The 288,358-nt window shown below is 30.6% G+C and overlaps 4 protein-coding genes across 14 annotated transcripts; 1 reads left to right on the forward strand and 3 right to left on the reverse strand.

Annotated features, from left to right (window-relative positions):
- Window positions 1–2,580: 2,580 nt before the first annotated feature.
- Window positions 2,581–20,758, reverse strand: LOC142318112 (ejaculatory bulb-specific protein 3-like). Its single transcript, XM_075354647.1, has 3 exons — window positions 20,661–20,758; window positions 14,721–14,943; window positions 2,581–3,733 (listed from the first exon to the last, which is right to left on the reverse strand). The coding sequence occupies exons 1-3, from the start codon at window positions 20,691–20,693 to the stop codon at window positions 3,588–3,590; spliced, it is 402 nt and encodes a 133-aa protein (XP_075210762.1). The 5' UTR covers window positions 20,694–20,758; the 3' UTR covers window positions 2,581–3,587.
- A 29,464-nt stretch (window positions 20,759–50,222) lies between these two features.
- On the reverse strand, window positions 50,223–73,161 carry Bet1 (blocked early in transport 1). Of its 4 annotated transcripts, none has more exons than XM_075355253.1 (2): window positions 73,030–73,161; window positions 50,223–50,827 (listed from the first exon to the last, which is right to left on the reverse strand). In XM_075355253.1, the coding sequence occupies exon 2, from the start codon at window positions 50,820–50,822 to the stop codon at window positions 50,484–50,486; it is 339 nt and encodes a 112-aa protein (XP_075211368.1). In that variant the 5' UTR covers window positions 50,823–50,827; window positions 73,030–73,161; the 3' UTR covers window positions 50,223–50,483. The 4 variants fall into 4 exon arrangements, with proteins under 4 accessions (XP_075211368.1, XP_075211359.1, XP_075211376.1 ...); XM_075355244.1 differs by having other exon boundaries at window positions 72,927–73,138; XM_075355261.1 differs by lacking the exon at window positions 73,030–73,161 and adding an exon at window positions 56,057–56,202.
- Window positions 73,162–73,547: 386 nt separating this feature from the next.
- Zn72D (Zinc-finger protein 72D) lies at window positions 73,548–190,364 on the forward strand. 5 transcript variants are annotated; one of them, XM_075355284.1, is made up of 20 exons: window positions 73,548–73,683; window positions 86,802–86,959; window positions 95,300–95,488; window positions 103,794–104,008; window positions 108,760–108,852; window positions 120,098–120,323; window positions 124,737–124,978; window positions 132,451–132,627; window positions 133,741–133,876; window positions 139,561–139,785; window positions 147,256–147,484; window positions 147,937–148,159; window positions 150,562–150,769; window positions 156,518–156,794; window positions 159,413–159,765; window positions 170,414–170,514; window positions 172,228–172,323; window positions 178,211–178,420; window positions 178,964–179,108; window positions 188,652–190,364. In XM_075355284.1, the coding sequence occupies exons 1-20, from the start codon at window positions 73,634–73,636 to the stop codon at window positions 188,762–188,764; spliced, it is 3,666 nt and encodes a 1,221-aa protein (XP_075211399.1). In that variant the 5' UTR covers window positions 73,548–73,633; the 3' UTR covers window positions 188,765–190,364. The 5 variants fall into 5 exon arrangements, 4 of the variants coding, with proteins under 4 accessions (XP_075211399.1, XP_075211410.1, XP_075211418.1 ...); XM_075355295.1 differs by having other exon boundaries at window positions 150,565–150,769; XM_075355303.1 differs by having other exon boundaries at window positions 95,300–95,446.
- A 23,471-nt stretch (window positions 190,365–213,835) lies between these two features.
- LOC142318113 (helix-loop-helix protein 13-like) lies at window positions 213,836–235,232 on the reverse strand. Of its 4 annotated transcripts, none has more exons than XM_075354652.1 (5): window positions 235,115–235,232; window positions 230,686–230,819; window positions 224,464–224,590; window positions 218,902–219,110; window positions 213,836–214,056 (listed from the first exon to the last, which is right to left on the reverse strand). In XM_075354652.1, exons 1-5 carry the CDS (start codon window positions 235,138–235,140, stop codon window positions 213,950–213,952), a joined length of 603 nt encoding a protein of 200 aa, XP_075210767.1. In that variant the 5' UTR covers window positions 235,141–235,232; the 3' UTR covers window positions 213,836–213,949. The 4 variants fall into 4 exon arrangements, with proteins under 4 accessions (XP_075210767.1, XP_075210766.1, XP_075210765.1 ...); XM_075354651.1 differs by having other exon boundaries at window positions 218,902–219,113; XM_075354650.1 differs by having other exon boundaries at window positions 224,407–224,590.
- Between the last annotated feature and the right edge of the window lie 53,126 nt (window positions 235,233–288,358).

The following is a 288,358-nucleotide window of genomic DNA, read 5'->3' on the forward strand; positions in this document are numbered from 1 at the left end:
AAAAATTTTAAAACATTATGTTGTAAGTTTCGTTAGTTACGTTCAGATGAAATAAGACCTTTGGATCCGCGCTCTGAAAACAAGATATTTTTGAATATACGAAAAACTCTCACTCAAATAAAGTGTATGGGACATTTTTAAAAACAATAAACGAACGTAACATTCAACAGACTAAAATTGTATCTATACTTTATGAAATACGACCGTCTATTTTCAAGATACTTATCCTAAAATTATGCTACATTTTTAATCGGATAGCAATATGTTTTCAAGGAAAATAACTTATCAACGGAACAACTTATATAGAAGACAAACAAAATAATTAAAACAACCACTTCTTAAGATTATAAAATACAAATTTCAGAAACCTATACTTCAGTAGCATGTAGTAAACTCGCACTTTTGGTATTATAGAGGAATGATGCGCTCAGAAAGAAAGAAAATAATGTTTTTGTATAAGAACTAACTAATGGATACTTAAGAATTACTCATTTAGAAAATACTAACATGTTTATTACATATGCAACAAACGATCATTAGGTATATATTTGACATTAGTTCGTCCAAAACTGTTTCTGCTCTACGCTTTTTTTATATTTCTTTACAGTTAATCTTCCTCCACAAGATAGGTTGAATCTAATCTATTTTTGTGAGCTAGCCTCTTAAATACAAAACTATTCTCTTGAAATAAGAGCAGTTATGTGTAGGCTAAAAGGTTTTTTATCTAATGACTAAAAATACGGCTAAGATGTCATCACTAATTTTAAGATAAAGTAAACTTTAAACAGAAAGACTCTAAGTGGTTAAGTGTAATTTTATTTTATGTTGATATTTTATAATACACCCATCGAGATTTAGAATTTTAAAAGTGTGACAAGGAATACCCATAATTTGCATTTCTTATTGGTTAAACTTCTGCGTTTACCCAATTCATTTGCTTAAAAATATTTTGAACTGGTTTCCAGTGTCGGCTGCCGATGTCGGTGCTGAAAAGCTTTAAGTAATGTTATTCATTAGTTCAATTAAATCCGTTTACAGAGAAATCCGTTCAAACGTGCAAACACCGTGTATCCGTTGCTGATCAGCAACTGCACAATATTAATGCGTTTATTATTTATAAAATAATAATAATAAACGACGGTTATTATTTGTTGCCTTATTGAACGCAAATTACCGTTAGCTCTAAACCAAAAGTAGTCACTTGTATCAATTTTTCTACGTGAAAGCCCGAAATAAACAAAAGTGTATGTGCAAACGCTGGTTACCATGGTAGCACATTAAACCTCTTTGTGAATGCACCACGACGAATTGGAAACAATCGCCTTAATCCGTTCGGCTACATCAGCTACATTACGAATTGGAAACGTCCCAACCCTGTAGTTAAAGAATACCCATCTTGTGACGCTTCCGGTCGCCCCCCCCCCCCCAAGGGTCATAGCCCTCATGGGCTTTAACGGGAACGAATTGGAAACAACTGAAAATGATCTAAACATCCCGGATGTTTTCTAAAGCCCATAGTTTTATAATATTTATAGAAATTTAAAGTATTATATCTTAGCTTAAAAAGACTATGTTTTTAGAAGTATCCGATACCCTGATTTCTTTAGATTTCCGTTTAACCGAAAATTTGCTCGCACGTACTCGAACATTCTAACGATTTCCAGGAAGAAAAAACAAAACCGTCTAACCTCCACTACATGTCCATCTCCTTCGATTTCGCCGGTAGCAATAATTAAAAAAAAATGAAATTTTTCATTTCAAAGAAAATTTTACCGATAATGAAATTTTGTTTACATTTTTTTATAACTGCATTCCATTAAAACAATTACTTATTTAACATAGCACATCTAACTCGCTTAGGGTCCTGTTTTCAGTTTAAACAAGTCGTCGGACGGGATAAAATGTTTAAATCATCTTACGAACAAAAAACAGAATGTACATAAAAGGGTCTAAAACATTATAAAATTAAAGAAAAGATTAGTACATTACATCTATATTTAAATAAAATACACTTATTTGTAGAGCGTCTCAACATTTTGAAGAAAATTTAGATAAAACCGTTTATCTAAATTCTAAATTTCTAAATTTAGAAAATTTAGTATTAAAAGTACACAAAATTTAAAAAAAATTAAAAAACAGAAAATTTATTTCAAATAATTTTTTTTTAATGACAATCTCATTCAATTAGGTATGAAGAGTTTTTTATACTCTTCACTTTAGTGAAGACTGTTTGCTTACCCTGTTTGGATTACTGGTTTTTGGAAGAATTTAAAGACCTAGAAAGAAGGTTGTGAAACTTGAAAATAACTTTTACACAATTTATATTCATATTCAAATATTATACAATTGCATTCATAAAAATTATTGACAATATCCTCACAAAACGTTCCAGCATTAATATCGTTTTTCTTTTTTTTTACAAAATATGAGATAAGGAAGATTTTTATTCTAATTAAAATTTTAAAAAAATAAAAATCATTTAACGACCTAAGTTTTTGTTTAAATCATAATAATATGAGGTAAATCATTGGAGACAAAATAATAACTAACGGGCGCAGAAAATAATTATTAGTACTTAATAACTGTTTCAAAAATAATTTATTTAGATATCTATGAAACATTTCAATTAGTTTTTAAAATAACATTTTATTTTTAAAAAATAAACAAATCAACATAAAGTAACGTGCAGAAAACTGGGAAAATCATTAACATATGTTAAAAATATTGTAACAGTACTATTTACAGCAAATATTTTATTATTTTATCCTTTAATTATTTTGAATGTAGTTAAAATATACAAGTACATTCTTTAGGCCTTAATAAATTCTTATAGCCTTTAACAAATCGGTAAGGTACGTGTTCTGAAACATTAAATATGTTATTTGGTATTAGATTATCTCTGTAATTAAATTCACTACTCCAGTACATAACAAATCAGTAGAAAAAAATTACCGCGTTGGATTTATGTAAACATAGAAATTTACGTTTACATTCCATAAGAAAGATAGAAAGCCAGATGCAATTTAATGGTTTTAAAAGATTTCAAACAAACTTGATATAAAGATTAGTAAAGGTGAGCAGAATGTCTAAATTTTGTTACCGTAGCTACAAAAAAATTGGCCAAACTAAAATTTTGTTGTATAATTTAAGTTTCCATTTACCAACAATTTATGATAAATATATTATGTATAAATTGTAAAATAAGATAATATATAAATTGTTGTTAAGTGGAAACTTAAATTATACAATTGTATTAATTAATTAATACCAACGGTGCCAAATGCTTAGTAAATTAAATCTAAAATTTTGTTATTTGATTTTTGAAATCTTTAAATATAATTGTTAAAAATCCAAAACGTATGACAGAAAAGTTAAGTGAAAATATAAATACAATATCTACTATGAGATGTAAAGATTGTAATTATGTTGGAGCTGTTTGTGACTCATTACGTGAGTCTACTACTAAAGGCAATGATCACTGTGCTAGGTGTAATTATTTATATGATGTAGAGATTAGTTTTGCCCCATTTCGAAATGGAAATAAAATTTTGTATTAGATTTGTAAAGAATTTTGAATCATAATTTCTTCAGCGACTTCCGTACTTTCTAATTAATTTTTGCCATTTATCAGGGTAATTTCTTTGTACATACAACACTACTTTCTTCATTTGCTCTTCTTCTTTAGCAGTGCATTTTGGGCAACCAAGACCTCTTACCACCAGCGGGACGACAGCTAAAACAAGACAAATACATAATTTATTTTGATCAAGGCAACATCAAAAATAAGTAATTAACAAATACATTTTAAAGTACCTAAAATTATTATTAACATATATATAACATTTTATAATCTATCTTAATAGCTCTTTTTTCCTGGAATTTAACGTCTTTTGTCATTTTGTACACAAACTTGATTTGAGGAGACTTGAAAATAATTTACGAAATTTTGAATATTGTTCATATACAAACATATACGTCGGTACTACTTTGACCCAACGCCAGTCTTTATAACTCAGAAATAAAAGACGCATTCTAAAAACTCATTTTAATAATGCTTTTGTTATGAAACGCAGTGATTCATGCAAGTTTATTGAAATACTGTAGATGGTTAACTACAGGTAATTTATTGCTGTTCATTGAGTAGAATGCTTTTGTTGGCATTCTTTATTATTCTTTCACTTGTAACATAATGCAGTAGCTGTTTTCTTCTTTTTTTGTCGCGTAAAAAGGATTCTGGGAATTCCCGTGTTCCAGGGAAGTCCCACTTATACTTTCACTTAACACTTCTTTCAAGAAGGTAATAGTGTAAGTAAATATAATATCAAGATTATACAAAAATTCACGTGAACATTAACCAGCGCACAATCGACTGTCATACGAAACAGATTTACAGCTAGTTAGACTTACATAAGGAATAATTAATATGTTAGTAAGAAGGATGAAGAAAAATACTACGCATGAAACAATATGCGTAATAAGTATAAGTAATTTTTATTTATTTATTTTTATTTTAAAATTACTGTTCAGTAAAATTTTTTATTTTTTAACACAGATTTTTAACATTAAATTTTGTTTTTACAAATTTTTCAGGACATCGAAAAGGAATTTGGTTTTTGTTTACATTAAATATATACTTTTCTGACGAATGTAGTACTGTTTCTAAATAAAATTCTAATTTTTCTAATCTTTCACTGTTTTATTCAACTTGTTTCATATCATTTTCTTCAAAATTAAATTGTCTAAAAAATTTTTTTAAATGCTTTATATATTTATTACCCGTTTAACAATGTTATTGTATGTCAAATATAAAGAAAGGGTTTTTTACCCCAATTTATTGATCTTTACCCCAGATTTCTCAAAAGCTACTGCAGATAAGGTTCTGGGACTTATTGAATTCGATTTTCAGGTCAAAAGCGATAAGAAATAATTAATTCTGCCTCTTAATTAACGTCCTAAAAATTTCAGTACGACCTCATTTCACCGGGGTGGCTGAAATCCGAGGAAGTCTTTCACTAGCCATAACTAGCAAACGAAGCATCTTATGATATATGTTTATGTGAACTTTTTCCATTATTTTTGCATGTAGAATAGGTTATGAAAGTCCCAGGAAAACTTTGTGATAACACTTTGTATAATCAAGAACCTCCTCATTTTGATTCGGTTGAATAGTCGCCTACCCGTGTTTGTGGGCGATTGATTTGTAGGTTTCTCAATGGACTCATGATTGTGATTTATTTCTAAACAACAGTTAATGTATACGAGAAATCTTCAAATTAATCTGATTGAGAACTTCTACAGATGAATAGATTATTCAACTAGAAGAATTTAATACCCTTAGAAAAAAATCTCTAAATGGTGTCTGGGCTAAAGATATTCAAAAGTAATGATCTACATTTGCAAAACTACTCGTGGTAATCTCTTAAACGTAGGCTAAATCGATATGAAATGGCACCAAGATTTGTTCTGAATATTCACAAGGTCAGCGGAATACGTACGAGCAGGCAAGCCGATTCGCACTACAATTTCAGTCAGTCGAGATGTGGACCCACAACGAAGGTTCAGTGCGTGATTTGGTTAGCGTAATTTCAATCAGTTACCCGTGTTCATGGGCGTGTGTGAACTGAATAGAATATCGGATCCTCCTGCATCCAAGTTAACTCGTACACTTTAAGAGAGACAAGAAGCTTGGTTTCACAAACTGAAAACATCCAAAGATTTCAGTTAGTGACGAGACTGTGAATCGTGTACGCGATGCCTTCACTGCCAATCCAAGTAAATCAATTTGACGGGCTAGTTACGAACTTCAAATTTCTCGTTTCACCGTTCTCCACATTGTTCATTAGCGACTCCGCTTGCAAGCGTACAAGTTACAAACTGCATCACGTTAAACCAAATGATCGCCGCCTACAATATCAGTTTACTGCAGAGGTAATGTATCGTGTCGAAATCGATCCTAATTGTCTTGATTATTTGTTATTAAGTGATGAGGCAACCTTTAATACGTGCGGAAAAGTTAACAGACACATTTGTCGAATCTGGGTACTGAAAACCCTCATACAGTAATAGAAAATGAAAGGGACATACTGAAAGTCAACGGCTGGTGAGAAATGCACAAAAATGGTGGCATCGGTCTATTTTTTATTTTCACGGAGTCCATGTGATAGTTTAGAAAAAACATATTTCGACGTGCTTGAGAAATTTGCTGTTCCTCAGATTCCTGCAGGCTTCAGTTTTCGTGAGAAAACTGCAGACTTTCATCAAGATATTACCGTGTTGTTGAACAACAGTTTCCCCGGATATTCGATCGGACGAGGAGGTACAACCGACTGTCATCTAGAACTCCAGATATCATTCCTATGAATTTGTTTTCTTGGGGATTTATTAGAAGTTGTGTATACCAGAGAAAAGTTCGAAATTTGTACGATTTAAAACAAAGAATTGTTGAAGCTTTTGGTCTAATAACGCCGCAGATACTTGACAAGAGTTAGATTATCGTCTAGACGTCTGCCGAGCCACAAAAGGTGCATAAATTGAACAATGAACTGGGTTAACCTTCATTAAAACTTGGTAGAATTGCTGTATTTATTAAAAAAAAATTATTAAATTATATTGACTGGTTCTCTTAATATAAGCTATTACTTTTGGATCAAGATTATGAACGGGGGGGGGGGCGCGACCGGAAGCGTCACAAGGCGGGTGTCTTCCCCTACGGGGTTGGGATGTTACTTTTGGATACCTTTAGCCCGGACAGCCGATTTTGTTAGTTATTTATAATTTAGCACTGGACCTTTAACATTGTTTCAAAACCTTTTCAGAATTTACCAAAATAAGCGTTTTTATAAATTTTTAAATTTCAGCCCTCCCTATTTTCGAAATCGCTTACATCATTATTTTTTTCAGGTTAATCACCAGCAAGTATTGAAACGTATTATAAAGTAGCAAGTATTTAAAAGTATTATAATCATTATAATTAGTTTATTCATGATAGAAATATATTTGTCAAAGGTTGAAACACATAAAAAGATTTTAAAAAGTACTGCATTTATCTAAAAAAAATGGCCATCACGGACAGGTGAGGAATCGAGAAACCTACTTATTTATCTATTTACTTCAAACGAAGTAATATTCTGTTACTTTTTATTATAATTTTCATATTTATTTTAATTATAATAACAAACTTTCTACTTTAATAATATTTTGATAATTTATTAAATATGAATATTTTTAAAATGCCATATAAAAAATCCATTATGTTTTGAAACAAATTGAAACCAACTTCTTATACTTTTTAATTAATTAGGTAAAAAGAGTTAAACGTAATACTGATTCAAGTAACATTGCAAAAGCTTTTAAAATACCTTTTTTTTAATAAATTATTCACATAGTTAAATTGTTTACGCTTATAAAATATAGTAATAGTAGATTATGCGTAAGTTTTCCGCCACAATCGCTGACCTTGAACTGTAGAAATGTCCTCAATACTTGAAAAGTTGCCAATGCATCGTAAAATATGCTTGTCGTAACACTTTCTCTTATTTCACAGTAGCTTAGAATAACGTACTGAATAAATGATACGTTAGAAAGAAATTAGATAAAACACAGGTCAAGTAATTTTTATTACATTCAAATTAGTAACAGAAGAGTTATGTTACAAGGAGAATTACTTTTTCTCGAAGAATAATTTTTTATTTAATTGTTGAATACTACTATTACTAGTGTTTAACTTATTAGTACTTATAAGTGTTACAACTTATTATTAGTGTTTCATAATAATATAATATTATTTTAGTGTATCATAATATTACTGTTTTATTTGAAAATTATATTTCATAATTTCCATTTATATTTTTTGTTATTAAAAAAAATTGATAACTATTAATTACATTACTAAAAATAAAAATTACATAAACAATAGAGTATCAATGGATATCACATAAACAAATTACTTACAGATAAAATGTATATATACTACATCAGCTGCAAGGTAAGAATTCATAAAGACTTTAATGTTAGCCATCAAACTTCTCTTTATATAGTATTGTTTTAATTAGCAGAGTGACCATATTGTTTCACTGTTTGATTTAATTAACTAAAATACTGCAATGTGTTTGTTAAAACGTGTAATGAAGAATCTAGAAAATTAATTCATGAAACCGTTTGAGACTCGATGACAGCAAACCATAAAAAATAAATGTTTATAAAGTTTTCAGCTTTTCTTTTAAAAAACAAAAAAGCTAGGATTTCTGATTCCTGCTAGATCAATTTAAAATAACTGCTTACATGACTGTAATTATATACCGGGTAATAAATACAAAAAAATTGCGTTCACCGTGCATTCCATAATGATTTCAAAAATTTATTATTTTTATTTTATTTAATAAAACTGAATAATGCTTAATAAATGTTTCCTATAAATAAGTCGTTTATTATTCAATTAAGTCGTTATCGAAGACAATTTCATAAACATATAGAATAAGTTTATATAAAAAATAAACTAATAACTTGTAAAAAAATTAAAGTATGTTTCCATCAATGATTTTCATAGTACTATCAACAAAACGCGTAGTACTCTTGTAGCAGCGTTTTCTATTTCATAGGGATGTATAAACTATATGGTGTCGTCTGTGAGGGTTGAAATAAAATAAGACATCTCAACATTAAATATAAAATAAGGTTGTTGCATATAAGCAAAATAAAAAATCGTTTTGTAAGTATATATTTACAAGATACTTACGTAAATTCTATTATATTAACAGGTTTTTTTTTTTTTATTTACCAAACTAAATTATTCTAAGTAATCGAAGATAAACATCGAAAAAAGTAATTTTTTGTCTCAGAGATTTTTCTATTCTAAAAAGAGTTTTACTGCAATATTGTGTATTTTTTATTCTTCATCCAAAAATACGTAGTTATTAACTTGTAACAGTGTAATACGGATCTTTTAATATTTAGAAGGAAAGGATCTAAATAACCGGTGAGAAATTTCGGGATTTTGATAGGTAGAAATATTTAATTTTGTCCAAAGAATGGCAGGAAACGAATTATTTTATAAATTCTAAAATTAGGATCGAGTTTAAAATTAAAATAGTTCTTTTAAATTCGTTATCAGCATGATAATCAGCCTGAATAGATCCTAGATGCTTTAAAGATCATAAATTGTAACCTGAAGAAATATTTTACGATCGCTCTGGTATGAAAAAGTATTTTGAGTTTTTTAATTTAGCTCCGTTGTGGGAAATACAGATAAAAAATATTTATCGTATTATTATTATTATTATTATAAAAATTATTTCTTCTAAATAATGCCATTAATTAGTATTTCTTATCAGAAATAATAAGCACCAATATTCTGGGATATATTGAGACTTTCGTGTTCTACACATTGTCTGCATTCGATATTATTCGCATTTGCTTCTTATTATTTATTGAAATATTTATAAAAATTGTGCAAAAATTAATTTTACAGAATTTGGCAATTGTTTAAACACACAATATTTTATAAATATGATCTCATTATCACGTTATTATGAAATACCTTCTACCAATACAACGTTACTTCAGTGGAATAACATTTATCTCGATACAATTATTATGTAAGCACTTATTTATAAACCAGCAAATATAAATAAAACAAATTATCACTAGGTTACCAGTTATTAGAGAAATTACCGAAGAGAGCTGTTCTGTAAGTAATACAACACTTCATTTTTAACAAACCGGTTTTACCTATAACATCATCTGTGTGGAATTCGATTCTTGAATTATGCCCAAACTTAAAGTTTTCCGTTTACAAAATAATTAAGTTCATTTTGTAAACAATGACAAAACATTTCTTTACGTTTTATGTTGATCTATAGTTACTATGGGAAGTGTGGTGAAAATAAGGTATCCATTATTTTCTAATTCTGATACAACAAGGAAAAATAATTGTGAAGTCACAGGGATGAAAAATAATAAATCCGTAAATAGTTAGTGAAAAAGTAAATCTTTTTAGACACTATGAGCGTACAAATACAACATCAATAGCGTGTCTGTGTCACACACACACATACGCGTGTTGACAGCTCTGTCTGCTTTTGCAACTGTACTTCCGAATTCCATTGTTGACCATACTAGATTAACATCACACAGGTAAAAGTCATTACAATCAAAAAATCTCAAGAAACTTATAGAAAATTTTCTATAATGTCGAAATGTCAATTATATTATTAAGGACGTTGGAAATACCTCTACATCTACACGATAACGAAATAAATATAATTTTTATTAACTTCTAATAACACAACTGATTACATGAAGATTAACTTTCACCTATTTTATTTCCTGTACCATTTTATAAAATGCTGGAAATACCGGCTAACTTATGTATAAAATTATGAGCACGTATACATTATGTATAATTCTGAGAACTAAATCTTGTAGCACTTTCTAACAATAAAGCATGATAAAAGTATGAATTCTTCAGGTTGAAACATACGACAGTAACTGTAGCAATGTACACTCTTTATTATGTCATCCTTTAAAGTTTGAAAATTGTTTATCCAATCATAAACCTTCTAATTCTCACAGTATGTAGTACCAATAAAGAGGCTGTTATTTACGCATTAATTTTGTAAAAAAGAATAATTTGCATTGTACTCGTGTATTAAAATGTTTTATTTTATCTTAAATAGATTTATTTACGTGTTTCTAAATATTGAAAGAAAAAGTTGGAAAACATATCAACTAGCCTTCTAAGTACACTTGTAGCGCGATCTAGTGTTGTATGTATATTGTGTGTATAGTATATGTTTGAATGTTGTATGAAAATCAGCTTTATTCTTAAAATATTTTATTTTACTTACAATAAATCTATTTAAGTATTTCTAAACAATTTACAAATTGTAATTTTTTCATGTTAAATCGCAAAATTAGCATGTATTGAATTTTGTTATTATGCGTGAATTAGAATTCTATTTTTCTTTTGTTTCCATTATGGTTCACTTTCATATTTCTGATTTATTTATATATTTCAGCATTATATTGCTATTAAATTATTTATTTATTAATATTGCTTATAAATTACTTATCGCTAATCTATTAACTATTATTAAATTTGTATTAATCAAATTAAACCGTTGTGTTGTTTGTTATGTTTTATGTTATTTGTATAATTTTTCTGTTGTGGTTGTTTGTTGGCGATCTTGTTATTTTGTTTATGTTGAGGTTTTGTTTTTTGATTATTTCTGCGCTGGTCAGCAACATGGATTTTTTTAAGAGTATTTTTCATTTTTCTGGATGATTTCTAATCATAAAATTTTTCACAGTATTCATATGTTTAAATTCTTTAGGATTTTCTGAACAGTTTGTTCCTTTTGCAGCGCACGACAAAAGAACTGAAACAATTAATTAATTATAAAGTATACATTTTTAATAAAAATAAATATTTTTTTGAAAAATAAATGCATAACTGAATGCTGAATTACAAAATGTACAGCGATTCATCTTGAAAAACAAATTAAAACTATCAATTTAGAACATTCTGTGCAACAAATCGATTTAGAAATTCTGTGTGTTTATGTGTTTGTAAGGAATAAAGTTAACCACATTATTGTAATCTTGATTTCATAAATAGAAGTGTAACAGTGCTTATGTTCACTTGAAAATCCAAACAGTTCCATAATCAAAAAAATATAATATAAGAATAGCCGGCCTCCGTAGCGCGAGTGGTAGCCTCTCCGCCTTTCACCCGGAGGTCCTGGGTTCGAATCCCGCGGCCAGGCATGACATTTTTCATACGCTGCATATTTCCATTTGAGCTAAATGATCATAGCAGTCGATGCCCTTACATCTCATTAAGAAAATATATATATATTTTTATATATTTCTTTTATATATATATATATATATATATATATATATATATATATATATATATATATATATATATATAAGAAATATAATTTATATTCGTAGTATAATTATCAATGTACATAAAATCAATACAATCGCTCTCTTCTACTCAAACACATTTCAGTACCAATATTTTAGTGTATCGTATTTTTTCTCCAGAGATCAGTGAACTGACCTATCCATGTTGAGTAAATATTCTTAAAATACGGTCATTTATCAATCGTTTATGATTCAAATCGAATTTTTAATTTACATTTTCCATTTGCATCACATATAACTGATAAAAAACAAAACTGATTTAATCTAGAAAAAATAATATCAAATCTGATGTTTCGTGTTAGGCCGCAGAAGGCGATAAAAAGGATTTCATCTAATACGGAGTTTTCATCTGCTGATACTCATTAGACTTCATCGAAAGAGAATAAGTTTTGTGTATTACAATCTCGGTTGGAGTTTAAAAACTGATTCTTAATGGCATTTTGAATTTAATTATACAATTTTTCTTTCATGAAAACAAAATAGATACTTTAATTCAGCTAAGCTGCTATACTTTTCATCAAAACTGAAATTTTTCTAATGTTGAATGCTAAGTATAAAAATGTTAGTATAATTTTCCTCTATTTTTTATAATTTGATGCCGTTCTATTCCAGCCCAGTTGAAAATACAATTTTTAATAAATGGAGATAATTTTTAAAAAATAATCATGTGATATAAAACAGTTACAGCAAAATACAAAGTAATAAACTAAACAAAGCCAAAAAACACCGAGTTGGTTTTACTATCTGATCTCCGACTGAAAAAGTCTTGAATGTCTTGATTACTTCAGCCAGAACCAGGGTTTTAATCAGGGGAAAAAACCCGCTGAAAAGACGCAATTATCTCTGATTTAACCAATTTTCTGATCTTCCAAACACGAGTTACTGTATTACTTTCGGAGTAAATGTTCAATACATGCAATGGAAAACCATAATATTAACGGTGCTGTATCATAATTACTATCAAATATTACAATTTTTTTATAACACTGAACCCGTAAGGGTATCGATTTAACTCGATTTACGAAATACGCTTTATATTATATCCGGATCACCCATCTTGATAAAATACTCATTGAAAGAAGTAAATTTTAGCCTTCAAATTATCCCTTGAAGATGGTATCTAACACGAAGTGTATTAAAATTAAAAGTTAAAATTACGAGATAAAATTTTGAGTGTTTTTTAAACGGAAAAAGGCGTCTCGTGGTTTAATTTTCGGTACTATTTTATTTCTCATTTTAATTGAAATTCATTAAAATTAATTTCGTATTAGTTCATTATTTAATAGTAAAACATATGCAGATAACATCCACTTTTATGTTCAAGTAAAAATCAGCAATGCGCTAAATTGAGATGTAAGCAGTAAATTTCTACGGGTTAAAGTCAAAAAACCTTTGTCACGGGGTAAATATTTAACTGACATGTGGTAAAATGATATCGGTGTAAATTTTTTAAGAAGAATTACTAGACCGAACGATGATAAGTCCAGTAAAGAACAACCTAAAATATCAGGCACTATTTGAGGTATGTTTGGTGTCGGTCTCTAAATCAACTTATACCTCCCGAATTACTGGACCGATTTTGACCAAACTTGGTCAGATTACTTCTATACATGGGATATTGATGCCATTAAATTTTCAACTTAAAAGGTCAAGGGGGTGAGGCTGTTGAGCAAGGTCGCCCTTAGTATTTCGATATTTCGCCTAATTAAGATCAAATTTTTGTTAGGCATATTTGTTAATAATTTAAAAAAAATAATATTTGAAAAAATAGGTTTTGCAAAATCGAATCCCCCATCCCAAAAATTTTCTGAGCTACTACTATGTTGTGACGTCACAGGTAAGAACGTAGAATTAAATAAATAAATAATATTTAACGTGTAAAAAAGTAACTTGGTCTGGATGGGTTTCAAACTCGAACGCCTGGTTGACTTGGTTCGCCTGGAGCTATAAACCTCGCGGCTACACCAGTCTGCCGACCGTACAAGCGAAATTTATTCTATGTTAGTTTTGAAATTATATTATTTTAGTTAGTGCTGACCGTCACCGCTAGTACCGCCACAAGCGTGCGAATTAAATACGGTATGCGCATGCGTTTTAGTTACAATCATTGAATTAAATAAACGAAAAAATATTATATTTAAATAAAATGATAACATTTTTTTTTAGTTGCCTGTGTATGTATGTGTAGCCGTGGATAAGAGACAATTCACAACTGTAGGACTTTCCTACAATTGTGACGGAATAGTCCTACAACTAACTGTGTCGCATTTTTGTACATATCGTATACAAAACCGTCATAAAATGTTATCAAGATTTAGTTTTAAAAAAGATGTTCAAGGTCATTATCAACAGGATGAGTGAATCACATTAACATCAAACCAGATAGATGAAGCTATTATAAAAGACTTAAATCATACCGATTCGATTTAAAAATTTATAATTAAAATATTTTACGAATGAAAAATTATTTAGAAGATCACTAAAAATATTTGTAACTGATAATGTATTTTATTCAGTTGAAGAATAAAAAAAAAATATTGTTACTAAAGATGTAACAATATTTTATGTTAAAATTATATTACGTGGTAATATAACCTAGCAGAAGTAGTTCTGGTGTAAAAAATGTTAGTAATGGTAACCATACTTGTTCTACATTTTGTTATTTTCGTATTATGATATTCATAGTGTGTTTTGGTAATTTAAAGGTAATTAAAAGTTCTGTTTTTTATTCTTCCTATACTTTCTGAACTTTCTAGGACTTGCATTGAAGATAAAACATTCACACTAACCTTTTAATCGGCGTCCTACTTGATCACACGGTCCCTCCCCGCTGAGACAAGCAAACTGTCTGTTAAAATAACGCTGATCTTTTATAGCACGTTCCAATGCATCATCAGATACTGAAGGTAAAGAAAAGGATTTTGATGATCGAGGTGGAGGCGACGATGGTGAAGAAGATGAATTTTTTTCTTCACAGAGGACGACTCTGCTTAGAGTAAGTACAAACACACCCTAAAAAAATAAGAATAGAATCAACATTAGAGTAAATAATTATCATAAATGATTCGGTTATATTTTTAATAATTACATTAATAAATTAAGTCCAGTTAACACCATTATTCATACACATATTACACAAAATAATATTACAAAACTTTTTCAAAATCTTTAAAAACTTGCTTTATACTTTTTGGTTATACTTTAATCAAATTATTATCATGCATTGCATTAATTTAATTAGTAGGTTAATTTGGATTTCAAAAGATAGCATCATATATTGAAATTTTTTATATATGCATAAAATATCGAACAAATTTTCAATCAAACATTTACTATACAAAGTAACAAAATAGTGAAGTTTTTGCACAGCGAAGTTTTAGAAGGTTTTTAGTGAAACCCGCCAGAAATCATTTGTGATTATAAAATTTGAGCGATGACGAAATGTTGCCAAATTCAAAATCACAAAAACTCCCGTACCAAGTTTTTATCATTTTTATATGTCAAACGGCTATCGGATTTGTCATCTGCGACCCCAAATACTAGCATAATCGTTTTGCAGGTTTTGCAGTTTTTTACACTCGCACCCTTAATTTACCTCTGTACGGGGAATGTTTGCAAAAGTAATAGTGGAACATCGTATTGTCACCCGACCTTAGTAACTGTGCAACACTTCATCAGTCGGCAACGTCAGGAAGTATGTTAAATTAAGGATGCAAGATTAAAGAAAAGCAAGTAAAAAGAACAATTTAACAAGTACGGTTATATATTGTAACGGATAAAATAATTCTTTCTGATGGGTGAAAGTAATAGATATAATACGATTAGAAGAAATACATTTAGTAGGCTACTAAAAATACTATTACTTTAGTATACGCAACATAACTGTTTTGCATAATTTGGCAAATTATTGGCATTAAATAGAGAAAATATGTAATTACACTAAACGGCTGCCATGGAAAATTTGCGGTTAAACTCACACAAAAACAAAAAATAATACCCAACAATACTTGATTCCATCATTTCATTTGTTTTGTAAACGAATTTAGGTTCATGTTGTGCAACTTCGAAGTTATATTGTATGTATTAGGATGTTAATTTTTACTTTTAGAATAAATTACGAATCATATAGTTTCTAATTAATCAGGAAAATAAGTCATATTCAAATACTATGACTAATATATAAACAAAATTAAACGCATTATTCCGTAGTTGTTCTGACAGGTATGTATAAGATATAAATTCCCATTTAAAAATGATTAATACAGCTTTTGTTGTGTTATTTCAGTTCAACAGATATCACTATTGAATTATTACTTTCTCTGGACAGAAAATAATTTTGCGACTTGAAATAATTTCAGTTCTATAATTAGAGTAGCGTTAGAGTAGTTCTATAATTAGATCTACGACTTAAAATGCTTGTTTTGAATCTTCTATTTCTGATGACTAGTTTAATGATAGAACGGATTATATCTTCAAAAATCAAAATACTCCGGTTCGCTTTAAGGATCCTTATCAAACGCTAAGCTTAAAATCACTATTAAACATTTACTGCGCCTTCATATGTTTCCTTTTTTAAAATGTAAAAATGAACTGCAGAATCGTTGTTTTGCGCCTATAAATCTGACTAAAGTAGACCAATACCAAAAAAATCTATTATTTAACTTATCATATTCGTTTAAATTTTCAAACACGTTACCTTTTATTTTTAAAAAAGCCAATATTCCGGAAAAAATCCATCTCACCAAACCAAATAAATAACAACGGAAACTATTTTCACGTAACAGCCAATATTTTTACATTAAAGGTTCCTCATACCATTTTTAATAAATATTGACTTTTTTAATAGTTAGTTAATTTTTTTTTTAAGATCTAATATTATTCTTTTAATGAGCGTTTAAATTAAACCAATTAAAATTAAAAAAACTGAATTTTCTGCATCCTCTATCGTACACAAGATAATATTTCTAAAATAAAATTTCATTTATTATAATCGTATACTTGCTTTAGTACTATTATTTCATGTTTATTATTTTTATATATTTTCTATATATTAAAAATCAATAATTATCTTTTTTTATTAATTTTTTTTGTATTTGTGACGCTCTTCTGGCGAAGGTTTTTCCGCGATTTCCCTTGATCCTTCTAGGGTAACGCTAGGGCAATATTTCGTCTATCATTTAGCCTAAATTCACATTCTTAATGTCGATCTATGTAATGAATAATTATCTACCGATATGAAAAAATTATTTATCTGTTTATCTTTACCATACAGCTTCATTTTGGCGGACAATTAATTCATAGAAATATTCGCTGGTGTCCATTTATAAGTCGACTTCCATTTTTAATTAAATATTTAATAAATTAAGCAAAATTAATAACAAAGGTAACAAAAAACCTATTATGAAAAATCAGTAAATAAAATAAAAAATACTACTTAGCCAACAGTCATTTTTTTCACTAAGTTGATTAGAGATCAACAATTCAATATGGATGCAAGATTAATTAAATCATAAAATAAAAGAATCTAAAATAGCGCCGAAATGAAAAGCGAAAGTTAAGGAAACGAAGATAAAGTAGAAAGCAGGTTTTTAAAAATGAATACGAGTTAAGATGGACAATAAAAATTGAGTAGAACTAAATAGCTACTACGGTAGCGCGTTATTAAGAAACAGTGGAGCAGAAGAGGAAAGGAGTGTAAATATAGTTAAACAGAAAATAATGTCATAAAGAAAGTGTAAATTAATAGAAGTTAAAGAAATCTATTATTATATAACTTGTGTGATTTGAAGAAAATTAAATAACAGTTTAAGCATTTGTCAGTTAATTTCGAAAATACAATTAGTCATATACAGATAAAATACTTAAATCGCGTCTACATTTGCACTTGTACCATCATCCTGTCGAAACCAATCCCAGGGGTGGATAATCTAGCCGTTTAATTACGACTAGTATTAATATCATAAATCATGAAGATGTAGTTATATAGTACGGGTTACGGTGCACGTAACTGAATCGCTTAAAGATTCAACGAATTAATATTACAATCGATTTTTCCTTAAGTTTTGGGGTGAGTTGCCTTAGGATGCATCACTCGCTGAACTTGTGTAAAGTACTTACTGTACTTACTAATGTAGTTAAATACCTCATTCTTTGTAATTTTATTATTCTATAAACGATATAAAGGTCGTAACCGTTCTAAATAAGTCTATCTCTTGCTTCACTTATAATTACTTCCAATTATTTGCAGTTAATACAAACTATTCATTTATTCTTGTTAGACGTTATAATACCAATTATAATGTATTTAGTACAAGGCTAGGCGTATACCAAATAATCTTGCAATGAACTTAAGTAGATCATTTTACAATTCTCAGAATTGTATTACAGAAATCATTATAATGATTTCTGTTATCCTCAGAACTTATTTTTATTTTTTACTAATAACTACTTAAAACACATTATTGTTTTGATTAAATCTTAAACGTAAAAATAAAGGTCATAGAAAATTTAAAAAAAAACAGAATCTTAAGCAGCTACTTGTGTAAAATATGATTTAATTGTTTTATACCTGTAAAAAACTGCCCAATTTGATTAAGTAAAAACGAAAAAATATGATTTTTCCAGAATAACTTAAGACGTGAATTTATAAAATATTATAAAGAATCTTTTTAAAAACAATGATTTATTTTTTAATGGCCTACAGAATTGTTCATAACTTTTTATTTAAATAAAATTTCACTAACGTTTGACGAATTATTAATGATTTATTTTGTTTTGAAATAGTTAAAATGTTGTATCTCTTTTTTTGCATCGTAACCTGTTATTTGTAATATGTTAAAAGTAATATAATACCTTTTTATATATATATTTTTTTATTTTGTAGAATTATTACACCGACTTAAAACAAACTTCTGAAGATAGGAAAATTTTCTTTAATACGTATAATACGAATAAAAGAATCTATTCATCACTAATCGTAAAATATATTTTTATAATGATTATTTTCATATTATAAGGCCATTAGGTAAAGGTATATGATGACATTTTAAGTCGGGTTTGTTTTGTAAGATGTACTACTGAATGCACAATTAAGGACGAACTATTGAATCCGAAACATTATTCAAGATTAGTAACATAATGTATTCTTTAATAGATGAATTTTTACATTTACATCTCTATAGATGTAAAAATCAAGATCTAAGAGATTCAATTCTGAATTTAATACGGCTTATGCTTGAAAGTACAACATCAAAAGAAACGCACCTGATATTCTATATAAAAGTTGCTATTTTTGAATGAATTTACGGTTCATATAACGGGTACGCAGAGAAAAAATTCATAAACAATCAAAGGAATAACAAAACCGTATTTCAGATCGGACAAAATATTACTACTAGGAAATAAACCTTTAAAAAAATAGAAACAGATGTGGAAAAAGTAAGGGAAAGTATTTAAAAATCAAATACAGCTAATTATTCTTTGTGCTGAAATGAAAAGTTATAAAAAATACATTTCCTCATACAGAACAAATAGTGCAAATATCAAAAACTGACCTTTTTTAGTTTTTTTTTTTTTTTTAATTTACTGGAATTCATCAATCAGAGTCCAACGATTAAAATATTAAGGTATTATTTATAAAGAAATTAGAATAATTTATTTGTATGTCCGTTAAAAAAATATTTAAAAAAATAGCTTTCTGAATAAAAGATATTTCACACACATCCACAATCGTATCTGTATCATATCCGAAACACGCTATTATTTCTATTATACACGTCTGTCGTACGGGTCGACGGTATAACTCATAAAACTTACGGCTAAATGAAAAGAAATACAAGGTTTGATAAAAAGTACCGCGTCGCTTGGAAAAGGAAGATAGTAAAAAAAGTGTTATGAATGTGACACAGATATAAATGTAGACACACCTTAAATAATAAAAAGGATCTATTTTAAAACACTAAAAAAATGTGTAATTCTAGAACCAGTTAGCCATTACAAATTCATATTGACCGTTGTTTAATAATTGATTGAAATACCAACATATTAAAAAAAAAATGGAGTATGATTTTTCAAAACAACCAAAATTATTTTTGGTTTCAATTAAAAAAATAAATCAAAGTTTAATGATTTAATAAAATATTACTGGCCTACTGTATACCACACAAAAATGAACAGAATTAGTTTTTTTGTATACGTCCTACTAATTTCTGATAAGTTTTAATTCAAGGACGGTAATTAATACCTAATTTTCAGTGCTTAAAGTTATAAAAACAGACGTGACTAAACGCCTAACTTCTCAGAATATCATTTTTTTAATTAAAGTTAGGTAAAACTTTTAAAAAATTATTAAACCGTGTAAAGTTGTTTAATAGTATGAATATTTCCATCTTGATCAATTAACTTGAGAAAACTGTTTAAAAAGTTATCTTTTTCGGACAGTTAACACAACTCTTACATTCACAGTGTTACACCCAGTCCACGTAATGAAATATATGAGCGCAGTGTTAACCATACGTACCTTTGTATGTGTAACGTTTTAAGACTTCAAAAATCAAAAAAAAAAAGCAACACATAGCTTTAATTAAAATAAGATATTTTTTAAGAAATACTCTTAGATTTATACTTACAAAATTAAGGTAAAAATTAAAGAAACAAAATAGTTTAATTAATTTAAATTTTAAAAAATAATAATAATAAACCAAATAGTATTATGCAATCAGTTATGTTACCTGAATCAATAAGAAGAAAGTTACGTTACGCATGATGGTAATAATTGTATAATAAATTGTCACTAACGTTGAAGACAACTCTGTCACTCTCACTCCCAGTCAAGTTCTGCTTCTGGAATCGAACTACGCCTGGAATCGAATGTAAGACTGTAATGACAAGAAGGGTTTCCAGTGAAAGTAAATAGTGAAAGCGTGTTCCCCCACTTTTTCAAATCTTTTCTTAGTCATGGTGTCCTTTAATTTGTGTTATCCATCTTTCCTTCCAGTTGTCATACATGACTAAAGCATTTAGTCTCTCCTATAGTCAATGCATATATCTTCTGTACCACCAATTGTTTGTGCGTTATACATATTCTTGTCATAATAGAGTACGGCAGAAAATGATTACAATAACATTTCCGGTGCTCTGAGTTCTTTTTTAAATTCATACTTCGGTTTATCCAACGATAATAATGTAACAAAACAATTAATAGTCATTATTAAAACAATTGTAATAATTTATATGTATAAACTCATACGTCGGTTTATCGTACAATAATTAAACAAAACAATTAATATAAACAATCATTGGACGAAGTGATTTCGGAACGGATTTAAAACTTTTCTCCAAATGTAACAACTGTTAAGTTAAAACTTAATATTTTATTAAATCCGTTCATGCCTCCACGTGGTTCGTCTGGATAGCTTACTAGAATATTGGAGTAATCTAGTAAGTGAACTAAATCGAAAAAAACTTGCATTTTTCACTTATCATCTTTTCATTTCTCATTATCGCCTCTCTAGATAACATCTAGAGCTGTATCTCGGGAGAAATCCTACCAAGGTTGACTACCTTCGACAGTCAAATATGGAAGGTCTTTTAAGTAAAAATCTACCGCCTAGTATAAAAATCCAGGAAAGACTGCACTCGGATTCGGTAGGCAGTCACTTAGAAGATTTACAAGATGGATCGGAGCATCTCCTGAAAAAACCCTTAAATTTTGAATGTGAATTAAACTCAGAACCAGGATCGAACAGGAAGTTAAAATTCAAACGTATTACTTTTATAGCTACACATAATAAAAACTCACTTACAACTGTAGGTAAACTAAAGATGTTTACAGATATTTTGCACAAAAATAAGATTTTAATCGTTGCATTGCAAGAAATGCGAAATTCTAGTCAAGAACCTTTCGAATCTCAAAATTACAGAATATACAACGGAACTCCCGGAGAACGTGTAATGAAACAGTGTCCACAATTTGGAACAGGATTTATGGTTAATTTGAAAATTATCGACTCTGTAATTGATTTTAATCCGATCTCTTCTCGAATTGCTACTTTAACTATAAAAGCTTCCAATAAACAGTATACTCTAATTAACGCACACGCGCCTACTAACGATAACAACAACAAAAAATTAAATAAATCCGAAGTCGAAGAATTCTAGGATTTATTAGACCAAACGATTAATAATGTAAATAAAAATCACACAAAAATTTTACTGGGAGATTTTAATGCACAATGAGGCAAAGAAAAGAAGTATTGCGATATTATTGGTAAATGGCCCGCGCAAAAACGGAATCAGATTAATAGAAATTTGCAGAAATCACGGTTTAATTTCCAAATCGACTTATTTTATGAGAAAACCTAATAAATTAAAAACATGGAAGCATCCAGACTGGAAAAAAGGCGAATACCAGTTGGATCACGTCTGTATGGATAAATTTGTACATAAAGAGATTCAAAATGTTAAAGTATTAAAAGGAACAGATACCGGATCTGATCATTATTTAGTTAAAATCAAAATAAAATTTACGCCTACAAAACGGAAATTAAACAAAAAGAGAATACGATTCTAGCGGATTAATTGGAAATTATAATTATAAAAATTTAACTGAAATTCTTGTAGAATCTGATTTGGATAAAATTATTCCAAAATTAAAAGATATCGCAAAAAAGGTTTCACCTATAAATCCTAGGAAAAAACACCAGTGGTGGAACGAAAATTGCGATAAAGGACATAATGCTTGGTTGAAATTTCAAAGCGATAAATCTGAAGAATCTTATTGTAATCTTATTAATCAACGAAAAATCGCATACAAAATTATTCGTAATGTAAAGAGAGAAAATCAAAATAACTTAATTAATAAAATTGAACAGGACTTTAATAAAGATAATTCTAAAAGTTACTATAAACTGTTTTATAATCGGTTACAAAAATACGAAGCTCCAACATTAATGCTTAAGGATAAATCTGGTAAAATTGCACATAACAGTAAAGAAAACGCGGAAATCCTTGCAGAAGCTTTTAATAAGCTTTTGAACTGCGAAGAACGGAAAGATTTACTAGAAATAAGTGTTAATACAGAAATTAAATCGCCAGAATCAAACAGAAAACCGTCGACTTATAAAGAAGTAGAAAATGCACTTAAAGAACTTAAAAATAATAAAGCAAACAGTTGCAGAAATTTGGAAAAATGCAGGACAATCAGTTAAGAAATCTTTGCATAATTCTTTGGTTAAAATTTGGGAATCCGAAAAACTTCCAGAACATTGGACGACAGCTATTATACATCCTTTACACAAAAAAGGCGACAAGACAAATCCAGGCAATTATCGTGGAATTTCGTTATTAGATTGTACGTATAAAATTTTATCTAGAATTATTTACAGTAGTATAGAATTAAAAAATACAGAAATCAATAAAAGAAATAATCATCTGTTTTTGCTTTCTATTATAAATAGCTATAAGTAATTTCAAAGTAATAATTTCATCTGGACAACTGCGCCAAGGCCGGAAACCACCTTGGTAATCACCCAGCTCGCTTTCTAGTTGGTCCTTAATTTCTATTGTAAATAGTAGTATAGAATTGGCGGTTCTGGCACAAAAATCAAGGTCACCAGCCAGCGTGGCTCCAGTGACGTCATTACCCCTGACGTCATCCCCCCCTCCACCGTCATCACCCCTCCACCGTCATCACCCCTCCACCGTCATCGCCCGTGACATCATCAGGGAATCCCCTGTGACGCCATCAGGGAATCCCCTGTGACGTCATCACCGGAATCTCCCTCTAACGTCATCACCGGAATCTCCCTCTAACGTCAACATCGGAATCACCCTATGACGTCATCACCCCTCCACCGTCATCGCCCCCTACACCGTCATCTACCCCGCCGACGTCATCGCACCCTCCCCTCTGACGTCGCAAAAACCTAACCTAACCTAATCTAAACAAAACAAATTGGTGGGTAAAAATGGTGGGAAAAAAGCCCCACGAAAATTATATATATGTAGTTGTACAATATATACATAATTGTTTGATTTAAAACAATATGTATCCGCAAAAGTAATAGTTATATCTATTTGTAGAATTAATACGTTGATACAGTTATTGTTAAAGCGGTTTAATTTATTACTAAACAAAATTAATAACGATTAATATCGTCAGAGTGATAAATGGATTCGTTTAAATATGAAAATATATTATATCCGTAACACTTTAATACTTATGAATTGCACAGTAATATTAAATAAAACTGTTTTATTTTGTTTTATTCGATCGTTTAAGGTTCAAAGTTCTGATGGAAATGATATTATTATTTAACATAAATGAAACGAAATTTAATTAACTTAATATAAATAATATTTTTTGTATTAATATTATATATAGATAAAATAATTATTCATTTTAAAATAATAATATTGTTTAAGTCTGGTTTTATTTATTAGCGATCAAAATAAATATTGATAGAGTAGAAAATGATTTCGTTTAAATATATATATATTATAACTGTAATATTTGTAGACCAATGAATTTTGCAGTAATTTTAAATTAACGGTACACATGCTGCTTGCTGGTGGGGAAAGCCTCCGTACGGTACGCGTGCTCGCTTGCTGACATCATTGTTTTTGTTTGCGAAGTTATCTCTATCTCTCTTAATGATAAGGTTAACGGTTTTATGTAAAACCCGCTAAATCTTTCCGATTTTTATTGCGTTCTTACTGTTTTCTCTCTACTACTACAACTACTACTAATTTATACTTTGATGTGTGTGAGTGTGAGTGTTATTCTTCTTCTGTTTAATTTTCCTAGTCGCCATTTTTTTAATTTTATTATTTAAGTAAAAACGCTAATATATAGTACTATCACATTTAAAAATAATAGTATGTGTTTAATTCCGACAATAAATAATAATTTTTAAATTTTTCAAAAATATGTCACATTAGGTATGCATTTTAATCGATATTGTTGATAGAGTGGTAAATGGATTCGTTTAAAAATTAACTTAATATAAAATAATATTTTATGTGTTAATATAATATACATACATAAAATAATTAACCATTTTAAAATAATAATAATATTTTTATCTTTGTGTTAATATTATTATTACTTTGAAATACTGTTCCGAATCCTAAAAAATATTTACCTCCTGTTATATTACGACTTAGAAATTCTGTTATTGGTTTTATTAATGAATTAATAAAATTACAGTAATATTAAATAAAACTGTTTTTTATTCTATTTTATTTGATTCTATAAGGTACAAAGTTCTACCACAAATGATGACATTATGATTATAAACATTATTTTAATAACATAATATGAAATAATATTTCGTCTTTATATGTAATTGTTAAATTTCCAAAAATATAATTAATGCTAATATATAGTACTAACACATTTTAAAATAATAGTGCGGTTTGTGTATAATTCCAGCAATAATAATTATATTAATATGTTAGAGTAGCTACGCATTTAAACGATATTGTGTTTGTTTAATTCTGTCGACAAATATATATGTAGTTGTACAATATATATATATATATATATATATATGTATAATTGATTGATTTAAAACAATATGTGTCCGCAAAAAGTAATAGTTATATACATTTGTACAGTTAATATGATAATACAGTTATTGTTAAATCGGATAATTTAGTAGTAAACAAATTAATAACGATTAATATTGATAGAGTGGTAAATGGATTCGTTTAAATATAAATATATATTATAGCCGTAACACTTTAATACTTATGAATTGCACAGTAATATTAAATAAAACTGTTTTATTTTGTTTTATTCGATCGTTTAAGGTTCAAAGTTCTGATAGAAATGATATTATTATTTCATAAATGAAACGAAATTTAATTAACTTAATATAAATAATATTTTACGTATTAATATTATATATAGATAAAATAATTATTCATTTTAAAATATTAATATTGTTTAAGTCTGGTTTAATTTATTAGCGAAAAAATTAATATTGATAGAGTAGAAAATGATTTCGTTTAAATATATATTATAAGCGTAATATTTGTACACCAATGTGAATTTTGCAGTAATGTTAAATGAGGGGACGAGGCGATGACGTCGGCGGGGTAGATGACGGTGTAGGGGGCGATGACGGTGGAGGGGTGATGACGTCATAGGGTGATTCCGGTGATGACGTCACAGGGGATTCCCTGATGACGTCACGGGCGATGATGGTGGAGGGGTGATGACGGTGGAGGGGGCGATGGCATCAGGGGTAATGACGGCAGAGGGGATTCCGGTGATGACGTCACTGGCGCCACGCTGTCTGGTGACCTTGATTTTGTGCCAGAACCGCCAATTCTATACTACTATTTACAATAGAAATTAAGGACCAACTAGAAAGCGAGCTAGACGATTACCAAGGTGGTTTCCGGCCTTGGCGCAGTTGTCCAGATCAAATTATTACTTTGAAATTACTTATAGATATTTATAATAGAAAGCAAAAACACATGATTATGTATTTTATTGATTTCAAAAAAGCGTACGATTGCATACATAGGCCTTCGATGTTAAAAATTCTGAGAAATCTCGGATTGGATCCTAAATTGGTAAATATGATCGGTTTAACATTGACAAATACAAAATCTAAAGTGAAGTTTCGTGGCGAACTTTCCGAACCTTTTTGCATAAAATCCGGACTGAGACAAGGCGACGGACTTTCGCCTTTATTATTTAATTGTTCACTAGAATTTCTGATGCGCGAATGGTTTAAAATTAATCCAAAAAATATTCACATAGGATACAAAAGAGATAACTTAAATTTAAATTGCCTAGGATTTGCCAACGACTTGGCTTTATTAGCTAATAGTATCGCAGAAGCCAGAATACAAATAACAAGTATAGAAGCACTTGCGAATAAAATTGGAGTTAAAATTTCTTACGAAAAGACTAAAATGATGGCTATAGATCCTTTAGTTATTAATTCTGTGAATATTAATGGAAACAAAGTAGAACTTGTAGAAAAATTTAAATATCTTGGAGAGATCATTACTTGTAATCGTAACGAAAAACAAAATTTGATCGAAAGACTTAATAAATTATTTAAAATGCTACAAGTAACCAAAAATACTTACAACAAAAAATCGCTCTCGATTAACACTAAAATTAGACATTACAAAACTGTGGTTAAACCAGTAATTACTTAAGCGAGCGAGACTTTATTTAGATTAAATCAGAAAAATAGGACGAACCTTTGCTTAAAGTTGAACGCAGGATTCTTAGAACCTGCATAAACAAAAAATATAAACATGAAAATCAGTATAGATTATTACCTAATAAATTTCTGTATGAAAACTTGGAATCCTTAATTGATACTATGAGAAAGAAGCGAACTTCCTTCTGCGCACACTTGTTAAGATTACCGCAGGATAGGATTACTAAGAGAATTATCGATCAATTTTGGTCTTTAAAAAATTCGCCATTATGGATCAAAGAAATTAAAGAAGACATTCAAGAATTAAATTTGACTTACGAAGATTTACTTAATAAATCCGAAAAATTAAAATTTGTTATTAAAGATCCGAATACCAACTTTAAAGTAAGAACTTTTAATTTTACAAAAAGGGTTTATTCAGAAGAGGATCGTAAAACAAGATCATTAAGAATGACTAAATATTGGGAGAAAGTAAAAGCTAAGAACTTAAAGGCCAAAAGATCGGCAAAAAAGACTTGAATTATTCTGACTAAAGTGGTCCTTTGCGGCCTTAAAAGTTACAAAAAAAAAAACAATCATTAAATGATTGTTTCAGTAACGACTATTAATTGTTTTGTTGCATTTTTATGCATCATTTTAATAATTTATTTAATATCAAATTTAATTACTTTATTATTGTACAAAAAATTTTATGAAATATTTTTTTAGAAATATCATTTGTTAATTTATTTTATGATTCAATTTTTTTTTGAGGTTTTAAGGTCATCGACTACTATAGTCATTAGCCCCTTTCCTCTTTAAGAAAAAAGAAAAAAAAATATTTCTCTCCCTCTGATGACTAGTCATCTCAATACAGATCTTCTAATAAATAGACTTGTATGAGATATTAAAACTCCCAAAGAAACACAATATGGCAAGGGTGTAAAGTGTCCTTGGCACTTAAAACTTACACAATAAGAACAGTTAAAAAATACAAACCATTTTCAACGAAATGTTGTCGATACTGTCAAATGCTGCAAAATGTCACACGAATATTAAAAAATCATACTTTCATTATAAAATTTATAAAAGCTCATAGAAATTATCTCATTCTTTAATGTTATCTTTTAAGTTTACCTGGCCATCGTTTTTTCCTTCTTTTTTCATCCTGTTCGAAAAGATCGATGTCGAATTCCAGGGTGTCAGAGGCCCCGGAGATGTATTCTTCTGATCCTCCGCAGTAGATCACGGAGGATCTCCTGCTGCCGACATCAGATTATACCGGCAGTGCATCAGAATTGAGACTCGATGAATTCCCCGCTAATGGTTTTGGGGCAGCTGAAGTATTCGTCCTCTCATTTAAAGGTCTCCGAGCTTTTGGAGGTTCCATTGTCGATCGTTCTTTATATTTTTTCAAGAAAGTCTTCTTTCTTTATTAACTTTATTTCGGGCTTCTCAATTCCCATTGTGAGGATTTTCTGTAATTCAACTTTTCCGTCGCACAGTGGAGTAATTGTCATCCACAGCTGGCCAAAAATTACTTAACTATTATGATGTAATTTTTTTCAACGGAGATAGTTTTAAATTGTATTTTATCAACTTTAAAGCTATCCTTATAGCTTTTAATATGTAATATATATGTAATGTAACATAAGGATATAGCTATCCTTAGTGATAACTCATATTTTAAAACTTTTGACAAGTTTACGTAACAAGTTTTCTTTTAGATACTAGTACGGTTTTCGTTTGACTTATTGTTTACTTTTCACAGTAACCTTATTTGTTCGATTAGCAGTGCAAATAGACAAGAAAATATTTCATGAAAAAAAGAATTATATTTAATTATAAATAATTTTATTTCACTATTAACAACTTGTTTATAATACCAAACGTACGTCATAAACACGTTTATATATTCCTACGTAAAAATAACTACGGTAAACAACATAAAAACAAGTCAACAGAAATTCAAAATAGTTTTCAAAATATTTTTTCATAAATAAAGGTTTACTTAAAAAGAGTAAGTGATGTAAAACAATAATAAAAAGATTATAGACTTTTTTGTCTTCAGTCATTTGACTGGCTTGATGGAGCTCTCCAAGATTTCCTATGTAGTGTAGGGGTATACCCCTACACCCTACATTCCTAACAATTTGTTTCACATTCTCCAAACGTTACATGCCTGCACAATTTTTTCCTTCTACCTGTCCCTCCAATATTAAAGTGACTATTCCAGGATGCCTTAATATGTTGCCTATAAGTCTATCTCTTCTTTTAACTATATTTTTCCAAATGCTTCTTTCTTCATCTATTTACTGCAACACCTCTTCATTTGTCAGTTTATCCGCCCATCTGATTTTTAATATTCTTGTTCATATATGGACGTATATACTATGAAAGTACAAAATTGATTACAGTTTTAGAAAATACAACAATTTTTCCTGCTCCGTTTTTACAAACCGGTAGCTGTATGCGGAAAATTGTTTTTCTAAAATAAGCTACTGATAAGACAAGGATCTTTTCAACACAAAAATCATGGGCCGACAAGCCCTGACAAGTTTGCAAAAACCTTTCTGTAGTTAAGAGTATGTTCAAAAACTGCCTAATTTCTTACTTAGTAATAAATATTTAATTTTGTAATTTTTAATTTAGAAAATATTCTAAAAATAATTATTAAAAATAAATGTAATACCTTTTAAGCCCTCAATACAAAATTTTAAATGAATCGCTCAACGTATATTATCAAAAATAATAACTCAACATGAAACAACGAACAACAAAAAATAACTAGCTGCTCGCTTCGATGCTTTGTCATGACTGAATTAAAAATCAATTAGTATTAACAAAGAGATGAATTATGCAACGGAAACTGCGACTTTGTGATGTAGGCTGTTGGCTACTGGAATACAGCAGTTTTGCCGATGTTTTGGCAAGTTTAGTTTTTTTTTTTAATTTTGGCCAGCTATTTCGTACAAATACTCCACTGTATGTCGGTACATTTTGTTGGGATTTCTTTGGTGGTTTAGCTTCTGTATCCTTTCCCTTTTGATCGTTTGAAGGTTCATTCCTAGGTTTTATTAAAATATCTGATTTGGAGAGATTTTGTTTCTTTTACATTGGTTTAGGACTAGTTTCGCTAGATGATCGACTCTTCAATTTTTTATTAATAATACATTCGACCGTGCTGGCCAGAGCTGGTGCCAGTTGGAAGACTACATCTTCTGGTTTAAAGGGAGCTGCAACAAACTGTACATAAGGACGCAATCCTTGGTGTTCTACCAAGTACAATTTTTCTAGCTTCATAGCAGCTGACTTTTTGTACTGTCTTGGCCTCCTGAACAGCTAATCCTTGCTCATATGTTGGGAAATTCCGTGATCTCGCCGAATAGTGCCGACGACAATTGACGCAGACAGATGGATCTCTGCACGGGTCATCAGGATGTAACGGTTCTCCACACGCGCAGATCTGTTTCTTCGTACATCTTGCCGCAATGTGCCCAATTCTCTGAAATCCAAATCACCGCAATAGAATCTGGATAAAGGGACCAACGTCCAGTCTATGGAATCCAGCCTTTATTTTCTCTGTACTCTTCGATCTTTTTTTAATAAATATGTATTTATTTTATGGTTTTCAATTCCTCGTTTATCAAATACTCGTTTTCTTGATTCCTGTTTCCCATATTCAGATTTTATTTCCATAAAAATAATGACTTCCATGACGAATAGGGTCGTCATCTGGTTATGAGCAGTAAACTTTTGAAAATGGATAATGAAAGTAATTAGACCCTTTTTTAATTATTTTTTCCTGATAAATGACCATTAAGCCATTTTATTCGTCTTTGGTACATCTTCCTACGAGAAGTAAAACCATGAATCAAAACGTTTATCTTCTGGAAAATTAAATTAATACAATTTATTTAAACACTTTTGATATTTTCTTAGTGCCCCTGCGGAAAAATTTTGTTTTCTTTTCTTTTTTGCTGCATGAACTTGTGTCAAAAGTATTAATCTGAGAAATTGTAACTTTATAGGCCATAGATTTTAAATACCCTTCAACGTTTTTGGAAACATTCCACTTTCCAAAGTCATTTTGTATTTTCATAAGCATAATTATTTTGATATTTTATATTAACTATTTACCTTTATTTTGATATAGTATTTATATTACTTCATGTAAACCGAAAAAATTATATACTTTCTTAATATTATGTATTAACTACATTTTCACAACAAAACCAGAAAAAAAACATTAAATTGTTTTAGAAAAAAATCTGCTTCCTCCCTTTTAAAGCTTCTCTAAAGTCGATAGTTACCGTTTAAAGTACAAAATAAAATAAATGTTGGATGTGTTTTTGTTTTACAAAATTCTTATAATCTTTTTCAGTAATGTTAATTTGCTTCTCCGTACTAGCAGATGGTTGAATGATCTGCTGGCTCGCTTCTAAATCAGCCGTAATATGGGTTCATTCCTGGCAAGGATCTGGCCCTTTTTGCCGTTATTTAATCCATCTTATCACTTCATTAGAAAGTATATGTAGCAGGTTTGAGGTCATAATATTTAAATAAAAACAGTTCAAAATTTTCTATTGAAAGAATATAATTTCCCTCCCAAAAATCTGATAATTTGTAATGCAATCCTTTTTAGGAAAAATATGCGATATTTTTAAATTATTCATTTTGCTCATTAAGATTGTATGAATAACGTGATTTGTTTGAAATCCTCTTTGATGAAAAGGAAAGGGATTAATTTTAAAATAACTAATATCTGTAAAAATTTAATTATAGCATTATTCTAATTCTTCAAAGCGATGATCACAGAAAATAAACAACATGGTCAATTAACTCATCAGAAAAGTTTCAAAGCATGTAGTGGTACAAGGACCGTTGGTCCTTGAAGCTATAGTATACATTAAACAAAAAATACATATGTTATTGTTACGGCACTCTCGTGTGTATTTTCTTCTGCTCGAGTGAGGAATTTAGAAAATTGAAAATTTCACCTCTTGTGAAACATGACTCTTCAGTAATGTGAACATGATCATTATATAAGGAAATTTTTTGAAAAATATGCAGATTTTCTAAGTAACCATTGACGGAATTTTTTTAATTTGTTATGATTTGGTTGTAATATGTTCTTTACGTGCATTAGGTGGAATGGGTATAATTGTTTCTCCTTTATAGTTCATTACATGATCGTTTCTAAAACACTTAAACGACAATGCTTTAGTAGGAAATAATGTAAGAGGGAAATTCAATAATTAAAGACACAAACTGCAGTGGAGCTAAAACACTTTTTTAATCAATGTGACTTTTTTTCATTTATCAACCTAATCTCCAACAACATTAATATACTTGTCCCATCTCTGAATCAGTTTATTTATGCCTGCTGCAAACAAATTTTTGTCTTGATGATGGAGCCAATTTAACACATCTTCTTTGATGTCATTGCCATTAAACTTCTTACCACCTAACGCCTCCTTGAATAAACCAAACAGTGAAAGTCTGATGGGGCAAAGCTAGAACAGTATGATGGCCTGAGGTAGTACTTCTCATTACAATTTGTCAATGGTTTCTTGAGTCACCTGAGATATTGCCTGAGGCCAGGCATTATCATAAAACAAAATGATGCCTTTTCGCTGAGATCCAGTACGTTAAGCATGTCATAGTAGGTTGCAACGTTCATTGTTCACTGATCTTCGTTGACAAAAACTGACCCTTTTGCATTCTAAAAGATTGTCATCATGACTTTTCCTGCTGAAGTTTGGTTTTGGAATTTTTTCTTGACTGGTATACTTGTGTGCTTTACTCCATGTGCAGTCTTTTTGATTCCATGCTCTTCACCTTTTTGTTCCAGAATCAAAGACTTATTCATTCAAATGGTGAATTAATGTCTCACCACAGGTTTAAAAATTGTGCAAAAGAAAGCATCACCTTCTGCTGATACTGCTGTTTCAGCTCTATGCATATGCAAAGTCTTGTCTTGTCTCCTTATAATGGTCTGTAAACTCTCTTGCAACCCATCTTGCATTTGTTTTAGAGTACTTAAGTTTGTTGGTGATAATGTTATGAAGTGAACTAATACTTACTTGAAATATTTCTACTATAATCTCAACTATAATCCATTGGTCTTCTTGGATGAGAGTTTCAAGAGGTGGGGTTGGAACTTCAGTTTAATATCCAAAACGTTGCTTGTCAGTCACTTAAATTCTACTGTATTTAACTAAAAATTCTACTGTATTTACCCACTTGTAAATATGTCTCTATTTCATATATCATTGACCAAACAGTATTTTTGGTCAAATGAAAAGTAAATGTTAACTGGATTTGCAGCTTTGGAAAGCATCAGTTTCTTGCTTTTCAACCAATTTGCAAACTTCAAGAGAACACGCCGTGGTAAAATGAGACTTTGATGTTATAAATAAAACAATTTTACACAAACATCTGATCAAAAGTCATCAAAGGGTTACCAATGTACTATTCTGAAAGTATCATAATTCTCTTGCCAAGTAGTTTGCCTCCACAGCCATCTGTGTCTATTGAATGATCCTTGTATAAGATGAATCAAACCTCATGAAGAATCGAATATTTTTCACTAATTGCATTTCTCACCAACCGTTGTTAATTGGCATCTAATAGTTTTGTTTTAGGCATATCAGTTTCTCTAAGACATCTCTCCACAACTTCAAATGTTTTACGATTTGGTATTCTTCTATTTGAATATTTGCATGATACTCGCAAATCAAACTACAGCCATAACATTCTATTTACTTTATCATAAATTTACAGATATCTGACAACTTTCTAGATGTATACATATTCGTATTGTCTGGCGTTTTGTACAGTAGTAGATAAATTTATTTTTTATATACGAGTATTAACTTAAAAAGGAAAATAAAACTGCTCAGAAGATTATTCATATGCAACACACAAAGTATAACTGTTGATCAACTACTATTGCTAGTTCATAAATAAAATATTTCTCAAATAATTTAATTTATTAGTTACTTTATTTTTTATTTTTAGTTATTGTATTTTTTTTAGCATTATGAAGAAGATTTTTATTCTGATTAAAATTGTAACATTTTTCACTAAATTTTAGTCTGTTTTATTTTAAAATTAAGTTGAATTTCTGAAATTTGTTTTTAACTTACTATATTAACTTTATGCAATCAATTTTCTCAAAATTAAGTTATCTTTAGGATTTGTTAAAAATGTTTATTTGTGCAGTGGAAATAAAAGAAATTTACAACAAACCTAAAAAAAAAAATACTTTTAAACTCCTACATTTTAGGCTATGCAACAATTTTCTAGGAATATACCACAGATACAATAATGGAACCTATTTTATTCAATTTTTCAGGTCAAAAACCTTACAAAACCATCAAATTGGTCTTTTAATTTAGATCCTAAGAATTTCAGCTTGGCTTTATTTCTGCAGCAGAAATCATGACAAAATAATTCACCATCCTTAACCAGAAAATAGAATATGTGTAGGAGTTTTTACTTTTTGATCTGTTTCTAATAAAACCACAGTGCATTTGCATTTCATAAATATCCCAAAACAAACTTCAAGCTATTACCGATCAATATTAGTTTATTTATCCAAAACCATTTAACTTTTTAATTACACATAACTTCATTAATAATACTTAGTTTCAGTCTTCAAATTTTTATCAGATGAAAATATTCAAATACAGAGAAAATATTTTGACTCCAGATGATGGTTCCAGATTTCACACTGTTTAAAATCATTACATAGATTAAGATATTATTCAACTATTTGTTAACTATTTTTTCAAAAGACTTCAAAACGGGAAAAAGCTGGTAAAAAAGTGATAAAAGAAAAATGAACATAAAATTACGATTTTTCCATTTTTGAATGGAATGTAATTTTAAGTAATTTCATAATGACCAACATTTTATAAAATACGCACAATAAATAAGAGAAAGACAGAGACCTCAAATTTCACTTTAAAATGATAAAACAAATCTTTAAATTGTATTATCATTTTAATGTGAAATTAAAATGATAGTACAAATTTGTCATTGGTATTAATTTGTAATTGGTATTTTGTATTATTTTTCATTTGACAAACAATATAAAATTAATTTGTCATGGGTATTAATTTTTAATTTTAAGAAGGTTAAATCATAAGGAATTTTGTCATCCAACTAACAATTTAATAATTAAAAAAGTGAATTATGACAAAATAAAACAGAAATGCTATTGCAACACATAGATTACCAAAAACAGTAACAATGGTAAAGGAATTATAAATTCACCCCAGTAAAATAAGAACAAATGAAGATACATTACCACTGAATTTGCAATGCATATTCCAGGTTGTAAATTCCTACAATCAATCATTTCTAACAACATTTCATTACCAATCACTGAATATGATAAACCTCTGAATGTCTAAAATTTTAAAATAATGTCCAATAAAATTACCCTAGATTGTAATCACAATCCATAAACTGAATCGCATCAAAATAATGCATTGGTATTCGTTTGTGAAAGATACACTACTCTGATACAAAATTCAGTGAAAAATATACTTATTTTATTTAACATTTTCAAATAGTTTCTAATCATTTAGAAAAGCATAGCTGACAAAACCATCTTCTTTACACTAAAATTAATTATTATTATTTATGTAATTACTATTTTTTACCATTATTTCTGGATTTATCTAAATTTTCACTACTTCTGAAGCTGTGCTCTAATTATATGCAGTACAATAGTAGCATCAAACTCTACTGATGTACAATGTTACAAAAGATGTATTTTATGTAAGATATAAATAAACTTATCCTTGTGATTACCCATTGTTGCAATTTAGTATGTTGTATTTTAAAATGCATAAAATAATAGAGCTACATCAAAAGTACTAGCATGAAGATGAATAAATGATTTGTAAATAAGATCCAAATTGTTAGAGTAATGTGACAGCAGCATATCACGAAAGAAGAATCAGTTTTTATGTCCTATGTTTAATAAGTATTCTGTATTACAAATAAGTGTGCCTTACTTTAATTTTCTAATCAGAACAGCAAGTTCATTGTTCATATCATTTGTTTTTATTTATGATTTGTTCAGTATATTTCACAATTTTTCTCTTTTCACAATCTCACTATTATAGTTGACATTCATCTATTGCCTTTTATTCAGTTAATTTCTAATCTATGCTAAGTATCGAATATTTGGTTTTTGCTATCCAAAACCTATTTAATGCCTGTTAAAAGACATGGTAATAGAAACTGTATTAAAATCACCAAGTTAATAAATTTAATGAGTGCAGAAGCATACATAATTACTAAATTTGGAAAGATAATTGTCACTTTTTTTGTCTCTAACTAAAATTTGCATTCAGTTACACTATTACAGAAACCATACGTAAATATGATCTCATACAAATCACATGTAGAGATGGTTCCATCATAGCTCCTCAAAAATTACATAATAATATTCCTATAGAACATTTAATGTAAGTACACAGAAAAATGTTAGATGAAAGCACAGCGTCATTTTTAGTTCAACATATGATAAAAACAATCATATGAATTCATAAACAAGAGAAAAAATGGAAATAAAACTATGATTAATAATAAAAGAATAATAACTAAAATTGAACAAAGTGAAATAATGATATGATCGGTAACACTAAGCTGATACAGTTCACCAAAAATCACATAAAGTCCCCAATTCATGGAGTTGTTTTAGCCTCTAATGTCTTCACTATTGTCAAAAAGATTAACAGCGAAATAGTTGACGTGGTTTTTCAGTCACAGTTTATACTTTGTACTAAATCACTGTTTTTTTCTCAAACATACAGACATTTATAAATCTCACTGTTTCTTATGAACCAAGGCGCCTCTGTAATGCTCCTCAATAATTTGTTTTGGAATCGCTGTATAATCTCTATGCTGCTCCTTGCTGTACCCCATAGGTACCAAATTGGTTGGATCATTACGTACAATAATTCTTCATTAGATAATGAAATCTGTGACCTCTTGCTCAGTAACCAGTACATTTCCTTAAACTTAATATTCAGTTGTTTTCTCTTTTCTCTTACATGGACCTTCCATGGTAGATGACGATCAAGATGGAAACCAAGGTACTCCACACTTTGACATGTGTGGTATGAGAATGCCATCAAGATGGAACCATTTGTGAAACTTTCCACTCTGTCGGGAGGACATAATTTGCAGGTAAGTAACTGTTACTTGATAAGTTAATTGTTATAGATCAATTTAAATTATAGTTTGAATGAAAAGAAAATATATTTTATGAAAAATTCAGTTTTTATACAGAAACAAGAATGTAATCAAAAGTTTTTATTAATTTCTAATTATTGTAATAATGGTAGTTTTATAGGAATTGGGTTCAGTGAAGAAGGCAAAATAAGAGGCAGTATTCTAGTAAGGATATGTAATAATTCTTACTGGTTAGGTTTTTAGGCTTACTGCTTTTCCAAGCAAGCAGTAAGCCTAAAAACCTGTGCGGTGCGGTGTGGTGCGGTGCATGTGTGTGTGCATGCGTGCGTGAGGGAGAGAGAGATAGTGAGTTTTTTAAAAAATATAATTTTTCTCAAAGCATTACAAAACTGTTGTAACACAATGATCAATGAATTTTTCTTATGAAGCATAGCTTTTCATGTAAATATACATCATAATTTAAAAATGCAGAAACAGTGGGCTTACAAGCATCTTTTTTTTTGTACTTGAAACAGCAAAAACTTGATATCCACTTAGAATCAAAGTTTGAAATTTAAATAGGATGAAATATTAAACATTAATTAAAGATAAAGAACAGATTATATAGGTTATTTTTATTTACTAAACCTAATTACACAAGGTCTGTTGAACATAAATAATTCTTCAGCATAAAGAAAATTAACTTAACATAACTTTCATTAAATATGGGATCACAAACCTACTACAACTGACATACTAAAACTTTGTGGAAGAAAGAATATATTCTAGAATAATAGTAGAAAGTTAAATACTTGATATCTATATAATTTTGTGATAAGTTCAGGGACAATTCATCTCTCTTCAAACTCAACTAAGATATTAACCTGATAATAATGCTGTAAAGAAGATATCATACTGTTATTTTCCTTTAGGAGGTAAAAAGTTATTATGAATTATCAAATAGGCAGCTGAATAGCAGAAAATGGACAGACAAATGACATACATATCTATTCTAACATACTAGTTATAATATTCTCCATATACTTTCAATATACTACAATATTTTCAATATATTCTAATGTAGTTATTGATAATAACTATTATCAACAGAACTAATCTGTTAGCTTTACTGATCAGCTTAACAAAACATGTATAACAGTCACTAAATAATTTTAAGAAATACTCTGATGTTTTACTTTCAGAATACATAATATTGTGCATCTGGAAGCTCTCCTGGGATTACCATTCTGAGTAAATTTTAAAAAGTGAATCCAACTACCCAGCAATTACGTATTTTTTATCCAGTGACAACAAGAATATATTAACTTCCATTAATTTAAATTAATTGATAAATTTTTAGTTTTCTCTCTAAATACAGTTTCATTATGAAATAATTTAATTTAGATATAAGGTTCTGATTAGAAAATTGTCATATTCAGTGCTAAATATCCTAAGCCTCTGGCTGATTTTAAACAATAAATTAATATTAACAGTGCACTGGTTTGTAACTGCCAGTTAATATGATTTTCATCAAACATTATACATGTATTGACATCAAATAGACTGTGTGTAAATTAGTTATTATATGAATACCTCTATCCCCAAAAGTGAGTTCAATGCCTCGATTGATCAATAACCAATCAGATCTAAAATAGGTCATACACAATGCAGTAAGCTAGCAAATATTTATATTTAGTTATGTAGAATGAACATATGATTCAGGTAAATATTATATGACGTTTATGAAATATTGTGGTACATTAAATAGCAATGCATAGTAAATATTAAACAACCAAGTGAAGAACTTAAATTTTATAACATTATACAAAATAATGGCAATACCAGTAGTAAAGATTTAGTCGCAGGTATCAAACTCTTATAACTTTTAAAAGTCAAATATTTTAAAATGTACTTTTTATGTAAAAAAGTACAGAATCATTTTGTTTTTATTTTAGAATAAACACAAAATCATTTTGTTTTTATAACTTGTAATGTTTTATAACTTTTATAATGTTTTATTTTTTATAATATTTTATAACTTCTGTTTTTGTTTTATTTCATTGCTATTTTGTTTATTTTGATAGTATTAGTTCTCAATAGGATGAAAGCACATTTAAACGACAGCAATTAGCCTGGTTTTGACTGGTTCCAGATGAATCTTCTTGAGACATAGACTTAAAGAGATATTGCCTTTTGACACAAATTCAAAATCAGGTGAAAGGAACTATTAACTTGAATTTAATTGGTTTGATTACCATTAAATTAAATAAGTTACTACTGTGGCTGATTAATGATACTGATATTTTGCATAAAACAGTGGATTGAGCTTTGCTTGAAAAGTATGAATATATCACAGAGGACAATCTTTATACAAAATGTTATCTCCATGGTATTTGTGTTCAAAGTTAAATGCATTTTATTTCAGTTTCATGAAAATTAATGTTTTAGTAAGGTAATGGTAAAATTATTTACAAATAAAATTACCAGAAATTGGATATTTTTCTTCTCAAACATATTTTTAAATTAAATTAGCTTACAAAATATTTTCATTATACTTTTCTGAGAAAACCTTTTTCTTTTGACTGCAATAGAATATAAATGAGAAGTTGATAAAAGTGCCTAAATTTTTAATGCTTGAGGTTAGCAACAATGTAAATGTGGTAATCAATCTATCTTGCACTAATTTCAACCAGATTGGACTGGGAATAACAGTGGTGGGATGTAGTTTAAGCACCTTCAACACCTTATACAAATTTTATTATTTATTAAACAAACTTGATGTCTTTTCTAATTTTATTACACTATCTATTACTCTTTTCAGTAAAAAATTAGAAACTTCCAAATCATGAACCAATTACAAACTTTTCAAGTACACAAAATACAATTTTCTACACGAACAAGAAATAAATTATGGACTTCATATATTTTTTACACCTTATATATTTCATACATTTTTTAAACCTAAATAAAACAAAATTTTATCCATCATTATTATAAAAAAAAGGTTTTATTTTTTATATTTATTAGTCTATTAATCTGATGCTGAAGCTTTAAAATTTAGAAATACAATGACCAATTTACCAAAACATAATTTATTCACTTAAAATGTGTAATAGGACATGCTCATGCATTATCACTATCGTGGCAATTTGTAATTCAATAATGATCCTGAATAAAGTAATTAGAGTAAAATATAGGAACATCAATTTAAAGCTGTAATAAAATTTGGAGTTTTAAAGAATCAATTTACTTTAAAAAAATGTTTTATTGACACAGTATCATTTTTCACCTTAATTCTTCGGAAATGCTTTGCCATTTTTAAGAGCATAGCATGCAACATTTTTTTTCTTTTATATGTAAAACTTGTTTTGAAGTGGGGAAACTACTTCTTTACTTTTGATTAAATCTGGTTAATAGCTTAATAGTAGCTATCAATCTAAGTAACACCAGTACATAGCTATACAATTTACATTTAATGTGACTTAATTAATGTAAATATACCACAATTAATTTTAAAAGTAAAGATAAATTTGAGAATTAACAAACAGCAGATGAGGGAATCTAATCATCAAATGCTAAAAACTTCCAGAAATATTTGTTGAGTTAAACAAATTTTAGATAACTGTAACCCAAACCAGGGAGGTATAGGAAATTTAAAATTTATATTAAGGATAAGGATAAGTGTTTATACTTAGTGTTAGAAAGTGTGAACACGTAGAAAGTAGGTCTATCTGGGATGTCTGAAGTAATGGTGGCTAATAGTAAATTGGAGGAGAGAGTGTACTGTGATAGGATGTTATAGGTAGCAAGAAGCCAATTGCTAATCCAATAACTTATCTGTACCTATGCAACAACTGAGCTTTCTAAATTTTAATGAGTAATTCTAAGTCAGTGCTCCATGACTATTTTTAAATGGCTGTGTTTATAGTAAGAGGACAAAATAAACTGCACAGATAGGTTGATGAGCAAGGTGGCTCCACACATCAATAATGAGAGATGATCACACAAAACTCCATCCAGAAAGTCATTGCTGATTCAAATGATAAATTTACTCGCCATTACTACTTTCCCTTGCTATGCTTGTACTTCTTTTTCATATTATCATACATCCACTGTTGAAAAATAGAGCTTCCTTTTATTTCATTTTTATTGTTTTCTACTGGTTTACACTTCATTGTACTTGTTCTTAATGATTTTATTCTATCATAATTATTTACTTTCTCGAAACCATAATTTTTTCTCCACTGTTTTAAACTATCAAAATTGTACATAAATAGAAATATTTATTTTAGAATTTGAGAAAAACCATACTGAAACAAATTAGACATTTAAGCCCATATTAAACACACAAAAAATATACTAACACTGCATGCTAATAACTAATAATTTCACATTGTTCTCCAATTTAAAAACTTTTTTAAGAACAATTTTTTACATATGAGCTAGATAGATTTTCAAAGTGATAACTACTTCAGTCAGGAATGACTATTTAAAAAAATTATATTTATTTTGATAAGCAATGTAAGAAAATGTGAATTGTAATTAAAAATAACCTCATTACAAGGATGGTATTTGAAAAAAGCAAGTTTTTTTTTAATAACTTTTACATTAACTTATGGGTTGAGTAAAATCTACCATAATAACTATGGGATAACATACCTGTTCATAAGAGAAGATGCAGTTAAAGTATTTACTTGCAAAAACCTTAATACAAATTTTTCAATAATTCAAAAGAGATCCATAACAATCACAATCCCATGAGTCTATCTATGTGAGGAGTTTTTATTGGTCTACTTGCATGAGAAATTCTATTGCACTAATAAGCCCATAATTTTATAATGTCTTCAGGCCAAGCTTTTGCTACAATTTTATTCGACTAGATCCAGTCACTCAAGATTTCCTCAAAAGCGACTGGATGTACAGTGATTCAAAGAAACGGGAAAATTTGAAAGTTGTGTTGGTAACCGTGGGCGATTGGAACCACTTGATTAGTGGCGCCAGCCTCTCTAACCTAACCTGCCATTTAGTTGTCATGGATCCTTGGAGTGGTGCGCAACGTGCATTTGCTATCAAAGCGCTTTACAAAACTCCACAATGACAGTGTGGAGGGAGCGCGTAGAGAATTTCGCCGTCATTTTAATCTGGGACGGGACGTCCGTGTTCCATCAGTACATGCAATTAAAACATGGATATCTAATTTGAGGAAACTGGTTCGGCAATGAAAAAGAAACCTCCAGGCCGTGAGCGAACCGTCCGTACACCACAGAATGTTCAAGCTTTACAAGATGCTGTCACACGAAGTCCACATCGGTCAAGCCGTCGTCTCTCAGCATCTTTACAATTGCATAGTTCAAGTGTTCGAAGAATGTTAGTGAAGGACTTCCAATTCCATCCATACAAGTTGCAGATCGTCCAGGAACTGAAACCGAACGATGCAGTTGTGCGAGCACAATTCTGTAATGTAATGCTTCAGAAGATAAATGATAACGAAGAGTTTGTTCACGAACTGTGGATGTCAGACGAAGCGTATTTCCACCTCAGTGGATTTGTTAACAAGCAAAATTTCAGATACTGGGCACAAGAAATTCCTACGCAGCTACACCAGCGTCCGTTTCACAGCCAGAAAGTGACCGTGTGGTGTGCTATGTCATCTTACGGTGTTATAGGCCCTTATTTTTTTGAGGATGACAACGGTCTTGCGATTACAGTGACGTCGGCTCGTTACGTAGCCATGCTTGAAACCTTTGTTGTGGAACAACAAAAGAGATTTCCACCAATTCTTAACACAGCCTGGTTTCAACAAGACGGAGCAACGTCACATACTGCACGAATATCGATGGCAGCTGTACGCCGATTGTTTGGACAACGTGCCATTTCACGAAATGGTGACATTAGTTGGCCTCCCAGATCGCCTGATCTCTCAGCTTGCGATTACTTTTTGTGGGGTCACCTTAAAAGCATATTGTTCCACAGTAGACCTGCTACAACGGAAGAACTGATGGCAAAGATCCGAGAAGCAATTGCGGAAATTCCAGTTGAGATGTTAAGTCAAACCATGAACAATTTAACGTAGAGACTTCGTGATTGTTTACGTAGAAGAGGAGGTCACCTGCAAGATGTCATCTTTAAAAAATAAATTAAAATGTATATATCCTAAAATGGCAACATTTGTACAATTACATGAAATAAAATTCATTTTCTAAAAAAATTTTTATTAACGTATTTAATTTTTAAAATTTCGCGTTTCTTTGAATCACTCTTTATTATGATGTCAATTTTTAAATTATATTTCATTGAATTAAGCATGAATTGATATCATTCTTTCTCAAAGTCACTGCAGGCTGATCACCACCAGCTTTGATTTGGCTGCCCCGACCAAAGGCAAGTCGTTGGCAAATCTGTTCAGGGTTGCTCTTTCAGGAAACATGAAAGACAGGTCTTCGTTGTAAGCAATGTTCAATAATGTTGGGCCTAATATTGAACCCTGAAACTCAACCTGGTCACCGAGGATAAATAATAATACTGTTAATACAAAAGAAAAGAAGCTACTGTATGACACTACCAGATATTCAAGCTAACTGACTGTGTTCTTCGATGAGTCAAGTTGTAACTGTTGCATTCACGCGTTGCGTCTGGTGACAAGTGTAACACTTAAGTCAAAATGTATTGTGCTGGGTGGGTGGACACCTCATTCCTCATGAAAATAGCAACTCCACCACTCTCTCTCTACAGTCTATTAGACAGTCGTATCTTTTACCGAAATAGCTTCCGAGTGTTACTTCATCCTGCTGTAGATGTGTTTCTTGGAAGCACAAGATTAGTAGTTCATGTGCGTGTGCCAACACTCTAATATCCTCAATACATAAATTAAATGGCTTCACTCAAAAGAATAATCTCTAATATAGTGACCAAAATTATCTTTTGGTGAGAAACACATCATGTGGTTCTTTTTTTTTTGTTGTTGTTGGTGTGAGCAGGTTGTTTTGTCTTTCTGTTGTTCTAATATGTTTGAGAGATAAATGAAAAATAACATTTAAATATACAGGTGATTCAAGAGTAGAGGGAAATAATTCTAGAGCTTGAAATAAGAACCAAAAAGTTCATACAAACTTATATCTGAAAATGCTTTGTTATCAAGTTACTAGACAATTTTGTGTGGTTTTCAGTTCTGGTGAAATGAGATCATATTGAAATTTTTAAGTTGTTACGTAAGGGATAAACTTGATTTCTTATATTTTTTAACTGGAAGAATTGAATACAACAGGTCTCGAAGCTGTATCTCCCGTAGTTATCATAATATTCAATGTAAAACGAAAAGACTAGATAATAAAAACACATTTTTTTTTGGTGTTTTAAGTACAAATACTTTGTTAAATGACTAATAAATGTATAAATTTTATTATTAAAACTTAAAGGAAATTTAATTCTGAAGAAAATTGATGAAATAAAGTGTATGACAAACAAAAGAAAGAAATCAACTTTTATTATTAAAAATAAAATTTAACAGTATTATGTTATCAATATGTAATAAATATTAAAAAAAAAAAAAAAAAAAAAATGGAACCAACATCAAGACCATGTAATATGATGCATATATACAGAAATATAAGTTTCCCACTGTCCCTACTGATGCTGTTTTATAAATAGTGTATATTGGATCTGAAAGGTATAAGAGGAGATCTCTTGATTTTTGATGATTTCATTAACTATGCTACGTATCTTGTGCAGAAACTTACATTACCTGCTCTGTAGAAACCATGCAACATCATCATCTAACATGATGCATAAATATAGAATCAAAATAATTAATAATTACTTAAAATATATATATTATTATTACATATATTAATCATTATATTTATATTACTATTTATTATTATATTATTTATTACTGAAATAATTAGCTTAATATTTAAAATAAAAAAAAAAGGTTGTAAAAAATATTTTACAAAAAGCTTTGGTAAAATATTCTTTCAGCAAACTACCCACCTGGCCAGACAGAAAAAAATTTTTTTATCAATATTCAGTGTTTAAAAAATGTTTCATGGTATCACTGTGAAAAGCAAGTGCAATGATTGCAAGATTTATTTCAATCGGATAGGAAAAATGTTAGGTGTGAACAAACATAAGAAAAATACATGGGTTGAATATATAACCTCCTTTTTTGAAGTCTGCTAAAAATTAAAAAAAGCTATTTTGAATATAATAAATTCAAACTTTTGAAAAATCAGATTGGCAACACTAATTGTATCTTCAAGATTAATTTGAATACGACTCATTGTAGTCATAAAATTGTGTTTATGTGTTAACAAGAATCAAATTTCTAGTAAATGCTTGGTGTGATATAATCAGCAACCAGTATATAGGCCCTTCATACTAGAAACATGTCATGGGAAGAAATTATCTGGAATTTTTAAACAATGGATTTCTTATAGTACTTAAAAATTTCTCATTGGTGAACAAATTGAAACATACCATTGTTTAGTTGAAAAATGCACAGATATCAATGGAATTTTTTAAGTTATTGTAGTAAATTAATACAATTTAAACCAAAGTGGGTACACTTTTTTAAGTGTTTACTTTTTCAAAGGTTTAAATTTATTGTACTAAAAACAGTTCTTTTAATTTTTTAAAATGTTATCAAACATTTTTCTGTTGTTTTTATTAAATAAATATTGATTTTTTGTGGATTTCCAAAACATTTGGACTGAGCATAGCTCAGTCATGTTTATATATAAAAATATATGTATGTATGTACTGTATAAGACTTTTTCATTTGCTCTATAAGAAGCAAATCTTAACAGATTTGACAAAATTTGGTAAGCTGATGTAAACCTGTTGGGATAGAACCAAAAAATTGGGGTTTTTGGTATATTTCCATATTTTTTGTTCTATTATGCATTATTAAATCAACGCTTTCATGAAAACAACAGCTCCACTTAAGTACAAATCAAACATAAAGATAATTATTTCAAAATGTATTGAATAAAAAACAATGATACAGACAGAAAATACAAAATAATTACCTTAATATTTAAAATAAAAAAAAAATGGATGTGGACACCACATAACTTCCTTGTACGCCTATTAAATTATATACACACATTTTTTGCTGCACTTCATTTAAACTTATTTAACTAAATGGAATAATATAATTGTTACTAACAATTTTATATACAAGATTATGATTATATAACAAGATTTATATATACGACACACCAGAAATCTGAAACTTTTGTTAATCAGCAACTCATGAAGATAAGAATACTGCTGATCTAGAATAGTATATTATATAACAATAGTTGTAAGAAGCATATTAAGTACAAGTAAAAAAAGTTCTGTATTTTCACGAGTGCATAATATGTGTTAAAAGTCGAGTTATGTACTATATTTTTTCTACGACCAGAATCACTTTCCCACAACAAAAGGAGTGATTTGAAAGATACTTATATCTTTATTAAATAGAAATATACAATTGAAGGATAGAATAAGTAATTCAAATGTCAAAGGTAATTAATAAAATAATTTTCAACAATCACTTTAAATTGAATAGAATTAAAAAATGTACAGTTAGTACCAACATAACACTGTATGTACCAACATAATTATTCTGTTAATCAGTTAAATAAAATTATTTTTTTAAAAATCAATATATCATTTTTAGAAGATTTTGCTAAGAAAATTCAAAAGTAATACGATTCTAAATTATAATTTTCAATTAATACTAAATAATCAGATATAATATGCATGGTTATTACCAACATAACATTCAATTATTCTAAATGTTAATTGCTCAGTCGACTGCAATCAAAAAGAGAGGTGCACAACAGCAAATTATTTCTAATTCTGAGAGAAAATAACTATAGTGACCTTTTTCTATAAAAAGTTAAATCGGTATAAGGCACTTAAGATCTATATTACTGTAGCTAACAAGGGGAAGCACGCTTTCGGACACCAATTTGAACCATATTTGCGTGTGTGAATAGTACACTGTGTATTCAATGATATTGAAGAAAAATGGCCCTAAAAATTTGCTTAGCATTTTATATTAGTTTATATATTAATTTTGTTTCACGTCGCTCAAGTAGATATGTGATGTTAAGTAACAACGTGTAGGATCACTAACCATGCACATATCAGTTCAAATCTGACTTCATATACTACATTTTTTTAACAATTTAAATATATTCATTTAACCTCTCATTGTAAAAATGTTTGAATTATGATGAAAATTATATAAAATCTTATTTCACTAATAACTTCTGATTTCTTTCATATTTTTTTTTTTTTGTATTGATGTTGAATTATTATTTATTGGCAATTACATTTTTCAATCAGAGAATAATAATTATTATTAAAATCAATACATTTAAATTAAAAAGAAAGAGTTAAAAAAAATATATGTATATGAAGTCAAATTCAAACTGATGTATGTCTTCTTGTAAGATCGAAATATTTCATATGGCTTTAATGACTATAACTCTGGAACCAATGAAAATAAGTACCACTTATGATAAGTTGAAAAGCTCTTAATAAGGGGTTATTACTACAGTTAAGAAAAAGTTCAAAATCTAGGGAGGAAGATCAAGTTGAGTCCAATGCATTTCTTCTAGTTTTGAGATCATTAGTGCTGTAGTATGGGGCATGGTGTTGTCTTGGAGGAGGATGGTCTCTCGAATCGGTTGGTCTCGTCTTTTGCAGTGATATGCAGCCCTCACCTTGTTCAATAGCTTGCAGTAGTAAGCAGCATCGATTGTGTGTTGCTGATGCAAAAAATCAATGAGCAAAATGCCTTACCTGTCGAAAAAACAGTTGAAAGAACCTTGCCAGCTGACAGTAGAGTATTGGCTTTCTCTGGGACTGCCTCCCCTATCCTTCGCCACTCCATACTGGCTTGTTTTAACTGGGGAGTGTAGTGGTGGACCCACGTTTCATTGCAGCTGATGATCAGACTCAAAAATGCTTCACCTTTCTTCGCAAACCTTGCTGTAAGCCTCTGACAGACCTCTAAACGTCTCGACTTCTGATCCGTGGTCAAGAGTTGAGTGACCCAACTGGCACACACTTTACGGAACTGTAGGTCATTTGTGATGATCACTTGACAGCTCCCATAACTTATTCTGTAATTTCAGATATTCTCACCAGTTGCTCATCTTCAAGAATGTCTAGAACTATGCAAATGTTTTTGTCTGTAATGCTGATCCAAGGACGACAATTGTGTTCCTGATTTTCCACTTGTTCTCATCCTTCCTTGAACTCTTTATGTCAGGCAAACACACAAGTCCTTGTCAATGTTTGGTCCCCGAAATGTGCAGTCAATCTCCAGAAAATTTCCATTGCTTGAACTCCTTCATGAACAAGAAATTTTATAATTATGCGTTGCACAGTGAAGGAGTGCACTTGTTGCTCTGACATCATAGCGTTACTGACGAATTGGTTGTTAGTGTGGACTGGCCGGCTCTCCCCACTCCTAATGACCCCACCCAAGCATACTAGAAGCGCGAGTCCATTCCTACCAACTGTAGATGTTCAGGAACATAAATCCTGTTTATATCTTATTTACCCTTGTAATAATAAATGCCTCATTTTATTTTGTTTTTCCTAGACTTTATTACATAACTTTTTTCAGAATTAAATTCTATTGCTAATGTTAGGTCTTCTACAATTGTTACAATAATAACGCTAAATTTATTTACATTTGTGCATGCATTAAATGTAATATTAATTAATGTAATGTACAGTACTTTCAACCATTGTCATCATTTTAATAAAACTAGTTTACATAATCTATTTATATTTAGTAATTCATATGAAAATAACTTTCTCATTCAAAAACAAATTTATTACCCATTGTTCATAACTAGGTCAATAAAGAAGGGGGAATAAGTTACCCGATGGAATATAAAAATTTATTTAATCTCTGAATTGTCATTGCTTTTTATCCATCTCCTTCAATGTTTTCATTAGAGAATTGGTCTTTTTTCATTGCTTGAATGATTTAAAATTTTTCATTAGTAGCAAATGAGAGGTATTTTATCAATGTTCCATTTCAACAAACAAAAATTAAATAAACATGTAATAGTCACTGAAATTATAGCTATAAGTGCTCAAACAGTCCATATACAGCACAATTGAATTTTGTCAAGGCAAACCGTAGGAGTGTTTAATATGAAATATATCTTCAATAGTTGACAGAAATATCGCCATTTAATGAATCAAAGGTAACTTTATTAATTTTGTATTTTTATAATGAAGCTTTGTTTAAGAAACCATTCTCACGGTAAAAACTTATAAAATAAATGTGTCTACATTAATAAATGTGGCATTTTTATTAGATGTAAACATTTTTGCAAAAGATTTAATATTATCAGTAAATGAATTCAGGAACATAATAGAAGCACTCACTAGTAGTAATGCAATGTACTTTAAAAGCATTATGACATCTTAACCCAGTGATTATTATATTAAAGGTATATAAACTAAAACTAATAAGCTATAAATTATAATCATCCAATTCGTATTCAAAAACATTTAGGAATAAGTTAATGTTGAAAGGTTATTAAATTAATTCTACTGTAGTAAAATAAATTAAATAGTATACTAATAGAATAATTACTCTATCAGTTCATTATCATCTATGGGAGGATATCTTTAAAAAAAAAATATTCCTAATATTTTTATGGAAAATGGCACCAGGAACAACAGTGATCACCAGGAAAACAGATTGACTCCTGAAAGCAGAGTACCTCAGTGGATTTGCTGAAAGCATTCCCCATAAACCCCATAAAAAATGCCTAAAATTTTTATTAAATCTAAAGTATTATGAAATAAAACAACTTTTAAGTTCAATAATCTATACTTCTTTACAATATAAAATGGAAGGTCATGTATGAATTATGCTAAACTAAATAATAATTAAAGTCAATAAAAATATACAACAGATTTTATTGTACTATACACACACATAGCACATGTATATTTAATAAAATGAATGCTATCAATGAATTATAGTAAATAAATTTACCAAAGTAAATAATTTTTTTTTTTCTTTTATTTACTGACAAACTATGGAATAATTAGTAGTTAAAATAATATTTACAATAAACAATATTTTTATGCTAAAATATAGATATGATAAATTTTTAATTAATAAAAATACATAGTTGTTTTTTAAATATAGAACACAGTTCATCTGAATTTAATAACAATATATAGTACAAAAAAAACAAACATTGAAAATAAAAATAAATATAACATATAATAATTATGTCCACCTTTAGCTAATCGAAGCACTCTGTTCATAGTATTTCCTAAAAATCCTCCAGTTCTTTCAAAATCTTCATCTATGTCTCGAAGTAATTTATCTTGATATCTAACTTCTTGACCAATGTCAATAGACAATGATTTTAAAACATGAATCTTGTCTTTTAATTGTGATGCCATCTGTTCATTTTCTTGTTCCAAAACATCACCATCATACTGCTGAGGCACAGGCTCATAATACTGACTGGTGTGGGAACGTCGCATTTTGTCTAAAACAATAAGTATAGATATATTTGAATCGATTTCTTTCTTTTTAAAATATTACATATTCCAGTTGAATTTTTTCAAAAATTATATAAAACACTGAGGAAAAATAGAATAGCAAAAGAGATCTCATTACTTTTACAACTGTTAAATCAACATTTAAACATAAAAACAAAGGGAGAAATTGCAACCTTGGAAATCAATAGATTTGCACAGGAATTTACTACAGCGGTATAGATTGGAAAAAAAAAAGAAAAGAAAGGTTAAATAATAAAGGTAATAGTTAAATATTAAAAGTATTCATCAATTGTAAAATTAAAAAAAAAAAAATAAATAATAAAAAAGAATAATTATGTATGTATTATAGCAGTTATAATGGTAAATACAATATTGTCTATCTATTATGTTCAAGTTTGTGTAATCATAAATTTTAAGAAAATAGGTAAACTAATCTTAATATCAGGCTATTACATTTTGCAAAGTTCTAATATTGTAAAAACAGTCATCTAAATTTTGAAAAGGATCTATTTAATAGGATTAAAGAAATTAATACTTCTACGAAAGCACACTCACTAGCGAATATAAAGTAATCGCTGTAAAAATGTGTGCCATACCATTTGTCAGCTATAATTTTGGGACAGCAGTATGGACTGTCTCCATCTACAAGGGTATAGGAAGAGGGGTATCTTGAGGTTGAAGCAAACCAACAGCTGAACATAAAGAAATACTTTTATTGAAAAGAGCACAACCAGCATGTTGAATCAAGAAGTAGTGACCTGTGACCGAGGGTTTAATAAGAGATAGGGTTGTCTTTACTTGAATAATGCTGATTTCAATCCACTCAATGAGATTAGATAGCTCGTAAGGGAAAGAACTTTACAGGAAATTTATTCAGAATTAGATTGAATGCCTCATTTTTGCTGTTCAAGATCATGTTACAGAAACATTAAATTATGGGGAACAAATAACTGTGGTACTCCACAAAGCTATGGTGTAGTCCCATGTCTTTGTGAGAACACCAAAATCCGTAGTTCACATTATCAGTGGATGCATTATTTTAGCCCTCTAAAAAACTGGCTGCCATGTGTACAAGATCATGCATCATAGAATTGATTTAAATATCATTCTTCTTGATGTGTCTAGTAATTATTATTGCTACGCCCTAATTAAATTATTATTGCTTCTATCCTTGGCAAAGGCCAAGGATAGAAGCTGATTGCTACAACATCTATTACAACTGTACAGTACTTACAGACAAGTCAGACTAGTAAGGACTTACTAGTCTGACATGGTGGTCAAATTAAACATTTCCTTTGGTTGACTTTTAAAACAATATGAAATCTGGCAGAAAATTATGTAATAAATTTTCTGCCAGATATGATAATATGATAAAACTAAGGATTACCAAAATATAAAAGACTGAAAGATTGACATAGCTGCCATTTTGAAATTTGCAAATGTGTTTACAATGTAATTTTTTATTTGTAGACAACACTGGTATAAATGAGTGTATCAAATGTTATTGTGATTCCTCAATCCAATCTTGACATATACACTTTTCATTTTTAAATACAAAGTGGTGGATCAAAAACTACAGGGAAATCAGTATTTTTTTTCACGGGAAATCCTTTGTTCATTTGACATGTATAATCCGAAACTGTACAGCCAGCCCACCATTTTAGATACATCATGCATGTAAATGTGTGTATATATACATATATATAACATAAACATGTAATGACAGGTATGAACAAAACAACTAAACATTAGGATATAGGCCTTAGTCCTTGCTTGTAAGAGTTGGATGGAGGTGAATTTTATAAGATTGTTTGTTAATGTAAGACTTTTGGTTAAAAAGGGTTAAAACTAGCGGTTTCTTTGTTAATAGATCTGAATACTAATTTTCTTTTTATATACCTGGAGTAAATTCCAAAAGATTATGTATTTTAAACTTTCTTATGTGTAATCTGTATTTATTACTTACTATGGACATTATTCACTATATGACATGTTATTTACATGTAATAATTTTGATTGTTATCTTTGTTGATTATGTTATGTATTTTTGTCTGTTTTTATGTCATGCTTATTGTGTTTTGATTATGCTTTGTTTGATGTCATGAAATTATCATTTACCACTATTACTTGGGTGCAATTACTGTATTAATATTTGTGTTCATTAACTGTTTAATTATTGTCACTTATTATTATTATTACTACTACTATTATCATTAATGTATTCATCACCATTGTTATTATTATTAATTTGTTTGTTTGTAATTTGAACATTTTTAATCAATAAACTATAATTATATAAACATTATAAACTGTCAACGACCTCTCAACATCCTGACTGAGCCGTGGGGAACCAACACTGCACAACCACGGCGATACTGATGTCAGAAGTGAAATATTGAGAGTGTTATGAAGTTTCAACAGTAATTTATGATTTGTTGGTACTGATGGCTTATTGTTTGATTCATTTACTCTTCAATGTTTATTTTGGTATTTTTAAATTGTCAAGAGGTGTAGTAGTTAGCTTTGCACACGTTAATAAGATTTTTCTACTAATTTTATTTTTGTGATAGTAATTTATTATTAGTAAAATAATAGCTAATAAGGAAAACAGTATGGTTTTGTTAATTCAGATGAGTGAAAGAGGTGGTACACTAAGGGAAGAGATGAATAAAAATAATTAAATTGCTAGTAAGCTAAACGAAAATCTGAGTAACATAAACAAAAAGTTAGATGAATATATGTCTCGTTTTGAGAAGTTAAGTTTTAGATTTAGAAAAATATAGAAAATGTCAAGTCTGATGTAAATGTGTTTAAGGTAGACTCTGATAAGTTAGAGAATAGGGTAGAAAATATTGAACTATTAGTTAATAATAAATTAGACCAATGAAATCAACATTGTAGAGAATAGCCAAAAGGATAATGCACGGTCTGATGTAAATGTGTTTAAGGTTGACTCTAAGTTACAGAATAAAGTAGAAAATGTTGAACTGCTAGTTAATAATAAATTAGAGAAAATATAGGCAACACTGTAGAGAATAGCCATATATGGATGTCGCACAGGCAATGGAGGTAGCTCGTAGTGCCCGGGAATCTTGTGTTAACAGTTCACAGGATCAAGGTCCAGGCACATTGGTGGGACATCCTATGGCAATGACGCAGGCAGTACATCTTGGGCAGACTACAGGCGGCAGCATTTCAGTCTGGTTGGGCGACACCGGAGAAGACTGCGTTCCCGAAAACCGCACTTCAGGGTCAAGTGGCGGAAGTTCGTCAGGGTGTGCCATCCATGGCCGGCTATGACGAAGTCATGGTGTCGCTTCGGGCAGCACAGCTTGGTGGCTAGCTACAGGTGCCAGCCAAGAGAATGAGCCCAGAAGTCTAACATTCGCCTCCATTATCGGACAGCCAGATTAACATCGAGGAGGAGGCAGCACACACTTCCACCAACGGGGCGCCGAGGTGAAGAAGAATCTTCTTCTGGGGACGGATAGTCAATGACGTCAATACTCAGGCTCTGCGACTGGAGGCAGCCGGTGCGCTGTCTCTACCTACCACTCGCCTTCGGCGAATGTTGTCGACTGCGACGGAGAATCGGCGGACAGCATCAAGAAATCCGTGACAACGCCAGTTACAGAGTCGACTACGGCAAAAGACCGAAAATTACTGGCGGCAGCATCAAACGGCAAGGGTCGACCAGTCTACTAGAACTGCGGCAGAGCAAGCCACCGAAAAGTAGACTGCAAGAAAAAGTCTGTTTCCATTCAACTTTGGATCTACTGAAAAAAACTGTAGCAGGAGGAAGCAATCGAGAAGGTGTAAGCTTACAGTCTGGGCAGCTCCTAGACGTTCAGAAGGGAAGGCGCTGAAAAGGTAGAAACCAACAGCTCGCTGCGTAGAACACGGTAAAGAAGGTGCAAGATGCGACCTCCGGTCAGACAGTGTGATCCGGTCGGGAAGACAAGGGGAAGATCTCCGAATTCCAGACCACCTGGGAGGGACCTTACACCACATTGGACCGAGTCGACGACGGTCTACAAGAATCGGCTCAGTCTAAGAAAGAAGAAATTGATGGTTCATCTAGATCGCCTGGCGCCTTATCAGGGATCTGTACGGGACGAACAGGCTTCAGAAGGGGGCAGTGTAATAAGACTGGTATAGCGGGCCTAAATAACGGATTTCTGCCAATTATGAAAGTAATAGAAAATGTATTTAATTGGGAGGATCCAGAAAGGAACAAAAAGGGCAACCCTTTGTCAAGAATAGGTCCGTTTTACAATTGTCTTTTGTTATACTGCCCATTAACACACAATGCATACCTGTTGTACGGTGAGAAGAGATCAAACTTGGAATTTATGGGAACAAAGCCTCGGTCGACTCCTCTCACGCTTCGACTTGGGTCCGATCCTACAGGTAAAGGGGCTAACAGTATAAATAGCCCAGTAAGATCAACTAAAAGTGCAGTTCAGCGGAAATCCGTGAACCAGTCTGCGAGGCGTACGACGACAGTCCAGCGTGGAGAGTCCAGGTGTGAGTCTGCGAATAAGGTACCAGTTCGATATGAATAAGGTAACGTTACGAGTAATTCAGTAACCAAGAAAGTATTATCGGTGAGTTACATTAAAACTAAGTGTATATCCGAAATAAATAATGCAATAGACTTCATTCATGAAGTGTTAAGATAGACAATAAAAGGGATTTGCAGGTGAATTTTATAAAATTGTTTGTTAATGTAAGACTAGTGGTTTCTTTGTTAATGGGGCTGAATATTAGTTTATATTAATATTAGTTTACTGTTTATATATCTGGAGTAAATTCCAAAGGATTATGTATTTTAAACTCTGTTATGGGTAATCTGTATTTATTATATACTACGGACATTATTATCACTATTTGATATGTTGTTATTTACATGTAATAATTTTGATTATCTTTGTTGATTGCATTATGCATTTTTGTCTGTTTTTATGTCATGCTTATTGTTTTGTTTGATGTCATGTAATTATCGTTTACACTATTATCTTGACTATTATTTGGTTGTAATTACTGTATTAATATTTGTGTTCATTAACTGTTTTATTGTCACTTATTATTATTACTACTATTATCATTATTGTATTTATCACCATTGTTATTATTATTATTAATTCGTTTGTTTGTAATTTGAACATTTTAATCAATAAACTATAATTATATAAACATTATAAATTGTCAACAACCTCTCAATATCCCGATCGAGCCGTACGGAAGACGCACACCGCGCACCACACGCGACAATATATTCAATTAAGTTTATCAATTTTTTAATTTCTCTTATTTTTATTTTACAGGTGTCAACTAACATGGTCATCATCCAATAAAGTGCTAACAGGCATCTAAAAGAAAACTGCAGTAGAATAAATCTGAACCAAATGATGTGTATTTTTACTGCCATGACCTTAGTATTATTATTTAGAAAAAAATAAAAACTAAGCATATTGATAAATGAGGTGCCTGTAAAAATCATTAACCCCACTAACATGTTTTATAAGAACCAAACAACACAACTGAAAATATTTCTTTTGATATTTTTGCTTAACTTTTTCACCTACATAAACTCTATGATGTTAGCGCCAGGGAAAAATAAATTTCATGAAGTTTATTCTCCTTGCATTCAAGTATTTATTTTTTGTTGTCATTTATTTTACATTCATCTAACAAAAACATCATCCATTATTAAAATCAATAATTAATTTTATAAAGATATTTTACATAAAAATTAAATTGATTTTCCCAAGTAATTAATAAATCTGAATAAGTATTTACGATTACTACAACTTGCAGATACATAATTATTTTAAAACAAAAAAGTGAATGATATTAATCCAATTATGAGAGTGAATCAAATATAAACAGTAATTTTTTTAATATAAATTTATTGATTCATTTCTTCATCATTTCTCTACATAGTCTCCTGCACGATCTACATACTTTTGCTAATGATTTGGAAGCTTGAATATTCATTGTTCATAAAAAGTTTGAAGATGAGTCATCAACTAATTGTGCACTTGCTCCTCAACGTCTTCATTGTTTTTTAATTGTTCCCCTCTAAGAGATTCTTTCAAGAGCCCAAGCAAAAAATAGTCAGAGGAACAAATCTGCACTATTGGGAGGGTGGTCAAGGTTTTCCATTGCATTGTTTCAAATTTATCCCATGTCAAAATCATGGTGTGTGGCCTGGCGTTGTCACGAAGGATGACATCTCTGATGGGCATAGCCTATCTTTTGTTGATTGTAACAGCTGGCAATAGTAAGCTGCATTCACTGTTTGTAGATTGTGAAGAATATCATCCTTCACTACTCCTTACTTGCCATTTTTGACTCCAGAGTGTAATGATGGACCTATGTCTCATCACATATGATGATGCGCCTCAAAAAATCATCCCCTTCTGGGTGAAATCGATTCAGAAGTCTCTCACATATCTTCAACCTGACCAGTTTTTGATTTTCAGTCAACAAACTCAAAACCCATCAAGCACTACTTTTTCTAATGCCAAGATGATCAGTGATAATGGATTTAGCAATCCCACAGTTGATACCCACTTCTGAAGCAATTTCTTCAACAGTGAACTAGCAATCACAGTCGATAAGCTCTCAAACGGCACAGATGTTGTCAGCTGTGAGATTTGACATTGGGCATTGATCATGACTTTTGTTTTCTACACTCTGTTCTGGGGCTGTGTAGCGTCCCAAACTACTTAAAATGAGTTAAAATTTCCACAGGTTTATTGCCTTTATTAGTTAAAAACTTTAAGATTATACGTTGTGTAACAGATGATGGAACCTCTTCCTCACTCACCACTGTACTGTCAACAGAACACCGCAGAGAAACTGACCAAGCTGGTTACCCCTCTCTAACACACTGAACATTAAACCCCCCACTCCAGCATCCAGTTTGTAACGGCTTGCTGTGTAGAATAGCAAAATTACTGTTTAAATTTTATTGACCCTCATTATAAGTTGAAAGTGTACCACAAAAATAATTATATGTATAAGAAATATTAAGCAAGTCATCATACTTTAGAAATTAGAAATAAATTATGTATGCATTACTATAGTCAGAATATAACTGAATAAAAACTGTATAAAACTTAACTCAATAATCAGTACAAATTAGAAAGACTTTTCTTACTAAAAACCTAAAGGACCTGGATGTCTTAGATATAATAGTTGGATCAAAGATGAACAACTACTCATGGCTGCAATCTGGTTCATCACTTCATAAATATATGGTAATATTCCATTTTATATGAAGAATGAACAAGAGTGGTAAACTTATATTGTTTCAATAACAACAAAATATAGTAGTCAAATTCCTTTGGTATTTGATTTGATGTTACTAACATCAAATTGGTATTTGTTAAACATCATTTTGGTATTTGTTGTTGAAGCATATTTGAAGTTGAAGCAGATTACATTAATATTAAAAATTGGTGTAAGGAGTACATGGAAAAATATTTAGTATTGGATACATACATAACTATATATTAAAGGTAAATATGATATAGTTCATATAACAATGGTAAAGGTTGGGAGAGAGGATTTTTCTTCTTTTTTCTCAATATATTCACAGAAGAAAAATTTAATACATGTAAATATGACATAATTATTTTTATAAAACCATGGGAAGAGTGAGAAAGTGTAACACACTGGAAGAAAAAATGTAAGAAGTTGAATGCCTACACCATCAGAATGGTATCACTATTTATGTTAGTAATGAATATGTACATTTGTGTTCAAAAAATATATAAATTTAATTTTTCAATTAAAATTTATACAATCGGTGGCTATAGAACTATCTCTCTTGAAGCAGTCCTTGTTACTGCAGGTGTTAAGCCAATTGATATTCTTACTATAAAGCAAAAATTGTAATATAATGCCAAAGAGACAGACCAAACCACCTCTGGGTACACATGAGAAATTGAGGACCACGGTTTCCATTCATGGAGGGTTAGATGGAATGAATCGTCTGATTGATCGTTACACACATGGTGTTTTCCCTGTGAAAATTTAAGACTTTCTATCTAGCAAGTCTTAAAATTGGATTAAACCCATCTAGGGTATTTTATTAATTAGCATATTATTCAAGTTTCTTTCCAGACATGGAGCTTTTACAGATAAGTTGGCTATGTTGGCTCAGGTTTATGACTGGAACGTAGAGTTGATAACATGCACCATTTCATTTGTTTGCCCGAAGTACGAAGTTGAACATATTAGAATAGTTGGGAAAATTAGTTCTTTCTTAAATTTGCAAGTTACTTGTAAAACCCAAAGAGAATGAAAGACAGATGCTGCTTCCTTAGGTTTTTGGCCATGCAGAGGGTCAGATGCTATAATCTAGCTATTAGGTGCTCTAATACCCAGATGACTAGGGACACATTAGGGTGTTTACTTTGCGAAAATAGGCGTTTTGGCATTGAGCTTGGGTTAGTTTAGCTGCTTGTTTCATTCTTCTGTGATGGAGTTGTATGTGGAAAGGTGAAGCCACTGACCACACTTCCAGAAGCAGACTAGATCGGAAGTGTGATATATTATAGAATCTGTGATGGAGTTGTGTGTGGAAGGATGAATGCACTGACCTCATTTTCAAGAGCAAATCAAATCTGGGGTAAAACATATTAGGAATTCTGTATGTATGAAAGAGTGAAGGCATCGAATTCACTTCTGAGAACGGATCAGAGGTAGAATGTGTTAGGAACTCTGTGATGGAGCTGCTATGTGGCAGAGTGAAGACATTAAACTTGCTCCTGAAAGCAGACCAGATTGCAGTAAGTTAGTATTTGCATCTTTGTAAAAATTTCATGGTCTTTGATGAATTTAGAAATGTATCTGGTCAAAATTATTGTTGTTGCGATCAACAATAAAATTATTTGAGAGGTATGAGGATAAAATCTTAGTAGTTTATAGCAGACTCAATGAATTTATATATTTAATAGTGCAGTCTAATTTGAAATTTATTTGATAAATAATTATTCTGTGTTCTTCAGTATTAGGGTGAGGCACGGGAATCGCACTTCATATTTACATTGCAAAGTTTTTTAACTTACCTCACAATAAAAGTATTTTAGGGCTGTCTGTAAAATGTTTTATTTTTTAAATTAGGATTTCATATAAGTTTTTCTTTAAAAAAAAAAGCCTAACGTGACTAGTAAGATGACAAAAGAAGAAAAGGTGGTAACAAAAAAAAAAAAAAATGAGAGGGAGCATGAATATGTTAAATAAAAATGATCCAATGGTATAGCAACTAAAGAAAGAAGAAAGACTGAAATTTTCTGAAAAAAAAATAAAGGTATATTGCTAGGCCTACAAATTGATGTGATAAAAGTAAGATCAAAATAAAGGCAAAGATAGTGAACTAACAAAATTAGAAAAGCAAATAAAAGACTTAGATTTTGCAAGATGTCAGTCCACCCACTACTTACTAGAAATCTCTTCATCATTGCAGAGAAAAAAAAAGGGATCTAAACAAAATGGTAGAACAGTATAAAAAAGACTAAATGGTAAAATAAAGTAAAAGAGATCCTAATAATCTAACTCCAAAATATTAAGCAGACTACTATTTTAAGAAACCTGAAATGTTTTCTACATTAAAAAAAACAAAAAACCTGTATTTGTGTAAGTTTTTTTAATCAGCTGAGGTAAAGTTACACTCAACTGAAGTCTGACAAAGAAGAACATGCTTAACACAAGATTTTATCTGAGAAAACTTTGAAGAAATATAAGCTTTAAAATGTGAGTAAACAATTTTTCGTGGGTAATATGTTTGCAGCAAACAAAAAACAGTCAAGTATCCTTTTCTACTTTATAAGTGCAAAGACAGAAACGATTTTATTAATGAGATCAAATTAAATGAACAGAAATATAGATAATATAGTAAAATCTCTCTCTTTCTCTCTCTCTCTCTCTCTCTATATATATATATATATATATATATATATATATATATATATATATAGATTTTTGCAAATTAGAAGTATTATATTATAAGAAATATCTAAGATTTTCATGAAATTGTTATGATTGTACGTATGACCGTATTCTATTATATGTTTGGCAAAATTGGAGTTTTTTGGTTTATTATTTTTAATGGTATTTATGTGTTCTTCTGCACGAGTGGAAAGTTTGCAGTTGGTCTTGCCCACCTATATCATGTCACAATCCTCACAAACAAGACTGTATACTCCCTGTTTATCAAATTTTGAATCATTATCTTATAATTTTTTATCAAAATTATTATTAATAAATTGTTATTAGTAGAATATGCAGGTGTTAAGCAATTTTTTTAAATATATTTTTTGAATTAAATGTGTATATCTATTTTGCATTGTTATTTAAATTAATTTATTATATAATTTGTTTATAGTGCCAACATTATAACAGTTAGCAACAACAATGTTTTTAATTATTTCTATTTCTTTATTTAAAGAAATTTTATCACGTTTGAGGTATTTTACGGCTCTATATAACAATGAATTAAAAATGACCAATGTAATTAATTATTGTGTTATTTAATGTGTCTTTACAATATATTTCTAATTTTACTATGTATTTTTATATCTAAAAAGTTCAAATAATTATCATTTTCTATTTACATGGTAAATTTTATGTATCTATCAATTTTATTAAATTTATTTAATATTATATTTGATTTGTTTTGAACATTTTCATTATATATAACTATAGTGTCATTAACATAATGTTTATACAGTAGTATATTATGGTGAGTCAGAATTTTATTGATACAAGTATCTTATAAAAACTGCAAATATATCTCATATATTTCTGCCAAAATTGCTGACAATGGTTCACCCATAGCCAAGCCAAATGGTTGATTGTAATATTGATTGTTGAAAGTAAAGTAACTGCATTCAGAACATATTTCAATCATATTAATTCATTTGTATAATGTTTATTTATTTCATTATGCTTGTTCAAATGTTTTTTAATGAAAGTTAAAGTTTTATTTAAGTCTATATTAGAATACATATTACAGATACCTTTTTTTCCCTTTTTTTTTTTGGAACGGAGGTGGAAATGCATTTACGCACGAAGTGTCGGACTCCTGCTGGTGGTCTAATCCAACTGCCATCAACAGACTACTGACTAAAACCACCCCCCTTTGGAGTAACCCTACACATCCTGGAATCACCCTGAGGCATTACTTCGAGATGTGTAGGCCCCATTATGAACTGACTCGTACCAACAACATGTCTCGAATGCTCAGTCGTAAAAGTGAAATCACAAAACTAGTAACGCGTTGATGTATTGCGACTTCAATAGCACTCTGTGACTCAAAATATTTCTATTACCGTCAACCTTATTGGTAATTATGGATAAAACTTTGCCTCCTCCTCGGTTTTCTTTGTCATGACTGCCCAGATAAATTTGGCCACAACAGCCCCAGGATGTCTCACTTCTTAGCATTGTCTCTCTGATACTGTCCGGGGAGATGGGACCCACTTCTTGGACTTCCTGCATTCTCAGAAGCTCCCATCTAGGGCACACAAAAAATGTGTGCTCGGCAGGATTGACTGCTGCCGAGCAATACATTCACTCACGGGTCTCTCCTCCCTCTCTCAAACAGATAGGAGTTAAAACACCCAGGCCCGCTAAAGAACTGGGTAAGATAGAAGTACAACTCCCCCAACCCTCTATACACCCAGTTTTGGACGGTAAGCAGCAGTCTTCTTGTCCATCGCCCTTTTTGGGAACCCTCCCATCTACTCTGCCAGCAAGCCAACAGATCTCGCCTAATCTCGTTTCTGTTCTTGCCCTCCTTCCTCTCCTTGGCTAGCAGGTTGAGAGGAAGAAGCCCGGCAAGGACCATAGCTGCCTCAAACGAAACGGTACGGTAGGCTGAGACCACACATATCGCATTCTTCTTTGTATCCACTCCAGGATATCCTGGCCTCTGGCAATGCACAGCCCCGTTTCCCACACCACAACGCCGTACAGCATTATAGAATCTACCACCAATGCCAGCAGACATCGTATCTTCAACTGACGTGGCCCTCCGACATTTGCCATAATGCGGTACAATACTGAAGCTGTTCTTTCAGCCTTGCTGAAATTCTCCTCAAATAGTCACTGACTCTCCTCCTCTCCAAGGCTTTTGTTATGAGGCCTCACGACAACGTGTTGAACGCGTTTCTGATATCAAATAATATAAGACCCGCGATCTTCCTAGTTCTACAGGTGCCACTCAATGCCTCCTTGATGATACCATATTACAGATACATAAAGGTATAGATTTTGTGTTATTGTTTATGTTAATATTACGTAAAATATCTAAGATATTATAACCATTTTTTAAATTGTTATTAAAATTTAACTGAATGCTTTAATATATTAGATAACAATTTGCTTAAACAATATGTTAGTGAATTTGTAAAATCTATTAATGGTCTTACCAGTGTGTTATATTTATGTATTTTTGATAAATCCCTTCATATATGGCGTGTATATATTATAATTTTTTGTTTTATCATCAGGGATAACATACTTAGACTTACTGATTAAAGTTTTAATTTTATTTCTTTATGTATTTGTGGGAGTTTTATTTTAGTAAAATTATTATCAGCTATAAATTGTTTAAGTTTTACCTACATAATTTTCTATATACATGATGACAGGTATACCTGTTTTATTAGCTTTTACTATATGTGCTTAATTATTAATTAATTTAGTTTTTGTTTGTTTCTTTAGAATTTATATTGTCTTTTATGAATTTATTCTTTATTTTGAACTAATTAAATTAGATATATTGTTTCTAATATTAACCCTTATTTCTTTGTCATGAATCTTACAAATGTTATCTTCAGTATCAATTATTATTTATTTCGTTATGTATTTTATTTTATCTGGTTTAATGTTATATTTATATGCATAAGTTATATTATGCTCCACTTAAATAAAATCAATCTGTCAAATTGACAACACTATCTCCAAATTTATGATAAGAATTTAAACTATTTATTTTATTAAAATTATATTATTGCTTTTCTATGTATATCTTTTAATCTATTTATTTCAATTTTCATTATATTATATTTCTGTTTCATTATGATTGTAATCTTATGACCTATAATCTTTTTACCTCATTTAACATGAAATTTCCTAATTGCTTTGTCAATCTTTAGTAATTCTACTTCCCAAATAACAAAATTCTTCTATGTCCGTAATGTTTTCTCTTCCTATTTTTATATTCAGTGGTCCATCTACATTATTCTACTACATTTCATTTTGTTCTTGTTTATTTTCATGCAGTGGTCATACGACTTCATCCACGCCATTCACTGTTTCTTCTAAATCGTTTTTTCTCCCAACAAGAATTACTATATCATTGGCAAATTATATTATATATAATTATATATATATATATATAATTATATATATATATATATATATAATTATATATATATTATATTATACATCTTTATATTTTCACCTTGCACTGTTACTCCAAATCTAAATTGTTCTTTAACATCATTAACTGCAAGTTGTATGTAAAGATTAAAAAGTAATGGAAATAGGGAACATCCTTGTTGGACTTCCTTTTTTATTAGTGCTTCTTTCTTATGTTCTTCGATTATTCCTATTGCAGTTTTGTTTCTGTAAATTTTAGAAATTGTTCTTCTATCTCTATACTTGACCCCTAATTTTTTAAAATGCTGAACATTTTATTCCAGTCTACATTATCAAATGCTTTTTCTAAGTCTATAAATGTCAAGTAGGTTGGTTTGTTTTTCTTTAATCTTTCTTCCACTATTAAACTGAGTGCTAATTACTTCCCTTGTCCCTATACTTTTCCTAAAACCAAATTGGTCTTCTCCTAGCACTATTTCCACTCTCCTCTCAATTCTTCTGTACAGAATTCTAGTTAAGATTTTTTATGCATGAGTAGTTAGGGTAATTGTTCTGTGTTCTTCATATTTATGTACACATGCTTTCTTTGATATCGTGATAATAACAACACTCTTTTTGAAGTCTGATGGAAGTTCCCCTTTTTTGTAAATATTACACACCAGTTTGTATAATCTATCTTTTGCTTCCTCACCTGCACTGCACAGTAATTCTGCAGGTATCTCGAATATCCCAGGAGCCTTTCTGCCATTCAAATCTTTTAATGTTCTCTTAAATTCAGATCTCAGTATTGTATCTCCCTTTTCCTTCTCTTCGACCTCCCCTTGTTCCTCTATAACACCAGTTTCTAATTCATTTCCTCCATATAACTCTTCAATATATTCTACCCACCTATCCCTTTTTCTTTCATATTATAAATCGGTTTACTAGCTTTGTTTAACACATCACTAGATTTTAACTTATGTACCACAAAATTCTCCTTAACTTTCCTGTATGTCTTTTTTACCCATGATCATTTCTCTTTCCACTTCTGAACACTTTTCTTTAATCCATTCTTCTTTCGCTAATTTTCACTTCCTGTTTATAGTATTTCTTAATTTTCGATAGTTACTATTACCTTCTTCATCACTAGCATTCTTATACTTTCAACGTTCATCCATCAGCTCCAATATATCCTTTGACATCCAAGGTTTTCTTTGTTCCACCTAATTCTGCTTCTGCTGATTAAGAGTTTCCTTTTTAACATTTAAAAAGAAAGACCTCTTGCAATGTCCTCAAAAATCTTGATCTCCTATTCCTCAAGATTCTCTAAATTCCACAGATTCATCTGACACCTTTTCTTCAGGTTTTTAAACTCCAATTTACATTTTATTATCACTAAATTATGGTTGCTATCAATGTCTGCTCCAGGAAAAGCTTTGCAGTCAACGAGTTGATTTCTAAATCTTTGTTGAACCATGAAACAATCTATCTGATACCTTGCACTATTGCCTGGCTTTTTCCATGTGTATATTCTTCTATTATGATTTTTAAACTGGGAGTGGCAATTACTAAATTGTACTTTGTGCAAAACTCAATAAGTCGGTCCCCTATTTTATTCCTTTTGCCCAGCCTGTATTTACCCACAATATTTCCTTCCTTGCCTTTTCCAATGCTTGCATTCAATCTCCAACTCTTATTAAATTTTCATCTCCTTTTATGCGTTTAATTTGCTTTGTCAATTTCTTCATATACACACTCTACCTCATCATCGTGGTGGGTACAAACATTAACCATCATTGTTGGCTTTGGTTTTGATTTTATCATAATTACAATAATTCTATCGCTATGCATTTTGAAATACTCTAATCTTTTCTCTGTCTTCTTGTTCATTACAAAACCTACTCCAACCTGCCCTTTATTTGAAGCTGAGTTAATTATTCTAAAATTACCTGACCAAAAGTAGTTTTCCTCTTCCCACCCAACCTTGGTAATTCCTACTACATCTACGTATAACCTATCCATTTCCTTTTTTAAATTTTCTAACCTAGTAACCCGGTTTAGACTTCTACGAATCAGAGCGTGGAATGTTAGATGTTATGTTTTTTTAATTTTCTGGTGACTAATTCCTTAGTAGTCCTTACCAGGAGATCCGAACATGGGAGTAATTTACCTTTGGAATATTTTACCAAGGTAGGTGGCTCCAATTTTTATTACATGAAATGCAGAGAGCTGCATTTTCTTGAAAAAAAAAAACACGCTCTCAATAGATACCTCTCCGATATGGTTGCACGTTCAGTCCGGCTACTTTGCATCAATGAGCACTCATGCCCCCTCACCATTGGCAAGATCTCATGATTCATAGAGGAAGAAAATAAAATTAAATAACACAATAATTAATTAAAATTCATTTTATCCTTGGTCCCAAAAGATGGCAGTTTTTAATTCATTGTTATGTAGAGCCATAAAATAATATCTCAAACATGATAAAATTTCCTTAAATATAAAAATAGAAATTAATTAAAATAACAATACAAAATTATTACCTGATAAAACGGATAAAATATACATAAAAATTGGATATACACTTTTAGTCAAAAACTTGAAACAAATTTAAAAAAAAATGACTTAACACCTGCATATTCTACTAATAACAAATTAATTAAATATATTAATAATAAGTTTAATAAAAATCATGTGATAATGATTCCAAATTTGATAAACAGGGAGTATACAGTCTTATTTGTGAGGAATGTGAGATGATATACGTCGGCATAATCAATTGAAAATTTTCCACATGTGCAAAAGAGCACATAATAGCATTAAAAATAATAAACCAGAAAACTCCAATTTTGCCAAACATATAATAAAAAACGATCATACATACAATCATGAAAATCTTAGATATTAATTATAAATATTATAATACTTCTAATTTGCAAAAATATATACGAGGTCTGTTCAAAAAATACGTAAACTAATGTCATAAAACAAAATGTACTTTATTTAGAAGTTACTTGTCTGGGTCCTCTTCAAAGTACTCTCTTCCTCGACGCACACACTTATCCCAACAGTGTTTCCATTTTGGAAACAGTCCTGGAACGCTTCTTTTGTGATGTTCTACAGTTCCTTTGTCTCAATCTTGGTAATCGTCTCAAATCCTCTTCCTTTCAAAGGTCCTTTGAGTTTGGAAAACAAGAAGTCACAAGGAGCGAGGTCAGGTGAGTACGGCAGGTGGGGAAGAACAGTGATAGAGTGTATGGCCAAAAACTCACAAGTTCTGAGGGCTTAATTGGCGGGAGCATTGCTGTGATGAAAAAACCAGTCACCAATTTTTCACATTTCTGGCCTTTTTCACCAGATAGCATTCCGCAGATGTTTGAGAACTTCAATGAACTTCTCTGATGGTCAGACATCGATTTGCCTGAACCAGGGTGTTGATTTTGTCTACATGCGAGTTGTCAGTTGATGAGGAAGGACGTCCAGGATGCTCATCGTCTTCAATTGACCACCATCATTAAAACGTCCATGCCACTTAAAACACGTCACACGCTTTCTTAGCAATGTTGCCGTAAGCAGTCTTCAGCATATCAAAAATTTCACTCTTAGATTTTCCGAGTAACACAAAATTTCACAGCAACTCTTTGCCTGTTCAAGTCACTCATTCTAAAATCCGCCAAATGAAAAAAATACACTTCACAAGCAACTGCGTAGCTAAGCAACCAATAATGACATTTGCAATCAAAACACTGTGTAGTAATCAGTTGATCTGTATGAACATGGCGATGCCAAGTGGATTTGACTGAAATAACTGAACCGTTCCAAACACTACATATTTTTTGAACAGACCTCGTATATATTCTGTAATAATAAAGATTTAATTAATGAAGAAAAATTGTTTAAAAACCATATATTATTATAAAACATACTAATTATAAATATTAAGAAGTAATAATTTAATCTAATAATTATCTCTTTGATAACATGGTTTCGTTTGATTTCATTTTAATCCACCATAGTACACGTATATTCCTTCAGTATACTGGTAGGACTGGACAGTCATAACCGTTTTACATTTTAACTGTAATCTTTTAAATTTCTGACTTTAAAGTAATACTTTTATCTCCTGATGCTGTCTTTCAAGTAAGCCGAAAAATCTTGAGTTCATATCATTGTGCTGGTATGGTGGAATTCATTAATTGTTATATTATTTATTTAACATATCAGCAGTACCATGTTCAATAAATAAATCCTTTGTATATTTTATATTTGACTTTGGCCTGCTAGGAGTTGTTAAATTATGTTTAAAAGTTTATGAAGAACATGGAGAAACATTTCAATGCAATCACCAGTCAACTTTTATAGCATTCCACAATTAGTTTATCTTTTACACTCTGGAAAATTGTGTCTATAAAAAAATAAGCAATAAGACAATTATACTGATCATAGCGATTATTTAATTGTAGTATTTATGTAACAGAAAAATAAACTTTTTCTTTGGGTGTTATAATCGTTACCTATTAGACTTAACAGGAAGGTTGATCTTTTAACGAATGAAATATGGCAAGAAAATCAGAAAATTTCTAGAACTGAGACAGTGATATTTGAAAACTGGAATTAATTAATTACACAATGCTGCAAAGATGTCTTATTGTGACAAAGAATAAAAATGGTAAAGGTTGTGCTATATTCTGAAGAAACCCCTTCAGAATATAATCCAATAAAATATTTGATTTTTTTATCATTTGTTTCAACTATTAAATGTTAAACATTTGGTCAACTATTGGTGTTATATAAAACATATGCCACAATTACTTGCTACTACCCCACAGACACAAAACAAGTGACAAAAAATTCAACAAAATCAAAAATATATCCACAGAATATGTAACATGGGGCATCCATTTGCTCATTTTTCCCAGGACAAGCCTTTATTTTTTACAAAATGTCCCAGTATCCTGAAAGATTTTTTCAGGACAATCAAACGTCCCAGTTTTTTGCAATAATGATTTGATTTCTACCATTCATAGTGAACAGTATAAAGTGCTACATAGTGCAAAACAAAAAACAACACAAACTGTATTTTATTGCCATACATTGGTAGTAGCGTACATTGTAACCCTGGTGCATTATTTCAATTATCACTAGACAGTTTAGCCTCTGTTTCCAGTCTCAAACTTTCCATTCTTCAAACTGATGAATGTGGCAAGAATATGTAGTGTTGTGAAGCTGACTTGAGAATATTTAGAAATCTTTTTTTATTTGTGGAATTGTTAATTATAAACATGCTGAAAGAAAATGTAGTTTTAACAGCAAATAGAAATTTTTTTTATTCCAGTTAGTGGAAAAACTGTACAATGTATATGTGAAAATCAAAATCTGATAACAGACATGATAGATGGTCTGATATAATTGGTCACGTAAAAAAAAAAAAAAAAAAAAAAAAAAACATTGCATGGCTGTTCAAACATATGAAGTGTTAACAAAACCTTTAGTGATATTTATCTATGAAAGCAGCAATTGGAATCAACAAGCAGTTGGTGGCGCATAAGAAGCCACTTTTGCATACCATAGTGTAATACATAATTATAATTTTTAAGGTCAAAGGGCTGTGCAAATACTATTATAAAAAACTGTTCCAATCCTATATTCACATGTGGTCATACAAAATATAATCCAATAATTTCTAATGCTATTGTGCTATATGCAGCACAGAAGATTTTTGATGACCTGAAAAGTGCAAGACTCATTTCAGTGATGACAGATTCATCCAATCATTTGGATTTGAAGTTAGTCCCATTTCCATTTAAGTTTTTCATCCTTAGAAGGGATTATGGTGGAAATAAACCACTGGAATTTGTGAATTTACATATAGAAATGCCAGATTTTTTAGTAAACTATATAATGGAGTTTTAAAGAAATAAAAAAGTTTTTCTTCTAATGAAATAAAAATACTGAGGAAAGGTGATTGGAATTCCTGCAGATAACACCAATACACATTTTGTTGGTAAAGAAAGCAAAGGCTAAACAATATTTTATGTAAATTGCAACAAAACTTGCAGTTGACTGATAAGACGGCTGTCCTGCACATATGGTATACAACTGTTTAGTGGAAGTCTTTGAAGAAATAAACTTTAATAAACAAATTGCAATGTAGAAAATCAGAAAAGTTTCTGACCTCCTCAGATAACACCCTATCAGGGTGTTATCTGAGGAGGATCAACAGAATTGGAAGAATATCCAGGAATATTGTGGTTTCATTAAACCATTGTACCAAATTTTTTTATGGATGAAGATGAGCTGTTTGAGGAATTGCAAAGTGTATAAATCTAATTGCACTAACTAATTAAATAATACAATGGGGAGACCAGATATAGATTCATCTATAGATACAAAGAATATGTACAGGGACTATGCTAAACCAAATCCATGTTTAGGAAATCAATGCTTAGAAAATGACATGCAAATAAAAACATTAACAAGCAGAATTTACACACAGACATTAAAAATCTAGACTTTTCTACACATACATTCACACTTTAATAATAACAAATTTGGAAACACAACATTTGACAAAAGCAAAATATTAACCCTTTTATCAGTGAGTTTTCTGTGATAATTGTGCCAAGCGTTTTTTTGTTTTTTTTAAAAAAAATCAAAAATGATTTTTTATTAACTGGTTGTATGAAAAAATAATTTTTTTAAATAACCCCTTTAATTAACCAAATTTTTTACATAATTTAACACAAAAGTATGTACATCATATGATGTGAAAGAAGTAATAGAAGATGTAAACAGTCAATATATAAAAAAAATATATGCCCATGTACACTAGTAACATACTAAAACAATAGAAATATATCAAAATGTAAAAACAACATAAATTAGTTACACGGTCAAAAAAGCTTTTGTGTATGATAATCTTGGAAGCATGGGTGAACATAAAGTGCAGTATTGCATTCTTCACACATGTACTACAGTACGAACATCATATGATGAGCACAAACAAAGACGTGAAAAACTGCTGAACAAAATGGTAGGAAAAAATTCCAAAATACTACTACAGATAGCAGCACAATCCAGAGTACCAAACATCATATGACGTTTTCACTTAACACTACACCAATGCAAAAACTCAATTGATGCGCGTACTGAATGTGTCACTATTTCTAAGGCACATCATATGATGTGTATACTGATCAAAGGGTTAAACAACTGTCTAAACAACTTATATATTCTGTTTACAAACAAAAATTTTGATTCAGTGATTAGTTTCCCATGAGAAATGTATCAAAATTAGTCTATCCTTCCCAAATAAGATGCAATATAAAAGATTATTTGAACATAGAGAAACTAAGTTATACAATCTGTTTTATGAACTGGTCACAAAAAAATAAGTATTAAGCCACAAAAAGAATCTGTTAGAAGTAAAATTTTTAATTAATGAATCAAACAGAATATTTTTAAATAATTTATTACTTAAATTTTTGATGCAATAAGTTCGTCTGAATCCATTAATTTGTAACAATATTTTGTCATAAGGATATAAAATATCAATTGTAACCATTATTACATAATATTAAATGATTATTTGGTATTATTAAATTACAGGATATTAATTAAAATAACTACATAGGAAGACTGTTTAGTTTTTTCTTTTACATAGATTTTACACTTCAGTTATAAAACACAATTTTTAATTATTGTTTTTTTTAAAAACAGTAGATAATATATATATATACCAAATGTTAAGCAATTGTAGTACTTATTCAGACTTAGAGTCAACCTGAGAGTCTTGTACATTCTCAGTTCGACCATTCCTGAGATGTGTGGTTAATTGAAACCCAACCATCAATGAACACCGGTATCCAGTATTCAAATCCATGTAAAAACAACTGGATTCACTAGGACTTGAATGCTGTAACTCTCGACTTCCAAATCAGCTGATTTGGGAAGACGCGTTAACCACTAGACCAACCCAGTGGGTTTAGAGTCAACCACTTGTATCATCCAAATTTTCTTTTAGTTTTTTTTTTTTACTGTATAACTTTTTTCCTGACAATCTCCAACGCAGGTTTTCCTAAGAAGATACTTCAATCTTTCCTTTAAATCATACATCTAGTTTGGATTATTTGGTGTAGTAAATATATTTTGCATGGTTTGGTTGAAAATAAATAATTACTATATATATAACCTAACCAATAAAACAGCTACCTGTACCACTAAAATGGTTTCATCATGCTGTTGAACATATGCAAACAATTGTTTTAGAGTAATTTCACTATCCCACAGAGTCAAAGTGACGTGTTTCGATTCTTTATAATCAGAATGTTTTACTGCAAGCTATTATGTTTATCTACAGGCTATTTAAGAAATCAAAATTCGTTATGCACCATACATTCTTTTACAAAAACAAGATAAGCTACACTATAAGTTTAAGGGGTTTATACTCCCATCCGTGAATAAATTCCCTTTTTAATTCAATTAAATTTATCAAAATTAATATTCCTATCAACAATATTTGAGTAACATATATTAATTTGAAAGTACGCGACAACATTGACAATGTATCTAGCTCACCATAAACTTCATTTAAACAATTAAACTCAACATTAAAAATGATCATATCAATTAAAAAGTAATCTTTCTATATCTTTGAAAGGTGTTAAAATTCTACGATAAATAGGAAAAATAAATACACATCCTAACCTCTATTCATACTGAAATTTCCCCAAAAAAGACGATTAACAATGACTGACAATAATCAGAAGCGAAATTATTGGCAGAAAACAGCGTGATTTCAGAGACATACCTTATGATTAAATTATAACTTAAAACAATTCGTTAACCATTACTTAAAAGACCCAGGAAGATTACGTTTTACTAAACGTACACGTCATTTCACTACTGATATTCTCAAACGTCACAGCTACTTACCACAGCTTACTTGATAAATTGCAATAAAATAGAATACAAATAACTTATTATGTAGCAAATTAGTATTCAACTTAAATTTTTGAGAAATAAAAGCTATACAAATTTTGTAAATCTAAGTAAAAGCTTTAATCTTACTGATTTTCTCTACTTCTTCATACCTTGTGACAAATAAATGTCTAAAATCATTCACAAAAATAAATACATATATAAATAACATAGTTTTCTAAATATACTTAAAATTATTCATTAAGAAATAGGATATTACTTGGCGGATACAATTGTAATATATTATTTTAGAATATATTTTTGTTTAACCGTATTTCATTTAAAAAAAAAAAATTGTTTATTTAGACACTGCTTTCCTAATTTATAGTACTTTAATTCCACCAATCATTATAAAGTGCGTAATCAAAGAAAACAGATTTCCGGTGTTCCGGCAACCATCTTATTCCTCTCTCTTCTGACCCTGTGAAAGAAGAATGGCGGCGAATAATTATTTCGGGTTTACTCATAGTGGCACTCAATATGCGTAAGTTTTTGGATGAAACATTATTTACTTACTTATGTTAAATGTTTTTGGATGTACGGAATTGTTATTATTTTGTGAATGATGATTTGGTTAGTATTACACTTAATATGAAGTACCGGCTTGGCGTGGTCTCTTCCGTTTCTTTATTATATTGTTTTGTTAAGAATTTCGCGAAATAACTTAATTTAGGTAATTACATTTAACGTAATTATTCATTCTGTTGTAATGAACTGCTGCATTATTTATGTTGTTACATTCACTTTTTATTCTGGTACCTCGTTTGTACTCTTGCAACTGCGTATATGTACGTTAAATTATTGACCTGCCTTCATTCTGTTATGTTTATTGATGTTACGTCTTGAATTGAATATATGTCTACGTTTCCTGTTATCAGCCTTTCGGCTAGAAATTATTTGCTGTAAAACCTTGAATAAAGTGGAATATTGTATTTTTATTATGCGCTGTATAAATTTGGCATTTTATTGATTGAAATTATTTTATAATGAAAGTGCTAACTGAGCCAGTTGCAAGGGTTGCTGGTTTCTTGAACCCCTTTTTTCTGAATTAATAAAATTATTACACTTTATGAAGGCTGAATCCGATTTTTAACACGAATAATTTTAATGATTGCATGTTTCTCTACTGACCTGATTTAGTTGGATTTATTTATATTTGTTTAGGCCTACTAGCTTCTACATTATTTTGCTGTTAACAATTTTTTTAAACATTTAATATAAACTATTCTCTTAATTTTTTCTGTAAAATTACTTTAATCAAGCTGTAAAACTTGATTAATAATAAAATGTGTTTATGCAGTAGCAGTTAATTTTATTCTTTCGTTTTTTTATTTTTATTTCATCCTTAAGTGGCCTGCCATACCACAAACGTTATTTTACAAATAGTGATATTCTGGAAATTGGACCACTTTATTACTGTTAAGGAATTTGATTCATATCTTAGTAGCTTTATAATTAAGGTAATTAGGTGCAATTATGAACTCATCTGTGATTTTGATGAAATTCGGAATATGCCTTATTTAGGATAAAAGTTATTTGTTAAAATTGAAATTATTCATCTGAAATGCTTTCACCCAAGTTATGTCTTGCAAGTTATGTACATAGACGTTTTACCAAAAATTTCATAATTTAGCACTGTACAAGTGTAATGTACATTTTGTTTAGACTAAATAATTTAGTTTCAGTAAAATTAAGTAAGAATGAGATTAAATTCACTTGAAATGAAGTTAGGTTAAGCTTAAGGCGTGGATTTTGGTAAATGTGTAATAGGCAGTATTTACAGGATAAATAAGTGAAATTTGAGTTTATTTAGGATAGGTTAGGTAAGTAACAATTCCATGCACGGAACTTTATATGATATTAGGAAATGTAACCTAATGCACTGTTTGCTAGCTAACCTTGTCTAATTAATCTTAAATATTAAATTGGCCAGTTATTAGACATAGTCAAAAATTGTATACAATAACCAATTATTTACTCTGAAAATAATGTGTATACACTTGTGCAGTGCTGAATTATTAAATTTTTATAAGTATTCTACAACTTACGAAGGACAACTCTGGAAAAAGGTGTTTCTGATTAATTATTTCAATAGTAATTAATAATTTGTTAAATAAGTAACTATTTAATAACTATTCCCAATATAAGGTGTATTCTAAATTTCTTAAAAAAGTGAGTTCATAATGGTATACCTTAATTGATGCAATATTTTACTCGTAATGCATTTTACTTACCAAAGAAAATTATTTTGTTTTATCAATTATTATGAAATAAGACCTCTTTTAGATTAATGAAGAGAATATAATCTATACAAGAACAAAATGTTTTGGGGTTTTTAAAGAATGGGTATTTTTAAGTGATCTACAAATGGTATTAGAAATTTCAGTTACTGTAAATTATATGTTATGTTAAATAAATTTCAGTAATGTACAAATTTGTATAGAAAAACAAGGGAGGTTAGGTTTCATATTATCAAAATCACATTAATAATTTAAAAAAAACTGATTGCAGTTTGAAAATGCAAAGGTACAGAATTGCCAGCTTGTCAGAATTACTGCTGGTATTGGCAATGAAGCCTACCTTGACCTTGCATTTTAACTTTTGCTTCTCATTCCTGTTTCCAGTTATCAACAAACTGAAATAGAATGTAAGATAGTCTGGTAAACATTGAATATATCACTAAGCTGTAATGGCTGGTTTCATAGAATATTTTATTAAATTAAAAAAAAAAAGATTACATTTACCTGGGATTGGAACCATCTTGGTATTTAAAAACTAGCATTTGCCTTGAAAAATTTTTTTTTTGTGTTCATATAGTATTTCATTATTAATGTTTAAACTGTAATTCAAAGAATTATTTCAAAATGATAATACAAAATTAAAATATAAGTCATCTCTTATCTGATCAACTGTTAGACCAGTTTTGATTTTTTTCAAATTTTCATTCCCTTTTTTTGATAACGATTTTATGTTTTCCTTTTGATTAGCTAAAAGGCATTTTATTTATTACTTATGATCCTTTGTCGATAATGAGAAGATTGAATTCATGTCTATGAAAATCCTCCTTTTTTCCCCTCAATCGGTGGGAATTTTTAGAGAAATCCATTTTATTATTGATCTAATTTTTTAACCCTCTATTAATTCTTTAATCTTCTTCATTCAACCGTTCTGCAATCGCTCTAATATTTTAAAAAACTGTTGTGGCATACAATAGACTAAAGTTTATACAAAAACAGACCTTTTAAAAAACCAGTTTTTGAATACATTTTTCCATGAAACTGGTTTAAACCGGTTTCGGATTTTTACAGATAAAAACGGCATAAAAATAGAAGTTTTTAATTTATAATTCAAAAATAAAAAAAGGAAAATGTAAGGTACATATGTAAAATTATTAAAATAAAAAATTAACAAAATAATAATAATAAAAGCAAAGAATGTCAATGGGTTTATTGCTTAGTGGTCTTATTTGGACACAAAATTACCAGAAATTTAAAAAGCTCACTCACTTGCTACTGAACTGAGCTTAATTGTCTTTAAAGCATTAAATAATAAATCTAATTTTTTTTTGTTCTATCTGTAGCCTCTAAGACCAAAAACACTTTCTTTAATGTTTGAGGATTAGAGCAAATCAGATTCTTGCAGATATTTATTTATTGCTTTTTCCATAGGATTTTCATGATAGATATGTCTTGATTTTCTTCTACATCACTTTTTTTAACATCAAAGTCATCTTCTGTAGAATAATCTTTAATCTTGAAAATATCTGTTTGGATAACTTATAATGTCAGTTTTTGTAGCTAATGGAAGAAATTTACTAGATTCCGTCCGAACGGTTGGTTGTGAATTTTGTAAATAGAGAAGTGTTACCAATCCCGTGTGTCTTTCTTCAATTTGTGTCTTTAAAGCATGTAATAACTTGCAACTAATTTAAGTTTTCAAATTTTTTTAATTTACCAAATAAAAATTCAAATATGCCTCACTTGTTAATAAATTTGCATCTTGTGTCCCTAAGGCTTTGGCTAATTATTGGTCCTAAAACTTGAAGAAGCTCTACAATTTTGCAATATTCTTCTTCATTTTCATTCCAAATGTGAGAATTAAGGTCATTAATGAGTTAAAACAACATGTTCTTTTTAATGTACAAATATTTCTAACATAGCCTCTAAACTATTCCATCTTGTTTGACAGACAAGAATCAGATTTAATTCTTTTACATATTTCTGAAGAATACTATTCCTGACAAGGCATTTCCTAAAATATTTGCAAATTTTTCTTATTTGAGAAATAAGTTTTTGGTAATTATTTAATAATATAGAAATAGGTAATCTATAATCATCCATGGCAACAGGATCTAACTCCTCATAGTCATCCTCAGACTCGTTATTTTCAGAGTTCTCACTTGTAGCATTTACATCTGTTTCAACAGAATTTTTATACTGTTTCATGCATTTTAACTGTTTCAACAGTTGATTAATTATTGATGATATTTGTCCAAACCTTTTCATAACAGCAGCACCCATCATTTGTTGATGCAACTAAATCAGTTGCTAGATCCAACTGAAAATTTTTTAGCTTCTCTGAAACCAGTTTTAACGTTGTCTTAGCATGAAATGAACTTGCTATCAGAGCTAATCCTAAATTAAAACCTTTTTCAAGAATGATTTCTCTTGCTAGTCCATTCATCTAGTGTCAGAAAAATTTTTTCCCATCACTTGTAATATAATTTTGATTCATTTATAGTTCAGATTCATTACTTGAGAGTTGTTTTGTGGTAAGGAATAGCTTCATTGTTGCAATGACTCGTATGAATGAGCTTGTTGTAATGATATTAATGGATAATCCATCCAAGGCAGCAAGTGTTGATACAATTTCTTGTAAACTACTACTTTTTAAGAAGTTAAACATGCTGGGTTGTTTTTGTGTACTCGGGCCGGCATCAAATTATTTTTTCTCCATTATTTTTTGTGAATTCTTTTTAAATGATTGTGGAGGCTGCTCGTGGATGATCCTTTGCAAGCTAACATTTTATTATAGTATTTACAATTTGCCTTATCTTTTTAAATTTTTTTGAAATAATTTTCAAACATCTCACATTTTGGACTAAAAAAAATAAATATATAAAAATACTTAACAAATCAATATTTTTAACAGTATAAAAAGTACTATAACATCAGATGAATAATCAGTTTAGTTTGTGCCACGAAATAATATGTGGAAATTTGTTCTGAATTTCATCCAAATAATCTCAACACACATTTGTTTACATAGACAACAGAAAAAACAAGTCAGTTACACACCAGTCTGAAAAAGGCTAGCCCACTGTACACACCGATCGAACAGTGCACAATACACATAAATGTGTAGTCAGCATATCACATGTTCTTGTGCAGTTAGCAGGACATTGAAGTTGTTATGTATTAGCAGACAACCTATGCATGGTATTGTACGAGGCCCTCTGTGTTCTCGCTTCAGTTCTGCCCGTCAACCTTTAAGTGGGAGAAAGGCTGGATATAGCTCATGGCTCGAGCAGGAGAGACGCTAGAGAATCTATGGTGACCGAATGGAAAAACAGGTGGCGTGCAAGAGGGGTGACACAATGGACCAGGCGAAGTATACATGGGGCATGGTAATTTTCAAGATTACCTGCATAAAATAGGCAAATGTGTGTCACCATCATGTATGTTTTGTGAAGACGAGGACTCTGTAGAAAATAGTCTTCAAATGCCGAAAGTGGGACGTATAACGGAATAGGGTGGGTATCGCACAGTGCTCACCAGATACTCTTGTGAACTACATATTACAAAGTGAGAAACATTAGAGGAGAGTTATCACATATGCCACGGAGGTAATCAGGAGTAAAAAATCAAGAGGAGCGGTGCCAGGGCTATTAGTATAGGAATAGGAGGACAGCCCCAGAGGTAAGGGCTGGCATGCCCAGGTGTGCTAGTACATATGATCCTCTGGAGACTCCAGGGGATGGTAGGCACAGTAAAAGAGAAAAGATCCGGCGCTGTTTTGGGCAATGTCTGGACATGGCGTCAAGAAAGGACACAGTAAAGACTTCTCAAAAGAGCTGACCGGCGAGCCAACCTACCATGCTGGATATACAGCCGGTTGGTTGGAAGGCTCGTTAGAGTAACCAGACACTCCTCTGGGTGGAGTTACACCCAACAGTCCAGACCAACCTATAGGAGTAGAGGGAAAAAAGTAACAAATGGGGTAGTGTTTTATTCTTGTGTATGTTATGTTTACATTATATTTCTATCATGTTTCAGGCCACAAAATTTATTGTTTAATTATAATTATTGCGAAAAAATATTTTTTTAATAGCGTTATTGCATTATAAAATTTCAATAAATATTACTTAATTGATTTTTAACAACTTTTCTGTGCGAGAAAGTAGGTGTTAAGAAACAGATAAACATTTTTGTAACAGAGTCAAGTAGATTATAATACATAATATTCTACTTCGTTTTTTGATTAGAAATTTTTTTATATCATTAATTGTAAAGATTGTTAAGATAGAGATAAAGATTGTTTGATAAGATATAGTGGCCTATGTCATTTATTTCTGTTTTAATTGCTGTGATGCCAAATCTTAATTGATAGTTTTCAGCTTAAAATATTTATTACCCACACCTATTTTATAAAAATAAAAGTAATAGATATACTTTATTATTTCAAATAAAATTATTGTCATTATCTTGGTTTAAATTTAATTTTAAAGGAACTTTTTTTGTGTTTTAGTGGGTGGTTTGTGAGAAATTGATAACAATTATTATAAAATTTATGTTGTGTTTGTGTTCTGGAAAAAATTCTGATTGTTCATGTTTTGCTGGAACACTATGTAAGCAGCATTTCATTGGATAAATTATAAAATGTCTGTTGCATTAGTAAATTTAAAATGCATAGCATATATTAATGCTTGGTTAAGTATTAAAACATATTTTTATCTGTGATTATAAATTGTTATTGCATTCAAGGGTCAGTCCATTTCAGATCACATAAAGATAGTAGGTAATATAGCGGTCAGAATATAGCTGTGAACGTTACATGCAAGAGAGATATGCTAATAAGACAAATGGAATAGTTAGATAGTCATTCCTTTACGAAAACATCTCTTATAGCTCCTTGTACATAGTACACAGTACATTGTCAGAGTTAGGATTCTTTCAGGATAGTTAATAGTGTGGTAAACCAGCCGTCAGCCTATGTGCACAGCAATATACCGCCCGCTATACATAAATAAGATTTATTAATTTTTTTATCACAAGTCTTAAAACATTTTACAATGCTTCATCTTTGGGAGCAGCCGTTTTGTAGACATGTTGATCAATTTTTCTCTAGAGGTTTGTGGAGACTTTTTTTAATTGTTTTTAAGATAAAAATTTAAAAAAAATTGACTTATTTAGTCTGCATAAAACATATGTTTTATATTCAGAGCATATTTTGGTGTATATTGAAAGAGCAGACTTTTGGGAAAGAGATACTCACAAAGTTTTTTTGGGGTAGAGCCTGCTTCCTGGAAAAGTCTTGAGACTTTGTCCCAAAAGTTGTATTAGAATAATTTTTATTTTTTTTTAGAAGCGTCTAGATATTTTGCAAAATCAGCTATTCTATATTCATACTGTAATAACTCAAAAAGATGCATACAGTTTATTCTTCATGCAGCATTCCATTAATTCAATCCAATTCTGCATTGTAGTATTTTTGTAAGATGGTCATGCCAAGATCTGAACTATTTAAATTATGAAATTTATTTGGTATTTGTCTAAATTGTAAGTGTTTAGTTAATATTCTTTTGTGGGAGTCCTTAACACCCTTCATTTATTTGTGGTATGTATGGATCTGCTGCTTATTTTAATATATATTGTTTTTGACAATTTAAAAAAAATTGCTAATTTTTGTGTTTATTTTCGCACCTTTTTTAATCTCATACTATTGATTTTTATTTTACTGTTTATTTACAAATAAAAATCAACAGTATTAGATTAAAAAGATTGTACATACCCATATTATTATATCTTTAGCAGCTTTATCTTCAAAATTTCATGATTTGTTTCCTCTGTAGGTCATTGTAGTATACCAGGGCAGCAGTGTTACTGCTCAGTGATCTGTTTGGTTTTTTTTTTTACCTGTGTAAGTAAAGATATTCATAGATTGTTTATTTTGTATAAAAAAAAGTTTACATACTTAGAAAGTTGCATAATATTATATATCCTACACAAAACATAAAACTTTATCTTATAACCACTTTTACTATACATAAAACATAAATTCTACAGTGTGAAATCTTAAAATGAATGTGTAGTAAAAGGGTTTTTACGTATTAGCCTATCGACCAATAAACTGCAAACTTTTTGGTTATAGTTAATTTTATCCGATATAACAGTTACATTACCATTTATATTTATTTTATAAATATAATTTAACTAAACATAACCTACGCTCACTTTTCTCGCTAACCTTGACTAATTCACACAATAATGTTTTGAGTACTCAAATAATAAATTCTCCAATTATTTATTTAAATAACACTGATCAACATGATTTTGTCTCATGAGTAACTAATAGGTTTACTTAATGAAAGTTTTTTATCCTGTATTCAAATTTTATTTGGAATTTCTCCGTCAACTGCAGTTTATTTTATTTTAATTTTTAAAACATTTTTCGTCCATTTGCCCTCTCAAATAAAAGCTTCTAGAGCATTGTAAATATGATGGAACCAAATGAGCTTGCAAGTTCAGACGTGTATAGACATGTACAAACTTTATATAATGTAGCATACATTCATCAGAACGTTGCCAGTTGTGAGATAGTAGTGAACCAGTAAATATGTCATTGTGAGTACTTGGGTGTCTGAATTATTGTGAACTACATATTTACAACTTTATTTCTTTTAATTAGTCGTTAGTTACAAATGTGTAGAGTTTGTTTAAATCAATCTAACAATTTTTGTTGTGTGTGGTGAAGTTCCAAAGGCAAAACCTTACTCCATTAGTAAAAAAGTGTTGAGAATTTTATTTTGGGTGTAAATTCAGGGACCAAACAATGGCCTGTACCCCACATATCTGTTGTTAATCATGTTCTAGGCTTCTCACTGCATGGAAAAAGGCACATGCCATTTGCTATCCCTGTGATTTGAAGGGAACCCAAAGATCACTCTTCTGACTCTTATTTCTGCTTAACAAACATTAAAGGGATTACATCAAAATTAAATCATATAATGATGTACCCGAACTTGTAATCTGCAATGTGACCTGTTCCACATTGTAAAAAATTGCCCATACCAAACAAAGCCTCCAGAACATGTCACATTAGATGAAGAGAGCTCAGAGTCTGATCGAAGTAAGGAAGTAAAAAGAAACAGATTTTGAACAGAGCACTTCATCTGAGCCTCATTTACTGACTCAAGAAAATCTTGTGAATTTGCTATCCCTGTGATTTGAAGGGAACCCAAAGATCACTCTTCTGACTCTTATTTCTGCTTAACAAACATTAAAGGGATTACATCAAAATTAAATCATATAATGATGTACCCGAACTTGTAATCTGCAATGTGACCTGTTCCACATTGTAAAAAATTGCCCATACCAAACAAAGCCTCCAGAACATGTCACATTAGATGAAGAGAGCTCAGAGTCTGATCGAAGTAAGGAAGTAAAAAGAAACAGATTTTGAACAGAGCACTTCATCTGAGCCTCATTTACTGACTCAAGAAAATCTTAACGATCTCATATGAGATAAAGTTATCCAAAAAACAATCTGAAATGCTTGCTTTCTGGCTAAAAGGATGTAATCTTCTTCAAAAGAATACAAAGATATGTGCTTATCATAATTATCATTCTGAAGTTAGAGACTATTTTTCTGAAGAAAATTGCTTAGTGTTTTGTAATGACATTTATTCTCTTATGGAGAGACTTTGTAATGAACATAACCCAGCAGAATGGCACTTGTTCATTCATTCCTCTAAAGTTAGTTTAAAAGCTGTTTTTCTGAATAATTTCAGTAAATTCCCTTCAGTACCTGTGGCTCACTCTGCCATTATGAAAGAAACATATGGAAACTTAAAATTTAACATTGTAAAAGCTTCAATATGCAGTATATGTATAGAATATTTATGTAAGGTAATTGCACTTATTCTTAGTTTTGCAGCTTGGTTACACAAAGTACTGTTGTTTTTTTGTGTGAACTATTGAATCCACTGGAAAAAGTAGCTTGGCAAGCATTTAAAAATGTTATTGGGAAATTGAAAATTTGAGTATATTTATTGGATAATTGAGTGTAAATTACCGTGATACTGTCAACAATCTTATAACATTTTATAAAAATTTGGGTTGTAATACATCCTTAAAAGTACACTTCCTATACTTGCACCTAGATTTCTTCCTGGAGAATATTGGCGCAGTGAGCGATGAGCATGGGGAACACTTTCATCAGGAGATTTCAGCTATGGAAAAGAGGTATCAAGGCAAATGGAATGCTAATAGACTGGCCTTTTATTGTTAGACCATCAAAAGAGGGATGCTCCACAAGCAAAATATAACAGAAAATTGTAATTTTGTAGTTTCTAGGAGTCAGGTGTTTGAATATTGTGTAGTTAAGAATGCAGAAAATATTAAAATGTTTGAAATTATAAATGCCTGTATCAGAATCACATATTTTTCTTTTGGAGACAAAAAAATTATTTTTGTTCCCAGTGTAATCAAAACATTATTGTTAATTAGTCGATGTTAGCGAGCATAGGTTAAGTTTGGTTAATTTATATGTTTAATTATAAGCCGCAAACCTTGGGTTATTGTTAACTTTTATAACTTAACCTATGTTAGCTAACCTTGACTATTTCACCACAGCAATGTTTTTTTAGTATTTAAATAATAAATTCTGTAATTATTTATTATTTAAATAATCGAAACATTACTGTTTATTAGTTAAGGTTAGCGAGCGTACGTTAATTTATATCTATAATTATAAGCAATAAGGATTATTTTTTTAAGAAGTAAAATATGTTAATGATCCTGTAACTTTGAAGTATATACGGGAAAATTATGGTTGTGGTTGACAAGCTAATATGCGTAAGTACCTGTAAAAGAATATATGTAGAGGTTAGCATTTTAAACGAGTTTAATTTTTTTTGCCATTAATGCCAAGTTAAGTTGAATATCACACTTTTAATTTATGTAATCAGTATCTATAAAATCTAATTTTACCTAATTCTTTTCTGAAGAGTATAATGTCCAAATTGAAATTTAGGCTCCTTAATTGAAAACTTGACATTGTCATTTTGAAAACCATATTGGTTTATTTGTTTGTGTAAATTAGGTGTTCTTTTGATTATTATTGTTTTGTTGAAATCTCAATCTGTAAATTTCACCTTACCATTCAGTTGTTAATTTTATTACATTTCTTAAAATCATATACTGGTATCAAAGGATTATGAATTTCCTCATACATAACATGTATAAATAAAAAACGGTTTACATGAACTGCATTAAATATTGCTTTGAAGTATATTTTTAGTGAAAGAATGAACAAAATGAATTAAAAGTTAAAAAAAGATTTAACGGACAAAATTCTCATTTTTATATAGTAATATAGTATAAAAACAAAGTAGCATGTTCTGATCTGATAATTCAGCATGAATATTAGGGGGGGGGGGTACAGCTGTTGCTGTACTTAACCCAGCTATAAGGAGCTTTTTTAATAATCCTCTTTTAGTAAGTGTTTAGTGTTGTTCAGGTTTATCAACTTAGTCACATTGTAGTAAAATAAAAACGTTCCTTATGGCTTTATCATAAAGATGTGCAAATATAGGTTATATTGTTGGGAGTTTTTACTTAGTTGGCTATAGCGATATATGCTCCTGCTGTGTAACAAGAAGGTAGATGAGTCAAAAAAAATCTTAAAATGGTCTTTTTTAAATTTTGTGTTTTAAGGAGACATTTAAAAACAGTCCAAAAACCTTTCTATTCCAAAACTCCCAAGTCTGAAAAACTTATTTTTTTCAATTGGATGTTCGTGTGTATATGTATGTTGGCCTCTACTTGGTTTTGCAATTCTGGACTCCATTGACTAATTTTTTCAAACTTTGTAGACAGGTTCTACTTTTGGCAAAAATTGGAAAAGGGGTTGGGGTAGCTTCAGCTGAAATAAAAATCCCAATTTTCACTGGTGAACATAAGCAAAAAAGGATTTTTCTTGCTAGTTATATATTTTGTCAAGATCACAAAATTAGAAACTCACTCACTCACGACTATCTTTTTTGAGAAAAGAAGGTATGGGACTGTTTTGCAGTAAGCCTTGAAACTATTATTAAATTTTTTGCCCGTTCCACTCCAGTGCTCTGTTAACAAAAAAATAGTTTTTTAAAGATTTATTTTAAATCTAAATCAATCTTATAAGTTACCCATTTTCTGTAAAATTAAATTTCTTAATTTTTATAGCCCTTATCCTTCAATATTAATTGAAAAAAAACAGCCAAAAAATCTTCCTTGAAAATCATAATATTTTCTATGTAGAGTTTAAAATTTATTATCACTATTTTTGTAATAATTAATTTTACCTGAATGCTTCCTCTTGAGTATGGTAGCCCCCAGAGTAAAAATAACTTGTTTTGCAATTTCAGATTGTTAATGCTCAAAATGCATTTTAGTAAACAATAAAGCCACTTAAATAACTTTCTTAATAACGTACCCCATTCCCTGGATGGAGGAACTCCCAGACTAAAAAAATCACACTTTTTTTAAATTTCAGTTTTAAAAATGTTAGTTAATAATCTATTAAAAAAGGACCTCCACATTTTCATAAAGTCCAAACATATTTTTTTAAATATTGGTAGGATACACAAATATTAAACAGTTTGGTTATTTATTGCTTTATTTTGTTGAGCATTGTGACAAAAATTAAAATATTTAAATAATCAAACAAGTAATTTTATATTTAATGGAAAAAAAATCCAGCAACATTAAAATTTATTAGAATAAATATTTTCTTTTTTTTATATGTCTATGAAAAAATAACAAGCTGGTGGCTAATTGAACATTTTTGGTTAATATTTTTTAACACATATTTCAGTTTAAATAACATCAAACTATTAAACTATTTTATAAATGTCAAACTATTTCGAACATAAGAAGCGGAATATTATCTCCATGTTTTGAAATAAATATAAATGTAACAGTTCTAGCTATTGGAAAACTTGAATTGGATGTGGACAAAGAGAAAATAAGTAATTTTGATGAAATTATAAAACGGAAAATCCTTAAGATGAAATGGCAAGAGTTGATACAAGTGTCAAGCATAGGATACAACTGATTTACTTAACAAAAATCATTCTGTATTCACTTGCAGTACTTTTAGTTATTGCATGTGTTTGAAAAAACTAGAAAACACAGTAGTCCCACCAGTTAACTTAGATTAATTTGTTCACCATATGTAATTATTTAACTCTGTATCAAAATGAAAAAATAAATATTTTTACATAAAAATGTGAAAAAAATTCATAATTTTGGTTGTTTTTCTCCAAAAAAGTTATTTTATCATAAATACAAGCGGAGCTTAATAGTTTTAATTGTGTTGCTTTATTTTTTTTTTAAATAACAGCCCAACAGGAGCAGCACCTTATCAGACTACACAAACAGGTTATGCAGTGGCTCCAACACCTGCAGCAGCCACTTATACACAGCGTGCAGCTCCAGCTTATGAAACTGCTTACCAGGCTGCTGCTGCTGCTACTCACACTACACCAGGAACTTACGCTGGTAAGCATCTTTTGTGTGACTTAACATTTTCTCCCCCTCTGCCTTCAAGTAGAAATATCTTATCTACTTGAGAGGAAATAACTAATTTTTTTTCATAAAACTAAAAATTTTCATTTTCAGAAAACTAGAAATAATTTTTTTGTGTTAGCAGGTTGTTTCAGTAGATTATTAAAATTTTTATAGTAGCCCTTTTAGAAAAAAAAAAGCTGACGCAGTTGTAGCACTTTCTCATCACATGGCTAGAGCCGCGTTCCAGGAAAGTACTATATCTGAAGGTTGTTTCTGATGCACGGCTCCACAAACACAACTTTTAGAGTATTTATCATTTTATTTAAATATAATATTTTTTTATTTAATTCAATGATTCTAACTAAAGCCTGCGAATAACCACATTTAATTTGCACGAGTGTGGTGTTATTAGCAGCGATGGTTGGCAGACTGGTGTAGCCATGAATGTTAACACACCAGGTACAGAGTCAACTGGGTGATTGAGTTTTAGACCCAGCCAGACTGAGCTATTACATTTTACACTTTAAATATTCATTTATTGAATTCCGCTACTCACTTGTGATGTCACAACATAGTAGTAGTTCAGAGCATTTTTGGGGGGTGCGATATTACAAAAAAATCTTAGGCAAAATCTTTAGATACTGAGGGTGACCTTGCTCTACAGCCTCACCCCTTGATCTTCTAAGTTGAAAATTTAATGGCATCAATGTGCCCTAATGTAAAGTAATTAACAAAGTTTGGCCAGAATCTGTCCAGTAGTTGAGGCAAAGACCAATCACATATACAAAAATTACCATCTAGAAAATTTCCATCTCGTTTTTTGGGTTTCTTAGGTGTCAGAAGTATCAAGCTCCAGTGAAAATCGCATATACCAAAATTGTACCGATTAATAGTTCCTTCTAGAGCTATAGTGCTATCTAGATGGGAAAGTAAAAGTAATACCTATATAGGAGAATGGCTGTTAACAGCAAAACAATGAAAACTATGAAGTTGCAGTCAAGGAGCTGTGGTAATGAGCATTGTTATAATAATTATCCAAAGATTGCATGTTGTGCAGTGAGCACCAGCAGATCATGAGCTAGAAAGAATACTCTACTAATTTCAGAGGAAATTATTATTTTATTAAATAATAATTCTAAAAATTTATCTGTTATTAATTTATTCAGTAATATAAACATCAACTTATTGTATTGAAAACAACCTAACCACTGTTGCCAGTAATGTGGTTAGTCTAACTAACAAGAGACGTAAAATACAAATAAAACATAAAACTGTTCAGTCACCCTGCTGCCACTGTAATTAATTGTGCAGCATCTACAGATGTGAGAAAAATTATATACTTTTAGTACAACATAAATACATAGATTTAACACTAAGTCTGGATACTTTAATTTTACTAAGTTAACCTTTAAATTTAGAGAAGTTAATAAAAGTTATATTACAGTCGGATTCAAAGATGTAATCTCATTTAAACTGAAAAGCCTATGGTTTACTCTTAATACAAAAAAATTTAAGATTATTTATGCCTTTAATATTTGTAAATGCTTTATAATTAGTTAAAATAATTTGGACTGAGGTAGTTATGAGATTGAAGATCATTTTGTTGACTTAAGGTTTAATAAAAATTGGTTTGTTATTGCTCCGGGTATTGTGGTACCCTCGAGTGGAGCCTTTGCTACCATTTGTAAAATAATTTCAATGTTTTGAAAACAAACAAATGTACTGGTAAAATTTTAAAAAGAAAATATAGCGGATAAGATGAGTCTTGAGTAATGGCTTTTGTAATTTATTTTGAATTTTCCTAATAATTTCAAGGCTCTTAACCAACCCCCTCCCCAACAGGTAATTCCATATTGAAGCCTTGATTGAAGCAGAATATAATACATGCTTTAAATAAGGACATCACAAAAATTTTTTAAAAAGTAAAATTTTCTTACATTTAATCAAGTGGTAGATAATAAATTTAAGATGTTTTTTCCATGACAATTAATTTATTATCTAAAAATATTCCTAAATGCTTACAACAATCAACATTTTCTATAGATTTACAATTACAAAAAGTTGACAATTGCAATCATACTTTTGATAAACTAATGAATTTGGAAAGTGAAATTCCTTGAAACTAAAATTTGCATTTTTTTCACCTCAGCCCAGGAAAGTGTCCATTTACTCAAACAAGCCTTCCCGCCTACTGGTTGTAAATTTGGCATGGCAGGTTGGCTCTTTTCTTTTCTTGCTTGTGCCCACTAATGGGGTGCACTCAAAGGTGTCTCCACCGGTTCGGGTCTTTTATGTTTTTGTTCTTTCACCCTATGGAGTCCCCAGCCATTCATTGGTACCAGCAAATTGGCATATCAGACCTTGCAACTGGAGCTGTCCATCCCTACTGGTCCTAAAACCCATATCTTTGAGCCTCTTCATCTTTTTTTCTTAAAACTTTGGTCACGTATTTGTTGATCACTCGCCAATTCTGGACTGTCTAAAACATATATTTGACAAGGTCTTCTGGACTTAAACCAGTTAAACCCACCTGGTCCCGGGGATCGTTCCACTCCTCACAGTGAAATAGTGTGTGTTTGGCAGAATCCTTGCCACAATAGTACATGCAGCGAGGAGAGCTGAGTCTACCAAACCTATAAAGGTAATAATCAAATGCGTCGTGCCCTGAGAAGAACTGCGCAAGCTGGTAATTCACTTTGCCGTTGGGTCTGTAATCCACGGAATAAGGTCTGGCAATATCCTTCTTGTCCAGATAGACCCTGTGCCCAATCTCAGTCTTTCATTCCAATAATCTCTTAAGATTTTCACTCTAGTTTCCTTTTTGCCCATGCCTTTGCAAACCAGGGTGCGCTCTCCAATCAGTTGATCAATAGGGGATACATCTGCCAGCACGCAAATCGCTTCATACGCAATTGTTCTGTACCCGGAAAATATTCCCAACAACGTCCTTTTATGCACTTTGTGTAAATTGTTCAAATTTAATTTAACATTTGCAAATTTACAAGTTTTACTTATGTTAATGGTCATCTTTTTTATGAAACACCAGGATCTTTAAATATTTGTCATTAATTTATATGTGATTATAGGTCACAAATCTGTCTTCTGTCTCTTTATAAGAGAATAGCAGGACAATGTCATCTGCAAAGTTTTGTCCTAGGTCATTTATAAAAATAACAAATAAATCCGAGGAAAGCACAGATCTCTGTGAGATTGCTGAATTGTCAAAGGTGGACTCAATTGATTATAAATTTTGACTTTATAGCTGCATCTGATCAAGAAACTTTCAGACCATTTAAATGCTATTCCCCCGTATACCTGCTGATTACAATTTTATAATTTATGGTTTACCCAGTCAAATAGTGCATAAAAACGGCAGTTGTTTTATAATTATTAATTATACTATTATATATTTTGTTAAAAAAATTAATCAGTGTTTTCAATAGAATTTTCTGTAAAACCAAATTGAGAGCTACATTCTGAAAATGTATTGATTTTAAGTAATTCAAGAGTCTGGCTTTTTCATGCACTTCTCTTTTATTTTAGGGAAGACTGAAAGGTGGCTAATTGGTCTTATATTTTCGATGTCAGTTGATTTATTGGTGACAGAATTTTTTTTATAGGGACTGATACTGCTTTTTAGAGATCTCTGATTCAAAACTTAAATTTCTTATGCGAGATTAAACAAGGGAGCTATTTACTAATATTTTTCACTAATTCAACCGAAAATACATCAAAACCAGGTTTCTTATTTTAAAAATTTTTAATGATATTAGATACTTCAATACAAGGTATGTGTAATGAAAAATGGCTGGTTGCTCCGGAAGTAATTTAGCTGTGGGGCAGCACCAGACAGATGATCATTGTTTATCAGTGTGCTTTGCACATTGACGAGATAGTCATTTAGCTACGCCAATAATTGCACTGTTTCCTCCAAAGTCACGCTACCACTAAGACTTCGTTTATTTTCCTATTTTTATGATCTGAGAATGTTCCACTGTCCCCATTACATTTACTGATTAGGTTAACATAATAACTTTCTTATCTTTTTGATGTCAAGTTTTAGTTTAGTACAAAATTATTGAAATAATTTCTAAAGTTAAATCATATGGATGTTTTTTAATATGTTTGTATAGTTTGTCTTATCTTTAGCCTGTGTAAAATGTTGGTATTATAATCCAAGGTTTTTTCAAAAATGCTTTTCAAAATTTGCTCTTAACCTGTTTACTTTATCATTAACAACGTTACTTAAAACATAACTAAAACTATTGTAACAGCTATCTACGTTATTTAATTGATACACAATTGTTCCAATCGATATTATTCAATTTATCTTTTATTGCAGAATAATCACATTTGATTATAACCTTATCATTTTTTGTTCACTTAAAGCTAACTTAAATTTTAAACCCAAACGACAATGATCTGCAATTACCACATCTAAAATTGTGCTTTGTAATTGGCTAGTATCTCTACATTTCACGAACATATGATCTACACATGTCGAATAAATTGAGTTATTCTAGTGGGGTGGTTTATTAAAGATGTAAAGCCAAAACTATTAAGCAAACTATAGTATAAATGCATGTAGTGTTTTTAAGTTGTCCAAATGTATATCTCCAACATAGATTGCATTTAGTTAATGTATGGCAGAATATTTCTTAATTCCACTATGAAATCTTTCACAGAAAATTATTGTAATCTGTAAAGACACAACAGATTAATATGGGATATTTTAAATGTCATTTCAAGAAGCAATCAATGGTTGTCATGTTTATAAAATTATTATTAATACCGCATATGACCCTGTCGGCATGATATGAATTACTAGAATATTAAAATCAGGAATGTTATAAAATTGCACTTTCTCACTGCATATCCATAGTTTGTTGAGAATAATAAAACTTAAATCAATTGTTTTATATACTTAGCCCGGCCGAAAAAGTGTTAAATTTCCTCCACTAACTTAAAATATTTATTTATAGTAAGGGAGACCCAATATTTATTTATCTTGAGACCCAATATGAGAAAAAAAATTTTTTTCCAAACAATTGAAAAAATTATGTTCTTCATAATCCATTATATATACTTAACCTTTTCCCATCACAATGATCCGCGGTTGATTAGCGCTCCACGAAAATATGTTTGTATCTGATTGCCTCCCTTCATATTCTTATGCTATCCTCTTGTGAAAAAATTTCAAAAAATTACAGTATATTTAACAGATTCTACGATTGGATATTTTTTATGCCTGTAACACCAACAAAATTGAAACAGTACAGAAATTATGATAATTTAATTGCAGGATTTTTTTGCGCATTTCTATCGTGTTTTTTATTAGCAAAATTTTTTTTTTTGCTTTGTGTTTATGAAACATAGTTTGCTGATTTAAAAAATAATACTTTCAAGCAAATCGGTTGAAAATTGGGCAAAATATGATGAAAAACCAGTGTCACATATGTTAGAATAAGTGAAAGTAGATTCAGAAAACTTATGTTTTATAAAAATTCCTAACACTCAAAATGCTATTCAGATTGACAAAAACCCATTTTTACTGTATCCTCTTATTCATTACGAATCTATATGTGTTACATGTTTACGGATATCTTTTGTCAGAAAAGATATTTATAGACCTCAAGTAAAAGTGACATTTATGATCACAAATTCCTTCTTTTTTTTGTGTGCCGTATATCATAATTTTTTATGTTTCATTACATTGATATGTTGCTAGTAAGATAAGCTATTTTTGTAAATAATAAATAAATCTGTAATCCTCATAGCAATTATAATACACAAGTCACACACACACAAGCACATTTCTGAGAAAAAAATGGTCGTATTCTTTCTAGTCCAAATAAAACATTTTACATCGTATAAACATCGTTCAAATTGTTTAATCAAACTGATTCCTTTGTGAATATAGAACAAAATAACCGACTTAGATGCCATCTAAAATGATTTTGTAACAGAGTTTTAAAACTGACGCCGTACATAGCCAGTTCCAAGGCTACATGATCTGAAAAGGTTAATTGAAAACATGCATGCATACATCATTGCACTTAGTGCTCAATAACTTTATTTTCACATGGCACATCATAAATGCTGCAGTGCTGACATAATGAAATTATTTCAAAATAGTATAAAAAATTACAAAATTATTAAAAGAAGAGTGCTATAAAGGCTAAATAGTCGTACACGTATGCAGAGATAACCGTGACCTTCGAGCAGACTGTGTACTGCACGATGTTATCGCATTGGCTGCTGAGACTACATTGGATATTGTTAACTCATCCAATTTGGAATGTATTTACATTGAATATTTTTATGCTCAGTTGTATAATACATATTTGGATTTGAAATTCTGATTTTTCTAGTGTTTTGTCATCATCGGGAAGATTGTTAACATTGTGCTTTATGTTATTATTGATATGTAAACATTGTAAACTAATTATAAAACTGTAGAGTAATGTTTTTATAAATTTTGCAATGTTTTTAACATCTTAAATAATCAATAAATAATGCTTTATTGTGTTATTTTTTACAATGTAGAGAATCTGGTTTAATTTAGCAAACTAAATTATTTACTTTGTAATGGGTGTTGTTATTAAGAATATAGATTATTTTTTTTTTCAATATTGATTAATCACTATTACTCGTAGCTTGTAAATTGGAAGGCATACTGAACACTTAAGTTGATAACTAACTGAACATGTTAAAGTGGTTTCTGGAATCTATTAAAGATGAAAACGATTTTGAGATGAAATAGAAAATTTGGATATTGATTTATTTTGTTGAAATAAGGTTAAGAATTTAAAAAAAAATTCTTGTGTACTAATATTGGGCATGCCATTTTTATCTTTGTAGTATGTGTTGGGTTAAGTGAACATACAAGTTGACTGATTAATAAATACCTAAGTGTCTGTTTGTAACAACAGTAGTAAGTGAACAATATGAAGTAACTACACTCATTTTGCATAAATATCTTATTGTTTATTTGTAGAATGTAGTTTTATTGTAAAGCTGATAATAATGTATCTTAAGTTTTTCCTTAAATAGATCTGTAATAAAATGTTCTTCTTAAGAGGCCTAGTCCTCAAATTATGAACATCTCCAAATAGTACAAAATATTCGTTCAAAGGTTTCACTTTTGTAATGGCAGTAACTAAAGCACATTTAAAAGGTATATTTTTGTAATAATAAAATAAAATAATGTGAATGACAATAGGATTTGAATAATAGTTTCTTTTATATTAATGTTCTTTATAAAATTCTAATTCAGTTGTTTTGTGATGCTGATGTTTTGTTATCTTAGAAATATTAAAACTATTATCCAACATAATCCCCTTGAATATCTTAGTATTTTTCAGTTCATAAGCATTTGAGATAAGTTAGACACATCATTGATCAGTAGCAATTGAAAGTGGTGTCATCCTGTGTTGTATTGGTCATGAAAATATGTGTTTAATTTTACATAAGGTCTGTTATAAATAAAACTACATGGTACTTAATTAGATGTAAGTATGTATATGTAAAGTTAGTTATAGTGCTAAATAATTATAAAAAGCAGGTAAATAATAGTACAGCATATATTTAGTAAATGTATATTACACGTGTAAAAGAATCAACTTAATTTTCTGAATATTGCAGTAATGTAAATATAAGGCTTTTCATGATATTTGCCACAAAACTGGCAGTTAACAGCAATGTTTTTTGTGTTTTAAAATAATTTTCTCAAAAATTACTAGATACAGTTCTGCTGCCACCCTTTTTATTAACTTTTTTGGGTCATGAAACCATCAAATTTACCCTTTTGGAGCAGAAATCAAGGGAAAATTTTTGCAACTATAACTGGAAAAGTAGGAATTTTCAAATCCATATTGACGGAAACATTTTTCTTTATTGTTACTAATATAACAAGTTTTTAGATGTTTTCTGTTTTTTTGAGACACCTTATTTTCCCGTTATTTATAAAATTGTAAGAAATGCTGAAAACAAGAAAATGGCAATGGGATGGCAGTGGTCATTAGTCATACCTAATGAGATCTCACCCAAAATTTTTCTTCAACTCTTGAGTGAAAATTATTCTCCCTTTATTATAACTCTGTAAGAAAAGTGGCCGTAAAGCGACCAGGGAGCGCAGCCCCTAGTATATATATAATTTTTTATGATTGTATATTTTTTAGTGGTACTAGTTACATTGTATTTTGTATTTGTTTACTTCTTACCTAATCTAATTTTCTTTGTTGTTATTTCTTATGCCTTTACATCTAGATGCTAGGGATACTATTATTACATAGCTTCTGTTAAGTAATTTTTGTTTTTCATATTGTACAGCTGTTCCAGCTGGTTCGACTCCAACTGCTACAACATATGACTACAGCTATGCAGCACGCAGTGCACAGACTGCTTATGACACGACCAAGACTTACTATCAACAGCAAACACCAGCTGCTGCGACATATTCCACTACGGACTATCCAGGTTGGCATACAACTGGTGGCAACTATCAGAATGAAATTACAAGTAGGCGGAGCGTTTCTCTCTTTACCTACCGTTATTACAATAACAGTTAATGTACTATACTAAGTACATTGCTGTATTCTATACTTTTGCAGTCTTGGTTTCATTTTCCTGCAGATTACTGAAGACATCATGTATTCTATATTTTGCAGTTTTGTTAATATATATCAACCTTTTAAATTTAGTGGAAGTAAATATTAATAATTATAATAAAATATAATGTGCTTCTTTTTTTTTTTAAGGCGAGGGTTCTTATTTTATTGTCACTGATAGAGTTTACTCTCAGCATGGTTATATTTATATTTTTTCAATTTTATGTACTGTGTAAATTATTGTTCCCTCTTTCATTTTTGTTATTTATTATTATTTTGATAAGATGGGATTCTCCAAATCTTTTTTCTCAAAATATATAAAACAATGTTGCAAATTAATTTTGACACTCAAAATTAAAAGCAGTCTTCTCCCTCTCTTGACCATATATTCTGCCACAGTAAAAAATAACTAAAAGTCTTAAGTAAAATGCATTGTAGGTTAGAGTGTGAAGTATGTCTACAGTTAAGAAAATTTGGACCTGTTGGTAATACAAAATAATAGAAGTAAAAAGTGTTATTTTTTTAATTTATTATAAAAGAAAGAGCTTGCTTACTTATAAAAATAAGTGTGTTCTTGTAAGACATGAAAATAAGTTTTGTCACAGTAAATTGATTGATTTTGTTGAAGAATAATGAATTGAAGAATAAAGAGGACAGTAAAAATTTGTCTTGTTAAGCTGTTTTTTGTTAAAATTACTATTAACATCAGGTAAATGTCAGATAATGTCTATTGTCTATTATAAACTACATCTTTATTATAGGGGTTGAGAAATTTTTTTTTAGAAGTTGGACTTTTGAGGTTTTTTTTACTGCACCACTGTGTCATAGTTTCTTCCTATCAACAGTAGAATTAAAAGCACTATATTTGTGGTTGGTGGGGATGTTAGCAATTGACAAAGATAAATTTAATTGTTAATCATACAAATTTAATTCAACCATTTTATTTAAGTGTAGAACATGAATTTTTGTAGGTATGGTTAACTCATGCATAATTCTTAAATTTGTCTAAATATAAAAAATATCACTTAAGATAAAACAAATACAAATTACATTATTTCTGTTAGGAATTGTTATGATCGTTATTACAGAAGCCTGTTTTTACTATTTTGGTTTGGCTTACGAAGCCCTCCAACTAAACTGTTATTCATGGAAAATGTGAGTGCCAATTAGACAAATAGTTCGAGTACAAGGATTAAGGATTAAAGTAACTTAACATAATCATTTAATAATAAACATGGGGCTTGGTAGGAGAGTAACCTCTGATTATTATACAAAAGCTGACAATTCTGACAAAGGAAGTGAGAAGTAAGGCTAAAATATATAAGTCAAACCCATATTTACTGAAACAGGTTCTTATAGTTCATTGAAGTTTAACAGTGATGGGTGTAATTTTAATGGATACTAATTAATTAGTAGATAAATCAGTTATTGCTGTTATCTGTAAACAAAAAGGCATTCATGTTCATCTTGATTGGTATAAATCTTACTACTGCCTTAAATGATTCGTAACTTCCTCAGTTGTTCAATACAAGAGCACTTGTAAATAGCCTTAGAACTGCTTTTGTAAAATACTAATTGTAGCGTATGGAAGATCATAATTCTTGCTAAGCCTTTACCCTTATTTCTTACAACTGATATCCTTGCACATAAAGAAAGGTTTGTGTTTCATTCTTAGAGATATTATAAATGAGAATTTTATAAAAAGGTTTCTTGTATGAATAGAAAAAACATGAAAGAGATAACTAATTTTTATGGTTTTGAAAGCCATTTTTCTGGTCATTGCTATATTTTTGGAGATTGCCTACATAATTTTGTAATAGCTAATAATTTTCATGCAGTAAACTAAACCATTAGTGTTATTTTCTAAAAAATTGGATGTTTGGGATTTCATGAAATCCAATTACAAGTTGGGGCACATTGCTATACTACAAACCAGAATTTGTTCAGAACTTATCAGATGATGTCAAATGAAAGTTCTTTATAAAAAGGACATTCTGTATCATAAGGATTTAAAAAAGTGTGAAGAACAGGAATAAAACAAAAATGTATATATACACAAATAATTTTTGGCTGGAATAATAATGAAAATATTTATTTGTGCCTTATTCAATAATGTTTTTATATTGTTTGTTTTAATATACAATAGATTTTTATCCATATGTGGATATTATTTTAATACAAACTGTATTTTCAGTTTTAAAATATTTGTAAAAGTATAATTATTTTTAATTTTATTTATTAAACTTTGATATTATTTGGTTCCGTAATGATTCAGTGGACAATGATGATACTACTCAGCTCGCTTCGATCATCAATGATGAATAAACATGTTCCCTATAGATTTATCAACTGAGTCTACTGAGTCGTTAGTAATTATTCCTTTATTTCTTTTTTTTTCATTTTTCGTAAAATTATCTGTAAAAATCTGTCTGTGGAATATTTTGAGAGAAAAATGTACATCATTATGTTGCATTATTATCCATTGTGTTGCACTTAGACATACATTTTGATAGTGTTATTGCTGTTATCTGTAAACAAAAAGGCATTCATGTTCATCTTGATTGGTATAAATCTTACTACTGCTTTAAATGATTCGTAACTTCTTCAGTTGTTCAATACAAGAGCACTTGTAAATAGCCTTAGAACTGCTTTTGTAAAATACTAATTGTAGCGTATGGAAGATCATAATTCTTGCTAAGCCTTTACCCTTATTTCTTACAACTGATATCCTTGCACATAAAGAAAGGTTTGTGGTGTTTCATTCTTAGAGATATTATAAATGAGTATTTTATAAAAAGGTTTCATTGTATGAATAGAAAAAACATGAAAGAGATAACTAATTTTTATGGTTTTGAAAAGCCATTTTTCTGGTCATTGCTATATTTTTGGAGATTGCCTACGTAATTTTATAATAGCTAATAATTTTCATGCAGTAAACTAAACCATTAGTGTTATTTTCCAAAAAAATTGGATGTTTGGGATTTCATGAAATCCAATTACAAGTTGGGGCACATTGCTATACTACAAACCAGAATTTGTTCAGAACTTATCAGATGATTTCAAATGAAGGTTCTTGGTAAAAAGGACATTCTGTAGCATAAGGTTTTAAAAAAGCGTGAAGAATAGGAATAAACCAAAAATGTATATGTACACAAATAATTTTTGGCTGGAATAATAATGAAAATATTTATGCCTTATTCAATAATGTTTTTATATTGTTTTTTTTTTTTTTTAATACACTAGATTTTTATCCATATGTGGATATTATATTAATACAAACTGTATTTACAGTTTTAAAATATTTGTAAAAGTATAATTATTTTTAATTTTATTTATTAAACTTTGATATTATTTAGTTCCGTAATGATTCAGTAGACAATGATGATACTACTCAGCTCGCTTCGATCATCAATGATGAATAAACATGTTCCCTATAGATTTATCAACTGAGTCTACTGAGTCGTTAGTAATTATTCCTTTATTTCTTTTTTTTTCATTTTTCGTAAAATTATCTGTAAAAATCTGTCTGTGGAATATTTTGAGAGAAAAATGTACATCATTATGTTGCATTATTATCCATTGTGTTGCACTTAGACATACATTTTGATAGTGTTATTGCTGTTATCTGTAAAAAAAAAGGCATTCATGTTCATCTTGATTGGTATAAATCTTACTACTGCTTTAAATGATTCGTAACTTCTTCAGTTGTTCAATACAAGAGCACTTGTAAATAGCCTTAGAACTGCTTTTGTAAAATACTAATTGTAGCGTATGGAAGATCATAATTCTTGCTAAGCCTTTACCCTTATTTCTTACAACTGATATCCTTGCACATAAAGAAAGGTTTGTGGTGTTTCATTCTTAGAGATATTATAAATGAGAATTTTATAAAAAGGTTTCCTTGTATGAATAGAAAAAACATGAAAGAGATAACTAATTTTTATGGTTTTGAAAAGCCATTTTTCTGGTCATTGCTATATTTTTGGAGATTGCCTACGTAATTTTATAATAGCTAATAATTTTCATGCAGTAAACTAAACCATTAGTGTTATTTTCCAAAAAAATTGGATGTTTGGGATTTCATGAAATCCAATTACAAGTTGGGGCACATTGCTATACTACATACCAGAATTTGTTCAGAACTTATCAGATGATTTCAAATGAAGGTTCTTGATAAAAAGGACATTCTGTAGCATAAGGTTTTAAAAAAGTGTGAAGAATAGGAATAAACCAAAAATGTATATGTACACAAATAATTTTTGGCTGGAATAATAATGAAAATATTTATGCCTTATTCAATAATGTTTTTATATTGTTTTTTTTTTTTAATACACTAGATTTTTATCCATATGTGGATATTATATTAATACAAACTGTATTTACAGTTTTAAAATATTTGTAAAAGTATAATTATTTTTAATTTTATTTATTGAACTTTGATATTATTTGGTTCCGTAATGATTCAGTAGACAATGATGATACTACTCAGCTCGCTTCGATCATCAATGATGAATAAACATGTTCCCTATAGATTTATCAACTGAGTCTACTGAGTCGTTAGTAATTATTCCTTTATTTCTTTTTTTTTTCATTTTTCGTAAAATTATCTGTAAAAATCTGTCTGTGGAATATTTTGAGAGAAAAATGTACATCATTATGTTGCATTATTATCATTGTGTTGCACTTAGACATACATTTTGATAGTGTTATTGCTGTTATCTGTAAACAAAAAGGCATTCATGTTCATCTTGATTGGTATAAATCTTACTACTGCTTTAAATGATTCGTAACTTCTTCAGTTGTTCAATGTTAAGAGCACTTGTAAATAGCCTTAGAACTGCTTTTGTAAAATACTAATTGTAGCGTATGGAAGATCATAATTCTTGCTAAGCCTTTAACCTTATTTCTTAACAACTGATATCCTTGCACATAAAGAAAGGTTTGTGTTTAATCATTCTTAGAGATATTATAAATGAGAATTTTATAAAAAGGTTTCCTTGTATGAATAGAAAAAACATGAAAGAGATAACTAATTTTTATGGTTTTGAAAAGCCATTTTTCTGGTCATTGCTATATTTTTGGAGATTGCCTACGTAATTTTATAATAGCTAATAATTTTCACGCAGTAAACTAAACCATTAGTGTTATTTTCCAAAAAAATTGGATGTTTGGGATTTCATGAAATCCAATTACAAGTTGGGGCACATTGCTATACTACAAACCAGAATTTGTTCAGAACTTATCAGATGATTTCAAATGAAGGTTCTTGGTAAAAAGGACTTTCTGTAGCATAAGGTTTTAAAAAAGTGTGAAGAATAGGAATAAACCAAAAATGTATATGTACACAAATAATTTTTGGCTGGAATAATAATGAAAATATTTATGCCTTATTCAATAATGTTTTTATATTGTTTTTTTTTTTTTAATACACTAGATTTTTATCCATATGTGGATATTATATTAATACAAACTGTATTTACAGTTTTAAAATATTTGTAAAAGTATAATTATTTTTAATTTTATTTATTAAACTTTGATATTATTTGGTTCCGTAATGATTCAGTAGACAATGATGATACTACTCAGCTCGCTTCGATCATCAATGATGAATAAACATGTTCCCTATAGATTTATCAACTGAGTCTACTGAGTTGTTAGTAATTATTCCTTTATTTCTTTTTTTTTCATTTTTCGTAAAATTATCTGTAAAAATCTGTCTGTGGAATATTTTGAGAGAAAAATGTACATCATTATGTTGCATTATTATCATTGTGTTGCACTTAGACATACATTTTGATAGTGTTATTGCTGTTATCTGTAAACAAAAAGGCATTCATGTTCATCTTGATTGGTATAAATCTTACTACTGCTTTAAATGATTCGTAACTTCTTCAGTTGTTCAATACAAGAACACTTGTAAATAGCCTTAGAACTGCTTTTGTAAAATACTAATTGTATTGTATGGATGATCATAATTCTTGCTAAGCCTTTACCCTTATTTCTTACAACTGATATCCTTGCACATAAAGAAAGGTTTGTGGTGTTTCATTCTTAGAGATATTATAAATGAGAATTTTATAAAAAGGTTTCCTTGTATGAATAGAAAAAACATGAAAGAGATAACTAATTTTTATGGTTTTGAAAAGCCATTTTTCTGGTCATTGCTATATTTTTGGAGATTGCCTACGTAATTTTATAATAGCTAATAATTTTCATGCAGTAAACTAAACCATTAGTGTTATTTTCCAAAAAAATTGGATGTTTGGGATTTCATGAAATCCAATTACAAGTTGGGGCACATTGCTATACTACAAACCAGAATTTGCAATTAGACATACATTTTGATAGTGTTTGTGTTTTAATTTAAATTCCGTTAAGTTCAAAGTATGTCAGCTAAGAAATTATAATAGGTTTAATTAATTGCCTGTATTTATTATTAAATACTGTATTATATGTAATAAAATACATATGGGTTTTTTGAATAATTTTTTTAAATGTCATGATTTTTTTTTTTAATTGATATTGAATTGCTATTTTTTGTTTTCCATTTTATATGTATTGGAAGTTTATAACAAGATTTCTTCATCTCAAAAATGTTTAGTTATTATTGATTTTAGCACATTCTATATGCAAGAGCTGTTCTCATATTTTTCTCAAGGTATAAAATGCCATTTTCAAATAAAACTAGTACATAATTGCATTCTCTTAATACAATATGTTTATTTCAGAAAATAAAAAAAAATATTAAATTCTGTAACATTTTTTTCATATTAATTATTTCAAGTAAAGTAAAAAAAATGGAAATAAATTTTGTACCTTATTCTAATTTTACTTGCCTTAACTTTATAGGTTATGTGTTATCCAGAAGATTTAGTTGTAAGAATTTCAAAATGCAATGTACTATTATTTAAATCATTATGAGAAATTTCAGTATCAATTTTTATTTACTTAAATCACATATGTCTAAACAACTACGTGCGCTAATAAAGTAAATTTAATAATTCTCTTTTAAAAAAGAATCTTCTCTGGTAGTACTCTTTAACAATCCTCCACATATGTTAATAATACATTTAAACGGCAAAAGAAATTATTGGCATTTTATACTAGTATTAACAAAACATATATAATACATGCGCACACACACATACCACACACATATATAAAACCCAGTATGTAAGTTTTAATACAAACACCACATATAATTATATAGACATAAATGCACACTAATACATAAAATAATTAATTTCTATTTACAACTGAATGTAAAAATTAAGATGAATAAAAATAATTTAGTACATTAGGTTAAATATTAAGAATATGATTATATGAATACATAGCCAGTAGGATTACCGGTGACTTCATATCCACTTTCTAAGTTTGTTGGTACCTTCTGATAAACATTTTGAATGTAGTATAGTGTTTATTTTGATATTCTGGTCACAAATATTTGATCAACCAAAGTGACACTATTGCATTTTATTTTTTGCAAACCTTCAGCAGAGTTAAGTAAAATATTTATTACCACCATTCATCTTATTCTATTACAATTCTAAATATATTGGTGAATTTAATGACATTCATCTCTCTAAAACGCAATTTTACTTACATACAGTGATATTTTTGTCTGCCTGAGATATATAATAATTTTATATTTACTATGTTTTTAAATTTTAATGAATTTTTATCCAAGCTGGCTTAGGTCTTGAATAAACATTTTATTGTTTAGTAAGTCGTCTGCAAACAGCGACTGCATTTTGAGCTACAGTGTTGATGTTAAGCTAATGGGATAAAATTAACTTCAAAAGAGGATAAGTTGATAATAAAATATTGTTAGTTTGGTTATTGTATATCCCAAAACATACAATGTAAACTTCAATCTTAAACATGACATTTAAACAATTAAGTAAACATTACATGTTACAGTATGATTATTATTTCACCTTGTATTAAGATAGTCAACTTAAAGTATTTTAATTGCATTAATTCAGTTGAATTCAGTGGCTGACTTCCCAAAATTAAGGAAAAATTATAGAAGTTCAGTTCTTAGTTAATTAAATATTTCTCACTGAATTATTCACTCGGGTTTGAAAATGTTAATACTTTGAAATATTTTAATTGCCCATAAATATTTTAGCAGTTGAAATTTTCTTTTGAAATAATTTTTTTTTAAATGTTTGTTTTGTAGAGTTAAATTTTAATTTTTTTGTAATTTGCAGCAGCTGCAGCTGCGGCTGGAAAGGCTCAGTACAGTGCAACGTATTCTGCACAGACTACACGTAATTCTACTCAGGTGCAAGCACAGAAAGCAGCATCTTATAGCACAGGTACTACTGCATATACTGCCCAGCAAGCTCAGCCTACTAGTAACTACAGTTCTGCATCATATTCAACACCTCCAATATCACAACAGCCACAGCCTACCCAGAACAAGGTAATATTTATTGTGCTTACTAAATAAATATTTGTGAATCTATCTTAAAATGGACATTTCAGGTATCCAAGATGCTGTGACTTAATGAAGATAACAATTTAGGATTGGTTCCTGTTCATAAAATTGGGAATTAAGAATTTTTGTTATATAATTGCCAACATTTGCTTTGCTGCTTATTACAGATTTAACTTGTGCTATTGTTATAGTAAATTAGCTTGAGGTCAAAGATTTAATAACTGTTTTAATCTACTGAAAGCCCTTTGGGATTGTAGTCAAAACATTTAGAGAAAATAGATCAAGATAAAGAATGGGTGAATTGTTTTCAAAAAAGCCTAAAAACTAGAAGTAACAAAACAAACAGAAGTACCTTCAACAAAATGACCCAAAATAAAGATGCCAAGATGGAATATGTGAAATAAAGTAGGAAAGTGTGTAGAATGGTGACAGGGACACTGAACAAAATTTCAAGAAATTTCTAACTAATTTCAGTGCACAGCTGTACTATTCCCCTGGACAATTGCAACTTATTGTATTGAACCACATCCAACTTTGATTTGACTGCCATGCAGCATACAGTAGTAATAGGATAATAGCTGGTGGGAGAAATCAAAATTTTTAGTATTTGTATAGCACCTCCCTTACTCCAGACCATGTGCTAGGACTGTGACAGATGTAAAGTGCACGTCAGCTGCATGAAAGCGACTAATTGTCCATCTGGTAAATATGCTCTTTGCTTCATTTTTTTTACGCATATTTGATTTTTTTCATTTTTATTTTGCTTAACGTACTAACTGATTTTGTTGGGCATAAATTTGATTAAATCTTAGAACACTTGGGCATTGATGAAGTTCATAATGTCCCTGCACAAGTATTATAGTTGTCCCAGCGAATTTACAAGCATGTGCTGACATCTCATTATATTATTATTTTCCAAAACATTATTTTTGCATGTAATTATTATTTTTATTTAAATTTTCAACTTAAAAACAGTACAGGCACCCAAGCAATACATTTATGTTGTGTTCAATTCTTTCCAGTTGATTGATTAAATGTATAAAAATGCTTTATGAATTCAGTCTTGTAAACAATAATGATTCCCTAACCAATGACTAATGCTCTGATTGATGAGATGTACAGGCCTATAAAAATTTATACATGCAGTTAGAAATGATGTCTTTTGTCATGATTATATTTAGATCCGTCATTCGTAATACACAATCTGTGTATAAAGAAATAAATTTAGTCCAGTTTATATTGTGTTCAGTGAAGGTATTCGGATAGCTTTTATGTGTGGCCATATTATTTTATAATTGCTCACTGTTTTTCACAAACTTTTTGTAATATATTATTTATTTGTTTATTTTTGTTGGTGTGGTATTAGTGCGGTTTGTTATGGCAGAATTAAAATCGTAGTTAAAAATGAAAAAAAAAGACTTGAAGTTATCAATAATGTTTGATTTTATAAAAAAGAAGCTGTAAAAGTAAGTAAATTAACTGATGACAAACATAATTGACATTCAAAAATCCGAAGAAAATTGTTGCTGTTTGTGGGATATCAAGAACACAAGTTCAAAAACTTAGAGGAGAAAAAATCAACGAACAACCCAATCGTGTTCTTTCAGCAGCATGTTTAAAATTAAAAAGTATAAATGATGTTCAAAAGTTTTTAGTGGACTGGACAGTTTTGATTTAGGTGTAGTTAAAAGAACAGTTAATGAATTTCATTCAAAGAAGAATGAATTGCCTACTTTAAAAAAAAAGGCAAGAACTCCAGTCATATAGATTTTAAAGGCAGTGAATCAACTTTGGGTGTTATTTTGAAAGAGTTAAGTTTCGAATGGCGGACAGAAAAATAAAATTTTTGAGAAATCCGATATCAGGTGGAAAAGAATTGAATATTTGCAGGTAATGGCTAAGTACAGACAAAGCAATGCTACAATTGTTTATTTGGATGAAACTTACATTTTTAGTTCTCATTGTTTGACAAAGTTGTGGTCTGACTGTATTGTTGAGGGACTTTATTTGCCGATTAATAAAGGTGACCATTTAATAATAATTCATGTTGGAGGAGAGATCGTTTTATTCCGAACGCATTACTAACTTGTAAAGCCAGTTCGAAAAGTGGTGGCTACCATGAAAACGTGAATGCAGACAATTTCATGAAATGGGCTCATGAAAAACTGATTACAAATATTCCAACAATGTTAGTAGTTGTTGATAATGCCCCTTATCCAATACAGTTATTGATAAAGCACCAAATTCTAACTCCAGAAGAAAAGATTTGAGCGATTGGATGGAAAAAACCCATATTTTGTATAGTTCAAAAATATTAATAAAGTTACATAAAACTAAAGTACAAAAATATCACTTGGATAAACTTTTGAAAAAACATTGGCATCGTGTTCCTTAGACTCCCACCATATCATCCTGGTTTTAATCTGATCGAGATTGTATGGTCAGTTGTAAAAAGACATATGGCAAGTCATACCACAACGTTTCTTTCACAAATGTTGAAAAATTAACTACAGAGAAAATTAATTCCATAAATGAAGATGACTGGAAACCCTATTGTGAAAAAGTATGAAAAACAGGAACCACTGATGAAATGACACGTTTAGACTGTGATAGTGAAAGTGAAAATGAAAATGAAATTGAAATTGAATCGTGATAGTATTGATTGTTTAGCAAGGATGGTGTTAGAAGGTTGAATTAGATGCATGAAGAAAATTCAAGTAAGTTTGTGTTTATTATTAAAAATTAATAATTTAGTACAAATAAAGGTTATAAAAGAATTAATTACATATTGTTTATAATTAGTAAATGTAAATATGATGGTTGTTACCGTGTATAATATATAAGTAATAATTCGATTTGATATGTGGATTTAATGTTTTTAGGCAGAGTAGTAATATGCGCAGTCTGCTCGTGATGTCACAAAGCTTGTACATTGGCTGGGCCTAGTATACCTGTTAAATTGCTGCATACCATATAAGTTACATGTGATTTCAGCTACCTTAGTGAAATGAGGTTGTACTGAAATTTTTCGGATGTTATTTAAGGGGCAGAATTAGTGATTCTTTTGATTTATGACGTGAAATATTTAATAGAATAGGTTCCAGAACTGTCTGCAGTAGTTTTTGAGAAATCTAGGGAGAAAAACCAGTAAATTGTGCATTATACATGGTAAAAAATGAGCCCACCATTTTCAACACATTTCTTTTTTGTTGCTCTTTATTTTCTTCAGAGCTTCCTCAAAAACCTTCGCTAACAACAGCACAATTCACAGTAACCGTTAATACTTAAAGCATCTTTTAGAATGACTTAAATACTAATATAGTATATTGTGCATTGTTGATCAGCTATTACTTTATTACCAACTTTGAAATAATAGTTTTTCAAATAATTTCTTTTATTAATAAAAAAATTATCAAAGTAATTTTTATAAATATTGTTATGGAATTTTTAAAAAGTTTTTAACTGTAAATCTTGTTTTTACAAATTTTTCACATCACCGTAAATGAATTTGTTTTTTTTTTACATTAAATAATTTAGCTTATGTTAAATAACATTTCTGACAAATGCAATATGTACTGTTTTTAATGAAATTAAAATTTTTCTTTTTTATTCAACTTATCTTGCTCAATTTTGTTCAGAATTAAATTTTCTACAAATTTCAACGTTTTATGTGTTGTTTATTATCCTTTTTAAAAAACTTATTGTATGCAAAACATAAAAAACTGGGGGTTTTATCGTAATTTATTGGTTTTCGCCCCAGATTCTAAAAACTACTGCAGATACCGTTCTAGGACTTCTTTTATTAGATTTTTCAGGTTAAAAAGCATAAGAAATCACTTCTGCCACTTAATTAATGTCCTAAAATTTTTAGTATGACCTAATTTCTCCCAAGAGCTGAAATCCACGTGAAATCTTTCACTAGCTGTAACTTTCAAATGAAACATTTTCAATATATATCTATATGAACTTTTTACATTATTTTCGTGAGTTGTGAGTAGAGTAGGTTATGAAAGTCTCTAGAAAAAATCATGATACACCTGTATATATTTTAATTTGAATTCATTTTCAAATATCAAAAGTCATAGATAACAATTATTTTTGTTTAATTTTTTACATTAATATTAGTCCTACAATATTAGATATTTTTACAAGCATACTTTTGTACATTTTAAATATCGATGAATATTTTTGACAACAAATAGCTTTAAAAGCATCTTGTTATATAAAAGATGTTTAATTTTTAATTAATTATTCTCTTATAATTTAATATAAAAAAAGTTAAAAAAAAATATTTCATAAATAAACCACTAAAGCTTTCTTTTATTTCTTCAATATATGTAACGTCATTCTATATTTGTGTCCGTATATTTATAAAACAGATACCTGAGGATGTAATAAAACTTAGAAGATTACAAAAATTTAAATATTAACAAAATAACTGAGTGAGAACCTAGTAACAAGATTAAGTATATTATAGACATGAACTGTATATATATTCTTGCTGTTTGCAAGTGGTTTTATTTGAAATAATGTTTTAATGAAATGGAGGAAGTCCAGAATGATGTTTCACACATGCTAGAGATGGAAAATATACAAATTAAAAAATAACATTGCTGTATTGGCAGGTTTTTTGAGCAATTTTGAACCTAATAAAACAACTTTACTATATTATCATACTCTGTTGATATTAAAGTAAGTCTTGATTTTTTTCTTTATCTTGTTTTTGTTGTATATAGGTTGTTGGTGCTACACTACATAGAAATTTGAGTACTGTTGCTGAATATACACAGCCTACACAGCAAAGACAGGCACAGACATTTGCCCCAAAAGTATGTGTTTATTCTCTGCTAGATATTTTTGAAGATGGTTTTAGACCATCAAAATTTTTTTCACTTAATCTGCAAATACATTATAAAAATAGAATGTCTAAAATTTTATAGTCATTATTATTACGTATAAGTTAGAACTAAGCATGATGTTTATAGCCCTCAAAAATACAAAATATATACAGAAAAAAATTAAAAATGTAATTTTACATAATCAGTAATAATGCCTATACTAAGAAGTACACTCCTTATTTCAATAACTTTTAACTATAGTGTGCACTACTTAAAGATGCCTTTCTGAAAACAGAAGTTAGATGAAAAAAGAGAATGAAAAAATGTATTTTTGTAGGCTTATTAACCCTTGTTTTCTGAATTTATTTTAATAAACTATTCCTATTAATAAACTATTTCTTGTACGAAGTAATGGAAGTATTATTGTGATCGCAAAAAATTTCGGATTTCAGATTTCAAAAATTTGGATTTTGGGCTTTTTCTTAACTGCAGTAATAATAAGCCCTCATTTAGAGTTTTCAACGATATATCATAAAGTGGTACTTATTTTCATTGGTTTCACAGTTTTAGTCAAATAAAATCTTAACAAGGAGAGTCACATCAGACTTTCCTTCTTTTCTTTTTTTTTTTTTTTAGATATACTGATTTATTAATAATTTTTAACCTTCGATTGTGAAAAAAAAAGAAAAAATATCAGTAGTTATTAATGAAATAGAATATTTTATGTACTTTTCATTTTAAAAAAATGTGTATATGCAATTTAATAGGTGTACAAGGAAGTCTTGTGATGCGCATATCAGATTTTTAACCGCGCTGCATGTATGGTTTCACTTCAACAGGTTGATTGTCATGAGACATCAGATGATCTCAGTGTAATGTTAAACTTAGATGAAATATTATTGTTTGTTTTATTTATATATATATTTTTTTAATATAAAATTACATATTATTTTAAAGATAAAGTTCTGTATATTTTTGTGTTGTATATAGCGCAGAAGTTTTTCTGTATATTTGAAATTAAAGAATGTTTTTAAATCGCCAAATAAAAGCAAAATAAACATAATTAAAAAGTGTTGTAATAAAATGTGAATTAATTTTGGTTGTTTACTGACTGTTTAGTTAGATTTTAAAAAGTTTTTTAAAAATATTAAGTCAAATTTTACTTTAAAAATCCAATTCAAGGTATAATTTTCAATAAAATGTGATTTTATTACAAAAGAGAGTAACTTTTAATAATGTTTGTTAAAAAAAAATGTATAGCAATGAATAAAAATAGTATTCAAATAATTCTGGAGTTGTAGAAATAAATACAATTAGTTGTTGGCAAGTAAAAGATATAATTCAATTAAAATATGTTAAACATTCTGAGACATCAATTGGTGTCTTATCCATGATTGCTAAGAGACATTAATTGATGTCTCAACTTTATTTTTGAATATTTTAAAAATATTTAAAGTTGCAAAGTAAGATTAGTATAAAAAATTAGTAATAAGGTAACAAAACCTTTAATGAGATTGAAAAAAATGCATCACTGATGATATTTTTTAGCAAAATAAGTATAGCACCCTTGGAAATTTGCATTTTTAAGTGTTGGCAGTCGACCTTTTAAGAGTATGTACATAAGAGTTTTAAGAGTTTGTCAAAACTGAATCTGTCATGTGAGAGAACTTTATTTTACTATGAGATGAATCTAAAACAGTCACTTAAATATCCTTTGTAGATTGCACTTTTGCACAAGTTAAATGTTGGCTGTAGAAGTAAAAATTTATACTGTTAAAATAATTTTTCTAAAATTATTCCATAGCTTACTTAAAAATAAAGATTGATTAGAGCAGTTGCTTGAAAATATCTTTCTTTAGTATTAGATTTATAATAAATATAATGTATATTTATACATGATTGAGTCAATAAAATTAATTTTTAGTATTTTACACATAACAGATTTCAAGAAATAGTGGTGGCGTCTTGATTGTTTTCATTACGTGCAGTAATGTTGACTAGATTTTGAGCAATTGACACACCATTAGTTCCTCATTCATACTCACATTTTGAAGTGTTAGTTTTTCTCCATTGACTGGAACATTTCTTTGGAATTAGTCCCATCTAATAAAAATTAAAATGTTTATAATTATCTTGTTTATTTAATAACAGGTGATTCAAAAAGGACTTCAAAACTTACAAAGCATATAAAAATTTATTGAGATAACTTAAATATTCGGTTTAGGTCTCATTCGTAGCAAAACACAAAGTTTTGACTTAGTTCATCAGTACCAAATTCATTCACCAGTGTTCTTAAAAATGGATACATTTATTGGTGGGGATTGTGAGTGTTTGGGTTTCATGATTTGCAGACAGCAACTGCGGCTCATTGTAATTTTTGTGAAGAGTGGTAGGGAGCCTCCTAGTAGGCATTCAATTTATTCTTGGTACCACTTGTTCTCTTAAAATATACAAAATCACCAGGAGAGCCATATATCCCTGAAGCTGTTGTGGAACAACTTAGGAGAAAGCTTTTGCTTGCAGTCTGAAGAGATCAACTCTGAGAAATTTTCTCCTCAGTTAGATGATGACCAAGATTGATTATTTGCGCTCTGATTCTGATACAGAAAATTCTCTGGACTGTGAAGATAATGATTCTGAATTTGTGAATTTGATTCATGAGATAGTGAACATCATTCAGTTCTGTCAGTTCGAATTTATAGGGTAGAAATAAATGTAGAAGGTATTTCAGATATGTCATAATATTCTGCCTACAGAACATAGTGAAATTAGTCAAATCTCCAAATAGTGACACTAGTGCTACTCAAACATAATGTCAACTTCGTTTACCTACAGTTTATGTAAGGGTCGGGTCAATCCATTTAAAGTGACCCAAGCGTGTGGTTTCTTGAACAATTAAACAAAATTGAAACTTACCTGCTTGATTCCTACATGTTTCAGGACCTTAAAACTATTTTTTTTTTTTAATTTTTTATTTAAGTAGTTTACCTGTGGCGGCAAATTTTTTTACGGTGCGTACAACTATTTTTGTGATTGTAAGGATTTACGGTAAAAAATCATAACTAAAAAACTATTAGTCCTGGAAGGATGAAACAACAAAAAATTTAATCTTATTTTCTCAAGGTAAAAGATTGATCCAGTGGTTTATTTACCTATCTCCTCTTTCTATGAGTTCTTTCAACTTTATTGGTAATAAAGTTGAACGTAATAAATGGTAAAAATTTCCCTTTTGGTAATTTTTTTCAAGAGGCAAGGGATGGCATACACAGTTTGAATTATTTTTTTATATGTAGGTATATGTTAGTAATTGTACCTTAAATAATTAATAATGATTGTATACTTACCCCTAAATTTTTAGGAATTTTTGAAAATAATTTTTTTTTTTAATTCAAATTTTGGCTTCAAATAACTGGTGATAAAGTCTCAAATTTGCACAACTTAGTATTTTGTAGATTTATTTATTTAGTGTATGGCACCAAGACAACCCCAGTTACAGTCAAAAATTACAAACAAGCATCTAACAAATTAATACTATGATGCTGATTCTGGAGTCGCAGTCAGAAAATTTTCAGGAGTCCCTTCATAAGCTGTCCTAGGACAAACTTCTGTGATGTTTAACAGTTTGATTTTCACACACTCGCAAAGGGGTGTCTGTTTTTTACCCCATTTATACAGGAAATAGAGGCCCCCTACTATGCTGAGTTCGTATTCTGTTCAGTGTTGACCATGTCATATGTGACAAGTCAAAACCTGGTGGCTTTTGAGTAATACATGGGACTTGGGGTTATTCTGCTTTGTGGTCCATTCTTGGCTCCAGGCATCAGTTAGGTTAAATCCTTTCTCTGTGGCAGCAATTGCTATTTTGATAGGTGGCTTTCAAGATCGAAGGCGACCATGATTGGCATCCTCAATGTCCTCATGTATTGGTAGGTTTCAATTGTCCATAATCTTCTTGTACTCTGAGTGTTCATACGGCGCAGGTTTGGGGGTGGTAAGTGGCTCAATACCGGGAACCACTCCACAGGAGTAGACCTGATAATCCTGGCAATCATTCTTATAGTGTTGTTAACCATCAATTCCATGAACATAAGCGCTGTTAAGCCACACTGGCATAGAATATTCTGCAGCTAAGAAGAGGTTTACAGCTGATGTGTGCAAAGTTGAAGCCGATGCGCCCCCTGTTGTTTCACAGAGCTTTTTGTAGATGTTAGACATATAAAAGATATGTCTAACATAGATAGATTACATTTTGATTCTCTAAATAAGTGCTTCTAGAGGATTTCTTGGCACTTTAATATTTTTATACTTTATAGTTGAAGTAGACTTGTTACCATTCACCTGCAGTGTTCATGTTATAACAGGTGCTTGAAGTTATTTCCAGTCGTCAGGAAAATTCATTTTGCAACATGATTATTTGTTCTTGTTGCATCATTTACCTTTGCAGTTACAGACTGGTCAGTGATGTTCATATCTTTACAGAGTGTCTTCCAATTTCATCGTGTGTTTAGAAGTGTTTATTAAATAAATAAGTTTTACTTAATATTATATTTGCAAATTTTTACATTTTCAAGTAATTTCACATAAAACCATGGAAGAACAAATGTTTCATAGGAATTTATGTGAATCAAGAGTGTCATAAAACAGTGTATGGGTACAGTGCTAAAAGAACTCATTAAAATTTGTGAATTTTGTGATGAAAACCAACAACCTAATTTTTTTTGTGTTCATTTGTCACTGGTGTTTGTAAATATCATGAAGAAAAGTTTTTCAAAATGCAATTACCTGTATGGACAGTTCTGTTGTGACCCTTTGAGAACTCAAAACAGTAAAGAATAAGCTCTTAAAGAACACATTTTTCTAAATTTAAATTTAGTTCCTGGAAAGTCTCTGTGTAACTGTTTCAAAAGTATTTTTTCTCAGCAGAACAAAGAACTATATGAATGGGAAGACCAAGAGCAATACATTGCCCCACATCACAATATTGTACAAATAGATGCTGCTTATAGCATTTTGGTTGGTTTATCACCTCCATCAAAATTGAAAAAAATTAAGCACGGATCAAAGGCTATAAGCATTAAAATTTAAAATAAAGTAAGGTATCTGAAGTGTGTTCCTGTGTCAGAAGGCATTGTAAGATGGTACAATGTTGTGTCAAGTATTGCACCACTTTCACAAGGGAAAGGACTATTGCTTATGTCAATCAGTGGTGGATAGGAGGAGTGATAGATATTAGACTCGAAAATGACAATCTGCAGGTTCATTTTTTCCACCCAGCTGGACCACATACATCATTTTAAAAGTCAATATGACAAAGTGGGGGTACCGATCTGTTAAGTCCTAAGAAAGTTGACATCACTTGAACTAACTACAGTAACAGGTCGTTCTCACACAATTTCAAGAGAATTATCAGAAGAAATGTCACACCTGTTGGTTGGTTAACCATACTAAATACTTTCATTGCTATAAAAACAGGCTGTTTCATTGAAAAGTAATTAAAATTTTGCTGCAATTGATTTTTTCTTTGATAATGTTTATAAAAATAAACCAGTATAAAATAAATTCTTGTAAAAAGATGTAGGCTACTCATTAAAATCTCAGTTTGGGTAAGTTTTTCAAGCATTTTTGGATAAAAATTGTATTATTTTATGGGTATTGGTTAAGTTATCATTAAATTACGAACTATGAGGGTAAGTCAATTATTATCTGCTATGTAGTTATAAATTTTATTGCAATACAAATAGGAAACTTAACATGTACATCATTTTTCAACATAGTCTCCTTGCATTTCAATGCACTTGGTCCATCGTTGCACAAGGTTCCTGATGCCCTCATAAAAAAAGGTTTTTTGGTTGAGCTGCAAGCCAGGAATGCACCGCTTCTTAAACTGTTTCGTCTGAGGTAAATTGATGGCCCCTTAATGCCTCTTTGAGTGGACCAAACAAGTGGTAATCAGAAGGGGGAAGATCCAGTACTTCAAAGTTGAGTTTCTGGAGCGTTTCAGCAGTGTGGGCAGCAAGTATGTGTATGGGCATTGTCGTGCAACAAAACAACACCTTTCAACAGCAGTCCTCGGCGTTTGCTTTGAATTACAGGCTTCAGCTTGACAGTAAACATCTCATTGTAACGCGCACTGTTTATTGCCGTGCCCCTTTTCTCATAATGTTCCAGTACTGGGCCTTGTGAGTCCCAAACAACCGTAAGCATCAGTTTTCCTGTGGAATGTTGGGTCTTGAACTTTTTTTGCAGGGTGAATTTGTACGTTTCCATTCTATACTCTGGCGTTTACTCTCTGGCTTGTAATGATGGATCCATGTTTCATCACCAGTGATGATTCTGTCTAAGAAGATGTCCCGTTCGTTACCATAGCGATCCAAATTTTTTGGCAGATGTCCAAGTGCATTTGTTTATACAGCTGTGTGAGTTGTTTTGGGACCCATCTTGCACAGACTATGAAACCCAAGTCTTGTGGATGATTTCGTAGGCAGAACCTTGACTAATTTGCAGATGATGTGCCACTTCATCAATAGTTACTCGTCTGTGTAAGAAAACCATGTCATATGCGCGCTCAATGTTTTCCTCATTTGTGGCGGTAAACGGTTGTCCGGCTCCTTCATCGTGTGTAACACTTTTGGAACCATTTTTGAATTTTTCAGTCCATTTATAGACATTCCGTTGCGACAACACACTGTTCCTGTTCTGTACTGAAAGTCTTAAATGAATTTTGCCCCTTGGTACACCTTCTGACCACAAAAAACGGATCACTGAACATTCCTCTTCTTTGGTGCAAACAGAAAGCGGAGCAGCCATGGTTAACAGCAAGGCAGCAATAATGGAACAAACCTAGCAGCATCAAACTTGCACAGATATAACAATTAAACCACGCGTCATCTATGCAACATGACAGTACTACCAACATAAACAAAAATATAACTAAATTGCGGATAATAATTGACTCACCCTTGTATTATTAATAATTTAAAAAAAAACTATTTAAAAAATATTGAAAACGTCAACTTCAACAAAATTGGGGCTAAATATAAAAATGTAAAGTGCAGAGACGGCAAGAAGTCCCCTCGGAGTACTTAATTAGTATCAAAATGATATCGCTAACAGGTTTTTCAAGATTTTTGTGAGGTTGTAACTTTTTTATTAGTTGAATACACAAGAAACATTTTTACTCAAAACATCTACAAAAGACTGCAAGTTGTGCAAATTTGAGATTTTTATCATCAGCCTTATCAAAGTTATTTGAATCTAAAATTTGATTTTTTTAAAAAAATATTCAAAAATTGATAAAGATTAGGGGTAAGTATATCACCATTAATATTATTGATGTTTAAACTGAAAACATATACCTACATGTAAAAAAATAAATGTGTATAATCTCTGACTCTTGAAAAAATTACTAAAAGTGAAATTTCACCGTTTTTCATATTCAACTTCATTGGTAATTTTCTCATAGAAAGAAGAGAGATACAAGGTCTGCAAATAAATTGAGACTATTTTTTTTTTTTTGGCAGCCAACTTGGGGGCGAACACTGAAGTTTGTTTTTAGTAAACATACAGTTATATGAACAGCTGATTTTTGTTGGGTATTAATATTTTCAGTATATTGTTGCCATGTGAGGTGTAAACAAACTTTTCATGAAACAAGTTTTTTTTGTGCGTTACAAAAATGAGTGATACTAATCATGAGCAATGTTCTGCATTCAATTTTTGTGTTAACTCTTTGAGAATGCTACTGAAACTTTTATAAAATTGAAAAAGACATATTGAGATGATGCTCTTGTCATGAACCCATTTTTTAGGTGGTTAAAATCATTTTCAGATGGCCAGGAATTAGTTGCGGACGATCCACGCTCTGGAAGACCGTTACGTCAAAAAGTGACAATGTTGAGTGAATCTGAGACTTTATATGGTATGATCGGTGTTTAACTGTCAGAATGATTGCAGAACAATTGAAGTTGAACCATATCACAGTCCATCAAATTTTGACAAAACAAATTGAACATTAAAAAAGTAAAAATCTTACTGTTGGAACAGAAAAACAACTGGGTGGAAGTGTGCCACAGTCTTCTAGGGCGAATTGAAACTGGTCTTGATTTTCTAAAAATTTTATTACTTGTGATGAATCTTGGATATTTGTGTATGACCCAGAAACAAATTGCCGGAGCAAGGAGTGGTACAATTCCAACTCATCCCAAAAAAGTAAAAATGAACAAATCAAAAATGAAAACCAGCTAATTTATTTCTTCAATAGTAACTGCATTGTCTATAAGGAGTTATTGGCCTACAGGACAGACTGTAAATCAGTATGTTTACAGAGAAATTCTTGAAAGTCTACAAAAACGAGTTTCCTGCGTGAGATCAGCCATCAAAGAAAACTGGATGCTGCATCATGACAATGCACCTTGTCATTTTGACTCTCGGTTAATGATTTAATGATTTTTTGGCAAAGAAAAACATCCCTGTAGTTTTTTAATCACCTTATTCACCTGACTTGAGTCCCTGCGACTTCTATTTGTTCCCAACTTCCAAAAAAATCTCTAAAGACACCATTTTGGAACAGTAAAAAACATAAGAAAGGCTGTCTGAAGGATATTTCTGTTTCTGATTTCCAACATTGTTATGAATAGTGGGAAAACAGAGTCCATGTATAATTGGATTGTAAATAAGAAGTTTTTCTGAACCAGTCTCATTACTTTATTTACCACCATGTAGATCTACTTACCACATAGATAAATAAACCATTGGACCAATCTTTTACTTTTAGAAAATATGATTAAATTGCTTTTTGTTTCATATTTCTAGGATTATGATTTTTTCCATAAACCCTTTCAATCAGAAAAATAGGTGTGCATCGTAACAAAAATGGCAGTGACAGGTAAATTGCTTAAATAAGAAAACATTGTTTTAAGGTCGTGAAACAAGTGAGTGGGTAATTTCAATTTTTTTTTAATTGGTCAAACAACCAGTTTGTTTTTTTGGGACACGTCAAATGGATTGACGAATAAGGTGAAAGCTGTTGGTTCTTTGTAAATGGAAAAATTTAATTGAAATTATATGTATTCTCAACAAAAGTTCATTTTTTCTTAAATAAACAATAAATAGATAAATCTTAAGAAGCAAAATCTTATCAATAAGTAATGGTTATTTCATTATTTTTTAAGTATTGTTTTGAATTAAATTTTATATTATGTAAGGCTGACTGGTTGTTATGCGATTGTTTGGTCTCATTGGCATCTCAGATCAAAATTTGGTTGGTATGCTAATGGATCCAATTGGTCACAAGACGTTTATTATATTCTGAAAGTAAAAATAGAAAAAAACTGTTTAGTAACCATATTGATGTTGTTATTTAGTTCTTATAAATAAAAATATGACCTGTGTATCTGAGATCCAGGAGATGGAAAAAATGAGTGCTTAACGTGTTATCTACTGTGTTTCTTCATATCATGCAATTTTTCAAAAAATAATTAAATATTATGAAAGGAAATTAGTCACAGCAATTTATATTTTAAATATTTTAGGTTGTATTTTCTTTCTTAACCTTTTCCCATCACAATGATCCACGCTTGATTAGCACTCCGCGAAAGTATGTTTGTATCTGATTGCCTCCCTTTCTTATGCTACCCTCTTGTGAAAAAATTACATACAGTATATTAAAGAGATTTAACCGATTCTGATAAAAAAAAGTTACGATTGGCTATTTTTTATGCCCGTAACAACAAAAAAATTATGATTATTAATTGCAGAATTTGTTTTGCGCATTTCTACCGCGTTTTTTATTAATGAAATTTTGCTTGTGTTTATGAAACATAGTTTGCCGATTTTAAAAATAATACTTTCAAGCAAATCGGTTAAAAATTGTGCAAAGTATGATGAAAAACCCATGTCATAAATCACAGATTAGTAACATACATATGTTAGTATAAGTGAAAGTAGATTCAGAAAAGTACGTTTTATAAAAATCCCCACCACTGAAAAAGGTATTCAGATTGACAAAAAACAATTTTTACAGTATACTGTTATTCATTATGATTCGTCATGTGTTATGTTTACAGATATCATTTTCAGAAAAGATATTTATAGACCTCAAGTAAAAGTGACGTATTTATGACCACAAATTTCTTCTTTTTTTGTGTGGGCCGTATATCATAATTTATTATGATTTTCATTACATCGATATGTTACTACAAAGATAAGCTATATTTATAAATAATAAATAAATCCATAATCGTCATAGCAGTTATAATACAATAGTCACACACACGCACATTTCTGAGGAAAAAATGGTCATATTCTTTCTAGTCTAAATAAAACATTTTACTTTGTATAAACGTCGTTCAAATTGTGTAATAAAACTGATTCCTTTGTGAATAAACAAAATAACAGACTGATGCCATATAAAATGATTTTGTAACAGCATTTTAAAAATGACGCCGTACATAACCAGTTCCAAGGCTAAATGATCTGAAAAGGTTAATAGAAAATAAAAAATAACTATGTACTTCATACAGTAATATGTTTTATTATAAATATTTTCAAAAAAACTATGTACAATTGTAGGGTTATTTCTTGATAGTTTTCTCCTCATACTCCCATTATAGATGTGTCTGGGAAATACATCCACCTTAGCTGTGTTCTGTATGCATTTTGACAAATCTTCATATGACCTAAAAGCTGTGATTTATTAAAAGTTTATTTTTTGTTTTATATTAATTTTAATAAGTTAAAAATTTTTAAAGAGGTATGATCTGGGCTAAAGGCAGTGATTGAAATAATTTCTAGTTTTTGGGGTTTTTTTTTTTAATTAACAGTTTAGGAGCATTGTTTAGAAATGTACAATTTTTTTAAAAGTTCGTTACTGCATTTTGATAAATATATTGTAGCTTGAGTTTTTTGTTTTCTATAAGGTTATTAAAACCAAAATTTCTTATACAAATAAAACAATTCAATCTTTTTATTAGTATATGATTGTATAGAGTGTAGTATTTTCTTATTTTTATTGAGTATAAAACCTTAACCAATCATATTTTAGTTTATATTATAGGGTTTTTTTTTGGGTCACAGTCAAAATCACTTTGTGAATTCATCAGTAATGTTAGAAACCCACATAGATAGAGAGAGAATTGTAGGATTAAAAATGCTTAGGTGGGATGACAATAATAGTATAGTGGTGTGTTTTTTATTAATAATTTTGAAATTTACAAAATGATGTCTTTTTTATGTGAAGGTTAAAAAGACTTTCCATCCTCAGACAAGTGTTGCAACAAGTAGTGTGCCAGGCAATACAACAGGTACTGGGACAACATCTAATGTAACTGCTGTTACCAGTTATGCTGGTACACCACAACAAACATACAGTGCAACTAGTACTGCCACAGCTACAAATAGTTACACTCAACAAACTTATACTCCTGCAACACCAACTCAGACAGCTGCAGCAAAACCTAAAACTGGTAAGGAAAGTAATTACTGTTAATGATTTTGAACTGATAATTTTTATTGTCTTCAGTTGATGTGACAAAAATTTAGTTTTACTTATTCATTTTTATTAAAATTTTTTGTTATTAAACTATTTAGGGAAAACTCCCCTAAGTAAACTAATTTTATGTTAACTCATGAAAATTTTAATTTTCTTCTTATTGCTGTATTTTTCTAAATGTTTAGTACTTGGGCTTTAGTACAGAGACGTAAGCTTTATTGGACATGAAAATCCAGACTAAAATAAATTAATTTTATGAATAATTGGTAAATGTTAAAAATTCAATTTGATAACTTGTATTATAAATATAATATAAAAAAGAGCTTACCAATATATTATTTGATTTCCTCAGAGGAACCCTCATTAAAGATTATTTGATTTCCTCAGAAGAAATCAAATAATATATTTGTAAGCTATTTTTAATATTATATTTATAATTATAATTTATCAATGGTGGTATGTTAACTATTTATTACTCTTGAAGTTATCACTAACAGGTTAAGACTAAAAGTTTACATTCTAACACAATTACTTCAAGTTAAATCTCTTCACTTTGAAACTAAATATTTTTTAGTTTGATAATCATGCATTTATTCTCAATATTTATTATAGGTTTATATACTGATTGGATTTTAATAGTTCTGATCCAAGCTAACTGTATAATATATAAATTAATATCAAACATTTTTCTTTAGGAAGTGGAATTCTAAATTAAAAGGATCATTTCAGCAGTTGAAATTGTTTATTGAACTTGAAATTCTTAAACTTAAAATTTTAATAACAATTGAGAAAGTAGTTTTTATACTTTATTCAGTCAAGGTAAATTCTGCATAAAATACATTGAGCCAACTGCTACACTTGCCCTAACCAGTTACAGACAGTGATAATTGCAAATAAATGTTTTTGCATTAAACATTAACATATTATTCATCTTCCAAATTAATTGATCTTAATTTATAAAGGTACGCGTTTTCCAGCAACCTTCATAATTAAAAGTTAGGTTAAAGTGCTACCGCTTAGGTGTTAAACACTTACTGTTTTTTCATAGTATATGTAATAATGTAAATCTTGTTCTTAAATTGAAATAATCTGGTTTGGTATAGAACTTTTCATTACAGCATCTTTGTCATAATGAATTTAACATATTTGCCAACAAGTTAGTACAAGTGAATTTTTAACGTTCCTATGTTTGAATGGTTTCCTGATTGTAACTGCTTCTCCTGTCAAGAACCCATAAGAGCAATCTAAAAATTAAAAAATCATTAATTCTCTTGTAATGTCATTTTTAGCCGAACAGTGAGAAAGGCCTACTTTATAAAGAAAATTTATGAGACAAACTTAATAAATATTTGAAAAAATGCCAGTAATGTTTTACAGTGAAGAACAAGTATATTTTTAAATATTCAAATGCTTTGGTTAATGTATATGGAGATGATTTATATATTAGTTGTTAGCATAAATACTAGCGTTTGGAAATATCAGTATAAAATAACAATTTTCTAACATTGCATGTGTTTTTTTATGTTTTATGAATAGTATAAATACAGGGTGATTCAAAGAAACGGGAAATTAAAAAAATTAAATAACGTTAATGAAAATTTTTTTTAGAAAATGAATTTTATTTTATGTAATTGTGCAAATGTTGCCATTTTAAGATACATACATTTTAGTTTATTTTTTAAAGATCACATCTTGTAGGTGACCTCCTCTTCTACGTAAACACTCATGAAGTCCCTTCATTAAATTGTTCTTGGTTTGACGTAACAACTCGACTGGAATTTCCGCAATTGCTTCTCGGATCTTTACCTTCAGTTCTTCTGTTGTAGCAGGTCTACTGTGGAACACTTTGCTTTTAAGGTGACCCCACAAAAAGTAATCGCAAGCTGAGAGATCAGGCGAACTGGGAGGCCATTAATGTCACCATTTCGTGAAATGACACGTTGTCCAAACAATTGGCGTATAGCTGCCATCAATATTCATGCAGTATGTGATGTTGCTCTGTCTTGTTGAAACCAGGCTCTGTTAAGAATCGATGGAAATCTCTTTGTTCTTCCACAACAAAGGTTCAAGCATGGCTACGTAATGAGCCGGCGTCACTGTAATCAAAACACCGTAAGAAGACATAGCAAATCACACGGTCACTTTCTGGCTGTGCAACGGACGCTGGTGAAGCTGCGTAGGATTTTCTTGTGATCAGTATCTGAAATTTTGCTCGTTAACAAATACACTGAAGTGGAAATGCGCTTCGTCTGACATCCACAGTTCGTGAACAAACTCTTTGTTATCATTTATCTTCTGAAGCATTACATTACAGAATTGTGCTCGCACAACTACATCGTTTGGTTTCAATTCCTAAACGATCTGCAACTTGTACGGATGGAATTGGAAGTCCTTCACTAACATTCTTCGAACACTTGAACTTATGCAATTGTAAAGATGCTGAGAGACGACGGATTGACCGATGTGGACTTCGTGTGACAGCATCTTGTAAAGCTTGAACATTCTATGGTGTACGGACGGTTCGCTCACGCCCTGGAGGTTTCTTTTTCATTGCCGAACCAGTTTCCTCAAAATTGATATCCATGTTTTAATTAGATGTGCTGATGGAACACGGTCGTGCCGTCCCAGATTAAAATGACGAAATTATCTACGCGCTCCCTCCACACTGTCATTGTTTTTGTAAAACCCTTTGATAGCAAATGCATGTTGCGCACCACTCCAAGGATCCATGACAACTAAATGGCAGGTTAGGTTAGTAGAGAGGCTGGCGCCACTTATCAAGTGGTACCAATCGTCCACGGCTACCAACAACTTTCAAAATTTTCCTTTTCTTTGAATCACCTTGTATATGAGCCAAATTTGTCACTGTATAATATCATATTTATTGTTCAGAAACAGTATGAACGTTCACAAAGTTAGACTATAAGGAATTTTGGATTGATGAATATGATATTGGTTAAAATTTAGGTTATAAAAATGCTCATTGAGCTGTTAAAAGTAATTTTGTAATCAAAATAGGTTGTGATATATTAGTTATGGACAGCTGAAATTCTGCTCCTGTTGACAATGTAACATCAGATTGGCAGTGAAATATAACCCTCGTATCAAAACCTGACATGTATGCACAACAAAAGATGATTTTATTCAATTTTTTTCAGATTTGAGAGAGTAAAAGTATTATTATAGCACTTTTCCTCTGGTAACTACACCTATTTAATAATACTTGCTTTCTTTTATAATTTTAAACAATAAAAAAAAGATTCCAAAAGTATAAAAAAAAAATTAAGTCAAAATACAGAACTAAATCTAGTAACAAATGGAGCGATACAATTAAAACAGAAAAAAAGGTGTAAAATATAGCCGACATTTTTGCAATATTTAATGAGTTTTATCTGTGCAACAGAAGATTAAAATTTCTATTCATCAATTTTGATACTTCCATCTAGTCCCTATTTGGTGATAAGTAACACAAGTCGCATATTTAAAAAAAAAATCAAAATCTGGGATGGAATAGAAAACAACTTTTCCCCTGTTAATTTCTCAGTAATATAGCTCTTTAACTTGGGTAGGGAGTTGTAATGTTTATTCTTTCACTAGAAAAATCCTAAATACTGAATTTGAATTAGCTAGAAATATTTGAATACTTCAAATGAAACTATAAGTATTTCATTAATTTAAAATGTGCATATTTAAAATATTTTTGGATTTTCAAAATATCTCTACTGGTTAAAAAAATGTAAGTGATTTTATAAAAACTGCATTTCATAAAAAATTGAAACATTAAATTTGAACTCCCTGCGAATGGAAAATTTGGGAAAATTGAAATATTAAATATTATCTTTTGAATGTTGATTTTGATAGTGAAAATGCGGAAAAGATCTGAACCGGCGTGCAACTAAATAATTCAAAATTGCTGTTTTTATCTGTAATGACCCTGTGAGACATTATTGCATTAAAAGATGTAGATTATTGTGTTTCTAAACTTAATTTATTGACCTTTACTCTAGTTTCATTTATCTCTACAAATACAATGCAACAAATATTTAATTGGTAACATCTGTTAATTCAAAGGAAATCTATGATCACCTGAGTAGTTCTATGATGCCTCTGTAATAGTAAATCCCGGACTAGATACAAAGGGCGTGGCGTGGCGACTGAAACTGCCACCTGGAAGGTCTCACTCCCTGCAGACTCTCAGGATGGTGATAAATAATAGTAAAATTAGTTCACACTAATATTACTTTTCTTGACCTCATAAGAAACATTTCATTACAAAATTGTAAGATTTCACATTTGGAAAAAATATTATCAGTTAATGAATATGATGCTTAAAAAAAAAGAAGTTTTAATATTTTGTTTTTTAAAAAAATGTTCTTGTAATTTTCAGCAACAACAACTTACTCTGGTTATGACGCAGCATTGTACAGTGCAGCAACAATGTATGTTGCTCAACAGGCAACACCTGCCCAGACCGCTAATACTGCTGCTGTTAAAACAACTACTGGCAACTGGCAAGGATATAAAAAGAATATTGGAGGTATGATGAAACCTGTTCGACAGAAACTACCACCAAAACCTCAACAACTGCATTACTGTGATGTTTGTAAAATTAGCTGTGCTGGTCCACAAGTAAGTATAATATTCCAAATTATTTAAAATTTCTGCTGTTTATGCCACATGTAACTTTTGTTATGAAAGCATTTTGTGTCATCCTATTAACTTCTAAAACCTTTTTAGATTTGAATATAATAATCTTTAATTTTTTATTTTGCTCTCATGAATTTGTATGTTCTCCTACCTATTGTATTATCAGTAATAATTTAAGTCAATAATAATATGCTTTATGCTATAAAATTCTTTGTTATCTTAATTTTTAAGCATGAAAATCATGTTTAAAAACTTCTTCAAAATATTGGTACATTCTTCTGCACCTGTGTTGTGTATTTTATCAATAATATATTTGTGTGATTATATCTATCCATTTACATAGCAGTTCATTTGTACAAATATTGATAATTTATTATCACATTTTCTTAAATGTTGTTTTTTTAAAGTGTAGGCTCAAGGTACTTAAATATGAAATCCATCATTGAATTTTTACAAACTAACTTGTCTTAAAAGTGGTGTACCATTTTCAGCTGAAAAAAGCTTTTTTATAAAAATAATAACTTGGTTGTGAAACAATTAAGTATTTTAAAAGATTAAAAACCTTTACAAAATTTTTGACAAGTTGATTTAGATTTAAGAATATTAAATAGGTTTTACCGTTTTTAAATTATTTTATAAAACTGGTATTGTTGCTAAGTGTATTAGTGCAAAACAAAGTACTTTACGTAATTGTGTGGAAAAATTACACAATTTTTTTTTAATTTTCTTCAACTTGTTGCCTAACGTCTTTGTTTCTGTCTGTATAATAAATAATTAAAATAAAATTAATTTATTGAAAAAACTGATTAAAATAAAATAATTTAAAAAATTATGACAGCTATACATACATTAGAATATAATTGTCATATTCAGTTTCAAAAATTAATTACCTAAATTTTTGAATATTTAATTCAGAAGAGGGAAAAGTGGATCTATGAAAAAAATTTCTATAAATACGAGGTGAATCAAATATAAACAGTAATTTTTTTTTTATTATAAATTTATTGATTAATATAATAATATACACAATTCATACCTTCATTTTTTTTCTATGTAGTTTTCTGCATGATCTACACACTTTGGCTAATGATTTGTATCTAAACTGTACTGCAAGAGTTAAAATTTCTGCTAGTATAATGCCTTCATTATTTAAACTTTATGATCATACATTTTGCAACAGATGACAGAAACTCTTGCTCACTCATGGCTGTACTTACAACAACAGAGCGGAGGAGTTAACCAAGCTGTTTCCCTCTCTCTAACGCACTGAACATTAACCCCTTACTCTGCCATCCAGCTTGGAACCGCTTACTGTGTAGAATAGCAAAATTACCATTTAAATTTGATTCATCCTCATATTACCAAAAGTACAAAACTTATCTTCAGAAAAACTATTCCCAAATGCAATTTAATAATCATACTTCCTCAATCATTGTATTCTTAAAAAAAAAATTAAGAATCTTAAATATTAGTACATATTTTATAAAGAAATGTTAATGCATAGGTACAAAGTATGAAAAAATTGAATATACTTTACAAAATAATTTCAATTATTGAAATTAAATTAAGTGCATTTAAAATTATGTCTTTTTTCTTTGGAATGAAGAGAAAAGCAGATAATTTTGCCTTTTTAAAGTTCTTTAACTTTTGTATGAACAAGTAATGCAGTATTCTTTATTAAAATATTGATTTTTAACTTTATAGCAAGTTGAGTAAGGAGCATCAAAAATTAGAATTGCCTGGTTTCAGATTAAATTTGAGAATTATTTTAAAAATAACTGATAAATTTAGTTTTAATGTTAGTGACTTAAAATTCCTTTAATAAAGTAGTAGTCTGTTACCTAGAAATTGGTCGTAAAATTTCTAAGTGACACGCATCAATATTGTATGTTTAGGGAGAGAAAGCAGTACTAGTATCATTTTCCCTTTATTTTAAGGAATATGTTTCTTTTTTATAATGAATTTTTAATTTTAATGCCTTTTTCTACGTAATGCATTAATCGGCAAATGGGTTTTCACTGAAAAGCTTTAAAGGTTGCTTTTAGTACATTCAGTATCATTATCAATTAAAAGTGTATCCTTAAATTTTTAATGGCTATTAGATGTCAAAAGTGTATTGTATTTAATAATTTTTTTTTAAAATTAAAAAACAACTTAAGAATCAGCTACATGGTAACTCCTAAAATCTGATGAGAGGGGGATAAGTAGTGTAGCTCCTCGGGTGGCTAGGGACTGAAGAGTGAATGTACGACATCATGAGACATTTATTTGGCAGTATTGTGTGGTTGTTAAAAGTGCATTAAAAGAAAAAGTTCTTCATTGGCTGAAAATTTAATTTTTAATGTTTCACATGGAAAAATAAAACTACTAAACATACTACACTTGCTAAGACGCTAAAAAGTATAACGAGTTCTCATAAAGTTGTTGAGATCATAAATAAATACGGTCACTGCTGCAGCTACCATGTGACTGAAGAATTGGAAACAGAGGCTACATTTTCATCATCCAATCAATCAAAATTATGTCCTGAATGTATTGTTAGAGCAAATGGGTTATATACTGGAGTAGCATTTGATAACTTTGATTTGTTGACACAGCATCACATAAAAAAAAATATATTACACAACACTTTTTATAATTTACCAAAATGTGCCTCTGGTAGACTACATAGAAGACGATATCTCAGATGAAATTTAAGAAAATATATCAGATAATGATAAAGAAGAAAATGAAACTGCAGAAAATAATAGTAATCAACAAATAAAAAAAAGACTACAAACATTAGATGCTATTATTCCAGAGTTTGATTCATATTGTAAAAAAATACAAATAGCTGATATTTTATTACCACCTACAGATGAGTAATGTCACTTCCCATAACTCAAGAATCATTACAATTAATAAAAAAATTTGATATACTTCGGATGTTGTCGAATACATTTAAATTTCTGAAAATTCCAATGTGGGTTGGGTTTGACAGTAAATTTATAAAAGACTTCAATACTTCTAAACAAAAAATTCATTATCTCACACCTGTCAATGAATCACCTACTTCTAAAAATGTTGTCTCGAAACCCTGAAAAAAAGTTTAATAAATTGGCTGAAGAAGTGAAGCAGTCTCATATTGAAATAACGTATGATTTAGGTATTGTTAACGTTGCGATGCAAATCCAATCAAGTTAAAAGCCATTATTTATTCATTTAAGATCCTTTCACATTATGCTTGCATATTTTAAAGCTATAGGTGAATTTATTACAGACTATGGACTAATGAATATTATATTGCTACTTAAAGTGAAATAATAAAAAATGATCTATTGATTCATTTATTTCTGGCAAGCATTTCAGCAGATGTAAACAAATACACCAACTGATGGCAGGAGTAGAAATTTTGCATTTTCAATTTATCATGGAAAAAGAAAAAAATGTTTCCAGAAAATTTACATATATAAAGCTGATGAAATTTAATAATCAGAGATCTTATGTTTTATTAAAAAATAGTGTACCTCAAACCTCACACCTTACACATAAAGATGCCTGTTTAAATGGAGCTTATGGTGAAACGCCTCAGTTTTACATGACATACATCTATCTCAAAAGTTATTATCAAATGTTAAGCCGCAGTATACAGAAAAGGGATTTTATAAAAAAAAATAGTCTATCTTGGGTGTTTAATCAGCCAAACAAATTACGCACCATTGGTTGGTTAAATATCACGATAATTTAAATTAGAACAAACTCATCCACAATTAAAAGAAGCCATCGAAAAAGGGTATTTTGGAATCCAAAGAACAGATAAATCATTTTCTAGAAAGCCAATTGATCTGACGAACGGCTAATCAATGTAGATGCTGGAAGAAGATTAACTCGTGTAAAACATTATACAAACTCCATTTCTGCTCGGCAGCGCTGTTATATGAGCCACAAAATTCGATCAACTGAAATCATATACCTACAAGGCTTTACTGGTCTATGAAAATGGCAAGATGTTAACAGCTGATTTGGAAAAATATAATATAAAAAGAGATACTAAATAAATTCAATCATTTGTCAATGCATTTTCAAAATTTATGAATCCAATCGATACTAGCTTCAACCAAGAACTTTCTAATATTTCAAGTGGAAAAGCAGTTTCAAGTGCAGTACGAGATTTTTTGATAAATATTGAAGAAATAGGTGCTAACGTACGTGACATTTATTTCAGTGTAATGAATCTGCTGACAAGTTTGAAAAATCTATTTCATTAGTCAAAATTATGAATTTTTCTGCTGATATGGTCAAGAAATCTGTTAAAAGTGGTGATAAGATTCAAGAAATAAAAATGCAATGTGATTTTTTTGGTGAATGCTGGGTTTATCAATGGACTATGCGATTGACTTTGAAACAATTTTATATTATCCTACGATGCATGATCTTAAAATAAGTACTGTTTCAAGCCAGATGCAATTATGGAAATATTAGACTGTGTTTACGTGGATGAAATTCATCATCAGATCAGTTAAGTGTATGGAGAAAACGTTATAAGTGATGGAATTGTACAAAAATGGGTTAGAGCTTTTAAAGGTGACTTGTCAGAATGTTCATGATGAGGAACGGAATGGACAACCTTCTGTCATTACTGAAGATTTGATGCAAAAAGTTGATGAAAAAGTGAGAGAGAACAGACACTTTACGATTTCTTCGCTATCTGTAGAGTTTCCTCAAGTTTCAAGAAGTGTTGTCTATGAAATTGTGACTGAATGCTTAAAATATTGAAAATTGTGACCGCGTTGCAGTAGTTATTAAGCCAAGTGCCAGACTTTATGACGATGGTGTTCAAAAGCTGGTTGCACAATAGTACAGGCTTTCACATAAAAATAAAATTGTACTGTGCCTTTTTTTTTACAGTATTTACTTTAAAAGCATGTCTCGTATAACACCTATTCCATTGTCAATGTGCCATTTTAGATAGAAGTATATATATCAGACAGAGAAATCAGCAGTTGTAAAATTTTTAGAAAAAAAAACATCACTGCAACTATTCACCAAACACCTTTGATGTTACCATAGTCGACATTTTTTTATTTATTGCATACAATGCAAGATGTTCCTGCTACATTCAGTAGCATAGCTGAGTAAATTATGAGTATCTTGATAGTAACTCAAACTCTACGTGCTGATTTAATTTTTGATCAACATTTTTACACCATCAATCAAAGATTATGAACGTGCACGCAGGAATGAACAAAATAGTATTGATTTTAATATTACTGGTCCCAGACAAACTCAGCCGACAGATTTCATTAAAGAATTGAAAAACATAAAATTTTATCAGAAATTTTGTTAAATTTTTAATCGAACATTGGGTTGCAAGTGAAATGGTGTCATTTATTGGTAATACATTAATAAACTTATTATTCATATGCAGTAGAAAATGATTCTATTGAAATGACAATTAATGAAAATATGTCTTGCAAAAATCATGAGGGGACAGATACAAAAATAGTGCATCGTGTGTAAGCTTGATGCAGATTCAACAACGAATGTTCTCATCAAAGCTTGCGATACAAATGTTTTAAATAAGGCTAGAAAAAATGGATCATCTTCAAAGCAATAACCTAAAGATCTATAAATATAATAAAATTATATATCAATTTAGGACAGTCTTTGTGCACGAGTTTGCCTGGCTTTCATGCAATCACGGGATGTGACTACACTTTCATTTTTCCAAAAAGGCTAGTTAAGACCTTTACAACTGTTGATGTAAAATCCAACTTATCAAACAGCACTAACTAATCTTGAAGTTGTTAATATGGTTTGCGGAATGAGATTTTTGAAAAATTTGTTTGTGAAATTTATGGATTTAAGAATATCACAGATATAAATACAGTGAGATTTCAAAAATTATGTTCAACTTACAAAGCTAACTACAAAGAAGGGTGGCTAGGGACTGCCTGGGCAGTTGACTGGCCAGAGGTAGGTGTATTGGCATCGTGACACGGTTAATTAGAAATTGTGGTGATTATTTACTAATATTAGCTGCAGGCAGAATGATGACTGCATTGCCAAGGGTATGGGTGACCATGCAGCCGTGAGACTAGCATAATTTTGGCGAGGCAGTATTTAATGAGCAAACATCACAGTTTGTGGGATGGCAACTGCACTGTCGAGGACATGGATTCCCAAGCAGTCATGAGATGTAGCAGCATCTCGATGATGGTAGTAAGTAAAGTAAATGTCATGCGGGACTCTGCAATGGAGCTGAGTGGTAGTAGTAGGTCTGTCCATCTCTCACTTGTAGACCAGACTGGAGCCCAATTAACAAAGTCCGGTATGAACTGAAGTTGATTTCACTAAGGGAACTAGGATTAAATTTCATTGTTGCGAGCAAAACTTTTGGTGGTATGTTATTTATTCATTTGCCTCAAACAATTAGACATTTACATGAAATTGGCTTCATAAAGTGTAGAACTAGACACGGGAGTTGTGCTTCTGCGAACTCTTGTTAGCTAGTTCAGAGGGCAACGATCAAGATGTCCGGACGAGGCCTGAAGCAAAGGCAAAAGCCGAGTTATAAATCACTGATGCAATTGTCTACCGAGGCATTTACATTGGTGGCATCCCAATGAGACCTGGCTTATTGCTATGATATATAAAAAGTTAGAGGGTGAAAGACGACTCCCCTGTTAAAGCCCATCAAGGCCATGAATAGGGGGTGTGGCGACCGGAACCATAACAAGGCAGGTGGGTGTCTTCCCCTATGGGGTTGGAATGTTCTAAGATCTGGTTGACTATATAAATTAGAAAGTAAAAGCATGCAAGAAACAAAAAAATATAAAAATTAACTGCTGTGAAAGAACAAAAAATTGATCAGCAGGTACAATAAATACAACTGTGCATTCAAATGATTGCTCAGCATGATGCAATTTTGAAATAAGTTTATTCATAATATATAAATCTTTATTTTGAAAGTTGCTTCTAGTGGCAGTATATAAAATACACATTTGCAACAATAAACATTAAAATTTAAACTAAATATTTTTCTACAATTCACCTTTTTATTTTTAAATTATGGTTGCAAATAATTTTTCAGCCATTTTATTTTATTTTCATCTTTTGAACATAATTACTGGCAAATGCAATCTTAACAGTAAGTCTAGATTGTATAAATAACATCTTTTAAATCTTTTTTTATTAGTTGAATAATAGAAAATTAAAATATTTGCTTCAAAAATTAAATTTTTGAACATTTTACAAATTTCAGCAAGATCCAATTTCATTTTGCTCGATTCTCTTGGAAGTGTTATTTAGATGAATGGTGTATTCAAATATCTGAAAGGAGCTTATCATGTATTGCACAAATACAAAAGAGTGCATTTTAGATATATTAACATTGTTACATTTTTTTTATAATGAAAAGTAAATATTATAAAATGTTAACTTATTTACTGATAATTATTTTTCTTTTTTTAAAGACGTATAGGGAACATTTGGAGGGACAGAAGCATAAGAAGAAAGAAGCAAGTATGAAAGCCGGTACAACTCCATCTGTTCCTAGAGGAGCAAATGCCCTAAGATGTGAGTTATGTGATGTTACATGTACTGGTACTGATGCATATACAGCTCATATTCGGGGTGCTAAACACCAAAAAGTAAGTGGCCGTTTTAAGAGTAATGATTATTTCTGTCTTAGTTGGAAAACTATAGAAAATTATTTTTTTCATTAATATATATATAAAGAAAAAACATGCTTATGGTATTATGTTGTCAACTGTGATGATACTTCTCAGCTCGCTTCGATTTTCTATGATGAATACTAATGTTCCCTAATTTTTTTGTTACTGAGTTGACAACAAATAATGAGTTTAAAATGTATATTTAATTCTGTTTATATATTTTTATATTATCAAATATATCTGAGTGTACATTAATATGTAATTGAAGTGACAAATGGATAATCACAAAATGTACTTTTTGAGAAAAATTAATATCCGTTTTGTTTGGTTTATTTAACTTTAATTAAATATTTTTTTAAATTTAATTAACCTTTAAAACAAGTCATTTACGCTCAAATTTTTGAGTTTTGATATACATGACATTTTTTATCCCTTTTTACAGGTCTTATGGCCCACAAACTCTGCCATTGATAATCCTATATTAATGTTATTCTTTTTAATTACCTGTCACATCAAGTACTTATGTCGTGCTTTCACAGAATGATTAGCTATCTAATGAATGTCATTACTATCAGAGAAAGTAACTCTCAAACTGGTGCTGCTTATATATAAGATGTTTTAAATGCACGGTCTTTAGAAACCCTCTCTCTTTTGCTAGGTTAAAAAATGCACTCCTTTCTTTTGTAAAAGAAGGATTATATAACCTCTATTCACTGGGTTATCATTAGGATGTATTGATTACAATTAAAAAATTTTTTTCTTATTTGTGGTATTTTAAAATTGTAACGGTCAGAAATAAAATAAAAAAAATGTTTTTAAAAGTTTTTTTCATAGTAACATATGTATTTATGACTACATTAGTACACTGGCTACTTTTCTCAGGAACATATTTATCAGATTTTGGATGTTTTAGAAAAAGAAACTTCCGATCCCAACAGAATCATATATGTTTCTTAGAGTACGAGATCCCTTTTTTTAACTGTTAATAGGTTATTACCATCTAAACCAGTAGTTTATCTTCTATTACCAATAATCTATTATCTGACATCACAGGTGAGCAACTTTATATTATTTTGTATTTTTTCTTAGGTTGTTAAACTACATACAAAGCTTGGAAAACCAATTCCAGCTGCTGATCCAAAGGCAGTGGCAGCAACTGGAGGTAGCACAGGAAAACAAAGTGAATCTGGTGCTGTTTCAACTCCTAAGATTAACTTTGTTGCTTGTGAGTATATTAAATTATTCATACTTAAATGGTATTTATAATGTTTAATGTTATTACTGTCCATGCAAGACATGGTACTAAATTGTTTCTGTTGCTGTTTCAGCAAGTTTGATAAAAGTTGACAAGAGAAGAAGATAATAATTAATTCTATGTACCAAATCACATGCACTAAATTTTCAAGTAAAACATAATAAAAAACTACTGTTAACCATACATTTTACTAATACATCTTTAACATTCTCAATTTGCTTTTGTCTTCCAGAGGTATTAAATTTATCTTACGTATTTTAAACTTAACAGTTACCTTTTCCATGGCAGAAATAACACCAAACTGTTTTTGTCAGTAATCCACACACAGAATTGAACAGATTCAATTTGACAGAATTGAACTTAAGTTTCTAAAGTAAATTTTTTTAAGTGGTTCGTGTATACCCAGTATGTCTGAAAAGTTTCCAAAATAAGTTAAATAAAAATACAGATTTAAAGATAAAATGAATTCTGCCCTCTTCATAGAACCCTTCTCCAGATATACACCTGTTGCAGCATTGGTAGAATTCGTCAAATGCTCTGTAGAAATCACTTTGTGAGATCACCCTTTGGATGGCCAGAATGTCTTCAAAAAAGCAACCTTTCATCTTTAGTTTCAGGAACAGAAAATAGTCTGCTGGAACCAAGTCGAGTGAATAGGGCAGGTGGGATAAGACTGTGATTTGACTTGTGGTGTAATAACGTATTAAAACTGTGGCCATGTTCTGGGGCATTGTGCGAGACAGTCCAGTTGCTTGGATTCTGTTACTTGGGCTGGATTTGACGAATGCAACACATCAGGCATTTCATTACTTCCAATTATAATTTAGAATTGACTGTTTGACCAGTTGGGACAGATCATGATGAATCAGGCCCTTTGAGTCGAAAAATGCAATCATTGTTCACTCCTGATTTCTGCTGTCAGTTTTTGTGCCCCAGGAGTCAACCAAGCTGCGGATTGACACTGTTTGCAGATCATACATGAAGCACCTGGTTTCATTCCCAGTTAACAATTGTTTGCGTAAAATTCAGGTCGCTATCAGCAGTTTCAACAAAGTCTTGAGTGCAAGAAAGACGCATCTGTTTTTGTTCTTTGGTCAAGAAGTGTGGAATGAAACGAGAGCACACCTTTTGTTGGTCCATTTTTTTTGTTAAATTTGTACCACTGTAAAATTGCATGTGCATTTTCGCAATGTTTTCATTGTGAACAGCTGTTGACGGCCTCTCACTTTATTCATTGTCTTCCAATGACTCTCTACTGTCTTTAAATTGTTTACACTGCGTATGTGTTGCAGTATGACACGTGGCTTCATCACTGAATGCTTGTTGTAGCAGAATAAGTTTCAACGGAAGATTTTTGAAGTCTTGACACAAAATTCTATCGTACTTCTCTGTTCCATGTCGTGAGCTCGCACAAGGTCACATGAGCAGAATGTACGCAGCCAAATGTAACTCAAGACTGGTGTGATGAAACGTGAGGAAATTTTGTACATACTCATCAGACTTTGTACTATGTAGTTCCTTGGTTGTTGATACTACTTGTATCAACTTCAGAAATTTAGTCCAGGAACTTTTCAGACCTACTGTTTTTGTCTTATATGCCTAGTTTTCTTCATCTTAGTTAAGATGCTGTTAAATTAATTATTAAAACAGGTTTTTTATTAATGAAAATAATTGTAACATAGAAGCATTATTGAAAGATGGATTTTTTTTTTTTAATTAAATTTTGTTTTCTCACAATTAATCTTCAAATGTTCTTATTTCAGATCTAATATGAGAGTATACATTTTTTTATCTGTTATTTTTTTTTGATTTAAATTATCAGAATGGGCTAGATACTAGTAAAATTGTTGCCCCCTAGTTTATTGACTGGTGAACTCTAAATATAATCTTCACAAGTCTAATTAAAGCCAGTGAGTGTTGTGAATGTGTATTGTCTATTGAGATTGTCTAGGAATATTTTCTGCAACTGACAAATATATATATATATATATATATATAATAAAAAAAATTTTTTACAGTGGAACATCAGTTATTCAGGTTGGTATTTGCAATGCTGAACTAGAAATCCCTGGTTGATTGAAAAATTAAAAGTAATTTATCACTGTACTGGACACATATCATTCTAATGTTTAATGGGTATCACGCTTATTAAAAATATGAAAATAAAAAAATGTTTCAGTAAAATTAAAAAGAACTCTGAACAAATGTAATAAAATGGTTTTATTACATATGGTAATACATTATTAAAAAGTCCAATGACTAAAATATTTAATAAAAAAAATTAGAAAACTTTTCTGAAATAAATTGAAATTTAGTACTTAATATGCTGAAGAGAAATTATGTTCAGTTAATATATGTTATAAAAATATTTCTTAATAACTGAAATCAAAAAATTACAGTACATTTAACTTAGTGGTGGTCAATTATCAAAACATATCTATAAAATAATTTCTTAAAAGAATCTGATCTGTACTTTAATGTTTTATGTTTATGGGCGGCAAGATGTTGTTTTAGTTTTAAACATAGAATCACATTTCTGTAGAAAAATTTGTCTAATCACGTTATTTTTGTCATTTCAACCAGTCAAAGTGATTCACAACATTCATGAACTTTTTCATGTGATGCCCTTGTATGCAAGTAGTTACATATAGTTGATTTATTTATCAATGTTTTCAGAAGATAATTTTATAATTAGTTTAACACTAATGTAAATTTAAGTTTAAATATGTAAATTTACATATGTTTTATGCTACAAATGAATAGCAGAGTCAATTAAAGCTCCAGTTTAAACAAATGTCAATGAAAATACATTTCTTGTTGAAACAAAATTTTGTTTGAATTGTATTTTATGTTTTTTTAAGTTACTAATTTTTTTTAGTTGTCCAATGCAGATATAAGCAGTTCGGATAGTAGGACATGCAGAAAATCAGTATCTCATTATAATAGAGGTTTAGCCTGTAAATATTACTGTGACTTATTAACCCAACACAATATCACAAGTTTTAACTATGGTAGAAGTACTTTGTGTAATCATTGCTTTAATAAAACATAATACTGACAAAAAGTCTATAAGTTTACATATGTCCTCCTCACAAAAAATAATGACTATTATTTCAAAATTGATAAGGAGGAAACAGTAAGTCTGGGAGCAAAAGTAGATGTCAGTAATGTGCAGTAAAATTTATTTCTAGTGTTAACAGGTTTAATCTGTTGGCGGAAAGTCATACTATTATGCACTTTTTCTTTTTTTTTTCACTGAACCTTTGTTATTTTGTCCTTATATATACGCAATGAAATATGAACATAAGAACTAATTTTAAGGGCCTATTATGTACTTTTAAAAATCATGCAATGTAAAAAATAATATTTAAAAGTTCAGTTTATTACTATCATTTACACTTGATGTTCAGGCCATTTTGTACTAATAAATATCACTAACAAAACCTAATTTTCATATCAGTAATATTGTAAAACATTAGTAAGTAATTCAGGTAACATGAAGATAGTTTACTCAGTTCTGTTATTTCATATTTATGTTTGGTTACATCCACAGACACAAAACAGTTGGAAATAAAAATATGACTGAAATTTGCAAGAAAATATTATGAAAACGATAAAAGAAAACAATAAATAACACAAAGAAATAATAAAACTAATGTGTACGCAACTTAAGGATTGATCAAAAACAAATGCATAGTAACAGCTGTTCAGAATATGAAACAAGACCTGTAGAATAGAGAACGGATATGCTACTAGCGCTTCAACGTTATTAGAGTAAAAATGTAACTATATTTGATTAAACTGCAAGTAACTCATCAAAAAACAGAATATAACAGGTCAATTCACAATGACGAATTATTTCATCAGAGCCACTTATCAGCAAAAAAGTGGATGGCGTGTTATTTCGTCAAGGGCGATTTTTATCAAAATAGTTAATGACAAGTTTCTCATCAAAAACCAGTAAGGGATTAATAATTTTCTGTTGGTAACAACAGTTTTTACTCATACCCACAGTACATATCAATGTTAAAATTACATGCCAGTAATAACATTGGTTCTCATATATTAAATGATTTTTAATCACATTGTGAAAAGCTGGGACAAGAACCCAGCTTACACCTGGGTACAAGTTAAAAGTAGTAGTCTGATATGAGGTTTGTTCAAAAAATAATGAGAATTTTTGTGCCTCCTTAGTAATAGTGATATTTGCTCTGTTTGTTTCATGTATATTGTTATTAAGGTTAACACAATTCATAAAACTGGTGAGATTAATGGTTCACCATAATTTTTCTTTCTATAAAGTCAGATTTTCAGTTCAATGGAACTAAAATAGATGTAAAAAAATCATCCCAAAATAATTACACTTTTAAATCAGATATTTGTAAATATTTCAATTCCTTGCGATCAATTTGAGCAGTGTAAATGTTTGCAGTTTTGATTTTTTTTGTCTTCCATTTACTAAGTAGCATGAAGGTAAACTTGGATTGTATTTACAAAACCATGAAACTAGTCTTTTTTTTTAAGATTGCAAATTTTAGCTAAATTTTTTTTCAGGCTTGTGAAGTTATTTAACTTATCTATTAAATTAATAATTTAAAAGTCGTCAGATGTACAACACATGTTAGCACAATGAACTCTGTGATTAAAAGGCAAATGGCAAAGAAAATACTCACTTATTCTCGGAGCTCATAAGCAAAGTGTATTAATGCAATTTATACTTAAAATCACATTTATTGTAATTGTTTAAGAGTGAATGAAATTTATGTGTTAAGTCTTGTTCTTAACTCTGTTTTTGTTAAGAGTTTATTTGAAGAAAGTTTATAGGAATTTTAGAAAGCAGGAAATTTAGCCATAGATTGATTTTTAAGGTGGTGGTATTCTCTAAACTAGAAACTAAAAATAACTAGAGGTTTCATCACTCCAAATCGTTAAAACTTTTATTCAAATCATGTACCTACTATCACTTGCACTAATGAAAGATTTTGATAACTTATTCATGAAAATTTGTTATAGGTGTGTGTGTTTGTTTGTGTGCGCAGATTTATTTAAATTAAATTTTTTAATATAATTGTAAATTCAGCCTAATGAATCTGCAGACAGAATTTGTTGGTGACATTCTTAAAAAAATTATTTAATTTGGTAGTAAATTGATAAGGAATATAAATTAAATAATCACTACAGTATTGTATTAACATGTAGATACCATTTAATGGAAATGTTTTAAATTTAAAAATAAAATATATATTGTTTGAACAAATATTTGTTGATAAAAATTTTAACTATCATGTTATCTATTGTGTAAATGTAAAAAAAAGTAAAATTAATAAAAAACACTTAAAATGGACTTTTGCTTGAAAGCGCTTGAATGAAAAAAAAGTAAGGTAAGAGTTTTTTTTATTTCTGTACTTTGTGGAATGGCTGAATAAGTTTTTTTTATGTTATATAATTAGACACAGAGAGAGAGAGGGGGGGAGAGAGTAAATAGTAATTAAGAATTGTGCCTATTTTAAATACTATAATAATTAGACAGTTCATTAATCAATAGAAATTGATGAGAAACTGATCATACTGAATTTGTGCTGGCTTTGAAGAGAATTGTATAGTTAATTAATGTTATTTTTTTGTCTACATTATAATTTTTGTTTTTTGTACAGCTGGTAATCTTGGAACTGTAAAAACTTCTACAAGTACAACTACTTCAGCTGGCACTACTACATCAAATGGTACTGGTGCATCCAGTGCTGGTCAGACAAGTCCATCAGTAAAAACAGATGATGCTATTAAAGGTGAAGTCAAGATGGAAGGTGTTGAAATAACACCTGAAAATGATATTACTCCTGTAGGACTTGAATACATAGAAGAAATAACAAATGATGAAGGTAATATGGAAACTGTTTTAATTGTTTGAAATTATAAATTATTTTGCAAGATCATTCTGAAACTGGTTTATGTTAAGGAAATTATCCAATGTATGTTATTGTTTTTAATAGCAAGTGGCTGTTACTGCAGCACATTTTCTGTATTTTGTTCTCTTGACCTATTAGCATTTTCTATCCAGCTTACCTGCATTTATTGGGGTTGTTTCTTATTTAGTTTTTCTTCTTTCATCAGGTATTTGGTTCATAATTTTGGTTGGCTATTGTATAATAGTCAACCAAAATGTTAGTTGCTTGTTGCTTAACATACATGTTAAGCTGCTTCTTGCTGTTGTGCTGTACCCAGCAATTGAGTTAGTCCTGTTTACTGCTTATTGGTTAGAAATGCTGTTTGCTCATTTGATCTCGTCTGATATTCCAGTTGTCAACTGCAGTCTGTTATTCCAGTTGTCAACTGGAATAATGAATGTAATTGTTCTTCATATTTATTTAGCCCAGAATAATTTCCATTTATAACTAAAGCTATGCCATGTGTTTTGATAATTATTTGTTATAGCTGTGAAAAACAACTCCAATTTGCTTCTTTCCTTTCATAATTTGTTAATTGTTTGAATATCTCTTGCCCTTGTTTATGTTTTATTTCACTTAGTTGATCTCTCTTCCAGTTTTTTCTTTGGCATCTTCCTTATCAACTGTTCTTTAGTTACTCATCCATTCTCTATTATTATACACTTATAACTTTCTTTTCTCCTTAGCCTTCAGAACCACAGTTAGGTGTTACTTCAGAGGATGAATGAGGATATGTATGAATGTAAACAAAGTGTAGTCTTGTACAATTTCAGGTCAACCATTCCTAAGATGTGTACTTAATTGAAAAACCCAACTACCAAAGAACACCAGTGTCCTCGATCTAGTATTCAAATCCATATAAAAGTAACTCTCTTTACTAGGATTTAAATCTTAGACATGTTAACTTCAAAATCAGCTGATTTGCGATGGTGAGTTCATCACTAGACCAACCCGGTGGTTGGTATTATTATACACCTTTTACGTTTATTTTCCTGTTTAGCCTCCGGTAATTACCTTTCAGATAATATTTCAGAGGATGAATGAGGATATATTTGAGTGTAAATGAAGTGTAGTTTTGTACGGTCTTAGTTTGACCATTCCTGAGATGTGTGGTTAATTGAAACCCAACCACCAAAGAACACCAGTATCCACAATCTAGTATTCAAATCCGTGTAAAAATATTATTATACACCTTTCTTTCTTTTTCCTGTTTAGCCTCCGGTAACTACCGTTTAGATAATTCTTCAGAGGATGAATGAGGATGATATGTATATGTGTAAATGAAGTGTAGTCTTGAACATTCTCAGTTCGACCATTCCTGAGATGTGTGGTTAATTGAAACCCAACCACCAAAGAACACCGGTATCCACGATCTAGTATTCAAATCCGTGTAAAAATAACTGGCTTTACTAGGGCTTGAACGCTGTAACTCTCAACTTCCAAATAAGCTGATTTGGGAAGACGCGTTAACCACTAGACCAACCCTGTGGGTTATTATTATACACCTTCTTTTTCCTGTTTAGCCTCCGGTAACTACCGTTTAGATAATTCTTCAGAGGATGAATGAGGATGATATGTATGAGTGTAAATGAAGTGTTAGTCTTGTACATTCTCAGTTCGACAATTCCTGAGAGATGTGTGGTTAATTGAAACCCAACCACCAAAGAACACCGGTATCCACGATCTAGAATTCAAATCCATGTAAAAATATCTGGCTTTACTAGGACTTGAATGCTGTAACTTTGGTTTATTATTATACACCTAAACAGACTAAACATAACTTCTTCAATATTTCATATAGATTTGCTAATCCTGTAGCTAATGTAACATCGTTGTTTCTTATTCTATCAACTGTCAGTTGTACAATAAAAACTGTTTGGCCAAGGTTGGTCAGACAGAGTAGATAATTGACAAGTAATGTCATAACTAAATGAAAAGAATTCCCCTGACATGGAAATTGCTTTAGAGGCCAAGAATAGAAATGGTTGCTGTTTAGAGAGTGAAATAGAATTTAAGGACAGGTATGACAGACTTTATTTATATATTGGAATCTTTATTAAAAGTAGTAAATGTTAGTTTGATGTTTCAAGTATGTTCTTTTATATGAAGCCATTTTAATTTTGTTTAGTTACTGCTTCTTGCTCATTAATTATTTAGGATAATGTCAAAATGTTTTCAAGGATTATCACAGACTAATAATCAGGTAGAAAAATTTGAAGTGGAAGTAGCTCAACCATAAAATAAGCTATGGTACCACTACCATTTTAATAAATTTTGTCATTATGTAACCTGTCACTTGAAGTAAGTGCATCCATTTAAGCTAAAAAATCTTACCTTTTTCATGTATCAAAATCATATTTGATTTTTTTCTGTTACACTGATAAATATCTTCAGCCTTAACTAAATGAATAATTGTTGACATGGATATATAACTACTGTAATTCCTTTACATTAGCAGGTTTACAATTTGCTTGTGGTTATTAGTTTTGACAAGCTTTTACTAGTTTGGAATTGAGTAGAAAGCAGCTGAAATAATTAAGTCAACCATTTTTTGTTTAGTTGGATAATTACAGCCATGGACACACCTGACGTAGTGCATTTTTAATAGTAATGCAGTCAGTTCATGCTTGAATAAAATTTATACAATTGAAGCAGTTATTTTTCCTGGTAGTGCTGGGTAGGTCCCGTCTTGCTCCCTGACATTTTGTTTCCTCCATAATGTTCAATAATGAATTGATAGTGTTAAGTATATTTCTATATTGAATTGATCAACATTGTACAGCTGTTAGAATGTCAACAGTCAAGAACTGACAAGAAGAATTTTATGGAGTTAACTATCTTGGGATTTTATTACAAAAAATAAGAATAATTTGAAGATCCAAGAATTCGTTAAATGAATTTTTGTATATAGTAAGGTAGGGTAGTTATTTGATAAAATTTCAAAATTTAGGCATCCATTCTATAAATTAAAAAAAGTAAATTAACAAAGACTATGAAATTGTTTTAATCAGTGAAGAGTATATAATTCTTTTATTATTTCTTTAGACATAATATTAATTAGTTTAACAGAATTTTGTTAAGATAACAACATATAAAGTAAATGGATGTTGTCTAAGGTTTTTATATTTTGTGGAAAAATCTGGGAATAAAAAATGCATTCATATTTGCTTAAAAACATACTAATTTTATCTTACTACATCATTAAGGAATGTCACTTTTTTTTCCTAACCTTTGAGATCTTGCTGTTTATAGTAAGTTAGTGAAATCATATTTCCCGATTAGATTTGCTGAAATTTATAAATCATGATAATGTGTAAACACGACTAGTTATTCACTTATAATTTGCTTGCTATCCATTACAAATAACTAGTGAACAAAATACCAAATACTTGAAGATTAAGCGTACTGTTTTAAAGTGCATGAGGATAAAAAGGATTGATATATAACCAATGGACAAATAAATTAAAAGATAAAAATCCTTTATCTTTACATCTTTCACATTATCAATTATTGTAATAAAATGCATTATAACAACTGTATTCTATCAGGTGCGAGTAATTTTACAAAAACTCATTATTTTCCTAAAAACACAAACATCTGCAGCAAACATTAGAATATTGATAGATAAGATTACATTGATAATACTGTATATTACCTTCAATGATGATGGTATTAATGAAACTACTCATCATTCTTCAAATTTACACACACATTATACAGGGTAGGATCAAAAAGTAGTAGGACTGAATTTCTATAGCACGAACAGTGCAGTGGAGGTTCAGTCACCTGTGGGCAAGCGGAGAGTAAACAGGTTGATTTCCGTGAACCACTGTTAAGAAGTGTCATCACGTCCAAGATGGATAAAAATCTTGAGCAGCACTATGCCATCAAACTTGGGAAAACCGCAACGGAGACCCTCAGAATGATTAAGGACGCCCATGGGGATGCTGCCATGAGCCGCTTAACAGTGTTTGAGTGGCATAAGCTGTTTCCGGAGGGGCAGGAGCTTGTTGAAGACGACCAGTGCACCGGTCGCCCATCGATTGATGAAAATGTGGCCAAAGTGAAGGCATTCCTGGAATCCAACCGGCGCACAGACATTCATCTGATTGTTGATGACTTAGGAATTTCATATGGTAGCATCCAAAAAATTATTACACAGGATTTGGCCATGCGAAAGGTGTGCACCAAGTTTGCCAAGAGTCCTGAGTGATGAACAAAAAGTGAATCGTGTGCAAATTTCACAGGAAATTCGTAACTGTGTCCAAGAAAACCCAAATTTCCTTGACAGTGTGATTACCTACCGGTGACGAAACATGGTGTTTTGAGTATGACCCGGAGACCAAACGCCAGAGCGCCGAGTGGCACACAAAGTCCCCATGTCCAAAGAAGCCAGAATGAGCAAGTCAAGGGTCAAATCCATGCTCATCTGTTTTTTTTATCATTGTGTTGTGGTTCACAGGGAGTTCATACCCCTTGGACAGACTGTGAATGCCAGTTTTTACATGAAGGTACTTAACAAGTTGCGCAAACGCATCCTCCGCGTGTGGTCAGACATTGCTGATTCTTGGAAGCTTCACCACGACAATGCGCCATGCCACACGGCGCTGCTACTGAGGCAGTTTCTGGCCAAGCACAGGTTGCCTCACCCCCCTACAGTCTATATCTGGCACCGCCAGACTTCTTTCCTTGGCTCAAGCAGGACCTCAAGGGAAACCGATACAACTCCGTAGAAGACATCCAAGTGGCTGTGACAGCATCTCTGAAGGGGATCCCGGAAAGTGAGTTTCAATGCGTTGCGTTGAAGCACAAGGGTGCTATTTCGAAGACTACTAAGGATTTGTACCAATTAGTTCAATAAAAAAAATTTAATTCAGTCCTACTTTTTGATCCTACCCTGTATATACGAGGTGCTGCCCAAAAGTTTGAGGAATTTTACCATAAAAATAAAATAGCTTACCATAACTTGCTATTATGGTAATAGCTTACCATAATTTTCACTGTCTCCTTCAAAGTAATCCCCTTGGGCATTGATACAGTGGTTTTCCCACCGTTTTTCCCAAGATTCCATGCATCCCTGGATGTCTGCAGGTGTAAGTGTTCGAAGCACGTTCTGCGTTTCTTCCTGAATCTCCTCAATTGTTAAAATGACGGTCTTTCAATTAAAATTTTATTTTCAGAAAGAGAAAAAAGTCACATGGGGCAAGGTCAGGCGATAAGGTGGGTGGGGAATCACTAACGTCTTTTTGGAAGCCAAGAAATTCCAAACAGCTAGCAATGTTGTCATTGTGCAGAACCTAGCTGTTACCTCACAGATCTGAACGTTTGCAACTAATGCTTTCACGTAACTACTTCAAAACTTCACACTAGAATATCCCATTGACAGTTTGACCAAGAGGAACAAATTCCTTATGGTTAATGCCTTTGATGTCGAAAAAACAATCATCATGGACTTCACGTTGCTGCGAACTTGGTGTGCTTTTTTTGGCCATGGTGAACTTTGTGACTTCCACTGCGACGACTGCTGCTTATTTTTCAGGGTCATACCTGTACACCCATGTCTTATCACCAGTTATGATGTTGGAGATGAAGTTAGGGTCATCTCTTGCTGAATTTTTCAATTTGCTACAGACAGATATGCGATTTTGTTTCTGGTCACTGTTCAACAGTCTCTGTACAAATTTTGTAGCAATGCGTCTCATGTTCAAATTGTCCGACAAGATGCGTTGCACGGACCCATATGACATTTGTATGATTGCACAAACATCATGGATTGTTTATCTACGATCTGCAACAATAGCCTCTTGCACTTTCGCGATGTTTTCCGGTGTTGCGCTTGTTGATGGTCTTCCTGAACGCTCATCATCGACTGTCGTTTGTCCATCTTTGAATCGTTTGTACCATAAAAAAGTGACTATTACTCATAGCATTGTCACCAAATGCATCCATAAGCATGCGATGGGTTTCTGCACCAGTTTTTTTAAGCATGAAGCAGAATTTGATGCAGGTTCTTTGGTCTTTAAAATCTCCCATTTAGAACTTTGCTGAAGCAGTAAAACACAATGTTACACAACTGCACGAAAATCAACAATGCAGCCTGTCACCGTCACAGCTCTTGGAACACTGATTCACAAAGAGTACTGTTAGCCACATCTAGCGGGAGCAGGCCATTCCAGCAATGGTTCGTGCGCGAAATTCAAATTCCCCAAACTTTTGGGCATTATCTCTCTGTGTGTGTGTGTGTGTGTGTGTGTGTGTTTATATATATATATATATATATATATTTATTTTTATTTAATTTTGAAAATTCAAATAATTTTTCAATATATTGACAATTGTGCTAATTAAATTCAAAAAAATAACTCTACCACCACCAGTACGTAATAACCGAAAAACCTAAAAAATGTAATACCAATAACAGATACAGCATCCCACATCATCAGTCTATACACAATTCTGTAATAACATCAATAGATTTATTTCTTTTTTGTTATTTGTTGATGTAATTATAGAATCGTGTACTTACTGATAATGCGGAATCCGCCCTTTTTTTCGTATGTCCCCTTTGCCCTTGAACATAAAAATGTAACTCATCAGAAAATATAATATTTTCAGTCTTTGGTCCAGTAAGCATGTGCTTTATCCCACAAGTACCTTTTTCCCCCCCATATTGCCATTAAAAGATGCTTTTTAGCTTTCCATCCAGTTTCAGGAAGTTTGCATTTAACAGTTCCCATGTGTAAATCTGTTGTGTCTTCTAATTCTTGATTTATGTTCACCAAAAAATTTTAGAGCAAATTTACTTTTTCTCGCCAATAATCAATCGGTCAAACACCATATTCAGAAGCTATTTGTTGTCATACTGTTGGTATACCCAGAAAGAGAAACAATTTCTTAATGCTTTTAACAAAACTTCATAAACACAGACAACTTAATGAATTGGTTTGGTAAAGCAGTATAGCCGCAACATAGAAAACAAAAAATTTCCTTGTGTTCACATTAATTTTCATGCTTCTCTCTCTCATATATATATATATATATATATATAAAAAAATATATATATAAAACTGATATGTTAATTTAGCTCAACCTGCTGACATTTGAACCCTTAAATTTTGGGGATGTAGATTCCTGTTACATACTAGGTATTGTTGAAACCTTCAGGTTATTAGGGATGCAACTATAATCAACTACAAATTAACTGTAACTGAATGTTTAAGCATCATGGATGATTATTAGGTTATTTTGATAATTTATTATTTATTGATAATACTTTTGTAACATTGTCAAATATATATTGCATTTCCCTTTATTTTAATTATCAATTGTAAAGTGCTGAAGAGGTTTATCACTTCTCAAGTAATTAAAAAAGTATTTACAGATTTGTACTTTTAATTGTTTTAGGCAAGGTAATAAGCTTCAACTGTAAACTTTGTGAGTGTCGTTTCAATGATCCAAATGCTAAAGGTATGCATATGAAGGGTCGCCGACACAGACTTCAATTTAAGAAGAAGGTTAATCCTGATTTAGTTGTAGATGTGAAGACATCATTGCGTCAGCGAAGATTGTACGAAGAAAAAATGCGCCGGCAAGCAATGCGTGAAGAATATTACAGACGTCGTGAAGAAGAACGGTAAACTTCTTTTAAATTTGCAATAATCTAATTAACTTGTAAGTGGTATTAAGAGCTTAATAGAATATTTATTTAAAATCTTAAGATTAGAATTTTATAAAAAAGAAACTTTAGATAATTTTTGTTTAAGAATAATTATTTTACATACACATAGTGTTTATAAAGTATGACAACCCTAAATTACTTTCAACTGTAAAATACTTTTTAAAAAATGTAATTAAGCAAAATGCTCTTACAATTATGATATTTTTTTGTACAACATTACTGCTTGTGATAAACTGTAAACTTTATTCTTTAACCACATCAGATTAATTGTACCTCTGTGTATTTAATAAATTGTTGATACCTTAGCCCTTGTAAATAAATTATTTTCTGTTTATTAGATTTATAGAATATATTTTTAATTTTCTTACATATTTTGAATTGTTAATGTTGCTACATCTTTATTATAGTGCAAGCTTCTGGAATGATAGAATGATGGAAGTTGAGGAGAGGCTATATTGGGAAGAAAGGCGTCGTTATGAAGAAGAATTAGAGTATTATGAATGGTATAGGCGTCATGCAGGGCCACGTGTGATGGGTCCACCACCTCCTCCACCATACGGACCGCCAGTTGGACCTCCTATGATGCCACCAGCTCCACTTCCACCTCCAAACCTTCCTGGCAGGGCTCAGGTAATTATGAGAAAATTGTTACCTATTATTGTCAAAAGAACTTTTAATTGTGTGCAAGTATGTTGTATGTAACACAGCAGTCAACATATGAATCAAAAATGATTTCTAGATGAATTTCTCTAAGGACGTTCTTATCTTCCTTCATTATTGATGTTCAATAAAAATATCAGGTAGCAAACACTAATATGTATAATTTCATCTCAGTAACAGGACCACTTTACTTTTCTTTAAGATAGTATTTCATATTATTACATTAATCTGTACTATTATTTCTAAAAGAATATATCTTTGTGGGTTATAAATATTAATAGTGAAATGTAAAATCTTGGTCATAGGTTAATTTTAATTTATTTCATTTTATAATCTTGCAGCAGAAAGGCTAACGTGAATGTTGGAATTTTAAGTCATTTGATAAAACTACAATAATCATCAATTTTATTTAAAAAATTATAATGTTAAGGTTTTTATTATAACATGCAATTCTTTTAAAATATTTTTTTTAATATTTAATTCTGTGGCAGTTTCCCAAATTTTAGTTAATAAAATATTTATTAAATTATTAAAATAAAAAATCCACCTTACTAGCAAATAAATTGTGACTCGAGATCTTTCAGTTTATTTCAAAACTATCATCAGGAGTTAAAAATAATATAAATTAAAATAATGTCAGTGGTTAAAATACTTGCACAGTCATGACAGTATGCATTCTATGAGTATACTGTTGAATACATACAGTCGATGATTGTGAGTATTTTAACCATTGACATTCATTTTAATTTTTTAACTTATTATTTTTAACTCCTGATGATGGTTTAGAAATAAACTGAAAGTCGTAATTAATTTGCTGGTAAGGTGGATTTTTCATTTTTTAATAATGTATTAAATATATCATCAGTAACAAAGTTTGAGAAATTAAAATATTTATGTTATCAATTCTACCTGCATTTCTAATGTAAAGAACACAGGATACAGACAGGTGCACATGTGGGATTTCAAAACAGCTATATTAAAAAAAAATGATGTGCAATGTAATGTATTATTTAAAAAATAATTAAAACCATTTTCACCAAAAAAGCAAAATTTCTTTATGTAAATTATTAATAACTTATAATTACTATTACTATAATTGTTACTTATGATTTTATAAAATCAGTGAATGGTTAACATTGTTATTAAAAAATAATATGTAAACTTTTTCACAAGTACTCGACAAATTAAGCATTGTTTAATGTCATGATTTATTAAACAATACCAGGACACATTTTTAGAATGACATTCCTTGTTGAGATTGTCAACAATCTCAACATCTTAAATGTGTGCAACTGCAGAATGATAAGCAATAGGAACTCATTTTCAGTGATTGATTCACATGTAATAGTTGGCTAAATTTTCTTTGAAGTGAATTTCTGCAACTTACAAAGGATATCACATTAATAAAAGAGAATTGTATTTTCAACTGGATGAACAGCGGCCCAATATTTTATCCTGTTGTTCCTTCATCTGAATTTCTCAACTGTTTGATTGATCGAAGTGAAGTTCATGCATGATCAGCCAGATTAACTAAAACATTTTAAGCATGAACAAAAGTCAGAGAATGCAATATGTAATAAAAATATACAATATGAATGTAATATGCAATCTCATCATTAATTTGCCAAGGTTATTGATTTAGAAAATAGCAAAATTATAACAGCGCAGTCAAATTTTATTGAAAGTATCAATTAATGGTTTTTTGCCGCAAATCACTGCATTTTTTTTAAGCTAATTTAGTTTTTTAGTATGCTTATTATTAATTTCTTTTTTTAACATTGATTTATTCTTTATGAAATGCTTTACAAGATTTGAAATTTTTTTATAATTTCTTCTACAATAAAGTGAAATTAAATTTTCTTTTAGCTATTTTTATGACATTTTCACAAGGATCTCCCAAAAAAAAATAATTTCTATATTATAACATTGCAAAAAATAATTTTAAAGTAGTATAACTGCTGTGAAAGAATCTACCTCATGTGGCTTCTGTACAATTAATTTCCAATTAACTATCACAGCAGAACGTTAGATATATTGTTCTTCAACACCAGATCTGGTTTTAAATAATAAAGACAATAAGTTTTTAGCGATTTAAAATGTTACCCTTAGTAAATCATCGTATTTATAAATTTCAGGGTGCAATTTTTCATTTGTTTTAGTTAACAAATTTTGTTATCGCTCAGCTCACTTCATCAGTGATGATTGTCAGTGTATCCTAACTAATTTTTAAACAGAGTCAACAATGTCATTTATTCCAATATTCAATTCAGATAATCATGTGTGAGGGTTAAAGGAAAAGAGTATAGAGAAAGTTCTGTATATATTATTATGACTTATGGAATTTTGTTTTCTTTTTATTATGTTTTCAATAGCAGCCGTTTTTTCCTTCTGGCCCACCAATGCCACCTCAAGGAGTGATAAGACGACCAGACACATCAGATGATAAACATGTCATTGCTCGACATGCAGCCATATACCCTAAAGAAACTGAGCTTGTAGCTGTTCAAAAGATTGTGTCCCATACTGAAAAGGCTCTTAAATTGGTTTCTGATCATTTAACTGATCAGGCAAGCAAATCAGGTAATTTTATAGATTTTTACAAATATTTATAAGTCTGTGTGAGTGATAGTAATTTATTTGCTGGCAACAACACTTTAAGATAAAACAGTTTTGGAAATGCATTTCAATAAGTCTTTCTGCACATATTGATATAATATACTTATAAGTTGAAATCTATTAATTGGGGGTTCATCATGGATAAAAAAATTGTAGTAAAACACATTTTAAATTGGTTAGTTTAGCACATTTAAAGATGTAAATATGGAGTAACCTGGAGGTAGGGTCTTACAGGGACAGCTGTGCTCATGAGAGGGTGGTTTGCTGAGGTGGGCCACTCTTGATGACTGACCAAGGACCCCCTGAGTTTGTGGGTAATAGAAAAAAGACCAAGACCCGGCTGGATCCCTCTCTAGGAGGGGTACGGTTAGAGGCAGTCATATAAAAGACCCGGTCCCAGCCTACTGGGTAAACGACCCCTGCGGGGAATGGCATAGCTGGGTCCTGTGGGGTCTCAGTAGGTTAGAGGCAAAGGCAACCTCTGAGGGTATGCAATTCATTAGCTGGTCCACCCTCCTAGGTGTGGGGGAAAAAAATGAAAATATAAAATATTCATAGTAAACAATTTACTTTATCCCACCCACCCAGTAAATTTTAGCTGTTGAAAAAACTGTAATTATTTGTTCACTATCAACAACTCCCACTTGTCTTGATAATAAAAATTGTTTTTTTACCTTACACATTTTCATTCTCAATTAAAATTTGTTTTGTCTTGTAAAAGAAAAACATTGGCTGATATATACCTATTTCTTCTGAAATTATCAGTAATTGAAAAATCATTGTTCAAAGATTTAGGTAATTGTTTAAATTTAGGTAATAAGGACTAAGATGCACTAAAATAAAACAAATTTTTAAAAACTTGCTTTATACTTTTTAATGAAATTATTAGAAATCTTATATTGAAATTTCTAATATATATAAAATATTAAACAAATTTTCAATTAAACATTTACTATACAAAGTAATGAAATAGTGAAATTTTTTATTATTGAAATACAATTGTAAATTAACAAAACTTTTTTTTCGCTTGTATACGATTTACACCTGTACTGTGGGGGGGGGGTTGCAAAAGTAATGGCTGAATATTGTGTAGTCACCCAACCTTAGTAAGTGTGTAAAATTTCATCACTAGGAATGTTAGAAAGTATGTTAAATTATTACACCTGCACCCTTAATTTACCTCAGTATGGGGGGATGTTTGCAAAAGTAGTGGTGGAATATTGTACTGTCACCCAACCGTAGTAACTATGTAAAATTTCATCTATCGGCAATGTCAGGAAGTATTTTAAATTAAGGATACAAGATTTGAGGACAAACTTGAAAAATCATTGTGAGGTAAAATAAAGCAAGTAAAAATTGGATAAAGTATTCTATTAATTTAATATTTAAATCTATTTAGTCACTTTTGTTGTGTTGATTAACACAACTTTTGTATGTGTTGATTTTTTAACACTTGTTATGTGTGTATTTTCAGTACCAACATAAAAAGTTGATTGTATAATTTTTCACGTTTATCTTTTTTAGTTTAATTTTTTTTTTTTTTTAATGCAGGCATTGTTTGATGCAGCTGATTTTATAGTTAATGTTGTAGTATATATGTTCACTGTGGATTGAGTATGTTGTGTAGTATATTTTTTATTTGCTTCGTATTAACAGTGAACAGTGTTTATTTTTAAAGTGGTTCAGAAGAAACAGATAACTTGGCAATTAAAATAGTATGCAGTTTGATTTTTCTTTTTGAAATATTTTAATACAGTGTTTTTCTATGCGGCAGTATCTTGGTATTGTACCTAATAAAATTTAATAATGCTGACATGTTATGATAAACAACACTGACAGTGAAAACCAAATCACTATTTTATTTAGGTAGAACATTTTTTTTATGTATGTGTCTTGTTCTTTAAGGAAGATCTATTTTGAATTTGCTGCCCGTTTGTGATGCAAATAATAGGCAGCTTTTAGCAACAACAGTTATTTTATTATAGTTTATAGTAATCAATTTATTATGAGTACCTCATTTCACGATCTTACCAAGAGTGAAGTGCAAGGATTAATCCCAATTTTTAATGGCAAAAATTCTGTGGCTGAAATTTACTGGAAAATGTGATATATTATGTGACAGTGCTGTTCATTTCGAGAAGGGGGAACAGATATTCATGTTGAAGATTGTAACTTCTGACTGTTGTTGATAACAGATTTGATTGAAAAAGATTGTGAAAAAAAAACTGTTTTGATTGGAAAATTTTGGCTATAAAATTATGTGCCAGATGGATGTCAGACATGCATAAAGAAAAAAATTTGCTGCAACACATGAAGTTTTGCAGCGTTACTAAAATGAAGGTGAATCGTTTGCTCACACATTTCCAGTGCTGAAACCTGGATTTCTTAATCAAGTGGAGAAACAAAACACCAGTCAATGCAATGTCAGCATTCATCAAATTTCAGAAAATATGTTTGATGTAGAAGCTTAAGACAACTGGTTATTTTGGGACAAAGGGGTGCGTTGCTTGTTAAATTTAGTTATTGCGGAACTACTGTGAATGCTGATGATAACGTATGCAAAATGTTAAAAAATCTTAAAGAGCTGCAAAAAACTAACGATGTGGAATGCTGTCATGTGGGATTTCATTTTTGCATGTGTTCAGGCCACATACAAAAAATCTAACTGGGAGGCAATTGGAAATATTTTGTTAAAATAATGTTCAGTTCTCCACTCTACACCCTGGTCTTAGGTCCCAGGGACTATTTTCTATATCTTCACTTTAATCACTGGCTTGTATAATAAAGATTTGGCTTACAAATTAAAAAATGCAAGTTGAAGGCAGCTAGAAAAGTAGTAAATAAATTTAGTTTTTATGTGTAATTAATAAGGTTTGTTCACATTTTTCAGTTTTGTTTTTATTTCCAACAGACCTTACTTGAAAAAAAAATTCATATTTAGCTATCGCATAAGATTTAACAGTACCATGATTTATTAGAAAAAATTGTTTAAACCGTATCTTATTATCATTCAGCTAATTTTAATATAACTAATTGGATAAGTGTAATAATAATGTAAAACATGCTAACAACTTCTAAGAGCTGTTCAGGAATATTAATCAATTTACTGATTTTGTGTAATACATCTTTATTATCATAAGAATATGTGTACATTATATTACACATGGGTGAAAATTTGTTTATTGTGGGTTTATGAAAATTGTATGCATTGAAATGCCTAAATTTTAAAACTAGCAATATAAATGTTTTTTTTTTTAATCCATGAATAAAATATCATGGGCAAGTTTACTTGCCCATGTATTTCTTTATAATACTAGGTGTGACTGTTAAATAACGAGATTAATCCTGCTACAGAAAAACTGCGCATGCGCCAAATTTATACAACCGACAGCTGTGTATTGTGAAGAAGCCTTTTCTATTTTGATTACTGCCACTGCAGTTTCTGTAGGCATATTAGTCTGGCCGTGGCCTTTGTTTGGATAACATCTGGGATTTTTTTTTTTTGCTGGAAAAATAAGTGTTTTATTACAGCAAAGAATTGTGAAATTTCATATAAAACTTGGAAAAACCACTACTGATACTTTTATTAAAAAAAAGTATATGGCAATGAATGTTTATCATGTGCGTGTGTTTTTGAGTGGTTTAAGCATTTGTAAAATGGCTGAGAAGACGAAGATGATGTTTGCCTGGGTCACCCTTACATGTCAAAAATGGATAAAAATATTGAAAAAATTGGTAGTCTGATCCAATCTGACAGTCTGTTAACTGTTGTGTGATTGTTGAGATTGAAGGAATTTACAAAGAATGCGTAAGACAAATTTTACATTACAAAATTTAAATAACAAATTTTAAATTTTAACATGCAAAATGTGTGCACGAAAATGGTGCCTAAAATTCTCACATTTGAACTAAACTAAGCTTATGAAAATGTTTATTCTGACTCTTTGAATGCCGTTGAAAATGACCCAAACTTCTAGGAAAGAATGATAATATGTGATTAATCTTGGTTTTTCATTTATGATCCAGAAACTAACCATCAGTCCATGCACTGGAAGGCCCCCAACTTCACATAGAGCTAAAAAAGCTTTAATAAGCAAATCAGAATTCAAAGTGAACCTTCACTGGGTTCCTGAAGGTCATACTGTTAATAACATGAAAAACTAAGAAAAATACGACCTGAATTATGGATGAACAAGTCATGGGTTCTTCATCAGGACAATGCACCGGCTCACACTGCATTGTCTGTCAAGATGTTTCTAGCTAAGTATAACATTCCAGTGTTACACCATCCGCCTTATTCGCCTGAGCTGGCACCATGTGACTTATCTCTCCAAGGTCAATTCTGTACTAAAAGGAACAAGTTTTCAGACCATTGAAGCTGTAAAAGGTAAAGCAGTACGTGTCATGAAAGAGGTCACAGAAGAAAACTTCCAGCATTGTTTTGAACAATGGAAAATTAGCATGGAGTGTTGTAGGAATAGAGGAGGGGAATGTATATTAATGGGAATAACTAAATATGTATAAATTTAAAATGAAATATTTTACAGTATTAGTCTTATTATTTAATAGCCACACCTCGTACATCCCTATAATATAATATTATAATATGCTTGTTTTTCAACTTGTGTTCATGAAAACTCAAAAGTTAACTATATAAAGGAGTAATTTTTGTCGGTGATAATTTTGACAATTTTTTTTAATAAGCTAATTTTAACACTGTAGAATTTGAATATGTAGAAAGCATTGTGAACCCTATTTGGTACACTTCACTTGAAATAATATGGTAATGGACAGATTTATTACCCCTAGTCCCTTGAAGTAAGGTTTCATAGTAATAAATTCCAAACAGCAGCTACTAAAAAGACAGATTTGAAAATAAAGTTAGTAAAAATAATTTTAGTAATTTATACATAAAATAAAACGCCACATTTTAGTCATATCAATTACACATAGTGTTATTTTTCAAGTTTTATTTGTGAGATTACATTCTTTATGGATGATTGAGAATGTTAGATGATGTGTACTGATATATGCAGTATAAATTAAAACATTTTGCACCTGTTTCAAAATAAAGACAATTTTGTGTGAATAGTAAATGACAGCATTAGTGTATGCGGTGTGCATATTAATCAATAGCGTAAGTTGCAATAGAAAGATAAGTTAAACTTATAAATTGACAAATTTGACTTGACACACACTTCATAGTAATTTTACTATGAAGTAAGTTGTATAGTGTACTGAAGAAATCTAGTGAATTGTGTACTCTAAATGAGTTACTGAAATCAAGGATTAATCAATTTCTGAAATAGCACAACATAACTTTTAATTTAAAATACCAGTCTTTTGGCAAAAAAGTCAATAAAAACTGGTATAAATTTATTTTACTTAAAATAATTTATAACATTTTAATTTAATTAAACACTTGTACCTGTTAGTTGTTTACTTATTTTCAAAATTAATTGTAAAAATAAAACCTAAGTATTTTATGACTAGAATTGTATTAAAAAATATCTTCTAACCATATTTTTTGTCCCCCATTATTTTGAACTATAACATTGGGATCACTGCATATTCTATAAGGTAACATAACGTTAATTTACAATTATCTTTTATTACTTAACGAATTCAGGTAACATAGTTATGTAATTTAAATATTTTCTCTTGAATAGTGAGTTTTCATTTTTGTAATGGTATTTTGAAAAATTTGTATAGCTACTGCTTCATCTAATCAACAGCAGCCAAGTGGTGGTACCAAAGCAGCAGCTACTGCTTCAGCACCAAATAGCAAGCCTGCAAGTGCTCAAAGTACTACTACTACAACGCCTACAACAACAACAACAAAACAGACACCAGCTAAACAGCAAACTCCGTCCTCACAAACAGCAGTAAAGAAAGATACAGCTTCTGGAGGTAGTTCAGGACAAGGATCAAAATCTAATGACCACCAGCAAGGAAAAAAAGAAAAGGAAGATGGGCGTTCTGGGAACCTGTTAGTTTGTTTTATTTTTATTCAGTTTTTAATTCACTCTAGTATTTTACATTACTATTTTAGTAGTAGTTCCATAAAATTAATAAAACTTTCATTGGTGCACTATTTGTGATAGTTTTTTTACTATTATTTTGAACCAAACTTACAGTGCATGTAAAAATTCTTTGCGCTTGCATTTAAAATTAATAAACTTTTTGCTAAACTATCCCTACAGATATAGTATGTTAAATCAACCTATATATTGAAAAAGTGTGTTGATGTTTTTCATGAATGCTTTTTACATCACTTTTTCTTATAAACTAAACTGTATAACTGTTTATTTTCTAATATATACTGAACATTGTTATGAGTTTAAATTCCTTTAAATAGGTGGTGGTTCTTCCCTAGCAGTTAATCATTGATCACATGTTTACCAGATGAAAAGCAATGTAAGATAACCTTTTTTTCTTTCTTTTTCCTGTTTAGCCTCCGGTAACTACCGTTTAGATGAAAAAGTGTGTTGATGTTTTTCATGAATGCTTTTTACATCACTTTTTCTTATAAACTAAACTGTATAACTGTTTATTTTCTAATATATACTGAACATTGTTATGAGTTTAAATTCCTTTAAATAGGTGGTGTTTCTTCCCTAGCAGTTAATCATTGATCACATGTTTACCAGATGAAAAGCAATGTAAGATAACCTTTTTTTTCTTTCTTTTTCCTGTTTAGCCTCCGGTAACTACCGTTTAGATAATTCTTCAGAGGATGATAAGTATGAGTGTAAATGAAGTGTAGTCTTGTACATTCTCAGTTCGACCATTCCTGAGATGTGTGGTTAATTGAAACCCAAACACCAAAGAACACCGGTATCCACGATCTAGTATTCAAATCCATGCAAAAATAACTGGCTTTACTAGGACTTGAATGCTGTAACTCTCGACTTCCAAATCACCTGATTTGGGAAGACGCGTTAACCACTAGACCAACCCAGTGGGTTATCGTAAGATAACCTGCACTTGTTAAATTTAACAGTTTGCTTCATATCTATACCTCATCAGTGGAATTTTAATAATACTGTAAACGTTAGATGGATTAACTTCTTGCATGTTTTACATACCTGTATCACATACAAATTTAATTTAGATTAGCTTTTCAATTCTGTTATAAATTTTTAAATAATTTCATATAATTCCCAAGTCATTGATTTGATGAATATGACTGAAGAAAGATGAAGTATTGTTCTTAAAATATCATAAACACAGATGTAGAACTTAAAATATTGCAGAATATTTCATCAAGTTATAAAAAAAATTGAGAGGACTAGAATACAAAATGTATTGCACTGAAATTCTTATAATTGTTACAGATGAAATTGAGAGGAGTAAATTAGTGAGCAATCTCCTGTCACTGAGCTTGCACACCAAGTAATACGTTGTAAGTTACAGGTCCAATCAGGCAACTGAGTACACATTTATATATACAGTAATGGCTTGTCTCATTCTGAGTATCGAAAGTGCTCTTTGTAATATTTTATGAATTTTTGATTAAATAAAAAAAGTAATTCGATACTATCAAATCTGAAATTCTAAGGGGAAAAAAATCCGAATTCAGAGCATAATGTGCGCCTGCTGACACTGTTTCTCTAGTATCGATACTAACAATGTGTTTTACAGAGTTTGATTAACTTTTTTTTTTCGTTGCATCAGTAATAAATTTATCTTTATTTATCTTTTTATCACAGTTTATAAGAAGCACATTAAAGGGAAATCTTTTTCAGTGTGTGAAAATTAGCCACAGCATTATTCAGTAATGTTATTAACAGTAATCGATTAACATTTAATAAACTTTTAAAGTAATTTATTTTTTAAATCAACATTTTTAAGAAAAAAGTAACTTCTACACAGTCTATAATCATCTTTCTTAAGGCTGTGAGCGTAAACCAAGTAAGGAACAAGAAACATCTTGTTACTTTTTCTAAAAATGCAGTTTATCTCACAACCATTCCCTTTGTTGATCAGAATGAATGTGACATGTTTAAGAAAGGAAAATCACATCCATATTTAAAATATGGTGAAAAGCATCAACATTAGGTTATTTAGGAAAATCATCATATTAACACATAATTTTTAAGGGATTGAAAATTATATATTTGGTAGTGAGACATTATATGTTTATATGTAAAAATATATTTTTACAATATATATATATATATATATATATATATATATATTTTATATTTTTTTTTTATAGACGTCACAGAAAATGATACTCAAAAAGGTTTCATATAAACATGTGGAGGTGCATGCAAAATAATATTCATCTCTGCTGTAACAAGTATTGGTTGCTATTGTTTATGAATACATAAATAAATTCTTAAGCACTATCTTTTGAGTTTAAACCTTCTGTAATTTACAATTTTTTTTTAAGTGCTCCTGCACTTATATTAGATCAGGCAGCTTATTATTAATCTGTGTAGATACTAATATTTGTAGCTTTTACTTTGGATACAAATGGATATATTACTTAAGTAATATTTTTTTTTAATATATATATACACTTTATTAAGGAAAGTAGTATGATTTTTTTTTAATGGAATGATGAAATCATTAACTTAATTGAAGATGTTATATTTGTAGGTTTTCATTCCAACGGGAGAAAGAAGAAGCTAGTGCCGGGCGTATGCTCAAAGGTGTAATGAGAGTCGGCGTCCTAGCTAAGGGTCTGTTACTGGCTGGCGATACAGCTACGGATCTTGTTATGTTATGTGCTGATAAACCAACTAGGTCTTTGTTGACCAAAGTGGCTGCAAATTTGTCTGCACAGTTGAAAGTAGTAGCTCCAGATGAAGCGTATACAGTTATTGCCAAACCTGATGATGCTGCAATTGTAGTAACTAGTGGTGGTGATCCAAAAATGACAGTTACAGTGACTTTAACATCTCCTGTCATCCGTGAACAACTGATATCTCCTCCTCCAGAAGGCTCTGGTGGTAAGATTTGTGATCTTATTTTTTCTTTTAAAAGGAAAGGTGTTTCAGATTGCACTAGACGAATCATAGGGTTGTTCTTGCTTTTACTTTTATTTTGTGATTAACATTACAGATGCATCATTACAAATACTTAGAATTTGAAGAGTGGTAAGTTTTCTGTTTATTATTGCTAAATCTTATATTTCAGGGTAAATATGTGGTAATTATATCAAAAAGTTAACATTGTAAGGAATTTGATGCGGAGATTCTGTATAAAAGAAAACCGTGAATGCATTATAACTTATAAAATATTAAAATTATTCTGCATTATCATAAAGTACTGTACTTGACAATAAAGTGGAGAAAAAAATTATTAGATTTCTAAATCTAACAGATATAAAGATATTAAATGCATCCTTGCCAACACTTGGCTGATTGATTTTATCATCAAACTAAATAATGACAGGTTCTATAAAATACAAAAAATTTCATTTTATTTATTAAGATGTAATCATTATTGTGAAGATTAATTGCAATATTAGTTGTAGGACTGAGTAGAAGCAAGTTTTTCTCAGTATTTAAGCAATATTTAATTTGGTTACTTTGGTAATAAGATTGGTGATTAATTTTCCTGCTATTTTTAGATGTTTCCAACATTCACATTACAGTATTTCATGATAAGCAACATTACGTTGATACTTTTATCAGAACTCTGTTAAAGTTTTTAACAATAAAATTCCATCCTTAACTGTTTTCTCTCCTTGTGAAAATCACATTTTGTATTTCAAGTTATCAACATAAGTCTATAGTTTACACTACTAAAAGTTATACTTGGCTATTAAAACTACATATATATATATATAAATATATATAAATAAATAAATAATGTCTTCCACATGATGCTCACTTTGAAAACTAGACTATTGTAGTTTTTTGGACTCATACTTAAAGCTACAAAAATGTAATATTTCAAATAACTTGTGGATTTAATGAACTCACAAATTTAAAATATTATCTATTCTCAATTTTGAGGTTATGTTGACAGAAATAATTGCAGATACTGATTATGTTAAGTGGAGCTTCAAATAAAATTTGTTTCTAGTGATAGAGTGCATATTACAAGTTGTCCAAGTAAATTCATTTATTGCTTTACACCACTCATTGTGGATAGTTATATCTTTCTTTGCAAACATTAATGGTATTTTTAATGCTAGATTCCTTTCAAAAGTGAAAGTGTGAAGTTTCCCAAATTATCAGCCTTTGTGTTTGTTGAGTATAAATACTTAATTCTTTTTCACCCTCATTACTAATTTTAGTATTAAAAAATTGCAATAACATTAATGAAAAGCTTTGGTAAATGTTCACTATTTATTCATGAATCTGTACCAGTTTACAACTGTTGCATGCAGATATGAAAACTACTGAATATGACTTTGTTGATCTTTATATATTCTCTGAAATGCAGCACATATATTTATTTTATTTTTTAAGCAACTATAAGCTAACCACCTAATTACAGCTGCTAATTAGGGGGAAAATTTTTTATGTGTGAAAAATGCAAAACCTGACTAGAATGCAAATTACAAATTATATGTTAATATTCTGGTGTTTCATCATTTCATTGTAATCGAGTTGTAAATATTTACTAGTTGCTTGTTAAAATAGGAATTTAAAATTTTATTAAAAAAAAGTAATTTTTCCCTCGATTCTTATTTGGGGAAAAATGTAGTTAAGAAAAATCATTGAATTTATTATTTCAGCTTGTTTTTAAATTTTGTTACTAATAAGATTTGCTGTCATCAGGTGCAGTCCTAACATATACCTACAATAAGAACAGAACAACTCTAGTTGCTATATATACTTTCAGATAAATATGTGAATGTATGTCAGTTTATATCACAATTTCACTAGAAATTTTGCTAATAAGTAGAAATGTTGAATTAATTTAATTGTCCAACAGTTATGTCTGTTTATCCTTTACTACAAATTGTAAATATATCTTTGAAATCAAACTCTAAATGACCAAAAATGTCCATTTAGCTATTGACAGTACTGCTATTTAGGTAAATGGATGTGGGAAACCATTGCAGACTGCCATCAAGAATACTCAATAGAATACAGTTCTTTATATGCTAGTAGTTTTATTAATAACAAATGTTTAGTGTTGGTTCCTTTTATAGAAGAATTAAACTTTACTACACGTTTTTTATATCAGCATTCAATGAAAACAATAACTGTATTCTGAAATACGAATATCAATGTGTAAACAGGTTATAGACATATCGCCACATATGTGTAGTGTTATGTAAAATCAGTTTACATCAATAAAAGAACCTATAAATAATGTTATAACCTATAATAATAATTTTTTGTTAACTTATATTAGTTAAAAATTACACATTAATCTTTAAAGATATTAATTTATTTAATGGAATACATAATGTGAGAAATTAACACTATACTAACATTTTTTTTATTATTTAATTCAGTCTTGGCAATATTGTGCAAAAAATGTATAATGTTAAAATTTAATAAAAACCAAATCTGTGAGTCACATTATAAATGAGCCCATATATAATTACTTATGATGACTCAATTTATGAGTCATCCTGGCATTTATTGTTAGGGTTTATCTTTCTTTATCTCGTCCACCAATTATTAGGACAATTGACCTGAATTTTTTCATGATTGCATTGTCATTTTGGAATAACAGGCATGAAAAACCATTATCTGAATGTCAAAAAAAATTGTTTATTTTAATGTTAGATGAAAATTTTATCTGAATATGTCAGCCCATATTTAAGTATGTTAAATCTCATTGGTACAGACTACTTTTTGTTGCTCAGGAATATTAAAGAAAAGAGAGAGATTTTTGTCTGGATTCAAACAATTTTTAATTGTTTATTCTTTAGTATTGTTTTTAAGCAGTGGAGACTGTGAAACAATTGACAAAGCTCAATGTGAGATAACAAAATAAAAACTATCGATAGGCCATAATTGAATTTTAATCATCTGTGCAGCTGTACAATATAGAAATGGGTACCAGATACATATTAAGATTTTATACATTTCAAAAACTAACGTACTTCTTAAAATTATATTTGTAGATGTTAAGCAAAAGGTTTTAATTACATATGAGCCAGCATTTGAAGATAGTAAAATTAGTTTAGGAGCACCACTATGATACTACTTCAAAGAATAATAAATAATTCATTATTTAAAAAAAATGTGTGCCTCTTGCTTTATAATCTCTTTCTCACAGAATCTTCTTTCTCTTAAATTCAGGTATTCTCTTGCTAAGTTTTCAACAGAAAATCAATTAAGTTACGAATTAATTAAAACCAACGCACCAGATTTTTATTGTAATTACTCGCACACTTTGTAAGCTATCTTTTGAAGTATTGTATGTGTGGCTACTAACTTAAAAAAAAAATTTAGTAGAAAAACAGTGAATTCTTAAAAAGTAAGAAACAATATAAAAAAATTAGTAAAAACACCTTTTACTTACTGCAGACTTGTTACATTTTTTTAATAATTATGCACCTTATATTTGTGTAAACATGTTAGTATGAGTACAGTTACATGATTACATGAACTCATATTAAAAATGGATTAAAGTATTTTCAAATTAATTTTCCCTGTGAATGTTGTGTAAAACACATTTTAAGTTAAGTATTAGAGATTATATCCTAGTGATAATGACAGTTAGGCTATAATGCTTTGTGAACAGTTGTGTTATATTGGCTTTTCATTTGTATCAGTATTAACTTATACTTAAGGTAATAATTGGAGTAAGTTCATTGTTGTATTATGATAAATTTTATCTAATTCATTGTCATTTGTTTCAGAGAATGCTGGATATTTATTTTAAAAAAAAACAAAATGAATATTTTTATTAATGTCTTATTGTAAATATTGTTACACCATCAATACTTGAGAGGTGTTTAGAAGCATTGGTATAAGTGATTCAATTCAGTAATTAAATTGAATTCATTTTTTATGAATTAATTTAATTGATAGTGTAATACATCAATGTAAATAATTATACTTATGAAATTGTAATATTCCCATTAGATTCGTCTAGTGTAGTGTGGTGGTTCAGTATTATATGTATTCCAGGAGCCGAAAAGTTCTTCATATTAAAAGCATCCGTATAGCTAGAGACTTATGTTTTTTTATTGCGATTAAGTAAATAAAGACCTATATATATATATATATAATATATATATATATAAAGTCTATTTAGTTAAAAATAATAATTAAATAATCTATTTTAATGTGCTAAATGAATAAACTATTACCATGAATGATAATGTTTTCAGCAGCTGCATTGACTAGTGCCATTAAATGTGAAAGTACCATCTGTTTAAAATAGCAATAGTTTTTCTTATACAATTTAAGTGTTTTAACATGAGTATTTTATTAATTGTAGGATGAATTTTCTTAATTAAAATTGCCTAATTTTCAATTTTTTAGATTTCAACTATGCTAAATTTAAAAACAACTGCCAACAATGTACTAACCATTATTTTTGTCTGCCACCACTTAATAAATTAAAAATTATTTTTTTTATTTTAGGGCTGTTTGGTTTGCAATACATATATAGGCCTAAAAAATGATTGTATATATGAAACTCGTGTCTTACTAAAGATTAAAAAAGCAATCCAGAAAGGTTAGAAATACTGATCTAAATTAAGGCTCTCAAAAAAAAAAAAATGAAGTAATTTCCTCCCTAATTTTTATAAATGTGCAAAAATCTAATGCTATGAAATGATGCCAAATATCAACCTTTTCAGATCATGTAGCCATTAAACTGGCTATGTACAGCGTCAGTTTTAAAACGCTGTTACAAAATCATTCTATATGGCATCTAAGTCTGTTATTATGTTTTGTTTGTATAGTACAAAGGAATCAGTTTTATTACACAATTTGAACGAGGTTTATACAATGTAAAATGTTTTATTTAGACTAGAAAGATGATGACCTTTTTTTTTTCTTGGAAGTGTGTGTGTGACTTGTGTATTATAATTGCTATGAGGGTTACGGATTTATTTATTATTTACAAAAATAGCTTATTATATTAGCAATATATCAATGTATTGAAACGCATAATAAATTATGTTATACGGCACAAACAAAAGAAGGAATTTGTGTCATAAATATGTCACTTTTACTTGAGGTCTAAAATATATTTTCTGACAAAAGGTATCGGTAAATATGAAACGCATAACGTACAGTAAAACACATACAGTAAAAATTGTTTTTTGTCGATCTGAATAGCCTTTTAAGTGGTGGGAATTTTTATAAAACGTAGTTTTCTGAATCTATTTTCACTTATACTAACAAATGTGATTTATGACACGGGTTTTTAATCATATTTTGCCCAATTTTCAACCGATTTGCTTGAAAGTATTATTTTTAAAATCAGCAAACTATGTTTCATAAAGACAAAACAAACAAAAAATGTCACTAATAAAAAACATGGTAGAAATGCACAAAAAAATCCTACAATTAAATTATCGTAATTTCTGTACTGTTTCAATTTCTTTTTGTTACAGGCATAAAAAATATCCAATTGTAACTGGGTTTTTTATCAGAATCTGTTAAATCTCTTTATACTGTAATTTTTTGAAATTTTGTTCTTAAATCTATTTACTATTTTACTTATTTAAATTTATTTTGTCTGGAAATATTGGCATACTGTTACCTACATTTGTTTTCTAACATTAATTTTCATACAAATCTATTAAATTTTGAAATCATTGTCACCTACAAATACAGACACATTTGCAAACCTAATAGTTGTTTATTCTCCTTCCTCTAAAGGTTACTTTTTCATAAAATAATTTTTCTGGTTTAGGTCTTAATTTTTTATCTAACTAATCTATTCATTACCTTAATAATAATTCCATTTGTTTGTTTTACCCCTCTAGTGGCAATGTTTGAAAACTTTTTCCATGGTTATAAAACACACTTACCCATTTACAGCAGCTGGGGGCTGTAGTTGTACTTATTCTCCTAGTATTATTAATGTCAAAATATTACCATCTGCCTGAAAACAGTTATTACAAAATTATTTATTGTTAATTTCTTTTTATAATTTAGATAATTTTAATTATGACTTTAAATTTATTTTGCATACTCCTTTGTTATTAACAATAAAAAATACATATTTTAATTTTGTAATTTAAAATATTATAGTTCGTAAAGTACATGTTTTAATCTAGGTATAAGTCCCATTTTATTATTATTGTAGGCCATAAGTTTGGTGATAAATTTACTGAAACACAGGCGTAATGATGATTTATTTTGACCTAATATCAATAATTCTTTACGAAAAATTCTTCATAGCAACAAGAAAAATTAAATTTAACAGTAATTGTGCAATTAAAAGTAGGAATTCATAGAAATTATCTTAGTTCTTACACTCCAATCAATGAACCATTTGTTTATACTGTCTGCCTAAATTAATAACAATGGGATGAAAGTAGTTGTCATTCATTGGCTCCCACCTCCCATTCAAGTTTCAACATGTAGATGCACATTTGTTATACAACTTCTAATTTAATATAATCATACTTCATCCTCTTCCATTTCATCTGGTATTGTGTAGATTATTGTGTTTATTTTCTTTTCTGTTAGATTGTTATAATTCCTTCATGTATTTCTTCTACCTTTTAAGAATTGTTTCTACTTTGCCATCTCCAGTGGCAGTTACTTTTGAACTGTCCTTTTCTTTTTAATTGCGGAAGCCTTCTCCTTTGTTTTAGTACTGCTCTCATTTTTAATTTTTTGTCAAGCCACTTGCCTTCCTTCATACTTCTTGTTATATGTTTGGTCTTCATTTTTCCCCTTATAATTATCTTCCAGGAGGAATGCCACTTCTTGATATATTTTGAATTTAAATGAATTGCATCTTCTTTTCCTGTTTTTTTTTTAATTTTGGAAACATTACTAGATTTCTTTCTTAGACTGTACAGCATTTTATTGATGATTTCAATTTTAGATACTTCTAAATATATTATTCTTGTTTAAAATATTACTTTTCAAAATTTTTCTTATTTATTTGTGTCCATTTTTATTTATACTCTGATTTCCTTATATACCTAAACTTAATAAATAACTTTTTATTCATCTCTACGTCTTTTTTAAAGGCCTGTTTATATTTGTATGTTACAGTGTGTTACAGATATGACAAGAAAATCTTGATCATAATTATTTAAAGAAAATTATGTAAATTAAATAAAACTGTAAAAGTTTTATTTCATTTAAGTGAGCTGCACAATTTTCCCTTCTGTGATACTCTTACTAAAAGTTTAGAAAAAGGAAAGATCACTAAAGACAAAACACTATATCATAAAATGAGACAAATTTGCATGTCTTGTTAGAACAATATTTTGGTCTCAAATTTTGTTTATACATGTTTGGTAATAAATTCTGTAGTTTCTTAAGACTAATGATGTGTTGTATAAAATCCTAGATGTTGGATCTTAGACAGATTTGCAAATTCTGATTTCTACTAAAGTTAAGACATATATATAGGGTTTCTGCTATGCAAATTACGGTTTCTACTACTGGTTTCAGTATTATATGTATTCTTTTTGTGTTGTTTCAATAGAATCGCTCCCTTTTAATAATTTGTTTAAACTGTAAAACTGTTTTCATGACTGTTAAAAAGAATTCTGCCCTTAAAGGAATAAAATATTTTAACCAAAACATAAATACACCATAATTAGTGGACAAATAATCATAGCAAATTAAACCATAGAATTTACACAGAGAGTTATTTCATTACTGGCAGCTTTCATTTTAGGTATTTGTGTTTACAGATAACATGTTTTTCTCATAATTAAGGGATAATCACTTATCCAGTTAAACATATTTCAGTAGGCTTTTTTATATTTCTTGTAGAAGCATTATCAGCACTGCACATCTATTTATTGTTAAAGATATTTTTGCCTTATTTACCACAGCTAGCTTACTAGCAAGTTATTCTTTTTTTTGTATAATCATTACTTCTTGTATTTTGCTTGCTCTTTTAAAGCCCTTCAAATTAAATGACCAATTAACAGATTAGATCAGCCCCCAGATATTTGGATTATAGTGAAAACTAATATAATTATTTAGTGTAGGAAAATTGTTTGTAAAGAAAGAACTATTAAACGTCTTTAAAAATATTTCAGTAATATTCTTGCAGATTGTGTATCTTACATTTATAAACAAAAATGCGATTTTCTTATTGGAAATTTAATCAGCTTCTGTCAAATGTCTCAAGATATGCATATTGAGCTATTGGAATGTTAGTAGTATTACTGTTGTAAAAAGAATACCTTTAGAAAAAATTTGAGGACAAAGAAATTGGAAGCTGTAATCTAAATGGGAAGCAAACAAAAGTGCTAGAAAAAAATTTAAAAAAGGCACACTGATTTAAAATTAAGAAAGATGTCAAATAACAATTTGAAGATAAGCCTGGATTAGATTTTAATTATTTTTTTTAGAAAAACTGAGTTTTTAAAAAATGTTACATCAAGAAAATTTTCTTATATATATATAGTTTCTTTTTATATAAGTTTCTCTAATGATTATTTATTTATATGCAATTTAGCAATATATACTGTTAGTTTTCTCAGTGTATTCATTTTGTTATGACGAGACTAGACCTTTTAATTCTTGAATGTCAAATAAATGTTTATATAAAATTTGGTTGATTTAATAACAAGAAAAGACTTTGTGATCAAAAATTCAATATGCACATTACAGTATCTGAATTGTGCATTATAAAATGTATATTTTTCCTTTACATATTTGTTGCTAGCTGGTGTAAAGTATTATTTATAAAAATATTTAAGCTTTCAGATATAAGCTTTAGTCATGTTATTGCATTATTTGTATAATTTTCAGATATCCTAAGTACTGAGTTTCCACTTGGTCAAAATCGATAAAAAAAATTCAGAATTATATTTTTTTAAATAAATTTATTTTTGAGATGTAAACGTTTGTTAATGTTATTTTGTTTATTAGACTTGAGATTTCTTATGTTCTAGTTAAGAAATTATCATATTGATTAATTTCAAAACATTTTACAATTGATTGTCTTCTTTCACATTTAATGTACTACCTTTATTGGCCTTAGTTTAATCCTTGATGCTTATCACAAAACTGGACTTAGTTAAAAAAATTGTCTTACATGTTTTTGTTATGCGCTAGTAATATCTGAAGTGTGATTTTGTTAGAACTGTCACAAAAGAGAACTCTGTTCACAAATCGGCTCCTGGATGTTTTACAGTAATGAAGGTAATTTTTGTTCAAAGTCACAGATGGAGATTTTTTTTTTTAAGTAGACTCATTCATTATAAGAACATGAGTTAAGTGAATAAAGCTGCTCTTTTGTTAGTGCAGTAAACATATGATGTATTTTTGTGTTAAATCAGAACAATGTTAATTTAATTTCATATATAAAATAGTTAATATTATTTACTACTTTAATTATACAATTTGATCTCTGGCTGTTGTTTTCATTTGGTCTTTCACAGTACTACTGGCGCTGCATGCAGCCCATGAGTAAACACAACAAACAAGAAGGATTTTTGACCATAAAGGAATGAGGCAAAACTAATAATTGTCATAAAATGTTTTGATTATAATTCTGTGTTGTGTACTATTCATTTTACACATTAACATGTTTTTTGTTTTGTTTTTTTTTTTTATTATTACTATAATTATTGTGATCATCTGATTTATATCTCATACTTGTACAGAGCTTCTGTTCATTTTCATCTAATAATGATTTTTATGATGGTTCTGAATCTTCAGTACTGTCATTGATTTATACATTTAGTAATTGTTATTAGAGCAATTGATTTTTTAAATTTAAATTATTACCTTCACAATTAAAGTGTACTTTGAATTAATATACAGGAATCTGTAATTAGGGTCAATAAATATTTAGCAATAGTAGTTACTGATTAGTCTAAATTGTGATTCTTAACAGAATTAAATAATTTTTAGTATAAAAAAATATGTTAAACCTTGCCTGCATGTGAATTTAAATTCAATTTTTTATGCTGTATATTCACTAGATTACAGTAATCATGAATTTTGAAATGTTGATCATTGGTAAAATCTTGTCCAATATAAGTCCTTATATATTACTACTTATTAAACTGATGCTGATATTTTTGTTGCTGAGAACTTTTGTATTATGTTCTTTTTTTTTGTAACTTTACATCTGTCTTTATTAAAATGTAGTAACCATTTTGTACTGCTATTTTTGTTACACTAAGTTATTTGACTGGAACCGAGAGTTAAGTTTGAGAGTTCCGCAACTCATTTTATTATGTAATTTAACAATATAATAAACATATTTCAGTATGTATTATTATTTTGTGCTCTTCAGGAAACCAAAGCACGTATAAGTATGTATCTATGTCTTAATATTTTGCCTCATTCATGTATATTATTATTGTTGTGTGCATGTGTGTAATTTTAGTTAATTATGTTTATATTTGTTATAAGGTGAACTAATGGTGCCAGACTACGTTCAAACAGCTTGACTGGCCGGGCAACATTTACATGTATGCTGTGTGCCACATCAAGCTCTGTTTGAGCGTTGTCTAGTACAAATCATGTTTTATGGTCAAACACCCTTTGTTATTGTGTGGACTCACAGATGGCGCCGGGCAAGCGGCACTAAGGGACCCGGCAGACATCCTCAACAAGACGAAATGTCTCGAAGCCCTGGCTGCATTGAGGCATGCCAAATGGTTTCAGGTTTGCATTTCACAAATATGTAACTTTGCAGCCTTGAAAAAATAAATATTTATGTATGGTCCATATGCTTTTGAGCTTCCTTACCTTATTTTCCCTTCCTATCTTTGTTTAATGCTTCGTTTATTGATACTCTATTGTTTATTTAAATTTCTTATTTAATAGATAATATTCCTCGTTTTGTAATTTTTACCAATCATTAGTGATAAGTTGCTAGTTAAAATTGTTTAAATTTTCAGAGTTCAAATTTCCTTCTCTTATTCCATTGCAATGTTTGTTTTAGATTAGATCATTTTTTTGTATTGGCTTTAACCAGAGTCAGAATTAAGAACCTATTTACTGTATGTTAGCAGCTAACCAAACATTGCTAGAAAAGATGATGCATTACATAAAGCTGTATACTAGTACTTTGCTGCATGGTGATGCGTTCTAGTTACAGATTTTAATAACTAATTAATAATAAAGAAAATGATAGTTGAAACATTTATGGTTTTTACCTAGCATTCTTTGATCACTGCTGAACTTAGGGAATTTTAAAAACAAAAAGTTAATTAATATTTTTATCATTCAAAATTTCATTTTTGGGGACTTTTAATAAAATATTAAGTGATATATGAAAGGTTTCTAACATATTCTCTTGACTAGATTGCATTTATATATTTAGCACTTCCTCTCCTACTTGGATTAATGAGCTTGAAAACTATATGGACCAATATATTTTTTTTTAATTTGGTAAAATTATTTAGATCAAATCAGTGAATTTTGATTACATTTTTAAGTATTAGAAGTGTAAAAATAAGTATTAGAAATGAAAACATTTATAATACATTGTTACAACAATAATGTTGATAACTTAATGTTAAAACTGTTATCTATAGACTTAACATTATGTGCTCTGTAGGCTATGTAGCATTATCTGTTAAGATAATTAGTAGATAATATACAGTTGAATATTGATGTTGCTGACATATTCATAACATGGCAAGTTAAATTAGAAATTTATTGCATTAGCAAAGCACGATTCATGTGATTTGATCTTGCAAACTGATCAATATCGGAATGAAAAGATGTAATTAATTTCATTTATTAGTAAAAATTAAGATTAGATTTTGATCATCATATTTAGTACTTGCAAAGTTAATATCCTCTTAATAATCTAAATTGGATTTAATAAGAGTTACTATCAAATAATATTCCACTGGCCTCATTAGGTTTTTCTTTTGTTAGCAAACTTAAAAACGGAACTATAAATCATATTACAAGGCTGGAAAGTATGTCGCTAAAGCAAAGCTCATGTGATTTGATTTTCTACTTGATTGTACACTACTAATTAATTGTATGAAGTATCTAATTATAAAAATTACCTTTGAAAACTTGCCAAAATTTAAAATAATTAATAGTGCATGTATTTAACATATTGGTTTAAGAATACATAGACAACTTTAATTACAACAGGTATTCTGATGAGTTTATTGGAATTTGATTCATAGTACATAATTAATAAGCCTGTGATTTAGAGCACAAGTGCAGTAGTTTAATTTATTTCCTTGAATTTTATTAAAAAAAAATTTTGGCCAGTGTAATTCAAAGGAAAATTGCCAATAGATTTTGTACAATTTGAGGGTGATTAGCTTGAAATTTTTATATATTGTAGTTTATAGTCTTAGTTAAGTTTTAAACTTGCTTGATGTGTAAGATGCTATATTTTTGATGCAGGCTAGGGTGACAGGTCTTCAAAGCTGTGTTATGGTGATACGTATTCTACGCGATTTATGTCAGCGTAATCCAACTTGGACACCATTAAATCCGTGGGTATGTTATAGAAGTTGTATCAAATAGCATGTATAAACACTCTGGTGTGTGTATGTGATATAAAATATATAAATTCAGGGTGTTTCAAGAATTCAGAAAATGATTCCTTTATTAAACAAAAAAGAAAAAAAACTTTACCAATACATGTCTGGAAATGCTTAGTTTACCACCCACCTATCCACCATTTTGTATTTTTACATAAAAATTTATTTCTCAGGAATGGTTAATTGGTTATCGTATCAAGCTGAAATTTCTCATAATGCTAGGGTACATAGTGGTTTATTTGTAAAAAACTAATTAACCTGATCTCTCAATTCATTTCAAAATTGTAACCTTGTAAACTTTTATTTGTTAATATCTTTGCAACTACTCATTTATTTCATTGTTATGTTATTATAAAAAATGTTAAGAATTTTACAACAGAATATGACAGAAAATCATGACAAAAATTCTTGAAGCAAATCACTGTAGATTAAAAAACTAGTTTTCATATTAATATATGAAAACTCAATATCTCCTCCTGAAAATTGTAATAATTTTATTAATGTTATCGTGTAATAATTTTATAATATTGAAAATATTACAAAGTAAAATATTAAAATCATGAAAATATTATATTAATATTGGAAAATTATATGCATTGATGAAACAGATGTAGTTCAAATCATAAAAACTAATACTCAGTTTGTTTCTTGCTAATTAACCAAGTGAATACATTGATCTGTGCTGGATGAGTAATTTTTTTTTTACCTTATCTTATTTACCATGGCAAGTAATATCGATCATTTTTATGTTAAATTAGAAATGGCTGATATACATTTAATTTACAGTCTTGCACATTGCAACACCCTTGAGGCAAGGTGGCTGTAAATCAGGATGATCATGTTCAATATATATATATACTGAATTCAAGGAGGATATATTAGATGAAATATCTAACGATATGAACAAAAGCACTAGGAGTTCACTATTAGTAATGCAACAGTTTGGAAGTTTTGCATGAGCAGCAACTCCGTGTTTGTCTCTATCAGCAAGTACAAGCTATTTTACTATAATATTTTCTTTACTGATGAAACCAGATTTTCAAGATTGGCCATTTTTAACACACATGTGTAGTCAGTTGAAAACAGGCTTGTGCCATTTCAGAGAACTGACCAGTATTCTGTAAATGTATGGACTGGTATTGTAGGTGATGAATTGCTCATGATGAAAGATATTTATATCTCTTGATGGGATGATCTTTCGTTTTTACTCTGATTTGCCACTAAACGGACAACAAAATGTGGTTCATGCTGGATGGGGCTCCAGCTCCATGGAAAAGTACATAAGGCAAATTTTCTTCAAAATTAATATTTATTATATTTCTCTGATTTCAATAAGTTTTTATAAATATTTTCAATATTAAATTTATTACATAACATTTATAGAATTATTTCAGTTGAGATTGTGTTAAACCAGTGGTTGCAAAAATATTAACAGTTTGAAATGTTTTGAGAGATCAGGTTCGTTATTTTTATACAAGTAAACCTCTTAAGTACTTTAGCAGTGTAAAAAAATTCAGCTTGATATGATTAACCAATTAAACTTTTCTTGAGGAATAAATTTTTATGTAAAAAAACAAAATGGCAGATAGCCAGTAAACTAAGCATTTCCAGATAAATGTTTAAGTTTTTTCTTTGTTTTGATGTGGGGGGACCATCCCCTGAATTATATATATATATATATATATATAATTTTTTTAACATCTTGTATATATTAAATAAAATCCTTAAGAATAATATACATAATTGAATTTCAGTCTTTTGATATTTCCATTTATGATTTTTAAGAATGGAGTTTATTATTATTATTAATAATAATAATAATAATTATTATTATTATTATTATTATTATTATTATTATTATTATTATTATTATTATTATTATTATTATCATCATCATTACAGTTGTAACTTCATTTCTTAAAATCTGTAGCTAATTTTTAAAAAAATAATATTCATTGCAAAAAATGAATGAAAAAAAAATTGCATCCATTAAAGTTAAATCAAAACTTTTTAAGTTATAAATTACATAAAAATTATTCAGACTTTCCAACTATGTGCTGTTGCATTAATCTACTAATTACATCATTTGGTGTAATAAATACATAATAATTTACATAGCCAAATAAATTGTTGAGGCAGAAATACCAAAAATTTTAAGAACTCACAAATTATGAATAAAATGTACAAGATCTGTAAATAAAGTAATGAGACTGCTTCAGAAAAACTTTTTATTTACGATCTAATTGTACATGGACTCTTGTCACCTTTTAAATATATCGTGGGAAGCCATGCAACACTAAAAACAGTTTTCCCACACTGCATAGCAGTGTTGGAACTCAGAAACTGATTCATCCTTCAGACATTTTTGTCCTTTGAGATGTTTTTTTAAAGTCGGGAACAGGAAAAGTCACAGGGACTCGGTCAAGTCAGGTGAATAAGGTAAGGTGGTTAAGGAACTACAGGAATGTTTTTCTTTGCCAAAAACTTATTTAGAGTGCAGTGTGACAAGATGCATTGTCATGATGCAGCATCCAGCTGTCTTTGATGGCGGGTCTCACACGGGCAATTCTTTTCCGCAGTGTTTCAAAAATTTCTCTGTAAACATATTGATTTACAGTCTGTCCTGTAGACAAAAACTCCAAAAGTCTGATTATCTCAACAATTGTCATCACTTTTTGACATTGAATGGTTTTGAAGGGTGTAATCATCCACAACTGATTCCTGGCCATCTGAAAATGCTTTAAACCACCTAAAAACTTGGGCTTGGAGTGTCATTTCCAAACACCCTTTTCAATTTTGAAAAAGTTTCAATAGCATTCTCACAGAGTTTAACATAAAATTTGATAGCACAATATTGCTCATAATTAGTATCACTCATATTTGTATTGCACATACAAATACATATATTACATAAAAAATACGTCTTAGGTGGCCAAAATAGGCTAAAAATATTGATACCTAATATAAATCAGCTGTTCACATAGCCATATGTTTACTAGTAACTTTACAATGTTGCCACTCTAGATGCCAAAAAAACTAGTCTCATTAATTTATTTACAGACCTCGTATGTAATTAGTACAGGAAATTAAATCTATTATAGGTACAGCAAACGTCAAACTGTTGATTGATTTTATAGTACAGTTTATTGTGCTGTTCTGTTAGTATACTTTCTCAGTATAGCATATAGTATAATATACTCTCTTCATGGTGTTTTATACAGATTTTAAACTTTAAGAGGTTTTTCTAACTACGTCATAAAATTAACAAAAATTACTCAATTATTTTAGGGCCAAGTTTTTACTTATCACATACCAAACAAAATTTTATGATTCTCACAACAATTACATGATATTATGTGGAAGAATCAGTATATGTTTTGCAAAAAAAAAGTTATAATAAGGTATTGTTTTTCCACATTATATTATTACATACCAGGGTTATTTTTTTTCAAGATCCGATCAGTCACGAAATTAAAACCACAGTGAAAATAAAAATTTTTTATTTGTAACAAGTACTTACATAGTTATGCTATTTCTCTACATAGTTGCCACTCCGATTTACTCATTTGTCGTAGCGTGGTACCAACTTTCCAATACCCTTGTCATAGAACAGAGCCGCCTGTGTTTTCAGCCATGTTTCTACGCTGGCCTGCAGCTCGATGTCTGTGCCAAACTGTTGTCCTCCTAGCCAGCGTTTCATGTGAGCAAAGAGGTGAAAATCGGATGGAACCAAGTCCAGGCTATATGTTGGGTGAATAAAGAATAAGTGGAGAGGAATGTTGTCATCAGGAATTGTCTTTCTCCATGACAATGCTCGGCCGCACACTGCAGCTGTAACAAAGAAGCTCCTGCAGCGTTTTCGTTGGGAAGTGTTTGATCACCCATCATACAGCCTGGACTTGGCTCCATCCGATTTTCACCTCTTTGCTCACATGAAATGCTGGCTAGGAAGACAACATTTTGGCACAGACATCGAGCTGCAGGCCAGCGTAGAAACATGGCTGAAAACACAGGCGGCTCTGTTTTATGACAAGGGTATTGGAAAGTTGGTACCACGCTACGACAAATGTCTAAATTGTAGTGGCGACTATGTAGAGAAATAGCGTAACTATGTAAGTACTTGTTACAAATAAAAAAATTTTTATTTTCACTGTGGTTTTAATTTCATGGCCGATCAGACCTTGAAAAAAAAATAACCCTCGTATATGTTTACCACGTTTATGACATTTTTCAATGGCTTCACACCTTTTCCTTGATGTGATTTGTCAATTGCTGGACTTGGCAGTTTTACAGTTTTCCACAATTAGTTTTATATTGCTAACTGAATTTCATAAAGTATTTTCTTTTTTTCCTGATTTGGAGTACAGTATGTATGAATTAAGCAGTGTTATCTCAAAATGTGAATATTAATTTCTTTATGCTTGAAAATTGTTTTCCTGGGATTCTAATAATTTAGAATTTCATCCTGATGTCAGTGCTCAACATAGCATGTCTTGTTCACATCTATCTAAATACTTATTTTTTAGTTCTATTTAGGTTTTGCTACCTTCTTCAGTTTGAAATTTCCACTCACTTTGCCTTTGTAAATATAAATGTAACTTCCCTTTTGTCTTTAATTTTGCTAAAAAAAAAAAAAGAAAATTATAACTGTTCTTACATATAGTGCTTTGAATTAAATTTTTCACGCTGTAGTACAAAATATTTGAAGCATGGCCCTTTCAACCTTGTTATCTGGAGATCTAGTGCATATTGCAAAATTAAGAATTTCCCATCGGGCAATTTTATTATACTTTGCCATGCAAGGGTCTTTCTTTCCTTATATAACCAATCAACAGAAATAATGAGTTGTTTTGATTTTTCCAAGTTTTGATAAAACTGAAGGCATGTCAGTATAGATATGAATATATTTGTTTCCAAACAATTATGAAAATTTTATTTTTTAAAACTAATGATTAACCAATTGGTTATTCAGTAGATTCAATTTAATACTTATAAAGAATAATACAGTACCCAAGATTATGTATAACTCATCTTTTGTAAGTGGTTTTGTTTTCAAATTTCACCATAATAATCTGTTTTACGCAGAGGTTCAAGAACTTCATCCCTTCATAAATGAAAATCTGCGACAATCATTGTAGTTACATATAAGGATTAGGATTTGCCATTGCTTTCTCATTAATCAAGCCAGATCTTAAAGGTTTAGAATATCAGTTTGTCTCTGAGACATTCACCTTCATATTACAATTCAGTATCATCTCAACTGGGACCACAAATCAGCTTTACAATTTTTATACAATGAGTAAAATATCATGTAGAAATATAAGAACACAGATGTATGGCCAACAAGGTAAAAAGAAAGAAACGCACATGTATTGTATTGTGTTTGAGGGTTATCCATACCAGAAAATACAAAAAAATAATGGATAAACATACAGATAACTGTTTAGCAATAAACATGTTATTAAAAAATCTTGGGATTTGTGAAACGTGCATAAAAATTGTCAGTAATGCAGCAGAGAATAACTGCCAGTATTCTGGGTGTATTCTGTATAAACAAGCAGTTGTAAAAGAAAATATTCCTTTAATATATAGAAAATATTAACAAAAATTCATTAACTGCATAAAGCCAAACTACATAATACTGCTTGGAAGTTATATATCTATTTTCTTATTTTACCTTGGCTCTTAGTGTACATTTATTGTCTAATATTCATTAGAAGTAAGATATAATATTTGAAATTTCACTGTGATTTTAAAACCTAAACTGTCTAACTGTGTAGCTCTGTTATACCTGTTTGTAGAGTTGTATTAATCGTTTAGATGTGTATTATTTTGATTTAAAGGCAATGGAGTTATTAGCTGAAAAAGTGATCAGTTCAGCAGGTGGGCCAATGCCTCCTGGTGAAGCACTGCGTCGCATTATGGAAGCTTTAGCATCAGGTATCTTGTTGAGTTCAGGACCTGGATTATTGGATCCTTGTGAGAAAGAACAGACTGATGCCACTGCTGGATTGGTTCCACAGCAGCGAGAAGACATTACTGCCTCTGCACAGGTATGTTAATAATAGTATTAACTTGTATGCTTAAGATGTCAGTAAAAAGATAATGGAAGTTACTTTAAGAACCACTTTGAATTCAAAAGATAATTCAGAGAGAGCTTCTTACTTTTACTTATTAGTTAATATTGTTAGCATGGCCATTTAATAATTTTGTTTATTAGTTAAAATCTCATGAAGAGTTTTACTATAGTAACTAAACATTGCTTAGAAGCTGGAGTAAAATTCAGAACTAAGTTGACTATCAAATTTCAAATTACTAATTTCAGCATATTTGGATTTAAATAATAGATAGTAATCAAGTTCTAACTACTAAAAGCAAGTCAATACAAAGCTTTATGACAAAGGCTTTATCTTGGTTTGGCGTCACTATGTTACTTATAAATAAAAGTTCTACAAAAATTTAAACACTGCTACTTCATTTTCATAAATATAAAATGCAAAAATTAAAGATGAACTATTAACATAAAAAATAATAATGGAACAATGAAAAAGTGGTATGGTGGTCTTTGATTATTTATTATGATAATGTTTTTCCAGCATGCGTTACGACTAATGGCATTCCGCCAGATACATAAGGTGCTTGGTATGGAGATGTTACCTGCACCAAAATTTAGCAGAAGTCACAGATATACTCGTAAAAGGAGACGTGACAACAGTAGTGGTGAAGGAAATGATTCTGAAGGTATGATTTTGATTCATGATTTGTATTTAGAATTTTTTTTAGATTGGGTAAAAGTCTGCTATTTAATAAAACTGCTGCTTAGGTCACAGAATGAGAATATGTTCGTAACAGTGTATTTTATATTTATAAATAGGGTTCTAGCATTTGAAAACCAAACTACTTCAATATTTTTTTTATTTGTAGAGTTAGTTATAATATGTGTTTGAATGAAGCCTATATTTTCTCTTGTTTGCTTGTTAACCAAACTCTAAGATACTTAACTGTTCCTGTAAATGGGCTAATAAGTTTTTGACATGTTGACACATGGATAAATCACTGGTGGTGGAGTTTTATCTCTGTGTACTTCTAGAAAGGATCTATAAAGTTGATGTGAACTGCATGTTCACTCACATCTTGCCAGATCTGCAAGGATGAGGTAGTCATCAAGTTGGTCAGATTTGTTCTGTAAATCTGATTGAAATAATTAATTTATTACAAATTAGTCTTAACATTTATTTTGAAATTTGCTGTCGATTATGTTGAGGACTGATTACTTGGTTTATAATGCAAAGGTGGACAACAGTGTAATGAAGCCAGAGCTTGGCCAGATATTTATATAATGCTTATGTATGTGTGATGTAAAGCCGACCTGTGCAATATGTTAAATTTACCAGTCTTTTACTGAAGATAATACAAATACGTTGTAGTATAGTACAGTCCAATATTCCTAAATATCCTTTATTACAATATTTTTAAAAATCTTACCAACTGCATTTTATTAATCAATGTTTTATCTATTTGCTAATTATGTATATATATGATAGTTTCAACATGAACTGATAATTTACCTATACTGATATATTTTAAGCAAACTATAGTTTTGTTTTTTCATCTGAAAAATAGAAGAAAAGGTAGATTTAGTATTACTATATTTCCAAGTAGTAACTGCAAAAACATTCTAGGTCAGAAACCATAAATTTTGCCTCAAGAATATCAGTATATTATCATTTTGAAACGGTCATCATACAATATTTTGCTAGTTAAAAAAACAAAATATTTATAAGAATTTTTTATTTTTCAGAATTATTACTTTTCACAACATTTTAAAATTATGATAATAAAGTGTGTAAATCGAAATGTAATTAATTTATGTTCAAGAAGTAATCAATTGAAATTTCATTGACTTGTTTTGTAGAGGATATGCCAATAGTTCTACTTTTAAGGGTTTTTCCTAATAACTGAAAAATTTTTATTTACTACTATTTAATATTGGAGCAATATAATATAAAGTAAATATAACTTCATGTAAAATATATATGTGTGTTTAGATAACATTATATATATAATCTAAAGTAAAGACAGTTTCGTTGTAAAAAAAATTTATTCTAAAAAAATATTTTTTTATTTCTCTTAAACTACATACCTTATACTACTTCTCTATATAATCACATGAATTAAGACATTTATCATAGCGATACACCAGCTTCAATGTACCCTCGTTGTATTCTGCCTCCATTAGCTACTGATTAACAACATTTTTAAGTTCACCACCTGTGAATTGCTTACCGCTCAAAAATTCTTTCCAATATCCTAAACAAATGGTAATCAGAAGGAACTAAGTCCAGTGATTGTATGGTGGGTGATCGTGAATCTCCCCATCCAAATGTTCTCAGTAAATCACATGTTGGACATGATGCATTATCATGCAGCAGAAAGATGCCCTCAGTCAGCCCACCCACATTGCTGATATTTAATGATGCGTCGTAATGTAGAGTTTTGCAGTAGGCTTCTGCATTTAGTCATATCAAATGGCATGAAATCAATCAGCAGTATGCCAAACCGATCCCAAAAGACTGTGACCATCAGTTTGCGTCCAAATGGCTGTGGCTTTACCTTTGTTGGTCTGGTTGGTGATTGAGGATGATACCATTCACTTGACTGCCGTTTTCTCTCTGGCGTGTAATATGAAATCCATGTTTCATTGCCAGTAACAATTGAATTTAGGAACTCATCTTTTTCTGTGTAGCACATCAAAAACTCCAAAGCAGATCCCATTACGGATTTTTTTTTTTAATGATATTCCACTAAGACGTGTGGCACCCAACATGCACAGACCTTTCTGAAGCCTAAATGGTCATGAACAATGCAACCAATAACAGCTCTTGAAACATCAGGAAAAAGAATGGCCAGGTCTGAAATCGTTGAGCAACACATCTTTTTTGATTTCTTAATTGACACGTTTCAAGTCCTCTGTGATTATCGAGGGCCTCCCTAAATGTTCTTCGTTGTGCACATTAATTCTGTTATTTCTAAACCTTTTAACACCATTTTCAGACGTTTCTTTCATTCATTATATTATCAATGCACACAGCTACCAACTGCCTATGAATTTCAGCCAGCTTAACATTTTAATGGTTTAAAAAATGTATGACCATTTATTTCACAGTTTGCAAATTTTCCCAATGGGTGGTAATATTTTCCTTTTAGTTTTATAACATAACTCATGTAATCAAAGGTACTATAATGTGACAACTTACAGACAACAATGCAGTGCATACATATAACTAGCTCTATATACAACAGGTTCGCCAACCTTAAGGAGAAAAATTTCCCAGCGGTTTTTACTTTAGAGATATCCCTTGTATTTTTACACACACACACATTTATGTATGTATGTAATTTTTTTTTAAGTGAGAATTTGACAAATTTTAGTTGGAGGTTTAATTACAAAAAATATTTACTCTGCATCAGAGAACATATTAGTTTGTGCTTAAGTCACCCACCGGGTTGGTCTAGTGGTGAACGCATCTTCCCAAATCAGCTGATTTGGAAGTCAAGAGTTCCAGCGTTCAAGTCCTAGTAAAGCCAGATATTTTTACACTTATTTGAATACTAGATCGTGGATACTGGTGTTCTTTGGTGGTTGGGTTTCAATTAACCACACATCTCAGGAATGGTCGAACTGAGAATGTACAAGATTACACTCATTTACACTCATACATATCATCCTCATTCATCCTCTGAAGAATTATCTTAACGGTAGTTACCGGAGGCTAAACAGGAAAAAAAAGTTTGTGCTTAAGGTCGCACAAATTTTCTGTGCACAAAGTTTTTTATTTTTATTAAGATGCAGGTTTTTCACTTTGTTACTTGTAGACTATTTTTCTCATGTGACAGCCCACTTGGCACAGAATTCAAAAGCCAATATTTAACGAGGTACTTAAAAGCTTTATTTTAAATTTTGTATAGATTAAGCAGATGTGTTCAAAATAATTTTTGTATGCAATTTGAGAAATATTTTATAAATTGGTCTGTGGAAGTGATGATTAGATGACGAGACAGAGTTGTACAGTGATTCTGGTATATTTAGTATTTGGTTTGAGTCTTTCAATCAATTACTTAACCAGTTTGTGCATCATGTTGATCTATGGCTGACTGATCCACTTTTTTTAAATCAATGATGAGGTAGAAGCAGCTTAGTTCCTGAGGTTAAGCATACAATTTAGTTTTGTAGAGATGAACATTATGGTTTTTATGTATATAGTGAAAAACATTCTGAAAATAAGTCGTTTTATACTGGTATCTTTCAGTATCTTAATGAATACATATTTTAATATAAACAAATGAGAGAGAGAAAGTGAGTTGGGTCATTCCTCAGATCAACCAATTTTTTACCTTCATGTCTCAAATTTTAATGTTTGTTAGTTTACAAGTTATTCATGTAAACCATATTAAAAATCTATATTGTTTGTGTTTAAGGTTGTTTTTTATGTTCAAAAAATACAAAAACATTGAAACTTGATCAAAAATATGATTCTTTTCTTTAGATCAGTGGTGCTTCTAAGAGATGATCAATACCATATTTATAGTTTTTTTTAGCAGAATTTAATTTTATCCAGTTACAAGAAATCAAATGTGTTCCAGCTTTGTTCAAAATTTAAATTTTAAGAATCTTAAAAGTAACAATTGAATTTTTTTCTTAAAACATGTATTTAAGAAAACCATGATTCAATGCAAAATTCAGATTTTAATAGAATAAAATCCAATAAACAGATCTTTTTTTGAATAAAAAAACTATGATAAAATCAGATAAGTATGTGCAAAAAACTGCCTTTCAATAATTGGTATATGCTTCTAGTCCATAATAAGTTCTATTCTATTTTAATTTTCTCCTTATAGGGTAGGGTTAATGATTGAAGATGTTTTTAACAAAATATTTCTAATTTCCTCAGTCAGATTTGTTGTGTGGGTGGCTTGGTCATGCAAAAACAAAATACCCTTTAGGATAGCATCCAACATCATTTGTTTTTTATAGCTCTTCTAAGATTTTGTAACATTTTGCGATAATTGTCTGCATTCACGGTAATTCTACAATCACTAAATTTGACTAGCAAAACTGCCTTTTTGTTACTAAAAAAAGTATCCATAAGCTTTTCTGATCATTCTTGTTTGAACTATGGTTTAAGTCAATGCTGCCATCACATTGACTGCTGCTTTTTGTGGGATATTCAAATAAGAAATTAAAGTTTCATCATTTTTGTAACTGTAAAATTTTGTGTGTGTGTGTTGGTTGATTAACATCTTTTTGTCACAATTTTTTATTACCCACTTTATCTGAAACAATTGTGACTTGTGAGCCACCAGTTTTGTCAGATTTTTCCATCAACTTTTTCAAGCAAATCATCCATTAAAAGAAAAAAATAGCAGTTATAAATGTCTATGGAAAAGATAAACTCAGTGTGTGTGATATGGCAAAACTTGATGCTGGGAGAACTCAGATAAGTGATATCTTAAAAAGCAAAGGTGATATCCTGAAGTGCTTAAACTGATTTTCAGTTTAAGCAAACGTGTAATCCTTAAAACACCAGGCATAGCAGTTGACGATTTTGAATGGTTTTGTTGGGCTTGTGCTAATAACAATCCAGTCTCTGGAACTTTGATATGTGAGAAAGCCCTAGAAATTGCTCTGTTACAATGAGTTTAAAGCATCAGGGAGTTTGTTAGATAAATTTTGAATTAGGCTTAACATTTCATATAAAATTAGGCATAATATATGACCATGTTAGTGGCAATACTGGTACTGTAGATAAGAATTTGGTATCTTGAGTTAAAGGAATTTCTCTAATAGTAGTTAATTCTCTTATTCTATTGGTTGATTACATTAGCATTTTCATTTTTTATTCAAATATGAACTTAAGAGGAAAGGAATTTATTTTCAGAAAAACAATATAAAAATACCCAAATTTGCAGATTATTAAGAAACTAATTTTTTTTACCAATACTGTTTTATTCATTGTTACTATATTCACATTTTTCTGAATAATGGACGCCTTTAAAATGGACAAATTGTTGTTCCCTTCTGTGGCCAATATTGGGAAGTTTTTACTGTAAATATATTTTTTTTTATGAAATGCTTTTACATTCATTTCAACCTTTTTAAATTCATGTGCTTTACTGATTACATTTGGTTTAATACTATGGTCATGGATGTAATCCTTACCATAATTTAAATTCGTAGAATAAATTCTTTAATATTAAATTAATACTTCTATTCCACAAATGTTTTTATAAGAAACGTTATGCCTAATTCAGAATTTTTCTAACCAACTTCCTGATTCTTTAACCTTTTCCCATCACAATGCTCCACGCTTCTTAGCGCTCCGCAAAAATATGTTGGTATCTGATTGCCTCCCTTCATAGTCTTATGCTTCCCTCTTGTGAAAAAAATTACAGTATATTAACAAGATTTAACAGATTCTGATAAAAAAAAACTTTACGATTGGATATTTTTTATGCCTGTAACAACAAAAAAATTGAAACCGTACAAAAATTACGATAATTTAATTGCAGAATTTTTTTGCGCATTTCTACCGTGTTTTTTATTAGCGAAATTTTTTTATTTGTGTTTATGAAACATAGTTTGCTGATTTAAAAAAAAAATACTTTCAAGCAAATCGGTTGAAAGTTGGGCAAAATATGATGAAAACCCCATGTCATAAATCACAGATTAATTAGCATATCAGTTTCGAGAAATTGTTATAGTTATTTATTTTTTCTTAGTGTTACTTATAATGTAAAATTTATTTAAAAAATTATAAGACTTCCTAAGAGCATTTATTCGTGAAAAAAATTTTTTTACAACAGAGTATTGCTGTTACATGCCGCAGGGGGGGGGGCAATAGAGTTCATGAAACGCATAATAATTACCCCAGTAATTACAAGCTATTCGGTACAAACAACAGGTATTTTTTATGTTACTATATATATATAAAATCAGAAATTACGAGCGCGCATGAGTTTCTACACCAACACATAAAAAAATCGCTATATGGGAGATTCCCAAAAAAAAACAAAAGAATGAAATATATGACAAATAATAAATAACCTAAACAAATAAAATGAAGTAATAAATTTATAAATAAAAAGCACTTACCCCTAGTTGGTGATATTTTGGCGTTTGTGATACACGAGAAAGCATCCGTCTATACAGAGTGGTACCTCACAAGCCACACACCTCCAGACTGATCGCAAATGCTGTTTGCCGAGCACACAACGCATTGTCTAAAACTGTCTGTTCCCTCGCGTTTAGGAAAATGTCTTGCTTCACAACTTTCAAGACGTAACAATTCACGATTTCTTACATAAGATCCTCGTGCAGAAAATCCCATAGGAGAGATGAAACAAGCCCTTTCAAAAGCTCCATCTTATCCTTCCATCATCAACCAATCCTTCCATCTGAAGGATTGGTTCTTCTCAATCTTATTGACTGACTTGTAAGCCGTATAAGCATTGACAAGGAGCATATCAAAAATGTGGAAAAAAGTTTTTTCGTCCATTTTGTCATGCGCCTATGTAAGTAATAGCTTGAAGACAGACGATCAAATAGATCAACAACCCCCATGTAATTATTGTAGTCTACAATTGTTACAGGTCTCACGACATTTTCTGTACCGCGAATTGTTACACTGTATTTACCCTCTTCAGCAGGCCCATGAATAGAAGACAGAAGTGTTACCATTCGCTTGTCATTGAATAGAATACAAGATATTCCATCCAGTGTCGTACGACAGGCTAACCGGTGTCTGGTCAAACCTAATTGTTTATGTCTGTTTCGTGTGAATTCAGCTGGCGTTCCAGCACGATTGAATCAAGCTGTTCCACAAGCTAGAATTCCCACATCTTTCAGTCGTCGATATAATTGCAGGGATGAAAAAAATTGTCCATATACAAATGATATCCACAATTTTCATAACCTGCAATTAGATTGATAACTGTACGTTCAATAATCGTTTCGTTTACATTTAGTTCCTCTCATTGTCTCCCGAGATATACACTCATATCGAATGTGTACCCAGAATTATCGCAAAGTCTGTAAACCTTTATCCCAAAGCGCTTTCGTTTACTAGGTATATACTGCCGAAACAAGACTCTACCCTTGCAGGCGCATAAAACCTCATCAACTATTCACGAGATTTCTGACGTGCAATTTCAAATATTTCGCGTACTCTCCAGAGACGCTCATAGTTACCAGTTTGCATTTCTGATTCTATTGGTGGATCCTGGTTAGTGAAGTGTAAATACTGCAAAATATGAAGAAAGACAGTTCTCGGTAATGTATTCCCAAACCAAGCGATATGGGAAACCTCATCAGTTGACCAGTATTCTTGTAAAGTGTGTCTTACAGTATGACCCATTTCCAGGATGATTGCAAAGAAATGTTTCATCTGGTCAAGACTAACGTCACCTTTTCATTTCAACATCCAACTGCACTGGAGAACGATGATGGATTTCATGAAATATATTACAGTTTCCTTCAGCATGTGGATGTTGAACTGAATCGGCTACATTTATTTTCTGTTCCGTGTCAGTTTCACTACTTGAATGACCTGGATCATCATCATCGCTACTAAAATTCAGGAGATGCGGTTCCGAAAAATCGATACCCCTAATTTCAGTATTTTTGATGTCGTCCAAGCCCTCAAGGTCGTCACTGTCATTATCTTCGTCAAGAGCAAACCTAATTTGTTTGTCATTCATTGTCTCGATAAAAAAAAATCACAAATTTAACAAACGCCCAATATGTGAAAAAAATCGCACTGAATAAAAAAAAAACCGATGTAATTTTGAAAAAAATAATGAAATAATATATTAACGACGGTATGCGATAGTAAGTTACTTACTTACTGCAGTTGTACGCATGTAATACATTTGCGTGCACTCGTTCTCACACAATAAAGTAACATATGTTTCAAAACTACGTTTTATAAAAATCCCCACCACTTAAAAGGCTATTCAGATTGACAAAAATCCATTTTTACTGTATACTGTTATTCATTATGAATCGGTATGTGTTTCATTGATGCTAATATCTTTTGTCAGAAAAGATTTATTAGGCCTCAAATAAAAGTGACACATTTATGACCACAAATTCTTCTTTTTTTTTGTGTGTGCCGTATAACATAATTTATTATGTGTTTCAATACATCGTTGTTGCTAATATAATAAGCTATTTTTGTAAATAATGAATAAATCCATAACCCTCATAGCAATTATAATACACTAGTCACACACATACATACACACAAGCACATTTCTGAGAAAAAAATGGTCATATTCTTTCTTCTCCAAATAAAACATTTTACTTCGTATAACCATAGTTCAAATTGTATAATAAAACTGATTCCTTTGTGAATATAACAAAAAATAACAGACTTAGATCCCATATAAAATGATTTTGTAACAGCGTTTTAAAACTGTCACCGCACAGAGCCATTTTACTGGCTTCCTGATCTGAAGAGGTTAAACTCATTATAACAGAGCAATTTCTGGGCTTTCTTGCATATCAAAGTTCCAGAGACAGGAATGTTACTAGCATAAGTCCAACAAAATCACTTTTTTAAAATTACTGCTAAGGTCAAGCAGATTAAATAGCTCATTAGTTTTTTTGTTTTTTTTCATTGGTGGATGTGATGATCAGATGACGAGACAGAGTTTTTAGCAATTCTGGTTTGTTCTTTATATGACATTGAGTTTTTCAATTCATTTAATTTACCAGCTTGCTGCGCATATTGTTGATTTATGGCTGACTGATCCACTAATATTATTTTATATTTTCTTCCTAAAAGTTCTGAATTCCATAATTATTTGTATACTACTATTTTTTTAATTGTGATAGCTATTAGGAAAGTAAGAAAATTGCCTCATGAAGTTTAGATGCATTCTATTGATAATGTTCATATGATCGGGTAACATATTTTCATGGGAATGTAACATGTTCTTGATTCACTGTGTTCCTGAAAATAATGTTAAACTGTCATTCATGTGTAATCATAGCCAGATTTAATGATGGTCTAACGAATACATTTTATAAAGATAATATTTGGTTAATACTAACCAGATCTGTCAGTAGAGCTCATAATCTTAAAATCCATACGACTTGCATTAGAGTTTGTTGAACTAGTGGATTTGATGGTCCAGATAAATTTTCTTACCATTAAATAGGCTTTATACATAGTAATGAATATTTAAGTGAGCAGTTATTGGAATAATTGTTATTCTTTTTAGCTGGTGATGGAAAGAAAGATAAAAAAGATGAAGGAGGATCTGTCAAAATGGATACTACCGCAATTAAGATGGAAACTGGAGCTACAGTTAAGATGGAAACTGACAAAAAGTGAGAATAGGAGAGAAAAGGCAAGCTCAGTTTTATAGTTTAAAAAGAATAGTAAATGAGGAAACTAATTAAGAGATGAAAATATGCTGTGGAAACAGTTCTAAGTAAAAGAATTAGTTGATAGAAGGGAGGCTGATTTTTTTGCTTAATTTTGTGTGTAATTTGTTATTTTTATTCAGGAAGTATTTCTGATTTGTTTTTTTAATTACATATTGTAATTGCAGTAATAATTAACCTGATGTATTCCTAATTTAATATGAAAATCATAATGTTATAAACATTCTTGTGTAATATAGCATTATTAAGCTGTTGTAATTGTATAACATTATTTATGTAATTATAATGGAATGAAATTATTGTATCAATTTGAACACAAAAAAGTGTATGTTAGTATCTTAAGTGATACAAGGGAGTAAATTTGACAGTTTACCTTTTGTAATTTACTGCTTAAGCATATTTTGAAATGATGTTCATTTAAAGTTATATAAATTGTCACAAATATATTTTTTCTTTGTTTTTTTAATATCAACTTAATACACTTTTTGTGTCCATTATTATTGTTGTCATACCTATACTATTTCGTCACAATAATTAAATATACTTACAAAAATATTTTTACTTGATAATGTATGTATAGCACATTGTTAATATCTATTAAAACAGAAATTACAGGAAAAAACTTGTAAAAGGACATTAAGTTTTTTTTGTATAGAACCTATATAAATTTAGTTAACCGCTATTTATTTTTTATTTACATTTTTGTGAATGTGATAGGGAAATCTTATTCTATTGAAGCTAGAATAGTACATTAGTACTTCAGATATATGAAGTTTTTTTGTTTGTTTTTTTTTATCATTTTAAGTGGGGTGGCCTGTCTCAGAATTTAAATTGTTAAATTACGTAATTTTTTTCCTGCTGATTTATATTACTGAGTCAAACTGGTTGTTTTTCCTTCCATCCGAACAGTTATTTTTTCTTGTGTAATGTAACCTTAATTTCTTTTTTGTTTGTTATGGATGACTAACTAGAAATCTACTCGATAGTTAATCACATATATTATTTATATAATTCCAATTTGAGCATAGTTAAAAAAATTCTGCCTATTGATTTTTTCCCATATTAAATTTTTGTTTGATGTAACTGTGAACTGAATTTCTGATACACATGCTACTTAAGGTCTACACTATTAAATTGTAATCTCTATGGGTAAAATGCATTTATTGTTACATATTATAATTTTTGTGGTACTGCATTATTTTTCTGTAACAAGTTTTCCATGTATAACTTTAAATTGCTGAAGTTGTCCTAACCTTATCAACTTCAGTTTTGTGTGACACGACTTTGCCAGTTATAAAGAAGTGATTATATTTTGGTTTATTGGTGGCGTGTAAGTTATTTACATGCTTACAGAGGTTAATTTTGAAATCATGTACTTGTTTTGTACTCAGGTTTTGTATAGGTAATCACTTCAATTTTATTTTCTTTTTTAAGGTAATGTCTGTGTTCATTAATTTTTTACTGTGTGCAACCATATTCACCTTGCTGTTATAGGCCATCATGAATGTTAGTTTAAATATTAAATCAATAAACTTATTCCGGTTAAATTGAGTCTTTTTTCAATTCCTTTTTTAATGTTAGTCTTAAGGTATTGTGGTATAGTTAACAGTATTGTGTAAAGGAGGAAGAAAAACAGTGAGATGTGTAATTTGTTTGTAATTACATAGACATTATTTAAAAGGGCAAACACTTTTTCTTTATCAGTTGAACATCATAGGCAAAAGGAATAACCACCACATCTAGTTTATGTAAAACAAATTTTTCAGAAACCATGAAAAAGAAATGTCACAAAAAGTTTGGGTTTTGTTCTGTTGTGACAACAGAGAAAAAACAACGTCACTAAAGACTAGTACCCATAAAATAAGCAACAGTTCAAAAATAATGTAAAAATAAATAAATTTATAAAAGAATAGAATTGAGATATCCACATTTTTCATTTACCCGTACTGTTTATAAGGTAAAATTACTTGTGTTTAGAACAAATTTGTAGAACTCAACTAATATAATGTAAACAGCACAGTTTAAAATAGATAAATACTCTTAAAAAATGAACTGTAGCAGTGTAGTTCAGTCTGTTTTGTAGTCTATATGTAGATTAAATTTTTTATAATCCATTTTTTCTTTTTTTTTTTCCTCTACAGTTAACTATATACAATTTAGCCTTCACAAAGTACAGAATTAGGGAACACTCTTAATTCGAAATTATTTTTTTAAACTAGTTCAGAAACTAATTTAGAAATAAATGAAAAAGTAAATATGGAACATGAAAATAGTAATAAAAAATTAGAAATTTTAGAAAAAATGTGTGTGTGATAAACAGTTATTATGTACGGGTACCCCTGACAAATTAATGGAGACATTCTTATTAAAATTATTTAAGTTTGCGTACAAAGATAAGATATTGATAAATTCTTGCAATACTTTTTCATTCTCTTGACTGAACAAATATTTGTTATGAATTTTTAAAATGTTTTTAAATTTTATTAACAAACAATTTTTACGAAATAAGATGTAAAAAGCTAAAATTGTGTAAATGTAGACAAATGATTTTGTTAAGATAAAAAATATCACTGAAGATGGGCTTAAGACTCAAAAAGGTAAAAAATTTGAGATTTCATAGTTTCAATCTTATTTTTATACTGTTAAAATGATTTTTAACTCTTGTTTAATAAAAGTTGCAAAACGCTTTTATGAAAAAAACATTTAAATACATAAGACTAGAAATGAATATAATGTTGAAAAACTTGAATGATGTTAATCTTAAAAAATTTTCTCAGACTGTCTTTGCTTACTGAGAATCCTTTCTTAGATAGGTAAGAATTAAAAATTACCTTTCACTCTTTTGAAAATGCAGCAGTATACTGTGGTAGTGCTTTAATAAGATCCTCTAAACTTGTTTTCCGATGTTAAAAAAGTTTGTATTTTGTAAACAGTTCAAAAAATGATAAAAAAAACACCTGAGCTTGAATGTTTATAAATTAATTATTTTTAGAAACCTTACTAAAGGAATGTCTTCTACTTTAAATTAATTAAAAACACATTTCAAGAGTAAGAAATCCACTAAAAAAGGAGAAAAAACATTAGGAAGGGAAAACTTTAGTTTAGTGCCATTTATATGCTCTATAAATTGGATAAAACAATTCTATGAAAGTGAATTTCTACCCAGCTGCACCAAATGTAAGGTGTTTTGGTGTTAGGTTGACTTTAAAATATATCCATCTGGTTATTGCATGCAAATTATTTTTTACAGCCATTTTACTCACGCAGAAGGAGCAGTCGCTGTTCAGTTACAAAAACACTAGAAGCTGTATTTTTCTTTTCCCCCCTATTTATTCTTTTAAATAATTTTATTACAATATTGCATAAAATAATTTTACTTTTTCTGTTACAGAAGCTTAATATTTATTTGAAAACAATTATATTTTGCCTACTTCCAATTAGCTAGTAAAAAAGTAATTTCAGTTCATTGAATACTATATGCCCTGCACAGGTATTTGTTTTATGAAAAGGATAGTAAAGCATATATATATATATATATATCTGGTGTTCATTTTGTTAATAGTCTTAACAAGATTTTAAACAAAAATGATACAATCAGAACAGCAAGAAAAATGTTTCCTAGCTTGTTAGTAACTCAAATTGAATGTAATTCTGGTCTTAATAGTTATAAATTACAGTTTTGTTTAAATATATCTAAATAATAAAAAGAGAACTGAAAAACTGAACCAAAATTTCTATTTATTTAGATTCATTTAAATTTCCGTCGGAAAATATGAAGAAATTTTAAAAAGTCAGGAAATTGTATGTTCCTTTAAGTAGTAGTTTTGGCATATCACAAAAGCCAAAAGAGGAGTGGGTAGCTGAAAACAATAATGGTCACTTTTAATTTGCTTTTTATAATTCACTTTTTTTTATATTTTAACGAGCTAATGACAATGAACTTACAAACTAAAACTAGTACAATAGTAGTATTATTGTATTAATAAATAGTAAGTAATACTATTTTCTAGATTCTAGTAATAGAAATATATATTTTTTTGTGTTGTTTATTTTAATTTTTTTTGCACTAATTCAGGCAGTTGCCTGCTGCCTAGGGGCGGCCGCCCTGTAAGCATTTAAATATGTATTGCAACTACAGTATATTGAGAGAGAAGTCTCCTTACTCCTCTCTTTGATTAAAATGATACTGTTTTTAAAGTTGTATGGTTTTTATTTGTTATCCCTGCCCTCAAGGAGGAGGCTCATATTAAGCAGACTTTAATATGAAACAATTTTGACCAAATTTGTGAATTTATCAGGAGGAAGTTTGGAACACTGTTCCAGCCTACCTTGGCTGTTTGATTAAAATGATTTCCAGATGCAGTGTCTGACACGTGTGTTGTTTTCTGATAAATGTGGAATTTATCACAGTTCACAAGCCAGGATATGTGGATTTCTAGGCTGAGGAGAATTCTCATTTTGTGTGTAAGCTGAAAAGGATCCTTTACATGTGATCAAATGTTGAAAAGATAATTAATACCCGTCTTCAAGAGGTTACCATAGAACTATTTTTATGCATCCCAACCCCTTAGGGGAAGACACCCACCTAGTGACATTCTGGTCGCCACCCCCTCCCTGTTGGGCTTTAACAGGAGTCATCTAACGCCCTCTGACTTTTTACATCATAGTAATAAGCCTGGCCTCGTTGGGATGCTACCGATGTAAATGCCTTGATGATAGACATTTGCATAGGTGATTTATTAACTTGGCTTTTGCCTTCACTATAGGACTCGTCTGGACATCTTGAATGTCCTATATCATATCCCTCTGAACTAGCTAACCGAGCTTGCAGAAGCACGAACCCTTCGCCTAGTTCTACTTATTCTGAGCCAGTTTTGTGAATGTCTTTTAATTTGAGGCAAATTAAACACAACATACCACCAAAGATGTTGATCGCAACAACAAAATTTAGTCCTAGTTTCCCTTACTGAACTCAACTTTAGTTCAAACCCCAGACTTAGGTTAAATAACTGTTTAAATACAGCAAGATGGTATGCTGGATCAGTCATGGTTCACTAGCATAACCAGCCGCCATGAAGTCCTATTTTCACCGCACCCATCAACTCATTTTGAGTAATCAGTAGTTGGAATAATCAAGGCCTATGTATATTCAACATTATATACAACAAAGAAAGAATTGTGCATGTGGAGGAAAGCTTTCAGTCAATCCATTTGAGGTGACCCAAGGGTAGTTGCTTGACCAATTCAAAAACAATTAATACTTGCCCACTTGTTTCCTACGTGTCTAAGAACCTTAAAAGTACTTTATTGGTTCTGGAAAGATGAAACAAAAAGCAATTTATTCATATTTTCTCAATGTAAAAGATTGGTCCAGTGGTTTATTTACCTATCTGTTCTTTCTTTGAGTTTTTTAAATTTTATTGGTAATAAAGTAGAACATGAAAAACTGTGAAATTTCATTTTTGGTAATTACAATTGGTATATACAATTTGAATTTTTTTATATGTAGGTATAATGTTAGTAGTTTTACCATAAATAATATATATGGTGATACACTTACCCCTAAATTTTTATGAATTTTTGAAAACAAATTTTGGCTTCAAATAACTCTGATGGGGCTGGTGATAAAAATGTTTCTTGTGTATTGTACTAATAAAAAAGCTTAACTTCAGATCATGAAAAACCTGTAAAACAGATTATTTTGACTCTCTAAATAAGTGCTGTAAGAGGATTTCTTAGCACTTTAATATTTTTATACTTATTACCGTTGTTGAAATAGACTTGTTTAAACCATTCAGCTGCAGTGTTCATATTGATCAGGTGCTTGAAGTCATATCCAGTCGTCAGGAAAATTCATGTTGCAACATGCTCATTTATGCTTGTTGCATTATTTAGCTTTCCAGTTACAGACTGGTCAGTCTGACATTAGTCAGTGACTTGTTCGTATTTTTACCAAGTGTCTCAAATTTCATCCTGTTTAGAAGTGTTTATTAAATAAATATGTTTTACTTATATTTGCAATTTTTTTTTAAAAAGTTAAATTTTTACATTATTTTCAAGTAATTTCACATAAAACAATGGAAGAACAATGTTCATGTTCAGAAATTTACATCAATCAAGAGTGTAGCAAAACAGTGTGTGGTGCAGTACCAAAAGAACTCATTAAAATTTGTTAATTAAGTGTGAATTAACCAACTTATTTCTTTATGTGTTAATTCACTAGCGTTTGTAAATATTATAAAGAAATGGTTTTTTTTTTTCAAAATTCTGTTGTGACAGAACGCATAAAAAACAGGTAAGAAAAACTTTTAAGACAAATAACATTAGAGCAAGCTCTTAAAGAACACATTTTTCCAAATTTAAATCTAGTTCTTGTAAAATGTTTTTGTGTTAACTGTTTCAAAAGTAGTTTTCCTCAGCAGAACAAAGAATGTGAATGCGAAGACCAAGAGTGAATATGATGTGGATCAATATTGAATTTTGGATGTTCCTTGTAGCATTTTGGGTGTTACACCTCCATCAAAATTGAAAAATTTAAGCACGGATCAAAGGCCATCAGCATTAAAATTAAAATAATTATAAAATAAGGTATCTGAAAAATTAAAAAAATCTGATGTGGGCAACACGTGCCTTCCTTGTATGAAATTACACATTTTAGTAAAATACATAAAATTTTAAATAAGTATAACAACATAAGTGTTCTTAAAACTTATGAGACAGCTATGATTCAATTGATGTCAAGATTGCTTTAAAAAAAAATAGTTCCACATCATAAAAATTTCAGTTTTTCTGTACAGTGGAGGGATATTAAATAAGGGACCCCCAACCTTTTATGGTTGCTGCTGCTTTCCTAGAAATTAAAACAAGATTGTAATATGAAGGATTTTAAATGACAGTACCCAGTGGGGGAAAACTAAAAAGATTGTGTTTTCCATCATTAGCACAAGCGATTTATAGATAAGTGTATAAACACTGGTCAGCAGGTAAAAATCCCATCCTGTTTTCTGCCAGATGAGATTATAGTCCTTACTGTTGGTCATCAACAAGTAAATTTCATAACCCACCATCCATTGTTTATCAAGGTGAGAGTACCAGGTAAAGCAGGATCAGGGAAAAGTATTAAAAAGAGGAATTTACCACAAGACAGGTAGGTAGTAGGTGCTGCATCATGGTTACTACTGCTCCTATTTGTATTGCAGAATACTGGGGAAAACTTTTAATTTTATTTTTAGGATTCCTGTTTGCTTTTCAAGATTTCAGCCTCTAGTGCATATGTAATGCTATGAAACTCCAAATATAGTGAATCTGGTAAATTGTTGATAGTTGATGGAAAATAGGTAGCTCTCTAAGGTATCTAGAAATTCACCCTATTAGTCAGCCATTTAGTGACTTTTTGACAATTGCATCTTGTGAGTCATATAATCCTCAACTTAATCAAATAATGTCTGGAAGTTAATTAAAGAATCTTTCAGCTGTAGTGCTTCCACCACCAATTTTAAAATCTAAATATATAGAGATTATCCTCAGAAACAATCTTTCATGTTACCATTGACCTTTGGATGTTAAAAGATGAGTGGCCATTATCTATAGATGAGATGAAATTGTTTTCAAATGCAAATAAAATTTATGAATACAGAAATTAAAAATACAATGCTTATTTTATTATGTAATGACTAATCGTTTAGAATAATAATGTGATTAGAAGGCAGGCAGCTTTGTAAAACTGTTATTGTATTTAGTCCCTTCAGCAGTGATCTTACCTCTTTTTATATCTTCGTTGAATTCAATCTCTACAGTGGCCCTTTCTTAAAAACAGTTTTCTTTTTAATTGTTTAAGTTTACCTTTGACTGATCGTTGAATTACCTGCACATAAAAGCAGATTCTCTTGTAATAATAATAAACTTAATTAGTCACAACTAGCCTTGTCTAAAGTTGCTGTAGATTTAGTTTCTAGAGAATTTATAACAGGGCTTTCATTACAATTAGTAAAGAATCAGATCTGGTGTTCATTATAAAACTTAAGACAAGGATGATTTGATCATATTTAAAGCACGTGCTGTTAATTCATTTCCCTTCCCCGACTAGTTTTATCAATTTTCTTTAACCCATTTATTTACCTACTTAATTGGAATGAAATTAACCTGGATTGTTTACTTCTTTTTATTTTTGAAAATGATTTTTTAATGTTTTATAAAGTAGGGAAAATAAAAAAACTTCTTAAATTATTTTATATTTTACATATTACTATACCAATTACTTAAAAATATTTTGCAAACACACAATTGCTAAACTTATTATTTTTACCCAATTTTTCAGTAAAAATAATAACCGTGCTTGGATATAGTAATACCAAATAAAATGAAAAAAATATCATTATTGACAAAACAAAGTTATTAAAATGAAAAAAAAACAATATGCACACTTTTATTTTTGTGATATTCTTTGAAACATTCTGGTTAATGTAGGACTACGTGACATTTTCCAGGCCGTTTCACTTGTTTTATTTTTTTGGTAACAAAGAATATGTTATTTTGTTGTGTGTCAGCAGCTGTTGAAGAGATCTTTTCAGGGAAGTGGGCCAACTGCTTGGCTTGAAGACAAAAGTAGAGTTACCCCACATGTTGGTCTACGTCTTAAGTGAAAGTGTGGCTAACAACTTATTCAAGCTATAGTCTCTAAAAGATATTTTTGAAGCTCTTCAGTTAAGTAACCTAGCCATGTTTATCCGTAACTATCATAAACATCAACAAAATTCATAAGAAGAGATATGCAAAGAGACAGTACCATCATTCAGGTACACAAACTGAAAATAATTGTATCAAACAGTCAAAAAGCTAGAAGATAATGTTAAAACAAGTTTATGCGAAAAAAAACAGAACTGTAGGGAATTTTTGGTCAATCTTATCACTATGTTTCCTTGTAAACTGCTTTATTATGTGCTGAAATCTAATAGGATCAGAATAAACCAATATTAGACCGTAAAGAATGCACAGCAAGAAGAAAATGTAAATGTAAGCTCGTCAAGTAACATTAGGCCTATAAAATAGACTGTGAGCTCAGCTCACAAAGTAAACAAATGGGGTAATACAATTAGCATGCATTTGCCCATGTTGCATATCAGCATGGGTTTGCCATGCAGATGCGATCCCACTTTTCACTTTGTCCAGTAAATCTGACGTACAAGTAGAATGCTACTATTGTTAAGGATGACCATGCCATTTTTTTTGAAGTGAGATGAATCATGTCAGTTCATGTAACAGTTAAGGCACTTAACATGTATTTGAAGAAAAGTTTTTAAAATTTAGATTATACATAGTGCCAAGGTCTGTAATAAGAAGACTGGCAGAATGCCATCCCTGGGCCTGTTGGAGGTGCTGAACTTGGCTCTTGGAAGGGGAGACTAACCCTACAACTGGAAAGTTGCAACGTTAGTCCTGGTCCCTAAACCCAGAAACCGGATTCAGTAGAATAAGAATTATAGACCTGTATGTCTTATTTATTCAATACGAAAACTGTACAAATGGATGATTGCTAGATGGATACTGGAGGAGATAGAACTCTCCGTTGGTTTCTCAGACAATCTGTACAGCTTCATACAGGGGTGCTTTACTGTTCATGCTATTAACTATGTGATGCAATGGGCTGTGAACTAGGAGGAAGAGCCAAATTTTCCTGGACATATGGAACGCTTTTAATAGCGTTCTGTGGAGTTGGATGTGCTGCAAGCAAAAGGTGTGAGCACCTGTTGTAGACGGGCAAATAATAAAGGAGGATAAGGTAGTTAAGTACTTAAAGGTATAATTGGAGAGATCCAGGAAATTTACCACCCATGCCAGGGAGGCTGTTGCAAAAGCTGAGAGGACCATGATTGCTCTAAGAAAACTGATGCCAACAAAGTCTGGATACAGAGCTGGTGTAAGGAAGCTTATTTTATCAGTAGTATAACATCTGTACTGTTGGAAATATCTACAGGTGGGTTTTTACAGTCATTCCAGCATAGATTGGCGATCGTGTCAGCTATGGCGTACTGAACTGTATCCGGGGCAGTGGTCGAAGTAATAGCTGGTGTGCCACCAATCAGCCTCAAAATTAATTTGATTTGCAGAATTCACAATGGGGTTCCCAAGAAACAGCCAAACCAAATAATGCTGGAAGAATGGCAGATGTCCTGGGAAGCCTTTACTAAAATAATATGGACCAAATGTCTGATAACCCGACTTGAACCCTGACTTTGGAGGGGGTGTCATACTTCCTCACGCTGCCCTCTTGGGGCATACCTAAACAGGTTCAAAAGAAGGTTCTCGCCTGACCGTATATATTGTGGGACGGAAAATACTCTGAATCATGTGTTCTTTGTTTGTGACAGATTGAATGCTTTTAGGGTCTCGCTTGAACTAGGCCAGCTTGACACTGGAAAATGTGATAGAATTTATGTTGAAAGAAACTAGACAGTGGGAACTGGTAGCAAATATTCTCAGTACAAAGGAAATAAAAAAGAGAACTGGAATACTGACTAACTGAGCAGGGTACTTGGTAGGATTTCTACAGTGCCGCCAGCAGAACGATAGTTTCTGGGAAAAGTACAGTGAGAGAGGCCGAAGGGGTGAAGACGACTGTCGGCACTTGCATGGACTAGCAATGGTGATGATGCATGGGGACTCTTCAGTCTGAAGGCTCCCACCGGGGCCATGGTAGTGTTATGTCTTCCCCCAGTCCTCTTATTTAATAAGAATTGAAATTTTAAATATTCTGTATTTTCTCACAACAGATTTTAATTGGAACACTACTTTTAAAATTAGGATTTAATTTCTGAAAAAAATTTAAAAAATGTTTAGTTTTGGTCTACAAACAGCCCTTTCTAATTAAAAACTGAAAGAATATGGGATATTCAGTCTCTTCTTTTTCTCTGTATCTTTGTTCTCAAGCATAGAAAATCTTCATAATATAAAGTTTTGCCAATCTAATTCTTCAGTTATTTAATATTGAAATAAACTATTTTTTGGTCTTCAAATTATGAAGGTTATAAAAGATGATTCAAAGAAAAGGGAAATTTTAAAAATTAAATAACGATAATGAAAAATTTTTTTTAGAAAATAATTTTATTTCATGTAATTGTACAAATGTTCCCATTTTAGTTTATTTTTTAAAGATGACATCTATCTATTCTAAATTTGCTGATCTAGTCGATTTGCCTCCGCTACATTGATACACATCACGAACACGATCAATTTGTTTTTCTGAAATAGGGTCTTCCAGCAATTTTATTTTTACAGACACCCTGTGTTTTTAAACTGTTTATTCGTCATAAATTGATTTTCTTGTTGGTGGTGATTTACCATATTTTGTTCTGAAACTGTCGCTGCACGACAGTAACAGTTTGTTTTGGCTAATTAGAGCGTACAAAACGCTTTCTCTACTGCGGTAGCGGCCATCTTGCCAGACTGGTAACATAACGCATCAATGAGTGAAATTAGCAGCAGAGCATATATACAAACATAAACTTTAAAAATTCCCCGTAAAACCATATCATTTACTGTATTCACATACACCAGTTTTAATTTTTTGTAAGCTATCGAAAGTGTATATTTTATTTGTAATCATTCAGTATTTATAAATAACAGGATATTTTACTTTATTTGTATAAAAAGCTAAAATAAAACATATAATTAACACATTTATAATTTTTAACTTTTAATATAATAGTTGCATTTCAGTGTAGTTCTAATTATTAAAAATTGTAAATGACTTGCCTTCAAATTATGGAATTTATTCTTCTAAAGAACTCTTTTGACTAAATTTTCATCACGTTCTTCAATATAGTTTCCAATAAATTTGATAAGAGTGTAGTTTTTATGCATTACCATATTTTGTCAAGCTGTTCAATGATTGCTACTCTTACTGAATGCATTCAGTATGTTTTATGCAGAACGGGGCACTTGGATTTGTTGCTTTACATTACAGAGTGCAATGGTATACATTACAAAGCCAGTCTTCATGAAAAATGAACATGTTTGTAAATTTGAAGTTCAACAGTATATTCTAGTCACGGAAGAAGGCAAAAGGTACAGTTCACTCATCATTAGTAAGCCAGGCAATGGATTATTATTTTTGGAAAATAAATATCAGTTTCATATCTGGTAACAATCAGATGTCTGATAACATCATGCAGCATATATTAGATACAACAAAATTCTACGGAAACGTTTGAAAATGACGCCTTATAAATTACACTTAGTACAAAGTTTAAATGTCGACGTACGTAAACATTTGATACTTTTCTGTTATTTCCCCCATATCTTTTTAATATTTTTCAGTATGAATCGTTGGGAAAATGTTTAAAAGATGATATTCACTTCATTTTGAGATGGAGAAAGCATTTTTTAAATTTGGGGAATCGCAGAAAATACCCCGGCATTGTTTAGTAATGAAGATTACTGTATAGTTACGATTCGAAATATTACATCAGTGTTGTCGAGTAGTTCACATCATGTTTCAAGTGACATTCGTTTCTGTTATTATAAATGTCGATAAGAAAGAAAAAGCGATCCGGTTTCTTCAAGATAGACGAATCATTCATAAGACCAGAATATGTAAGATGAAACACGAAATCTCTTAAGAAAATTCGTACAAAAAATTATCGTTGAGTATGTAAAAAACAAAAGTACCGTGAAGAAAAACGGATCACAAAGGGAACTTTGTTGGAAGGTAACAAATTATCGTTCGAGAGGATTATTTTATTCATTTTTGCTTGTGCTCAGGAATACGCTACCACCTGTTTTGCTGAACGAGAATTTGAAATGAGGTGTGATGCCATTAAAGACTGAAAGAAATATCTGCGTGAAGTTTGTGCCGATTCCTTATTGAAAAATCCTCGCAAAATAGGTGGTGAAGGAAAAACTGTGGAAATCGATGAATCGTGTTTTTCGCATAGTAAATATAATCGTGGAAGGCTGTATCCTCATCAATGGGTTTTCAGAGGAATTTGTCCTTATTTGAAGATAATGAGTGCTTTTTGTATGCAGTGCCAAATCGGAAAAAAGAAACTTATTAAATATAATTACCACATGCATTAAAAAAGTCATTACTATAATGTCGGATAAATGGATGTCATACGATGATATACCGAAAATAGACCCGGATGCTAGTACTCATACCCAACGGATTGAAAGCATTTGGAGAAACGCGAAGAGACGCAAGAAACGTGAATCTGGTACCCACCGTAGTATGTTTTATTCATATTTGTGTGAATTCATGTGGCGTCGTACATACCGGGATGAGGACAATTTCGATAAAATTTTGAGACACTGTTTCGTTCTATCCATTGAGTGATTGAGTTGTTTTTGAAAATGAATTGTCTGCATAGGTTTTTTCACTTGTTACTACTAAAAGTTTGTTTTCGTTTTTATTTTGTGTTGGGTCTTTCAGAAACTGTTTCAATTATTTATTATATAAATGATAAAAGAATTACTGTTAATTAGTCAAGGTTAGCGAGGGTAGGTTAAGTTTGGTTAAATTATATTTATGAAATAAATATATCGTTATAAAAATAGTAATATAAATAATTACATCGGATTATTGGGTCAGTGCTCCAACCTGGTTATTATTATCACTATTAAGTGCTACTTTGAGTTATTTCCAGGTGAGAAACAAAAAGGTTTACTAGATTTTCTGATCGAAGGTTGATTTCTTCAGTTAAAAATATGTTTCTCCACTGAAATTGACATTGATAATTAAATTTCATGCAAATATGAGTGAATTGGATAAAAAAAATTGGTGGGGAATCACAGAAAAGACCCAAACATTTTTGTCTGGATTGCAAGAATATGTTGAAAATGATGGCTTTTTTCATCGCCTAATTTTTGGTAATAAAAGTAATATCACATTAGTGGAAAAGTTAATAGACATAATTAAAGTATATGGGGTACAAAAACCCCCAAGAGAAAGTTTACAACACATACACAATTCCCCTAAAGTAAATGTGTTTTGCGCTGTATTCATAAAAGGGTGTGTGGGCTGTGCTTTTTTCATGAAGTGACAGTAACCGGAGTAATTTATCTTGACATGTTAAGTGAACGGCTAATGCCTGAACTCAAGGAAGATAATGACAACTTCGTTTTTGTATAAGTTGAAGCTCCACCTCTCTGGCACTTGCAGGTCAGAAATTATCTGGATGAACGCCTTCCCAGTTGATGGATTGGCCGTGCAGATGAGGAAAACATGATGTTTAAGCATTGGTCACCACGTAGTCCAGATTTAATGCCTTGTAACTACATTTTATGGGATTATGTAAAAAGACAAAATTTTGTACTGCCTCTTCTGAATGATATCAATGACTTAAAACAACACATCACAAATGCTATTGCTACTGTTGACTGGCGCATGCTTGCATGTGTTTGGGAGGAATTCGACTACCATATTGATATGTCGTGTTACAAAAAATGCACTCATTGACCATTTATAAATAAAGATTTAAAGAATTCTTCTATATAATCATCTAAATAATCATGTAAACTCTTAAAAAATATTGTTTTCTATTGAAATTGAAATTTTATCAGCCTGAAGAAGCATCACTTTTGAGCATTTTAAATGAAGGTGGCAAATTGATTTGATTTTGGGTCTGATTAAAATTTTGCTAAATAGCATTTAAAAAATCATACCCCTCTGGTTACTAACAGTATTTTACTCTTTTATTGGATGTTTTTTTTTAATGTAATATAAACATTTTTTTAATATTGCTTCTTTCCTTCTAACCCTGTGCACGTACTATTACTTACTGATCTTTCTGAAGCAGCTTAATTAACAAATTACATCTTTGTTAATGAAAGTATAGAGTCAAAATGAAATGTCCACAACATTTAAACACTTTTCTATAGACTAGATACATTGTTAAATAATGTGTTTTTTAGTTACTGATCTAATAACTGACTTTAGAGTAAACATTTCAAGCTATTTCGATTGGGGTTATTATCTTATCTACCGTAGTCATTCATTGATAACAGTAGGTCTGTGGGTCATAATTGGCCAGCGTTAGTAATGATGGTGATTCAGTCTTAAGCCTATTACTCAGTTCTGTCGTAGTGCTTGTTGTGTTACCCATGGATTTGCGTACCAATGTTTTATTGGTTAGGTTAAGTTATTGGCCACCTGAATAATCTAATATTGTATTTATGTTTTTGGTACAATTTTTAATGTACTAATACAAAAATTAACCGAAACTGTTTGTTAGTTATTTAAATTTTTTTGCAATTGGCCCTTTACAGCAGAAGTCTACAGAAAAATGTTTGATTGTTGTTGGACTCTCTTGCACGACAATGCCCCGGCACACATAGCAACAGTTTTAACACGTTATTACGCCGCAAATCAAATCACCGTCTTATCCCATCCGCCCATTCACCCGACTTGGCAGACTATTCTCTGTTCCCGTAACTCAAGTTGAAGATGAAAGGCATCTTTTTCGACGATATTCCGGCCATCCAAAGAGCTTGCACCGACCAGTTGAACGTGATCCCACAAAGTGATTTCTCCAGAGCGTTTATCGGGCTCTACCGGCGCTGCAACGAGTGTATAACCGGAGAAGGGTTCTATGTAGAGAGCTAATTTGAGTAAATTCGTATCATTAAATTTGTATTTTTGTTTAATTTAGTTCGGGAACTTTCAGACATATTGTGTACTCCAATCCTAGTCTGATTAAGAAAAAAATTATAATGCCTCATGCATACAAATATTTGAAAATATAATATTTATTATAATATTAACCTTAATAATTAAAATTTCAATTTTTAAGGTTCAGACACTGAGATAAAAGTCCAAAATTCAGGTCAATATTCATAAATTCCTCCAGAATTTTTAATGCTTTTTTTTGTTTTTCGGTTAGAGGGAGCAACAGAACGTTCCAAAAACCCCATTTCCAAAATTTTTTCCTAACACTATACTTTCCCGAATAGATAAAGATGGAAAAGTGAAAATTAGTGGAAGAAAAAAAATCACTTCCTATGAAACGGCACTTTACGGTTATATTACCGATTGAATTTTTTATTGTCATTTAGTTAAAATGACGTCAATTGTAACAAACATATTATTTTTTTAAATTGGGTGCATAGAGATAGTCGACTCGGTTACAAAAAGAAAATTACTTTTTAAAAAGCAAAATCAACGTTAACGTAAAGGAGCGTCTTTGAAAATGAACAAAAAGGCATATGAATTGAAAAATAGTTACATTAAGTGGCCATCGATGATCCGATTACATTAAAAATATTGCAGACAAAAATACTACTCTTAAGATAGATGCAATTGGGAAATTAATTTTCAAAGAATGAAGACTGGCGGCGTGCATTAAGCCAGAAATTATCCAGCACCGCGAACGAACCCGTCAAACTTGACGGTAATATATGGCTGCAACCTCTGTATAGAAACGGCCATTAATATAAAACTTCTTTCACTAATTTACGGAAAAACCTTCGAAAGTGAAAAAATTTCACTCCTACTTATGAGATAGATAATAACAGTATTTGTAAATGTACAGTTTTTTTTAATATTACGATAAAATCATATAAAATATGGATATTTTACTTTGCTGCTGTGCGGGGACCAACGTGCTATTTCTGCACGTTCTTTCTCTGAGCCTAATTATTTAATACTCCAGAATAAAAGAGAAACAGGTTCGAAGAAAGCATAGACAGAAAATTAAATTTTCCCTCTGTACAGCAGCAAGTTAAAGAATATTTTTAAAAAATTATAATTTTACCTTTTCGCCTAGAAAACTGGCTTTTGTTATTGTATAAGCTAAATATAGACCTGTCAAAACAGCGAGCATTTTTAAATGGATTTGCAAAGACAATAATTGCAATTTAGGATACGTTGGCCCAACTAAACGAAAGATTAAAACTAGAATAAGGAATATTTGACCCATTTTAAATACAAGAAAGCCAGAGAAATCAGCTGCATCCCGACATTGCCTGGAAACTGGTCAGAAAGTTGTTTATTATACCCAGTAGATTAAAAAACCTACGGAGACAGTCGGGAGGCTGACTTGATCATCAGTGATGTAGAAACTTTATCGTGGAATAACGACATATTTAACAGGCTTTTAGAATTTTAAGTTTATTAAACATTTTTTTATAAAAGTTTCATGAGAACATTTTTATCCTTCCCTTAGTGTTTGCTTGCGTAGGAAATTTCTATTTCACCGGTTTATGTTCATACCACTTCTAACTTATTTGAAATAACTTTTTATCTCATCTGACCTATGCGTTAGGTCGTGGAAGACGATCTCAATGAAGGATTCAGTAGCTTGGTGTTTTAAGCTAAATCTGTTTTACCGAATTGGATTTCTCAAAACGAGATCAAAAAATACAAACAGCTGTTTACACTTTTTATTTTTATTGTAAACACTGTTAAAAACCCCCTTCTATAGGGTTGGTTATTTATTATTGTTTTCATTTTTTGTAAATTTATTTTTTTAATTTAATTTTTTTAAACATATATACGAGTACGTTCTATTTCCTCTTTATCTACTGTTGAAAATTGTTTAACATTTTAAGTGGTCATCTAGTATTATATTTTAAGTAGAAATTGTCTAAAAAATGTTTGTACGGTTTCTTGTTCTCGAATTTAAAATGATGAACTTCAGTTTTTTCATTGTTCTTAAAGATAGAGACCACCTATTTTCATTTCGTCTGAATAATTCTATAAGAAGACGTTTGTTACATAGTCTCAGATATTTGTTTGGAGGTACAACGAATTCAAAAATACTTTGTTAGTTCCATGGCATTCCAGTGACATTAGAATTTTTTATTTGTTAATGACAGTAAGACCTATTTTTCCTTATCTGTTAGAAAGTTACGTTACGTTTAACTGAAAATCATTTTGATTATCACTTTTAATAGAAACAATTATATAAACTTCTTTAAAAAGTTAGATGAGTTATCTAACTTATGAAGAAAAATGTTTTCCGTTTACTTTTTTCTCTTTTTGGAACACTTTTTTGTGAAATTTATAAATATTAAAAGCATCTTTACCCTGTTTAGTTTCCCTTTATTTTGTAACAACATTCTGAAAAAGACTGTGATGATATTTTCAATAATATTTTTATCTTTTCAAACTAGATAATTATCTTTTAATTTTACAGGGTTCTTTAAAATGGTGACCCTATACTTGAAACAACGAAAAACGTTTAACAAGGTGTTGTAGGTATCGCCATAAAATTTGTTGAAGCTTACTAGTGAGCCAGTGGAACGTGTTCCGGCTGTTATCTTTATCCTTTTAGCATAATATATGATTCCATCATATTTTATAGTACTATATATTGCTTTGCTAATTTATTGTACAATATGAAGTACAAGTATTGTGTGTAAGTACACACGATAACTGTCTCCAGTAGTAGTATGTACATTTATTGTGTGCATACAACAATGTAGTATTAAAGCGTATTTATAGTTGAATTAATTAAATTAAAACATTAAATGACATTGTACGTGATACCTTACTTATTACTTTCTGTAGCCATCAACAGTATTACTACATGTGTACAGACGCCTGTCTCATGTTCTTTATTTGTTGATGATTTTGCTATATACATTGCGTCCCGTTCAAACAGCCAAAGCAGAGAAATTAATACAGAACACTGTATCTCATCTTGAAGCTTGGTCCAAGGTTACCGGCTTCACATTTTCACCTGAGAAAACAAAATGTGTAGTCTTTTCTCGTCTTCGGGACCCCTTTATTCCGCGAGTCTTTCTCGGTGGAGAGCTAATTGCTATCTCTCCTGATGTCAGATTTTTAGGGTTATTTTTCGATAGCCGCCTTACATGGGTCAAACACATCAAAGAATTGAAAACGAGGTGTTCCAGACTTTTAGATATGCTGCGAGTCCTTAGCAATACCAACTGGGGTGCCGATCAATCATGTATGTTGCGTTTTTACTATTCCTTAGTTCGTTCCCGTTTAGATTATGGTTGTGTCGCCTACTCTTCGGCGCGCAATACCGTGCTTAGAATGCTGGATTCTGTACATCATGCTTTCCTTCGTAGGTGCCTTTAGATTAAGCCCTGTCGTAAGCATTCTCGTTGACTGCGGTGAGCCATCGCTTTGGAATAGACGTGACCAGGGTTTAGCATCTTATTTTACCCGTTTTAAAGGACAGCTAAATCACTCGGCTTTTGATGCAGTCCTTGGAAATCCTTATCTTCGAAGGTACGAAAACCATCCATGTTGTACTCCACCTGTGAGTATTCGTACTTGGCGTTTCCTACGCCTTGCAAACGTTGACGCACCTTCCATTTTTTCGATTTATCAGTGTTCGGATCCTCCGTAGAGAATCAACCTTATTAATTTTATGTTTGACCTCACTATGTATAATAAACAATCAACATCACCAGTTTTCTTTCGGTAAATGTTTCACTATATTCTCTCCAAGACAAAGCCAGACGCGATAGTATACACAAATTGGTCGAAACACTACGATACCGTTGGATGCGCGTTTATTGTTAACGACCGAACTTACATGTTTGGTCTACTCGGTCTTACTAGTGTGTTTACTGCTGAACTATACGCTATAAGTAAGGCTTTGAATATTGTTAACCCTAAATATCGTCGTACCCTTACTTTTAGTGACTCGTGTAATGCTTTCCAAGTCTTAGAAACTTTATTTCAGACATCCGATCGTCACCGAAATCTACAATGCAGTCTCCGAGTTGAAGCATCGCAACACACAATTGAGTTTCTACTGGATTCCTAGCCACGTAGGGATTCCGGGTAATGAACGTGCAGATTCCGCTGCTAGAGACGCATGTAGTCTACCATTCTTCACTACCCGTGTTACTACATACGACTTTAGTAACCATGTCAAATACGTACTTCGTGCGAGGTGGCAAGACGACTGGATTGCCACAGTCGATAACAAACTTTGCTATATCAAAGATACTGTGTTGCCATGGGATTCCTCTTACATGAAAATTCGCTGAGAGAAAGTGATCCTCTGCCGATTGCGGATAGGACATAAGAGAGCTACACACGGGTACCTAATGTCAGCAAAAAATGCACCGGTATTCGTACGATGCAAGTGCCACTTGACTGTGTGCCACATTCTTGTGGATTGCATACGTTATGCGGACTTGCGTCGTAAATTTAAACTGCCCAGAAGTTTTCATCATATCTTGGGCAATAATAAAGACTTTTGGACTGGGTATTTTTATTTCTTCAATGTATTAATGTTTTGCATACATTTTAATAGTGTTCTTGACATTTTATTTTTTGTACGGTAGTTGTATGTTTTTATATTTAACTTTTTAGTTTAGTTTTTCTTTGTTTTTAGTATTTTAGTTGAGTTTTTAAATTTAAAGTTTAAAGTTTTAAAACTTTGTTTTTAAATTTATAATTTAGTTTTCATTTTTTTGTTGTCTTATTCATAATTTTGTTTTCCGGGCGATGATAACACAAAAATGTTTTTCAGCCACAAAAAAAAAATTATTTTATCGTAAATAAATCTTGTAACAGAATATAAATTTACAAACAAATGTCTCTCCTGAATTTACGCCATCAATATGCCTAAGGAAAGGATTATATTTAAGTCAAAACATCGTCACATCCTTATTTGTAGCGATTCGTGTAGTGCACTCCAAGCTTTAGAAGATTTGTATTCTAGACATCCTATCGTCACCGAAATCCATAATACAATCGCTGAGATGAATCTTCACAACACACAAGTGAGTTTTTATGCTGGATCCCTAGCTATACGGGAATCCTGGCTAACGAATGGGCGGATGACGCAGCTAAAGATGCATGTAGCCAACCGTCTTTCACCACTTGTATTAATTCTACCGATTTTATTAATCTATTAAACATACTCTTCTAAGAAGGTGGCAAGGTGAGACTGGACAGTGGATAACAAACTCTGACACGTCAAAAATATGGTGTTACCATACTCTTCGTGCAGAAAAATTCACTAAAAGGAAGTGGTCCTCTGCCGATTGCAACTAGGACATACCAGAACCAGAACTACTCACGGGTACCTGATGTCAGCAGTAAACGTACTACTATGCTTAAGATGCGACTGCCGCTTGACTGTGCACCACATCCTTGTGGTTGCATATTTTATTCAGCCTTATGTCGTAAATTTAAATTACCGAGGGACATTCGCCACATCCTAGGCAATGATAAGAATGTACCAGACCGGGTATTGTTACTTGAAAGAAGTATCAATATACTTCATAAAATTTAATGTTAACCAACCATATATCTTGATTTCATTTTGTTATTGGTGTTGTATATTTTATCCTAATGGTTACTTTATTTTATTATTTTAGTTTTAATCTTATTTTATTGGTATTTTTGATATCCGAAAAGAAACAGTTTTTGTTATAATTTTGTTCCGGGCGATGAAACGCGAAAGCATTTTTCGCCCCCAAAAAAAGAAAAAAAGTGTTGATGTCAGTCAAGAAGTCTTATTTCTTATTTTTATTTTTAATTAGACATTATGCAGTACCAGTAAAGAATCACAATATACTGAATTTATAATTAGACATTAGAAAAATTTACCCAAATTTTACAATATGAATAAATAAAATCTACAACGCCCATACTTTATCTTATAATGGCTAAACAGTTCTTATAGGTAAGAACTAAAGTCGACATTTTTTTATTCAGTCATTTGACTGGTTTGATGCAGCTCTCCAAGATTCCCTATCTAGTGCTAATCGTTTCATTTCGGTATACCCCCTACAACCTACATCCCTAACAATTTGTTTTACACATTCCAAACGTTGCCTGCCTGCACAATATTTTTCTTCTATCTGTCCCTCTAGTATTAAAGCGACTATTCCAGAATGGCTTAATATGTGGCCTATAAGTCTGTCAATTATTTTAATTATATTTTTCCAAATGCTTCTTTCTTCATCTATTTGCCGCAACACCTCTTCATTTGTCACTTTATCTACCCATCTGATTTTTAACATTCTCCTATAGCACCACATTTCAAAAGCTTCTAATCTTTTCTTCCCAGGTTACTCCTTTCGTCCAAGTTTCACTTCCATTTACTATGCTCCAAACATATACTTTCAAAAATCTTTTCCTGACGTTTAAATTAATTTTTGATGTAAACAAATTATATTTCTGACTGAAGGCTTGTTTTGCATGTGCTATTCGGCATTTTATATTATTCCTGCTTCGTCCATCTTTAGTAATTCTACTTCCCAAATAACAAAATTCTTCTACCTCCACAATCTTTTCTCCTCCTATTTTTATATTTTCTTCGTTATTTCTACTACATTTCATTACTTTCGTTTTGTTCTTGTTTATTTTCATGCGGTAGTTCTTGCGTAGGGCTTCATCCATGCCGTTCTTTGTTCCTTCTAAATCTTTTTTACTCTCAGCTAGAATTACTATATCATCAGCAAATCGTAGCATCTTTATCATTTTACCTTGTACTCTTACTCCGGATCTAAATTGTTTTTTAACATCATTAACTGCTAGTTCTACGTAAAGATTAAAAAGTAACAGGGATAAGGAATATCCTTGTCGGACTCCCTTTCTTATTACGGCTTCTTTCTTATGTTCTTCAATTATTACTGTTGCTGTTTGGTTCCTGTAAATGTTAGCAATGTTGTTCTTCTGTCTCTGCATTTGAACCCTAATTTTTTTAAAATGCTGAACATTTTATTCCAGTCTACGTTATCGAGAATCCCTTTTCTAGGTCTATAAATGCCAAGTATGTTGGTTTGTTTTTCTTTAATATGTCTTCTACTATTAATCTGAGCCCCAAAGTTGCTTCCGTTGTCTCTATACTTTTACTGAAACCAAATTGGTCTTCTAACACTTCTTTCACTCTCCTCTCAGTTCTTCTGTACAGAATTCTAGTTAAGATTTATGATGCATGGCTAGTTAAGCTAATTGTTCTGTATTCTTCACATTTATCTGCTTCTGCTTTCTTTGGTATCATGATTATAACACTCTTTTTGAAGTCGGACGGAACTTTCCCTTTTTTGTAAATATTGCACACCAGTTTGTATATTCTATCAACCGCTTCCTCACCTGCACTACACAGTAATTCTACAGGTATTCCGTCTATTCCAGGAGCCTTTCTGTCATTCAAATCTTTTAATTCTCTCTTAAATTCGGATCTCAGTATTGTTTCTCCTCTTTCATCCTCTTCGACTTCCTCTTCTTCCTCTATAACACCAGTTTCTAATTCATTTCCTCTGTATAACTCTTCAATATAGTCCACCTATCAACCTTTTCTTTTATATTATAAATCAGTGTACCATCATTATTTAACACATTATTAAATTTTAACTTATGTACCAGAAAATTCTCCTTAATTTTCCTGTATGCTCCATCTATTTTACCAATGATCATTTCTCTTTCCACTTCTTAACACTTTTCTTTAATCCACCCTGCTTTCACTAATTTGCACTACCTGTTTATAGTATTTCTTAATTATTGATAGGTCCTTTTACCATCTTCATCACTAGCATTCTTATACTTTCTTCGTTGATCCATCAGCTGAAATATATCCTCTGATATCCAAGATTTTCTACCAGTTCTCTTTGTTCCACCTAAGTTCGCTTCTGCTGATTTAAGAATTTCCTTTTCAACATTCTCCCATTCTTCTTCTACATTTCCTACCTTATCTTTTTTACTCAGACCTCTTGTGATATCCTCCTCAAAAATCTTCTTTACCTCCCCTTCCTCAAGCTTCTCTAAATTCTACCAATTCATCTCACACCTTTTCTTCAGGTTTTTAAACCCCAATCTACATTTCATTATCACTAAATTATGGTCGCTATCAATGTTTGCTCCAGGATAAGCTTAGGAGTCGATGAGTTGATTTCTAAATCTTTGCTTAACCATGATATAATCTATCTGATACCTTGCAGTATCGCCTGGCTTTTTCCATGTGTATATTCTTCTATTATGATTTTTAAACTGGGTGTTGGCAATTACTAAATTATACTTCGTGCAAAACTCTGTAAGTCGGTCCCCTCTTTCATTCATTTTGCCTAGTATGTATTCATCCACTATATTTCCTTCCTTGCCTTTTCCAATGCTTGCATTCCAATCTCCAACTATTATTAAATTTTCACCTCCTTTTATTTATTTAATTACTTCATCAATTTCTTCGTATACACACTCTACGTGATCATCATCATGGGCGCTTGTATGCATATAGACATTAACAATCGTCAGTTTAGGTTATGTTTTCATCCTTATCATAATGATTCTATCGCTATGCATTTTGAAATACTCTACTGTCTTCCCTATCTTCCTGTTCATTACGAAACTACTCCTGCCTGCCCATTATTTGAAGCTGACCAAAAAAATCACCTGACCAAAAGTCGTTTCCCGCTTCCCATTGATCCTCGTTAATTCTACTACATCTACATTTATCCTATCCATTTCCTTCTTTGAATTTCTAACCCACCAAACGTTTCTAGACTTCTAACATTCCACGCTCCGACTCATAGAATGTTATTTTTTAATTTTCTGGTGACCGCTTCCTTAGTAATTCCCACCCGGAGATCTGAACGGAGGACTAGTTTACCTCCGGAATGTTTTACCAAGGAAGCCGCCTCCATCTTTGTTATATGAAAATGCAGAGAGCTACAGTTCTTGGAAAAAAAGCAGCTGTAGTCTTCCACTGTTTTCAGCTGCGCAGTAGTCAGAGGATTGAGTGATTTTGATATGGCCATTTAAGTCGTCCTGACCCACACCCTTAACAACTACTGAAAGAGCTGCTGCCCTCTTTCAGGAATCATTCCTTAGTCTGGCTCTCAACAGATACATGTCCGATATGGTTGTACCTTTGGTCCAGCTACTCTGTATCACTGAGCACTCAAGCCCCCTCACCATCGGCAAGGTCTCATGAGTCATGGAGGGAGAAAATCGACATATTAAACTAATATTACAGATTTATTATTATTTAGGCTTCCAAATTCATTCACCAACCAAGACTTAAATAAATTTTCATTTGAAGTATGGACATTATTTTTAAAACCATAACATTTATTTGTATTAATACATATTCATACATATACACATATTAATTACATACGTAGATAAATACATATATTACAAATTTAATGGTAACATTAAGTAATAACAAAGTAAAAGTATTTTTCGTTATTTAATATGAGTAGATTAGTTCATCGTGTCAGTAGTTAAAGCCAAAGAGGTTAATACACTTCGTCTGTTTGGATTTACACCAAGATTTTCCCAATTAATCCAAGATAGTCGAGCTGTCAAATCTGTAAAAAAACAAATACAGGCCTAATTATTTTTAAGATCAGTTATATTTTATTAAAAAACAACTGCAAATTTTAGTAATGTTAGCATTCATATTTTTATGATCACTTTTTGAATAGTAAGTGGCGGTTACCCTTTTAGCGAACGCAGTCAGTATTTTTGCTTGTTGACTTTTCTATTTCCCCTTAATTTTTCAGTATATGATGAGAAAATTAGAATTCTAGATGTTATTATTTATTGCAAACGTGAATGAAATTCTTGCTGAAATATCTTTGATAAAACAATAGAGTTGCTAAAAATCTATATGTATGTAAGAAATCCAACTCTATCAAACTAGATAAGAGAACCGTTTGCATGTTACTCAATCCAACATTTCATCATGATAAAGGACTTCTTTATTGTGCTTCTGTTACCATTTTTATTTACTTGTATGAAGTAAAGGAAGTATTGTGATAACGAAAAATTTTTGTTTCCCGATTTCAACGGAAATATCCATTTTGACATCCCTGAATCCATTAGACTAGTTTTGGCGTGACGTCTGTACGTATTATGTATGTATGTCGCATAACTCAAAAACGATTAGCCGTAGGATGTTGACATTTTGGATTTAGGACTGCTGTAACATCTAGTTGTGCACCTCCCCTTTTGATTGCAATCGACTGAACCAAAAATGTCCAAAAAAGCCCAAAATCCAAAAAAAGTTGAAGTTTGGACATTTTCTTAACTCCAGTAATAAGCCCTCATCAGAATTCAACGATGAGAGCTCTCATCGTTGAGAGCTTCTCAACGATGTATTATAAGTGGTACTTATTTTCATCGGTTTTCAGAGTTATAGCCAAATAAAATTTTAATGAAATATTTGGATCTTAGGGGAAGGTACATCGGTTCAAATCAGACTTTATCTCCTTTTTTATTTTTAACTCTTTTTTTTTTAATTTAAATGTATTAATAATTATTATCTGATCATAAAAAAAAAAATTATAGTGAATAATAATAATTCAGTAATAACAAAAAAGGAATAAATAATATCAGATGTTTGTAATGAAATAAAATTTTATGAACTTTTCATGTAAAAAAAAATGTGTAAATGTAATTTACACATGTGTAACAAGGAAGTCATGTGATGTTCACATCAGTTTTTTTAATATCCGTATTTGTACTGATCCGTTTAAAAAATTATTTTCACCATTTATTTAAATTAAACAAAATATTTTATTTAACCGAAATAATTTTACTCTCCTATCAGCTTTTAAATAATATTTATTAAAATTAAATTTAAAAAATACCATATTTTCTGTACTTCATTCAGCGTGTATATATGTGCTTAAATAATTTTCACTGACGTTCTCTAAATTCTGAATTATTGCTTCTTTTGTACACATTTAATTGTATTTTTTTTATAAATTTAATTTAAAATTATTTCACATATTTATATTTTTAATTATAACCTCTTAACTACTTCTGTTTTTTATTTTATTATTATTTTGAGAATAGAATATTTATTTATAATTTTAACTACGTTAAGGTGCACACTAATATACAACTGAATGAAACAGATTTTAAATTGCAGATTGTCGTGTTTATTTACTAAAGAAAACATAATTATAAATTGGACTGCGAGCGAAGGAAATAAGAGTTTTCTTTTTTAAGACGGGCTTTAAAGGAAAACGCAAACGTGGCGAAGTTTTTCATTTTATTATAATCTGATTTTATAGATCCATTAGACATGTTAAACTACTGAGATATATTTTTTTTTTAGTTTTTGTAATTAAAATTCAGAAGATTTTGTAGAAGAGAAGAATGGCGATCAATTATATAGAATGATCATGAATTTTAGGTGTTGATAAAAAAAAACAAAAAACAAAGCAATATACTTACATGCATGTTTTATTGGTGAACAGGGCATTCCAAACACTTATTAACTCCAAACGAGTTCCACATAAGCACCTTTTATGGAGTGTTAAAGGTTTAGATGATATGCAATTTCACGCCAAACATTACAAAGATCTAGAGATATTCCTTTAATTATATCTTGGATTCTTTATTTAGTTCACTGATGTTGACAACCTTCGTTGCATGCACCATCTCTTCGACAAACTCCCAAAGAGAAAAATCTAGTGACGTAACATCAGCGGATCGAGGTGACCAGGGATTTGGTTCATCACGGCCAATCCAACTTGAGGAATTGTTCATGTAGGTAGTTCCTAACATTTAAATCCCGGTGTGGTGATACGCCATCTTGTTGGAAGTAAATTTTGGGTTGCCGATGTTCAAATTACTGCATACTCGTAACATATCTATATAACTAGCGTTAGTAACCGTTGGCTCGACTAATAAGAATAGTTCAGTCACTTCATAACCAGTCAACTCACACCAAACATTTTCGGGTTGTCACGTTGTGTGTGTTTGTTGAACGGTATAAGTGTTCTCGCTTAAAAATCCCCAAATCCTACCTATCCCAAATCCTAACCCCAAATCCTACAATTATTACGGTTAACGTGACCAGAAACACGGAAGGTAGCTTAGACAGAGAAGATTACTTTTTCTAAAAATGCATTATCTTCGTTTACTTTATCAAGAATGTCCACGGCAAAAGTGTAACGGCGTGGTTTATCGACATCTTCAACAGCATGCACCGACTGAATTTCATACCGTGAAGTTGTAGCTGCTTGTGTAAAACCTTCACAATTATCGATTACGGTTTTCTAGTTCTAAACTTAAACGACTCGATTTAGCAGGACTTCTCTAAAAAGTTTCTTTATTCACAACTTCCTCGGAGAGGGGAAGTCTGCCACTTCCTTTTTTTGTGTACTACATTTCCTGTATCCTTATTCTGCTGATACCAACGTTTAGCGGAGTCTTTATTAGGAGGATCACGGCCGTACTCTAAAAAAAAGTCTACAAACTTAATAACATATCTGGTTTCGTTAAACCACGTTGCTTTCTCCTACACGGTAATCACTGATTAACTAACGATTCCCCCTGTCGTTACATCGTGTTGGGGTTTTCATTCAAGATCATTAGTAACTCTTATAACTACACTATTATTTGAAAAAATCAACTCGTGCTGCATTGCTTTATTCACTTTTTATTAACCCCAAAAATGCGCTTAATAATTTATGTTTACTCTGTATTAATTACTTAACTTGTTTTCATGATCGAAATGATGTATGCACTGTATTCGTTTCTAAGGGAAGATATGTAATCATCTACCCTACAGTTCCAAGTTTTGCACATACTTGTGCTGGAGGCTGAAAACCGTAAACGGGTTGATTTATTCTACTTTGACTTTAGCAAAGCTTTTTATACCGTTCCTCATTACATCCTGTTAGTGTAAAGAGTGCTATACTGTGATCGATCCAATCGTATTTGTCTGATAGATTTAAAGGTTAAAGTGAATGGTGAAATATCCAGCGACTGTTTTAACGACTTCAGGTATCCAATTTAGATCTACTTTAAATATCATGTTTATTAATAGCAATGGGAAAGGTACAAAATCGAAAATCAAATGTTCTGATGATGTCAAAATATGTGGCAAAGTGAAGAACTCTTTTACTGATTATATATATATATATAAGAAACACAAGTGGTCAGTTAACAATGAAATGATTCTCATGCTCAGATCAGAAGATAGTAGGTTACCTAAATATGCAATGGACTACATTCCAAGAAGAGGGCGAAAGATTGGATGACTGAGGTTATGATGGACGGAACTGGTCTAGAACTTAATCCTTGGCAGCAGATGATGACATATTTAAAAAGATCAGTAGACTTTTTTTTCGGTTCATTCTCTATTGTTGTACCTTTTCGAAGGTTGAGTAGATTTGACATTTTTTCTTCTAAAAATAAAATTTTCTGTTAAAATTACTGTGTTTGGATTAATTTGTTTGCCACTGTAAACAGCAACTTCTCATCAAACAAAACACCTAGGTACTTATGAACTTTTACACGGCTGATTTCACAGCCTTTATATTTAATATGGGAGTTTCGAGTGAATGATAATTTTTCTGCGCCCTTCAGAAGCATATACTTCGTCTTGGGCACAGAAATCTTTAAATTTTGACTTTCCAACCCCGCCCTCTGCAGCTGAGAAGGCTACTTACGCTCTTTCTTCCAGCTGCGGTCGTGAATTGCCACGAACTAAAAGTGGGCAATCATCGGTGAAAGCCTGGGCCGTGACCTCTTGACTCCTTCGGGGAATGCCAATCCCAGAAATCCGTCAAAGACCAGGCTCCACAACAGAGGACCGAGAAAGAACGGAACCCTGCGGGCTTCCCCTGGTCACGGACTTTCCCACAACTAGGCGTGCATCTTTACAGAGCCGTGCGGTTAAATAAATAGTCACGCACAACGGCCTGCAGGACTTCTGGAACATTGCGGCGTTCCGACTCATAGAGGACAGAATTCCAACACACGGAAGGAAATGCTGCTTCTATGTCAATAAAAATATCCAAAACATACTTACAGTCGGCGCTTTCCACCTCGACAAGAGTATTTAATACCCGATCCTTGGTTCCAACCCCTTTCATGAAGCCATATTGGCCTCGATTTAGAAAACCGTTCATCTCAATGCTTTTATGGAGCCGTTCTACAAGCAGCCTTTCCATTAACTTACCGAGAACCGGAAAGAGGCTGATGGGCCGATAACTGCTGACCCACTCGGATGCTTTCCAGGTTTTAAGAGCACTCTTACCAAGGCAATCTTCCAACGGGTCGGAAAGACACCCCAGCTTAGGCACCCCGAGAACAGTCTGCCAAATGGCTCCCTTATGACAGTCAGCAGATGGTATACGTGTAACATACGGGCCAAGTTGGTCAATCCCATATTCAGATATAGTGTAAATTACCTGATGTGTTCCATTCAGCTCGTTCTGTACTTCTGTCTCCTCGTAAGCATTTTTCGACATATGTGAGCGGATCGCAGTCGGCAGCTAACACTTCCCGTAATAATGCGATGTACGCTATAGCTAATCTTAAGGTGTCTATCTTGCTTAAACGCTTCTCGTATGGAAATGTAGGTACGTGTCCCCGCAGTTCATCAAATGCCGAGTTGATGCTGCTGAAACCACAACAGTGACATACTTCAATCTCACTATCACAGAGCTACTTACTTCCAAATATGAATAAATTGAGTAATTAAGAAAAGTAACCGAATAATTAAGAAAGTAATTAAAATTTACATTTAAGAATACTTGAGTGTAACTGCCATTAAAACACCAAATAAAATTTGCATCACTATATTCAGTTTATCCACAAGTTACCCTAACAGTGGTGAGAATTTCTTTTTTTTCAAGTTAGTTTCCAATTAGTTTACATTAAAACGTGAGGTCGTACTACCATCTTTGACCACACTACCTATTAATAAGTATTAAGAATTTAAATTTGCATATATAATATCATTTTTGAAAATAGAGTATTTCATTAAAAAAACAACGACTTTAATAGTGTAATTATGTAGTTAAGAAAATAAGGAACTTATTCCTTATATGTAATATAAATTGCCGATAAATTTACTATTTCTGAATTCTAGACATTATCTAAATGTTTTTAAAATACTACCACTGTTATTTTACAACTGATAGTGTTTTACTTAACCATCTCGTTTAAGAGATGTTAATAATTCTGTTTTCTTTTCTCACTCCACAAGTTTTTGAAGGGAAAACATTCTTCTACTGGTACAATTTAAGGTTAATTCTTAAACAAAATCAAGATTAATTTGTACTATTATTTATTTATTTTTTTGTGATCTTTGTTCTTAACCTAAAACAAATATTCGGTTGATATGACTCACACGGTCAGTAGCAGTGCAGAACTATCGAATGTTTCTAACACTTGTTGATTACTGCTCTAAAGAAAGGATCGCTTGCGAGGAAGAGGTAGTTTTACCTCTTCCCTCGGAAATGCACGATTAAAATTCAGAATACAACGGAATCGACTTGAGATAAAACAATAAGCTCCATTGCAGACCGCAGATTAATGGATATGTCTTCACATTGTGACCGACTCGACTTACTGACTAAAAATAAAAATATCAGATCCCTCGCTTAATACAAGGTTTTTATTACTACAAGGTTTTTATTACATTCTGTTTTACTGAATTTTGTAATTTACGGCTTTTACAAAGATGTGCAGACATAATTTGCTATATTATTTTCTTCGTAGTACTCTTCAAGATTATGAATGTTATAGTGTCCAACAGAAGTCAGTCGGAAACCGTATTGACACAGTATTACGTAATCACCATAACTACTGCTTTCGAGTTAAATAGTATATAGTTAACGTAGTAGTATTTCCAAAAAAATTAGAAATTTAAATGTAATGAATATTTATTTTTTAAGTGTTTTATCTTAATACTTCTGTATACAAATAGTCGATAAGGCTTAACATACAATCATACATTATTCCCAAATTTTAAAATGCTTAAATTTATTGAAAATAAGTAATTTATCTATCTACAGTTTGAAATGTCAAGAATGAATGTAAAACCTGACAAAAAATTATTTTTCTGGTTTGCTTTTTTCTTTGTACGAGTTATCAGAGGAAAAAAAAAAAATAATCAAATTGTCTTATTCGGCTTTCAGTTAATATATCAAGTATGTTACAATGTATTAGAATTCTTCCTACTGATCCATATTAATAATCTTTGTAATTACATAGTTCTCAATAAATTAATAGCTTTATATCGTTTACAATTTCTTTTAAGATCGAATGCGGAATTTTCTTTTAAAAAATTCCCAAAATAAATGGTGGTCTTTCTAATTTATGTAGTCAAATTTATATATCCTCTGTCCTTTAGAAAATCACTCTGTGATAAGAGGCAGAATATTTAAAATTCTTTCTCTAACCTGACACACAATATAATTCATTAACGCTAGATCGTGGCTACTAAGATTGCTGTCATTGAGTTTCCTTTTTCTGATTGTTTTTTTCTTATAACAAACAACGTTACAGATAAGAATTTTCTTCGTTATCTGTCAACCACTGAATTAAAAATGATTCTTTTTTAAGTAGAATCAATTGCATAAGCTTAATTTTGCATTTATTAATGATAATTTTTTAAGCTGGAGGCCGATACGCCGCGATATCGGCAAAAATTTGTTCGTAGACGTCTTCGTTCCAATATATTATACCAGTATTATAAGTATGTGGTATACTATATAATATTGTAATATATATTACAATATTATATTGTAATATATAGATATCTACTCTAACAATAAAATAAAAATAAATTGAATAAATTTTAACATATTTGATTAAAACTTAAGCGGAGCAGTTATATTCATGAAAACGTTAGTTTATGATTAATTCTTTGGTAAAATCCGACATAACGGAGATCCCATGAAATTTACATGTTTTTCACTAATACAACGCTAGGTGTACAGTTTGTTATTATCAAATATACGTTTAACGTGTAATGAAATAAAACTTATAACTAATAGTAAGTCATAAATCATATATTTCAGCTTTTAAATTTACATAGACCGCATGAACAAATTCAATCATGAGCCGTATTTCTGCTACACATGAACCTTATTTCTTCTACGTCGATTAAAAATCGACATTTGATAATTATTTCAACAAATAACTATCAAATGACATGATTGTCGTTTGATAATTATTGCCGCTAAAGTTATCAATTAATTGCTCAAATAAACTACTGTTAAAATTTAATACATTTAAAACAAATTTTCCGGTCGGGAATCTTTTATCGTATTGTAATGTATAAATTTTTCTACCTGACTGTGTCAAATGCAGGGATAATTTAATTTTGACAATATAGAATAAAAACTAAAACGATTTGAAATCTAGAAAAACTCTCAATGACTGGTATGAAACGATCACAAATAAGTGAATACATTTTTAATTAGTTATTTTATACTCGATCATTTACTACCTAATATAAAATTTCGGCCCCATTATTTAACAAACAGCGAAGGAACTTCATAAAATACTTCATGCCTATATTTAGGCTATTAATTAAAATTTCTAAATAGAAGAAAACAAAACCGTATTATTTTAAACAGACCTTAAGTGATTTCGGATAAATATTTACAGATATCTGTTTCGTCTAATAATTGTAATTCATAAATCTAAAACACAAATTGTGTCTGTAATGGTGGTATGACAATTTTTTTCGTAGACTAGCAGTCTTCATTTATAAAAAAAAGAAAAAAGTGTAATATGTATTCAGTAAACCCCACACGAAGTAATAACTTATTTTATCTATAAATACTAGTTGAAAATGAAAATTATTTTGTAATACAGAAAAAGAATCGTTAATAATAATAAATATAATTAAAATTATTTACGATTCACCTTAAAAAGAAGGTAAATGTAAATTAAATATTTTGTTAAAGGAAATGAGTATTATGTGAACAATGAGACATTTATGTCTTAAGATATCATAATTGTACTGTTTTACATAGTTGCTACAAAAAAAATTAAATTACTTTTGATAATTTACTTTCAATACTAAAACTTTGAAAATTTTACGTCTTTAGATTTCGCAATATTCCAAACAGGCAAATTTTGAATCGAGTAAAGATATTTTAAGATTTTTAAAACGTAATCATGAAAGAGTATTCGCGGATCTCTAATTTGTAAGATGAATAAGATCACAAATCTGCCTGAGACGATTTCGTAGATTCGTTATGAATACCGAATAAATTACTGAATGGGTGTGGCTCGTTCATCTGCTTCACCGGCGATTCTACAGAATTGAATTTCTGGTAATAAAAATTAACTAGTAAATTAAACATTATTTAAACAGATCGCTTTCCGGTGTATTTGATTCAATTTCATTTGTTTTTTGTTTCTAACTGTTTATTTAAGGGTAATCAACAATCAGAACTAATAATCGATGGACTGAAAACGTTTCACAGCAGACTTCTTAGCTTGTGCTGCTATCTACCAGTGTAAACAAACAACTTGCCGAACACTTCTTCACGGTCTAAAATATTGGTAAATGTAAGTATATCTTTCTGTTTAAACAGGATAATAATACCCTAACTGCGAAAAATTTAAAATGTTGCGTATATACAATTCATTAGGCAAAGTTGTTAAAAACCGAATAGATTGAGATTGTTTGTTAGGTTTTTTGTTTTTTTCCTATTACTAAACTGGCATTTGAGTAAGAAAAGTGCAAACTGTTGTTACCAAAACGGGGCGGCGCTCCCATACGTACTTTAGAAATATTTTATTGCCTTATCTTTTAATGTCTTCAATTAAATAAGTATCTAGGCAATTTTCAAACAGGTCATTTTGAATGATTACATAAATCTTTTGAACTATTTCCTCTAAAACCTTTAAAAAAAATCGTTTATAAACCTTACCTGTAATGTGGAATATAGGATTATGTCTTTATAGCGGACGTATCACTATACAAAATTCAGAGAAAATAGTCATAAAGTACGAATGAGAAAAATTGCAGGCAGCAGTTAAAAACAATCATAACATTGATTTTAATAAGTGATTATTGGGACTCAACGGCTCTATCTTAATTATGTTACATTTGATTGAACAGGTTTTTTTTTAATTTTAATGTGGTTAAATGTATGAGTAGACCAACAAAAATCTGTCTGTCGTTACAAATATGTATTACTTCTTTTCATGATAGATGTCTATTAGATTTGTTTAATACATAATTGTAGTTTTCGCTGTCACATTATCGATTAAAAGATTTTTTATGCGAGGATTTTTTAAAACTTTTAACTAAAACAATACTCTGGTTTAAATGTTATTAACTACAATAGAAGTATAATTTATATATTGAAAATGGTTTTTCTAAATAGCATAAATTTTTCCAGGTTATTTCTAAGCGTAGAATTTGCTCAGGATTCTAGAGTCGGAAAATACAGTGTTTAATACCTATTTTTCTTGTGTTTGAACAATTTTTATTTTTGATTAGTTTGTTATATACTTTTATTTTTTTACTAAATTTATTGTATTACTTATTTCTTACATTTCTATTATGGAATAAATAATTTGTATATTCGGTCTAAATACTATACATTTTTTTGTTATAAAAAAAAAAGATAATATTTTTCGTATAATTTCAAAGAATCAGTTTAATCAGTTTCGAACGCTGAACTGAACACAGTGCACGCTTAGTCAGCTTTATAATTGTATTCCTTCAACATTCTAAAACAAACCGCTACATTAGCCTTTGTTTATTTAGTTACTTTTTTAATTTAAATTATTTTAGTATAATTATAATAAATCCAAAATTTCAAAGAGTAAATGTTAGTAAGCATTATTAACGCGCGTCTGTAAAATTAGTTTATGTTTGTTCCTTCGCTGTTTGTGTGGGGTTGATAGGGGTCGGTTCCTTCGCTGTTTGGGGGCCTTACATTTTGACAGGCGGCCGGTCTCGCTCCTGCCCTGTCCTTCTGCCTTGAGGGTCTGACCTCAACATCCGTTTCCTTTCTCGGATGTTGGCCGCTTGTCTCTGTACTCTGTACGGGCTTCCACCTCCGCCTCCCCCGGCCGTATAGAACACCTCGTCGTTGCCACCTCCGGATTCTGGCCCATCTTCTGTAATCAATTATAACAGAACATGTTTATTATTTTTAGTATAGTTATGAAGGGTTTATTTTAAATAGGATTTATTTAATTGCTGTTGCCGAAACGTCAAAGTTGTAAGAAAATTAAACGGGGCTCCTCATATTTAGAGTATTATAAATGTAACATTGATTTGTTTGAAGTTACTTCCTACATTCAAATGTAGCAGACTTTTGTTTTACAGTAACTTCCTTTCTATGCGATTTTTATAAAAATAAACATCGGTAAAAAACATTTTTATTATTCCGAGGTATTTGTTTTTAAATCTCAAAAGGATTTATAGCGATCAAAATGTATTATTTCTTAGATTTGAGAAGGAACTTTTAGCTTTCTGTTGCGTTAAACGATAGTTGAAATACAATTTTTTGCAGGTTGTATAACATTATGTACCAGAAATTAACTATTAAAATAGTAATAATAACAACTTTAACCCAAGCTTTGAATGGACTTATTAGATTGGTTTTAAACGACCATAGTACTTCTGATCTATAACCTCTTAATTAAGCAAAGTACAGTTGGTGCCACCAATCTTGATGCTTGGAGCCAAGGCACCGACAGCTGCACTTCGAATCGTTCTACTATCCTTTTAACATAATATTTGCATCATTACCTAACATCGAATGGGCCTGCGTAAGATGTATTCGATGTTAATATAAGATCACAGAACACAATTTTTGGAAATGTATACGGACGGCTCTAGAAACATTAATTCTGTTGGTTGTACTTTTATGGTTGGCAACAGAACATACATGTTTGGCCTTCCCGGCATCACCAGTATTTTCGTTGCGGAGCTTTATGCCATTATAAGGCCTTACTTATAATTAATCCAAAATTTCGACATGTTCTTGTACGCTCAGATTCTGTGAGTGCCTTTCAGGCTATTACTCCAGACACCCTATCGTCTGTGAGATTCAGTATGTTATTTCACAAATGAATCACCTGCTACAACAATGTGAGATTCTGTTGGATTCCCAGTCTTATTGGGATTTCAGACAATGAGCACGCTGATGGTGAGGCAAAGGAGGCTTGTTTCTAGCCTCCTTTCACATCGCGTAATTTCGAACGATCTTGTCTGTTTTCTAAAGAGGGTGGTTCAGGATGAGTGACAAAGAATGCGGGATGCTAATATTAACAATAAACTTCATCCGATCAAGAATACTGTGTCAGCGTGAAGCTTCTCATGCAAAAATAACCGACAAGAGGAGGTTATTATTTGCCGTTTGCGAATAGGGCACACTAGGCTCGCTCATGTATATCTGATACGCAAACAGATACACCCGTTTGTGCACACTGCGTCCGCCAACTAACAGTGCACTACATCTTTGCAAACAATCGTCCTATTTTAAAAATTCAAACGGGATATTTGTTTTTAAGGTTGAAGACTAACTTTTGCATGCATAAGGTAAACTCTCAATCTAATAGATCACGGTTATTCGGAAATGTGTGTGTGTATATATATAAAAATTTTATTTATAAAAATTTTGTTTGTTATCGCATCACGCGAAAACCGACCGACTGATTACTCTCAAATTTGCAGGATACATTCATAAGATTTTAAGCTATCCCAGGGAAGATTTTAAGCTATCGAACGGGGCCCTGGCTTACTTGAGGGTTAAAATATTAAAATTATTCATTATTTCTTCGTCCCCAAGGAGGGTGAAATTGTGAATTAAAAATTTTCATTAAAGAAAAAATAAAACAGTCCTTTTACTTTATTATTATATTTCTGCTACGATGGCGAAGAAATAAATTATGAATTTTTAGTTGTCAAAGGTGTGTGCACTTTATGACTCTCAAATCAGCCGATTTGGAAGTCGAGAGTTCCAGCGTTAAAGTCCTAATAAAAGTAGTTATTTTTATAAGGGTTTGAATACTAGATCGTGGATACTAGTGTTCTTGATACTGGTGGTTGGGTTTCACCCAACCACCAAATCACCCATCTCAGGATGGAACTGAGACTTTACAAGACTACACTTCACTTACACTCATACATATCATCCTCATTTATCCTCTGAAGTAATACGTGAACGGTAATTTCCGGAGGCTAAACAGGAAAAAGAAAGAAGAAAGAAGTTAATATTATTCTATCTTTTTTAATTTAGTTTCTTTTTTCAGGTTTCTATAAACCTGAATATTATAATTATTATTTATCAGTATTATTCTCACAATGAGGATAACGTACAGTGCGGGTTCGAGAGGGTGGAACCCTCTGGGTAGATGGAAATGATGACCAAAGCAAGCTCTGCCGGTGTCCAGGGCGCCGATCTCGCTGGAAAATTGGAAATGGCAACCGAAGCAAACTCTGCGGGTATCCAGGGCGCCGGTCGCCCGGGAAAATGGGGAACGGCGAGTGAAGCGAGCTCTGCGGCCATAGGGTAGGTCCCTTGGCTCCGAAGAGCCCCTGAGTTGGCTACCGGATTTGCCTGGGATGGCCTGAGCCCCAAGGGTCCAGATTTTAGCTAGACGGGCCGGATAGTTTTATATATATATATATATATATATATATATATATATATAAAATATTACAGTAAACAGTAGACAGTAAACTTTTCCTGTTTGCTGTTACCAATTCATACAACTATGATTTCAGTATCGAGGAAGAATGAGGAAATAATGTTTCTGCAAGCACCTTATCATATCTTCTTTTCTTGAGTTGGAAATTGGTGATTTTTCTAAAACGTCATTATGATGGGTTGCGTTGTCAGACATTACCGCAGAATTATCGGGAAGGTTTGGAATTAATATTTCTTCTGTTCATTTAAGTAAACATCCTTTCATTTGACCTCGGTAATCGCCACTTTTTAAACTTGCTTGCAAAGTTATTAAGAAGTTTCTTCTTATATAAACATTTCTCCTCCGAGATGCACAATAATAAGTCTGCTGTCTTTTGAAATAGGAACTTTCAGTCCGTCACCTGAATCACTACACACGATTTATTTGTAGTATGAGAAGGGTATATATAACTCGTTGAGGTACATTATCGGCCTATTTTCAGTTCTAAATTTTTACGACTGAATAGGCTTAAATCTAAATGTCACTCAGCGAGAACCTTCTTGTTATTTTCTGTTTTTCTCCACCTAAAGCCCAATTCTTTTATTATTTTCTTGAACTCGTACCTTTTACTGAAAAACCAAACGCATCTTTAAGCGCTAACATTATCTTTTTCACCGTCGGAAGTTGTTTATGAATTTCGTAAACTTCTTTTATAGTCCGTCTTACCATTCACTTTTCAAAGTCATCTAGCAGCGTTGCAGGCTTTTCATGGTACTTGTATTTATTGGAATAGAAAAAGAAGTCCCGGCCGGATTTTCGGTTAATTTTTTTAGTAACCGCTTTTTCTCTTTTTCACTCTTTGGACTTCGGATCGCAACATCCTGCACGCAGCTGCTGTTCTTTTTTCACGTTTTTTAATATGAATCAGGTGTTTATCTTCTTTATTTGACTTTGGAAGTCGATCACCTTCTTGTTTCTCATACACACTATTCTTGAAACTTATACTCACTATTTAGTATTTCCCGGGCCTGCGTTTTATTTTTGTTTAAATTTTTACTGTAAACTTAAGTTTACTCATAATTATAAAACACTAAAAATACACAATCGATTATAAAACGTGACTACCTTTTCTCAATTAAAGCACGAATAAAAAGAAACTGAATTCGCACAAATTTTTTTACAGGATCAACAAATACAGAACAACTAGTTAATTGAATTATACTCGAGCATTCAATAACGTAGGCTGATGGATAATTATTATTTTTACATTGGCCTGACTGTATTTGAAAACTACGAGCACATAGCAAACAATATAGCAATATTGTTTCTTGATATGATTCTAAGAAAGGTGACTCATTTACTGAACTCGGTAAATGCGGCGTCTATATGTTTGTTCACGGCAGTAGTCAGTTGTTTTTTTATTTGATTTATTATAATTTTATGTAAATATTACATAAATATTAAATTATATTGTTGTGTAATAAGTATACGCAAATTATGTTGTAATTGAGTAGAGGTTGTCTAAAAATGAGACTTTGTAGACGATATTACAGAACTCGGTGCTGAAGGTTTTTTTTCTATGAGAGGTATACGCCCAGAGACAGCATCTAAAAATCACAGGGAATTTTTTAGAGATTAGGCTTGTTGACTGTTCTTAACGAAATATATATATATATATCTTCCGGAGATTACTATAACTTTTTTTTGTGTTTTGTTTTTGAATTAAAAATCGTCGACATCTGCCAAAATCCGGATATCCAAAATTTAGACCGATCGTTATATTTTCTCTTTATAGCAATCCTGCAGCAGCAGCAGCAATATACCTATAGCTGCAAAAGTAAAAATGAAATATTCAACTTTATGATCCCAAACAACCGGATTTGTTATGTAACCTCAATTTTTTTTCTTTTTAAGGAAAAGAGAATAAAAATAAAATAATTCCAGCTTACTTGAATTATTACTGATAATCGTCAGGATAGGTGGATGATTTCGTAAAACAAGTATGTTAGGAGACGCATAACTCTTACAATTGCTGTTGAAGTCACTAAATTACCACTCAAATATATGTACATGTACGTATGTATATTATTTATTAAAAGTAAGACTAAGTTAATAGTAAATATTTGCAGCGTAACAACTTGAAACATGAACACAACTTTAAAATTCGATTAAACAACTATAGTATCACGGTACTATCGTAAAATGATATGATGTACTTGTGGTAGACAGTCTTCTAGAGATTAGTAAAAATGATAAAACCATGTTCAGTCTTTACAATACCGATCAAATAATTAGGTGGGTTGGTTTAGTTGATCGATTCAGTAAAATCGATTAACTATGTCAGTGTGAATGATGGCGTGAATAAGTCTTTTAAAACTGCTTTTAAAAACGTATTAAATGCTGTGGAAAATTACTACCACAAAGTCAGAACGGATCAAACCCTAAGATATTAAACAGATCGGCGCATATGGATTACAAAACGTCTGAGAAAGTATTTCTTGATTTGGCTCCAATAAATTGAAATCAAATCGATTTTTATAATTTTATTTTCTTTTTATTGATTTTTTATATTAAATTTTTCACTGGTCCGTTTTTTATTTACAAATTACTCTGAAAGATTTATTTTATTTTTGATCCCAAAATTGGAAACCGTTATTACTGTTTCGTTCAATGAAGGTAATCGTAGATTCTGTTTTTAGAAGAAATAAAATGACTGATTTTTATATGATCAATTTGTTTTGTTACACTGCTGGATGCTGATAACAATATTAATTATTTGGATGACAATATTTTTTTATAAGATTATTATAAAATCATCAGTTCACTTTAGTATATTACAAATAGTATTTGAAAATATAATCCGACTAAAAATCAGAAGAAATGATTTTCTGTTCGGTTTTAATCAATTTCAGTTTTATGTTTTATTTCAATTTTACGGTTACAAAAAATAATTATAATTGCGTAGATATTAAAGTAAATAAATTTTTACATTCTCAAAACGAGTCTGGTGTTTTGCTTCTAGTTTTATAATGCTTATCGTAACAGATGGACTGGATAACAGAATTCAGTATCGATGCACCTGTAACCTACTACGTAGCGCAGCTGTACCCTTATAATTTGCAACCCCAGCCGTCCTACTTCAAACTTGTAATGACAAACTAATGACAAACTTGTCAGTTTGTCAGTAATGACAAACTTTTCATTCAAATATATCGTGAAAATATGGACTTTTTAAGTGCCTGGAAAACACTAATAACCTAACCCGTAAATCCCTTTCATGTAATGATTTGAATAGTCGTAATTCTGATCTTAAGTCGATGACCGCCGGTAAAATTATAAGATACGATTTCATATTTCACTCAACTTAAAACTTACAACTTAAAAAATAGTAGTACCAGTGGACTTATTAAACAAAACAAAATTAACCATATCAAATATTTTCTTGAATATCTGTTGTGAAATACAATATAATTATTTATCATTACTGGACTATATTTCGGCTTAAACCATTTCTATTTCCTCTTAATTTAATTAAATTAATTAATCGTATTCTATTTTTAATCAAAGCAGTATACCGTGTAGTGATAATCCGATGTAGGCCGGTATATGATGTCCGGCTCTAGCCGCGTACAAGCAACTGGGAAGCTCACCCAGTTCTTCTTCTATTCCAGCAAATTGTTGAGACGATTGCTGCTGCTGTGGTTGATTCCTGAAAGTTTAAAAAAGAAGTCATTATTCTTAACGCGTATAGAAGTTTTATGGTGTTACGGTAGAGGACTAAATTGAGGTTGATGAAAAATCAGCTTACTTGCTCAACTTTCCTTCGGGAAATGCGAGAAGCTTCTATGTTACTTATAAAAAAAGTAAATTACAGTTTGGTAAAACCGAAATAAAGATAAAATAGAGCTAAATAAAATTGGTTTGACAAAAGATAATATGCATTTAAAATACGACCTTCATATTCTATTAATTTTCCAAAATGGAAGCAACGTTATGAAGCTGAGTTATTATTTTTCAAAAGCACGTAAAAGATTTAATGAAAAATAATCTACGTCAACATTATCAGATATTTTTTATTTTTTAACAATATGTATGGGTGTGTGTGTTGCTTGTGTGCGCGCGCGTGTTAAGGTTCAAACCCTATGTTAAGGTTCAGGTGGGAATTTTTCCCCGCTACAAAAAATTCATTTTTCAGCTATAAACTACAGCTGTAGTTGGTCGTCAACCAATGTTGCTTCATGAATAAATAAATAAATAATTAAAAATAAGAAAATTGTATACTTCTCCGAGAACTAATAATTTTTTCCAATACTAATACGAGTATTTATTTAAGAAGCCTAGCAGTATGAGGTTATTAGTTAAAGTAATTTGTCTTTCTTTTGTCACAATACATTAACTAACATTTTACCTAAAAAAATTTGAAGTTATGAATTTAATTCTTTTTTTCTTTAAACGTGTCGTTGATAGATCTATTCCACTTAAGGTAGCACACATTTAGAAAGTACAAGTTGGGTGATTTTTGCGATACAAACCATCTTTAGTTAAAATCTGACTAAAATGGATGTTATTACATTTTCAGCTGTTAAAAATTAGGGATTGTTAAATTTCTCTATTTATTAAACGCGGAAATATTGAAAACCCGGACGTATCAAAGCTGAACTTCTTAATCAGCATTAACTTTCATAGCCTGAAATAGAGAATGATTACAGCAATACATCCGATCTCAACGAAGGAGATCAGGCAAGCTCAAAATCGCAAAGATTAATTTAATGGAAATTATACAAAATCATGTACAACAATTTTTTAAGATTTCAAGATGAAAATGTTAAAGTAATTAATTATATTATGATTAAAAACCAATGTAGGTTTTCAAAAAATAACTAATGAAACGTTATAATTATTATTAACATCAAGAAACTAGCCGCAAAATTTAATGAAATGGTTTAACAACGAAATGATTTTTGATTTTGAACGAGATAGAAAGTAAATTAGCACGGTTGGGTTTCTCTGCACAACATCATATACGAGTAAAATATAACGTAATACCACGTAAAAGATTATTAACCGGCTTCAGTGGAACGGAGGAGGTTTTTCGTTGAATTCGTACGTGTATATATATATACTTTAGGCCTTCATTTTATCAAATGGACCGATTTCAATCGTTCTTTAAAAACCCATTATACATTTTCTCGTAACCGTAATGGAAAAATTTCTAAAGGTAAATTTATGCTTTGTATATAAATTATTTGAAGATAATTTTCAGTTTCTGTTACCGATGTTGCTTATTGGATTATTGTAACATTATAAGCCTACAGTAAAAAGCCAGGTTTTCATTTATTGTCATCTGAAATCAAAGATGAAAATCTTGAAATGGAGATTAATGAGAAATCATGAAGCGAAGAATAATGAATATTTCCGCATTCCAGAAACCCTTAGCCATGTTTGGCAGTAATCTTTTCAGGCAGTTACTTGCATTATTTTTCTTACTTTCATCTAGCGCAGGTTTCTCATTTTTTTGTATTTGTTTACCGGTTGTAAAGTTTTACAAGCGGTACACAAATGATTAAAAAAAAAATAGTTTAAATAGTAGTATCAAAACTAACTGACTCGAAGAGAAACGTGCGTAAAAGCTGAAAAATAATAGTATTTTATCAAGCATTGTCAAAATCAGTTGGTATAATTAATATTAAAAAAATTATTGATTAGACTCACCTGTTACCAAAAAAGCATAATAAAAAATCTCTCGAGGTTATTCACCTCTTCACACCATCATCAGGAGTATTTACATGTTGATTTTTTGGTCATCAGAAATATATATTTTAATCTTACCAGGATTCGGTTTATTTTCACATATTATTACAAAGTAAAGAGGAAAAATTATAACATTCGGACGCTTATGAATAATTTACGCAATACTAGCAATTGGAATCCTAGGATTCATGTATGAGCGCACCTTAAAAATCTGTCAAAAGTATGATGTCATAGTAAACGTTTATGTTGTTTTATCATAATATTTTAACCGATTAATGAAATAAAATATAAATTAAATAAACAATGTTACCAATAACGTAAATATAATAAATTCCTGTAAGAAACATTCTCTATTAAATGGATTATAAAATATATCAGTAGGTTTCAATTAAATTATGAAATTCTTCTTTGTTTATTGTTACTTGTCTATATAAAGCTTCGTTTTCAATTACCAATCGTTCATTAATCGATTTATAGTTTTTTTATAAATATAAGATTTTTTTCTAATTCACAAAATTAAATTTATTACTCCTATTCAAAAAATTAAATTGTTTAAAATCATCAAGAAGGGTATCAAATAAAAGCCCCTGAAAAATGTGGATTTAAAGAAAATGAATCCGAAGAGAAGTTACGTATTGATTGGATCACATTTATGAAAATGTAAACCAATATTTAAGTCTACAGTGACTATTTACTCTGAACTCAAATAAATATTAATTACAGCTCTAAAAAAAAATATATATGATCTGTCTACCCTTTTGTATGGTCAAAATCTTTTCAATAGTTTGCGATATATTAGGATGGAAATATTTATTGACTACAATATTCATGGGTATTATAACGGTTACAATTAAAAATATATTTTGAGTGAAGATGTAGATATCTAAAATATTAGTCGAGTAAATTATAATCTTAGATTAAAGTAACATCATTCTGCGAGAATCATTAAAACAGATTTTCTCATTCTTGGGCAATTCCATACAAACAGAAAAGAAATACCAAATTAAATAGTAGAAACAAACTGTAATATAGGCTTTTGTTTCAGTTTTTTTTTAAATGTAAAAATAACAGAACTTAACTGATCACTCAAAATTACTATACCATAAATGACGCTGGGAAACATACCGATCCTGATTTAGAATATGCTGTTCAACCGGTTACCGAGTTTTCTTATTAAATTTATCCCTAAATCTTTTTGAGAGTAATTGAAATAGGTTGTTACTAATTTTTCAATACTGTTTCTACCATTTGTTTTTCAATATCAAAAAAAGAAGAAAATTATTTTTTTTAAATAACATTTTCTGCCGTGTTTTGATCCTATTTTTTTAAAAATAAAAGTAAAATTTCTCAAGTTTCTGTTTATTTCAATTGACCTTATATAAATGTTTTTCAGAATTAAATTCTTTACACACTTTTTTCTTAATTAACTATTTAATAAAATAAATATTAGTCAAATCTAAAAACAAAATGTTTTTCAACTTTATTTTTTTGGCTTTACAATTTTGTAGAAACCATTTGTGACCCAGAACACTGAAAATACAAAATTTAAGTCAAACGCATATAAAGTTACCCGTTTCGTTCTATAATGTTTCTCAAAAAAATTTCAATGTTTTACTGGTGAAGTAAGTGATCAGAGTGAAATTTTTGCTAGCCATAACTCGAAAGCAAAGTATTTCCGGGATCATATTTGATTGAATTTTTTAATTATTTTAATCAGAGGAATACGCCTGAAAAATTTACCAGGAGCCTTCTGGACACACTCTGTATGTAATAGCTTAAATTAAATTTAAGATATTGTACTACAAATTATATACATATATATATCCGTACACATATGTACAGTTAGTATTATTTTTTATAAAAACTAAAAGTAGTCTTTATAAAAATTTTTGTAATAAACATTTTTACCCTTTCTTTTGTAAAATCTTTAGCAGAAATCAATTTTTAATTAATACACATTTAAAAAACATTTTACAGATGAGATTGGATTTTAGCCATCGGTTTATGAAATTTGTAATTTATTTTCAGTATGTAAAATAAACTTTAAAAACGTTTTATAATCTGTCCGTTTCAAGACTATTAATTACAAATAGTATTAATCTAGTAACGACAGAAATAAATAAGTAGTTAATTGTTAGTCGTGTAACAGGATAATTCAACGCGTTGTTATAATCAGTTAAAGAGAATTTGTTAATTTATTTTTGATTGCAACGTCTAAAATAATTCAACTAAGAAAATAATAATAATAAATACCTTGTTTGAGAATGTATTGTGGACATTATAACATAATATCCGGTAGCAGGCCTTGTACTGGCTGTAGTACCTCTCTCAGGGGAGGATGATAATTGAACAACGACTACTCCCTCGAGACACTGCATCTTATACTCCCTCGAACATAAAACCTTCCACCCCCGGTACACAGCTTCTGTATTCCCGTGCGTTAACTGAGGGTTGTTTGGTGTATTATAGTGGGGATGAAGAGAGGGTGGAGCATTTGTACAAAATGGCGGTTGTTCTCTCATAAATTTTTCCCATAAATCCTTATATGATGTGAACAAGTACAATTTTTATACCGTATAGTATATATCGCAACTTATTTTTCAAATTTAATACGGCAAAATTTTCAGGAATTACGAAACATTTTATCTAATTATATACTAGTACAACACAAAATAAGACTAATATGTTTTTAACAAACATAATCTGTCTTTATAAACCCTAAATAATATTTATGAGTTTTCTGCCCTTGGTTTTAAAACTTGATTTTAAAATTCATATAATACGCATAGTATGAAGAAAATATCAATGAAAAATTAAAACAATAAACTTATTTATTAGCATCAGGTAATTATAATATAATAATACCGTAATTATTAAAGAAATCAAATAATCAAATTACAACTGTAAAAGTTATTATTGTAACTTGTAATTACAATTGTAAAACAAAGTAGTAGTGTTGTTATTATTATCAAATAATATTCTTTTTAACTTACGGTATTATTATTATTTACTGCTTTTTGAGCTGAAATAAAAACAATATACTACCAAAGAAAACGGTAGGAATTATAAAAGCGTAAAGAATAATTCTTTACATTAAAAAAAGAATTAAGAAATTTTCCTTTCGTTTTGTTTTCATTACATTATAGCTATTCAAAGGGAAAAAAAATGACAGAAATATTGCTAATAAAAATTTAAAAAAGAATCTTATTTTTGTAAGAAAATTACCTTAAACAATAAGATTTTTATATAAGCTAAAAGAGTAGAATCTAAGTTGCACAGTAAACAGTGTGAATGAAAAAATTAATACGTTTTTAAAGTTAATAATAATAATCAATAATGCACTATTATTATTATTATTTATTGGAAGAAGTTGTTTGAGATATTCTGAAATTCGGAATTAGCTATCGTGATCGAAGATTAATACATAAACTTTACACAGAAGTGAAAAACCAGTAATAAAATACGGAATATCTTAAGGAGAAGTAAAAAAGGGGTTAGACAAGGTTGCACAGTTTAATACTTATTTACAAGACTAACCTTGGTAAAATTACACAAGACTAATGAACGGTTAGTAATAAACTAATAAAAGATACATAACACTTTATTCTGGAGGAAAAATATATACGCTTGGGCGTTTTGCCGATGATATCGTTGTGAAGGCAGAAAATAAACAAGACCTGCTAGTTTTTTGTATAAGATAGATAAGATATTGAGTAAGGAATACGATATCAAGATAAATAAATAAAGCATTGTTAAAACAAAAGTAATGTTTAATAAAGAAATGAAATTCAAAGTTTAACTTTTCCCAAGAGAACAGCACTTCAGAAAGTAACTGAATTTACATACTTCGAAGTAAAATCATCGAGGAAGTGAAAGAAATATACAAACAAAAAATAATCAGGCTAAACCATATTTACTAAGAAGTAGAGAATATTCACTCTTCAAATAAGGAAAAAGTTTAAAAAACGTTTCATATGGAGTATTATTCTTTACGGATGTGAATCTTAGACGATAAGTCTGAAAGAAAGAAGTAGTCTTAACAGTTTTTAAATGTAGTGTTATCATAATACGTTGAAGATGAAGTTGATAGATACAATTAAAAATGAAATGCGGAGCAGAATTGGTGGCGAGATATGTTTATGAAAAAGTTTAATTAGCATAAGAGTACAAATTGTTGAACACATTCTGCGCCACGTAGGATCGCTTAAATCAGTGATGGAAAGAAGAGGAAGAGAAAAGAAAAACAGGGGAAGTATCAGATTAGATCAAATTAAACTGTGATACGGGAAAAGATGAAGAAGAAAGTAGAGGAGCGACAAATGTGGACGACTGCTGCATCCGATCTACAGATTGAAAACGTAAACAAACGAAGTCGAAGATAATCATATTTTTTACATCGTTACAAATTTTTATATTTCTTGTATTTTTATAAATTCCTTACCTTATACGCGGTTATAGCCACCGACGGCAATCTTTGGCATTCCACAGCCCATCTTTGTTGGACCACCCGAAAGTTTTCCTCCATTCCTATCCTGTCTATAGCGTCAATTTACACCCTGGAACATCGCTTTCCCGGTCGTCCGTGTTTTCTTTTCTCATCTGAAATCCATTCATATATTCGCAGAGGTAACCGATCGGAATCCATTTCCTTTAGATGTCCATGCCATTGCAACCGCTTCCTCTCGATGGCATCCAACACCGTTCGTTCAGCTTAATTTTTTCCGTATATTTTCATTTCTTATCGTATCGTTTAATGTTAACTGACATCAACGCCTCAAAAAATTAATTTCCATCAATATCAGTTTCCTTTTGATTCCGTCATTTAACGTCCATACCTTTGCTCTGTAGGTTGAACAACTCTCTACAATAGATTCATAAATCTGTTGCTTAAATTTATTCGAAATCTCCTTATTCCAAAGAAGAGATCTTAGGAAAATTCTTCCTCTATTTATTTTAGTGGAAACATCATACTCAACCCTTCCATCAGCTGGCAGAATAACCTCTAAGTATTGAATCTCAAAAACATTCTAAATAGCATGTCGACCAGCGTTCAAATCCGACCGTCCGTATCAACCAGAAAATACTGAAACCTCTACTCGCTTATCTCCGATCCCACTCCTCATAAGCGTCCACCCACTTTCTGATCATATAGCTAATGTCTTCTTCATCCTCAGATAACAACACCTGATCATCAGCGAATAATAATAAGTGTTTCCGAATACCTTCTATTTTCACACCCATAGACATGCATTCCGACGCCAATGTTTTAATACTTCCGCACAATAGACTTTAAATAAAGTCTAGAAACTGTAAAAATTGGAGAAATTGTAGAACCATGACGTAAACCTTTATTTACTACGGAGTCGTCTGATAGTTCATTCCCTATTCTTATCCTACTATTACTATCCTAATAGGGTACTTGAATGGCTTTTATGAGATCAACGCTCATACCTGCCCGTTCATAAACGTCTAAGATGTATTATTATGTAATGATTTACGGAATATACTTACGTAGTATTAATTAAATTATGCCGTTCAAGAATAAAGTGATTTAAACTGCAAAAATCAGATATTATATGCCTCACATCTGTTTTGCGTATGTTTTTTACGGACTCCTCAACAACCTAAATACTAAATATGACGGTTTGGTAAGTCAGACTGAAGATGTAAGTACCATAAATGCATACCCGTTCGGACTATTTTGATAAGATCTATCGCTGTATATCACCGTATCTGAATCTTTAATTATCGTTACAACTATCCAAACGGTATAGGTTGAAGGCATATATAAGGTAGTAAATAATATCTGCTAAATGTGCGTGTTTGCAGAGATACTAACTTCCATAAAATTCATTTTTCTTTATCTGGTTTACAAAAAGCAACTGTAATTTTTCATCTACGTAATAATCAGAAGATATAATAAATACCCAATTTATTTTTAATTTTTAATCCCCTTCGAAAACTAAAAATGTTGGGAGTTTTGGTTTTACATTTAACCTGCTGAATTATGTGTTTTTTTCTTTTTACTATTTTTCGATTTAACCGACTCAAACAAGTAATATTTTTAAACGAACACTGTATAAAGGGAATAAGGAAAGAGGAGGAAATTATTTTATATTAAACAAATATTAATATTAGTACTAATTAAGTACTAATGAGTGTAGTATTTACAAGTATTTATTGCTTATGTTATTAGAAAGATAGAAAATTGATAATAAGAAAGTTGAAAAAAATTAATAATGTAGAAACCCCTCTTCAGAAGCGAGAAGGACGGTGAGGTCAGAGTAGCACAAAATGGTCCAATATTTGATTTTATTAACAAATATTTATTTAAATCGCAATACAGAGAAGTAAAATACAATGTGTTTACTATATACCTGGATGTCCAATATGACAATTATATAATATAATTTTATCTCGCTACACGCCTCAGTGATCAGCACTCGCAGTTCCATTACTGTACTAGGATGTTTAGGGAAAATCTTTTTCTTTAGAAATCCCCAAACAAAATAATTATACGGATTCAAATCAGAACTGTTCAGGGGTACACGCAAAACGATTAAAAAATTCGGTTTGAAATGACATTTGCGCTAAAATTTTCACGCAGAAAGTCTAAAACAACATTAGATGTGTGCGATCTGGCTCCATTCTGCATGAACCACTCGTTTTCTAATTTAAACCCTTTTGCAAGAAGCTGAGGAACAAAATTATTACGCAGCATGTTTAGATAACGTTCACCGTTCACTGTCTGTTCAAAAAAGAATGACCCTATTACTCCGTGACTTGAGATAGCGGCTCATTTCGTAATTCTTGGAGCGTGATGCACCTTTTCATGAAGCACGTGTGGATTTTCGGAAGTCCAAAAACGCACATTTTGTTTGTTAACGACCCCTTCTAGGTGAAAATGTGTCTTATCTGAAAACCAAACATCGTTCAACAATACGTCTCTGTTCACAGCCCAGCGAATGCAATTTTTTGATGTTTGTTGTCGATCGTTAATTTAGGTAACATTGTTATTTTGTACGGATAAAAATGCAAATCGGTTTTAAAATTCGCTGAACAGATCGCCTAGAAATCCTAAGTTTTTTCTGATGCTTTTCTTGTTGATTTGCCCGTGCTCCTCGGCAACGCTTCTCTGACAGCTTCGACATTCTGTGGAGAACGAACATCGGCAGGCCGTTCGCGCTAACTCTCAAATACCGAACCATTCTTATTAAATTTTTCGTAAAGTCTACTGGTTGTTTTAAATGAGGGTGACCACCGAGTTTGAAAACGTGCACAAAACCGTCTTTTTGTAAGCACCACGCTTTTCGTTTCATTAAAAAACAACATAGTCTTTACGCGCTGTTCATAAATCGGTCTTTATCTATCAGCCACCTTGGAACGATACACAAACAGAGCGCTCGGAATGAAACTAATATTCTTCAACCGTTGTCACTTCTGCCAACATAAAACACATTAATAATTAAACCTAAATAATTGCCAAAACAAATGTCGGTTCATTTCGTGCGCAAGCCTGTAATTCTTACTCAAGAGAACAGGGTGTAGATGATGAATCTGAAAATAAAATGACGGGCTTCATTTCGAAATACAGGTAATATATTGTTCAAGTAACGTGACAGTACTGTTTGTTTTAAAGAAAATTCTATAATTAGTTAATCTTTTTAAAAATATTAACGGTTTATAAAATGTTATCCTTATTGAATAAAATTTTTTAAAAACAAAAAGGTGCTTCAGAAATACAAAATAACATAAATACCGTAAAACATAAAACAAAACGTGATTTACACAAAAAATTAATGATAGTGTTGCAATAATGTTAAAAGCAGATAAATGTCCCGATAATTATAAATAAATAATCTTTATGTATACAGATAAAATTAATAAATTTTTAAATAATAAAACCTATGAGAAACTGAAAAACTGATCCGGCTGATAAATTTAATTTAGAACTTATTAAAACTTTCAAATAAATATAAACAATTAGTAAAACTAACAATCACATAGATTTTACATAGATTTCACATAGATTTTCTGTACGTAAAAATTCATCAAGATAATTCATCTATTCGGCATTTAATTGTTATAAAAGTACACATCTAATTAAAAAAAAAAAAAATTAAAAATTCATTCTATATTAAAAGTAGTAAAAAGAAATATTAAAAGAATTAGAAATAAATTATAGTGAAATTTTTGTTTCGTATTATATTAAAAGTGCAGTACACAAAAATTCCAGTACAATAAAACTAAAAAAATAATGTGAAAAATAATTAGTAAAAATAGTATAAACAATTTAATTACTTTTTTAATCATTTTTCGCTTATGTTTTACGGTATTTATGTTCTCTTTCAGATATTGATGTAATATAATTATATTACATCGATTAAGTAATACGCAAATCAAAATAATTTATGTTTCGTTGTAATTACTATTTACAAGAAGGCATTTTAAATTAGCATAATACCGAAAGTATTTTTACATTATATTGAAAACACAAACGTTACCGATGTTGCAAATATACATTAAATAAAATTATGGATTAGATACGATGGTGGCTTTCGTAAAATACAATTATTTATTTTGTAAATAAATGCGATATAATTCTTAAACTAAATAGTTTTCGTACAAATATTGAACGCATTTTATAAATAAAAGTAAATAATACATTTAACTTTTTAAATATCACCACAGAAAGGAAAAATAAATTAAGACCGGCTGTGTTTCGGAAACCGATATTATCACTAAAAACAATTAATAATAAATCGATACAGTCACACCACCAAAGAATATTATTAACAAGTTGCGAAATTTAATAGAAACATACAAAATGTAATATACTACATTAAATAAAGAATTTAACTTCATAAAATATATAGCTACTGAAAACGGTTATAATATAAAGATCATCTAGTCAATTAATTAACAGATGCGAGCTTAAACATAAAATAAATTAAATGTTCAGCATTAAAAGAGACTAAATCTAATTTTTCAAAAAAATATTAAATTAATAATAAAATTCCCTTTAAACAAAAAGTAAAAAATAAGATAAGATAATTAACTATAAATTTAATTATAGTTTTATAACGAAGCAAGATAATGTATTCTATTAGGTAGATTTCATAAGAAAGCTACCTATTGTAATGGGTACCATGCGTCGACTTCCAGAAAATTTCGATATATCTCCGCGTTTCATCTCCCAGACCCCAAAGCCACCGTCAGTTCAAAAGTTTATATTCGAGGGTAAGTCAATTATTATCCGCAATGTAGTTATAATTGTTATTGTAATACAAATAGGAAACTTACATGTACATCATTTTTCAACATAGTCCCCTTGCATTTCAGCGCACTTGTTCCATCGTTGCACAAGCTTCCTGATGCCCACATAAAATAAGGTTTTCGGTTGAGCTGCGAGACAGGAATGCATCGCTTCTTTCACTGTTTCGTCCAAGGTAAATCGACAAGTGGTAGTCAGAAGGGACAAGATCAGGACTATACGGAGGATGACTCAGTACTTCAAAGTTGAGTTTCTGGAGCGTTTTAGCAGTGTGGCCAGCAGTACGTGTACGGGCATTGTCGTGCAACAACACAACACCTTTCGACAGCAGTCCTCGGCTTTTGATTTGAATTGCAGGCTTCAGCTCGGCAGTAAACATCTCACTGTAACGCGCACTGTTTACTGCCGTACCTCTTTCCTCATAATATTCCAGTACTGGGCCTTGTGAGTCCCAAACAACCGTAAGCATCAGTTTTCCTACGGATGGTTGGGTCTTGAACGTTTTTTGCAGGGCGAATTTGGATGTTTCCATTCCATACTCTGCCGTTTACTTTTCGGCTTGTAATGATGGATCCATGTTTCGTCACCAGTGATGATTCTGTCTAAGAAGATGTCCCGTTCGTTACCATAGCGATCCAAATATTTTTGGCAGATGTCCAAGCGCGTTTGTTTATACAGCTGTGTGAGTTTTTTCGGGACCCATCTTGCACAGACTTTATGAAACCCAAGTCTGTTGTGGATGATTTCGTAGGCAGAACCGTGACTAATTTTCAGACGATGTGTCACTTCATCAATAGTTATTCGTCTGACTTAGAAAACCATGTCATGTGCACGCTCAATGTTTTCCATATTTGTGGCGGTAAATGGTCGCCCGGCTCCTTCATCATGCGTAACACTTGTGCAGCCATTTTGAATTTTTCAGTCCATTCATAGACACTCCGTTGCGGCAACACACTGTTCCCGTACTGTACCGAAAGTCTTCGATGAATTTCGGCCGCTGATACACCTTCCGACCACATCACTGAACGTTGCTCTTCTTTGGTGCAAACAGAAAGCGGAACAGCCATGGTTAACGGCAGGGCAGCGATAATGGAACTAACCTAGCAATATCAAGCCTGCACAGACACAACAACAATTAAACCACGCATGCGTCATCTACTCAACACAACAGTACTACCAACATAAACAAAAATATTTCTAAATTGCGGATAATAATTGACTTACCCTCGTATATATTTCACTTTCTTGTGAACACGATAACTGCCGTAAATTTGCGTCAATCACTTTCAAATTGATACATAAAATTAACAACCCAAAATCTCGATCGAGTTCGTTAATGGACAAAATCGGACTATGGAGGTGGAAATGGATTTAAAAAAAAAACAAAATATCGCTATAACTTTCTTACTTTCTTATTAAGTAATATATCACACTCATTTAAAGTTACTACTATTCTTTGGATAAGGGCCTAAAACTTATCTAAGTAAAGTCTTTTGATATCACCAACTATTGGCCCAGGGGTGGAAAAAATGGGGTTTTGAAGACAAAAAAAATCATACCTCCCTTAATAGGCATAGCAACGAAAGTGGTCGTTAGTCCTCTAAACATGACCTAATACATTTGTCAGAGACAATTTTTGATATGACCAACCCGTACGGCAAGGGATAACCAAAATTTTGCTGGAATTGTAAGACGGGGCTTATCGTATGCTAAACATGTGAAACTTTTTTCACATGCAACCATTGTCCTATTGAGTAAATTTGAAATTTTCCCACCCCCTCCCACCTAATTAGCACCGATGAAAACCTCTGCCTTCTGCCGTGCCGAAAGGGATTTTTTTTATAAAATAGAATAAAGAGACAAAATAAAGTAGGAATGAATAGCAGAGATTTTTAAAAAACCTTTCAGGAACATTTACAAACATAAGCGTCATAAAAAGAAATACAATTATACTTACCACATTAGGTACAATAAACATACATTTTCACGTACTGATATTACGCAAGGTTAAGTAAATATGAAATAAATCTTTTTAAGTATAAATCAGAATAACTACAAATTATACATAAAATATAATTAGCATACGTGCAAATAATTAAATTTCCTAACAGAAATAAATAAGAATATTTCCGCTATTTTTGAGAAAATACTGCAACAAAAAATTAAAAAGTGATAAAAGATGAAATGAAATGATTGAAAAAAAATGAAAAAATGAAAAATGAAAAACGTTAATTGGATTAGGAAATAGTACATTCAGTTTAACTTTTCAAATTTAGAGTTAAAAATGTATTCAAATTATAATATCTATAACAATAATTCTAAGTAATTAATGGGAATATTATCTAAAATAATAGGTTTTTATGAGCATAATTAAATATCTATAGTCTGTCGCTTTGATATGATGAATAGATGTGTTTATTGTCTATAACTGACTTAAAGGAAAACCCAACAGCAATCAACTCTCTTTATTCCATTTATTCTGACTTTCTCCTTGTAACAGTTGCTATGTTTGATAATTTGTAACGTGAAAAATGACATGCCTGAATGGGACTCAAATTCAGAATTCCGGGATGAAAAGCAGAGACCGCTACCACTCCGCCCCTCAGATCAGCAAATAGTGCTTTAGTACTATTTGCAATTTTCTCTTTACATGAATTAGAAAAAAAAATAAAAAAGACTTTAAACACAGTGGCCACGAAATTTCACATATACAACTGAACTGACATTCAACTACCTGTCATCTGATGCTAATATTATATTACAAATGAATTTAATTATTAACGCGGCAAGTAATAATATACATCTCACTGTTCAATAAAAGCTTTCTCCCTTTTTAATTTTTCATAATTAAAAAATAATTATATCGCTAAGTATTTTTATTGATATTTTAACACAGCAACTAATCCTACAAATTCATAAAAAAAAAAAAAAAATTATAATTACAGTTTGGTCGACCAATACGAGATTAGTAAACTTAATCCAAACAAATTAAGTATTGATGCGTTAAATTGCATTCTGAAAACTTCAGAAAGTCTTATTTTCGAAGCTCTTTTATACGGATTAGATTCATGAATCTTCTACGAGCTCCGATGCTTAAAACAGAAAAGTAGTTGAAGCATTATGAAATTTAGGTGTCAAAGGTCTTTAGAATGTCAAATAATTATTAAATATCCTGTCCGAAGTTTCAGATATCACTGAAAAATGTTTAAAAAGAATGTTTATTGGATACAAAAAGAATAAAACGATTTTCTGTATATTTTTCGTCTGTTTTGCTTCAATAAAAAGCGATTTTTAAAAAGTTTTTATTGGCTGTGTTTACATTAATTTTCTTAGAATTAAATTCTCTACAAGTTTTGTTAAAATCTTTTGCATTTCTTAATCATTTAACAAAGTTATTGCACAACAACCTAAAAAAACGTGTTTTTCGATACCAAATTTTGTGTTTTACGTCGGATATCTTAAAAAAACTACTGGAGTTACAGTTCTGGTATCTATTTTATCTTATTTTTCAGGTCAAATTACATAAGAAACCGCCAACTTTACTCCTTAATTTGGGTCTCAAAATTACAGTAGGGCTTCATTTTATTAGAATAGCTAATATCCGAGCGAAATCTTTCGTTAGCCGTAACTCGAAAAATAGGTTTCCAGACCTACGTTTATATGAAGTTTTTTTTATTATTTTCCTTAGTAGAGCATGTCCTGAAAGTTTCTCCGTTTCTTCGTGGAACACTTTGTATATAGATTGAAATCAACAATCAACAGTTGCTTGCTTTCAAACAATTGTAAAAAAAAACCTTTTTGTTTTTTGAAATGTTTCATAAAGCACTACAAAAAGATAACGTTAAGAGTCATATGACCAGTCTTAAAACCTTTGTTATAAATGGGTTTACAAAAAAATTTAATTTTTAAAATATTATAAAAACGTTTAAAAATTAGTAAAAAAACACAGTATATAAGCAGTTTTTGTTTATTACACGAATGCCTGCCGTACCGAACAGTACCTCTATATACACGTTGAGGTCGGAAAGGGGTTGTAGATAAAACACGACAGTAGAGTGCTCTTGACAGGACCATTAAATACAGATGGTATTACATACCCTTCCCCCGTCCGGGACTTTCACTGTTACTACCTCTTTGCCCGCTCATTCCATTTAATGGTTTTCTCTTTCCTTCGGTATTCTCTCTCTCTTCATCGATCCTTGTTATATTCTCTGCCAAACCCTCTGCATTGAAGAGCTGTGCTTAGCTGTCCCTTCTCCCCAATGGTGTGCATTTGACAGGTGGGTGGAGCTTAAATCCTCCAATAGAAAATCGTCTAGTTTTATTGATTTCAGAAATTTATCCTATTTCCTCTTTCCCCTTTCTAGCTCTATGCTTTGCGGTAAGTTAACTTACGTTTAACTTTGCGTTAATGTTCCGCAGTTTTAAAAACGAATTAAATAAATATACTGGGGATGAAATTAATATTTTGTTTTTTTTTTGTTGTAATTATCATATTTTTCCGGTGTTTTGTAATATAATATCAATATTTAATCAATTACATCTAGCTAAAAGATGGCTGCTTCTGTAATAAGTCTTTGTGTGGCTTATTACAATATATATACAAACTCTGATATACAAACTCGTATATCAGAAAAACAACCACTTGTTTGTTTCTTAATAAGGAAGAAAATAAAATCTAAAAATAAAAATTAGCTTTCGGAGTGAATTAGTTTTCAGTTTTCATAAATTTAAGCTTCAACACTGTAAAAATTTCAACGCAAACTCATTTCATATGTTAGCTAATAAAAACTGTACTTAAATAACAGTTTCTGAAATTATTGATTTAATAATTTCCAGACTATTCTGTAATTAACAAGTAAGATATAAAAGATTATTATTTATTTCGAAGAGATATAGATTTCAATAAATTTTTAAGGTTTTATTACTTACCTCAATTATTTCTTGACACATAAATTAATATTAAAAAAAACAGACGCAAACCTAAACTATTAAGTGTTTCAGAACATTTTTTTCATAATAATAATTAATAATCATAAGAATATAATTACAGTTTTGGAGCACATTTTTATATTCCGTGTAACAAAGAATAATCTAGGAAGAATATCACGCAAAATGCATAATTTGAAATATCTCAATAAATTAATTAGTAATACAAATATATTTCTTTCGTTTGAAAAAACCTATTTAATAAAATTAATCTTTAGGTAAATTTTAATGAATAAAAGAAAGCTCTTCATTAAAACTTATGTAAAATGTCCTTGTATAATGAAATTAATAATACTAAAAATGTTTTTTCACTTTCTTTTCAAGTTTAGATAGTGCTAAAATGTAGATGGTAGATCTACTGAGGTTGTCAGAAGTGCTGTTGCTTCTACTAATAATAAAGGGCAAGGAAAGTGTATCGCAAGGAGGAAGTCGTAGGTACCAGAAACCAATCTCCAACCTGCTCGTCAACTGAACTTTCTAAACGTTGATGAGCTTCCATACAATTCATGTAGAATAGTCTTAGCCTCTGGTTTATAATATCAGAAATAAAATGATTGGTGCTCATTATTTGTTATTTACATGTGTCGGAAGATCGCTTGTAATGTTTATATAAACATATTTTCCATAATAAAATCCAAATATGTCTTCATCGTTTAAATATTTTTTAAACCAAATTACGTTGTTTCACTTTTTTCTTGAAGCTTTGTTGTTCTCACTTTTAACACTGAGAAAACAAGCTTAATAAAATAGAATTTATTTTAATTATTTGACTTCGGCTGTTCCTTTTTTTTTCTGATGTATATTTGTTTCCCACATTCCGCATTTGATGCTGTTTAATAACGTACTGTAATCATTGTTTACATTTATTATGTAAACTTTCTTTAAATTAAACTAGGTTTGTTCGTAACTAGTTTTATTTTTAAAGAAATTTAAGATAAAATTGGTCTATTTCACATTAAAGAAAACTATAATGATTACATTGACCTATCGAATAATAATCTGAAATAATTCACGGGCATCATGATACGATATTCAAAGACTAAATATAATTCTAAAAATTTAATGAATGCTGCAGTGGGCTATATACTTTTATAAAATACACTTTAAAAAAATAACAATACAGACAGAAACTCTGAAAAAAATCACAAAAAAGAGTAAACCAAAACAAAAAATTAAATCAAAAAAAGGACTTTATTTAAAAAAAAAGATCTAAAACATTAAAAAAAGAAATAAAAATCAAAGAAAGAAAAAAAAACAAAACATTATTTTGGTCCTTTTTTGTGTTTATTTTTTCGTTACTCTTGTGTTATATCTCATTTGTTTTTGTCATTTTTTTTTTTTAGTTTATGATTTCTCTTGCTAGTACTGGTAGCTGGTAGTGATAATACTAATGATAATAAAATTGCGATAATTAATACTGGTCATCAGAATAGAGTCATTTTCTCTATTCTTATTCCTTTTGGTGGAAGCCAAGAAACACGCATTAAAATTATTTATTGTTGCTGGAATAAAATTAATTGCACCTACAATTGATGCAATACCTGCAATGTGTAATGAAAAGATTGCTAAATCAATTGATGGACCTGAATGTAATGTGCAATTTGTGCTGATAAAGGTGATTTTAGTGTTGATGGGTTTTATCGGATTGAAATAGAAGCAGTATTTGCAATCGTAGCAAGAATTATTCACAGATTCCCATTAATAACAGCAACAGTAATAAACAAAAGATTAAAAACTAATTCTCAATTATATTTTTATATTTAACATTTTTTCCACAACACTTTTTAGGACAATCTCACCTTTATTTTTAGTTTAAATTATTAATTAATTTCTGAGTATTTTTTTTAGAAAAAATTCACTAAAAAGTAGAAGTTTTTCAACTGTTCTTCAATGTCAACCTATTTCAACAACTAGATGAAATATAAAGTTTTCTGTTTGTTTCTATATTTGGTTTTATTTAATTTAAAAAAAAAATATTATTTTAAATCTTTCACCTTTATTTTAAGGTGCAGAGGCTTACAAAAATAGTTAGCTGCCTGTATAAAAAAAAAGTTTTCTTACTAATTTTCTTCAAATTTTGTAAAAATATCTTGAAAGTTAAAAGACTTCCGGCCATATAACAGCTTTATTAATAGATTACATTACACTTCCTTCAATTTAAGATGTTAATTGTAAAATCTTTCTCGAGCCTGATCCAACTATCGCTACACGATCATATTATTAAGTCTACACCTTTTTTACTTCCCTGCACGAAGTAAAGGACGTCTGTACGTACGTATCTCGCATAACTCAAAAACGTTTAGTCGTAGGATATTGAAATTTTGGATTTAGAACTGTTGTAACATTAGTTGTACACCTCCACTTTTGATTGCAATTGACTGAACCAAAAGTGTCCTAAAAAGCCCAAAATCCAAAACAAATTGGATTTTTGAATTTTTATTAATTGCAGTAATAAGCCCTCATCGAGAGCTTTTCGACGATATATCATAAGTATTATTTATTTTCATTCGTTCCAGAGTTTTAGCCAAATGAAATTTTAATTAATGAAATATTTGGATCTTACAAGGACACATGGATTCGAATCAGACTTCATCTCATTTCTTTTTTTTAACTTTTTTTAAAATTTAAATATATTGATTTATGAATAGTTATTAACCTCCGAGTGCAAGAAATTTTTTACAATAAATAATAATTCAATAATAATAAAAAAATATCAGAAGTTATCAATGAAGTAAAATTTTATGTACTTTTAATTTTAAAAAATGAGTATAAGTAATTTAATAGGCGTACAAGGAAGTTATGTGGTGTCCACATCAGAATTTTTTCAAACATTTTTCGTTTAAAAAATCTTCCACGTAATATAATTTCAAAGAAACTTACACTGGGGCAATCGAAGAACAAAGGAAATCTAAAGAGGAAGTCATTTTGTCGTCAGTAAGGCTTGAAAATATTTACAAAAACAAACCCATTCAACCGCTAGTAATAAAACTTCTGTAATGTCTAACAGCTGTTGTAGACTAAATCTATTTACTAAAATACTGCTCAACCGTGTGAGCTACTCATTCCTCTGCACGGTCGTAATGATTATCTTTTTAATAAAAATGTTACTAATTCAAATCGATTTTAAATTTAACTTTTAATTAATGAAGTTAAGTCTGTGGAAATACTACCTAGAAAAAGTACTCTTGTATTCAGTTGTTATTAGTGCATTAAATTTTTTAATAACCTATTTTTAAACTGTTCCATTGGTAAACTAATTCTCTATTGCTCCTTATAACACTAAAATTAATAATGCTACTACGTGTGAAAGCTTTTCATTAACAAAATTATACGTCCACTACATAAATCCGATTTGCCTTCGCAAAACGCCGACTTAGCTTTCGACAAAAGGTGGTACTTTAAGAAAGTTTCATATCAAAGTAAATTTTCTGCAAAAAAGACTAAAAAAATTAATTAACTAAAAAATATTCATCGGATGTGCAAACAATTTAACTAAAGGTGAATTGGTTGAAGGTGTGCAGAAAATTTAATTGCTAAGAAAATTAACTTTGATATTAGCATATCAAAGTTTCACTTTTGATTACAATTTCTCAGAAGGTTATCAGTGAAATGGGCTCATCAATAATATTTCATAGAATTTTATAACGAGTAAGGAGTTTAAAAATCGTTTTCCTTCAATCAAATTCTGTGATGTTGAGTTGCAATACAATTTTTTTCAAAAATTAAATTAAGTGTTTCCTTTAGGCACCCGACTTAGGTTTCCCTTCACCCGACTTTTCGTTACTCAATTATTTTTCGGGTGAGATGAGTATTACTCTTCTATAATATATAACAGCTTTATTAATAATTGTATTATATATTATATTATAATATAATATAATAAAATATATAAATAAATAAATATATATATATATTATTCAATTAATAATTATTAATAGCTTCGTTAATACTCATTTAAGTAGATATATGAAGGAAAACCGTAACCGATAATTCCTGGAGGGTACTTTAGAAGAAAATGAATTAAGATGACATTAATGAGAGTTACAATCCGAACTTTCAATGTCACTTAAATCGTTATACTTTAGAAACAAATTCAAATTAATCTTCCAGCTACACTTACAGCAATTTTTCTTACTTTTTTAAAAGGTAATGAATATTTCTTTTTGAATGAAATTAAATATATCTGCTTGGCAATTTATCTTTTTTTAATTCTCTAGCACGATGTAGTTTAGGCATAGATTAATCCAGTCCTCAACTCATATGCTCAAATATTTACGGAGATATGGGAAAAAACGGTAAAGAAAACTGTTTGCTTTTAATAGTTTTTGACTTCATTAATTTTGGAAAAGTAGGCATCAATTGAGAAATAATTCAACTTCTTTTTATGTAAATCATTTAAGCAGTTCTCCAGAAACAGTTTTTGAGACATTTTTCAAAGCGACCAACGTTGTTTTTATTTTATTTTTGCTGATTTGAATTTTAAGAATCCAACAATTTTTTTTTTTTTTGTAAAATCCGGTCTTCATCATAAATGAATTGCTTATATTTATTTATACTAAGTTACTTGTTTTTTATATCTTTTTGGAAAGTTTGGAAAAAAAGACGTTTAACGGCTAAAGTAAAAACGGATCTAAGAACCAAAAATATGATGTACAATCTATACGTTAGCCCCTTTAATGTATTCTACGTCAAACCCTTCTATTTGCAGCTTACTGTGACATTTATTTGTCTATAGTATTTGCTATAACTGTCACGACATTACGTAAATGAGATTTTTGAATAACACGCATAGAGTGGCTTTGGATAATTTTTAAGTATTTCAGTTTTACCTTTATTTTTTGTATTATTTTACGTTAAGGTTCTTACCTGCAAAATAACTTTTCTACAAAATTGAAGTCTGTTATTACCAAATACAGATAGTAAAAAGACATTTTTAAAAATAATTTTGCGAATTGTATCTCTTTATGATATTGAAATGTAGACAATAGAAAAAACAGAGAGATAAGTAACAGATACATTGAAATTTCCTGTTTTACCAGGATGCTGAAATTACGTGGGTAGATAAAGTTTAAACTAGAGGTCTTAATAGGAAAGGAGAGAAATTCGTCACAGAAGAGTGTAAAGAAACAAACCAGCTTGATGCTCATACATTATCAGATCGGGTAATTTAATTTGTAAACGTTATAAATCTAAAGTAAGACAAAGATTGAAATATATAAAACAGATAATTAAGAATCTAGGATATAATACTAACATGCCGGGTTAGCCTAGTGGTTAAACTCGTCATCGCAAAATCAGTTGATTTTCGAAGTCGAGAGTTCTAAGGTTCGAGTCCGTGTAAAGAAAGTTGCTTTTATATGGTTTTGAATGCTAGACTGTGGATACCGGTGTTCTTTGGTGGTTGGGTTTCAATTAACTACACGTTTCAGGAGTGATCGGCTTGAATCTATTCAAGAATATACATTTACCGGTACATTTACAATTACACGCCAGACTGCGCATAGATGTCTTGGCATCTCTCCAGAGTACTGTTGACATCATGTTACTGTGCAGTTACTCTGTAACTTGTGGTGTACATAAATAAAATAATATATATGTTGAGGTTAGAAGATTAGCGCAGAACAGAAAGAGATTGAAAATATCATCAAACAAGTCAACTGACTGATGTTTTAAAGTTTAAAGACCGATATTTTTCCTTGAAATATAACGATGAAGTTTTACAAAGATTTTGAGGAATCTGGAACATTTTCTTGTTTTTTACATATTTTTAAAATGTGTAAAATGAATAGTGCGGAGAAGTGTAAAATCACACAAAAAATTCAAATAATTTAAATTCTTGGGTAATTTTTAGCAGGGGTGAGAGTGAATTTTCATTTTATCATAATAAAAATTCCACATTTCTCTTTGAATTAATTTTTTGTTAGAATCCATCCTAGGAGAAAAAAAGCTCGTGTGTATTTATGTAAAAATATATTTTTTTATACATTTTAAAAAGTATTGACGTATTTGTTGTGATATAAAACAACGTTCATATTATATATTTCGATTAGTTTAGTTCCATTAATTCTTCGGATGACGATTGAATAGGCACGAGGGTTATCAGCGGCTTATGATATGAAAAATATAATACAAATAGTTTTATTTTATAATAGTGTATTTTAGCAAAAAACTTTTTTTTGGTTAATTTAAAATTATTTATGTAAAATCAAGAATTTATCTGATGTATGTTATTTCTGTTCATTAAAAAAATATAATTTTGCTCATAAAAAATAATAGTTGAATAAAGATAACCTCAAATTTTGATACACAATTTTCACAAAAAAAAAAAATAAATAAATAAATATACGCTGCAATATAAATAAAATTTTATGAATATGAACAACAATATTCACAGTTTAAAATATCCGTCTTCAGAAATCCGTGTATATAAATATGTATTTATTACGACTCAATATCTGTTATGTTTACAACACGTGCTAATCACTTAATTGCATTGAACGACTGACTGAATTAGACACTACACGCGTGTGCGTGCAAACTGATCCACTTGGGCCTGCGCAAATCTTCATGGTGTGTTACATCGGCGCGCGCAACTTCCATAACTTGCTGTAAATACACTCTCATCAGTTTCTCCTATTGCGCCAAAAGAAGTATAAATTCAAAAATTCATCGATTTTTTTTACCAACAAAAGAGTTTACTCAGTCAACGTTTAGAAAATATTTTTAACAATTTTTTTAAATCTTTTAAAATTAAATTTAGTTTTTTAGTTTGTTTGTGATAAAAATGAAAGTATATTACATTTAACGATTAACACATAAAATGAAAGCAATTCCTTGAAAGGAACGAAATTCCTCTGTCGAGATTAAAAATTGTTTAACTTCTTTTGACAGCATCAGATCTTTGTTCTTGTAATTTTTTTCACGAATGCTCATTGAAAAATGTGAAAGAACCGTCTTCGAGAAATTGGCGATGGCTTCACTTAAGATATCGCTTAACATCTTGGTTAAAAATGGAGTGACGTATAACAGAAGTAGTAGAACTTACTTTTGTTCTCGTAAATTTAAAAAAAAATATAGATAGATACACCAAAAGAGGTGAAGTTTGATTAGAGATTTTTAAGATTACAAGTAGCCACGATTCAGTTCCGAGTTAAAATAAAAGTGCTTAGTAAAAGTGGACGTCTCCTTTTTGTGGGCTGTCGGAGAGTCAGAGTTATTTCAGTTTCGTAACTAAAGGTGAATAGTATTCTGTTAGGAAATTTCAAATCAGCACATGCGACTCCCTCCGGAGAAGGGGGCGCATTGCTCCCACCAAACAACTAGGGCCCCGTTTTGACGTATTCCTGATAGCCCATAAAGTGCTAGCACAGAAAGGACTTCAGCGGAGGTCTGAAAGGGAATCACGTCGGGAGCACCAATCTTAAAAATCTTAGTCTCCCGCGATCGGACCCAGCAATGGGTTAAGAACGCTGGTCCAAACGGATAAGAACGCAAATCACAAAATTCGTCCGTAAATAACATAAAATTAAAACCTATAACCAACATTAAAAGAAAACCCTTGGAACACGCCCGATTACAGAATCATATAGCAGCAAGGGACACTATCCAGGCTCTGCGATTCGTAGGGAGAATTGTGATACTCCCGCCACTTTTGCGTTCCGTTCCGTAGGAACTTTTTATTAATCTGCTGATGTGGAACTTATTAATCTATCTGGAACAAAGTTGTTAGTCACGTTTTGCAGCTTCGTTTAATGCACTTAAAGCGTTAAAGAAAAACACAGTATAAACAATAACACCCTATTTCTATTATTATTTAAATAATGAACGAATATTTAACAAGTTGATGGATATTACAATTTATAAATTTAAACTGCACGATACGTTCCGAAAACACAAAATTAAATGAGCTATCCATTTTAAAAATCTTAACTAAGAACCTTACTACTTTTAATCAAAGGAGTGTAGTGAATATGTTTTTTTATATAAAGATGGTCTGTGGAAAGTTATTGTTTTACAGACATTTGAAAATTAGAGCAAAACATTAGTTTATTTATTGAACGTTTGACTAGACACCAATCCGATACTAATTATTATCTTTTTGATTCTTAATAAAACGAGATAAAAATAATGAATTCAAACAGTTAAGTTGTATTCATTGTAATGGATCGAGATGGATTTTTTTTTATCACATGAAGTATAGATGTACCTGAAAAATTAAACTAGAAAGTAATTTCAAGCTTCGTTTTTTTGTCGATTTGTTTACTTTTTGATACTATTCGTTAAGGTTTCGGTAAATTACATTTTCTTTATTGTAAATAAGTTATTACAGCTACTTTGTAGCACGAACTAAAATGTTTCTTCTGAAATACATATATAATTATGGTGAGCGTAAATTAATTTACTGAATCGTCTAATTATGCGGAATAAATTTTTTCGAATATTTCTATACTAGACGAAGCGATAACTAACTAATTTGCAATTCATATAGAAGATTTCTTGCAAATTTTATTTCTGTGCAGGAAAATTATATTCTAATTCGGTTAATTCATTTTTAAATTCCAACACAGAATGTAAAATGATCCTTCATCAAATCGTTTTTTATGATTATTATTAAACATTATTTTATTTTAAGACTTCAAGCCGACCTTGTTAGCAGTTTTTAAAACATCAAAATTATGTACTTATGAATCAAAATTACTTATGAGGCGACGAAGGGAAATTGTAAATGAAATATTAAAAGGCAGGTTGAGGATTGAAACGCTGATAAAAGAAATAGGGAGTTTCTTTTCGCCCTATATGCTAATCGGGTCACGCGCCTAACAATTAATAACACAGCCGGGTCAACGGAACCTCGCCCTTGTCCAATTCTCGCCTCGGGGATTACCACAATCATATACGAATATATAAATTCATACAATGATACAAAAGGCAGGCGATAGTATTTGCATTCTGTAAATGCGCTCGCTTGTCACGTGACGATCGTGTGTCAACCTCCTAGCTATATGTTGGTAACGAACGTGAACAAGGAATAATATGTGAAGAGAAAAACATTTGGAAAAAGAGAAAAAATTGTGACAGAGAGAGAATGAATTGAGATTTGTTTTGGAATGAAATGCCCTTCATTTTTAATTTGCAAATTAAATATCCTCAGAAAATAAAGTAATACTAGGACTGAAAATCTGGTAGCAAACGTTATCATACAATATGTTTCGGTATATACGTCTAATATTTTTCTTGGATTTAAACAGTGTTACATATACAGAGGTGTAATACAGGTGATTCAAAGAATCGTGAAATTTTAAAAATTAAATAACGTTAATGAAAATTTTTTTTTAGCAAATGAATTTTATTTCATGTAATTGTACAAATGTTGCTATTTTAGGATACATACATTTTAGTTTATTTTTTAAAGATGACATTTTCCAGGTGACCTCCTCTTATACGTAAACACTCATGAAGTCTCTTCGTTAAATTGTTCATGGTTTGACGTAACTTCTCAACTGGAATTTCCGCAGTGGCTTCTCGGATCTTTGCCTTCAGTTCTTCCGTTGTAGCAGGTCTACTGTGGAACACTTTGCTTTTAAGGTGACCCCACAGAAAGTAATCGCAAGCTGAGAGATCAGGCGATCTGGGAGGCCATCTAATGTCACCATTTCGTGAAATGACACGTTGTCCAAACAATCGGCGTACAGCTGCCATCGATATTCGTGCAGTATGTGACGTTGAAACCAGGCTGTGTTAAGAATTAGTGGAAATCTCTTTTGTTGTTCCACAACAAAGGTTTCAAGCATGGTACGTAACGAGCCGACGTCACTGTAATCGCAAGACCGTTGTCATCCTCAAAAAAATAAGGGCCTATAACACCGTAAGATGACATAGCACACCACACGGTCACTTTCTGGCTGTGCAACGGACGCTGGTGTAGCTGCGTTTGAATTTCTTGTGCCCAGTATCTGAAATTTTGCTTGTTAACAAATCCACTAAGGTGGAAATGCGCTTTGTCTAACATCCACAGTTCGTGAACAAACTCTTCGTTATCATTTATCTTCTGAAGCATTACATTACAGAATTGTGCTCGCACAACTGCATCGTTTGGTTTCAGTTCCTGGACGATCTGCAACTTGTATGGATGGAATTGGAAGTCCTCACTAACATTCTTCGAACACTTGAACTATGCAATTGTAAAGATGCTGAGAGACGACGGCTTGACCGATGTGGACTTCGTGTGACAGCATCTTGTAAAGCTTGAACATTCTGTGGTGTACGGACGATTCGCTCACGGCCTGGAGGTTTCTTTTTCATTGCCGAACCAGTTTCCTCAAATTAGATATCCATGTTTTAATTGCATGTGCTGATGGAACACGGACGTGCCGTCCCAGATTAAAATGATGGCGAAATTCTCTACGCGCTCCCTCCACACTGTCATTGTGGAGTTTTGTAAAACGCTTTGATAGCAAATGCACGTTGCGCACCACTCCAAGGATACATGGCAACTAAATGGCAGGCTAGGTTAGAGAGGCTGGCGCCACTTATCAAGTGGTACCAATCGCCCACGGCTACCAAGACAACTTTCAAAATTTCCCGTTTCTTTGAATCATCCTGTATATTCATTACCCATTCACTATATTTTTCGTTTTAACTATTACGTGAGCGCTTTTGTATTGCTTTACTGCTTCCTCAAAAGATTTAACAACGTGAGAATCAAGTAAAAATACTTATACGGATTTATTTTTTGATATTTTTAAACAATATAGTAAACTCTACATTCAGTTTATTTTATACAAAATTTGTTGATATATCTGTATATATTATTTTATGAAAATATAATCGTATTATCATTATACGTTGAATAATGAAAGAAATTCTCTAAGTTAAAGTTAGGTTGCGGGACAATCTTCTGGTAATTTAAATATGTAAAATTTTAAATAAAGAAAGAAAGAAGAAATTAATTTTATGTTTGTTTTTAAGTCAAAAGTTCACTAATTTTAGCTCAACATTATTAATTATATTGTTACTGTTTTTTTAACATTATAGAAAGAAAATAACATTGCGTATTAATTTCTATTTAATAAAATACGCAAATATTTACCTGAATAACTTGAGGAGATATATATATATATACACTGTCATTTAGGAAAAAAATAATTTTAAAATTTAAGTATACGAGTTGAAAAAGTAATTCGATTTCTATTTAAAATAAAATATTTCGCCGGTTAAATGAAACGTGAATAAAAAATTTTTTATCGTAAGAAAATATTAAGTAAGAGAATCTCTTGTAAACGCCACAAAATTTTCCAGACTAGCATGTAATACTCCAAAAATTATGCGTGCTTATAAGCTATTTATATATGAGAATAAACGCATCAAGCAAGACTCATAAAATTTTATAGTAAATAAAATTATAATTTTTAATCATAAAGTTTTGGGAAAAGGGTTGTATTAAAAAAAAAAAAAAATAAAGTCTTCCATTCGTATAATTTAAAATAGATTCAGAAACAAACGCCAGTAAAATACTCGCAATAAAATCTCACACCGAATGAGGTAAAAATAGTACATAAAAATGTTCTTACCTGATTATTTAATTTGAAAAGATTTAATTAGATGAACGATCCTAATAAAAAACTTCCATACCAAATTTTATGACGGATAAACCGTTCCTTTGATATGGAAGATCTATAGACTAATGAAATGCCAATAAAAATGGGAAATTAAAAATGCGGAAATCATCACTGCGGAAATAAAAATGGAAGCACTATATAGATTTGCTGAGATCTCGCGGGTAGTTTGAGAGAGTTCTCACAGCAGCCTTCTCCAAAATGAATACTGTTTTAGTTAACTCTTAGTAAGCTAACAAAACTGAGACAATATTAAGCAAAAATATGCTTTGCTTAAAAATTATCATAAAGACGCAGAGAAAAAAGTGAAGCTACATTTTTTTTTTTTTAATCTAATAATTTCCGCTACGTTTATCATTTAAGATCCGACATATCACTTGCATGTCCTACGAAACAATAAAATAGGACTTCATTTCATGTGGTAAAACTTGACTTTTCTTTTACAACATCGTTTTTGATTACTTTATTTATATCTTTCACCCAAAAAATGACTAATAAAATATGAGGAAATTAAAAATTGTGATAATTATTATCTTTCAGTTTTCATGGGAAATATTTACTACAAAAAAAAAAAAAAATTAACTTTCTTGTAAAGATGATGACATAATTATACCGTATCCACAATCAGTTCTTGCAGACATGAATTACTTTAATTTACCTAAATTCACTTCTTTTCAAAACTGATGGAATGGATTAAAGAAAATAAGAAATCCATACATAATTAATTCAGTTTCTTGAATTTTTATAGCTGTGACATACTGTATACTTTTAAAGATACAAAATATAATTTGAAGTTAAGCCCTTTGTACACTTCCGTAGCCAACTAATGAAAGAAAGCTTAAGATAAAATCCAGTTTACACATAGTTAACATTATATATACTGTTGAGTTACGGTTTACCAGAAAGCCGTCTCGACTCCATAGCCTGCGGTGTGACTAATCCATAATAATGTTCGTTTGTTAAATAGCAAGTCAAACAATAAAAATAAAAAATGTTACGTAAATAACAAAGAAATTGTGTATTTTAGAACATAGAATTTCATGATCTTTTTCTGGTCGCTCTACATTTTCAGAAAGTCGATTAAATTCTTCACAGTTGATGGAGAAACTTCCTTTGTTTAAGTTTACTTTCAGTTTAATTAGGTTTTAGTGCCAAAAATCTACTGCTGAAACGATGATAAATCATTTTTATCAATATTACGCTGACAATCCGTTTCGCGGAAACTTTGTTGGTTTCCCCATGCTAACAAGAAGCAACTGATAAGATTTATCGACTGACTTCAGTCAATTAATTATGTTATCTTTTTCGAAAGGTAGTTTCAATTAAAAAATCAACGAGAATGAAAGTATTAACCAAATCGTCCTCCCACAAAGATTAATCAAATTTCAATCACATCCATTTATCGTTGCTGATACCTAAGAAAAACACGAAACACTTGAAAAAACTACAAAGAAACATAATGATCAGAGAAACCAAAAAAAAACCAAAAAAAAACAGATTCCTAACCAAAAGAACAACCGGACCACTTAACAGTATGCGTACTGTTTGGTTGATTTGTTTTTTTAGGTCTTATTTTTATATTCATCGTTCCTTTATTTTGGAACGATGAATTCATCTCCAATGTTATAAAGATGTATTCTGTTAAATATATTAACTTAAGTTGCTGATTTTTTGTTGGAATTTTGAGAAAACAGATCGCAAAATTATCATACGACTAATCAGTTGTTTTTGTATCCTCATCCTTGTAACTGCAAATACCATGACCTAAATGATTATTTAAGTACGCATTTTCATATAAAATTGGAGAAAACATTTAAAAAAATTATAAATTAATACTTATGCAAGTCTACAACCTAGTTACATTAGATATACGGAATCAATTAAATGAGGGTTATGTTTAGTCAACCTGAAAATTGAGAGGGGTTAGTTCCGGTCCATTTCAAGCACTGGGAACCCAAGGCTTGAGTCAACACCACACAGTCATCATTGTGACCGCATACAACCGTACACACACATAAAACACGAGCGTGAACACGGCTTTGTACGTGTATTTATAAAGCGACTATGCACTTCCTAATCGGTTCCACCCCACTTACCCTTCAAAATTAAACACATTTACTCTTTTCAAAAAGCTGCCTAGCACTGTATACTTTATGGACGTTATGCGAACATTGAAACATTGAGGGTACTCCACAATAACTAATTTATTACCAAAACAATGTTTTAAGATAAACAAGTACTCGAATTAACAAGAAATAAATAATTTTTTTCCATTTAAAAAAGATACAAAAAAATCTTGAAATAATCTTTATTTATTTTTTTATCAGCTGAAACTGTTTTATTGAAGGAAAATACAGATTTAATCATTTATGGCATACCAACAAATTAAGATCAGCTGCTCATAAAATTTTAGTCTGCAGCATGTTTTTAGCGGTAAAAATTAATCTGTTTTTTGCCAGCAAATTCAAAAATTAATTATTTTATATCCCAAAACAATCCCTTAATCAAAGGATCTATCCCTAAATTTAGTAACAAAACTATATAAAATCAAGTTGACAACAAGATTGTATACTTTCCTGGCAAGGTTACTTATTGTAATATTATTACTAAAAATTTAAATAAACTAAAAAAATTTTACAAAAATTGATTTTTTTAAACTTTGATCAGCTCCACAAAGTATAACGCCTCCCAGTATTTAAAGTATGTTTTTTTTTATCCTTGCACTACTACTGCAAGGTAGTTTAAACTTTTTTTAAGTTTAAAAAAAAATCTAAACTTAATAACTCTTCAATACATGTCATGTGCAACACATGTCATTTGGCGTATATTATGTCGTTGTGATAAACTAAAATTGCTAAAAATCAACGATGAAATTTTACATCGAAAAGCGCTGCTTATGCGAGAACTGGAAGGAATGATGAATATCGTTTTGGGTGATTCGTATAATCTAATAAAAGACAGGTTTTATTTTAGCAGACGATAGTCACATTTAAATAAGGGAAGAATGTAAATATTTCCTGAGTTGATTATTGTTATCTCCCGCAGTATTTTAACGCTTTATATAGCTCCAGCTTTAAAGAAAAGAAATTTGACAATTTGCCCACTTAAATTGATAAAATACAGATATTATTAAAAATCTCAGCCAAGACATAAAATTTAGAAAAAAATAAAATATAATAAGGGCACTAAAAAGGATTTTTAAAGCTATTTTTTCTTAATGTAAATAAAATTAAATGAATTTCAGAGATGTTATTAACTTTTAGTAGAATTCACCCTGATGACTTTTGTAGCCAAATATTTTTAAATGTTCCTCGTAATTTCATAATGTGATTTCATTTTTATAAAGAGTATGGCAGAACAAGAGCAATCGGGTGTGAATTTGCTAGTGTTAGTCACGTTTTAATAAATAATCTGTTGCAAGGTATTGGGAAGTTGTAGCAGTTAAACCGAAAGAGTGCAGAACAATGTCTGCTTCAGTTCAACACCTAAGTTAGGTTTTACTTTTCCATACATGTATATTTCACTAGTTCAATAATATATAGTAAATAAAGTCACCGTTCAGTTTCTATTTAAATATGTGTTTTATTATGTCTTAATGTTGATACATGCTTTATATTTATTTTAATATTATTTTTTTATTACATTGTTACTTTAATGTGTGAATTAATGAGTGTGTATGATGATGATATAATGAAGTGTTAATTAATACTGAACAATCCAATAATTACTAATAATATTAGCTGGTAAAAAATATCAGCTGGTCAAAGCCAACATAATATAACAACTTATTTACTTTGTAAAGGAAGAATAACATTAGTTTATTTATAATTACAGAGGAGGTGATGCATGGGACTTAACAAAAAGTTCAATTTAATTATAGTTGGTTTTTATAGGAATCCAGACGAGTGTATACCTTTGTAAATGGTGTGTTATTGAAAATATTTCGGCATGTGAGAGTTATTATTTTAGGAAATAATAATATATGCTTTATCAAAGAAAACAGATATTTTATTAAGATAATAATTTTTTTCAGTCTTTCAGATTTAAGTATACTACATCTGAATCAACCCAAGGTTGTTGTCCTTCACTGTGCCTCACAGTTTTTATCGAAACAGTTTTCTAATTACAAAGCTCTGCTATACAGTTTAACAGTACAGTTTAAATTTGATAACAAATATTTAAATTTAGTTAAATTTAAATGTCTTGTTAATAAAAAGTGACTATTTTTTAAAACCCTTTTTATTATAATTTTCAACAGATTGAAATGACAACATAAGCAAGAAATTCTATCAAAAAAGGGGATGAGAAAACTTGAAACAAAATTTACTTCAACTAAAATATAATTTTTTTTAATAATTTTTAACTTAGCAACAATCATGATGTTTAAAAATTACTTTCTAATGGAATTTTGAATAGAAGTACACCTTTTATATTTTACTCCAGACAAAAAACTTACAGAAGTTCAACATAAAAAATCAAAACTTTATTAAGAGATAAAGTAAAAAACAGAATTCAAAACATCTTAGAAGAAACTTCAAACAGTTTTTAGTATTAAAAAGCTAGAACCCAAGAAAAAACTACAATAAGGTAATCTGTTCTTGATTAAAATAAAAAAAAAAAAAAGGTTTACTACAGAAACATCAAGAAAGAACTAAAAGAAAAAACGAGCACTAAAACTTCACAGAACACAGAGATATTCAACAAAAGTTAAACAAAAATATAATAAAATCAAAACAGAAATGGTAGAACTGTAACATTACGGGTGGGCTACGATTAAGCAGATTGGGATGGAGGGTCCCCATCCCATAAATCATGTTTTTATTTTTTGGATATTTGATTTGTACTAAAACAGAATTATTAGTTTTTTAATGAAGTGTTTAAAAAATCAGTCTTTTTTACATTATAAATAACAGACCTTTTATTATTATCATAATTTTTACTATAATTATACAAACCTGATGAAATGCAGCGAATGTACCCAAATGTATAGACAAAGAACAGTATCGCTATTAAGTGGAGACAATGTAATGAAGTGTTTCTGCAGAAAGGAGTGCATCAATTTGTTCCTTTATACTGCTTGTCACATACTTTCCTTTGAATATGATTCATTAAAAGCATCTAAGGTAGAAGCGGAGCTAATCAGAGTTGTTTTCTCTTGAGATTAATGGCATTCATTATACGACCAGTCTGTGGTGAACAAAATATTGATGTCAGATGTAGGGCTGATATCATCTACATTCCAGTGATATGCAATAGTGTGCTTGACTCTGTGAAGAAGCCAACAGGAAATCACTTCATTCATTACTCTCTAGCACGGGATGTTCATTACATTTGATAATTTCTGTACCGTGTTTAGGGAGATCAAAAACAGTACTACTACCTTTATAGTTACTCCATCTTATACATACAATAACAGTAAATTTATTCATTTAATCTTTAAACTTACGAATAAATTTTAGACATAAAAGCACTTAAATTGTTTCAGCAACACCCTCTTTCTTAAGATTACATCCTTAGGTGGCCACCAATTTGATGTAGATCACTTGTCACTGTTTTTACCATTTCCATCGGAACCGACTTCTAGTAGGATTTCAATGTTTTCCCTCCTGAATTATGTGGAGTTCTGGTGCATTTAATTGATTTTCCAAACAACTCCAGAAAAAGAAAACGGTATTTAAAGGTAGGTGCCTGGCCGACCTCATGATGTTTATATATTGTGAAGAAAATGTCTTGGAAGATATTCTGCAAACCTACCTTGGAACTTGCGTGATGAAGCTCATAGTTACAGCTTCTGAAAAAAGATCCCTACTTTAAGGGATGATGAATTCATAAACTAAAAAGGGTATCTAACATGAGTACATAACACACGACTCCTTATTGTATAAGGTCAAAGATAGCTAAGGAAGAGATTGCACACTACACAATTTCAGAACTTTAAAGTGGATTTTTATGAAATAATTCATATTCAGTATATTTTTTTGGTATATTTGTTGTACATTTGGTTTTTCATATTCAGTATATTTGTGGGAGACGATTAACAGAGGTTGCTCTTGATAAATGAAAATAGGCCTCATCGCTTAGACAGCCTGTGACATAGTCTAATGTGAATTCTGTTTAATAGCCGATGTAATGTATTTATATTCCTAACTTTCTTTTTTATCGTGTTACATTCTTTACTTCATTATTTTTTCTTTTTTATTCTTTCTTTTTTTTCTAGTCTTTATTTATTTTTTAACCAGCAGGTTCAAAATTTTGAACCAAACTCTTAATAGGACAGACTGGAAGAATAAGGCAATTACAATGAATACTGAACTGTCTTCATAGTCCATGCTGAATGATCAAAATCGTCATCATTTTTGTAAAAGGATCTCACAGAAAAACCATATTACATAAAAGTCCAAAATACCATTGCAACTGTAAAGTAGTATTTACTATTAAATAGCACAATAATACTGTATAAGAATGTTAAAATACAATAGGATACTTTGAGAAATTAAAACTTAGAAAGATCTATTAAACTGTACGAAGTTAAAATAAAAATTTCTATGACAAGCGCTACTGAGATATTTAATCAGTTCTATACATAGATTATTCCATTCTCCTTAATCGATTTACTTCAAAATAAAATCAAGTTGATTTTTTAAAAAATATGGGACCGATTTTAGTCACTAAATAATAGTTTTTTTTTATACAAAAAGGGTTAATTTAGTCTGAAGAAAGATATGTGTATTTGTTCCCACTCTTATGGAGGTTTGAGTAGGACCAAACATCATCAGGAGGTTTCTTAACTTCCAAAGGGTGTTAAATTACGTGAAAAAATGTACCTACCAACCTTTGAATAAAATTTTGAGATGTGGTAACCATGAAGTCGAAACCGACCGATTGTAACAAAAATTGAATGGCGCCTACCGAAATCATTATGTCAAATTTCATCCAAGTTGGTCCGTGGAATCTGGAGATATCAAGCAAAAAAACATAAATATAAATACACACATATATACAAACATCCTTCCAGAATTTTTCAATACTAAAATTATATTTTTTGGTTTCACAGGATTTATGAAATGTCAAGATCCTGACATGCAAAATGTTTTACTTAATTAGCATATTTTACCTTATTCAATATACTGTACAGTTACAAAGTACATGTTTGTATAGCAGTATGGTATATCCCAATTGTACTTGGACAAGCAAAAAAAGAAAAAAAACAAAATTCACTAGATAGTGCTGCTTGTCGTAATCAAATAAAATTTATTGCAGGTCAATGTCTTTTGCTGAAAAGTTGCTGCTGACGGATATTAGGGTATTTTAAGATGTACATTTTACATGAGAGATACAATTGAAACAATAAATCGGTTATGTGTGATAAACTACAAAAACATAAAAAGCTTAAAAATCCACAAAAAATATATATTCTCACTTTGATTGATTCTCACTGCTGATGGCATTACTACTGCATGTAATCCTTTCTATTAACATTCTAGCCAATAAATGACTGATTGTAACTAAAATTAAATGGCACATACAGAAAATCTTATGTTCTATTAATAAATGAAAATAGATAATTAATAAGTTAGCAGATAGTTTATTTATTTATTCACTAGTACCGATTCATTTTATTTGTTGACACAAATTTTTTTTTTGTTGCAGTAATTTGGACAAACAGCAGAAGCAAGCTGGTTTTGAGTTTGCTATATTCAAAATTGTATTTTTTTATGATCGTAAAACTTAGGTCTACATTATTATCTTTTCTATCAGTAATACATACGTAACCGTTGTTCATAAAAGACAAAATAAGCATTAACAAAAATTGAAAATAAAAATATTAAAGAAAGGTAAATAACAATAAGTACTTTCTTTAACTTAATTAATTAGGCTAATAAAATAATCATAATTAATTAGCATACGATAATATATTATCATATATTAATTGGGAAATTAAAAAAAACCGATAAAATAAAAAAAATTAATAGAAAAAATAAAAAAAGTAAAGGAGCAAATCAGAATTTATTTATAGAGGTGTAAAGATGTTCGAACTGTCAAATTGTTCAGTATATAGAAAGCGGGCCGTGTGCGTGAATTGTGTAAATCGACCAAAAAAGTTTTTGCTACATACGCAAGTTGTTTTATCGCTTTAGTTTCTCATTCTCCTTATGAATAGATGTGAAAAAACGATCAAATAAAAATACAGCCAAAATCAAGAAGGGCGTGGAGCCAATGAAAACCGACAAAATAAACGAGGATAAAATGAAAATCCCGGTGAAGAAATTGAAAATATACAAAACCAACCAATATACGATGAAGTAAGCTAATGTGATAATTCTATTAGTATTGGAGTACGAGAATATGCAGACGGATTTTGTATAAAAGATCAAAAAAGAACATATGCGCATCAAATGAACTGACGGATAAACCTTCTACGCCACTACCTAATTTCCAGTTTCCGATTAAGAAAAAACTCCGCAATTTACGATTTAAATACGTTTGACTCAAGAAAATTGATTAGCTTTTTTATTTTCCAAAATTGGATGGAGCATCTTGTAAATACTGTGTTTTCTTCGAGGAGTCAAAAATTAGCGGTATGGGCGACCAAAAGTTAGGTGCTTTGGTAACTGAGCCAAGTCACCTGACCTGAATCCTCTTGATTTCTTCCTATGGGAGCATTTAAAATCAACCGTTTATAACTTTCGGCCAGCTTCTTTCAAAGAATTAAGGAAATGCATTAAAATAGAATTTAAGAAGATTTCATCAGAAACTTTTCACATATTTCTTCAATTTTATTAAGTGGTACTTTTAATTCATGAGATTATAAGGACTTTTTTTTAATAAAAGATAGAATTTATTATACGTGAAAAAATAATTAAAATGTAAGGTTTATTTACTTAAATTAAAGAAAATTCTTTAAGACTAACCTTAATTAAAAAAAGTATCTGAAAATTTTTTATAATTAAAAATTTAAAAAAATAATAATTATTATTATTATTAATTACTAGGTCTTTGCGTGTCTCGCAAAGACCTTTAAAACAACCTATCACATGATCTATGTTCCATTTTAACTTTTTGAGCCGCTCGTGTCCCCCGCCCTAATGAAGGCCGAAAACTCGAAATTGGGGCTTACTGAGTTAGCCTCTCTTATGGGAAAAGATTTCCAAAGAGAGAATGGGGATATCGCAAATAATAAAAAAATTAAAGAGTAGCATACAACCGTAGTTTTAGCTCTGAAACACATTGTTGGCGGCAATTTTCGATCGGGCAATCAGAATTTAGTTTTAATTGTATCATTTTTCTCGTTTCATCGAGCTCTTTAAAATGATATATCAGATGACTATTGGTCCCATTTGAAACTTTTGACTTGCCCTCCACCCCCTGCCGACCAAAAATCAAAAAGAATAAAATATACATATATTGAAGTAGCCGCGAATGTACATGGAAGAATGTCGCGAATCGCATCTATTTATCTCAATTAAAAACGAAGAATTTACTTTTCAGCCACTCGGTATAAATAGAGTGATTCTTTATAACACGGGCTCAGAAACGCTTAGTTAACAAATGTTGATTGTAATCCTTAGGACTCAAATTTAGTGGTTTTGTATGAAATCTTACCTGAAAAATTGAAAAAAAAGATAAGCTCCGAACTGTATTTTTAGTATTTTAGAGATCTGTGGTAAAAGATTAAAAATTGAGGTCGAAAACCCATTATTTTATTATGGGCGTATAGTAGCTTTGTTTAATGGATAATAAACAACATATAAAAGTTTTAAACATAACTAAAAAATTTAATTCTGAGTAAAATGCTATGAATATAGTTCAACATAGATAGTACGATCCAAATAAATAGTATGAATTTCTAAATTTACTAAAAACAAAACATACCAAAATGTGGCAGATCTTAACTAATAACGAAAACAAATTTTCAGTGTTACAAAACAAGAGAATTAAATACTTTAGAAAAACAACAAATACAAATACAAGCAATGAAACAAACTAATGAAAATATCCTCCGCCGCAGTGGATTCTGTCCGACAATATTTTTGGTGGCTTTCTGTATATCAACCGGGTTGTTTTGTATTAGTACCACTTTGATAATTCGAATAACTAATTCTTCTCTTATATTATCCTTCTAGTTGTCTATTCAGTCTTGTTAAAGACTTGGACTTATGTTTTGTTTTTAAAGAGCTATCTAGCAAGTAGTAGTACATCGATGGGAATGTCACAAGTGTGAAATGTTATATCGGTGGAATCCTGACTGAGGCAAGAACAAGGCTGAGAGATGCCATTGGACGAGGTTTTGAAGATGACCTCCGGTAAAGACCATCAGGGCTAGGTATGGAGAGCGTGGCGTGGCTACTGAAACCGTCACATGGAGGGTGTCTTCCCTTGCGGGGTCAGGATGTTCATATACAAAATGACAATGTTATGATTTCAAGTGACCTCACAGGTAGTAGTCGAGAGGTGTTAAGTCAGGTGACTTTGGAGGTCAGTTGATAGGTCCGCCATACCTAATTCACTTATTTAAAAAAGTCACATTTGACTGTTGTGTAACTGCCAGAGATAAACGAGAAGTTGCTCCATCGTGCTGGAAAATCTTCTAATTGTAAGAGGAACATTTTCCAATAGATCTGGCAAATTACTCTCAACAAATTTTAAGTATGAAGTACCCGAAATATGTTCATCGAAAATAAATTGTTTCAATATTTTGTTGCCTATAATAATTTAAAAAAAAACATATGGGAATGTTTTTTTGAATTAAAAATTCCACTTCGAGTAAATGTGGCTTTGTCGTTAAACAAAGTAGAATCTATGTTAGTAACATTATTCAGAATCCAGTGACAAAAATCTAAACATACAGGAAGATTTCTAGGAAGTCAATTTTTTACCTTTACAGATAAAAGGATGCAGTTTATTTTATCGAAGTAACCGCCATACCTTACTTTACATTAAACCAATGCGGTACAAATTATTCAGGTGCTGATGCCCGGACTTCGTTCAAAGTACTGAATTAATTTTCCTTCTCCCCTGATAGAATGTTGTTTTGCCGTTCAGCAGTATATGAAGAAGTCGCCAGTGATTCATTAGTACGAAAGCACTGAAATACCGAAGGAAAGATTCTGAAACCTCCTATTCGGAAATCATTGATGACGTTCTCGCTGTGCGAGAACGTCATCAGAGAATAACAGTAAATTTATTCATTTAATCTTTAAACTTATGAATAAATGTTAAACATAAAAGCACTTAAATTGTTTCAGCAACACCCTCTTTCTTAAGATTACATCCTTAGGTGGCCACCAATTTGATGTAGATCACTTATCACTGTTTTTACCATTTCCATCGGAACCGTAAGGCTCCATTGCCTGTAAGGCAACCATTTTTAACGTAGTCAAAAATGGTAGCCTTACAGGCTATCTAGGCTATTTGGCTTGGGTGGGTGGTTTATACTTTTAAATTTTTTTTCTGGGCTGTCTGTGTCTTTGTTTTTTTCTTGTTGTCGTCAATAGAAGTGAATTTTGTATTAGTGTTACAATATTTTTTCGTTTAATTTTGAATTTATTTTTGTAAATAGTTGTTGATTTTTCAAAAGCTGTTGTTTCTATCGATAACCATTTCGGTTGTTTACTATAGATTGTTTACTTTGTCGTTAGTGTTTATTTTTATTTTTGTGTTGCGATTATTGTTTTTGATAGTCATTCATGTTTGAATCTGAAGGCAAGAAGGTAGATCATCTAAATTCAAGCGGGTGAAACCCAGTAGGACAATGACTGAGGTTAGGCTTGACGACTCTTCCTGCTTTTCTGAAGAGGAGGAGTCGCGGCCTGGTACTCTGGTACAGAGTGGACGGGAAAATATGTACTGATTGAGGAGTTCAATCAAGTAGTAGGGTATCCACCGGGTTGGTCTAGTGGTGAACGCGTCTTCGCAAATCATCTGATTTCGAAGTCGAGTGTTTCGACGTTCAAATCCTAGTAAAGGCAGTTACTTTTATACGAAGTTGAATACTATATCGTGGATACTGGTGTTCTTTATTGGTTGGGTTTCAATTAACCACACATCTCAGAGGTCGACCTGAGACTGTACAAGACTACACTTCACATACACTCATACATATCACCCTCATTAATCCTCTGAAGTAATAACTGACGGTGAATCCTGGAGGCTAAACATGAAAAAAAAATCAGGCGATTGGGAAGGCAGGGGTTCAGTTCCCCTCTTAGAGCATTCTAGAAGCAATACGATCTCTTTTTGTAATTTCTAAAAAAAACCCGAGAAGTGCTTCTGCTTATATGCGGAACAGGGTTATCCCCAGACTGAAAGAGTTCAGGTCTATGTGTCTGTTCTGGCTGAGAGATAGTTGGCTTTAAAGCCTATAGAGGTGTGGGAGGTTGTAAGTGCTCCTCAGTGTAAGCGTTACGCTGAGGTTTTGAAAGAAAAATGCAAGGCCAGTCTGTCCTGTAGCAGTCAGACGTGGTTTTCGTGAATTTGAAAGAGTGGCTACGGCAAGACTAGAAAGGAAATGACGCATGAGTTTCAGGTCGTCTTTCGCAACAAAAGGTCGAGCCGGAATATCCTTAATATTAAGGAAACTAAAAAGGAGCTCGTTGTCGTCGCAGAAGACAAGGATAGAGCTAAAGTTACCTCTGACTCGTTAAAGGTTGATAAATCTGACATGAAAGTCGACTCCAAGCGGCAGAGGAGCTCCAGGGTCATCCTGTATGAAATAGATCGACATCTGTCTGAGGAGGAGGTTACGACTCTCATTAGAGAGCAGACACTCAGATGGACGAAGTGACTTTTAAGGCAGAGTGTCGACTGTTATTTAAAACGGGTAGGCGCGAGGCAGAGGGTTACCGCGGTTTTTTTTAGTGAGTCCAGTACTGCTAAACAGCTTTGTTGTTGAGGGCAGAATACTTTTGGACTTGTCGTCGTGTAGGGTTAACGAGTACATCGACGTACAGTGAAACTTCAAGTGTTGTCGGTGTGGTCATAGTGCTAAATTTTGTAACCTGCCGGTCGTTTGTACACATTGCGTTGTCGAAGGGCATATCCGTGAGGATTATCCAAAGAAATCCGAAGGTCCTACATGTGTGAATTGTAAACGTTTGCGCAAGAACCATAAGCACTCTGTTGATAGTAAGGATTGTGGATGTTATCAGAGGGCTGTCAATACGTATTTTTATTGTTTAGATGGTTAAATTCGGGCAGTTAAATGCATAGGGTACTTACATACTTCAGTTAGAATTAGGTGAGGTGAGGTTTCTGCGAAGAGGGCTGGATGTTGTGTTGCTGTAGCGCCGTATGTTGTGTCTAGGGATCTATGTTGCAAGTTCATACTTTCAGTAGCGAGACCTTCATGATCGTCATCTTGAAGTCTGAGACAAGATCCTGAGATTCTCTAGTCCGAGTCCGATCATAATTGGTGCGGACGTAAATGCCAGGTCTCTTTTGTGGCATAGTGATCTCAACGATGAAGGTGGTGAGTTTATAGAGGGTTTTATAGCCCAGCATGTATTGAAGACCTTCAGTGTTTCTGGTGAGTTGCCCACATACGCATAGTTGCCCGTTTACGGATAGTATCCCTCAACGTGAGGGTGATCCTGAACGGCTGACGGTGCTTGTTGCGGAATATAGAGACCAAAGGTTTCACTATTTTGATAAAGTTCGTACTACTAAGAGGAATTCGTGGCGCTCCTTTGTGAACGAGCAGGAGTACAAGGATCCGTGGGGAGTGATGTATAAGGTTTTGGGAAATAAACAAAGAAAGGACGTTCTTCTGTCCGCTCTCTCGACCCGCCATATAGTAATTTCAAATAAAACTGTAATTCTACACATATTTTTAAACGACAACGAGGCTGGGGAGACCGCTGTCATCTGCGGGTTTGCTCTGTTTCGCGGGGATGCAGTAGTGTCCTTGGAAGTTACTGAAGCCGAGGCGCGTCGAGCGATCTGTGGACTGGGAGGGGCAACAATCCCCTCCGTTATGTCATCAATGCCAGGGCCAAGCCCCCTGATTGATGACATAACGGTAGAGCTCCTTGTTCGCTCTCTTGGGATGTGTGTGGAGACCATCACACACATCGCTCTCTTGGGATGTGTGTGAGACCATCACACGGATTTTTAATAGATTGGGGGATACTTCCCTTTGTGCTGGAAGAAAGGTTTCGTAAAATTGTTATACAAGGATGCGGAGGACCCTAGGGGTACGGAGGATGTTGTACTCAAGGTAATGAGTATTTTGTCTTCGAGTGCGGCAATACGTCCTGAAAATTTTTGTAAACATTTCCGGGGCTTTTAATAACCTGGGGTGGGCTTTTGCCATTTATCAATTGCAAAAGAGAGGATTTACTGAGAGTGAGTTGCAGGTTATGCAAAGTTACTTTCAGTCATCGGGATATGCTGCTTCGCGAGGGCAGCCTTGAGGTAGGCAAGACACTGCCAAAGGGTTGTCCCCAAGGTCAGTGCTGGCTCACGTATAGGCACTGTGGAACTGCAGCACCCCCTATTTCCACTTAATATTATCGATACGATTTAATATAATGAGTTTTTTCTTTAATTGTTTCTTTATACCTGTACAACGTATAATCCTTAATGTCAATAGCCATCCCCCAGTTTATGAAAAAGATACAAAGATCTTTGTATGGAACTGTGCGCTTCACAGTTATAACGGCGTGGTGTTTGGTTGTTGTGTGTATGCGCACATAGGAAGCTGCACGCGAGATTGCGAGGGAGAAACAGCATTGTTGCTCTCGCAGTTCCGACCTAGGTGTGCTGGTGGAAGGTAGTTTTCTTTTACTGTGCGTGTGTTTGAACGTTTCTAATTCGTTTTCTTTTCTAGTTTAGTCGGTGGAAGGAATATGAAAGTGGTTTAGAGTTTTTGCAATTTTTCAGTAGTGAAAAGAATATGGCGGAAAGCAAGGTCTTTTTGATTGTCAAATCTGTCTAAAAACACGCTGGAAAGGTGAAAGAGAAGTTAATTAGTAAAAACTAATTATGTATTTGTTTCTGTGTACATAGAAATTTTAAATTAAGCACCATTGGACTATTGTGTTTTTAAGCGAACATTTTGTTAATTTATTAATCTGTATTGACATTTTATTGTTTATTCGATTAAACCGAATACGGTTTACCGTATTCTCGAATTCCGTGTACCATCTTCTTGAATGTAATAAAGTGTAGAATTAGATTATTATCCTGCTTCCAGCTATTCTATTTGATTCATTTTTTAGGTTCTTTTAATTTACAGAAAACTTTAACCATGGCCTTGAAAACGCAAAAAAATTTTCTGGAGCAGCACCCCCATTAATTTTAGCTACAAGCTGCCACTGCGCAGAGCAGTGTGCTGGGTCATCTGTTGTGGGTAGTTGAGTTTGAGTCTCTTTTGCGGCTGAGGTTGCCCAGTGGGTGCCGCGTGGTGGCTTATGCAGGTGATGGACTCCTGCTGGTCGAAGGACACTCGCCGAATGAGATGGAGCTCAGGGCCACTCGTGCTTGCAAGATACTTGAGCTGTGGGTCCATCAACATAAGATGATGTTCAGCCGGGAGAAGATCACGATGATTCTCCTCAAGGGCTGTTTGGCGGTGTGACGGTGAGGCGGCAAGCCCGTGTTTCGATGTCAGTCCAGCGTATTAAATATGTTCAGGTTCAAAAGCACATCTGAGTGTTTCTTGATGAGAAGCTGCAATTTAAGAACCACCTTCAATACGTCGCGGAGAAGGCTTATAATGACTTCTTTGGTATTCGACGTGTGGTCAACCCTGATTAGAGTCTTAATTTTAGGACCATAAATATTCTGTATAAGAGCGTGTTCGAGGCAATTATGCTATATGCAGCGCCTGTTTGGGCGCTGCATATAGCGCTGTTTGGGTGTTTGGGATAGGATGAAAGTTAAAAGTTATCGGGATATATTATTGAGGGCTCAACGCCTTTTATTGTTAACAGTAACAGAAGGCTACCGTACGATTTCATGGGAGGCAATCTTGGTGACTGCAGGTGTGAAACCGATAGATTTTCTTGCGTCTGAGAGGCAACAGCATTATGTTGTTGAGTTGACTTCAGAGAAATTTCATAAGACTGAACAACATGTCTGTGCATTATGGCAGGCTAGATGGGATGAGACAGTGGATAGGTGTTACACACACGATCTCTTTCCTGATGTTTTGGTTTGAGGAGCGCCTCTTGGGTACGTTAGAACAAGTATGTGACGCAATTTATTTCGAGGCATGGCGTCTTCAGAGGTAGATTGGCTTGATTTGGTCTGGTTGACTCCGGATTGTGTCCACAATGCGGACTGGTGGACGAGGTTTATCACGTGATCTATGAGTGTTCACGGTACGAGTTAAAGCGTACGCAGGTTATTTGTCGGTTCGATTTTATTGGATCGACGTTAGACGTATGCTAGGTTGGAAGAAACAGGCCGAATAGAAAATCATGAAAGAATTTATAATTTTCCTGGCTAAGGAGAGGATTGCGTAGTGTGTGTTGGGTCCCGTTAGGTTTCCTGTTTAGTGTTTTTGTTTTATATTTTTGGTATTAGTGTTTTTTGTTTTATTTCTTTGTTATGGCGTTATGTTGCTCGTGCCGGTGTTGCGTGTTGAACTCATTTTTCCCTATTTCGGGTAGGTTTGTTTCGTTATTCAGTTCAATCGGTACAGTTTTGTTTAAGACTTTTGTAATAATTACTTTTTGTAGGGTTAATATTAGATAATAGTACACCGATGGGAATGTCACATGCGGCATTCGTATCTGTGACATCCTGACTGAAAGATGTCTTTTGCTTGATGTTCTGAAGACGACTTCCGGTAAAGCCCTCAGGGCTAGGTACGGAGGAGGTAGCGAGGCGACCGGAATCGATACATGGCGGGTGTCTTCCCCTACGAGGTCTGGGTGTTCATATGTAAACAAAAAAACTTAATTGTTGGAATTAGCTGTTTAGATTTAGATAAAATTAATTTTTAATTAGCTTTAAAAATGTTCAATAAATTAAACAATTTGATGTGCTTTTTATTTAATTTTTATTTTCTAAAATAATTAGTTCTTTTGTTTTGTTCAATACCTAGTTAAAATCTGTTACACACTGAGATATTTTTTTTTTAAATTATCTTCGAAGTTCATACTCTTCGTTTGCATCGTACAATCAACATTAGATTTTATTCATACCATTGTACAGTATCTTGTAGAGAGTAATTAATATTCTCTACAAATTTTGTTTAAAACGTTTATGTGTTTATTACGCATTTAACAAACTTATTTTATGTCAAACATAAAATAGTTTATTTTCCGACCTCAATCTTTTTTCTTTTACCCTAGATTCCTCAGAAACTTCTAAAAATACTGTTCTGGGACCTATTTTTTTTCTCTTTTTTTTGATGAGATTCATATAAAACTTAATTTTATCTCTTAATTTAGGATCAAAGAATTACAGTATGGCTTAATTTTACTCTAGGCCAAGAAATCTTTCGCCAACGAAGCGTTTCCGAATCAAAGATTGCATGAACCTTTTTTTTATTTTCACCGGTACAACATGTCGTGAAAGTCAATGCATGTATATATATACAGGTATCTCACGAAGAAACTTTCAGGAAATGTTCTACTGGTCAAAATAATGAAAAACGTTCATATAAACATAGATCTGGGAACACTTTTTTTCGAGTTACGGCAAGCGAAAGATTTCGCCCGGAATTTAGCTATTCTAATAAAAAGAAGTCCTAGTGTAATTTTTGTAGCCCAAATTAAGGAATAGAGTCAGTAGTTTCTTATGTAATTTGAGCTGGGTCAAAACAGGTCCCAGAACTGCAAGTTCAGTAGTTTTTAAGATATTTGACGTAAAACACAAAATTCGGTGTCGAAAACAAGGGGTTTTTTTAATTTTTAGTAAAATAGGAAAGCTTGTACAGAATTTAATTCTTAGAATATTAATGTAAATACCCAATAAAGTAAAGCAAATAAAAAGTTTTAAAAATCGTTTTTTTATTGAATCAAAACAAAGTTTGCAGTTAAATAAAATAGTAGGTGATATACCAAACAGGTAATGGATATAACGATTTTGTATAGTAGTTTTTGGCACATTATGGATCTATAGTATAGATCAAATTATAGGTCTGTAGCAATTAGTATAGTTCATTAAAATCGTGTAATAATTTCAATAAAATAATTTTTTCATAAAAATATTTTTAGCGCTTTTTCTTCTAATATATAATTCTCGATAAATTATTATTTCATCCCGATTTTAAGTAAGAGAAAGGCTTTCCACCCTAAAATCTACCAAATAGTAAATTTTACCGGTCTTTGATGGGATAAATCAGCTGATTTGGAAGTCAAGAGTTCCAGCGTTCTATTCCTAGTAAAGGCAGTTAAGGAATTGAATACTATATCATGGATACCGGTGTTCTTTGGTGGTTGGGTTTCAATTAATCACACATGTTAGGAATGGTCGAACTGAGACTATACAAGATTACACTTCATTTACACTCATACATATCATCCTCTGAAGTAATACCTGAACGGTAATTCCCGGAGGCTACACAGGAAAAAAGTCTTTGAAGGAATATATTCCCTTAATTAATGCATTTAAAAAAATAACCAGCATGTAAAAATGTTTTATAACGATTATTTTTGTCCAAAAACACAGTGAAAGAAAAAATTACAATAAAATTGTTTGGAATATCAATAATTGTGGGAAAATATCTGGTATCATGTTTGAAATACTCAAAAAACTTTAAAGATTTAATCATATACTTACTTATAATTTCAGAGATAGCAATACTAAAATGTTCCACATCAGAACATAATTATGCATTATAATCAGTTAAGGAATGGTCGGTGTTCTATCCACAGATTACAAAAAAGATACCTGTTTCAGCAATTGTTCGAAAAGATCAAAAGAAACAATGCAAAAAACTTACAACAATATTACAAATGCAAAAAAAAAGAAGAAAATAATGAACAGAAAACAGAAGTGGTTACAGTCCATATCAATGCGTAAAAATAAATAAAAAATGTGAAATAATAGAGAAACAACTATGTGAAGATAATAAATAAAGGAAGTCCGAAGAAAAAATTTAAAGATTACATATAAGTTTTTTTTTTTTTTAGACTGGAATTAAAATGTTCAGCATTTTAAAAAAATGTACGGTTCAACTATAGAGATAGAAGAACAATTGCTAACATTTACAGGAACCAAACTGCAACAGTAATAATCAGATAACATAAGAAAGAACCAGTAATAAAAAAAGGAGTCCGACAAGGATGTTCCCTATCCCCGTTACTTTTTAATTTTTACATAGAACTAGCAGTTAATGATGATAAAGAACAATTTAGATCTGGAATAACAGTGCAAGGTGAAAAGATAAAGATACTATGATTTGCTGATGATCTGGTAATTTTAGCCGAGAGTAAAAAAGATTTAGAAGAAAGAATGAACGGCACGGATGAAGTCCTACACAAGAACTACCACATGAAAGTAAACAAGAACAAAACGATAGTAATGAAATGTAGTAAAAATAGTGTAGATGGACCACTGAATTTAAAAATAAGAAGAGAAAACATTATGGAAATAGAAGAATTTTGTTATCTTGGAAGTAAAATTACTAAAGAAGGACGTAGCAGGAGGGATATAAGATGCCGAATAGCACAGGCGAAACAAGCTTTTAATCAAAAAATATAATTTGTTTACATCAAAAATTAATTTAAACATCAGGAAAACATTTTTGAAAGTATATATTTGGATCGTAGCTTTATATGGAAGTGAAACTTGGACGACTAGAGTACCTGAGAAGAAAAGATTAGAAGCTTTTGAAATGTGGTGCTATAGGAGAATGTTAAAAATCAGATGGGTGGATAAAGTGACAAATGAAGAGGCGTGGAAAATCGATGAAGAGAGAAGAATTCGGAAAAATACAGTAAGAGACAGACTTATAGGCTACATATTTAGGCATCCTGGAATAGTCGCTTTAATATTGGAGGAACATGTAGATGGAAAAATTGCGCACGTAGGCAACGTTTGGAATATGTAAAACAAATTGTTAGGAATGTAGGATGTAGGGAGTATACCGAAATGAAACGACTGGCACTAGATAGGGAATCTTGGAGAGCTGCATCAAACCAGTCAAGTGACTGAAGACAAAAAAACGGTTTTTTTTAAACGTGTAACAGTTAGTGTAACTAAATGCATAAAGCCGAACTTACCAAAATAGCCAGCCGGCTTATTATTCGGTGATTATTCATGAATAAAAATGTAGTCCTTATCTAACAGAAGTCTGCTACGATTACTTTTATAAATTTTCATTTTATTTGTATACATCCTTTCTCTTGATGAATTATATTCAGAGAATAAATTTAAAGAGTTGTACTTAACTATCAAATTAATCGACTCGATGATTCCGCTTTCAGAAAGTACAACGAAAGGAGTAAGATTAAATCATTTTTTTAAAAACACAACTCTGTTTTTTATCTGTTGTTTTTATCACAGTCATCAGATGCACTGATCGAATTGAAAGCAACGAGCGCGTTTAAGTTGTAAAAATGAGAATTAACAATTGTAGAGGCAGGACGCGATTCAAAGAAACGTACATAAAAGAGAGTAAGGAGGGAGGGACCCTACTGAAGTAATTCAATGGACAACACACGACCCAGCAAATTAAGATTTCACAGTGAAAATCGCGATGCGACTGACACACCCTCTGTCGAATGTTTGCCTAACCAATCATGGCTTGTGACAACGCCAATTATACGCTATGTGTAGGAAACTATAAACATAGTCTCTACAAAGAATAATGTACGCGACCTCCCCTATTCTTAATAAGCAGCTTCTAACCCATAATTTATAGTAATACACCCACTTTTTTTATAAATGTAAATGTCAATGCTTTAGAAGTTCACGTGAAATTAGGATCAGATTCCATAAAAAGATTTGTTATTGTGCGACACCGAACTCATTATTAATTTAGTTGAAATTTCTCACATACCTAATAGTTACTCTACCTAAAGTGGCTACTTTCACGCCGCTTAAGTACCGTTAGGTTAGGTTGTTTTTTCTGAATTTCTCATTTATTAATTTCCTTGTTATTACAAATACGAGTTGGTTCGAAGCATAAAACACAATAAATTTGAATATAGACGTCAGTCAAATTGTATTTCTTCTTTTCTTTTTACCAAGATTTTTTAAATACAACATTAATTAGTCTCAGAATTAATATCTCAATAAAACTTTATTTGAATTATTATTCGGTTTTTTTAACCATCAAGGAGAGTAAACGAAGCATCTAAGTATATAGTTAAACTGTACTAAGCAACAAATACTCGGGAAATCATCAAAATAACTAAGCAAAATATTTACGTTATACTATGACTTCAAAAAAAAATTTTTTCTACAAAACAAAAAGTTAATATACTTTTACGGATGCGCACCCGTAGACATAAAAAGACCTATTTTAATCAGCCATTTTATCAGAAAAATCATATGCTGAACGTACATATTACTATGAAGACATAAGTTTTCACTTAATGCTGAATAAAATTTAAAAAGTTTAATCCGAACAGAAAAAAATTCTCTATCGAAAATCTTTCTGGTAATTTTTTTTTATTCCATGGAAGGATTCCTGTCGGAATTATTCATAAAAATTCTCGTACTTCTATTTTATAAAGCGATATCTATCGTTGAAGAGATGCTTTGAATGTGTATTTTCGTGTATGTTTAATGGTCACTATTATTTTTTTAAAAATGTTATGGTTGTAAAAGATGCTCGGAGGGGTTGTGTTCAGCATATTTATAACGGCTAGCAGAAGACTATTTAATTTAAGAATTTTAGTAAAAATTAGTACTTAGGAGTGAATTGTACGAATGATTTTTTTGCAATGAAAATTAAGTTATATGACTATTAAGTACCAAACTATTTTTTTGTGATTGTGTTATTGTAAACATGGTAGTTCGAAAAATGTCGAAAATATTAGACTCAATTTAATCAATATTATTACATTTATTAAACCGTAAAAAGAATCTGACTGTAAAGAATGATATTTGGTCTACTTGAAGCGTGTCCATATAACCAGGACTAATTAATTCATGAGCGATTTATCGTGGTAACCGCACTGGTGTTTAAATATTGGTATAATATATACAAACAACAATGAAAACATACGACTAGATTGGAACCGGTCGCGGGTAGTGGTGGTAGTTGAATGTACTGCCGCAGGGTTAAACATTGGAAGAACACGAGTGTGCGAGTACAGTAAAGGGGTGGCACTGCAAAGGATGAAAAGAGGAAGTCGCGTGACTGGTAGAGGTTGTCGTGTGTCAGGACTTGTGGCTGTCATTCTGCCCGTGTGATCCGCAAATATTGATAAATCGTCTCTTCCCGCGTCAGTGATTTTAATAAATCTTGTACAGCTGTTTTGTTACATTTCTGTAGCTACTTCACTAAACCACTAAAATCTGTCAGCAACCAGTTTAACAGATAAAACGTAATGGCACCAAAATTTAGTTAGATAAAACAATCTTTCTTGTTAATTGTGCAATTATAATTAAAATAATATTTTTAAAAATCCTTTACTAATTTAATCCAAATGAGATTTTTTCCTTAAATAGTCATCATTGTGAAACCCTTAACTAAAAATCTCAACATTACGATAAGCTAACAATTAAAAGAACACTAGTTTATTTTAAATTAGTGTGCCTATATTTATAGGGTAATATAATACCCTTATTTCATTTAAGCCTCCTTAGCAGTCTTATCATCCAAGCTTACTTTTTATAGAATAAGATTTAAACTTTAGAACAGGTGCAGTTTTTAGATGTTAAGGCCTCCTTTTCACATGCAATCTTGAATGTACATACATATAAAGTCCCTATGTTGAGCTGAAACTTGTTGGAAAGTAAAAGTATGTGCAAACATTCACGGCAGTGTAGGGAGGTGGAATGTTTAGACAACCTATTCTACAAGTAATTACCACAGATGTTCGTACAAAGTTTACTCTGTATTGTTTGTTTCCGATGTTTGTGCAAACAATACTGAGAATTTAGTGTGCAGCAGAGAAAGTACAACTTGTATGTACATTCACATATTCGCACATACAAGTTGAATAACTAAACAGTATCCACTAGGACATTAAGAGGATTGTTCCACATGGTACTGTTTTGTCCATCATGTCACCATACAGAAAGGTTAGTGGTGCAGTAGTAATATTGATATTATATAGTAAACGTAACAGGTGATGTAACGAATGCTTGAAAGAACAAGCAATTTTTTCACATATGAATTTGTTAAATGAATTAAAAGTTTCCACACAAGAAGATCTGAAAACGTTTTTTCAAATGGATGAAGGAAGTTTTAACATTTTATTGGATGTAATAAGACCAATGATAACAAAAAGAAATACTGTAATGAGAGAAGCAATCAGTGCAGAAGAAAAATTAACAAAAACATTGAGGTTTCTTGCAACTGGTAGAACGTACAAAGATTTAAAATTTTCTTGTGTTATTTCCCTCCAATCTCTACGGATTATTATACCAGAAACAAGCAGAACTAGATACAAAATGTTATGGAGTGAATACATGAGGATGAGTTTATAATAATAAAAAAATATCTTTATCATACAAACATTTAATATTACAATTTATTGTTTATCTAATTTTAATTATTCCATTATTTATTTATTTAAATTGCATTAAAATAAATTAAATAAAACAAGTAAATTACTATTTATTAATATTTAAAACATGTAGTAAAAAATAATTTGTAAAAAAAAATATTTATGAAATTATTTCTGTTTAATCAATTTATTTAATTATTTATTTTGTAAATATCAAATAGATTACATACAGTAATTTTTTGTGTAATATTTATAAATTACAAAAATCAGAATCTTGTGGCATGGGAGTATTTGCCGCACTTGCAGTACATAAATACAAAGTGTATGGGGGAGATTGAAAATTCCATGTTGGAATTAAAATTCAGAATTAATGAGCCAAATTGTGTTGCAAATTCGAGGCTCAATTTCTCTAACTCTCCAAAAAGCAATGCGTTGTTAACAATTTTTTCAGCAGATAAATATTGTTCTTTGCTTAAGTCTCAATTTGCTGGCTACATGTCACCCAAAAATTTTGTAGGTGTCTTCAGGCTTTTACAGAGGGCAATGCCCTCTGTAAAAGATTGGTTTGTGGTACAACTTTACCCTTTTATGTTAACTTCCTTGTTTTTAAAGGTAATCCCTCCTGAATTACTTCAGAACATGAATTACTTCAAAGCTGAATTACTTCAGCCTTGTTCACATTCCTAGAACAAAAATGGGAATATTTTGTTTCAGTTTCCGAATTTTGAACAGAATCGTAAAATATTGAAAGAGATTCTGACCTGACTTGAAATTTCTCACACTGCCTTGAAGATAGGTGGGAAATGCATCAAGATAACTCCACCACCTACTTCTGACAGTTATTACTACAATTATAAAGTCACATGTTATTGTATTGTTGGGGTTGGTTAATGCCAATTATAAATTTGTTATAGTTATGTGGGAGTTAATGGAAGAGTGTCTGATGAGGTGGCATTGAAAAAGTTGATGGATAATGATATTCAGATTTCGAGGGTATCACTTTGCTAAACAGTAGGGATAAAGTGTACCATATGTGATGATGCTTTCACACTGTCTACTTACATAATGAAATCATTTCCAAACAATAATCTTTATAGGAATGCGATTAGCCCGTGCAAGACATGTCTTGGAAAACACATTTGGCATACTTACTTCAAGATTTAGAATTTTTCATACCACAATTAATTTACGGCCCAAAACTGTTGAAGATATTGTATCGGCTTCATGTGTATATGAAGCCGATACAATATCGGCTTCTATATAATTGTACTTATATAAGTTATGTACATATAAGTTGTACATAACTTATATGTACTTATAAGTACATATAAGTTATGTACTTATATGTACATAACTTTCTAAGACGTATAACCAGGCAATCCTATACTTGACCACAAAGACTGAATTTAGAAAATACAGGAGAGGTGATTGAAGAAATGATCATTAGTACACAAGTTTTCATGCAAGCCGTTACAGACGTGCTACATAGGAAGTAAAGCAGGTGCGGCTGTATTTTTTGAAGTACTTTAATAAGTTTTGTGGCAGGATTGAATAACACAACATTTTATACTTATTATTTATTCCAGTCATTAAATTAAAAAAATTAAAGAAACGTTTATAAATTTTTATAGTTAGTTTTTTGCCATTGACGCTAATTACAGTAATAATTCAATGAATTAAAAATATCATTGAAATAAATAACATTTCAACATAATTGTAAATACAAAAAAAAATTGTAAGTGCATTTTTTGAAATATTTAAAATGATTAATTAAAATAAGCTTACCTCACTAATGTTTTCTGTTATTGTTTCCTTCCTCTCCTTGTACTTCTAGTCCATCTTCATCGGGATTTACTTTCTCATTGTATTTCCTGGTCCCTAGTAAATAAAAGAAGGTTGCAGTACCAGAGACAGGGCTCATATAAATCTTCAGCGTAAGCTCCTCTGAGCTTTGAGTCAACAACTTTTTTTAATTCTCTTCTGAATGCGGTTAGTAAAGAATTTATTTTTTTGGATGACCAGATCTTTAACCATGTTTGGTTCAATTTCCAGAATAGGCAGTGTTCTGTAGATCCCTGTTGCTATATTCCTTACTTTTTATCTTCCAAAGACAAGGGTAACTCCAATATAGCTCAATAAATTCTTGAATAAATTTCTCATGTCACACATTTTAAATTGATTAAAGAAAAAAGATAAAAAAGTATCTGAAATGGCATTACAGAAAACAGCCAACCACTTCAAACCAAGTACTATGCAGTAAATGTATAAGCGAAAAAATCAAAACTGTCTTGATTACCACGAACATTTGTACATGCAAACTTTTCATACAGATATCATCCCTGGACAGAAAATTGTATGTACACCCAAAACGTAAGATGAGCGTAGTGATCTAACATGTTTGTACAAACAAAATGCTGGAAGTAAGTATGCACATACATGTCACAGTTACTTTTACATGTTGGTTTTTTTTTTTTTGTAGAAGCAAGTATTTTAAAACATATAAGCACATGTAGTTTCAATATATGTTGACACCAACATCTTTCAGGAAGTAAGTATCTCATACATGATGATGCATTTAGCGACTTTTTTTTTTGCAAATACAAGTCAGTCATACAAGATTGTAAATGTAGGGAGGGGGTCCTTTATAAAAAGATTTTTTCATAAACCAATGCTTGAAAATCTTGATAAAACTGCAATTGTTTTTATTTACCTTTTATCTGGTAAATACTTTTCTTTGAATAAAAAAAAATTCTTTAACCTTAACTGAATTAAAAATGTTAAACAAACTTATATGATTCTACCTATCAATTAACTTGAAAAAAACTCAGAAAGTTTAATGCAAAAATACTGCCAAAAGATATTGTATCACAATAAATAAATTAAACTATGTAGCTTAAATTCCTTACATTTTAAAAAGTGCAGTTATAAAAAATTTTGTTTCGGTTCAGTTTTTTTCTTTAATCATGATTTCTTCAAGTTCCTTCAAAATAAATAACTTCTAAAATTGTTTAATAAAATAAAAGCTAATGATGTTTCAAGGTAGCAAAACCAAACACTTGTATAGATAGAAATGTTTGTCTTCCTTTTAACCAAAGGATTTAGTAAATCAGTGTAAATGAATATAACAGCTATAAAGTACAAAAAAAAAAAAAACAAAATATATTTATTTTTCACTGGATGTACCTAGACAATACAAAAACCATGACAAACAACTTTTTAAATGAGTTGTGCCTTAATTTCTGAGAATTGTCAATAGTCATAAGGAAGTAAAGATACTGTTTTAAAGTCATATGATGACTTTCCAAAAGTAGCAATACTGTTATACAATTACACAAATTACAAATGTAAATACAATTCTGGAAGAAACAAGCATGACTATTACACTTCCAACATTTTTTTTGTATTACTGTAATGAGGACTGTTTCAGTAAATAAAATAATTCAACATATTTCTGTCAATCGGAAGAAACTAAACTACACATTCTTTTTAAAATTCCAAATCTGATTTTCATATCAATTTTATTACAAAACAAAGCTGAAATAAATTATTCATAAGAATTTGATATACAACAAAATCATTATTGGGATATAATTGATGCACTTTTGTATAAATTATGTTGCAAGTTGATTATTTTTATTGCAAATAGAACCAGATTTAAAAATAATAATAATAATAAACTTTTACAATATAATTAATTATTATTTTAATATTTTATGATGCATTAAACTACTTACAGGTATAAAGTGGTAGAAACTAGCAATGCTAACCAATACCATACTAATTAACAAAGTTTCTGCATTTGCCTAACTCATACAAGATCAGAAAAACAGAAATTTAAAAAATAGCATATTGCTAATGTACTCAATAATATATGCAAAAAAGTATCATACCTTAATACATTTGAACAACACAAAATATAAAAATGCATTTTACCACAAAACACCAACACACTTCATAAATTAAGTATTTTTTATCATACATACTCATCAGTTTTAAAATAAAATTGACATCAGCAACTTCAGCTGGAACCAGAATCCAGTGAATAAAGAATTTCGATATGAATAATGAATTTCTCTTAAATTTTATATTTACTGTAATTTGTCAGAAAATAATCATATTATACTGTTTAAACTGCCAACCATGATGGAGAACATCACAACCTAGTGCTGTTTACTGTATGCTCTTATCTCTCTCCTATTTCCTTTTATGAAGTCGCTCTAGGTCTTCTTTTTTCTCTTACATTCTCCATATTTCAGATGAACACTCTTCTTTCCATAACAACACCATCTTTCACTAGAGGTTGAATTTAATGTAGTTAAATTTATCTCACTAACAATTAGTAACATAAGTTAATGATACCTTTAAATTTAACAGAAATAGAGTAATACATCTTCTAAAAACAAGATTTCTGTATATAGAGATGTTTCAAAAACTCTGCATTCTTTACTGATGTATTCCTCCATAAAAATAATTATAAAAGTTTATATAAACACAGGTTTGGAAACATTTGTTTTCAAGTTATTGCTAGTGAAAGATTTCACCCACATTTATGCTCTAAAGGTCAAATAACACTATAGTGAAATTCTACGTACACAAATTATTGAGAAAATTAGTGCTTTTACATGCAGTCCAACTTTAAAAATAAAATAAAAATGGGTCTCAGAGACTGTTTAAGATCTACAAAATTGTAGCCAATAAGCATTTTTCCTGTATTGAATTGCCTTCATGATAGATAAAATCAGAGTTCAGGTCTCAGATTTTGGAATTTCCTGCAATAAACAACAAAGTTTGACTTTTATTATCTTGGAATATAACAACTTGTGAGCATGTAATAGAATAGGTAGTATAGTCTCTAGCCATTTGAACTTTTACATCAAATTGTGCATGTTTTGTTGGTTTTAAACTCCATCTACAGATTACAATGGACTCCTTAACAGCCAACCAATTTAATCAGTTACAATGGGTATTGAGAAACAATGATAAACCTATTCATAATTTTTACATTCATTATCAAACATATATAATTTAAAAAAAAACTGTCTAGATCACTTTCATTTTGAATGTCTAAACACACTAACCCACTCTGGCTGTGTGGTAGATTAAATTCAACTATTCTTCTTACTACTTAAAGGATGATATACCCTCATAGAATATGGTAAGCAAATGTGGAATGGGAGCAGCAGTAGATTTACTGCTATCAATGTGATTATATTGACAGGGTTCTTATAATGCAATAGAGAGTGATACAGTCAATATAAAAAAATTATTATAAAAGAGGTGAATGTTGAAAAACATTTACAGCATTAAAAAAAATATGACAACTATTTTCTTCCCCTCATACATTCCTATGAAAAATAATTTATACATCACTAAATGTAGTCAGAAATGTTATTAACAACAGAAATGTCATTAAAAATAAGAATTATAAAAAATAATGATTTACACTGTTGTACCACAGGTAAAATAATATTTATGATATCAGTCAACATAATTTGATATTATGAAAAAAAACCTCCTAGAACTGAAGTTCCCAGATTTACAATAGTCTTCATCCAAGGCTAAATATTATTAATAACTACATAAATATAAAAGTTTGTTGAGGAATTTTCTCGATAAAAACAAACTAACACGTCAATAAGATTCATTTATTATCAAGTTGGGTGTTTAAATATAATTATAAGGTGCTTGTATTATAATTATTACTATAAAATATAACATTACATAAAACTTTTAACAATATAACAAATAAGAAAATATATTATAAATACAATTAAGTTAACTGATAAGTTATTATTTGTTAAAGGAGACATATATTTAAATTAGTATATACAAAACCACGTCATACAAAACAAATTTGTTTTATTATTATGAATAGTGTTATATTGTTACAAATTAAATTTATCATATTGCTAAGTTTGAATATTAATTAAAACCGTAATTTGTAATAAATAATTTCAAATTATAGTTGATAGTATAGTGAGGTGGGTGATGATAAACTTCAGATAAATGGTAAATTCCTAGTTGTAAATTTTACTGTGCA

Source organism: Lycorma delicatula, chromosome 1, assembly GCF_047948215.1.
Source record: "Lycorma delicatula isolate Av1 chromosome 1, ASM4794821v1, whole genome shotgun sequence".
Taxonomy (NCBI): domain Eukaryota; kingdom Metazoa; phylum Arthropoda; class Insecta; order Hemiptera; family Fulgoridae; genus Lycorma; species Lycorma delicatula.

Bases quoted from the DNA above. Each gene is read 5' to 3' on its own strand.
- Zn72D (XM_075355284.1), top strand. From the start codon at position 73,634: ATGGCGGCGAATAATTATTTCGGGTTTACTCATAGTGGCACTCAATAT. The intron at 156,795-159,412 runs GTTAGTTTGTTT...TTATATTTGTAG, and splicing joins GATGGGCGTTCTGGGAACCT to GTTTTCATTCCAACGGGAGA. The intron at 178,421-178,963 runs GTATGTTAATAA...ATGTTTTTCCAG, and splicing joins ACATTACTGCCTCTGCACAG to CATGCGTTACGACTAATGGC.
- LOC142318113 (XM_075354648.1), bottom strand. From the start codon at position 235,140: ATGTCCACAATACATTCTCAAACAAG. The intron at 230,820-235,114 runs GTATTTATTATT...TTAAACTTTCAG, and splicing joins ACAATACATTCTCAAACAAG to GAATCAACCACAGCAGCAGC. The intron at 224,591-230,685 runs GTATACTGCTTT...AATTGATTACAG, and splicing joins CATCGGATTATCACTACACG to AAGATGGGCCAGAATCCGGA.
- LOC142318112 (XM_075354647.1), bottom strand. From the start codon at position 20,693: ATGCGTAACGTAACTTTCTTCTTATTGATTCAG. The intron at 14,944-20,660 runs GTAACATAACTG...TTATTTTTTTAG, and splicing joins CTTTCTTCTTATTGATTCAG to GGTGTGTTTGTACTTACTCT. The intron at 3,734-14,720 runs GTTAGTGTGAAT...GTCTTGTTTTAG, and splicing joins AGTAGGACGCCGATTAAAAG to CTGTCGTCCCGCTGGTGGTA.